This window comes from Miniopterus schreibersii (assembly GCF_964146895.1).
Source record: "Miniopterus schreibersii genome assembly, chromosome: 13".
Classification (NCBI taxonomy): domain Eukaryota; kingdom Metazoa; phylum Chordata; class Mammalia; order Chiroptera; family Miniopteridae; genus Miniopterus; species Miniopterus schreibersii.
Window position 1 is genome coordinate 28,192,592 of NC_138113.1, and position 268,790 is coordinate 28,461,381.

The 268,790-nt window shown below is 39.4% G+C and overlaps 5 protein-coding genes and 1 pseudogene across 10 annotated transcripts; 3 read left to right on the forward strand and 3 right to left on the reverse strand.

Moving 5' to 3' along the window:
* The first annotated feature begins 37,139 nt into the window (after positions 1-37,139).
* LOC308566029 (Fanconi anemia group B protein pseudogene) lies at positions 37,140-40,047 on the forward strand (annotated as a pseudogene). The gene has a single exon. The product of its transcript is annotated as a Fanconi anemia group B protein pseudogene (transcript).
* Positions 40,048-47,376: 7,329 nt separating this feature from the next.
* Positions 47,377-110,451, reverse strand: LOC308566540 (ankyrin repeat and SOCS box protein 3). 3 transcript variants are annotated; one of them, XM_081156947.1, is made up of 11 exons: positions 110,290-110,451; positions 97,323-98,105; positions 93,794-94,002; positions 89,248-89,406; positions 75,683-75,795; positions 74,949-75,084; positions 71,061-71,238; positions 68,915-69,112; positions 61,409-61,666; positions 56,698-56,831; positions 47,377-49,123 (listed from the first exon to the last, which is right to left on the reverse strand). In XM_081156947.1, the coding sequence occupies exons 3-11, from the start codon at positions 93,987-93,989 to the stop codon at positions 48,936-48,938; spliced, it is 1,560 nt and encodes a 519-aa protein (XP_081013073.1). In that variant the 5' UTR covers positions 93,990-94,002; positions 97,323-98,105; positions 110,290-110,451; the 3' UTR covers positions 47,377-48,935. The 3 variants fall into 3 exon arrangements, with proteins under 3 accessions (XP_081013073.1, XP_081013075.1, XP_081013074.1); XM_081156949.1 differs by lacking the exon at positions 97,323-98,105 and having other exon boundaries at positions 110,290-110,439; XM_081156948.1 differs by lacking the exon at positions 110,290-110,451 and having other exon boundaries at positions 97,114-97,331.
* Positions 97,665-105,816, forward strand: CHAC2 (ChaC glutathione specific gamma-glutamylcyclotransferase 2; the record flags this gene model as incomplete). Of its 3 annotated transcripts, none has more annotated exons than XM_081156951.1 (3): positions 97,665-97,799; positions 102,887-102,922; positions 104,103-105,816. In XM_081156951.1, 3 exons carry the CDS (start codon positions 97,665-97,667, stop codon positions 104,484-104,486), a joined length of 555 nt encoding a protein of 184 aa, XP_081013077.1. In that variant the 3' UTR covers positions 104,487-105,816. The 3 variants fall into 3 exon arrangements, with proteins under 3 accessions (XP_081013077.1, XP_081013076.1, XP_081013078.1); XM_081156950.1 differs by having other exon boundaries at positions 104,100-105,653; XM_081156952.1 differs by having other exon boundaries at positions 97,665-97,916; positions 104,103-105,647.
* Positions 110,452-110,486: 35 nt separating the features above from the next.
* Positions 110,487-131,445, forward strand: ERLEC1 (endoplasmic reticulum lectin 1). The gene is made up of 14 exons (XM_081156945.1): positions 110,487-110,839; positions 116,035-116,139; positions 117,281-117,361; positions 117,891-117,968; positions 118,326-118,389; positions 119,044-119,078; positions 121,598-121,821; positions 121,913-122,042; positions 124,015-124,176; positions 124,783-124,842; positions 127,636-127,760; positions 129,187-129,264; positions 129,546-129,621; positions 131,012-131,445. The coding sequence occupies exons 1-14, from the start codon at positions 110,678-110,680 to the stop codon at positions 131,081-131,083; spliced, it is 1,452 nt and encodes a 483-aa protein (XP_081013071.1). The 5' UTR covers positions 110,487-110,677; the 3' UTR covers positions 131,084-131,445.
* Positions 131,446-140,063: 8,618 nt separating this feature from the next.
* GPR75 (G protein-coupled receptor 75) lies at positions 140,064-144,031 on the reverse strand. The gene has a single exon (XM_081156946.1). The coding sequence runs from the start codon at positions 143,931-143,933 to the stop codon at positions 142,314-142,316; it is 1,620 nt and encodes a 539-aa protein (XP_081013072.1). The 5' UTR covers positions 143,934-144,031; the 3' UTR covers positions 140,064-142,313.
* Positions 144,032-149,476: 5,445 nt separating this feature from the next.
* On the reverse strand, positions 149,477-227,390 carry PSME4 (proteasome activator subunit 4). The gene is made up of 47 exons (XM_081157129.1): positions 227,139-227,390; positions 212,028-212,168; positions 211,338-211,454; positions 202,004-202,048; positions 200,021-200,170; positions 198,790-198,853; positions 198,157-198,231; positions 196,998-197,120; positions 194,680-194,772; positions 193,843-194,108; positions 192,551-192,737; positions 191,747-191,836; positions 190,980-191,044; positions 190,544-190,694; positions 188,932-189,030; positions 188,644-188,713; positions 188,116-188,183; positions 187,019-187,234; positions 186,265-186,422; positions 185,176-185,271; positions 177,897-177,952; positions 177,028-177,084; positions 176,772-176,827; positions 176,582-176,680; positions 175,018-175,080; positions 174,785-174,880; positions 173,688-173,819; positions 171,492-171,701; positions 170,784-170,920; positions 169,947-170,000; positions 169,531-169,660; positions 168,789-168,870; positions 167,543-167,696; positions 166,938-167,007; positions 165,863-165,988; positions 165,191-165,343; positions 162,955-163,059; positions 162,335-162,426; positions 161,119-161,250; positions 160,105-160,313; positions 158,337-158,422; positions 156,535-156,663; positions 155,294-155,449; positions 153,748-153,910; positions 152,284-152,417; positions 151,481-151,619; positions 149,477-150,957 (listed from the first exon to the last, which is right to left on the reverse strand). Exons 1-46 carry the CDS (start codon positions 227,378-227,380, stop codon positions 151,485-151,487), a joined length of 5,532 nt encoding a protein of 1,843 aa, XP_081013255.1. The 5' UTR covers positions 227,381-227,390; the 3' UTR covers positions 149,477-150,957; positions 151,481-151,484.
* Between the last annotated feature and the right edge of the window lie 41,400 nt (positions 227,391-268,790).

The window sequence follows — 268,790 nt, forward strand, 5'->3', positions numbered from 1 at the left end:
TGCTACAGCCCCCCAGTGGAAGCCAAGCCTCCCGACGTCGCCTGCTGCCTCGGGAACCACGAAAAGCCATAAATATCCCACAGTTCTCATCGACTACAAAACAATAAGAGTCATTCTGCATTTGCTCTCCTGTTCCTTCCTCTCCATTTTCTGTCCTACATATATGTTTTACTGAGATTTGCATTCTCCTAATAAAATAACAGTGTGTTTTTATAATCTTCTCTATGCAAAAAGCTTTAAACCATCCCAACCCACTCCCCAAAGGCATAAAAGTAAACCTAAGCCATATGGCACTGGAATCAAAGCCAGCATATTGTTGGGTTGTGTAATTCTCCTTCACTATAAATGATATCTCGGTGATATTATGGTATTAACTCACTCTGGTGTGCAGTGATTCATTACAGGTCTAAGTTTCCTCTGCAGCCCGGTGGCTGTCTTTCAAATGGAGCTCAGCTGAATAAATTTAGCTGCACAAACATGTTGTGTTCCCAGCACCATCCCCCAGCCCAGCGACGCCTTTTGGAAGCTGCCTGGTTCAGGGCACCCACAGGGCTTCTGGCTCTTAGCAAAGAAAGCTGCAAGATCCCATCACAATTTAAGGAGGTAATCAGTTCTATCCAACATCAGAAACCCCTGACTGTGCCACTCAATTTATACTAGAAAATTTTAAGTCAGGGGACCTGCTTCCCAATTTGTTCATTTGCAAGTTTGAGGGTAATAAATGGGAGTCACAAGAGAGAGACTGTGGGATTTCCTTCAATTTAATGAGGAGAATGTAGGTTTCTCTCCCTTTCAAGAAGAGAACTTCATATTTAACATATATATCAGCATATATTCGATAACTACCTAGACAACCGTTATGTACATATAAAATACATCACACATGTAAGCCTACAAATATGTGTTTGTCATCCTGAAGTCCCCAATCTTACATCCTGTCTAAATATTCAAGTAAAAGGATTCAAACAACGATAATAATTGAGAAAGAAAAAAAGCAGCCCCTGGCATTCAGGAACTGGCCCGGCACAAGAGGCTAGGCCTGGGTGTTCTTCTCTAGAATATAAACCCTTTTATGGAACATCGATCTCAGACAAGGCTACTTTGTGGCCTTGATGGATCAAAACAAAAACAAGACCATGCCAAATGTGTGAACACAAACAGAACATGAACATTGTCCAACCCACAAATACCAAAACCTCCCCCCTCCCGGATAATATGGGTAACTGCTGCTTCCCTCCCAGTCACTCCTTGGGCCTTGCTCGGGTCTGCTCTCTACACAGATAAGACAGCTAAGGTCACCAACCATGGAACCGCCCCACGTCCTGACAGCGTCCCATCAGAACAAAGCCCCGCTTCCTCAAAACCTCCCCAGGTCACCAGAACAAGCCCGAACCCTACCAGTCTTTCTGGACACCCTTTCACTGAGATGCCTCCCAGTTCAAACATTAATAAGCTCAACTGTGTTTCTGACAGTCTTCAGCCACAGGACACTGTCCTTCCTACCTTTTCAAATGTCTTCTTCCCCTGGCGTATCTGAGGGAAAGGGTTTCTGTAGCTTCCACACCTGGGCCGGTCCCGCCTCATGTTGTTCTCTGAGCTCCGCCTGAGGAGTTCTGGGACCACCACCTTTTGCCCTCCTAACTCAGGCGAGGCTCAAACAGCATCAGTTCACATGGCGATCTGTTCGGGGAAGGAGCTCCTTTCAGATGGAGGGACTGGAGCTCAGCCAAAGGTGAAGCGGCCAGGGCCAAACCAGAGGTGACCCGGAGTGTGACTGCAGCGACCTCCAGGGGCAGGAGCGAGAACCCAGTGGCCCAAGAAGTACACAGAAACGCGAGGTGGGAGAATACAATTAGACAAAATGGTAAGAGACGAAACTCACACAGGGTGGCTCTGGGCAATCAGGGTGGACATCGGGGAGGAAAGGCGGCGGATGGAAAGCACAGAGGGAAGAATGGCCCAGCAACAGAGACCAGCTGGGGGACCAGTGAAGTATTTACCCTGTTACCAGCACCAGGAATGGTGGGTCCTGTGAGGAATGGATGCGGCTTCCTACAGATGTCAACACACCTTCCAACCAGTCGGCAGCCCTCCCCTGAGCCAGAAAATCCACCGGTAAATTTGAAGACCCCTGATATTTTTGCAAGGTGAAACCTCATTTCTATGGAACCAAAGACAAATTTTGAGACATTAAGCCCAGCAACTTTGATGATGATGATGGTGAAGATGATTATAACATTGTTTTTAGGCAGGATCTGAGACGGCATCCCATTCTGGCCGGCTACTTTTCAACACCCTAGGACATACATCTTCTCAAGTAGGTGTTTAAGGGCTGCATTCATCTTCCCCTGAAATTAAATTTATTTTCACTGGTTTTTAAGCTCAAGACAGCCTTGCTGGTATGTTTATACTGTGATGTTTATTTTCAGACATTGAACAGCAATAAATGAAAAATATTTTCCCTTCACTGGAGAGGGAAATATTACACTTAGATATTTATAAGTTTGACTGGTTATTTTTTAAAACACAAAGTCAAAAATATTATAATCATTAGACATTGCCAGCAATAATTTTCTGAGTGTTTCTAGCATGAAGACTGATAGTAATATTCACGACATGGACTATACTTCAAACTGAATATGGAATAAAAATGGATTTAAATAACCAGAGTGAACTGCATATCTAAATAGTACATGCACATCAGTTTAACTCTTTTATGTTACAGTTACTAAGATGGGAAATCGTGTAACAAAAGTAACAGTTACTACTTTTCAAGTACCCATTTTATTCCAAGCACTGTGATGGATACTTTCTATGTGTTATCACCTTCTCACAATAACCACTAGAAGTAGGTATTATTAACCCTATTTTGTAGATGAGGAAACCAAGGTGCAGAGAGATTCAGTTATCCGCCCAAAGTCACACAGCTAGTAAGTGGCCAATGGGACTGAGACGTGCCTCACCTGGCAGAAGCGTGCCTGTGTCCTGTGATCCGGCGTGGTCTTCTCCATCTCAGGCATTAGAGGGATGACAGACATGCAGGTGCTTATTCCGAGTACCAGGGCTGGCCCAGTCAGATGCCATCATCTTGAGAACCTGTCAGAGAATGAAAAGGAAAGACCCTGGAGTTATATTCTATCTCCAAGAAGCAACCCGACGGCGTACTCCCGCACGCAGAATGCAAGCTAAACTCCGGTGGGTTTCAGACGGCGTCTTTCAGAGAACTGCAGCCTCCGCGGGAGCCTTCTGTGCCACGCAGTGTCTGGGCCTGGGTCAGCCTGCGGCTTCAGATGGCTTTAGATGTTCCTCCCAGCGGACTGCACACTCCTTAGGAAATAGTGTATGTGGCACAGAAAGGACCACCCACTGAGGGCACTTAATAAGTGCTGCTCAGGGTCCCTCCTAGCAAAACACTTCAGAAGAGTTGTGCCCTACAATGACTCACACACACCCCAGTCCTTCATTCCCATAATTTTCTCTTCCCAGCCTCCCTCCTAGACTCTCTTAGGGCTGAAAGCGTCTCCCGCTCTCTTCCCTGGAGGCACCTTCCTGCATTCAGATGCACACATTGCATCGAGGTGGCAAGTCTGAGTTTCATTATGGGGGCTGAGGAATGTTCTGTGTCACATGCTGCACAACTTCCTCAGCAGCAGCCAGGCGGGCCTTCCTTGGTAAGGAAGCAAAATGGGAACCTAAAATGGGCCAGGGAAGTATTATGTCATTTGACCAGGAAGACACTTTGAGTCACAAAACTCTGTTTTAATATTAAACTCCAGTTTTAATGAGCTAGTAATTCATGTTTCATTGGACTTGGAACATACACACATTTTTTTAAGGGACACTATTCTCTCTTGGAAGGAAGTGGCCATAATTATGTTTTTGCCATAATCACGCAATACGTGAACTAATCATGATTTCTTACACGAGTGGTAAGAATATAACATTTTAATGGGGGAGGGGAGAAACAAAATGGAGAACAATCTTCTGAATTTAACATAAATGGAACAATAAATAGTCATGAAGGGAATTTTGATGATACACTAACTTTTATTAGCTTGATGTGCTCAGAAAAGAAACAGTATGCATTTTATAAAAGTGACTTTTAAGGAAGAATAATTTGTTTGCATAAAATATGATTGCTTACCCTCATAAATGTTTATTTGAATTTATTGCACTCTAACCAAAGCCAATGCAGGGAAACCCAATTCTGAATTTTAAAACAAGCCCAAGGTGTGAGTGAGCTCATCAGCATCCCCAGCTGACTCAGGGAAATTTCAAGCTATAAGAATTCTGCTGATTTTCCAGGATGAGAGGCTCTAATGAGACCCAATTCTTTAGAAACGGAAAAAAAAACTACAACTCAGGCTGGGGCACCCCCCCAGAAAAGAACAACACCCAGAAGAGGCCGGTCAGCACCTTTTTCAGGTTCACCTGAGTTTCCGATCCGTTATCCACACTAGACTCTGTCAACAGGCAAATGAGGCCAAACCGAGCAGCAGATGTCGCTTTTATTGGTTTGCATTTAAATAAGTTTGGAAGGATTTAGAGCAAAGGTTACCTGAGCTGTGCTCTCCAGCTCACCAGTCTCCACCTCTTCTGCTCTTCTTGGGCTCTCAGCTTCATCCATTTACCTCCCCATCCCCGTGGGCCCGGGACCCCTGGCCTACGAACTTGCCTTCACGGACTCATGAACTACTTACTGCCCTCTCGCTGTCACCAACCTAAAAACTGAAAACCCTTAGATGACACAGGCTAGTGTTGTCTCCATCCAGGAGAGAGCAAAAAGGGGGAGGAAGACAACTCATTCCTGAAAAATGCTTTTATACTAATTTTTTTACTGGAGGCTGCCCAGTCAGAGGTAGAGGGAGCCCCAAGACTTAGTCTCCCCATTTGCCAGTGCCCAGATGTTCCAAAGATCCTAAAGCTACCTCAACTCCTAACCAACCAGATGCCTTGTAACCATTTACTGATGAAGGACACAAGAGGCTACTACAGGATGTCACGGAGGGAATGCAGGAGAACAGGCTTCTAGGGGCCAGACCAAGACATCTTGAAATCACACAACCATGTAAAAATATATATATTTTTTATAGTGGCGATTCTCAATACTTAAACAATTTTACTTGGTATCATCAAGGAAAATCTTTTTTGATACTGTGATTTTTGCTTTTGAATAAACAGGAAAGCATGATTTCTGATGTCACTTTATTACTTCTACTGTTTAACCTTGTCATACTAAAACCATAAACTCTGGGGAGGAAATGGGGTGGAAGCAGGAAGGGAGAAATACTGATCCTCCCAATGTGCCAAGCACTGGGCTTGGTGAGTTACAGATCATGGGAGCCTCGTCACTCATCATTCTTTAAAATCAGAAATCAGGAGTTAAGTAGGCCAGGGTCACAGAGCAAGTAAAGACATAGCTGGCCTGAACTTGATCTTTGAGAACTGCTGGCCAATTACCATTTAGACTCATTGCTTCATTTTTTACATTTTTTTTTTTTTTTTTTCCGGATTATATCGCATGGGTTAGACTCTGAGTTTTAAGGCAGGAATAAAAACACGACAGATTTACGGTGACATTTTCATTTACCTGGGCGATTTCCATTTCCCCTTCACATACCTAGTGAAGGCCCTCGTGGTCCGCAGTGCATTCAATAGCCACACTTTGAAGCCTGGTTTTCCAAGCTGTTTCTTCAGAAAGCTGTTGCAGAAGACAGAAGGGGCAGATCTCAGTGTTAGTGCCGCTGCGCTGAAACAATTACTGGAAATGGGGCCTAAAAAAGGATTTTCCTGAACTGTACTGATGACTACTTCAGTTCTATTCCCTTTGGCTATGGAGGAACCGAGCGTTAGGGAACAATTCCAGCCTCCTCTCATGGAGGGCTCTTCACCCAGCGGTTCATTCCTCTATCTAGAAGCTCAGACACAGGGCTGATAACTGTATTTCTAGACACCGTGTTATGACTGTGGCTGCCGTAGAAAGTTGGTTTTGTCATTTTAAAAAATCATCACAAAAGCATCCTCACAGCATGAAACCTGAGAAAGAGAGCTGAACGCCTCACACAGCGTGTCAAGAGGAGAGTTAATGAAAAAATTGCAAATATTTCATTTCCACATTATTTCCCCAAGCCCCATTGTTGCCCAGACCTTTCCAGCCTTTTAAACCACAGGTAGCTCCTGGCAAAGCTTGTGACAGATGGCAACGCAGAGTTCCTGGCAACCGAGATAAATGTGCATAATATCAAGCACCCAGCTTACAGTTTTGGGGGCTCGCAACACCCCAGCTCCTTCCTAAGGCCTCGGGAAGGGTCGCTTGCTAAAATAATTTTCTGGTTAACGAGAAATCTATGCAACATTTTACACCTGGGTGTTTCAGAAGCCCCCTCTGCGGGATCCACACTATGCATTTTAATTTAGGTTTACGCGGTTCATTTTTTAACAGAATGAACTGCGCATAACAACACATTTCACAATATGACATGAAAAGCCCTTGATACAGCTCATCTACTGGAAGGTTTTAACTCTAAATCCAGAACAAATCAAGCTAAATAAACACAGCAGGACTCCAACTTGCCTCTTCCAACATTTGGTCCTTTGTTTGGGCAGGGAAGGTGAGGGCGTTTGGAGCGCGGAGGGCCCAGAAGCAGCTGGAAAGCACAGAAATGCTCCTGACATGCTAAGGAAGCTTTACTCGCATTCAAGTCAATGTCCTTTGCTGTCCTGAATCCCTCTTAGTCATTTTGCCACATTTGCAGGAAATCAATCCTTTTGCAATCAGCTCAGATTTCAAGTAAGCTTTGAGAGACTTTTTACCGTGGCAGCATGTAAATGGGGATCTCGGATCCATTTGCAAACACAGCAGGAGGGCTAATTTGGAGATAATAGACATTTTCTATTTGCGTTGAAATCCACAAGGTTTAAGAGCTCTAGGAACTTGTTGGTAACTCAAATTTTCTAACAAGAAAACTCTTCCAGGAGCCGGCAGTGGCCTTTAAGAGCATGCACTTACCCCCGTGTCTGACCCACGAGGAGTGAGATCCAGAGCCCTTACTCGATTTGCCTACAACCACATGACCTGCAGAAGAGCCACCTTCCAACATGCCTTCAGAAGGCTGTGCTCCAGGTTTGGCATCTGATTCTCAGGGTCCATCCTGAAGACCCTGAGGCAGTGGGAAGCCCTGAAGATGCGGAGTGGCTCTAAGGCAGCAGCCTGCCTCTCCTGCTCTCACCTGGTAGGAACAGAAGACGTCAGTGTCCTCTGGCTGACTGACACAGGTCTCCACAGACTCAGATAACTTTGACTAGTGGATTTGGGCCAATGACACTTCTTTTTTTTAATTAATTAATTAATTTATTATTTTTATTGAATGTATTGGGGTGATATTGGTTAATAAAATTATATAGGTTTCAAGTGTACAATTCTATAATACATCATCTGTACAGTGTATTGTGTTCCCCATCCAAAGTCAAGTCTCCTTCTGTCACCATAAATCCCCCCTTAACACTCTTCTACGACTGCCATCACCCCTTTTTCCTCTGGTAATCACCATGCTGTTGTGTCCATGAGTTTTTCTTTTTTATGCTTAATCCCTTCACCTTTTTCACCCATCTCTCCACCCTCACTCCCCTCTGACAACTGTCAGTCTGTTTTCTGTCTCTATAAGTCTGTTTCTATTTTGCTTGTTTATTTATTTTGTTCATTAGATTCCACATATAAGTGAAATTATATGGTATTTGTCTTTCTCTGACTGGCTTATTTCGCTTAGCATAATACTCTCCAGGTCCATCCATGCTGTTGCAAAAGCTAAGATTTCCTTCATATTTATGGCTGAGTAGTAGTCCACGGTGTAAATGTACCACAGCTTTTGTATCCACTCATCTGAGGGGCACTTGGGCTGCTTCCAAATCTTGGCTGTTGTAAATAACACTATAACGAACATAGGGGAGCATGTATTCTTTCGAATTAGTGTGTTGGGCTTCTTTGGATATGTTCCCAGAAATGGAATTGCTGGGTTGAAAGGCAGTCCCAGTTTTAATATTTTGAGGTAAATCCATACTGCTTTCCACAGTGTCTGCCCCAGTCTGCATTCTCACGAGCAGTGCATGAGGGTGCCCTTTTCTCCACACCCTCGCCAACACTTGTTGTTTGTTGATTTGTTGATGGAGCCATTCTGACAGGTGTGAGGTGATACCTCATTGTGGTTTAAATTTGCATCTCTCTGATGATTAGTGACATTGAGCATCTTTTCATATGTCTGTCCTCTTTGGAGATATGTCTATTCAGGTCCTTTGTCCATTTTTTAATTGGATTGTTTGTCTTCCTGGTGTTAAGTTGTATAAGTTCATTATAAATTTTGGATTTTAGCCCCTTATTAGATGTATCATTGGCAAATGTGTTCTCCCATTCAGTGTATTGTCTTTTTATTTTGTTGATAGTTTCCTTTGCTGTGCAAAAACTTTTATTTCGATGTAGTATCACTTGTTTATTTTTTCTTTTGTTTCCCATATCTGAGGAGACATATCAGAAAAAATATTGCTATGAGAAATGTTCAAGATTTTGCTGCCTATAGTTTTCTTCTAGGATTTTTATGGTTTCGAGGCTTACATTTAAGTCTTTAATCCATTTTGTGTTTATTCTTGTGTATGGAGTAAGAAGGTGATCCAGGCAGGTCAGCAAAAGGCCCAAGGCACCCAGAGATCCACCTCCTCCTGCCTACACCTGCCAGCTGTCTGCTAGGCTCAGTCACTGAAAGAGCCTCTGGCAGTACAGGAGCTGCGGGAGGTAGATTCTCAGTGAGTCACCAGGTAGGGGCAAGTGGTGTTCACCAGCTTGATACAGGTTCAGACTCACTGCCAGTGCTGGTCTGAGGCCACTCAGCAGAAGTCCCCGCGTATACCAAGTCTAGCTGGCTCCTGCCGGGTGCCTGTAGACTCTTGTGGTGGAGCAAATCATCAGGGGGAGGGCAGCAGAGTTTATCAGGTCCAAACAGACCCAGATTTGGCCATGTGAAGGGAAGGCTCTGCACTGGTGGGCATGTGAAGGAAAAATGGCCCCTGTCCTTGAGTCACACAACTCAGGGTGTCCCAGATTTTACCAGGAGCCCTAGCTCAGCAGGCAGGGCCACAGGGAGCTGGGAGGGTCGAGCTAGTGGATCTCCCATGTGGTGGTATGCCAATAGGCTTGGGAAAAGGAAGGAGTAGGGGCCCCTTCCTCAGAGCCACACAACTCAATACTGACTCCCCCTGAGTCTGCCTGTAGCTCTACACCCCTGCCCAGGCAGCCGACTCCTCAGCAGAGTGTGAGCTCCACATGGAGGGGTGCAGAGAGAGTCCAGAGGGTGGGGCTGTTCCATTCCCCAGGCTGATGCTCTAAAAGGGGAGTGCTCCGCCCAAGAAAGATGTTGTCTTCCGTGTGGGAGAGGGACTCAGCGCTGGGATCCTCGCAGCTGTCCCTTGAGCTCTTTCCCCAGAGCCCCAAACCCCAGTCTCTCCTCACACAGCTCTAGCCTGCTCAGCCCTCCCTCCGCCAGAGCCCGAGGTAAGTGGGTGGAAACAAGATTTTGTGCATTGGTTTTTTAAGGGGGCGCCTGTGTATCTAGCAGACCCCTGCCTCTCCCTGGTAGACAGAATCCCTGCTGATTTTCACAGCCGGGTATTATGTGGGCACCTTTCCCGGTTCTGGTGCTCTGGGCTGGGGAGCCCAGCTTGGGGTTGAGACCCCACACTCCTCAGGGGGAATCTTTGCAGCTGAGATATCCTTCTGGAATCGCAGCTGCCACCCATGGGAGCCTGGCCAGCCCTTTTTGCATCTCTGTCCTGCCAACCAGTCTCGATGTGGCTTCTGTAAATCCTTGTTTAGAAGACTTGTCTTCAGCCAGCCTTCAGCTGGCTGTTCAGGTTGATGGCTCTGTGTTTTAGTTGCAATTCCAGTTTGGTCCTGGGAGGAGGTGAGTGTAACATCCACCCACTCACTCCTCTGCCATCTGGGACCTCGGTCTCTCACATTTTTAAAGGGAAAGGCAAGATTATCTACCAAGACCAAGGATAATGTGGAAAGTAGTAGATTTAAGAAGAGAGGGTATGGAGTACCTGCTCTCTCCTGGGCAGTTTCTGAGCAAGAACTATCTCAGGAATTCAAGATGCTGCCGGATGCGGCTACAAATGAATCACAAAATGATGCTGGGCACCAGGTCTGTACTCAGTGGAATCTCTGCAAGGAGCCTGGTGGTTGGGAATATTTCCTCCTTGAGGGCAACTGGGCTTTGGCCCTCTCATCAGGTCTGGGAAGAGGTAAAACTGAGCAGCCGTCTGGCCACCACCTCCCCCTGCGCTGGAACTGCAATGCCCAGAGGCCTCCATGCACACGGTTGGCGGGCCAAGGCGCTTGGCACAGCCAGGCTCGTGCCCTCGGGTCCCTGGCGTGGGGCCGCAGGAGCCACAGTCCTGCTGAAAACCAATGACCCTTCTCTAGAGAACGTTTTGCCGTTAGACCAGTCATGAACAAAATCTTGCTTCTATCCACAAACCTAGAAATTACAGACATCTGGAATTCTCTTCTTAATTTCTTTTCCTTTGTGATGTTCTTGAACACCCTTTTCCTGGCGCCATGAGGTCAGCTGCAATAAAATAAAAAAATAAAAAAATAAAAATTGTTATTTCTCCTTTCTACATTAGTCTAAAAGTTAAAGAGATTGCAAATGAGGCTGAAAAGTCTCCTACTTTTTTTCTATTTTCCAAGTCCTAATCATCCTTCAAGATCCAAACCCCATGAATCCTCCCCAGGTCCTCTCCAACCACTCACAGCTCATATTATTTCCCTTGGATGTTAGCTTCTAGTATCACATAGTGTTCTGGTCTCTTCCTAAGCTGGTTTCTGCAGAAACTGAGAATTAAAACAAAGAATAAATGAAGGAAAATATCAACTCTATTACAGGTGGTTTTGCTAAGACTAACCCCCAGGTTTATTTAGTCTGACCTGTCCCCTGTCTCAGGCAACCCTGGGCCAAGGCAAGGGATGGATACGTGCCCAGTTAAAACATACACCTTGGAAGAGAAGCCCTGAGGAGAGCCCATGCTCTGTGTGAGCAAGCTGGCTTCCAAGAGGAGGGAAGGTGGAACCGTCTAGAGCATGGATCACCCCCACCACCACCACCACCGATGGATGTGGAGTGTATAAAAGGGAGAGAGAAGCTTGGAGTGCACTCAGGAAAATTCCTTCTCAAAAAAGCCAGAGATGGACTTTGAGCACATGGTTTTTTATTAAGTTTTTCCATACATGTTAGTTCTGTCTCTCTATCTGGATCAAAAACCAGGCCTTACATGTCTTATATCCTTCACTGATGCAAATACAATGCTGGGTAAATGAGTATTTAATGTATCTGTCTTTTAAAGGACTGAAAATAAGAGCAGGGTTTGTGGAAGTTAATTGTTCAATTTTGTGAAAAACAATGAAACCTTATAAATTCTAATCTGTTTCATCAATGGGTTGACCAGTTTGGAGCTGGGTCTCAAATCAAATCATCATATGCAAAAGGCCTGACCTAAAACCATGCGGACTTACTTTCGATTATTTAAAAAAACAAAAAAACAAAAAAAAACCCTGTTTAATTATTCAGAATGCATTATCACCCAAAGACCTTGAGCATAATTTGGCATAAGCTTATTTTTCGCAGACTCAGAATGTCTGTTCTCCCTTACTGAAATATCTATAGAAAATATTGCAAGAGTTGACTGAAAGAAAAAAGAAATACGTACAAAATTACAAGAAATATGAGCTGGAAACTACTGCTTAAGGTGCAAACGCAGGTAAGATACACTCAAATTCCTCTAAATTGGGTGATGAAAATCTTGCAGTTATGTCGTAATCAAAACAAAGAGAATCTATACTCTGAAGAAATGCCCTACAGAGCACCAAGCAAAATGTGGGTGTAAAATTCCTGAGAGTTTACACACCATCTGCCTAGATATAAAAATGCAGTTCCAGGCATAAAGGGAAGCACAGCAAATTAAAGAACTCCCAAATTGGACTGTTCTGAAACTCAAGCTCTAAAGTCCCTCTGGTGGAAACTGACAAGGTGAAGCCTCCTTTTTGGACAAGCACAGATTACAAGAGCTTAATGAAACTGTCCCATATACATTGGCCTGTGCCCTCTCCCAGGAAGAGGTAATTTTTAAATATTCTTGAAGGGGGGGAAAATAAACCCCCTGGGTTCTCCACAGGGTGGAGATGGGTGCCTGCATTGATCCATACCTAATCGAGAAACTATCTTCTCTGAAGGAAGATCTGCATCTCTTAACCACCATGGACCAGAGACAATTGATGGAAACCCGAGGTAACAGCTTTTATATCAAGGGCTTGGTGCGTCCTGCTCCCTGGAAGGGCGCTGCTGAGCGACACCCTGAGAATGAGGATGCGGCCTTGCGAGGCAGGCATTAACTATCGAGTGCTCGCTGGCCGGCCGGCCTTAGGAGGCGCTGAGATAGTAAGCATGGTAATACCATCATGGGCTGACTCCAAGACGTGTCTCCAAAGTCTACCCAAACCTCCCAGCTTCTCTCTAAGCCATTTAAAACGTTACTCCTTTGACTTGATGCAGAAGTCTTTTAGTCATTTCATTTAATGGACACTTATCTAGTGCTTTCTATGGGTCAAGAGTTCTAAGGGCTTTAATCCTCTTAGCATGCCTATTACATCATATTCTCATTATTCCTACTTTATTATAAATGAGGACACTGGGCACAGAGAGACTAAGTACCTTGCCTAAGGTCAAACCAACCGTCAAGTTAGTTGAATGCAAACAGCTTAGGTTCTCAAGTTCGCGCTGGTCTCCATACATGTGAATAACCCAAACGCCCTCTTTAATCATGATCATCACGGACAGGCCCTCGTTGCTCCTCATGGCAACTAGTAATGTAAAATGTATATATATTGTCAAGAAGGGATTAAACAGGCAATATAACACTAATGTTCATTTTGTTAGCATATGGACTATATTAAAGTCCCTTATCCAAGTAATTTAGGCTTAAAGGTATAGGGCAGGGGTTCTCAAACTTTAGGGAGAATCAGAACCTCCTGGAAGATTTATTAAAACTCAAATTGCTGGGCCCAACTCCCAGAGTATCTTATTTGTGGGTTCCCAAGAATTTGCATTTCCCACGACTCCCAGACGCTGCTGCTATTGAAGGGAGACTGTATTAGTCTGCTCAGGCCGCCATAACAGAATACCAAGACCTGGGTGTCTTAGACAACAGAAATGTTATTTCTTGCAGTTCATGAGGTTGGAAGTTCAAGATCAGGATGTTGGATGGTTTGGATTCTCCTGAGGCCCCTTCCTCTCTCATTGTGTCCTCACATGTCCTTTCCTCTGTGTGTCTGCATCCCTGGCATCCCTCCCTCTTTTTATAAGGACACCAGTCATATTGTATTAGGGCCCCACTAAGGGCCTTAGTTTAACTCAATCACCTCTTTGAAGGCCCTATCTCCAAATGCAGTTACATGAATTAGAGCCCACCCATATGATCTCATTGTAACCTTAATCACCTCTTTAAAGATACATTCTGAGGGATTAGGGGTGGGACTTCCACTTATAAACTTTAGGGTGACACAATTCAGCCCATAATAGTTCCATACTTTGAGAGCCACTGGTCTAAAGAGTGCAACTGGCACACATGAAGGGCATGCCCTGGCCAAAAGTCCCAGGAGGGCACTCAACCACTGTGCCAACAAACTGAATGTGTTCATTGAATCTGTTTTCATTTATGAACATCATTAATGCCTGTCATTCCAAGCTCTGCTGCGCTGACCAGACCAGGGCTCTCTCAGACTGACGAGCTCTCTCAGGTCTGGGGCCTTATAGATGTTGACTCTACTCCTTTCTCTACTCTTTTTCATAAAGCCAAGAAAACCAATATCCCCATGAATTTACTCATGCAATCCAAGAATCAAGCCATTGCATGTAGAAATAAGATTGCCCTCTAAAAGCTAAACTATAATTATGTATGAAAAGTAGATCAGGATAGACAAGTAAAGTCATCTTAAAGAGCAAAATGGCCCCCCTGCCTTAGTCCTTTCAGGCTGCTATAATAAAAATACCACAAACTGGCTAGCTTATAAACAACAGAAATTTACTTCTTACAGTTCTAGAAGCTGGGAAGTTCAAGATCAAGGCACCAGCAGATTCAGTGTCTGGTAAGAGTCGACTTCCTCATAGACAGCTGTCTTCTCACTGTGACCTCACATGGCAGAAGGGGCAATGGACCTGTCTGTGGCCTCTTCTATGGGGGCACTAATCCCATTCATGAGGGTGCCACCTTCATGACCTAATCACCTCCCAAAGGCCCCACATTCTAATATCATCACCTTGAGGGTTAGGATTCAACATATGAATTTGGAGAGGACACAAACTTTCAGAGCACAGTACTCCCAGCCCTACAAGTTTTCATTTTCTCAAAACACAGTGAGTTTGAGAAAAAGTAAATTGATCTTAGAAACATAGGAGAGAGGGAACTCCTAGCAGCCAGTACTGTTGGGCCCATTCACGTAGCATCAGGGACCAACCAGTGAAGCACTTGGTCAGTCCAACATGAATGCCAATCCACCCGACAGGATGTCTCTTCTCTGGAAACACGCACTGAGGCATGCCAGCAGAGCTGATGACATGAAGCGTTTGAGCCATACTCTGTCCTCTGCCTAGGCTTGCTTCCATAATTACCAAACAGCTTTCGGATGATTTGGTTTCTCATGCATATAACATGTCTCCAAGGAGAAGGTGCCTTGTCAGGCCAACCAGGAATTTCTGGTCCCCTGGCAATTATATTTTTTACCATAAATTATTAAACTGACATAGTGACTTTGTACATCAGCCTGTTGAGAGCTTTGTTCATGTGGGGAATCTCTCTAGGAATCTCCAGTCACCTCAGGAATACCAACTAGATGTCAGTTTCTGAATTACAGAGCCCAAAGAGCCAGACTCTGATCCCCCCAAGTATACACCCTCTTGTGAAGCCTAGTGACCAATTACCCGACTGTGCAGCACCCTGGATGGATGACCCTGACAAGGTAACTGAAAGGTGTTGTAGTTGAGCAGTAGGACCACACTTAAAGGACAAATAAAGCATGGAGCAAAAAGGACAGGCTTTGGACTTAGACAAGCTTGTGGTTAAATCCTGGCTCTATGACTTACTGGCTTTATTATGTAACCTCGGACTCTCAATTTATTCATTTACAAAATGGGGAAAATGCTTATGTTATAAATCAGTGGTCCTAAAAGTTCATAATTGATTTTACAGTTGTTTTCAATAAGGTAGGAGGGAATTATTAGAAAATTTATTACAAAAATCCAGTGTGGTGCCTGACTCTGTTCCAGCTTTCTGATGTCTGCCTTCTTTCTACCTCACCACTCTTGCCTTTATTCTCGGCAGTTTGCACAGACCTTTCCTTGGTTCCTTGCTCCCTCGCCTCTCCCCTGGGAGGTCAAACCGACAGGGAGGCTGCACACTCCAAGGCGTCCTGACACCTGCCTGCGATGCGGCAGGACAGGTGCGGCTTCGGGAGGACACAGCACTGGGCTTTGCTGGAGCTGAGCCAGGCTGGGAGGTCAGGAGGGAACTGATGATATAGTTGCTATTGACAATCGACATTATTTCTTTTTTTCAGTTTTATTGAGATATAATTAACATATAACTCTGTATAAGTTTAAGGTGTTCAACAAAATGATTTGATATATGTATATATTGTGAAATGATTACAATACATTTAGTTAACAACCCTGACCTCATGTAGTTATAATTTTTTTCCCTTGTGATGAGAAATTTTAAGATCTACTCTCTTAGCAACTTTCAAGTATACAACACAGTATTGTTAACTCTAGTCACCATGCTGTACATTAGATCCCCAGAATTTATTTATCTTATAACTGGAAGTGTATACCTTTTGACCCCCTTCACCCACTTACCCCTCTTCCCACCCCACACAACTGACATTATTTCATTTAAAATTTAACAAGCGTGTCTCAAGAGCCTTCTAGAATTATCATAGATACATTTAATTGAATGCTCAATGCATGTGTCAGGCACTGGGCTATCTCATTTGATCCTAAAATAACCCTTTGAAGAAAGGAATTACTATCCTCATTTCATAGATGGGGAAACTGAGACTCAAAAAGTTTAAGATACTTGCTCATTCTAATAAAGAGAGGAAAAAGCATTTGAATTCAGGTGCACTCCAAAACCTGGGCCTTATTTAAATTTTTTCATTTAAAATTTTTTTAAATGAATGATTTATTCATTAAGAAAAAATAAGATACAAGGGGAAATAGCAAAAGATAATAGAGTGAACACCCATGTCCCCACTCCCCAGCTTAAGGATAAACTTACGAATGCAGGCAAGGCTCCTCTATTCACCACCACCACCACCACCACCCCCCGCAGATGACCATCAACCTGAATTTGGTGTTTAGCCTCCCGAGCTCTCCTCTTACATTTACTACTTCTCTTACACAATCCTTTCCACGGGGATTACTTATCAAATAGAGGTGAAAACAATGACATGTCACAGTTCTCAGACACTGAAATGCCTTCGTAGCACTGCAGACCCACATGTGTGTCCTCTCTGGAGGAATTTCCTCGCTCCAAGAGCCAACCTCAGGACTGAACTCTTGAATAAAAGCAACTGACGGGCTGCTAAGAGAGGTTAAGCACACCTTCCTTCCTGGGTTTCAAAGAAACGAAGTTCACACCTTTTCAACGAGTCCTAAGAAACAGGGCTGTTAATGGAAGGTAGTCAGGAAGAAAAGCAAACTGGAGAAAACATATTTTATCACTGTCTCAAAACTTGGAAGGAGGCTGGGAGCCACATGCAAATGACTATATGTGAACCAACTCACCATAAACTCATTTGGGAACCAGGAGGTTTGAGCAGTAGGGGCTTTCGATGGCCCAGATGTTGTCTCATTCTTTCTCTGCCACTCAAATCTACTTGGAGCTCTTCTTTTTTTTCCTTCTAATGCTCTAACACGGATGATATTGTTTGAAATCAGCCTGGGACTGGAGACAAAAATGTAGATGCAGTTATAGAAGCATAAACAGCTGAAGCGTGAAACTAATACGATGAAGGAAAGTAATAGAAAATTCCCAGAGGCTGGTGAAAAAAAATAAAATAAAAATAGACAATGCTGAAACAGAATCTTAATGCTGGGAAATGAGCTGGAAGGGCCATGGCTGGAGGGAAAGTAATAATTATTCACAGCAACATTAGCTGAGACTCGGGCATCGGCGGGACGCGTACCTTTCCTCCAGGGCACTAGGCCAGGGCGAGGGGAGGGCAGCCGCGGGGCTGTGACAGTCCTCATTTTCCCCACCGTCCCTGTGGTGTGGTCAGAAGGAATTTCTCGGACCTGGTTCCAAGCCTGAGGTCAGACTTGGAACGGAATTCTTGCCACCTTCTGAGATGCCAGAATCCAGCTGGAAACCCTGAGCCTCCATGAAGTGCCACCTTCTGCTGGCTGAGTCACTTCCCCAGCGCCGCCCAAGGCCGCCAGCCAAGGCTGCTCGGAGGGGGGAGGGCGATCTGAGGGCGTCTCAGAAAACGCAGGGCAGGGCACCATCCTGCCTTCCCGGGGGCTCCGAGAAACAAGGCAGAACAAACACCAGCCAGCGGTTACTTTGCATTCTGGGCAAACTCCTAGGACGTGAGAGCATCGGGCAAATGGGCCCTGCAGGAGTCAGGGAAATGAGCAACGTGGGAACGGGGCAGCAGGAGAAGTGAAGCCGAGGCAGTTCCCGGGGCTTTTCGGGCTGATTCTGGAAGTTACTGGCAGAACGTCGAGCCCAGAGTAACAGGTAAGTAAATAAATTCTCCCCATCCAGCCTCCTCCATCAGACACCCACAACACCCCTCCTACACCGGTTCCTGAGGACCTGCAGCGCCTCTGGCATCTATTTCTTTCCACTAGGCTGTGCTGAGACCTTTATTTATCAGCTTGAAAGGAACAAGGAGTCGAAGGAGCAGATCTTGAGAAAGAGAATCACCTTTCAAGGATCTGTCTCAGGTGAGGTCACTGCGGTCTGCCAGCAGGAGGGCAGGGGCTGCTTGTCCTGCCCAGGGGCCTGAGGAGGATCTGGGGACTTACTGTTCTTGGGCACATCCCCCAAATGTCCCCATCCCCGGCTTCAGGGCCCCACCCATTTCTAATCAGGGCCTTGACTGGCACAGGGGACCTGCCGGGGCTGTTCACTCAGCCTCTTTTTCAGCTTTGTCGCCCTCACTGCTAGGTCCTTGCCATTCGACGCAGTCTCTCCCGAGGCTGCAAGAGATGACAGAGCTTGTCCTAGAGCCTTCTGGTTTCAGAACAAGTCACAAGTTGGAAGTTGATTGTCCTAGCTTATTATTGTCCTTTTTAAATTTGCTTTTAAGACTTACAATGCAGTCAACAGAGGCCACAGCACTCCACCATCTTCACACCTGCTCGACCAGCATAGTCACCACACAACCCGACTTCTCCTTAGCTGAACAGCATGACAGTGACCCACAGGTGAGACCGCCTGAATAACTGCAATGCCACTGCGTGCCAGGGCGGTCACCACCTCCCTCACCGTGAGCAGTGGGATCCTCAGGCCCATCAGACTGCTGAGCAATCCGGCTGAGGGGCTGCTTCCCTCAGGCTTATATCCTGCACATTCCTCCCAGCAAAACACCGAAGTATCTCCTCGGCAGGTGTTCTCTTAGCCCCGCAGGCTCTTCCTTCCTCGAACAGAGACTTAGTCTGTGTTCCCCAGAAGGCAGAGAGCCTGAACCAGAGGATGTGTAGCGGGCACTTAATCAGAGAGTACAATCCCAGGGGGCAGCAGGGAGGCAGGAGCTGAGCGGAGCTCGGAAGGACTGAGAACCAACATACTGATGCAGAGTTGAACGGCCATCACTAAGTGTGGCTGGTTGTTTGATCTGCAGGACTGTTCCCTGAGAAGTTGTATTAAGTAACATTTCAGGATCGTCCACATGGGGAAGAACGGTAAAGAATCTGTCCACTGGCTGCTGTGCCCAGCCGTTGAGAGCTCTCCGCTATGGATTGTGAAGGAGTGGGCCCGGGCACCCGCTGCAGTGTGCAGCCAGAAGGCTCTGAGTGGGGAGCAGGGTGCTGTCAGGCTGTACCTGGGTAAAGTCACTCAGGGCCCTGCAGAGCTGGAGCCAGAGAAAGAGAGGCTGAGAAAATATGACCAGGAGCATAAGAGGGGTCTGCTACAACGGCTTTTCTAAACTTTGAAAAATAATAGAAAGGCAGCCCTTATACCTAACAGTTCTCAGCGCAGCATCATAACCTCTGGGCAATGATAAAACCAGAGCCGGAGAGCCACCGGGTTATAAACAGAGACACTCAGGTGTTCATGGCCACGCAGAAAAGAACCAGTCTTCTTTTGGGTACACCAGAAGAATGAAATATATAAAAATTTCACCTGCATGCCAGATATCCCTTTTTATGTGGTTATCCACTGCCCCGTGATTAGCATTTATCCAGTCATCAACAAATATGATTATCTTCGGGCACACCCATCATGACCGTTGGCACATCCTTTATTTACATGGCATTGAGTTCTTAAAGAAAACAAGTTGCCAAGTTCGGAAGGTGCTAAAGTTTTCTGTTATATCTGTGGGAAGGTACCTAGAGGCAAACACAATGAAAAGCTGGGGGCAAGGAAAGCAGTACAGCAGTCCAATGCGGTCATCTCCACCTCAAGCCGCTTCTCTAACGTCAGGCATTTCCTAGACCAGCAGTCAGCAGGCTACAGCTCCCAGGCTACTCTCGCTGCTACCTATTTTGTAAATACAGAATTACTGGAACACGGCCATGCTCACTGAAGTATTGTCTGTGGCTGCTTTCCTCACTGCGATGGCAGAGTGGAGCTGCCGTGTCAGAGGCAGCATGGCCCATAAAGGCTAAAATATCTACCAACTGATCCTTTACAGGAAAATGTGCTGACCCCTGGCCCAGACTGAAGACCCTAGCTGAGCTTTCTCTACAGGCCAAGGCTGGCCGCTGATCCTTCAGCCAAGAATAACAGCATTCCATTTCATAATCACCATGCTCGTGTCAAAACTGGGCTATTTCTTTCCTTTTCTGTTGTGATTAGCCCAGAAGCTGTAACACCACTACTGCAGAAACGGGAGATTCATGGAGTGACAGCTAAACTAACACGAAGGAGACGCATGGCTCCCCCTTCCTTTTATCTAAGAACACAATTCTCAGCCTCTTCCATCCAGACTCCTGTTTAAAAAGCTACTCCACACCCCCAGCTCGGATAGACTCAGGCCGCACCCAGGCAATTCCAGGAATTGTGAGGACATAAGGTAGGTGCCGGGGAGGAAGAAGCAATCTCTTTTTAAGAGGCTAAGTAACAGTTCTCACGCTGCATCTGACCAAAGCTATAGGACCTGCATGCGGGCTGCCCTCTGTGAAAGTGAGCCCAATGCTAACGCCCTGGCTGGGTGTAATTCAGGTGCTCTGACGGACAGACAGACTCCTTCACACCCCAGGGGCCCGTCTCCCTAGTGCTTCTCAGTAAGTAATGTTCTGCTATATTCTTATGCGTTTCCAACTCAACTTCTACAGGAAGAAAAGCAAGATAACCGAAAACATGCCTTTTGCAAAGAACAAAATATAAGGAGATGCAATTCTGCCAGATGACAAAATCTCAGAATTTTAATTTGCTGATTCATGGATGGGTATAATTAATCTCAGAACTTACTAAGCTATGATGGAAATACGGCATATTCAGCTGCATCACGAGGGAAATTGCGTTCCTAAGCAGGACAATAGATAGAAAAATCCTAAAAAATCACCTGTAGCCCATAGCACTGCTCACTTAGGGCGTGCTAATGGCATTCTTACTGGTTTCTCTGCTTTCCATTTTTTTCCTCCCCAGTTCCATGCACATTTCAGCCATGTTATGTTCCTGAAACATACACCAGAAAATTGCAGTTCCCCTTGCTATCTGTGGCGACAGTCTAAGCTCCTTAGCAAATGAGGCTCTTCCCAGTAAGACCCAAATCTAAAATACCAGCCTAGTCTCTTTCAAGTGTGGTTTTTGCCCTGGGCAGATGGCACTGTTCTTTCCCTGGTCCACAAACATGGTAAATACATATCCCTGGACAGGTCACCAAGCCACACAGCTAGCTCTCCAACCACAAAGCATGGGGGAAGCCTAATGTTGTAAAGGGACTGTTTAAAGCCATTATGAGGTCTCATCTCCGTCAGTCCTCCAAAGCCCCAGTGGAACAGACCAGGGAAGCAAGCCCGGTGTTACCTTCAAGCTGCTGCTAGATCACACACAGTCCTTCAAGTGACCATCTCTCCCTGCTGTGTTCAACAGGGCCCTCATTTACTCACCCTATTTCCACTGAAATCCCTGAGGCATAGTATGATGGGTCTCAGTCTTGGGCTATCTTCATCTCTCTCCAGGCAGATAGACAGGTAGATGGGAACATACATATATACATATAAATAGATATCTCATCCAGTAAGGCAGCTGAGAGGCCCAGAGGGTCTGCAGGGTATTAAGCAACATTCATTTATTCATTCAACACACATTTTAAAGCACTATCTTCCAGATCCTGTGCCAATGAGTGCACAGTGAATGAATTTGTGCCCTCAGGAATTCACAGTCCTTACCTAAAATTTCAATGCTTGTGTTATTTTCCCACGTGCCCTGGGAGCTTTGGGATAAAACGTTAAACAGCCAGTGTCTTGGGATCTCCAGACCATCTTGTGGGTATGTGGGCTAGTCAGAGATGAAGGCGGCTCACTGGACTGTAAGCTCCATGAGGCAGGTTCCATCACACCTCAACAGCGAGAACAGAGCCACAGGGCAATAATAATCCACCCTAAATTAATGTTGTCCAAGTTTCTGCCACAAATGCTATCCTGTTATTTATATTTCAGGAGAAATGCAGCAAGGACCATGCACAGGGTACTCAAAGTGGCTTCTCATTTCAGAGGTTGGGAAAATGGGGCACATCATTGGTGTTCACAAGGAGGAAAAAACCACCTACTTATACTACATGTGCTGGTCGTCTCACTTATCCTATAAATAGGTGCAACTTATCCTATAAACAAGTTCCTACAGTCTTAGATCCCCACCTGGAGTTCTTCCTTCACCAACTAACTGCAAGCCCTGCTTCTTGCCCTGCTTTCTAAATGCCTTTTGGATCATGTGTTCTCCTTACCTAGAAGGCTTTAGAGGCCGCCCCACTGCCTTCATCCCAGATGCCTCACTTCAGCATTCAAGGCCATCATAACTTATCTCCCTAGTACAAACCTTCTGTGCTTCTCAAACTGGTATTTCCACTATTACTTAACAAGCTATGTCCATTCCCATCATGAGCCTTTTTAAGATGCCCTCTCCTTTTCTTTCTACTCACCAAAATTTTCTAAGTCGCTCAACACCTACTCAAAGTACCATTGCCAAGGGGCCTTCCCTCCGCATTCCTATCGATATAAAGTGATCTCTTCCTGGGAGCATCAGCGTTGCCGTTGGTGCCACTCATCACAGACTCTTATCCTGCTGGTCCGCTTCTCGTGTATCTGTCTGATCTCCTAATTAAACTGCAAGTGCCTTTTGAATGCAGGAACCGTCTTATCATTTGCATACTTCACATCTACAATGCTGCCCTGTTGGCATCTTTAAGAAAAGGGGAAGACCTATATCTCTCATAGACACAAGACTGGAAAATCCAGGCTATCCCTACTAAAGAAAAATAGAGACAGTGGGTCAGAGTCCACACAGAGCTTCTGCAGGCAACCCTGCTGGTTACTTCTCTAGGATTCCTCACTCAGCACAGCCAGAGGACAGACTCACAAGTGCCAAGTTCCTCCTAATGGTCCATGTGGCAAAGAGCCCGAGCTTTGGGGTGCACCCTTAATTTTAGACTTTTTCCACTCAATGAAGTCAGGCTTCTTGCTCATATTTAAGTAAGAGAGGAGATGCAGGTAAAAATAAGCATATTGAATTAAGTGTGTACACAAGTACATTTCCTTCCACAGAAAGTGACACGGTTCCCATCCCACATTCCTTTACTAGAATCCCTACAGCACTGGAATCTTGGCACAGAAGACAGCTCTACAGGATCTTTCCCTTTAATGAAAAAAAAAAAGTAACCTTTGCACATTAACTAAAAATTTCCCAAAGCCTAGAACCTGATTATGCCTAAACTCCATGAATTATTCATGCTGCTTCCAGTGATCGAGATCAGATTTAATTATGTTCTGAGGGGGCATCTTCTCTAGAATTAAATGGAAAATATCCTCATTTGTCTACTGAGCTGTTTTAAGGACAGGTTATCATGGGCTTTCTACAGAGCTGTATATGCTGAGAAACAAAAGAGAGTTCGCTGAATCAACATAAGGGAAATAAATATGAAACCAGAGAATCTTTCCCATAGCCACGAGAGCCTGTTTCTATTAAACCCAGACGAGAATGACACCAATACCAATGCATGCAAACCCTAATGAATTAGCTGCACCCAATTATTAAGAAGACAGCCTTAGGTCATAAAAACGATTTTGTGAAATTGATCTTAAATGAAAAATGTGTAATTACACTTAACGCAGTTACAGGCTGCTAGTCAGTGAAAAATTTATATTTCCTGTGGAGTTGTACCACATTCTGTGCATATAAAATTAGTTGGACTGGTAGAACTTATATTACAATCGGAAGTGGTTCAAGAGACAGAAACATTTTTCAATATACTTTTCTAAATGATCCCACAATCTGGCTAACTATGCACCCAATGTACATATTTTAACATTATTGCCTTTGGCCAAAAGCCATGTGTTCTGAATTCTAAGCAAGAAATTCACAATACTTTTTAGAGCCATGAATGCATTTTTTTTTCTATATGCCTTTTGTTAGTCTTTCTTTAAAATCTGTAACTTAGTTTTTAGTAAAAGAAAAAATAACCGAGGGGAAAGGATGCATGTGGATAAAGTCATGGGATTCGCTCTTGATTCATCCCTTACGGCATCATCCACATCCCACTCATCACCAGCTTCTGTGGGTGCCAGCTCCAAATTTACCACAAAGCCATACACTCTTTTCCATCTTCACTGCTGACAGCCTGGCCCAAGCCACAATGGTATCAAATTTTTTTGGAGGGGGTGGGGGGGCAGTGGGAGCCTTAAATTATTTTTATTATGATGGTATTTAAATATGTACAAGCATGAAACTATGCACAAACCCTTTCTACTCACAGTCCTTCTAAAATTATAAGCCAAAATGCACTTCCACATTAAATAAAACCTGCTCAACAAATAAAGTTCAAAATAACATTTTTTGTCACAAATAATTTGCCACTTGCAACATGAATATGCTACTGACTGCTTTGATGCACACTGTTTTATTGTTTATTGATTATTGGAGTGGCACTGGTTAATAAAACCATACAGGTTTCAAGTGTGCAGCTCTAGAGCACGTCATCTGCACACTGCATCATGCGTGCGCCGCCCACAGTCCAGTCTCTTTCTGTCCCCAGTTTTGCCCTTTTACCCGCTTCCACCTCCCCTCCCCCCCTCCCCCTGGCAATCGCCACACTGTTGTCTGTGCCCACGTGTTGTGGGATTTCTTGGTGTGTGTTTTTCCTCAATCCCTCCTTGACAGGTCTTTTTCCAATTCATTTTCCCCACAATAGACTGAGAGATGCATTTGGAAATGTAATCAGATCATATCTCTGCTCTGCCTGAGACCTTTCAAAGGTTTCCTGTTGCCCTTAAAATAAAACCCAAACTCCTCAGGGACATTCTAGGCCTTGCTTGGTCTGGCCTCTGGCCCCCTGCTCAACTTCGCCTCTTTCCATCATTGCCCCCCCTCACTGTGGACCATCACACAGGTCTCCTTTCCATTCTTGAAGCTTTGTGTTTACTATTTCTTTCTTCTGGAATGCTCTTCGCCTGACTCATGATGGCTCAGTACCCCACTTATATCCTATAGAATAATCATTTTATTAATTTGTTTACTTGTTGTGGTCTGATTTAGCCTTCAGTGAATACAAAAGTATTAAGTAAATGAAATAACATATTTAAGAAATTGTAAATTCATGAAACACTTGCATAAATAAGCAAATAGCTTAAGGGAAGTTCAGAATTAAGCTTACAATTATCTGCCAGGATAGAACTAGCCCCTTGCGCTACAATTTCTACTTTTTAATTGCACCACCAATTCCAATGTGTAATTTTTTTTTTTTAAATATATCTTTATTGATTTCAGACAGAGGAAAGGAGAGGGGGAGAGAGAGGTAGAAACATCAATGATGAGAGAGTCATTGATCGAGCCCACAACCTGGGCATGTGCCCTGACCGGGAATCAAACCCTGATCGCCTGGATCCTAGGTCGATGCTCAACCACTGAGCCACACCCGGCTGGGCTGTGTTAGTAATTTTTTGTTTCTTACCTGCTTAAAGACCCCCCTAAAGAAGAAATTCATTATTCTAAAAAAACACATGCAATTTTTTTGGCCTCTTTTACATTGAGCATTTCAAAACATAAATTTACACGTCAATTTCACCAGGTAGACAAGGAGGTTCATGGTTCGATTCCCGGTCAGGGCACATGCCTGGGTTGCGGGCTCAATCCCCAATAGGATTGAGTGCTGGAGGCAGCCAATCAATGACTCTCTCATCATTGATGTTTCTATCTCTCCCTCTCCCTTTCTCTCTCTGAAATCAATAAAAACATATTTTATAAATAAATAAGTAAAAATAAAAAGCTGATCTTTCTTATCTTCTGGTCATCCTTTGGTACTCTTATATGGCTTACCTGAAATGGTCCCATTAGGTAAATATACATTATTTCAAACCTAAAGGATGAAATCAAGTAGTTTATCCACAACACCCACCAACAAACCACATAGATTTGCAACACCTAAAAATTGAGGAGGTGCAAAGAAGTATAAAATAGAGTTGCACCCATAACTAATCTTCTAAACCATTCTTGAGACAAAACAAAGACAGGAGGAGGATGGATGATGGGAAGAGTAGGGACTCAAAAGAAGTCACCTGAGAGGGATGAAGGTCAGGGCAGCCTTGAAGTTGTGTTTTGTAGAATGGGAAGGTCTCAGATAGGAGAGCAGAGCAGGAAAATATTCCACTGAGGGGACCTGGGGTGAGCATAGGAGCTAAACACATGTCGAGGGCAGTGAGTAGCTTAGTGCAGCTGGAGCAGAGTTAAAACTAAGAGAAATAGGAAGTCAGGAGAAGCTCAAGAGTATTTGGGGTGAAAAGTCAAATTTAGATAGCAGCAGCTTACCATGTTTTGGCCCTAGAATAGTGAGAATTACGGAGGATTTGGGGAAAAAAACAAATTAATGAGAGATAAATGCTTCCATGGTGAGAAACTGGGCATGTGAAGACCTGTGTTTACATAGTGGAAAAAACATCTCTTATTAAATCAGTACTCAGAATAAAGACATACCCTTTAACCTTCGAATCAACTACAGTGCACTAGTCTAGCACACTCTTCATGAAATCTTTGAGGAAATAAAAATTTTAGAAAATTGGCTTGTAACTTTGTTCATAATAAAGGAAAGAAGTGTTCCAGAGAAAACTGTAAAATCATGTTGTGAAATAATGACCGTATATTACTGAGTTCTAAAATAAACATGCATACATATATGCTTCATCATTTATCTAACACTTCATTTTTCCATTTGCCTGAAATATCTTTGTCTATCCCTTTACTTTTAGTCTGTGTGTGTCTTTCGATCTGAATGGGTCTCTTGTAGATAACATATACATGCATCTTGTTTTCTTATATATTCAGTTACCCTATGTCTTTTAACTGGAGCATTTAATCCATTTACTTTTTTTTGTTCTTCTTGTTAATCCTCACCTAAGGATATTTTTTCCATTGAGTTTTAGAGATAGTGGAAGGGAGTGAGGGAGGGGATGAACGGGGGGGGGGGGGCCGGGGGGGGGGAGGTGAGACACATTGATTAGATGCCTTCTGCACATGTCCCGACCAGGGTTAGGGATTGAACCTGCAACCCAGGTATGTGCCCTTAACCAGGAATCAAACCTGAGACCCTTTGGTGTGTGGACTGACACTCTAATCACTGAGCCACACCGGCCAGGGCTAATCTGTTTACATTTAATGTGATTATTGATAGGTATATAGTTATTGCCCTTTTATTATTCATATTTATGTTCCTCTTTTTTTCCTTTTTTCTTCTTAAAGACTCCCCTTTAACATTTCTTATAATCCCGGTTTAGCGGTGAACTCCTATAGCTCCTTCTTGTCTGGGAAGCTCTTTATTTGACCTGCAATTTTAAATGATAGCCTTGCTGGGTGGAGTAGTCTAGGTAGTTAGTCCTTGCTTTTCATCACTTTGAATACTTTGTGCCAATTCCTTCTAGCCTAAAATGTTTCTGTTGAGAAATCATCTGATAGTCTTATGGGAGCTCCCATTTAGGTAACTGTCTTTCTCTTGCTGTTTTTAAGATTCTCTCCTTGTCTATAACCTTTACTATTTTGATTATGATGTCTTGGTGAGGGCCTCTTTGGGTTCATCTTGTTTGAGATTCCCTGCACTTCCAGACCTTGTATGCCTTTTTCCTTCACCAGGTTGGGAAAGTTTTCAGTCATTATTTCTTCAAATATGTTCTCAATCCCTTCTCATTTAGTACGCGTATGATGTTGATGTTGTTATGCTTGATGTTATCCCAGAGGTCCCTTAAACTATCCTCATTTTTTAAACATTCTTTTTTCTTTTTGCTTCTATAATTGGATGTTTTCTGCTACCTTGTCTTCCAAATAGCTGATTCAATCCTCTACTTCATCTAATCTGCTGTTGATTCCTTCTAGTGTATTCTTCATTTCAGTTATTGTATTGTTCATTTGACTGGTTCTTTTTATAGTTTCTGTCCTTTTTTAAGCTGTTGACATTCTCACTAAGTTCCTTGAGCCTCCTTATAATCATTTTTTTTTTTTTTTTGAACTCTCTATCTGATAGACTGCTTGCTTCCATTTTATTTAATTCTTATTCTGGAGGTTTCTCCTGTTCTTTTACTTGGGGCTTGTTTCTTTGCCTCTCCATTTTGGCTGCCTCTCTGTGTTTGTTTCTGTGCATTAGGTAGATCTTCTATGCCTCCCAGTCTTGGTAGAGTGGCCTTATATAGTAGGTGTCCAGTAGGACCCAGTGGTACAGTCTCCCTGATCACCGGAGCCAGGTGCTCATGCGTGCCCTCCTGCTGTTGACATGTCCATGGGTGGGGTTTACCCTCAGATTGGCTGGCTGTGAGGATTGGCCACAGCCACATTGTATGAGCTGCTACTCAGGAGCTAACCCCATGAAGCTGGATTTGCCCCAGCAGGGCCTGATGCCTGTCGAGACCTCCCCTGGGTATACCATTGTAGAGCTAATTGGCTCATGCTCTTCTGTGGTCTGAAGCCAGCCACTGAGTGTGTTGTTCCTAGGGCCTCTTGGAGGGACTCTGGTGCTGGTCAATGCCAGATGCAGCCTGTGACTGGTCTTGGATTACTGATTAGGAGCTATAAAACGATCCACAGTTGGTAGCTGCCTATGCTAGGCCTGGGTGCACATGGAAGAGGCCAACTTGTGCACTAAAGTCAGCTACCACCAATCTCAGGCTTGGGGAAGGTCAGCAAAAGGCCCAGAGCCCCCCCAAGACTCACCACTGCCAGCCAGCTCCCAATTTAGATCAGCCACTGGAAGACCCTCAGCAGTACACGAGTTACATGAAGCAGGTTCTCAGAGAGTCAGCAGGTAAGGGTAAGCGGTGTTTGCCAGGTTATTACAAATTCAAACTTGGCTCCAGTGCTGGGTCTGAGACTACTCAGCAAATGTCTCAAGTTAACTGAGGCCAGCTGCCATCTTCCTGGGTGCCACAGACCTTTTTGGTGGGGAAGGATCTCAGGGAGTCATCAGGGTGGAGCTAGTAGAATTCATCATGCTAATGCAGATTAAGATTTGACAGTGTCGAGGGAGGGCAAAACACGGGAACAGTGGCACCTATCAGACCATTGGAAGATGGCCTTCATCCTCAAGACACATAATTCAGTCTCTCCTTATGTGTCTCTGCCACCCCTCGAGCTTGTCCAGAATTCCTCGAGAGTTTTTCAAGAAACACTGCAACACAAGCCCAGGCTGGCCGTGGGCAGAACCTAGAGCCTGTGCACTACCTGGATAGGACAGGACCTCTGGGAGTCATCAGGGTGGAGCTAGTGCAGCTCCCCAAGCTAATGCTGTGTTGGGGGAGTGCTTGACCCAAAAAAGATGACATCTGTGGGTGGTGCAGTAGAGAGACTCAACACAAGGACTTTGGTGGCTCTTCCTCCAGCCCTCTCCCTGAAGCCACACAACTCAGCCTCTCCCTGTGCAACTTTGGCACCTTCCATGGCCCTCCACGAGCCCAGGGCGAGTGTCCTCAAGTTAGATTTTGTGTGTTGTCCTTTTAAGAGGACACCTGGGTTTCCAGCAGCCTTTCATCTCACCCAGGCAGATGAAATCCTTGTTGATTTTCCCAGCCAGATGTTATGTGGCTCCCTCTGTCCAGCACTGGTACTCTGGGCTGGGGAGGCCAGTGTGGGACCCTTTGCTCTTCACAGGGGACTCTGCAGCTCAGATATACCTCTGGATTCTCAACATGTGGGTATGGGTGGGGCCAGCAGTTCTGCATCTTCACCTCTCCTACCACTCTCAATCTGGCTTCTTCTATATATCCTTACTTATAACACGTCTGTTCAGCTAGTCTTCAGATGATTATTCAGGTTGATTGTTTAATAACTTAGTCGTAATTTTTATGTGGTCATGAAAGGTGAGTGCATCTTTCACATTCTCTGCCATCTTGGTCTCCCTCTTCGGGTTCCCAGACTTTTCAACATGCCACACTCTACACAAAACATTTAATGACCGGGGATCCAGAACACTCACATACTATGCTGCTTTCCAAAATGACTATAAACTTGAGAAACAAATGGTCCATCACTAAGTAAAGATGTTTGCTTCATGCAGACCAGAATAAGATTACGTCCTTGCCAGCAAATTAATTTGCAGTTTTCCCTTCCTTCTGGCAGTTGTTCTTCCTTCAGGCCATCCAACTCCTAACACAGGCACTTCCTCCTGCCACCCTCACAGTTTAGCTCTCCACGTCCTGCTTACTTAAGTCCTTGCCTTATTTCTTTGGCACACTGAAAATGCTTGGTGAAGTTGCTACTCTCCAGGCGTACTGTGCAGCTTGTCAGCGGGACCAAGTGCTTTATATATATCTTATGTTCAATAGATACGAGCATTCAATACAAGTTGTTTTTTTCCTTAATTGTGCTAGATCATATGCTTTCCACCCCCAAATAAAGTTAAACTTCGGATATGTTCAGCATTCTGTGACTTGCAATTCCCTGCTACCAGGTACTTCCACTTCTTATCCAATATCATATTTACCATGTATGCTCTTACATCTGAGTAATATAACTACATTCCAATGTGTCTACAGAATCATTGGATCAGCCCTGAGGCTATGCAAAGTCACAATGTGCCTTCTGAGTCGTTCAAAATTAAAGCATATTCAGTATTGTGTAATTTATTGTCTAATTAATAAAACAAACAGAAAACCCAAATGGTTAATTTGAGCCTTTTCCATTAGGTACACTGGGTATATTTGGGTATATTGAAACATTAAATTGTAAGACTAAATATAAAAAAATTAAGTATAACTTTAGAATTGAGCATACTCTGGTCAATTCACTAAAACAAATCTCTCTTATAATATATACTAACCCAATGTTGGAGTAAACAGAACATTTCTCTCCCAACTATACTGGTACATAGAGGGGTGAGCAAAGTAGATCTACAGTTCTGAGGACATGAAACAGAGTTTATTCTTGTATTACAATTTACTGTATTATTTATTTGTATTATTTGTCTTCTTATTATCATTATTTCATATCCTTACTTATGATTTATCTTTTAGGTAATGATGGTTGGTAATTTAAACCTACTTTTGCCCATTCCTTTATATACAATTGAATGCTACTCAGCCATAAGAAAGAATAAAATACTGCCAATTGCAACACTATAGACGGATCTAGGGAGTAGCATGCTAAGCAAAATAAGTCCAATGCAAAAGGACAAGAACCATAATTTCACTCATATGTAGGATATAAAACAAAAAGCCACAAATGAACCGACAAACAAACTCACAGGCGCAGGCAACAGTGTGGTGGCAACCGGAGGGGAAGGGGCATGGTGATGGAGGAGACGAGACTAGGAGTGGTGAGCACACAACACAATGTACAGATGATATATTATAGAATCGTACAGCTGAAACCTATCTAATGTTATTCATCAATGTCACCTCAATAAACTTAATTAAAAAGTACATGCTGGAAGTTACAAAATAAGTCATGAGAATATAATGTACAGCATAGAAAATGTAGTCAGTAATATCCTAATAACTATGTATAGTGACTAGACTTAAGGTGATCACTGCATAAGGTATATAGATCTCTAATCACTATGTTGTGCACCTGAAACTAATATAACATTGTGTGTCAACTATAATTTAAAAATAAATTTTTAAAAAAGAGGAAGGGCAAAACTTGAGCTATGATACATTTTTTGTTTATATATATTTAGTGACAAAGAATAATGAATGAATCACACACTTTTGGTTGGTGAAAAAAATAAACACGATCATAGTTCCATTGCTAGGTTTTTCTGAGCTAGGTAGGAAGGGGAATCTCAGACATGGTTTGTGTATGAGCCTGGGTAGAATCCAGTGTAAGAAAATGATTGAAAGTGATACGGCCCTTTGGTCCATCCATTTTAAGGGGATATCATCTGCCGGGTAGGAAGAGGAATCAGCAACCAGCAATGCTGTACCAACTATTTAAATTAAGGCCTTCTAATAAGGATTCTCAGGTTTATGAGCTTAGGAAGGTTCTTTGGATGCCAAGCATTGCCACTGGCAACCTCGTACACTATGCTGCGCTGGCACCTTCAACAGAGCTCATAGTTATTTCATATACAACAGCAGGGATTCAGGATTCCCAGGCCTTGGTATAACCACTTATTCTCCCTAATAAACTCAGGTATTTCCTCAGCTCCTAAATCAGTTCCTCTAAGCCAGAGGGAGAAAAGTTATTGAGAAGGGAGATGTATCTGCCATTTCTTTTGTACAAGATACAGTGATGTTGGCTTATTGCTTAAGTCAATAATTCCCCATCTTTTTCCAATGAGACTTTCATTTCATTAAAGGTAATAATAGTTGACAATCCCTTATGCCCTGAATTATTATTGGTATATGTTTCATGGAGTATAAAAATAAAATATACACACTGCCATAGATCATCAACCCAAAGCAAGCTCCTCAAGAATTTTATTATCCAATGGAATATTCTGTAGGGAGCCGTACCTTCTTTCTCGGGCATTCTGATATGCTCCAAGTGTCCAGAAGAGGAGAATTAGCAGCCCGTTGTTCCAAAGTTCATCTCCATTACTATTGCTTGAAATAAATGGAGTGCTGGTGCAATTGGATGGGTAAAGCTCCTTCAAGTCAGAGGGGAGAAAACATCTTTTCCCTGAGACCCCACTGGACTCTGTTACATAGAGCAGTCAACTGAGGACCTCACACTAACAAAGAATAAATTAATTTTTTTAGGGTAGTGAGGCCAGGAGGGGAGAAACTGCTTACTGTTTGATCTAGCACAAGCTACTTACATTCTCTAAACCTATTTTCCCATCTTTAAAATAGTAAAAATAACAATACCTACCTCAAAGCACTTACCCCATTACCTGGTATATAGTTTAGGCTTAATAAACACTACTTGCTATTATTGTTTTGTTACTATTTCCTATGAAAAAGGAGTATTATATAAGATTTAAAAATATAAATTAAGGACTCAGAAATTCAAATTTGTTCAGGGTAGCAATGTATCTATCCCCAAGTGACAAACAATGATCTTGAAAAAAACAGACAAACGAAAAAAGGTAAGTTAAGGGCAGATCTATTGAATCTTGTTGCCATCTTCTGTTGTTTAGAAGGAAGTCACAGGTCACATCCACAGGAGTCTGACCTCAGGTGGCAAGAAGGAATCAGAAAATACTTTAATAACAGGAATGACATCATATTTGAGTATCGAGAAGAAAACAAATTCAAACCCTGATAGAGATTCATAAATATGAGTATGGACATAGATATAAATTGTTTAATTTCTATTTTGTCTAGTTTTCAGAATGGCTCAAAGCTATTAGCATATTTCCTTCTTGGGTATAATCAACTCTTTACCTTAAATACTACAAAATGTCAATATTGCCAACTCACTTTTTCTGGTGATATAATGTCAATGGCTCAAATAGGCAGAGGCTTTATCAGTCAGTCTTCTAACTGAAAATCCTCTGTAACAGGCACTAGTACAGTATTACTAATTTTTCATAATCAAGTGGCTCTGAGCCCAACTATATTTGCATGTCATTTCCACTGGCTAAGTTATCTTAAGACACATAGCTCCAGAGTAGGAAAAAAAACAACCCACAGATTTGAAATAAAATTTTAAATGTTAATTTGTTAAATAATATAAACTGTTTTTGAAAAGGGAAATCTTTGACATTTTTAACCTATCATATTGGCAAAGATTCCTAAAAAGATAACACCCACTGTTGGAAAGAACACACACACAAAAAAAAAATCACACCCATATGCTATGGTGGAAATATAAACCTGACATTACCTTCATAGAGGATAATTTACCAATAAGTATAAAGTTTTACATGCATAACCTTTGGTCTAATATTTCTACTTAGAATTTCTCTTCTGTGGGCAGTTACCAAGATATTAATATCAGCAGTAATTATACTACTAAAAATATGGAACTATCTGAATATCTTTCTAGAAATAGGATAAACTAAATTACAATCCACAGACCAAATCCAACCTATCACCTTTTTTCCATCCAGCCTGCAAGCTAAGAATAGTTTTGACATTTTTAAATGATTGAAATACAACAAAAATATTTTATGACATAGAAGAACTATATGATATTCAACTTTCAGTGCCCATTAACAAAGTTTTACTGTAATACAGCCACACCCACTCTCTGACATATCTATGGCTGCTTTCATGCTGTTGCAACAAACTATATACCCCCACCCCAATTCTAAAATATTTATTATTTTTCTCTTTACATAAGAAGTTTGCAATTCTCTGGGTTAAATAAACCATGGCCTTAAACATAGCATAAATTTATGCAGTCATTTGAAGTGGTATGGTATAAAAGATTACGTACTAGCTTGCAAGAATGCCCAAGGAATTAAGTGAGATAGGTTATACAAGTGTATCAAGTTGGGGGTCAATAGGGGGGAAGAGGAAACATCTGTAATACTTTCAATAATAAAGATAAATTTAAGAAAAAGTCAATCAAGTTATGACCACATTTTTTTAATTTTTAATAATAAATAGGAAAAAAAGACTGAAAAAATATGTATTAAAATATTAATGGTTTTTATCGCTAGGTTGTAGGATTATAGGATTTTAAAAAATTTATCCATACTACTGACATTTTCTAAAAGAGCATATCTTTTAATATTAATAAAATTATATTGTGGCAGACACTCTAAAATAGCCTCAAATTGTATTCACCTCCTGGTGACCACACCTTGTGTAACCCCCTCCCATTTAATGACCTGTGACTTCCTTCTAAACAACAGAAGATGGCAAAGGTTCTCACTCTCATGACTAAGCCACATAATAGTGACTTCTGCCTTGCTAGAAGATTCTCTCTATTGCCTTCCTGCCTTGGACACTTTGATGAAGCAAGCAGCCATGTCGGGGAGACCCATGTGGCAAGGCACTGAGTGTGGCCTCTGACCAATAGTCAGCAAGAAACAGGCCCTCAGTCCAACAGGCTGCAAGGAGCTAACTCTTGCCAACAACCATGAGCTTGGAAGCATATTTTTCTCTAGTCGAGCTATCAGATGAGACCCTAGCCCTTGCTGACACCTTGACTGCAAACTCTGAAGCAAAGGACCCAGCTAAGCCATGTCCAGATTCTAGACCAAAAGAAATTTGAGATAATGAATGTGTAGTGTTTTAAGGCACTAAATTTGTGGCAATTTGCTTATGCAGCAATAACAAATATAAATCTTATTTATATTAAATAATATATAAAGAAAAAAATAGCGACTTTGAGTAGCTAAATAATTTCAATTTTTTGGATAGTGGATATGACATTAGAAAAGTGAAAACAAATTAATGGGCCAGCCAAATTCCACCCTGTGGGTAAAATTAAGGAGCCTGCCAGCAAGTGCATGGGCTGTCCCAGATCCTATAGCCATTCACATTTGAACTTAAAGACTCTGGAAAGAAGTTCTGACTATTGAAATTACCTTTGGATATGCTATTATCAGGCTTGACAAGAAATGGTCTTTTGACTCCCAGCTCTATGGAGTTGTGCACCCACTTTCTCCCTACCAACCCCCTCCAAAGCTACCCTATTTGAACCATATGCAAAGAAACGCTCTCACCATAAATAATTGTTCTGAAGTTGCAGCCACCACCAATTATCTAAAACTTCCCCAGCCGCATAAAATGTAAAAAGAATAACGTAGGCATGCCCTCTAGATTTTTTACTAAAAGCAGGTTATTCATTTTCACCTTGATCAACAGGATAATTACATGTGTAAATCTCCCATTCTGACCCCAAAATTGTCTTTAAATAAATTTCATGCAATTTTTATGTCTAACAAGCCATTACATTTTTATTACTAAAGCATAATAGCAGTTTATTAGATTTTTTATAAGCCCTATTGATCATTGAAGGTCTTTCTCCTTCCTCAAGTAGCTCTTAAATGACAAAAGTCATTGTCCATCATAATTACAGGTATTAGTCACAGGTCATAAGTATCCCCTATTTCCAGCAGTGGGCCATTAGGGGATTAAAATAGAACAAAATGAATAAACTGCCCTCTGAACCAGTTAAAAGCATCTCATTTAGATCTCGAAATATTCTGGAGAGTTAGTCAGAGGATTATAAAGACCAGTATTACTTGCACTTTTTGCAAACAGGAACAATAAAGCTTAGTTCTGATCTTGCATTGCCAAATTGCACCACTAATATTGAATGGGCAAAAATTCCTCCTGCTGAGGCTTCCCCCTCTCTGCCTGAATCACACTTAAATTATTTATGATTACTCTTTCATAGTAAAGCTGCTCTCACATCCATTTCCCCCAGAGTAAAATCTCAATTTTAAAGGACTCCTCAGTAATTTTGTGTGTGATACAAATTATCTTAGGAGCCTTTGCAGATAAAGAACTAAGGACTATGAGAACGAAAGCTCAAATTGGCTGCAATGATCAATAATAATCTCAAGCGGAGTTCTAAGGAAAAGCATAAAAATAAAAATATTCTATCCCTTTGGCTCACTCGTCTTGAGATCAGTGAAGTCCTCTGGAAGCTGGCGGAGGGTGTCCTCTATTTTTTTGTTTTCTGCCCAGCAGAGGCCTCTCAGAACACCAGTCATTGAGACCTGATGATAACAGCATGCTCTTCCTTTTCTCAGATCTCCCAACAATTTATTCATCCAGCTCCTATCACATCACACTGTTTCATAGTCTGTGTACGCGTATCTTTCTCCCACTAAATGATTTAAGGCTATCTATCTTCCTTTACAAACTGCACAGCCCTTGTACAAAGCAGGTCCTTCAAAATGTTGGGAAGACCTATAGCTTTCAAAAGAGACGAAGGGACACACTAACTCATTGTGATATATGAAATTAAACTGGATCCTGATTCAAACAAATACATTGCTTAAAAATGATGAGAAAATGAGGGAAAGTTGAATGTTGGCTATTTGATACTATTAAGGACTTTAAGTGTAATAAAGGCATTGTGTTTATGTTGTTTAGAAAGAGTGTTTGTGAGTCTATGTAAGAAGGGAAGAAGTGGTAGGAGGTCTAGAACCTGCTTCATAGTTGGGAAATGGGTGGGGGTGTAGCTGAAACAACATTGACTGTGGGTTGAACGGGGTGATGGGCACTTCTTAATGTTAGGTACTGTTGCTTTAAAAATCACCCCAAGTTGGGCGGGAGGGCACGTCCCCTGCGGAACTCCGCCCGAGCGAGCTGCGCCTGCCATTGGCTGTCGCCATGTCCCCCAGGCCCCGCCTCCTCAGCCCGCTCAGCGTCCCCGCCGGGCCTTCCCAGGATGCAGCGCGCCGCGGGAGGTTCAGAGCCTCGGGGACGCGGACACCGCGCGGGTGGAGCTTCCGAGACCTGGCGGCTGCGGGACACGGGACTGGCTCGCGGAGGTTTAAAAACATTGAATGGAATCAATTTGCATTTGAAAATTGGACCGGCGCGAAGACTCGATACTGTGGAATAAGCAAGCAAGCAGGCAATGACATCGAACAAACCACAAAAGCTCTTGTGTTATAATGGCGAAGTCCTTGCTTTTCAGTTGTCTACAGGAAACTTTGCGGAGAAAGGGCCGGCAGGAATACCCATATTGCACGTCAGAAGAATGGTATTTGACAGAGAAACAAGTGCATTTGTTCAGAAGTCCACCGGATCCTTTAGCATAGAGGAAGAAAACTCTTATTTAAAAATTATATGTTGCAGCTGTGTGTCAGATTTCAGAACTGGAATGAACCTCCCTTATGTTATGATACAAAGCAACGAAAAGAATGTTTTCAAATATTTTCTACTATTGCTTCACAATACCAATAAATTTGAAAAGCGTTTGAGTTTTAGACTTGGCCATGAGTTGAAGGATGGCCTAAGGGTCTTTAATGGCCCTTTAATTATATGGAAACATGTTAAGTCATTCTTCTATATTTCTCCCCAAACTGGCAAAGTTATTACTGTGTCTGTTAACTTTTCCTCTATTGAGTGGGCAGGGGAGATTGAAAATCTAGGTATGGTTTTATTAGGACAAAAGAAATGTTATTTATCTGAGGAAGAAGGTGCCCCAAAGCCTTCAAAATCAGATTATGCAGTTTGGAACAGCAGATTTTGTGTGTGCTTCCTTGAAAGGGAAGAAGTCGTAAGTGATACATACATTATCCCTCCCGCTTATAGCAGTGTGATAATTTGCGTGCATGTCTGTGCAACTGAGTTTGTCAATAACGAGCTAAGAATGTCTCTGATTGCCCTTACTCGAAAGAATCAGCTGATTTCATTCCAAAATGGGACTCCTAAAAGCGTGTGCCAGCTTCCATTCGAAGATCCTTGTGCAGTTCAAGTTATGGATTCAGGAGGAGACCGCCTTTTCATTGTGTCATTTAGGTCCAGCGCTTGTGCCGTTTGGGAAAAGAACTTTCAGGTTGCTGCTAAGTGGGAAGAAATTAGCTCGGTGCTCGTAGATGACTTTATTGGAACTGGAACAGAGCAAGTACTGCTGCTTTTAAAGGACTCCTTAACTTCAGATTGCTTGAGTTCATTTCAAATAACGGATCTTGACAGCATAAACTATTCAAGTCAAACATTGGATTGCAATGAAGATGACTTATTTGAAGGCAAACAAGATAATCGTTATTTGGTGATTCCAGCTCTGGAAAGAAGAGTGAAAGTTGGTTTGGCTTCTATTCAGGAAGTACAGCAGCATCTTTTGCTTAAGGAAAAAGTTATTTTAAAATCTTACAAAGCTTTAATGAACCTGCTTCAAGGAAAAGATGATACTATATCAATTGCAGAGGAGAAATGTCTTGTTACTCTTTGTGGTGGAGAAGAAAATCCTGTTCATACTTGTGATGAAAGCTTATCAGGCAGTTCTGAAGATTCAGAACAGCTAGTAGAGAAGATATGGTATCGTGTAATAGACGATAACTTGGTTGTTGGAGTGAAAACCACATCTTTGAACCTGTCTCCGAACCAGGTGACTCTGTCGTTGTTAATGGATGAACCCCATGGCTGTAGCTTTTGGCCTATTAAGTGTCAAAATAGGGTGATCCAGTTGAGTAGGGGCTCTTTTCCCGTGCCCTGCTCAGTGCCATGTGCAGTGGGATCAGAGGCAAAAAGGATCAAGTTGGCTGGTGGTGAGGAAGAAAAGGAAGAGGAAGAGGAGAGCTTTGTTTGTGGACAGCCGCCTGAGAAAGAGCTCGTCCAGATGATCACTGCTGTGACATCTCTTTCGCCGCTTTTAGTATTCAGTCAGTTTTGCTGCATTGTGCTGCTACAAATTACACAGAGGGAAAATGGTAACTGTTCTCAACATCGTTTTGTTCCGTGTGGCAGACTTTTCTTAAGTCTAGGAGATTTTTCAAATGGGAAATACCTAGTGGCATTTCCAAAGAAACCTATGGAGCACATGGAAGATCTCTTTGCACTTCTTGCAGCATTGCACAAAACTTGCTTCCAAATCACATCACCCAGATACGCCCTGACTTCAATGAAGGCATGGCTCTTAGAACACATGAAATGTGAAGTAATCAAAGAATTTCCAGAAATCTGCTTTTGTAAAGGGTTAGAAAGTTTGTATGGGACACTCTTCCACTGGAAGCAAAGGACATCATTTGAAGGGATCTTAATAGTCTATTCCAGGAACCAAACAGTTTTATTCCAGTGCCTTCATAATCTCACCAGAGTTCTCCCTGTAACCTGTTTCTTCAAAAATCTAAAATCAGGAAGTGAGGATTTCCTAAGTGATCATTTGGCATTAACTTTGGAGAAGGAATTGGTTATCCTTGGTTCTCTTTCTTCTGTCTTAGTTAAGATTGAAAACAACGTGGAGCAGAGGTGTGAAGCAAGCAAAGAAAAGAGTAGTGGTGGTCTGGCTGCTTTATCAGACAGACAAGAAAACATCCATCCCTACAGAGAACTTCAGAGAGAAGAGCAAACATTGGGGACGGACCTAAAAGTGAGTGGTGCCCTTTATAGAGAAATGACTTTGAAGTTAGCTGAGGTCCAGCTGAAATCAGACCTTGCTGCACAAAAACTGAGTGGCCAATAATTATAATCTCAATTTGATTGTATTTTAAAATATTTTTCCCTGCTAGAACATTTTGGTTCCACTGGTTTTTATTTTACATTATATGACTCCTTTGTAAAAATAAAAAATGAGGCTAAAAATAAAATAAAATAAAATAAAATAAATAAAAATTACCCCAAGTTAATGGATTAAAAACAACAGCATTTATTTTGCTCGCCAATCTTCGATTTGGGTTGGGATTGGTGGGGATAGCTGAAATCTATTCCACTTGTCACCTGCTAGGATAGCTCAAAGGTGGAATCAGTTGTATTCCCAGGAGTATGGATTCTCTCCTCCGAAAAAGCAAGAAAACTGACAAAAATAGTCAGAATCAAGTTTTTTCAGAACTGTGGAGATTAACCAACGCCTTATAGGAACATGGGATGCATTTATTCAAGAGAAATGGCTGAATCTCAGTAACAACAGCGAGGCTTTATGGCATTTTGACTCGCCCTAACCACATCCCAGTCTCCAGCTCTGCTGTAACCCTGAGAAATAGTAGCCCACATTCCTGGTAAAATCCACCAGCCTGGCAACAGCCAGAGGGAGCAGAACAGGGGCCTTATTCCAGAACTGTCATTGTCTGGCCTACCTCACGGTTCCCTTAAACACCTCCCTTGCAAGGATGTCTGCATTTGACCTCAGAGCTCCCCACACTGTGAAAAGCCTTTTTACCAGGGTTGTTAGTCAAAAACAAGTACAGGAAAGTATTTAACTTTGAAGCTGTCTGAGGTAGTGGATAAAAGTTGGGCAAATAATAGACCAACTAAATAGCTTAAAAGGAAATTCTGGGGAATAACATATCCATAGAGACTTTAAAAAGCTCTGACATATACCTGGGCATCCAGGAAGTCACCCATATGCAGAGGCTGTGCGCACGCCCAGGGCATGCTCAAGGAAGACCTGAAGGCTCTAGGCTCCATCCCCAGCTCATACTCAGGCAACAGGAAGCGAAGGCGACTGCAGAGTTGTCACTGGGCGGATGAGTGTTGAAAGTGTGTCCCAACACGTTCACACAGCCAGTCAAAAAAGACTAGGAGGCTGATTGGTGCCATGTGGTTAAAAAAAAAAATCTCTGTTCAATCGTTAGCTGACCACTAAGCTAACCAAGCAGACTTTAGTGGCAATACACAACAAAAAATACAGACTTTCCAAAATTAGTTCAGAAAAGTCCCTAAACAATTACAAAAGGCAGGAGCAAAAACTTTGGAGGGGGAGAATTTAATTTCCAGAGAATTTCTAAAAGACAACATGAAACACATAACCCTGTGCACTCGAGTGATGTTAAAACACAGCAATTTGACTATACACCCCTAGTGAAATATAGCTAAATAACGAAAAGAATGGGGAGGGGATTTTAAACCATTTTCACTAGTATTGCTGGTAGTATACAGATTGTTATTCTGAGATTACTGTGTGTGAATCTCATATAAAACAAATGGGCAATTGTTAGTGTCACTGAGAAGAATTTTCAGCATATAAAGGAAATACACAGACGCAAGATCACTGAAGCTGAATTTTAAAATGTAGTCCTGAACTTAAAGGATCAATATGAAGAGAATGTACACTTATTTCTTAGCTCTGTTAACTGAACAATGATTAAACCCGTTGAAATGAACACTCCTAATGCCAAGATTACTGTGTGTGTTTGTGTGTATGTGTGTAAAATATGTAATATAATACTATTTCTGAAAAAGTAAACAAAGCTCTTGAGGAAAATAACCAATTCCAGGTCTGAGGAAGGTAATATACAAGATAAACCTGGAATATCTTATTACCAGAAAACAAAAAAGCTGTCAGAGACTAGTTAATTGCTGAAGATGGGACAATCTGAATATCGATAAGGGTAACTAAAATGGATTAGAATGTATCAAAAACCTGTTTAGTACTAAAAAATACTACTGATCGCCTTTAAAGGATATTAGAGAATCAATTTATTATCCAAAAGAATCAAGCATTTTACTATTTTCCCTGTATGTCACCAGACCTTAGGGTAAATTAAGGGACGTTCTCTTTTTGAAAGTATGGCAGGTTATAAAAAAGGTAAAACTGTAACGAATTAATAGATGTAGTCGATGATCACCGATGGCTCCTAACATCACTAGGGGAGGTCAAGTATACCTGTCAAGCAGTACCGTAAGGAAAAAAAAGCGTATGTGTCAAATCTGAATCTGACCAAGCCTCTAAATACAGGGCTGGTTTCATGGGTTTCAGTCACAGGGCTGTGCTGAGAAGGGCCCCGTGTTTAATGCTCTGCTGTCCCCATCCTGAAATCTGAACAGAGTCCCACATTTTCATTTGGCAATGGGCGCTGCAAACTCTGTAGCCAGTCTTTGTCCGCACCTGCCAATTTATAGGAAGTAAAAGTGTGATGAGTTAAAAAGACATCTATAAATTACTTGACACTCCTCCCTTCAAAAAGGGGGAGCCCAATTTCCCTCTCCTGGAGTATAGGCTGTATTTTGGGATTCGTTTCTAATAGAATGTGTTGGAAATGATGGCGTGTGACTTCCAAGAATACATCATAAAAGGCACTGTGGTACTCGCCTTGCTCAGGGGAAAGCCAGCTGTGTGAGGGAGACTCATGCAGCTGTATGGAGAGGTCCACGTGGTGAGAAACTGAGGCCTCCAGCCAACAGCCACGTGGGTGAGCCGTCTGGGAGCGAATCCTTCAGCCCCAATCAAGCTTTCAGCCCACGGCAGTCCCAGCTCACAGTCTGAATGCAACCTCACGACAGATCCTAAGCCAGAATCACTCATCAAACCACTAATGAATTCCTGACCCACTGTGTGCGGTAAAGTTAATTATTGTTTTTAAGCTGCTAAGTTTTGAGGCAATTTATTATTCAGGGATATACAACTAATGAAAGAAAAAACAGGCAACATGTTAAATGACAACATGGAGATACAAAGAGCAAAATCCAGACTGTGGGAAACTCGACAGGAAAATAGCCTAGTATCTTCAACCGAACAATTCAAAGAAAAAAAAATCACATTGTGTGGTAGTTTTGACCTGGATTTAAGCAAACCATTTAAAACGTTATAGGACAATTAAAAACATGTAAATACTGACTGCATTGTTGATATGCAATATTGATATTAAGGAATTATTGATTTTTTAAGAAAAATGTAATGATGGTAGTATAGTGACGTTTTTTAAAAGTAATCCTTGACTTCTAGATATACACTCCAAAATATTTACAGACGGTATGTCTGGAATCTGCTTCAAAATGGCTACAGGACGGAAAAAATTTAGGGGGGGAGAGATAGGAAATAAGTTGGGTGATGGATACATGAAAGTTCACTATACGATTCTGTTTTTTCCATAATAAAAAGATAAAAAAGAGTAAGTATGCATTTATATCAATATACATAAACAAACATCACACTACGACATTTAAAAGTGGGCTTAATAGCACCAAATAATTACAAGCAAGATGAAAACCATAAGAACTTAAATGTTTTATTATTTAAAACAAAGTAATTTTTTTAAGTGTCAAAACCAAACTCCAGACTATACCACTACTAACTAATGTACCTATTTATGGAACCACTCTGGTTTGGCATTGTTACCTTCCACACAGATCACCTGATCCAACATTCTGTAATAACCTCACACTGTTATACCGTTTTAATTGTATCATTCAAACCGTAGTCACGTTTAGTCAGCAGAACGTTCTTCACCTATTCCATCATGCTAAAAAAAGTGTGAATTAGCACCTTATAATGACTCATGCAGACTTTTATCATACACATAGGAGGGCAGTGAAAAGCTTATGCTGACCACTGGATGGTGAGAGACGCAAGCAGATGCTACTCACAAGTCCCAGTGCGCCAAGGACAATTACCGCCTGTCCCTCTTTACCGTTAGTGCTGCGCATGAGAAAGAAGGCAAGAGACAGAAAAACCACGCGGACGCTCACCTTTACTGCCACACAAGCATTTTAAATCCCTGCATTTAAAATACGTACCAGACATAGCTGTAACAGTTATGCAAAGGACGTGCAATTGCAGGACTATCCTGGGCTGAGGCCAGACGACTAGCGCAGGTGCACAAAGGTATCACCTCCATTCTCTTTTCTTTACAAACTTGCTTTATGCAGATTTTTAAGGGGGGGGGGGGGAATCAACCCAGAACTGCCTCATTACTTGTCACTCTTACCAGTTCAGAATTTGTGCTACACCATGGCTTGACCTTGGCTACAGGTATCACTAACAGGATAAAGAAAAGGCTTCATCGGCCCTGGCCGGTGTGGCTCTGAAGGGTTAGCCGTTCAATTCTTGGTCAGGGCACAAGCCCTGGTTGCACTCGATCCCCGGTACAGGGTGTGCAAGAGGCAGCCAACTGATGTTTCGCTCTCATATCGATGTTTCCGTCTCCCTCTTGCTCTAAAATTCAATTTAAAAAAATTTTTTTAAATAATTAAAAAAAGAAAAGGCTTCATCAGACTACAAAATTGTAAAGGTGGTTTGATTTTAACTAAGACAGAAAATACACTCCTCAAACTTGTGTACAGAATTTTTTTTAAACCAGAGATATTAAGAAAATATTCCAACATATAAGTTAACATCAACAGTGGGTGGATATTATTATCACTCCATCTCCCTTCCTCCTTTTTCTCCTCTTGAGTTTTAAAATATATTTTCTTTTCAAAAGAAACACTTAAAATGTGCTATTATTCTTACTGCTATAGGAAAAATTTTTAAAGATTTTTACTAGCGTGGGGGCAGGTTAATAAGTGTCCTTTCTTTAAAATTTAAATGTTTTATTCACTAAAGCAACCGCAGAAGATATGTACTTAAAATCTGTGCCCAAAGTGTATGTTTCCATAAAAAATATAATTGTTACTGGCCTCCCCTCAGCATAAATTATGGACATGCTGTCGCAAACAAGGCTATATGTTTTTCTATCAGTATGTGACAAAAATACCAAGCATAAGCTGTTCCCTGTCGCATTAAAACCACAGGTGCTGATTGACTCCAAAACAAAACAAAACAAAACAAAAACCAGTTGACTTACTGCAAGGTATTGTTTTAATAAACACCTGTCATTTAGTAACAACAATCAATACAGTTGACGATAAACAGACTAATTTACCTCAAAGAGAAAAACAAACAATCAAAGAGCAAAACACGAAATCTCGTCACGCGCATATATTAAATTTCCCTTAAATGTTTTGTTAAAAAATGAAAAAGAACAGAAAGTGTGTTTCAAAAACTACCATGATTTTTAAAAGCATGATAGTTTTAAAATCATTTTTTAAATTTAATCACTTAAAAAATCATATTTGTGAAACTCTAAGCTCTCAAGCATGGGCCATACTTCCCTGAGTCATAGAACACTCAGGGCACCGTTAGCGCCACAGAATACAGCGCTCCCCCGGGGCAGGCCCCCCAACATTAGCTACCTTCCAGTCACTAACCCAGGTCGGACAGAGCCCTGAGTGCTGCAATCCCTTCGTCTGGGCTCTCCTCTATACATTAGTCTTTTTCCTTTTGTTTGTTTTATTAAAAATATATCTTTACTGATTTCAGAGAGGAAGGGAGAGAGATAGAAACATCAATGATGAGTCATTGATCGGCTGCCTCCTGCAGGCCCCCGACTGGGATGGAGCCCGAAACCCAGGCACGTGTCCTGACCGGGAATCGAACCCCGATCTCCTGGATCCTAGGTCGATGCTCAACCGCTGAGCCACGCCCGGCCGAGCTACACATTAGTCTTGATACCTCAGTTATGTGTAACTGGCTACTTGAGTAAGAGGTGGGAAGAGGCAAGTGCTCTAGGTACAGGAAACGGGGGAACTCACAGTACCGAAGGTGCTATTATGATGCTCCCAGCTCACAGGAGAAGCTTAGAGACCCCTTTGGCTTAGAAATTCTCTTTAAATTGAGTATTTTAATGAAGCCAGTGGGCTGAGCTTCCATCTGCTTTATATAGATGACCTTGTGAAATTAGAAGACAGTGTACAGTCTTCCTGGTCATTCCCCCAAACTGTTAGATCTAAAAACAATGATCATGAAACTGAAAATGGCCACATTATTAGCAACTTTACCAGCCCTGTAACCACTTTCACCATTTCAGGTCTTTCCAAAATAGACTTGAGGCACCTGCTGGTGATGTAACTGTACCAAGAGTCAGTTCCTCTTCAAATGTACTCATTCCTATGATTGATTAAGAAATATAATGAAGGAAATACACCTCTGAGAATACAGAATACAACCAACGTGAAAGGCAAACTTCTAGAGGAAATTTTCCAACTTCTTTGTTTATTCCATGCTGATGGAACCACCGAGCCCACTGTCCCAGAGATGACATACGGTTACTTATACTCTTATTACAGTTTTCACTTGTCAGCTTTTGAGGCCCAACAAAATTACAGAATTTTAGGGAGTAATCAATAAAAAATACTCCTGTCTTCAAACTGTACCTGAAACAATACTTAAAGATCCATAAACATCACAATTTTCACACAGATTTACAGCTGGACTTAGGTGGGAAGAACAGACTTAAAGTTAGAGAAATCAACTGGTTATGTGATATAAACGTGACACTTAGACTGCCTATCAAGGGTTATCTGTCATAGGTGATCATGGGACACAGGAGTGTAAATGATCTCTGGGAAGCTGGGCCACCAGGAAGCTGCATTTCAACACTTGTTACCTGTGAAAGGGAGAGGAAAATTTAAAGAAGTGTTCAGGTTACCACTCTTACATCAAATGATGACAGAAAGATACCCCGTAACAGGAAGGATCAGCAGGAAATATAATTAAAGGGTAACATCGGATCAAGGAAGGGTGAACCCTTGGCAACTGTCATTACAGCTGATCTGTGTCCTGCGCTGGTAATGTGTACCACCATTAGAGACCTACTGTACGGGTTTCTTCGTTAGGCTCACTGTGTTAAAGAGCATTAAAGAAGCACTGTGCATGTAGGGCAGAGCCTAAGGGTCTCACTAATTAGATGTACCATTTTCATCAGAAACTGTAACTCTAACTCACCATTAGATACTCTCAGATTTCTCACTGACTCCTTCCTATAGATTATAAAACTCATAAATATTTTATTATAAAATTGTCTGAAAGACACCTGGACAGCATGGCTCAGTGGTTGAGCATCGATTTATGAACCAGGAGGTCACGGTTCAATTCCTGGTCAGGGCACACGCCCGGGTTGTGGGCTCGATCCCCAGTTGGGGGCGTGCAGGAGGCAGCTGATCAATGACTCTCTCTCATCCGTGATGTTTCTCTCTCTCTCTCCTCTCCCTTCCTCTCTCTGAAATCAATAAATAAAATATTTTTTTTAATTGTCTGAAAGATATATTATACACAGTAAGTAAAATCATTTGTTTTAATATCAAGGGCTTTTAAATGTCTCTGAAATATTAATTTTCAGGTTTTTAAGGATCAGAGCTCGATGATAAGTTATGGATAGTTGAATTTTTATTACATATATGAACATGAACAAAAACACATGAAAAGACTCACCCTCAAATGTAAACATTTTATGTACATTTCACCCTAAGAAAAAACTGATCATGCTAAAAATCAGACACTTAGGATTTGGAAAAATAAAGATTAGACATTTAAAAAATATTACATAGTACATACATTCTTGGAATTTTATTAAATTAAGTACCAGAATTTCCACCTGGTTTTCCATATCCACCCTAAGTCTGCCCAAATACCCACATTCAAACTCTGTCTCCATGCCATAGGCAGCAGCTATAGCTGTCATCTGCGCCGAGTTCAGTCTGGACATTAACAAAGGCTCCACCATTTGGTCGGCCTTCGCTGCTGCTTTTATCACAGAGCAAAGGACAATCAGAGATAAACCTGCTGACCCATCCCACAGGGTCCCCTTAGGACACAAGACTTGCCCTCCCTTGGACCCCATCTAGTTGTCTATCACAGTGGTAATGCTTTCATAACCTCTCTCCAGGTTGGTCCCCAGAGCCTCCTCTCGTAGCTCACGCGACCCACCGTTTAGTCCCCTCCGACTCTAAGATTCAGACGGCGCAGCTGTAAAACCAATGAGGCGGCGGGTGTCTCATTAACCTAGGACTCTGAGGTCTGAATTTCATGGACTATTTGATAACCTATCTAGATAATAAAAAAGAGAAACACTATAATATTAACAGAATTGGGAATCATCGCTTCACAGGATCAAAGCTGCCCTCTGATCTGGAGGCTGAATGGAGCTTGAATGTCTGATGTGATACTAAGTGACACAGGAATACATACCTTTCTGCTCCTCCCAGTCTCCTGATTAGTATCCTAAATATGACAAAATGCTCATTTATCCCAATACCAACCTAATTTTCTTTTTCAACTGAGGTTAGATCTGTTCTTGCCTTTGCAGAAATAGAGTATTTTTTAGCCAAACAGAGTATCAACTGAAAAAGAAAAAACAAAAATAAAACACAACAGCAGCAAGATGATTCATTTTCTATATTCTTTTTTTTTTTTAAATCTTCTCCTGAGTTTACCCGTGAGGTGTCAGTATCAATTCTTCTTAAAAGTGACTGAATTAAGAGATAAGAATATAATTCTTTAATAAACATGAGATATTCAACCCCAAATAAAATAAAAACAACAGATTCAACTCCCCCGTGTATACACTTCCAGTGAAGTCTTTTGTCTTCCGTTCTGAGCTTGTAGCCCTAAGCATGGAATCACGAGTGGCAATGTGCCACGTTGAGCACTAGCAGCAGCACCGCAGTTCTTTAACAGAGTAAAGCAAAAATGGTTAGGTAATGAGTGTCACAACAAAATGTGCTGGTGCTAAATCGAAAGTAATATAAGTGGCATTTACAATATATTTTACAGGAAGCCCCCAGTGGCATTAAACTAATGCACCCTCCAAAACACCTAACCAATTACTCCAACAAAAATCATCTTTTGTGACTGTAAAACCATGAAGACTTTGTACTCCATGGCCCTTAGACTTGGTGGTTTTCAGAGTTAAGACATGATCTGTGTTAAGTAGTTTCGCTGATTTCTCCATCTTGAATAACGGCCAGTTCAGGAACTTCATTCATCCTCAGAACCTCTGCATAGAGCAAGTAATTATGTAGGCTCCTGGGAAGTGGCAGCTGACACAGGTGTTCTGGTTTTAGACTGGACCGAATTTCCAGGCGACAAAGGTGGGTCAGGGATGGAACAGCAGCTGGAGAAACAAACCAAACAGGGAAGGTGAGAAATTTTTAAACATTAAGGTAAAGGCCTTCCCCCCCCCCCAACTCCCTATAGTAAAGGGAAGTGATATATTACTTGGACTTACTGTTAAAAGGTTACTTGGACCAGGACAACCATAATAAACTTTGTTTTACAGCCTTTACCTGGCTCCTCTCCCTCCGGTTGCTGGCCACACATTCAAAGTCAATATCCATATAAAATTAAATGTTCAAATTCTAAAGATCTGGCAATACCAGTTGGCACTTAAGAAATGGATGAATTGACCTTAGAAATGACAGCTCATAGCAGCAAATGTTACATCCCTCTTTACTGTTTCTTTACAAATGCTCTCCAGATCTACCGCATTAGGTGAATAAATGTGTAGCTTACAAAAGTTTTCTTCTTACCCGTGACGTAGGATGAAATTTCAAAATTGAAACAAAGAGAAAAGTGCGTACCATCTACACTTCACACACATCCTCTTTTCAGCTCCATTACCCTATGAGTTACATATTTCCATGCTCTTAGAAAGAAAACAAAGGCTTAAAAAGAGGTTTAAGTAACTTCTCAAAGGTCATACATCTAGTACGTGGTAGACCTAGGACTCAAACTCAAGTGCATCTGACCCCAAAGCGTGCGTGTAAATGTACACACACTAAGCCACGGCTGCCAAAGGCTAATCACCAATTAAAGGAGAATCATGCGATAGTAGTTTCATTTTCCATGATGGAAAGTGTTAACTAAAGAAGTTAATGTCCATGGAAACTGAGAGTACTAAAAATAGCTAGTGGTTTTATGTGAATCAAATGTAATGCCTTTTATTAACCCAAGACATCTTATATAAATCTCCATGAACTGTAACAATGATTAACAGACCAGGATCACAGCAACAAAGATAAATATTATCAAGAGACCAGCTGATACCAGACCAGATGGTCTGACTTCAAGTCAAAGGTTTCTTAAACTGTAATTCCCCATAGGGCCCGGGACATACTAATTCTCTAACATATTCAACATCTTCTTAATCACCGAAGTTAATCCATCTTCTTACAATTTAGTTTAAACTTATTGGTTTGAGTTTAGTTTAGTTTATTCAGAGTCTTGGGAAACTCCTCCAACCACAGTGTTTCAAAATGCCAAATAAGAAAAGCAAAAGAATTATCTGATTTTGTACATAAAACCTGAGCCTAAGAAAAGATGAGTATTTTCTTAAACCATAAGTCATAGACTCCCCATTATAAATAAGACTACAGCATCGATAATATGTAGCACATATATTTCCAGTGTTTTCATGTCCATATCTCATTTAAATGTTACCCTGTTCTGTAAACTGAAAGGGAGAATCATCATTCTCACTTCTAAGATGGGAAAACACAGGTAAAAGGAGCATTGGAGGGATTAGTAGGCATACATACAGAGAACTGCAACCCCCAAGTTTCCCAAAGGAATGAGCAGATTCAACTTCAACAAGTCAGCTGACTATGTTCCACTATTACACATACGGAAGCCTTCTTACCCACTGAGAGCAGGAACAATAATTGGTCATTTGTCATTGGGTATGCACAAATGTAATAAAAATTTTGGAATGAGCATAACTGATTCTTGGTAAGCACACAACTCAACTGGTAGGGAAAGAGGTATGTTGGCATACTAGAGAGTGGTCTATCAGCTGCAAACACTGAGCATGCCATGGGCATAGCTGGGTGAGACTGACAGAGGAATTCGTTAGGAGAATTTTCACTTATATTCAGTTAGAGTTTAATGTGCATCTTGTTAAACTGACATCTCTTCATTCTGCACATTCTCATTAATATAGATCCCTAATACACACCCAGAATAAAAATAAAGGATGGCTGTGCAGCACAGAGAAGAGCTGCTCACTCAGAGATAAGGGACCTTTAATTCTTTTCCAGCTCCTCCAATCTGAGACTATGCTCACTTACAAACGCCTCGGGTTGACTGAGGAGAGCACCTCTGGCTGCCCTGCAACCTTCTGCAGTGCTCATGAGCCTCTCCAGGTCATCCGACCACACCACTATAGCCCCATCTCTAAAGCTAAATAAGCCACTTGCTTGTTTATGCTGATACATGTGTGGAAGCTTAATCGTTTTCAATCAAGCCAAACTGAACCAGTACGCATTTGTTATGGACAGTTTACGTGACCAGCACATGTTGACACTGTCAATCAACAACATACCCAATACCAGAGCCAAGTGATTTGACTTCAAGTCTGAGATTCTTTAAACTGTGATAAACCCAAAATAATTCTCTAACATCTTCTAAACCACTGAAACTTTCAGAAGATATTTTCACTTAATAATAAAAAGGAAAGAGTATAGTTCTTTCAGATACTGGCTCCAACTTTAATTGCACCCATTTGATCCTCCCCCTGCCCCCCCATGAGCACAACGGATCACTGGCTGGCTGAAGAATTAGAGGTAAGAGCCATATTCATCTGAACTGAAGAATGAAGAAGTCTTTCATCTGCAGATTATTAACACAGGTAATAATATACCCATCAGTGCCATCTTAGTGAGCAAGGAGATTTTAGAATCATCTATGCAGTATTTCAAAGTGCACAGAATTCCTATGAGAGTTTCAGCGATGCACAGCATTTCCAGATGTGCTGCCACAGGGCTGAGAAGATCGAGCCATGCCCTGAATTTAGAGTATAAAAAAGCCCAGGTGTAGGTAAAACGCACTTTCACAAAAACCTGTTAAAACCAGAGTTCAATTTGTTAAATAAATCTCTGTTCTTGGATTGTGGCACTGGTCATAGCTTAGAATTTGATGTCTGAAACCATGCTAGACCTTAAGGTACTTTTCTGACCCACTATCATTTTCAATTTAGTATGCTAAACCTGGCTTATCTATGGATCTATTAGCAGACAGGCAACCTTTAGCATCTCATTCTTATACAGAATTATCCAATTGTGTTAGTTTTTGTCTGTACTGACAGGACAATTCAAATAGGATCCTTGTTATAAGAAGTATAATATCTGTTTTCAAAATCATTTCCCCATAGCAGTTTCTTTCAGAAATCAGTTAAAATGTCATCCTTACCTTAAATTAACAAAATTCTTAAAAGATATTTACCAGATTTCATGCTACTGATGGCTATTTATCACCAAGGGGGACAAAAAAAAGGTTAACAAAACTGGAATAATTGTATTTCACAAAAGAACATGCTTCATCTTTAAGTTTAAGGGCTCTGTTATCTATTGTGTGACAAGATAATTAGCAAGCCTCTGTACATGTAATAATCATGGTCACCCCATCTCAATGCAAAGCACTACAAGATTCTAATATACTTTTTAAAGGTCATGTTTTTATAAAACTATCCACATTATTACTTCATGCAATTCTGGTTTTAACTCCTCAGGTTTCCCGTATTAGCCTATTAAAAATGCAATAAACTCATTTAATGTATGATATTATTTCTATTTCCTTACATTTACTGAAATGTAAGTCATTCTTACAGAGCTTTTCCAAAAAACGTATTTTCTATAAAGTCATTAATACTGCAAATATATCCTTTCTGATACATATTTCTTTTAGTGGCCCTCAGAAAAGTTAACTATTTTCTTACTGAAACAGAATCTTAGCAAATACCCTAACCTGAGACATGTTATAAATAATATATATCATCTTCCAAATTAGTATCATACTTCCTACCCACAGGGTTATTTTTTTACTGTTTTCTTTAACTCTTTAGCAAAGCTTTTCATGCTTCTTTCAACAATATTTGCTAACGAGAAATGTGTTTCACATTGTCCTCATATTATTTCAGCCACATGTAGTTAGCTTTGTGTACAGTACTTACCACTATCTTGAAGAGTACATGAGAAAGGAGCACTGCTCAAAACTAGGAGCACTGCTCAAAGCTTCAAAGGAACTGGTGGTTTAAGCTGTGGATACTTGCCCAGCCCACCAAAGTTAAGAAATCCTCATAATGTTCCTTGGGTGTCACAACAGAATACTTAGCCTGAGACAGATAAACCTTTGTTTTTTGTTTTTCTTTTACTTCTACTTTAAAGATCAACTATCTCTTAAAAATGTTCTCAATTCAGTCTGCAACACAAAATAACTGTACTCTTAGGTAGTATAATCCTGTACTCACTGCTAACTACTATTGTTAAAAATTGAATTGAGAGATACAATATTTAGAAAGAACTGCTCAAAGTGCCCACAAGTTGTCCATTCCTCCAGATGGTATAAGTCTAGCCCTGGTCAAGTTAGAGCAACAGAGACCTGAGCACCTGGACCACACTGTACTGACCACTGAAGAACTGTTTTTACTGAATTATGCTTTGGTATAATAGCAACACTCCACATGCACTGAAGATTGGTGAAATAAAATCCCAAGAACCACGGCTATTACCAACATATTGTCTAGGAATCTGTTCAATACAATATCCAAGAATATCTTTACTTCTGAGCAACAAGTTTGTTTTATCTTCTGAACTCTGTAACCTACCATCAATGACTAGAGAGCTCAGTCAGAGCCAAACTTATAGCCTAACAAGGGTCAGATTACCATGACATGCTTTCCCTGACCCCACTTTATATCCAGCCCTACCTTTAGTTTTCATTTTTCTTTTGCTTCCACTTTTAACTTGTTTTACTGTTTTATGATAATCTACATTATAAACTGTTTTAAACACTTTTTAGAACGAAGCAGAGGAACGCTGAAATAAATAGATCAAGAGTTTCCTGGGGCATTTTTAGGATCCTTTGTAGAATCCAGAGCCATATAACACTCTTGATAGAATTGTACATATTTTATCATTAAAGGTTCGGGGTGAACTAAATAAAGCCAAGTGCTTTTATCCATAAGAATTTAAATACTTAGATTTGATCTTGGAGAGCTGGCCAGGGATTGGTGAATTTTTTTTTTATTAAGTCAACTGCTATGTGGTAGTTAAACTGATGTTTTTAAGAGGTTTATATAAGGTATATGATCAAAAATTATTATTAAATATGCTGTACACCTGAAACTATTCTAAAGTGATCTAAATGTCAACTGAATTGAAAAAATTTTAAAAATTGTTATTGAAGCTACAACAGTCAGTAAATTTTACTGGGTACACATTTCCTTTCTGATCAAGAAAAGTTTCTGAAGACAAATCTGGTTACTTCCAGCCTCACTAAAATACTCAAGAGAGAATACAAAAACACACACACCCTGAAAAGGAAAATTAAGTTCACCATATTCTAAAATCCAGCACTGAAATGCTCTTATCATCAGCAGAAGAAGAGCCAATGAAGAACACCCTGAAACACCAATATAACAAGGAGGAAATCACAACTTCTCCTATGTAGTCTGCAACCACAATGGTTAAAAAATCTCCCAGGACAGGAATAAAAGACCTCAGAAGTGGACAACATGGGAGTCGGTGTGGATCAGGGTGTCTCAGCCTCAGCACTAGTGGCATTTGGGGCCAGATAATTCTGTTGTAAGGGGCTGTTTAGCAGCACGTCTGGCCTCTATCCTCCAGATGGCAATAGCACCCCTTCCAGTTGTGACAACCACAAAATGTTTGCACACATTGCCAAATACCCCTTGGCAGGGAGGGGGACAAAGTCATCCCGGTTGAACACCAAGGCTGCCAGCAACAGCTCACTTTCTTAGTAAACAGCACTCTCAAACAATCTCACCTCGGAACCAGAAAACGGAGGAACAGCAGGGCTCATAGGAAAAATTACAAGTTCAAATTTTAGATATATCAAAATGTGGGATATACCAAGTGGAAATATCCAAAAGGCAGTTGGATCTATGGAACTGGAACCAAGAAGGGAGGTCTTGGTTAGAGAAACAGACCAGAAAAGCACTAGCTGCATTAATACCCTCTGAGAAAAGCTTTTGCAACTCTTCAGCCAAAATAATGTCCTCTTAAGAGATAATGATTATTGCCTTACACAAGCTCTACCTAGTGCCTAATTAAACAAGAAGCCCTTGATGGATCCAGTCTGTTGCAGGGCAATGTACTCATACACAATTTTTACCTTAATCTGGACAAACCTGCCGTATGTCAAAGTCTTCAGAGTAAACTCTCGCATATCTTTACTGATACGCTGCAATAATTTCCCCATTTGGCATATGCTCCCCTCTTTTGACTTTTTGTTCCCAAGTCCATTGCCCTATTCTATCTGTTCTGAATAGATAACTGCTCTCTGCTGCTGAAGATACATAATTAGTAAAAGCAGGCGTAATTCTCAACATTAAGAATCGCAGGCAAGTGAGTTTTCCAACATTACCATTAAAAAAATTCTGTGCTAGAAGGCTCAGATTCCAGGTTACTTTGTCTTCAACAGAAACCTCTCTAACAGTGTGAATACACCTTAGTTCAAGAGCATATTTTCCTAAATGTCTGTTTCTGATTGAGAAAATTTACTTAAATGTAGTTTTCCAAGAAATAAGACATTTCTACATATGCATAAGTTCACCTGTTAAAAGCCTATTCAACATGTTTTATGCAGAGTTACATTTAATGTAAAAATAGCAGTGAAGAAATAATTTTCTTAAGACACATGATCTGGTTAACAAAATGTAGTTAAAGTAAAATAAATCTGAATAACAAAAAAGGAATGCTTTGCATATATTATGTTTAGCTTAATCTCGTTTCCTTGTGGTAAAATCTTCTACTCTTTAATTTTTAATTAGCTTAAAACCTTTTTTTTTAAAGAACAGTTTATTGACTGTTAGAGAAGAAAGGAGAAGAGAGAAACATCACTGTGAGAGCGTAACATGGACTGGCTGCCTCCCGAATGCCCCCTACCGGGGATTGAGCCCGAATCCCCAGCATGTGGCGGTGACCAGGAATCGAACCAGCAACCTCCTGGTGCACAGGACAATGCTCAACTAACTGAGCCACACAGGCCAGGGCTTCAAAACTTTTTAATAAGTGAGAGTAAGTTGAGAATTTCTTTTAAAAGTCATATAAAATATCAATTCACAGAATTTTCACCAAGCTCAGCTCCATAGTTATATTATACCAACACATCAGCATACATTCAGTAGAAATAAAGGATGGTAATATTTCCTTTTAGAAGTAATAAAATATTTAAGAAAGAACACAAAAACAAACACACCCTGAAAAGGAAAATTAAGTGTAGCATTTTTCTGACAAACTAAATATTCACTAACAAGAGTTTTAGGACCCACTTTTGTTTATAAAATCCTTACTAAAAATAAAAGAATATCATTAAATAAAAATATCAGTAAATACTTCCTTTTCTTTTTTTTTTATTAAATTTATTGGGGTAGCAATGGTTAATATGAACATATAGGTTTCAGATGAGGGTTTCTATGTTACATGATCTGTACATTTTCCTTTTCATTATATGCTCCTTAGGCTAAACATATAAAATCAGATATGATTTTTGGTGACAAAAATTACTATGATCCTCCCTCACAGTCCCATCCTTTCTCCACACAGAGAAAATGCAAATGATGCCCATTTTAATATGTTCCCCAACAACTCTTATTACTTAACATTACAACATAGCTAGAAAAGGAAAAGAAGAAAACGTAGTCAAGTGTGTTTAAAAATTGTACTTTCTTACCAATATGTTGCTGTAGAGCCCAAGAGGAGTTTGAGGCACGAGCAGAGAGCATCTTTTCAACAGCTGGAGGAAGTCTCCTCCAATTAGTAAACTCTAAAGTGAAGATCAGGGCGTCATCGCTGACTGCGTCAATCCTGTATTAGCAAGATGTTAACACACATTAGGCACAAAACACATCAAGAATTCATCCTGAAAACAAACATCACATACCTATTCTTACAACACCCTAACATGGAAGGCAGACAGAAAACGGGCATAGAAAATATTCAGGTAACTAGAGGTAAGTTCAGTGGATACGAATAATAGCCTGCAGGTTCCTACAGGAAACTGAATTGACTCTGTGCAGTTGTCCAATAGATGACAAGAGAATCTCTGCTCCTGTAGAGGGTAGGAACATTCCTTCCTGTTCCCCAGCAGCAGTGTCAAGAAAAGGGGGATTTGCCATTATCTCTTCCCAACTGGACCATCCTGCTTAACAGTCCTGAAAGGATAAAGCCCGAACACCCAAATCCATCCCTAAACTAAGCGTACAGGAGAGGTGGCTTGTTTCTGCCCCATTCCCAGGGAGGTACAACTGTTCTCTAAGAACCTTCTGCATTACAGATCCAGCTCTAAGGATGTAGCAGAATCAGTTTCGCCTCTAAGAGCTGAAAGTGTCCAAGACAAATAGTTCTCCCTCTATTTTTACAAAATAATTGCACATTTCCTACCAACCTACCCAAGAGACTTTCCCAAATTTTACAATCATTTGAATCCTAACAGAAGAGCACTGGTCTAGGAAAGTTTCTGGTTTCTAACACTACCTCCACTACTTACAAGTATGTTGCTGAAATTCTTTAAGCCCTGGATCCTAGTCCTCTAAGACAACAATAATACTTAACCTATTTCAGGGGACAATCGTGAAAATAATATGACAAAATATAGTAAACATACTTTTAAAACTATAAAATGTTATATAATTGTTTGATATTACTAGAACTGGTTTGAAATTTTCAGTAGGCCTGATAACATGGAATGCAGTCAAAGCTTAAAGAGAACTATCCATTCTAACAAGATCACCCATCTTATACTCAGTCAGATGCTCCCCAACCATCACACTCTGAAGAAAAGCAAATGATTAGGGCCTCCAGTAATTACTTCAAACAAAGGAGTTCTTTCCAAGGTCGCTTTTCTGTTGGTTTGTTTCTTTGACTCATTACTGAGCAAGGACTAAAGAAGGGGAAAAAATAGAAGAAAAAAAGAAACTGAACAATACTCCAACCTTGTCATCTCAAAGACAACCTTTTGTAATTCAGGGTCAAAGTATCTTTGAAATGACTGATCAGAGTATGAAAATCATTTCCCAAGTTCTTAATTCTATAATATGCAAACTTCTCTGTAACAAAGAACTTGGTGTTGCACAAATGCCTTGGGAAAACATTTTACTTCTCAGGGGCCTTCAATGGAATCACAACTTATCAAGAAATACTGAGAATAAATAAAATGATAAAGTATATTCAAAGGCAAAAAAAAAAAATCTCCTTGACTTTCTAGGGACTGCACACCAAAGGTTACTTGGTCCCTTATTTCTTTTTTAAGGGTTTCATTTTTATGCATTAATGTGCTTTAAGCCACACTGGGACCAAATACTAAGTCATTTTTTTTCAGTTATCTAAACACACACACAAGGAATAAATCTGTTTACATAGCTTTAGATAACATAACTAATTTTGCCATTGCTGATAATGCCACTAAAAATGTATTGTTACTGTATTACACTGACCATTATGTTGTACGAAGCAGCTGTACAATCATAAGTGAGTGACAGTTAATCAACTAAATGCACGGATGACATTTACTTTCTATTACTTACTTATTACATTCGGTTGGAGGCACCTAGTCTTGCATTTATAGTTGAAAAAATATTTCAACTCTGTAGATTATATTGTGATATGCAATTACTCAGCCAGATACATTTTTAAAGAACGTTTAAGACAAAAAATACCTAGGAAAGACATTCATAATTTACCTGACAAAGATCAAGCAACAGACTTACATGTGAAATAAATAAGATATAACCAAAATCCACTTTAACAGCATATCGGAATTTTATGGGAGAATTTTTCTTATAACAGCTCTATCTATGAATGTAAATTTGATCAAAGAAAGCAAAAATTTATCATATTCAGTGTAAACAGTGGCTTCATACATTCAATAAAAAGATCAGTGAACACAAATTTGACCATGTTAAGCATTTTTATTACTGAAGTGAAATTTTCTACTGTATTTTTTCTAATGAATATAAAGTTACCCCTTCTGAGTGAACTATGTACAATTGGCATTCTCAATCCAGACAGCTGCAAGTTTTACAATTTACTTCAAAATAATTTGTACTTTACTGGTTCTTAACTGTTTTCTATCCTGACCCATCCAATAAATACAGCTCACACTAATTTTAGTGGCTTATTACCACAAAAATTCTCAAATGGACTATTCCCATTGGGGAAGGGAGGCCTCTATCAGAACTGGGAAAGGAGAGTATATTTTACAAAGCCTTCTAGGAGAATAAATCTAAATAATTCCCTCTCCTTCCAGTAATCTACATAATTGGCCAAGGAGGAGAGCAAAAGGCAGTGTTTAATTTTATCCCCCTGCACAGGTCCTTCCTAATTTAGGAGCAGAAAGGAGAGAGATGAGTTGGCACAGATCCCTCCAGGTTAAGCAAAGGATTAAGATACCTGAAATCAAGTGATAGAATGACCACATCCCTGCGGACACACAGGGCTAGGGCAGCAGAGCACAGTGGCTAACCAGGTGTAAGCCACACTACAGGGCAATCAGGTTCAAAACTAAGCTCTCGTACTAACCAGCTGTGTGAGGCTGGGCAAGGATATTAATCACTATGCCTCAGTTTCCTCTTTTGTAAAGTAAAAACAGTGCCTACCATGTGTTAGGTAGTATTCTAAGTGTTGGTTAAAGAAATAAACTAGAAACTAGAAATACATATACTAGAAACCAGAGAACTAAAAGTAATGGGCAAGTAATGAGAAGTTGAGTTAGGAGCTTCAGTAGAGGAACACAAAGAGTGTGGCTGAGAAGTGGGTGCCTTGGGGACAAGCACCAAGTGAGGGAACAGAGGAAAGAGAAGCCACTGTCAAGGCCATCCACAGCTACCAGATGTTTTGGGCTGGATTTCCAGCTGGAGCCAGGGGGTGAATCCTAGAATAGTGAGGGGCAACTGCTGCTAGCTGTCAGGAGCACAAACACAACAACAAGATTCACTAAGTGAAATGCTAAGGGAACTTAAACAGCTTTGTAAATAGCTAGACACAGCATTCATTAGCGAGTGCTTACATCACAGTTGCGTGTATTTAAGACAAATATACATATACAAATAACTTTTAAAAATCAGAGATTTCTCAATGAATTGTCAATCATTTTTCTTTCCATGCTTAAAAATGCAATGTTTTGGTGAAAATTTATTGCAAAAGGACAGAGGGAATTGTAACAATGAGCATTTGACAGAACGCTATGTACTGATCAGCTGCTGGAGAAAGAAGTAAAGACGGACTCAGCCTGTTGGAAACTAAAGAAAAGGTAAAGTGGAGATGAAGAAGGTGTATCTTAGCTTTGTTTCTGCTTCTATATTCCTCAAACTACCAACCACACAGCCCTAGGCTTAAACCTCTGCTAGTGAAAATTCCTGAATTCTTTACAACGGCAGACATAATAAAAAGGTGAAATACTGGGATACTGCCAAATGAAGACCTGTTCTTCGCATACAGATGGAGAACCTACCTGGCGGAAGACGGAGTCCGCAGCAATCCAAGCTAAACCTACGAGTAAGGGACCACTCAGTTGCCTGCATTAACCCCAGAGAGGGCCTCTTTTGAAAAGATAAATAACAAGATATCAAAGCACTTTTCTGCTGACATGGAAAATCTCAGTATTTGTCTAAACATTATTTTAGTAAATGGTAGTTTTTGAAGCACAAAAAGTAAGCCTTCTAGAATGTTTTCTTGAAATTTTATAAAATACCCCTGTCCTCTATTTTCCTGGAGACTTTTGAATTATCAGGCCAAAAGAGTTTCCTCACTGCTACAACTACCTTCTTGGCCCCAACTACACTCTAATAACTTTTCCAAAGGCTGGAGACTGTAGAAACAGTCTCTTCTTGGCCAAGAAAAATCCTGACCCATCTTTCAATCATTCGTAGAGGCACACCTCTGAGCAACTATCTGAAGTAAGCAAGTTATATCCTCAGCTACTTCAGAAATTAGTATTTATTAAGAGAGACAAAGTTCAATCAACAAAATGTTGTCAAACAGGAGCACTCCATCTAGTTGACTAAGGGATAACAGAAACCTAGAAAGCAGCCACAGCCATCTGTCAGAGACATCTTAGCAGGAGCATGAGGGTGGCCTAAGTAGAAGAACTCTCCCTCTCAGAAGAGTTTACTAGGCATCCATCCCATTCTACTCCCTCCTGGTCACCTCCTACCTTTTCCCAGGAATCTATCCTACATTCAATCCCACTATTAGCAGCTCCCCAATCCAACCATCAGTCACACACACACACACACACACACACACACTCTCTCTCTCTCTCTCTCTCTCTCTCTCTCTCTCTCTCTCTCTCTCTCACTCCAACACAGGGTCTCAAGAAATTGGGGGAACTTAAAAGTAGTATATTCACTCAAAAAGGTATGGTCCACTATTGTAGGATTACTTACCAAGAACTGCATAGAAGATTCAGTGGGTCAAATCCAGCAAGCAGGAGAGATGGCAACCATTCCTTATATTTTGTTTGTGCTTTAATTGCATGATTTATAAATTCAGATATATGGTTCCATGGTGCCAAAGGGCAACCTTTCTTCAAAAAGTAACGAAACACTGAAAACTTCTCGTACTTCAGGCAGTATGCCAAATGAATTTCATTTAGCTGGACTCCATATTTCAAAAGAATATTCACAATTCCAAAGAATTCACAGCTCCACCACAAAAAAAGAAAGAAAGAAAGTTAGATTTTTACATAAAAAATAAATGTTACAAATAATTAATAGTAATTACAGCTGGAAAACAAGAACAGCAGATGGGATAGTGGATGGTTTTTACATTTCTGGTGGATTTGAGAGTAGGGAACTAGGGGAAGGGGAGGGTTTTACTTTTTAATTTACATCTGCCTGCATGGTTTTTAATTTTCAACTATAAATAGGTATTCCCTTTAGAATTCTAAACATTCATCTTAATAACTTTAAAAATTATCACTGGCAAATAGACAACTCTTCTCAAAACTGATATTTATCCAGGAGATAAAAATTTTTTAAATTATATCCTATTTGCACAAATATGTTAACCATAGTATTATCTATAACAGACTTTTAAAAATTACCTCAATGTTCAACAATAGAGGAGCAGATAAGTACAAAATATGATATACTCATAAAAAATTGCAATTACGATGGTGGTTGTATGTTTAAGAAACTGTTTATGATATAATTTTAACTATAACAAAGCTCAGTAAACATATATGTTTACTATATAAACAACTGTGAAAGAATTTGGCAATAAAATTATTCTCCTTCTGAAACTGACATTAATGCTATTTTAAACAAAAAATATTTAATTACTCATAGTATTGTAGAATCTAGGTAAGAGACACTATAGGTAAATATAAAATGTTTAAATCATTGTCATGTGAGACCAACTATTTCTGGGGGCTTACTATAAAACTTGAAATCAAGCTTTTAAAGCAGATAAAACACTATATACATTAGTAAAATGTCATCTAATCCATGCATATTTTTATAAATCTATTTCATTTATTCTCCATTTGTGCTTCTTTTCTTTAGTTAAAAGATTAAGTAGTATTCTCTTTACTTTTAATTATCTGCACGGCAATTAGAAAAAAATCTATAATTCTAAAATTTCTTTATAAAAATTAATAACTTTGTTGTCCATTACTTGCTACTTGCTCCTGATAAGAAGTCCATCATGAGGGTCATTGTTTTTGAAAACAGCCCTGTATGTTTTTATTTTTTCCTCTGGCTGCTTTCAGACACAGGAAAGCTGAGAGAATTTATTGCCAGCAGTCCTGAACTGCAAGAAATGCTGAAGGATGTACTTCTGATTGATGGTTCCAAACAGTTATCACCAATTTATTCCAACCACTTTGCCCTAATTTAACTAGGTCCTCATTATTCTGCCTGCAATTATTACTTGCTGGTTCCACTACAGAACAGGCATGTGGACTGTTGAACATGTTTCAAAAAATATGCAGGTAAACTGTGAGAAAAGCTCAAGACACTGCCTCATTACAAATGCGATACAGAATTCTCAGGAAGCCTGGCAATATTCAAGGCATGCATGTTTCCGTGTGCAATTCAAGGACTGGCTAAAGTCTTCCCTCTGAAACCATCTTTAGTGCTTTGAAACCATCAATAGCCTAACCATAGATACTTTAGCTCTTAATGATTTAGCTCTTAAAGAGGGCATACTTTTGCTATAGAATACAAAGGTAAATGTGAGTCATAAATATACCCTATTAGAGTCAGTCTACAGATTTTCCGTTTAGAAAAAAACTGCAAAACCAAGAGGCTTTCTTATTAAAATTTCAGCATAGCACCCAGACAAGTGGCTCATGCTAAGAAAATGTTAAGAACAAGGCCAAATGATAAACCATCCATCTCTAAAATGTGAGAGTGGAACACGTGCACATATAATTCCCCGTAAAAACAAACTTTTGGTATTTCTTCTATACCAGGCACTGTGTTAAATCTTTTAATTGGAAGATGTGCCTTAATCCTCACAATGACGCTAAGAATAAGTTCTATTATTATGTCCATTCTAGATGCAAAAAATAAAGCTTAGTTACAGAGTCAGTCATTGGTACAACTGTGATAATACTGTCAAAACAAAATCTGACTGTGAACATGATATCTGAAATGACTCCCCTCTATTACAAAAACCGAACTCTTTCCTGAAGTAGTCGAATTGAGGAATACTTTAAGGCTAGACCTGTGTTTCCCAAAGTATGTTGCATGAAACATGAGTCCCTGAAAATGATCCATATGAAAAAGGCTCCAAAATGAAAATATTTGAGAAACCCTGTAGTACAGAGTGAGTCCAGAAAAGAAATATAGAATAAACATATTTTTAAACAGTATGCTAGTTACATTTTCAAATTATATGCTAAAATATTTTTCTTCAACCTCTAGATACCCAAAAAGAAATACCTTTAAAATTAAAGCAAAGAATCCAATTATTAACCTGAAATAAGCACAATAAAGAGTATAAAATGCCCCCACAAGTCTATATATAAACACAGGAACAATAGTATAATTATTATATACTTAAGTATATCTTATGTTTCCAAACTTTTCAAACTTTTGCAGATTCATTTCCCTCTTAGGAATTCACAAACCACCACCATAAGAAAAATTCTTAGAAGCCCTTCAAGAAAGAAATCTATTTAACATTACTTAAACCTATGCTTCTCAAACTTAATTAACTATTTTATCCCATGTAATATCTATTAACAATCTATAGAATTAGTATTCTACAAAAACACACTTTGGAAAACTCAGTTCTAAACTTCTTCCAATTACCATATTGCCTTGTGTTAGAAGAGACAAAAGCACACTCCTAAAAGGCTTGTAAAACTGCCTAGTGCTATATTATTAACCCATTTCCAACAAAATTACCTATTACATGGTGAATAATAAACATAAACTGGAGAATCATAAAACTTTGTCGGCATGCTCTGAGCTTCTAAGAAGGTGGGAGGTCTCAATATATGTGCAAGCTCTAGAATCATAAGCAACCTCAGTGCTCTATCTGACCTTGATCATTGCATGGTATTGAGCAACAGTAGACCCTAGGGCTTAGATAACTTTGGTTAAATAATAAATTGCATGAACAGATGAAAAAGAAAACAGTGCATCCTATTTAACCCTTGTAGAAAACATTTGGTCCTGCCCTAAATATTCATGAGACATATGATCCTTGATATCTGGTCCTGTATCAAAATGCTCAGAGATATTTGATCCACGCACACCCATCTACCACACCCCATGTGTCATTAATAGCTAGGCTACCAAAGCAAGAAAGGTTATTAATGACAATACAGCCACAACACAATTATTGGATCAATAAAACATGGTAGTATGAAGTCAAAAGTATAAATAAATATTATGGGCCATCTGAACCCATGGAGATTTTCTAATCGTGGACATTTTGGACAAGACCAAATTTCAAAGACCATTTGCCCTGGTCAGGTAGCTCAGTTGGTTAGTGTCATCCCAATACATCAAGGTTGCGGGTTCAGTTCCATAAGTGGAAGAACAAATCAATGTTTTGTTCTCTCTCTCTCTCTCTCTCTCTCTCTCACAAATGTGTGTGCGTGTGTGTGTATCTCAATAAATTTTTTTTTTTTTAATTTCAAGGTCCTTTTGGCCTGTACTAAATGGCCCCATGTTGGATGGGGCCAAGTGTCTGCCAAACTAGTTAATATAAATATCAAGAACTAAATGTGACACATTAAGAGACTGCATGTTATATAAACAGTGAAAATCATCAAATACTGAAAAAAATGAGAGGTTTAAAACCTAAAAAAGCAATGTCTAGACCTTATCTTTGGGCCTGTACATTTTCCATTATTCTGCTCTTTGAAGTTAAAAAATGTGCACAGACACAGTGCCCAGATAAAAAGCAGCACAGTAAAAGGAAATTCAACATGTTAACAAGATTTATTTTAAACAAACAGAAATGAGCAAACATCTTCAGCATTTTATGTTCAATTAGCCAACAAAATATCTAACCAACTTATTAGATGAATGATCAAAAGTCCATATAAGTTTTACTGAATGGCTTTCAGCCATCTGCAGAAAACAAAATAAAGACATTAGGTCTTGTCAGATGTACCTAAGTTGTGATTAAGATGACAAGAAAGGACACAAAAATTTCTACAAAACTAGTATGCTAACAAGGATCAGTATTAATTCCAAAGACAAAATCAGGTTAGGTAAGCCATGATCCCTTCCTACAGTCATATATAAAAGGTTAATATTTGTTCAAATTGTCCTGAACCTTCTCAACTTCCCTCTTCTTTCACATATTCCAGTTAAAGGAGTCTTTTTCTTATATTTTCTCATTTCAGTTACTCAACTGTGCCCTTGAAAGACTGGCTTTCATGTCACTGTAGCTGTTAACTTTTTAGCCCGGAGGGACAAAGACTGCTTTTGTGCAGTGGTGGAGGAGACACCCTTCCATCATGCCTTGGAGTGGTGAGAAGAGCTAAAGGTCACTGCTTCAATGGAAGCTCATCCTCTCAAAGGGATGCCCAGCAAAAATGTTTCAGAATGCTAATCCTGAGATAAAAAGTTTGATCAGCTGAATAAAACAATAAAGGGAAAGCATAAAACCCAAAGCCATTATTTACATTTATTATTTTCATTACCTTATGATATTAATTATAATATTTGTAAAAGCAGATAGAACTTCACTACAACAGAACAAGCCAACAGTGCAAGAAGGGCCACAAATACTAAGTATCTAGCCCGGCCGGGCATGGCTCAGCGGTTGAGCATCGACCTAGGATCCAGGCCATTGGGGTTCAATTCCCGGTCAGGGCACATGCCTGGGTTGTGGGCTTGATCAATGACTTTCTCATCATTGATGTTTCTATCTCTCCCTCTCCTTTCCTCTCTCTGAAATCAATAAAGATATATTTAAAAAAAAAAAAATACAAAGTATCTAGATCTCAGAGAAATACCCAAAAACACACAAATGAGAAAACAAATGTTTAACTCATTAACACCTAAAGTCAATAAATTAAAAATAAATAAATAAATAAATAAATAAATAAATAAATAAATAAATAAATAAATAAATAAAAAATATATATATATTGCCCTGGTCAGTGTGGCTTAGTTGGTTGGGCATAGTCCCATGCAACAAAATGTAGGTTCGATTCCTGGTCAGGGCCACATGCCCAGCTTGCAGCTCCATCCCCAGTAGGAGGCATGCAGGAGGCAGCAGATGAGTGTTTTGCTCTCACATGTGTAACTTTCATGATTTCATAGAAGTTTTTTTCAAATTTTGTTTTTCTAATCACTTCAGTTTACCTTCAGTGAAGCTGCATTCATCACTTTAGTTGTTTCTGTTTCTTTCTCCATTCATATCTAACACCTTTATATTTTATTATTAGGTCAATTGCACTGAACTTAGATCAGAACATAATGATTTTGGATAGTTTGTATGTGTGTGTCCAATATAATGATAGTGTTTTTTTGATCTTCATCTTATCTTTTGGAGGAATGATTTTTTTCAATCTTTCTAGTCACAGCAGCTAAGCTCATGCCTCATTATCTTATTCAAGTTTAATGTATAACATATAACATAGTGCTCCTGCTAACCCTGAAACACCTTAAAATTAATGTTTTTCTGGCCTGAGGAATCAGGTAGATATAACCATGTGGGACAGAGAATGTGAAGGGAATCCTGGAAAAAAAAAGGGCTTCTATGAAATCAAGAAAGTTACACATAGAGATTTCAGGTACTCAGATTAACCAAAATATAGTCTGTATTTTTTATGCAGACTATAAAATATACCTGGAAGCTTAAATTCAGAATAAAATGAACCATTTTACAAAGCAAATTGTTAAGAGATGGTAGAGACTAAAAAAGCTTAGTAAATAAGTTCCTAATATTTAAATTAAATTGTGGATAACAATCCATAAGAGTGAATTTAGGGCAGCCAATGAAATTTGAGGTATGACTGTAACCTCTGTTGCATCATTAAAAACAATGGCATCTATCTGGACAACTTATCTCACTGTTGGATGAACCACAGATATTACTTAACATGGCTTTTCTTACACATAGCCTTATTCTTACTGTGTATTTTTTTAATATGTTTTTATTTATTTTAGAGAGAGAATAAGGGGGTGAGAGAGAGAGAGATAGAAACAATGATGAGAGAGAAACATGAATCGGCTGCCTCCTGCACACCCTCTACTGGGGATCAAGTCCACAACCCAGACATGTGCCCTTATCAGGAATCGAACCAGTTACCTCTTGTGGTGTATGGGTCACGCACAACCACTGAGCAACACCACCCAGGCTTTACTGTATATTTTAAAACTTTAGGAGTCTTATGAATCTCAGAGGGAAGGTGGGGGGGGGGGTTTAACATAAGAATTTATGTGCATATATACATATCCCATGGACACAGACAATAGTGGGGTGAAGGCCTGGAAGGAGGGGTACGGGGGGGAGGGGATCAATGGGGGGAAAAGGGGGACATTTGTAATACTTTCAACAATAAAGATAAATTTTAAAAAAAACAAACTTTAGGAGCTTTATATTCAAGTATTAGCCAGAAGCTAATGAAACAGCAGTAATTCATTTCTTCTACTTCACAGGATCATGGCAGATTATCAAATATTCTTAAAACTTTTTAATTTAGTAACTCTGACTTACATAAAAAATGCTACAAATACAATAAAATCTACAAGTTATTTTTAGGCTTATAAAAAGTCTTGTAAATATCAATTTCAATTAGTAAATAACCTGGAACACTGTCAATGCCTTATTTGATAAAGTCCCTTTTAATTCTTCCCCCGTCCCCCAGCTTTATTGATGATTTATGGCATCATCATTTTGTACACTTTCAATATCTTACAAAATAAAACTGTAAGATATTGAAAGTGTACAAAATGATGATGCCATAAATGTATAATTGTAAAAGAAATCCTTCTACTGAATTAACACATACATCACCTCACATATTTACTTTTTTTTTTTAGTGAGAAAACTTGTTCTATTCTTAGCAAATTTCAATTATACCACACAGTGTTATCAACTATTAGTCATCATGTTATACATTAGGTCCTCATATTCATCACATAAGTGAGAGTTTGTTTTAATTCTTGAACTGTTTTGGAGACAAAGGATTTGAGAGAATTCCTGCATTTATTTAATACTATGAAAGTATTCTCTAAAATTGCCACACTAAAAATATAATCCAGATCCAAAGAGGGAAGGGGAAAAAAATCTAACATTAACACATCATTTTTACTGCACTTTGATTAAACAAGGTGCATGATAGAGGGGTTTTTTCTGTTTTTTAGTTAGCAATTTAGCACTAAGAAATGTTAAGCTTCATCATAAAAGAAAGTCAGTTGGAAATATATCTCCACATAGGAAGAAAAAGAATAAAAAATAGCAAATATACATACTCCTTCTGGAAAGCCATACACAGTGGAGAACTAAACCCAAAGACAAGGCACATCTGGGCATCGGGGCTGTAGCCACGCTGGAGTAACATTTCTAGGCATTCTTCATGCCCTCCAAACACTGCGGAGTACACAGGGCTCACTTTGTCTGGCCCAGTGTCACAGACCCTGTTAGTAAGTGGTATCAGCAAGTCCAAGATTCTGCAAGTACACAAATACAGAAGCATTTAATGTTTTTATATGCACGTAAGTATACATAACATTTCTACAGCATACATTTTGTCACCCATTGATTTACTTAATACAAGTAAGTCTTCAGTATAGCTTCTACCTATATTAAATTATTACAGGCTATATATTCCAAAATGTTATACTTATTATTGTTGCTTAATACAAAGGTCTTTAAATATATCTTAAAAGGATTAGATATTGTTCCTATAAATAAGTAGGTAACAGGTTGTCCTTTCTTATTTTTTCAGTAATTATTTATCTTACCACCATGCCCTTACTCCCCAAACTTCAAATTTTATGTTAAATATTTTAGGATCTAATCAATTATTTCAAACTTCTTTGTAGCAAATATAAACTTGTATCAAGAAATAAATTATTTTCCTTCTAATGTTTTATTTTTCTAATTAATAAGAATTTTTTTAAGTGGTAAGTAATGTAAAACAAATAGCATTTTCATCAGGAAGAAATCAGAATTTCTGCTAAAATATTTATTCTCTGAAAAAGAATATGAGCTCTTAAACCACTGAGGCAGGTTTATAAAGAAATTGGTTGATAAACAGAGGAAGTTCTAAAGAAAATCATTAAAACTGAAGTTCTTAGATTGTTTGTAAGCTTACCTCCAGCAGTCAGCTGGAGAGAAAGGACTACTCTACTTTTCTAAAATTAAAAATAAAACTAAAGCCAAGAAATCCTCCCTCTTTCTGGGAAAAGAAAGGCAAGCCTACTCCAAAGTACATTCTTTCTCTGATACTTTTCTTTATGTAAGGTAGGCCTAAGATGATAATAGTATTGAAGAGCTTACATTCTTCAATTTTCCTCCATAGTCCATGGAGGAAATCATCAGTGACAAAGAGAATTTTCAAAATTGAGAATAAATGAAGGAAAATTCCCAAGAGGGCTTTGATATCAATTTAAAGTTCACTATTGTATCTAAGATTAATACTTAAATAAACAATCAAGAATTAAGAAAAATACCAAATTTTAAAACCTAAATATTGTGTTAAAATAAAGAATTTGTTTAAATGTCTTAAACTTAATAAATGTGTTTAATTTTTTTTAATGGGTTGGAAAAACACTCTTCAAGGAGGCACACACAGTAAAATACCATGCCATCTAGTGGCATAATAACCAAATTGCAGAATCTGTTTTCCTACTGTGCAAACATACTAATGACAATTCCACTATTATTTTTTCATTAAATAATACTAACAATAACTATAAAGTTATAACTGTAGAATTATGGCTCTAAAGACTTCAAGCATATATTTTAAAAACCCATTCAGTGCCAATTTATGTTAAGATAAGCTGCTGTATAACCAAATTATTAGCTTCCAATTTCAGGGAGTTCCAACCATCTTCTAATCTCCAGAAAATACCCCAAATTTCATGAGAACTTCTGGAAAATAAGAAGAGTAATATAAGCAGGGAAAAGGACTGGTTTGGACTTAAGATTAGATAAACAGAAGTCTAATCAAAGGGTTCAAGATGGGAGAACTGCCCAGACCACACAAAAGGAGGACAACTCCAACAGGGGTCACAAACTCAAAAGCTTTCTGGGATCAGGGAGGTAAGGTAAATAAGTTGAAGAAGGCCATGAGATAGCTAACTAAAGAAGTCTGGGATAAAACTGGAGAACAGTGGAAGAGTATGGCCATAGCTTGAGAAATCAGGGGGAAGACTTAACACCCTGAGAAAGCCCCTGGGGTTGTCCCATTTCAAGCCACTGTGCCTGCCTTACACTAGTAAAGTGCATGACTAAGAGGATCAGATGTGGGGGTGGATCTAGTTACTTAGCAGTTTGGTTGAGAAGAGAATAGCAAAGGATTCTGTCTGGAGGTAATGGGTCTGGCCCAGAAGACTTATTCCTTATTATCTTTTAATTATGAGATCATTTTTATATCCAATTTTTAACACTTACTCTGTATGGCCCATTTGTGCAGCTGCATGAATAGGTAACTGCCAATTGTCCTCATTACAGTAGAGATTAGGATCTGCCCCACTGGACAGCAAAAGCTCCACACATTCTGTGTGGCCCTCTTGAGCAGCAATGAACAAGGGAGTAGCTTTGTCCAAGGCTTGACAATTGACATTTGCACCTAATACAAAATAAAACATTTAACAGATGATCCTCGTTTATGGGATTAAAAAAACAAAACAAAAAACCCCACACATGATAACGAACATAAATTTCAAAGCAGCTTCCCTTAAAGGGTTTGACCCTTGAACAATACAGGTTTGAACTGTGCAGGTCCAATTACATGTGGATTTTTTTCCATCTTGTAAACAGATGATGTAAGGTTACGATATCAATAAATACAATATAATATGGTCAGTGTATTTTCTCTTTTGACTTTCTTAATAGCATTTCCTTTCTCTAGCTTAGTTTATTGTAAGAATACAGTGTATAATACATAAAATAAAAAATATGTATTAATCGACTGTTAATGTTATCAGTAAGGCTGTTGGCCAACTACAAGCTACTAGTAGTTAAGTTTTGTGGGAGTCAGTTACATGCAGATTTTCAACCTGTGCCCAGAGGGGGTGTTGTTAGAGCCCCTAATCCCCACATTGTTCAAGGGTCAACTGTACAAAAGTTTTCTCCCCTCAGTGGGTACTGCTGTATACACGTGCTGATTTATGTAACTTGCTGGTAATCATTTAAATTACTTTTGCTTTTATTTTGGCAAGAAAACAATTTTAGAATTCATTTTTTTTATATCTTTATTGATTTCAGAAAGTGGAAGGGAGAGGGAGAGAGAGTTAGAAACATCAATGATGAGAGTCATTGATCAGCTGCCTCCTGCATGCCCCCGACTGGGAACCAAGCCTGCAACCCAGGCATATGCCCTGACTGGGAATAGAACCACGATCTCCTGAATCATAGGTCGATGGTCAACTGCTGAACCATGCCGGCCAGGCTAGAATTCATTTTTAAGTTAAAACAAAACTCTCAGTTAATGAAGGATTCATTTCATTCCAATCCCTCCTCCAACAAGCACTCTATTGTTCTAATAAATAATCATTTAAAGAGGTAAAAGGCAAACCATCAAATATGGATAACATTTCTGATAATTACTGAAAAAGATAAGAAAAAAACCTAAATTCTGAACCTTTGTAGATGCCACTAATTAATTCAGGCTAAGTTTTATGGAAAAAAAAAATTTCAGTAAATGACATACATGGGCTGTGCCTTAAAACTAATATTAACAATTACATCTTTCTCTTCACAACCAATGCATGACAGAGCCTACACTAAAGAGTTCTATTTAAATGGGTTTCTGAGCTGATTTTTTAAAAGCATAAATCTAATCGATTATTTAGATACTGGTATATTAAGATATGAAGAAGTTGAAAGTGACCTCATATTTGTAGAGATTTTGAAAATAGCAGCCACACTTGCCCAAACTTTTCTCAGTGACAATGCACATGTTAAATATGCTAACTATAATGTTGTTACATAACAGTGAGAATTTTAAAATTTCTGGAATGTATCTCAGTGGGAAAATCATCATTACCAAAGGGAAAATAACTATTTTTTATCCCATAAATACACCTTTAATAAACCAAAGCCATGAGATGGGTATAAGCTATGCAAAACATAAATGAGTTTAGAAATTCCAACTGGACATTCAATATGTCTAGACAAGTAGAATCTTAACTTAATACAAGGTGATGCTTGACCTACTATCAGCCTCAGAAAGAAGTGGACACTATTACTGAGAAAAGACTGTCATGAAAGAAACCTACTTAACTTTCTTTTTTAAGCAATGTTTCATTTTGATTGACAATTTCAAAGTATCAGAAGAAGGAACCAGTCCCTGTGAGATTATAGGTAGAAAAGTTAGAAAAAATGACAGACAATTCACTGAAAGAGAAGTCATTTTAAGGAGTTAGAAACATATAGTTATATTATAAACATACCTTTTCAATGTGCTGTTCTTAACTATTCACAGAGGAGAGAAGAAAAAAAAAAAGAACACAGCAAAACAATAGCTGCTTAGCATCCAGGAGACGGGCTTGGCATGAGGGGAGTAAGCAAGGTGCAGTTTAACCTACTTTATTCTAAGTCTGAACTACATACTAATAATTGGAATTTATGGGACTGAAAGCCATAAAATGAATTAGGACAGTCCTCAGGAAGACACAATGTAGAAGGAGGAAGGTGAGCGTCAGAAGGCCTGGGTCCAAGTCCTGATTCTGCCAAGAAATACTTTTCAGATCTTTGGCAAGACACTTAAACACTCAGGGCCTGGAATTCACAATCTAAAAACACATGTTTATATAAATTATTTGGGGGGGAGGAGAAAAAAAAGAGAACTCGTGGACCTGGACAACAGTGTGGTGATGGGGGGGAGGGGTGTGGAAAAGGGCACAGAGGGGATAAATGGCGATGGGGGAAAAAAAATTTTTTTAAATAAAATAAAATAAAATAAAATAATAAAATAAAATAAAATAAAATAAAATAAAATAAAATAAAATAAAATAAAATAAAATAAAATAAAATAAAATAAAATAAAATAATAAAATAAAATAAAATAAAATAAAATAAAATAAAATAAAATAAAAAATAAAATAAAATAAAATAAAATAAAATAAATAAAATAAATAAAATAAAATAAAATAAAATAAAATAAAATAAAATAAAATAAAATAAAATAATAAAATAAAATAAAATAAAATAAAATAAAATAAAATAAAATAAATAAAATAAAATAAAATAAAATAAAATAAAATAAAATAAAATAAAATAAAATAATAAAATAAAATAAAATAAAATAAAATAAAATAAAATAAAATAATAAAATAAAATAAAATAAAATAAAATAAAATAAAATAAAATATTGGAGATTCCCCTCAACTCTAAGATTTATAGACTCATATCTGTAACAGACATTGTAATTTGGCACTTACTGTTTTTTTTGCTTCCTACTTCAACTTGAGTATTTGAAGATTTGTAAAGAGAAATTAAAAATTAGAAAATACGTGCCCTGCTGTCTAAATAAACTTTGTTTTGTATATTTGAAGGTAACTTATTAAAAGCCCAGGTATTATAGGAAGTATATGAAAAGCATAAAGTATTTTAAAAATTGATATTTAGTATAATTTTTTTAAAAAATTTTAACTTGCCTGATGGCAAAACTGGTGTATTTCCCTTCTGCTCTAAACTATCTACACTTCATCAGGTTAGGGCATAGGCAGTGTTTGGAGAAATTTAAAAGCCCTACATAACAAATGTTTCTGGTCACAGAAGTGTCACACGGAGTAAGAATGCCACCCCAACACCATCTTCTCTGACAATACCGAATGTGTAACAGTTGTCAAGGAGAAAACTTCAGCAGGTTTGGTTGCTATTAACATAATAAAGTATAAACGCAATTTGAAATAAACCCATTTAAATAATTATACAATTGATCAAAACATACAACTCAAAGGCTTAATATACAAAATAGCTACCTAATAAATTAATTAATTTTAATATAGTCTTCTACCCTAGAAAGTTGGAACTGCTCAGGTCCCTATAAGAAAGGGCAGCCCCATCATTCAGTTTCCAATAAGCTTGTTTTAGTGACAGATCATTATGTTCCTCCTCAGATAAATTAGTAGCTGTACATTGCATTATGTTAGTAATAGACACCAGTAACCAGGCTTATAAATCAACTTGTATGTACTCTTATTTACCACTAACATAAAAACATAAATTTCACAACCTGATTTATATCTGGTCAAGAATTCTTCTTCCTAAGAAGATACACAGTTCAAACTCATGATCTTATTACACGAGCAAAGGCTAATGGATTAATCTTACCCGATGAAATAAGTATGCTCAAACTTTCTAGCTTGCCATACTGAGCAGCCACAAACAACGGTGTGATTCCAAAGTCATCCTGGCATTCCTTGTTTACTCCTCTCTTAAGAAGCAACTTTATGATCTCAGCATTTTCCTAAAGCACAGGTTCATATTTTAAATATGAGAAAACAAAGAAAATAAAAGATATATTTTGTTATTGTTGTGTTTTGTTTTGTTTGTTTGTTTTTTACCCTCACTAAAGGAAAATTTGTTTTTAAAAGTTGGATGGGAAGGAAGTATTAAACAATCAAGATTATTCTATACCTTTGGCAAGACCGTTAAACATAAACAGATGAAACGCTGATCTCTAGGAATTATAATCCTTACAAAATCCTGCAAAAATAGCTTGCTGGCCCAAGCACTGAGGAGTTATCACAGCTTCTAAACACACTGTTATACATAAAATAAGCCATTGCTCCTTATCAATTTATATCCCAAGTATTCTGATGATCTCTAAACTATGCTATCAACATTTGAAAAACTGAGATAATCCCTGTGGCCCAAAACTGCAGAAACTACTCGGGCAGCTGGTTTATTCAGGATGATCATCAGCATTTAGACTGCCTTTTCTGTGCTGCACGAGCCATTGTAGATCACAGACAAGGCGGACGCAAAAACTGCAGAGAACTGTCATTTTCAAAGGGTGAAATATACAATTTACATGAAGATGAAATAATAAATTCACAAGTTACCTGAAAAGTAGCCTGGTGTAAGGCATTCCATCCACACATAGAATGGGATCCATTAACATTTGCTCCGTGTCTAAGCAACAGCCTTAACACATCCATCCGTCCATTTTCAACCGCTGCAATATAGCAGTCAAAAAAAATTACGGTCAGTAAGAAGGCATGTTTGTAGGAATGGATACTCGGGTGATGTTCTCATCACTTATGTACCTCGAAACTCACAATGCTGTGATCATTCCTATCAACAAATCAAAACACATACTCCCTATGCAATGCCAAAACATTTATCTCAATTGTCTTAGCCCAAACCCATTGATATACATATCTTTTCTGTGCACATACAAATTATTTACAATTGCATTTTAAAAGACAGAGAGAGGAAATGGAAGCAAGAAGCAAACATTTATTCTCTCTGATAATGGAGACAATATGTTTCTATTTTGTTAAAAATGCAACTGAGGAGAGAATGGGATGAACAGGTCAATCTCAAAAGGACTGAAAGGTTTCCTATAATTACCATTTGATCACAAATGAAAAGTTACTGAGAGCTGAAGGAGCAACACTGCAAGTTCTGCATCTCAGATATTTTTGCCATCATAAACAGCATCATTGTTAAAATTAAAAATACAGAAAAACCTTGCTTATTTGAACTAGAAGGGGACTCTTCTAAAGAGTGTTGCTAAAGAAATGCATTTTTCTTAACTATAGTAACTGAAACTAATGACTCCCACTTCGGCAAACAGCATGGAGGCTCCGCCAGAAATTAAGAATAGAGCTACAATATGACCCAGCAATCCTCTTCTGGGTATCTACCCGAAAATTCTGAAAACGTTTATTCCTAAGGATATATGAAGCCCTATGTTCATTGCAGCACTATGCGTGGTAGCCAAGACAGAAACAACCTAAGTATCTTTCGGTGGATGGCTGGATAAAGAGGACGTGGTACTTATATACACAATGGAATACTACTCAGCCATAAGAAAGGTTGAAATACTGCCATTTATGACAACACAGATGGATCTTGAGAGAGTATGATGCTAAGCAAAATAAATAAGAGAGGAAAGAGCAAGAACCATGTGATTTCACTCATATGTAGGATATAAAACAGAAAGCAACAAACAAACTCAGACAGACAACAGAAGGGTGGCTACCAGAGGCGGGTGGGATAAGACGGGTAAAAAGGGCAAAATTTGTGGTGACAGAGGGAGACTAGACTTTGAGTGGTGAGCACATAATGCAACATACAGATCATGTATTATTATTGAATTGTACACTTGAAACTATGTAATGTCACCCCAATACACTTAATTAAAAAAATTAAATAAATTTTTAAAAAATAATGGCTCCCAAGATGCTGGTAAAGTAGATCCTTTGAAGGAATAGTGTGCAGTTTTATAGATACCTAAGAATCATGTGCCCTTTTACTAGTTTCACCAAATTATCCTAGTCTTTTTAATATATATATCTAATTTAACATTAGCACAAGATATGTGTAGTCTAATATCATGTACATATAACAGTTTATAAATCCTACCTAGTGAGGGTGAACATAGGTACAATGCTATTTAAGTTGACAGAATAAACAAGCGGGGCTAAACTTTCCAGAATGCTACCACAAAACATTCTGCTATGAACTATATAGTGCTTAATAAAATAAGTACGCACATACACATACACCATTAAGTAAATAAGATATACTGTGAATGTTGTAGGTGTAAGGCTGTTACAATGACTTCTTAGAATTCTAAGTTTCGATGAATATCAGCATCTATAAAAAGATAGAGAACAGAGATGTGTATAAAGTCTGACTTCATGTGCTTGGTAACAGGAAGGGAAAAACAAATAATATTTTTTATTTTATTTAGAGCATATAGTTATTCTGTATCTTCTACTGCAGCAGGAGGCAGGAATCAACAAGTCTCCATCAAAAATTAGAAAGGCACTAAACATTTGGATGAAGGGCCACACTTGAAAAATGCTAATATAGATGTAACAATAGAAAAATAAAATACTTAAAGGTATAGAATAAAAAATAAATGTACTCATTATTATTGAAGATGGTAACATGCCATTGATATTCTATTAGTGTTGCATAATGAATTTATACTAAAGCTTATCTCCTCCATAAGAACTGTCAGAAGTTCTTTAATGGAGAATTCTCTTACCCTGGGAGGTTTCAGAAATTTAACCACCATGGCTGAGATAGTAGTACCACTGTACGAGAATAAATCTTATTTCTAAGTTAACATTCAAGGGCATTTTACTAGGAAAAAACAACAGTTTTTCAAGCTGTTCTTTTTCTATAATCAATCTAAAGTCAATCTAATTTTGGATGGAGGTCATAATAGAAAAGGAAGAAAATCTGTTTCACATCCAATTCATACATCATTATCAGCGATTGCTGGCAAAAATCATTCTATAGCCAGACCCTGAGCTGAAGATTATCAGGTTGTCAGTGGTGATATATGAAGCAGAGTGAAGATAAGTTTGTTTTTCATGAGTTAGGCTGACCTTATAAGACGGAAGTTGAAAAAATTTGTTTTGATTAAGTACATCATGGAAGTCAGAGACAAAAGTTGCTTGTACTTTTAATATAAATGCATTAAGATATCTGATTTCTGCATCTCTAGTGAAACCAACACATGAGCAGGTAAATAACATTTTTATAGCTCTTGCTAATTACTTCAAAATAATGCAAATTTAATGGTTAATAATTAAGAAATGGTGGTTTACAAAAGTGTACTTAGAGCTTACATCTGCTACCAAAGCCTCTCCTTAGGAAAAGGTGGATTAACCTTCCTGTCCTTATATAACAACTTGCCACATTGGAGGGAGACGGAGGAGCCATACCATAACAATGCATGCTATACATCAATAAAAGTTTATTCAGAACAACACAGACTCAAGCTTCCTATTTGTTGACCACCTAATCTAAGAAGTATACTCCTTGAGGAAAGAAACCGTGTCTCATCCCCCTTAGATGCCCAGTGCCAATCACAGACAGAAGACAGGCAATAAATAATCGGTGACTGGGTAAATGGGGGGGAAAATGTCTAAAAGAAAATAAGATTGTTTTCTTTTTAAAAATACATTCCCTCTCCAAACTGAATAAGTTTTGGATTACACTGCTGGATATAACACTATAACTGGTACTAAACTAGCCATCCCACCATAAACTATCTTAAGAGTAGACTAAATATACAGAGATGACTTTTTCTGGCATTAACAACAGGGAGAAAGCTGATTCCTAAGAGGAGGAAAACATGTAGGGTGAGCCCCAGGATCACCTCAGCTCTCTGCCTGCGGACATTTCCTGATTATGGTGTAGTGAGCTAAAGTCTAAGCAGAGCAAGGGTAAGGTTGAGGAAAGAGTACTTCAAGCAGAGGAAATAGTCCAAGCAGAGTGCAGCAGTCCACTGAGCTAAAACCTAGAAAAGTAATGTGGATTCCCAGAGAGAAAACAAAAGCAGAACCGTAGGATCTGGTTTTACTATAGCATCAAAGAGAGACCAGAGCCCAAGGATAAAGAATATGGAAGAGCCCGGCTGACGTGGCTCAGTGATTGAGCGTTGACCTAGGATCAAGGAGATCGGGGTTCGATTCCCGGTCAGGGCACATGCCCGGGCTGGGGGCTCGATCCCAGTAGGGGGCCTGCAGGAGACAGCCGACCAATGACTCTCATCATTGATGTTTCTATCTCTCTCTCTCCGCCATTCCTCTCTCTGAAGTAAATTAAAAAACACATTTTACAAAACAAGAATAAGGGTAAAATAAAATACCCCACTTTGGAAGGCAGATCTCAGTGTCAGGGCACAGAGATATGAGAGAAAGGCTCTCCTCACTTCAAGCCAAACAGGTACTGTCTATAAGACTCCAGCTGAGACAGTAGAAAAGAAAAACCAGAGCTCTGAGGGTAGGGACACTGTCCCTCTTGCAGCAGGTCATTATTATAGTACTGATGAGATCTGTAGAACAAAAGTCTAAGATAGCAAGAATGACATGAAAACATCGTTTCCTACAATAATTTATAGGGGGACATTTCATATTTTTGAAGAAACAAATTTTTCCACTCCCTAAATTAGAGGAAAAAAGAAGAAAATAAAAAGAAGTAATATGGGAAAACATAACAAAATATTTTTGAAATGAAGAAATAAAAAAACTGGAAAGCGCCTTTGACCCACATAAAACTTCTAACCAAAGTCAGCACTCGGTTGAGGCATATAACACACTGAGTAGTCACAAGGCCCACATGAAGACTTCATAAAAGCATGGACTCGATGTCGGATTCTCATCTGGGACAAATATGGTAGACGTACACATATAAGTAAGTGATAACTCTAACTAGGAATAGTAAATAATGCTCCATTCTTCGAAGGAGCATTCATTAAAGAATAAATTTTTTAAATAGAGGCTTTTAAAAATGTAATTATCCTACTGAATGCTCTTTTGGAAAAATGCCTAATGTGACTATGTGTTCTAGGGAATGACTGCAGATAAGTTTTGTACCCAATTCAAATCGCAGTGAACTGATTTTTACATCTATAAGCTAGAAGCACTGTCATTTTGAGGCTCAGATTTCGATAGTAATTCTACTGACAAACATCACAGTTGGTGGGGTGTAGTGAACAGTTTGATCACAGGCTGTTCATCAGCTCTAGCTACAGCAGCCAGTTGCTGATTTTGGTGAAAGTCAGAGGTCACCTATTTAATTAGTATGTTTGATTTATATATGAATTTTTAACTGTATCTATGTTTTTTAAGCTCTACATGCCCTCTATTCTCCATTATGCTCGTCATTTTTCTATACAATTCAACAATAAAATAATCTTTGCTTTGTATACCTAATTTGTATAAAACTTTTTTCTCCTACCTCTTTCATGAAGCAAAAAGAATGTTCATAAGCCATTTATCTACTGCAATACTTCTCTGGTCCTGTGGTTATACTGACATCTGGTGGCATTAGAAAAGAAACTAGGCTGCAATGAACAGGGATTTTTTTCTGGTGTTGCTAATTTATTCTATGTGACCTCAGAGTTTATATTTTTCCAAGGTTTTACCTGTACCTAAGACAGTAGAACTATTAAAGTACTATACTAACTCCACTGACAGAATACATTAGTTGCAATCTTTCACTTTGGCAATGTGACTGGCAAGGATGTAGAATTTAAAGAATGTCACTGGGTATGTAGGACTGCCCACAGTTAACCATTTCATAATTAAATTTTGTAATCAGAATGGTTATAAAGTAGTACTTTTCCGTAAAGAATACATAGGAGAGATTCTACATATTCAGAGAGATTCCTATAATGAATCTTGGCCCTGAATAACAATTTTAATCTTTAAGATGTATACTGATGAGAAAAACCATGACCTCATGTGCAAAATTCATTATGACAGGAATGTAACAAAAAGGTGTGGAGAATACCCCAATCGAATTCTACACCCTGCCACTGACAACATGGCATGACTCGTGGTTTCTGACAAAGAAAGGTCTAATGGCCAATCAGACATCAGAAACCATATCCAGAAAAAACAGCCATCAATCACATGTTTTAAAAGACAAAAGCATATCAACATCTTATTATATATTGATTTTTTTTCCAGGTCTCCCCAGCAATGGAGTCAAGAAAATATTTGATTTAGATAGCACAGCCTTAAACTTACTTCTTCTAGAGCTACAACACTGAATTCTACCACTTTCTGTAATTATCCAATTCCCATTTTTAAAGCATTCATAGAGTGGTATTCTCCTAGTAGGAGTCACCTCCGGGGGTATCCACAGCATAGCTTAAAGAAATAAATCATTACACCAAAGAATCCCTATCAGAGAAAAAGTACATGTCAAACTATCTTTCATCCCAAAGACTCCTATTTATATAGGAGCAACACTTCCACTTCAGCCATACTAACCAGTGATGATCACATCCAGTTTGACAGCCACACATACATACTGTATACAGCAGTGCTACTCAATATCCTTCATAGACTGGCTGTCAATCTGCAAACTGTTACCAGTCCTCAGTGAGGTAAGAAGTTTTGACCAGAATGTAAATCAATTATGTCCCTGAGCACACTGTTTAGTTCAGCTGACATTTTTCTTGAAACAAGACTTCTTTGATGAAGGCAGCAGTACATTGATTTATATCCTGGCTCAAGCCCCTTGTATCAATACACTGACATTTTGAGTAACACTGCTCTATGATACCTAAAGAAAACAAGAATCACACTGCATGGACGGGGTGGGGGATGAGGAGGAGTTCATCTAGGTCTATTCATACCACAGAATATCAAATTATTGCAAAATACTGAGATCAAGAATTTTCGGTTTACTTTAAAAATTAATATGGACTTCCAATTTTAATATAGCATAAAGTAAGCATTCCCTCTTACTCTTCCAAAAGCAATTAATCCAAAATCAGCAAGAAGAAATAAAAACACACTCTCCATTTTTAGAAAAACTAGGATCCAGCTAAAACTCCACATCAAAAATAGGTAAAAGAGCTTCCAAAAAGAATGGAGATCAATCCTGGGTACTTGTGGGAGGAAGGGGAGAGAAGATGTCTCACTCAGCTGGATGTCTGAGAAAGAGCTGACTAGGTAAACTTCTCAAAGGTCAGAAGCTCCCTCTGAGATGCTAAACGTAAGTTCTCAGCAGAGGATAGATTCATGCACTGAGAGCAGTACTTCTCTGGGCCCAGTTGAAGTCTGAAAATCAGACGAGTGGGGTCAAAGAATCACCCAAAGAAGCTATATTTGCAAGAGTAGTTGGTCTCTGCTACTACAGAAGGGAAGCTGCATTGCAAAACCCACAGCTACCTGTGTCCACTTACTGGTGAATGGTAATAGCTAAATAAACTCACATCCAAAAACCCTGAGTCAAAAGGAAAACTAGCTAGTCAGGAATGTGGCTTTAGCTCCCTACCATTTAAAATCTCCTGAAAACAGCTGGTTAAGCACAAACTCATGTTTCCAGATAAGTTACCACAAAGGATCGAGCAGGAATCCATACAAAGGTATAAAAAAGGAGGAAGCTAGAGGAAAAACTATTAGTAGACCCTCCAAAACACCTTTTATCATAAAAATACTGCCACAAAGGGAGTGAAATTGTGGCTAAACCTTTTAAAATGAAAAAAGTTAAGTTAGTGAAAAAAGGGACAACACTGGGACACAAGTGCTCAAGTAGCAAATAACTAGATGATAGGAAACAATGTAATATAAACTTGAACAACAAGACAGACTTCAAAAAAATATAACAATCATAGGAATGAAGTTGAAACTGGAAGAAATACTAGAGAGAATAGACATTTCTAAAAAGAAACATAGAAGATTTTTTAAAAAATAGGAAAAGTAAAGTGAAAATAAACAGAAAGAACATTAAAGAAGAAATAACAGATATGAAAAACAGTATAGTCAACATATAAATAAGTGGAGCCCAAGAAGATTCTCATAATAATACAACAAATAAATATTTAAAGATATAATTCCAGAAAGATGTAGTAAAATAAAGAAAATCTGAAGCTACATATTAAGACAGTGCACCATGTCTCAGAGAAAACTGATACAGCACAAACATGGAAAAATATTGTCACAAAAACAGGAAGAGCCCTGGCCAGTGTGGCTCAGTTGGCTAGGTGTCATCCCGTGCACTAGGAGGTTGCCAGTTCAATTCCCAGTTGAGGGCACATGCCTAGGTTTCCGGCTCTCATATGGATGTTTCCCTCCCTCCCTCCCTCCCTCCCTCCCTCCCTTCCCCTTCCTCTCTAAAAACCAATAAACTTTTTTTAAAAAAAAAAAGAAAAAGAAAATTAGGTTGGCCTCAAACTTCAACTCTAGAACATAATAGATTACCATTAAAAATTATACACCTAATCAAACTGTCCAAATGTAAAATCATTATTCAATTATGAATAGGTAAGAACTCAGGGAACATTATTTCCAAAGGTCCTGTCAGAGAACTCTATTAAAGGAAGAATTTAGTTAAGCAAGCAAGGCTGGAAAAACCATGGCAAAATAACTGGTAGTAAACTTCTGAGCTATTTAACCACAGCACTAAGGAGGAAACGAAATGAAGGAATTAAGATGCCAGAGCAGGATGCAAAATGTTATCTCCACTGACAACACAAGTATGACGACATAGCTAACAAAAGCTGGAAAGAGAGGAAGAAAAGGAATTACATAAGGACAATATAACAATACTGCTTTCCTCATCTTTAAAACCTGTTATCAAACATGACTAATAAAATGACAGGTTGTACAAATATGTTTAATTGTATAAATGTAAATATAAGGAAGAATATATCCTAGTTTCCTAACTGCTTACATTAAGGAACAAAAAGATATTGTCTTAAAAATAGAAGGGTATAATATGAAATAATAAAAAGTTGCATCAGGAAACATAAAACCATATAAAAATAGATAAAAGTGAACAAAACATGAAATTAAAACTTTTTAAAATGTAACTTTTTAGTGAATGCTATACTTTTGATGTGGGAAACTCAAACCCATATTTTCAATAACTTAGTATGGCCTCAAGTAAAAATGCTTAGGTTACAATCCTTGAGGAAGATGATTAATCTTTCCACTGAAATATCTAAAAATAACTCCAAAGATAAAATTTAATAAATATAATTATTTATTAAATATGAGTGCTAAACCTCAAAATTCCTAGCACCTCATAAAACAACCCTATAAATGACTGCTGATCCCAGCTGATAGCAGTGAAAAGCAAAACACATGGTGGTATGTTCCCTCTGGAACACATCAGCAAAGTCAGAGTTAAAGGATAACTCAGCCACGTAAGCTGAAGCATGACACATTTTACAGTTAAATATTGCAATAGGCAGCCTCACATAACACTGTTTATAAAACACTCTGTTCTTATTAAAAGTTACTGCTATGTTTAACACTGAAGGTTACACAGGATAAGCAGAGACTCAGAAGAACAAAAATGAAAAATAATCCATCAAAAGCCAGAACTGCATGCTGTGCAGTTCCCACAGAAACTGTTTTATAAAGTCACTTCGGGTTGGATTCGAGCCTCCAATTTATCAGTGTTGTTTTATACACAGCTAAAGAAAACCTATTTCCTATATAATTACCTGGATTTCTACTTAGAATCTGCTATATTTATAAATAAGGGTATTCTTATTTCCAAAGCAATTTTACAAATCTATCCTTAAAATATTTAGTACGTATGGATTTATGAGGCAACGGAAAGGGAGTAGGGAAAGGAGGAGACAAGGGCAAAATAAATAAGGGGCAGGCTCCTTATTAAAATATAAACTTTAAATTGCATGTTAACCAAAAGATGTTCTAGAAGGACAATTTTCAAGAGGAAAGATAAGGAGCAGTTTCCTGACTTTTTCTTGTGGTCTTCTAATTTCTTACTGCCATCAAACTAAAGAGTTCCTTCTGAACTCATTTTTATGAAAATGTCGATGAGTTGTGTATAAGAAAAGTGTTCCCATTATACACTGTGGATTACTACTATTTTAACTCTCTGCATTTAACCTTCAGTTCAATCATAATCACCCATGACTTAGGTCAAGGACTCTTCTAGTCACCTGGCAAGTTTCCATAGTGCTGTGCTCATTTTCTATCCCTTCATCCTCTGGTTTTATATTTATACCCCTAGCACAGTCTCGGTAGTAACTGGGCCATCGGGACAGGTACTACAATATGCGCGGGAATATCACTTCCCCCAGGGAAAGGGGACAACACACACCGAAGTTTCAGCAAACAACAGTCTTGGAAGATAACTACAGATGGGGGAAGAAGCTGCTATACTAGATGGGCCATCTCCCTTTCTCATTTTAAGTCCACTTGGGTCAGCCACTCTTCCTCACCCAGAGATTATCATCTATAGATTGTTGCAAACCTTGAAGTGTTCTGAATTTTGTTTTAATAAAAGACTCTCTTCCATTATAAATTAACACATGGATCACTGTGGTTATTTTAGACGCAGAAAGACACAAGTAAGCAAAGCAGATTGCTAAAGTTTGTCATATTACTTATGGGCAGAGCGGACACTGGAGCCCAGATCACCAAATCAAAGAGTCATATATTCATTCTATGACATTATGTTCTTGCAAAAGCTAAGACAGTACTTTTCTTTTTTAAAAAAATACTCTTATCTACTTCCAAACAAGGACCTAATATAATTGATGCAACATTTGTGCACTTAAAAGTACTACAGGACAACATCTCCTTGGGTTTAAAACCCCTGCTTGAGCCAAATTATTTTTTGTATCAGCCAATACAAAACATAACTAGAATGGTAAGTTTGCTGTAAAAAAAACAAACAAAAAAAACAAACCACTAAATAAATCCTATTATTAAAAATAAGTGATTAAATTTCATTCATGGGTTTGAATTATCTTAGCAATTTTTCCTTAACATAAAAAAATTGCAAGTACACTATAATATGAAATATAAATCACTAAAAACTCTGCATTTCTAATTTTCTCCAAATACACACGCACAATACTAAATTTCATAAATGTGACTATTACATTTTGAAACTATAAGTGACCAACCTAGCACTTCTCAAATAGTCCCATGAAATATTACTATTCTTTGTGTTCCACAATGAAAAAGAATATTATGGTCAAATACATTTCAAAAATGCTGGGTTAAAGTTAAAACAAGTATTGTTTTATAAGAGGCCTCTTCAGAGACCTTCATTCTTTCATTCAACAAATAATTTACTGAATGCCTACCCCAAACCAGGCATGATCTGAGTTTGAGAGTTATGATACTGAGTAAGATAAATAAAATGCCAGCTGTCATCAGTCTTTCTAGTGGAAGGGACAGTCAAAAAAAAGCTAATAAAATAACTGCAGTCAGTGATAAGAGCTATGAAAATACTAAAATAAGATAACATAGAATGCAGAGGGTACTTCAGACTGAGTGGACACATTAAACTATACGGCTAATGTTTTTTGTTTCCCTACATTAGGGAATATAGTACATAGCATTTTCCAAACATATATTCATAAAAAACCCTTTTGTCAACAAACATCTATTAATAGCTCAATAATCAATTCAGGAAATGCTATTCTAACCAATACACAAACAATAGCAGAATCAAGACTCAAATACAGCTTTTCTGATCCTGTTTTTATAATTTCCTCTATCTGTAAAAGTGGAAATAATAACAGTATATATCTCATAGAATCACAGTGAAAATTAAATGAGCTGCCCTGCCTGTATGGCTGTATTGGTTAGGCATCTGCCTGTGCATGAAAGGTCACATGCAGGGTGATCCCCAGTAGGGGGTGTGCAAGAAGCAGCTGATTGATGTTTGGCTCTCACATCAGTGTTTCTCTCTCTCTCTCTCTCTTTCCCCCCTTCTCCCATCCTCTCTCTCCAAAAATCAATAAAAAATCTTGGGAAAAAATGAAATGAGCTAATTCATATAAAACACCTGAAACAGGTCTGGGTATACATTGTGCTCCATAAACGTTACTGTTATAATAAATACAGCACTCTAAAGGCACATGAAGCCTTCCTCTGTTATCCAGGGTGACTTATTCTTCCCTCTTTTAATATTCTGGTCACTTTAATTCTATTTCTTTTTACACAACTTAATTTATTTTGTCCACTCCTCCATATAGATTCCTTGAAGACAGCAACTAGAACAGAGATTGCACATAGCTGAGCCTCAGTGAAAGCCTACTGTGTAGTTGTACAGAATATCCAAAGTGGGCTAAATGTGGATGTTGAAAAGAAAGAAACTTTATATAAAACAGCAATCTCCCCAGTGGAGAATTCAAACCATATTACATCAAGGCTTCTATGAAACATCTTCATGATACATTTCACATATTCAAAATACTTTTATATATTAACATTACCAGTAATGGGTCATATTCTTCCTGATAAGATGCACTAAGATACCATTTCACTTCTGTGGTATTCCTGCCAGAAATACATAATCTGAACTTTATCCAAAAAAACATCAGAAAACCCAAATTGAAAGACATTCTACAAAATAAGTGGCCTGAACTCTTGAAAAATTTTTGAATCATAAAAGATAAATACTGAAGAGCTGTTCCAAATTACAGTAGGCTAAAGAGACATGAGAAGTAAATGTAACAAGTGATCATGGACAGGATCCTGAACAAAAATAATAATTTTTTTTTGCTATAAAGGACATTAGTGGAACAAATGGCAAAACTGAGTAAGATCTGCAGGTTAATCAACAATAGTGGATCAATGTTAACTTCCTGATTTTGATCATGACAATTACATAAGAGAATTTCACTGCTTTTAGGAAGTTCACACTGAAGTATTTATGGGTAGAGAAGAATTACATCTACAGTTTAATTTCAAAGGGCTTAATATTATATGGATAGATAGTATAGAGCAAAATAAAATGATAAAGTGCACAGGGCAAAAGAACAAAATTTGGGTGGAAAGATATCTAAGAATCCTTAGTACTATTATTGAACATTTTTGTAAATCTTAAGTTATTTCAAAACAAAACATCTGAACACAAAACTAAGGGCAGGGGGAAAAGGATAGCAAATAACCAAATGAAAAGATGCTCAACTTCATTAGCAATCAGGAAAAATGCAAGTTAAAACCATAATGAGCCCGGCCGGGCGTGGCTCAGTGGTTAAGCGTCAACCTAGGATCCAGGCGGTCAGGGTTCGATTCCCGGTCAGGGCACATGCCCAGGTTGCGGGCTGCAGCCGATCAATGACTCTCTCATCATTCATGTTTCTATCTCTCTCTCTCCCTCTCCTTTCCTCTCTCTGAAATCAATAAAGATATATTTTTTAAAAAAAACAAAAAAACATAATGAGATACCACTAAATTAAATCCCTATTAAAATAGCTAAAATGTAAAAGCAAAAAAGAAAAATTGTCAATACCAAGTGTTGGTAAAAATGTGGGACAAGTGAAACCCTCAAACATTACCAGAGGGAATGCAAAATGGTATTCAGTTTATAAGAAACATCCAAATTGTTTGCCAAAGGTAAACATACACTGACCACACGACCCAACAATCCTAAGTAATAATCCAAGAGAAATGAAAACATATTCAAACAAAACCTGCATTCAAATGTTTGTAGCAATTTATTCATAATAATCAAACACTGAAAATAATTCAAATGTCTAACATCTAGTAAGTGGATAAACTGTGGTACATTCATATAATGGACTACTACTTAGCAATAAAAAGGAATAAATTAGTGATATATGTGACAGTGTGAATCTCAAAAGCATTATGCTAAGTGAAAGAAGTCAGTCTTGGAGATTATATGTTGTACTATTCCATATATATTTATGACATTCTGCAAAAAAGCATACTACAGGGGTCAAAGCAGATCAGCGGTTGTCAAGGGTAAAGGGGGGTGCAGGAAATATTGATTAAAAATAGGCAGCATGATAGAATGTGGTGGGGAATAATGGAATTGTTCTGAATCAAAGAAGTAGCAGTATAATATTTGCCAAAGGACATACTTTAAGTACACAGCTTGGGTGTGGGGGGATTAAGCTTCATGTCTTCAGGAAAAAAAATTAAAAATTAAAAGTTGCATTTGTACCACAAATACTTTATCTCACCTAAAAACAATGGTGTGGTTTCCTCTAAAGTAGTTGCATTAGGATCTGCCCCAGCTTCTAAAAGAATCTGTACGATCTTCCAGTGTCCTCGATGTGCAGCAAAATGTAGTGCAGAGAAGCCCTCAAAAGTCTTTCTCCTAATGTAGTTTTCAGATGGATCTATGAAAGAATAAAAAACCATCAACTAGAAGATATCAATTCTGTTTCTTGGGATTAAAAAGCAAAGATTTCAAGAAATATTAAAACAATCATAAATGGGAGGTCTCATAGTTTAAAACTCTCTAAAAAAGTTAAAAAAAAAGTTCTACAGGTGCACAGGTCTCTGGTATTCTTTACACAAAATTTCTGCCCACTCACTCATTTTCGAGTCTCTAATTTTTGGTGGGTAAGGGAAGGGGAGTGGCAGGAGCTGAACGGTAACACAAGCGAAATCTGAAGAGGATGCAGCACCAAAGATTTGCTTAAGCAAGGTTTACTGTATTAATAAATTTGACTTATTTTATTTCTAAATTTCCGTGAGAGAAATGGTCTCGTCTCTAGTATTACCTCCTTGCTATTCAGCTTAGTAACATTAAGGTAGTTTAAAATATTCCACTTCTGGCTATTTAACCAAAGGGAAAAAAATCAAAACATTAATTTAAAAAGACACATGCACCCTATGTTCAGTGCAGCATATTTACAACAGCCAAGATATGGAAACAACCCAAGTGTCACTGACGGATGACTGGATAATGAAGATGCGATATATACGTACACACAACACACACACACACACACACACACACACCCTGTAACACTATGCAACCACACAAAAAGAATGAAATATTGCCATTTGTGACTAAATGAATGAACTTTGAGGGTATTATGCTAAGTGAAATAAGTAAGACAAACACCATACAATTTTACTTAAAAGTGGAATCTTAAAAACAGAATAAATGAACAAACAAAACAAAAACCACACAAACAAAACTTACAAATACAAAGAACAAATTACTGGTTGCCAGAGGGGAAAGGAATTTGGAGTGGGCAAAATAGGTGCAAGGGATCAAGGGGTACAAGCTTACAATTATAAAATAAATAACTCATAAGAATGGAATGTAAAAAACAAAACATAAAAAACAAACTCCTTTTCTAACCTAACACTACAGTCTAATAGTTAATGAAGATTGCATTTCTAAAATAATAAAATGCACTCCAAAGAAATCAAACAGTAGTATAAAATTTACAAGGAATTTATAAGTTCATTTACTTTAATGTTTCTGAGGTTTATTTGTTAATAAAAATCTTAAGGTTCTCGTAACATTCAAATTGTGTAAATAATGTCTACATTAAAATTTTTTTTAACTCCAAGAGAAAGATAATATTGAGAAGTGACTTTCTTACCTTTGTTTCCAAAACAATAAAACTCTATACCAACAACAGAAGGATGGGATGTAAGGTGAATGGTGAAGGCATTTCTGATAGTAATAAACAAAAAAAATGTTTTTTAAACTTTAATATTTTCTGGAATACCAGAACTAAAACTAATGTTCCTGAGTATCACACTACCTGATTTCAAACTATACAACAAGGGTATAGTAATCAAAACAGCATAATACATACATACACACACACATAAAGATTTGCTGACCAGGTGGGGGATATAAGAAAAAGGAAGGAATTACGGATGGCCCACAGTTTCTCACCTGAGCTGAATTAAAGGAGTATTTCCATCTTACAGGTGAAGAAACTGAACCACCAAGAGATTTAAACACCTGTCCAAGGTCACACCAATAAAATGTAATGGTCAGAAGAACCCAGGTCCATCTGAACATAATTTAATCACTATGCTACATTGCTTTATTTATCTAAGGATCTTCATCATCTGTTATTGTGGTCAGTTTGAGAGCATACTTTCTTAACATGAACTAATAAAAAGTACTAAGCGTTAGATCCTCTATTTGCCAAAACAAAGTATTTGTTAGTGATATGCTATAATTAATTACAAGACTTTAAGTGACCTTTAGTCAGCAAACAGTTTAATACTGAATGGCATGATTAATTGCCACTGAAGTTCTTTACTGCCCTCCACAATAATAAGCTTCTTGAAATCTCATTATCTATTACACCAAAATTCCAACAAAGATAAAAAAAAGACTAGCAAAATTGTTATTTGTGCATTTAATACTTTAAACAAAGCAAAAGTGAAAAATACATATATATGCATATTAAATCTCTAAGTAATCCATACCACATTTAAATGTCCTTCTCCAACTTAAATGAGAAGACCAAGATTCTTGGACTAGTTTCTAGATCTAAATTAAAGAGACAGTAAAGCAAACCCTTCCTAATCATTTCAGACTCTTCCATTCTTTTTGTGTGGGTCTGAGCACCTTCACACTGCAGTGCACTAAAGAAAGGTGTGTTTTAGGAATCTCTGGCAGTTTACTAATATTAGATGAAGTTCAAGGAGGTAGAAATTATATAAGACACTTTTATGTATATGAGCTGAGCCACAAGGGACAAGAGAATTATGAATCATATAAAACACAGATATAGCAAGTATAAAGAATGACAGATATGTCAAACTTATTTTGGGGACTTTTAAGATTAATCCATAATTAATAGCATTAACTGCTGCAGGTATAAAGATGCTGCTGTCACCATTAAGCAGAAGAGACCTCACTTCACTCTTCAGGATTAGAAATGTTTGTGCTTGACCATCATTTTAAAATACCTTCTCATATGTAGCTGTATGCTAGCTAGACCTTTTACAAAGTAGTCACCTACCATTCCTCACAGGTCAATATACCTGAACTTAAATCATCCAGAAAAGTTTAATTATATTCTTTCTTTAAAAGGCAGGGGATAGTTAACTTACAAAAGGAAGAATGGGCCAGGGGAATATATAAAACATTTTCTAAAGTGAGCAACAGGCTGTGTAGCCTTCTGCCTCATTCTGATTTGATTTTTAGTGAGTGAATCAGATTACCAAAACTGATAGAATTTTGGACATTAGTTCCAACTACAGAGAACAACCAAACTCATGGAACACTGAGACCAAAAATGTCACCACCTCCTAAGAAGATAAGTCAAATAGCTACTACCTACCCTCTGCTAACCCGACTTCCTATCTCCTTACCCCTACCCTAATCCTTGTGTACACACTACAAATAAATTAGATTTATCCAAAGTTTATTTCATAACAGTGTACTCTAATAAAAATATAGTGAGAAAATTTTATTTTACCATTTTTATCAACTATTCACATTGTTAACTATGTGTGGGTATCTTATTCTCCAAAAACATCAAAGTTAACAGTCATTAATAATAAAAATGATATTTTAAATTTCTATTTTTTTAATATGTTTTTGTTGATTTCAGAGAGAGACAGAAACATCAATGATAAGATAGGGTCATTGACTGGCTGCCTCCAGCACACCCCCTACTGGGGATCGAGCCAGAAAACCCGGGTATATGCTCTGACCAGGAATCGAACCATGACTCCTGGTTCACAGGTCGATGCTCAACCACTGAACCACACCAGCCAGACGATGATATTTTAAAGATACTCTATAAGAAAACATAGATGACTTGAACAGCCAATTCTAACACAATTAATGAAAAGCATGCCTAAGTTTATTCAGCAGCCAAAGGGGAAAGAAACTGTAACATAAACAGCACTGCTCTGATGTGGAGAGAAATAACCGTGTATCAGGGATAGTTTTTTGACTAGAGAAAAAAAGTCAAATTCATGCCTTTAATTCTCTCCCCATCCTGTTTCCTGAGTGTCAGAATCTCCCACTTAGTTTTGTTTACTGAGCCCTTCCCTCAGTGGTGTGCTGGTAAATGTATAACTGGTTCAGGGAGGGGGGAAAAAGCCCGGTGACAGCACTGCTTTGTAGCACTGGCTGATTTCTGTGGTGTAAATACTGCCACATAGCTGATCTCTAGTTACAAGCATGAAGTCAACTAATACAGACTTGGAAAGAGATGTGCAGTAGCACATGACTGCTCTGTCCTGTTACTCTGTTTTATTTTTTCCACAATACTTTTACCTGTTGAAATTATTTTGGTTAACTGTTTAAGTATTTATTGTCTGTTTTCCTGACAGGAATATAAGCACCATAAAGGCAGGGACCTTGTCTATCCTGTTCTCTGTGTCCTCAGCAAATATAAAGTCAAAGCAATTGGAAAGATTCCCAAGATTAAGGGAACTGTAAAATATTAAAAAAAAAAAAAAGACTAATTTAAACAGAATACTCACACCCTCAATACCAGTAACACTGCTCCTTTTGTTTGGAAAAAGGAGAAAGAATAACCGTAACCAGAAACTATCCAATGCTTAAACGTAGCTCAGCCACTAAAAATGGGCCAGGCACAGGCACTTCCATATAAAGGACAACATTTATAATCCAAGGCAAGCAATCTTATCATTCTTAATAATGTACAGGTGGTTATTTTATGGTTATAGAAAGGGAAACAAATAAGCCATATATTACCACTGTTTTATGTTTTATTAATCCAGATTGCAGGCCCACCCTCCCATACCTTGAATTTACTTTACCTGCATGAATTAACATCCGCAAACATTCTACTGAGTTGTGATAAGCTGCTTCATGAATTGGCATCCATCCCCTATTATCAGCAACATCAACGCTCCGTCCTTTTTTGAGCAGTTTTCTTAAGACTTGAACATTGCCTTCCCTGGCAGCAAGTCCAACCGTGGAGCATGTATCAGAGTAAGCCTCTGTAAAATCCATTCTTTTGACCAGTCTACAAAACAAGGCAGAAAGAAAACACTAGAGTCAATAAAACAACACTGAACTCCTAGAGATTAGGAGATCGAAGTGGACCTGTCTAGCATGTCTCACATGGCTGTTGAAGTAGAGTCTGAGATGGAGAAAGAGACCTCTCAGGCCATAGCCTCTGCTAGAGTCTAACCCAGGAAGTCTCTCTGGGGAATTGAGATTCCTTGGAATGTTATTAAAGACAGCAAGGGAGTTTTAAGTGTTCTGTCATTCCTTTTCTGGAAATGTCTGAGCAGCTCCTTCCTGCAGGCTCCTGCACCTACTTATATGCCCATTAAAATGTACTCACTAGAACTCTGTTGATCAGAGAGAGCTAAATGCCTCCAGTTAATCCCAAGTGCATACAAAGATAACCATTTAATAACTGGCAATGCTCAGCCTCAAGAATTATAGTCCTCCAACCCCAAAAAGGTTAGAAAAGAAGGACACTTACTGAAAAGAACAAAGATAAGTAGGTAAATCTAGTTTTCCTGCCACAGCTGGTCCTTTGCAAAAGGGGCTAAACACTCAGGTTCTCTCTTTGATAAAACAGTCCCACTAACTGAATATATTAAAACGCATTAAGAGCATCATAAAAAGATGAGTTCGCCTTTCCTGTACCAGCCCAGAAATGTCTTCACAGCATTACGGCCTTTTTCCTCCTCATCTCCCTTCAAAGTTCAAGTCAACGCCCTATATAGCTCTCAGTATATGACTCTCACAAAAACAATTTCTTGTTAGTCAAGCTATGAGGTGGGTTGGGCTAAGATTCAGGATTCTCAGGAAAATATCTCCCAAGGGATAGTCCCTCTCAGTAACACTCTGATCCCAACCTTCCTCTTAGTTTTTCTAATATTAGGGGGTAATTCAGGAAATACCAACAACATGTCTAGTCTGATACAGGTAAAAAACTTTCTAGAACATTATAAATAATTTTTCCAGAAAAGGAAGGTTTGGGGGAAGAGGTTAAAAGAAAACACAGAGTATTTCCGATATTAAATCTAAACTTACACATGGTCACAAATTTAATAAAAGGCTGTAACTGCAGAAGTTGATCGTACAATGAGCTAAATAGCTAAGGTTAGCTATGGATGAATTTGATCAGATCAACTGGTCCATTACTAGGGAAGTGAAGATATTTATCACAGAGCACTTAATTATTCAGTTAACAGTTACTTACTGAGCACCAACTGGGTGATTAACAATGCGGAGGATATAAAGATGATATAGACAGAGATTCCACCTCAAGCTATGTACAGTTTCATAGAAATGATGAACACATGTGATTCAAAATAAAAAGCAGGAAGTGCCATAAGAGAAGTAGAGGTAAGGAGCCATCATAGTCAAAGAAGGGAGAACTGCTTCAACCTGGTGAGCCTTAAAAGAGAGATAGGGAGGACTGGACAATGGGCAGGACAGACAAACCAAACTTAGAGAAACGAACAATCGAGGGTGAGTAAAGGGCAGTAAATAAGGGAAACAATTATTTCACTTTATAAGGAGGTTTAGGTAAACAAAGAGCAGTGGGAAAATGAGGTTAGAGAGGTAACTAAAGCCAAACTGTGGAGACTCTTGAATATTAAGCTATACTCTTTTGAACCATGTTAATTTCTAGCCAAGGCCATTACATCCAAGTTACACGCACATGCGTGTGCGCACACACCTCTTAGGGCAATTGTTAAGTAAATTCATCTAATACAAGAAAAAAAATTCTATGTAGGAAAACCACATACAACACAAACAAGACTACTACTCCAAAGACAGCACCTGAATAAAAAAGGCATGCATCTTTTTCTAAATTTTACTGATTTTTCTCATAGGACAATGCTAATAGATCCAGATTACAGGCAATAATCTGAAAAAATATCAGAACTGGGAAATATCTTTGAGATTCTTATGGGAAGTAGAAGTCAAAAGTAATGAACGGTAATAGCAGGATCATTCCCTTCAACCCTCAATACCAACTAGATAACATGAGTAAACTGTTTATGATCTCCTTTTATAAAAACCTTCCTATGTTCTAGACTGAGAGTACAAAAAAAAATCAGGTGATATATAAACCTCAAATGGATCCTGGATAGGTGAAAAAAAATAGCTACAAAAGCAATTTTGAGATAATTAAGGAAATTTGAATATGGAACAGATATTTGACGATGTTATTATTGTTAATTTTCTTAGATGTGATAATGGATGGCGCTGTGGTTATTAGGAGAATGTCTTTATTCTTATAAGTATTTAGCAGTGAAAAATCATAACACATATAACTTACCCTAAATGTTTTAGATTTAAAAGTATATACAGAGAAAAAAGAAATAACATCTGTGGCAAAATGTTAATTATTGGATGCACATAGAGGACATATGAATGGTCATTGTACTCTTTTTTCCCCTTCAACTTTTCTGTATGTTTGAAATTTTTCAAAAAAGTTGGGGGTGGAGGGAAACTAACCATCCAGGGAATGTGAAACTACAACGTGGAGAAAACATAAAAAGACGTGGTCGTTCTTAAACTCCGTTTTTCTTTGTAGCGGTTTACTAATGATTTCTTAAGAGCACAAATAATACTTTTTGAACCTGGGAGTTTTAGAATTTTTTTAATAAAGCTAAACACCATGAAACAAATCCTCAAGAAAGAACAATCACTTGGTAAGGCTTTTGTTTCACATACAGAAACACAGCCGTGACAGTCCAAGTGAGCTTCCTGAACAGCATTCCGGAACAGCAGCTCTCACCAGCAGGTCGTAACATTTTTTAGGACCCTTGACTTGGAAAAACTCATGAAAACTATAAAGTTTCTCCTCAGAAAAATGCACGTAGACCCCAAATTTTGTATACAGTTTCAGGGGGTTCCCCAGATAGCTTCCAACGCCTGTACATGACCTGAGAACCTCTGGCTACTCTTTTCTGAGAGCTGCTGAGAATACTAAAGACGAAAAAAGTCATTTTCGCATAAAATTTAAATACATAGGCAAGTTTCGTTGCATTAATAGTAGCTCTTTCACAAGCATAAAACTTCTGCAATAAATTTCCTGCTTTTACTTGAAAGGTAAAAAGACAGATGATTTTTTAAAATGTAAATAAAGTCAAATCTGGATTACATCTCCAGCTTGCGCTCCTCTAGCTGCTGTTACGTGGGCAGAATTCCCGTTTTCAAAGCAGAACAAAATGTCTTTCTACGTGCGAACTGCCATACACTCGTCTTCTCGGCACCCAGAACACACCAGCCACAACTCCTGCCCTTTCCCTTCGCCACACGCACCACGCACCCCGCGTACCCCCCGTTCGAAAGAAGGCAGACAGTTCCAACCTCGGAGGCGCAACTCCCGGAAAAGGATTGTGGGCATTGTAGTCCGCTGCACACGCGCACCAGAGGAAGGGTAAGGTGATTAGCAGAGGCTGCGGGAGACTTCGTTTAGCACACAGACGGTCCACGCTTCCTGCTACCCTAAGCAATAAAATAACGTTGACCGTGACAGAGCCGGAAAACGCGCCTCGAACTTCAAGTCCCAGCGTGCTTTGCGCCACCACCCAGGGATCGCGGCTGTCAGCGCCTGCGCCCTGCGCAGCCGGTAACTCGCGTCGGGCAAGCTGCAGTTGCGACCCGTACAGTCGTGAGCCGCCACTGTCGCCCCGGAGGTGCTGGCGAAAGATGTGGGTTTTTGGTTACGGGTCGCTGATCTGGAAGGTGGACTTCCCGTATCAAGATAAGCTGGTCGGATGCATCACAGGCTACAGCAGGCGCTTCTGGCAAGGCAGCACAGACCACCGCGGAGTCCCCGGCAAGGTGAGCCTCCAGCCAGTCCCCACGCTACTGTCCCCGCAGCGCTGCCCCCCACCCGCCGGCCCACCTCCGCGGGACCCACACTCCAGCGCTTCGGAGGGCCAGGCATGCGGGTTAGGGGTAATGCTGTCACATCTGTGCTTCTTCCTCGGCCACCTGACTTAACCTCTCCCAAACCTAGGGCACTCCTTCCGAAGCCGCTTGAGATGCTGGTCGTTAGTTTCTTGAGCAGGCAAAAAACGTGGGCACATGCGCACAAGCTGGCACCAGGATGACGTGCTGGCAAGGTGCCCCCAGTCTTGGCAACCTCTGCCAAAAAAAAAAAAAAAAAAAGGGCGGGAAGATCAATCTTTTGAGTCACCACGGAGTTGAAGTGCTAAAATCAACTTGCAAATTCAGCTTTTTGGCAATTAAATTTGTTGGCATTTCTGCATTTTGAAAGACTTTCATTGGTTTCAATTTAAAAGTGTTTTTCTGGGGTTTCTTTATATCTTTCCAAACATGTATTTTATGGAACCTAAGGTCACAGAAGAACTAGTTTCCAAAATTGCCTTCGGTTATTAAGAAACTTACTTTGATCACTTCGGTTATCAAGTACTAGTGACATTAAATGAGTTCCTGGTCTGTTACTTGAGTAACACAGTATTCATTATATATCCAGCATTATTTTAATGTTTCTCGATGGTTCTTCTCTAAATTATAAATGTAAGTTCTTCGATCCATTTTTCAGTCAGTCACAAAGACATTCATCTCAATATATTTTTGTACAGAAAATCAGTAGCAGCTCACTGCTTATGGAAATCAGCCTTGTACTGGCTGCAAAACAGCTAATCTGTAAGGAACACTTAGTTTGGGAACTAACAATGTGGATAATTTGAACACTTGTTTTAATTAACCTTAATAAATTTTTTATTGCTTATATTTTCTCTAAAATACTTCTGAAAGTTGTATTAGCTTGATTACTGTGTTTTTTCTTTTTATTTTTATTGTTGTTACTATTGGAGATTTAGAGATGTCCCCATTTCCTCCCCTTTGTGCCCCACCAAATCATCACACTGTTGCCGGTGTCATGGGTAATGCATACATGTTCTTTGGCTAATCCCTTCACCCTCTTTCAACCAGTCCTCTCTGACAGCTGTGAATCTGTTCCATGTATCCATGCCTCTGTTTCTATTTTGTCCTTCATGAAATTCCACATATAAGTGAGATCATATAGTATTTGTCTTTCTCTGACTGATTTATTTCACTTAACATAATCTGATAAATACATAATAAAATACTCTGACTGTTATGAGCTTAGTGTTTTTTAAAAAGACATTAATATTGGTCCAAAAGCACGATATCTAAAATGCTAGAAATCGGATGTAGAAAGGGATTGGGGTTAACTCCAAAGAAATACCTGCAGTCATGGAAAGGGGACAGGCCAGGTGTGAAGTAGTTTGCACCTGCTCATAAAGAGACATAGGAATAAAATCACAAAAAGAGCCTGAGTTAGAAGTCATTCCACCTCCACTAGAGTTGGTTAATTAAGAATTTGGCTTTAAGGTAGACAGATGACTTGAAAACAGGAGTGACTTAAAGCAAATGCACATTATAGGCCAACAGAAACTTCATGGCCAAATTATCTCCAAGAATGTTAGAAAACAATATTTAAGACTTGAAAGAACTAAGTTAAATAAAATGCTTTTTGAGTTGTCAGATATGAACACTTAAAATTGCCATTCTGAGGAGAAAAGCCTTAGCCTAGGCTCCAATTTTAATGACCAAGTATTAAATATTTACAAATTAGGTTTAATAGCATATTTTACTACTCTAATCCTAACCAAAATGTCTATGTTTGCTACACAGCATACTGAGATATGTACACTGAGAATAGACTGATAAGAAATTGTCAAGTCAGTAAAACACAGTTCTTACAACATGTGCCCTGGCCAGGTGGTTCAGTTTGCTAAGCATCATCCTGTGCACCGAAAAGTGACTGGTTAGATTCCCCTGCCTAGGTTGTGGGCTCAATCCCTGTTTGGGGGCATGCAGGAGGCAGCCAATCAACGTATCACTCTCACACAGATCTCTCTCTATCTCTATTCCTCTCTCTTTTCTCTTTCTAAAAATCAATAGAAATTTAAAACAACAACAACATGGTTCTTTAAAAGAAGGCAGCTATAAAAGCCAGTATCTCTCTTCTTACTTAAATTTACTAAAAGATAAGGCAGGGAAGTTAGGGGGAAATGACTACAATAGTTTTTAAAACTGTAATAGTTTTACACCTACTTTTATTTAAGTCTTTTGAGTTGCAGATTATCGTAGCAAATTAAAGGAGAGTCTTAAGTACTAAACATTTCCTACTTCACATTTTCATTACAATGTATCACCAACCTTATATAAATATTAACTGTCTGACAAACAATATAAAAACCTAAAGAAATACCCATCAAATCAAAATAACATAAATGCTATATAGGACTATGTTTTTTACAGCAACGTGTGCTCTAGTAAGTCAGTCATCATTAAGTATGAAATGTAATATTATTAAACAAATGTTAGAGTTATTTCCACATACTGCAAAGTGATATTTGTGAGAAAAATATCAAATCTACTTGCTTTATTAAATTATGCTTTCTTTTTGGCTTCATTTAATTTTTTTACTAAGTTTAATCAAGCATCTCACTTATATATAACAAATTGGCAGTTTCCCACCAAATTAAAGATGTTTAAATGTGAAATTTTTTTCACATCAGAGAGAATATAAATTTCAGTTTCAAAAGAGAAGAAACATTTTAACACAAGATAATTGTGAACATTTAATAAATCCCTAACTTTTGTATATCAGAAACATTACTGAAATGAAAGTGCCTATCATTACTCATATTTCATAACTTCCTCCACTTCCATTCAGCTAGAAAGACCCCTTTCTTCAGTTTCAATTCCCTAAAAAAACCATTTAAGTACATTTACAAATTTGCAGTTTCTCAATAATATATATTTACATTTTAGGAGCAAAGAGCTTAAGTTTTAGAAAATATTTCCAAGTAAATATATCAGTATTGCCAGCAGTCCATGTCTGTTTCATCCATAAGCAGTCACAGGGATCCATTGATTTGTCCCCTAAAATGACTCCCTATATAATACTCTGTTTTCTGTTTCAACTGCCACCACCTTAGTCCAGGACTTTACTACCCCTCCTCCTCCTTTCAACAATTACTACTGAGCACTTATGTATAAGTGGGAGACACCTATGCAAACAACAATACTTGGTAAGTTCTGTAAAGGAAACGAATAAAAGGAACAATGGGAGTTTAGAAGAAGGAGCAGCTGTGGCAGTCCTCTGGGAGTCAGCCAAGCCTTTGTGGAGATAGCGGCAGGAGGGTATCACAGGGATATAAAAGAAAGGGCATTCCACACTGGGCACCAGTACATCCAAAGACATGAATGTTTGTACAAGTTATAAATGATTCAGTACACTTGAGGGGGAAAGTGGTAAGAAGTGAGGTTTGTAGTTGTCATGCTAAGGAATTTTTATTTTATCTTGTAGAATACAACCCTGAAAAACTCAAAGCATGGGAGTGGCCCAATTTTTGCACTAGAAAGTCATTTTAGGCCCAAATACAGAACAGACTGAAGGGAAGCAAAACTAGAAGCAGGCAGTAAGATCCCTAAGGAAGCGGCTGAAGGATGAAGAGGAACCAGACATGGAAGATAACCAGAAGACGGAGCTAAGCTGGTGACTTGGCTGGATGTAAGGGGAAGCAAGGAAAGGTGCAGGAGAGAGCTTGTCACCTGGACCACTCACAGTTCATTCTCTTACTGAGTATCTACCTGCTTCCCACTCTAATTTGTATACTATATATTTTACCACAGTGATCTTCCCAAAACACTTTTTATCATGCCAGTCATCTGCTACTCAAGCGTTAGAGTAGCTCCTTATTTCCTATTTCTCCCAAATTTCAGCAGCTTCTTATTTTCCACTATCCCCTAATTTCAACTCCACTCTTTGGCTTTTCAAAGCTGACTCTGTCCTATTTTTCCAATTATCTTTCTGAATCATCTTCCCTACATGGGGGACCCTTTCCTAAAGTCAGACACTTGACCTGGTAATAATACTGCCTCTAGGTCCTCACTCCTGAATCACAGTGCCTTTTTGCCATAATTTTATGTTCCATTCTGACCACTCGAGACTCAGAATTCTTACTACACTTAATACCATACATCTTAGCCCTTAAGTATTCTCTACCTATTTCACATGTTAACTTCTTATTCCACAATACAATATAAGCTCTTGGAAGCAAAACTCAAGGCTTTTCCTTTTCTACAACACAGAGTAGGTATTCAATAAATAGCTAATTCACTTAGAATTTGAAAGTATTATGGCAGTACCTATATGACCCACACCCATATATGTACCTCATTGTAGCATTACCTTAAGTAGAAAACAAGTCAAATCTAAATGTCCAACAACACAGGCATGTCAATACCTCACTGATTATAGGATATTATACAACTATTAAAATGTGTGAGAAGACTAACAGGAAAATAAACAAACAAAATCCAAAATCCCATATATTCCATGATTACAAATTATCTATACAAGTAGACAAAGACTAGAAGGAAACAGCAACAAAGATGACACCAGTAATCTGAAAGATTTAGGCTATGTGCCAGACAGTGGGCATCAAGTAAGTAAAATTGTGGTTTATAATAATTCTTCTTTTAAAATGTTTTTTTTATTGATTTTTTTTTTTTCCAGAGAGAGAGGAAGGGACAAAGATAGAAACATCGATAAGAGAGTAACATCAATCGCCTGCCTCCCGCACAGCCCCTACCAGGGATTGAGCCCGAAACCCAGGCATGTGCCCTGACCTCCGGGTCCTGGGTTGACGCTCAACTGCTGAACCCCACTGGCCCCACTAAAGCAGATTCTCTTAATTCACTTTAAAAGTTATCATAAAACATAAGAGTTTTTTAAAAAAGTGTTTAGTATGAGCAAATGAAGTTAAAATATTCCATGTCAACAATTTGCTAATGCTCAGTTGATGAACTATAATTCAGAAATCTATTTATTTATTTATTTATTTTACTTTTTTTTTAAACAGCCTGGAAGAGTTGTGACTCTTGTTGAAGATCCTGGGGTATAGTATAATTTTTTTTTTTTTTTTGTATAGGCTTTATATAAGTTGAGATGTTTCTCAGTTTTAAATGAAATTGTATTGACAGTAGTTACAATTTCAACTGCACTAGATCTAGAATTCCTTTCTATATTCACCTGTTGAAAACAGTTGGATGAAGAATGCAAGGTAGACTACAAAAGAAAACCAAATAGCATGTAGTCTCATTTACTTTTCTTAATGAGCTTGTTGATTGAGGATTTTGTGGTCCTCTTTGACATGAATGAAGCCAGCCCAACTACCATTAAGAACCAAATGGAAACCTTAAAGCTCTCCTCACATTTGCTAGGAGTCTGATACATTTTCAAAACTGAGCTATCAGCTGTTACAGTGTGTATATACTTTTCTCAAGAACTTAGAAAATCTGTATTACAAACTGTAAATCTAGCTTATATCACAGGTATTTTATTAATAGTAAAAAAAATATTTGCAGCTAAAATACATTATTTTTACTGACACTTTGTTCATGGGCTCTCTTGACAAAAGAGGTTGTCATGTAGTATTCTGGATGGAGTAATCTACAAAGGATATTTGGAAGTTTAGGCAGTGAAGAAATGAACAAATAAAATGAAACTGCTAAGGCCTTAAGTAGTTGATTACTAAAGAGCTTTTAAAACATATAACTCTTTTTGCAAAAAAAAGGAACACCTAATATGTAAAAAGATAAATTATGCTCAAGCTGAAGGGGGTTAGGATGTCCAAACCCTCCTGGCCAGCACCCCACCACTCATATCCAGACAGCCTCTGAGGTAGGCTCCATGGTGGCTTTAACACTCCTTGCAGCAGTTTGGAAACTACTGCCCTGTACCATCAGTGAAATGCCTATGGATTTAAGCTTTAGAACTGTAGTTTTAATGACCAAATGAAGACCTGTTATTTTTTCATTTCAGGCTCATTAGATAAAAAACATACTCTCAAAGATTTAAACAAAGACAAATATCCTAGTGTCCAAGGAAATAATTTTTTCAGACTGAAGAATTTAAAATGATTTCCTTTATTGTTTAATATGTACCTTTTCAAGGCACTTAAGTAAAACTGCATTGATTTCTAAGAACATACAAGATATTTTCTTACATCACAACGTACTTTCACCTATTTAAGCCTTGTAAATACTAAATAATACATTCTTTTCATTTTTCAGCAGGGTTGTGTATGGGGTGTTGCTTACAGACTGCCAGCAGGAAAGGAAGAAGAAGTAAAAGCATATCTTGACTTCAGAGAGAAGGGAGGCTACAGGACCACAACAGTCATTTTTTATCCAAAAGATCCCGTTACAAAACCATTCAATGTGTTGCTATATATTGGAACATGTGATAATCCTAATTATCTTGGTCCTGCACCTCTGGAAGACATTGCTGAACAGATTTTTAATGCAGCTGGTCCAAGTGGAAGAAATACAGAATATCTTTTTGAACTTGCAAATTCCATTAGGAATCTTGTGCCAGAAGATGCAGACGAGCATCTTTTCTCTTTGGAAAAATTAGTAAAGGAACGTTTAGAAGGAAAACAGAATCTCGATTGCTTATAAAGACCTAATCATTGACTTTTCCAGAAAAGCAGAACTTTCAGTCATCAAAGAATAGTTGTACTGCACAATGACAGTATGATTTGGAAATGTATTTACTTGAAGATCTTATTTATTTTTAATGTTGTAGTCAAGATATCATCAAAATTTATAGTTTAATTGCAAGTGTCCTGAAACACATACATACTCAAAGTATAAAGGTATAGTTAAAGAAAAAAATTCAGGTTATAATAATATAATGATTTCCTAACTATATGATATTGAACACTTGATCATGAGAAGTGAGTTCTTTAGAAAAATACAATGAAAGACTCAGTTCACAGCTTGTTTTTTAACCAGAGTAAAAATAATTTCATGTTTCATATTCAATACTATTTTGAATTTGCACAGGATTAAATCAAAAGTTCAGTAAATATAATAAGGTATACATACCTTCAATATATTCCTATGCAATAATTCTGTAACCATGGGTTAAAATATATAAGCTTAAAAGAATATATAATTAGAAATATATAGTAATATAGATAAGATTTCAGCCTTAATTATGAATTTCCTTGTTCAGGTATTAAATAGTATCCTTTCCAATTTAAGCCAAAAAAAATAGCATTTTTAATATAAAAATTCCCTTGAAATTATAATGTACTATATCTCTCCTTTTTTGAATAAATGCATAAACTCATTCAGCTAAAAAAGCACAAATTACATAATATAAATTCACTAACAATGTAGTCTGTCAGTAACTTGTATTAATCTTATGGTGAAATTTTTTTAAAAGATTTTTCTAATACAAATTAACAAACATATATAAAGTGAAAATTTGGTGTTTTAAATAGCTTTCAGAATTGTAAACTTTTTAAGTAAGAAATGGCATTACCTAATCATTTACTATACAGATTTTTCCCCCTTCTGTCCTGTCACTTGAACAAAGGTATCCGTTGAATAGTGTTGATGGTGCCACTCAAGTAGGAAGTATCCACATACATTATTAATTCATGTAGAATTAGCCTTGATTCAGACTAATACAGATTATTTCTAATTATAAGTGATTTCCTTCTCAATAGGATATAGTCTCTCTAAAAATCTTTCAGTATGAAAAGAATTTCAGTATCACATTAAATCTAATATGAAACAATAAAAATTCTTCAAACCCAGGCATGACTAATAATACAGAATAAAAAAATAAAGCTGTCCTGTGTGGTGATTTGGAGGGGGGTAGGGGGTAGGAGAGGGTATAGAGGGGATCATGGTGATGGGGGAAAAAAGAGCATTCTAGAGGAAAGAGACATAAGTAAATATAAAAATTAATATAAATAAATAAAGCTGTCCTGCATAGTAGGCACAGTAGTCCTTTTCATGTTTTTGTATTTATTAACACCTTACTTGGTAATTTACTCAGCTATAAAGCTTTTTAAATATTTTCCAACATTTTCAATATTAGTTTTCCAGAAGGCATTTCACTTGTCCTGTACAACAAGAAAGGTACTGACATTCACTAATAAATATCTCATAAGGATATGCCAGGCACTTTATATATAGAAGCATTTTCTTCATAACGCCTCTAAACTTGTTTCCCTAGTAACTTGCATACAGTTACACATCTAATAAGTAGCAGAAATCCAGGTTTCTCTGATTCTTAAGCACAAGATCTTTCTACAATATATTTTAAAAACCATCTGAACTTAACCACCTTAACTACCTTGCATCTTTTCTTCAAGAGGTAAACAAGGTTAATGTTTTGTATAATGAAATAGTATGTAACTTATTACATAAAGATGCTAGAGTTGATTTTAATAGATATTATAGATTCCAACAAATATAATAGGCCTATCCAAGATTCACATGCTGTAGCTCACAATCACAATCACATAGCTGAATTCAAAAATCTAGCCATTTATTTTACAAACAAACTTGGGTCCAAAGGAGTTTGTAACTTCCCAGTGATTCTTCTACCACTTAATACATAACAGAATATCAAGGGGGAGGGGTTACTCTGTGATCCTTATTTACTTAATTTATTTATTTTTAAATATATCTATTGATTTCAGAGAGAGGAAGGGAGAGGGAGTGAGAGAGTTAAAACATCAATGATGAGAGAGTCGTCACTGATCGGCTGCTTCCTGCACGCCCCCTACTGGGGATTGAGCCTGAAACCCAGGCATGTGCCCTGACTGGGAATTGAACCACAATCTCCTGGATCCTAGGTGGATGCTCAGCCGCTGAGCCACACCCAGCCAGGCACTTTGTGACCCTCATTTAAATGCCTTTCTAGCTTTCAGTTAGAAGTTAGACAAGCCCTGCCCAGTGTGGCTCGGTTGGGTGTCGTCCTGTGCACCATAAGGTTGCTGGTTCGATTCCTGGTCAGGGCACATGCCCAGGCTGCAGGCTCAATCCCCAGTAGGGCACATGCAGGAGGCAGCAAGATCAATGTTTCGCTCTCACACTGATGTTTTTCTCTCTCTCCCTTCCTCTCTCTCTAAAAAATAAAAAAATTTTTTAAAAAGAAGTTAGACGAGAAAATATGTGAACATACCTGTGGCATACCATCAACATTAATAGGGAGACCCTGTTCTAAAAGGCCCAGGAACAGGAACTCATTTTCACTGAGATGGGGAGAAACACAACTAAAATGGAGAAGTTAAACAGTACTAAATTAGAGAGAAGCTAGGGTTTGGAACCTCCAAACCAGCAAGAATCATAAAAAAGGTACCCTTTACCTAGAGCTTACTTTTGTTAACAAAACTCTCTCTTCACTGCCCTTGGAAATCACTTTCAAAACATTTTCTCTCATTGTGACCTAATCACACACAGACCTCAGGCTCTCATTTCTCAGAATACAAATAGGTGTTATATATTAGGAATTCAAGTATGAATGTAAACCCTACACTGAAAAAAGACACTTGTAATATAAATCTCTAATAAGTGGATTTTTTGAAATAGGTGTTTCTACTCCTACTCCAGGCCAATCTTAAATTTCCTTTTCCCACTCCCAAACAACACATTCATTCTTCAATCTACCAAGAACTGTAAATAAGTACCATTTTATAAACATCACCTCCATATACAGAAAGCTTATCATTTAGGTCAGGGGTGGGAAACATCTGGCCCGCAGGCCATATACAGCCCAAGAAATCATTCTGGTCTGGCCCTGCCAAGGCAAACCACAGGCGGAACTTGAAATTCAATAAAATTCAATTAAATGTTTGACCAAATATAGCAGGCTAATTTTTAAGTTGATAACTCTGTATGGCCCAAGAATGATGTTATGAATATACAAACAGCCCTTGGCAGAAAAAAAGTTCTCCACCCCTGATTTAGGGAAACAAAGATTGTTGTGATGTCAACTTTGAATACTTGAAAGCATGAATGTGACCCATTTCTTTAAGGCTGATTTTAAAAGTCTGACCATTGTCTACAGATAATGCATTTCATCTTAAATAGGGAAAATACATATTTTTCATTTTCTGCTTAATAAAGTATGTGAATGTGTACTAATTTACATCTTGATAGTGCCACTTAACTTTACCATGTAAAGCATTACACAGTACCTGATATAATAAGTATCGTCTAATATTACTTTTAATTACATATTCAGAATACCATGGGTTCAGTATCTCTGAGATTCATAATGATTATAATCATGCCTATAGCTTAAAAACCATATTTAGATATTTTTCAAATATTTTATAGTCAACATTTTGTGCCATTATATTAGATTTCTCTTTTCCATAGGAATATATAATTTTTAAATCATAACTTTGGAGCAGTTGTAAATATCAATGTAAGCAACATACTCCTATAATTTACTATCCCTGATTCTTTCAAAGTCAGTTATATGATAAACATACTTAAAGTTCCCTCTCATCACATCTTGTTAAAATTTACAAATGAAATATTCCAATTATGCCTATCTTTTTTTCAGCAAAAATACTGTGACTTATTTTCTATGAATTTATCCAGCTTTTAATCAATTTTTATGCATTTCTAAAGCCTTAAAATAAACTCACCTTAAGCATATAGTAACAACTCAAAGATTAGTGGAATGATTTTTTAATCCTGTGACTACTCTTCAAAGAACTTTAACTCCTCTGGAGACAACTACTAAAATTATTCTTCTATGTCAAATTTATATGATGAAAATTAGTTTTATTGAGTTTCAGGGTTTTTTCATTCTTCTTAAGGTTCATTTTACCTTTCTAAAATATGATTTAGTAGTTCACTACTAATTTCTTGGTGCTTTTATTTAACTGTACTGAACCTCCTTGTCATAATGGTTTGCCAACACACATACACACATTCTATAACTGGAAAAACCACCACTTAACCCTACAGTTTCTTCCAGTTCTCCTATCCTTCACAGAATTTTTTTAACTACAGTGTTCCTTACTAACTTAACTCCCCTCCAATCTAACTTCATTCTGCTGTCCTCCACCTAACTAGTGCACTCTCCAATCTTCAACGACCCCCTCCCTGCTTCAACCCGAAGATCTCCGTCTTCATCCTTCTTTACAACTCTCATGCATCAGACACTAGTGACCCAACACCTCCTATCACTAAGGGGAAGAGAGCAGAACATTTCACTATATTTACATTTACATCTTAGACTGTGTTTATCAGCTACACAAACTCATTAAATGCTAGGCTTCAATGACCATCTTTATTTGGCAAATTTCCAATCTTCAGCCTACTTTTTCAAACTCTTTATAATTCTACATGTCTTATATATAAGGCACCTACACACACACTCAAAATTTAGTACACTAAAAACAATTCACCTCCTTTCCCAACTAGAAAACTTTTGTCCCACATTACCGCCTTGCATATGATACACATTAAATGTTGAACAATGATTAAAATAGAAGACACACCCTGTGGGCTCTCACTGCAGCCTCGCTGCCTAAAAAGAAAAACTCGATGCAGCACCCAGCCTAGACCAAAGAGTGCAAGTGGAGCAGACCTCCGGCTAAGGCCGTGCTTGGACCGCGGGCCTGGGCTTGGGGTGCTGCGAACTCAGCTCCGGGGTACACGCCTGGGAGGGCCCATCGGTGAGGAAGGGCGTGGTGCTTGGATCCTCTGCAAGAGATGGCACTAGGTTTGCTGGGACGCCCACGAAGGGACCACAGTGGCATGAAGGCCACCGTGACACCCTAGGGTGCTTGGTGGCTGCAGAACTGTGGGGACACAAAACTTTTTGTCTTATTTTGAATACAAACAGACGTATCTTAAACTCACGTGATTCATAATCTCGCATTCACCTGGCCCTGAGCCTCACATAAGAAAACTAGCTTCTTTCATAAAACAATCCAGCTTCATCTATGGGATGAAGGAGGAGCCCCACGGGGGGTAAAAAATGTAGGGACAAGCGATACCTAGCGGCCGTCCCATGAGGAGAGGCTCCGTCCCTGCCAACCTCGGAGAATCACAGTGTCCTTGTACTGTGACAGGTTTCCTCAGCTCAGGCACCCCACGCCCAGGGCTGCGGAGACTGAGCAAACTCCCCGCGTTAGTCCTTTGGAGCTAAGTACAGAGGTAACCACCGCCCCAGAGGAGGCGGCGAGCAGCTTCCAGCCGGACAGGCGAGGTGCCGATGCTAGATGCGGAGAAACGGGAGGAGAGAGCCGCGAGAGGGAAAGCAGTCGGGAACACTGCCACTTCTCACTCGGCGCCCCTTCCGATTCTCGCGTCTAAAGACCAGCACCGCCCCGTTCACACTCTTCCTTCCCGCGCCCGTGCGGGTCAAACTGCTGCCCACTGCTGGAGGACCGCGCGGGCGGCCGGAGAGGGCGCGGCCACCGCCTCCCGCACTCACCCGCTCTCTGTGCCGTCACTTCGCCGCCGAAAGGACTTGGTCCGAGGCCCTGTCTTCAGGGGTCCCCTCCCAGGAGGCCACCCCGTTCGATTCCCCAGCGAAACTGCGGTTGCGGGAAACCAGCGAAGCCCGGCCTCCGTCCCGGCTTCCGTAGCGGAAGGCTCGGCGACCCCGGATGTTGATGTGCCGCCTGCCCCGGAAGCGGTGGTGGGTGGCCCAAGGGGGCAGGGGCGGCGTAGCCGGGCTCTCCGGAAGGAGACGTGGCGGCGGTTGGGCCCCGGGCTGCCTGGGCGTTTTAGTAGTCCCGCCGCCTCCTCCTCCTCCTCCCCCTCCTCTCCTCAGCGGCAGAGGAGGCTGCGGCGGCGGCTGGAGAAATCGGCGGTGGAGGATGGAGGAAGGAGGCGGCGGCGCGCGGAGTCTGGTCCCGGGCGGGCCGGTGCTATTGGTCCTGTGCGGCCTCCTAGAGGCGTCCGGCGGCGGCCGAGCGCTCCCCCAACTCAGCGATGACATCCCTTTCCGAGTCAACTGGCCCGGCACCGAGTTCTCTCTGGTCAGTGCCCTCGCGAATCCCGTAGCCATCTCTCTTCCTCCCGGCACTAAGGGTTCGGCCCCTTCCATCGGTATTTTACGCTCTTTCCCTCCTAGAACTGCCTCTGCAGGCGCATGCCTCCCTCCTCTCCCCAAAACTTCGTGTACCCCGCGTCCATTCATTCATACGGCAAGCGTTTATCCCACGCATGCTGTGGCGGTGCCCTCCATGCTAAGCAGTGGGGATGCAGCGGTCACCTGTTCGCTCCTCTGAAATCTGCCTCACTAGACTTGCTTTACCAACACTCTCTCCCTGTGGAGGAAGTTTTCGTAGAACCACATCGGCGTGCACATTTACCTTCTTTGGAAAGTCAACTGCAGCTCTTCCTGCACAGCAGCCCTCTCTCCTTCAGGATTGCTCACCGCCCTGCCCACGCCCCCGACCTCCTGCAGATACCATTTCCCTCTCATTCATGCTCGTTCTTCTCTCGTAGACACACACGTACACGTGTGCACAGCTCTTTTCCCACAGTTGTTTCTGAGATGGCTGTTTGGCCTGAGATGTTAACAACGCTCTATGCAGAATATCCTTTCCAGTTTTGATGTACAACCACTGTTACTTAAGACCCCAGAGAGTGAAGTTTTATGATCAGTTTTCCTACAGTGAAGAACATTTATAACCTCACAGTGACGAAAATCTGCAGTCCTTCTCTTTGGGGAGTGGACTGCTGAAAAGTCTTCCTATCCACTGTAGGCCAATGGGAATTGCGGTCTTACATGATACTTACCCTGTAGTGATTGATTCATTTGTTTCAAACAAGTCTTGGGAAATGCAGAACTTTTTAAAAATTCTTATTCCAGTTACCTATAGTCATTCCACTTGGGAGACTACTTTATTGTTCTGTTACTATTTCAATGAAACATAACTGACACCATCATGGCAAAACAAGATATACCAGGACAAAGGACCACATCATTACCACAACAGCTTTCTATTTGCAAATGTTAGTTTTTGCTAATATTTCACACCTGTTTGGTTTCTCCACCCCACCCCCACCCGTTTTCAGTTCTCTTATTCTGGCAGTTCAAATTTAAGTAAATATTTCTCTAGGAAGCCAGGTTTATCTTTGGGTTAAGGCCATGAAATACAGGGTGGGGCAAAAGTAGGTTTACAGTTGTGAGTACGAAAAACAGTTTGTGTATTATTATTAATTATTGTATTATGTTCCATAGGAACACTGTAAACCTACTTTTGCCTCACCCTGTATTGATAACATATTGAAATGCTTATGCAGCAGTTATAAGTCAGATAAAACTTTAGCAGGGTTGGGTTATTGTTTCCAAACAGCACCCTTGGAATGAACATGACAAATGTTTAAAGAATGTGGTTATTAAAATTTTTTACTCTTGCACCTGTGTTTTTTTGTTTATTTTTTAAAAAACGCATACTGATATACAGCCTTGTAAACTTACTGACCTATAAGTGGATGACTTAACCTAGCCTTTTTAGAGGTTACTACCAAATTACTGTTCAGTTTTCTTTCTGGCACTGCTGTTTGCTGGCTAAAACGAGGAAATGCTATACCAACCTTTCACATATCTATCAATTCTATTTTGAATTTTTGTTTTTATTTTTTTTGGCAATGCAACATAATCTAAGATGGGCACATTTGAAGATTTGGGGAGAATTTTTTTTTCTTTTTTTTTTTAAATTTGAGCTACGTTCAGAAAAATCTAGATACATTTTTCTGTGAGTTGGCAAAAGGTCTGTGGCTCTGAGGCAAAAATAAGCCCCAAGAGACATCACTGGTCTTTTGATTTTTTAAAAAATATTTTTATAGCCTTAAGGCTTCCCTTTCCTACTTTATGTAATTGAAACTACAGCCCTCTTCACCTGGCACTGTCATTTGTTTTTTATGGGCCAGTTGGTTGGACGTTTGTGTAAAACTAAGCAGCTGTGTGAACTAGGGAGAGGGCCTTCATCTCTCTACCATCTAAAATTGGAAGGGACTGGATTAGATCTGAAATTTTTTTTGGTTAAAATTATTTTATGTTTTAAATCATCTTCCCATTCATATATGTCAAAAACTGCATTGGTATAATCTTGCTTTCAAATTTATTTAGAAAAAGTATTAAGTACCAAAAATGTATACATTTTAAAATGTTTACATTACTTCATTAAGGATTATAATATTCTTTACTGGTTTTTAGCATTAAATTTTGTTTTTGTGTATATATTTTCCTTCTGAAATACCACTTGTAGGTCATTAAAGTGTTCAATTATTCATTACTTCACAGAGTTTATGGATTTCACCAAAATAAAACTACAAAATAAGTCTAATTTTCTCTACTTCTGTTGTTAATATAGAATTGTATTTCCACTCATAAACTTTTCCCAAACACTGCACTTGGGAAGAGTGGTGACCAACTCCATGGTTCCAGGCATGTTATATTTGTTGACAAGTTGTGCCACCGAGTATATTTTACGGCCCCTTTGGGATAGTTTTGTTTCTCGTCCTCTAACTATCTTAATTACTCCAGACTCCTGTCAAACATTAGGAATTTCTCCCCAGCCCAGATAATCTGTTAAATTCCTTAAAGTACCAAGTCCCCTTTGTTTAGTGTCACTATATTAATATCTGATTTTTATCAAGTCACTAATATTACCTCTTACAATGAAAATACTTTAAGGTTTAAGTTACATAAAACAAGTTTTTTACACTATCTATAATTCTATACATTCAGAATTTGTTATAATTCATTTTCTTAAGTAAGAACCTGTTTCACAAAATTGGAAGGAAGCATTTTAGTAGTAGATCAAAAAAATGTTTTTAACTTAGAAAATCACAAAAGGTTAAAAAAGTTACATTTTCCCAGTAATTTACATTACAAAAAAGTAGGGTAAAGTTTGTTACAAATTTTACTTTATGATCCCAATAAGTGACTCAATATTTCAGTGAAGAATTTTCAGATAGAAGAATTTCTACTTGGTCTGTTTTGTTGATGAGGAAAGCAGCCCTTCCTTAATCAATTAATGAAAGACAACTCTGCATCCTCACTCAAGATGACCGCTTATGTTTCTGGTTACCCCTTACCTAGACCTTAAAGACAATAGGCAGAGAAATGAGTTTCTTTATCGTATAGACATAAAACCTAAAAGTGGTTTTTATTACAAAAAAAAGAATTGTCTTCCTTCCTTTGCTGTGGTTCCAAACAAGCAATTCCTTTTTCCATTGTTAGCATTGTGGTGAACATGTTAGCAAATAAGTCGATACTGCTATGGAATTCAACTCTGAACATTAGAGCTGCAAATACTTCACAAATAGAGGCAAATACACATAAGTGCTAGTATCTGCCTTCAGTACAGCAGTGATTTTAGACTTCAGACCATCCATTGCTAAGGAATGTGAGTCATGTTTTGCATAACTCTCACTATCATGTATTCTGAATATATCTGAAAAACACTGAAAGGCATTATAGATGTTAAAGCAATTTCCTGGCTCAACTAAATGTTTCTAAGGATTCCTTTATTGTAAATTTCAAAAATCTCACTTTCAAACCTTTTTTTTACTCCCCTCTTATAATAATCTTATAAAGGATACTTGGTGGGGGGAGGGAAGTAAAGGGTAAGAGGGCCAAATATATGGTGACAGAGATGATTTGACTTTGGGTGGTGGGCACACAATGCGATATACAGACCATGTATCATAGAAATGTACTCTTGAAAACCTACATGATTTTATAAACCAATGTCACCCCCAATTAATTTTTTTAAAAGGGATCCTTGACCATAAACCAGGAGTCTATATAATAATTTAAGAAAATGTTAACAAAAACTGGTTCAAATACATTAAAACAGTTAAGAGCACAGAATATGGAAGCAGTCTGCTTAGTTTCTCCTCTGGACTGTGCTGCTTCCTATCTATGTTACCTTGGACAATTTATTTAAACCCTGGGCTTCAGTTTCCTTTTCTGTAAGATGGATAAAATACTTGTTTTGATGATCAATGAGTTAATGAATGTAACAGACTTAAAATGGTACTTTCATGTAGTTAATACAGATCATGTTTACTGCTTTTTGTTTGATTTATTGTCTTAGGAAAATATTGCCCTAATTTGCATTTGTGTTTAAGGTGACATTGGTGTCAAGTACTACTGGTTTTATTATGGTTAAGAGTTATTTTTCTTAAATTGAGAAAAGAACAAAGGTTCTTAATAAGTTGAGTGCATCTTTCCTTACCAGGGATAGCCAAATAGTATAGTGGTTTCATAGGACTGTGAGAAGAGAAAAGATAAGAGAGAATTGAATTACCATAGACTGTGAAATCTCTACCTTAGTAGTTAGTGACATATTTGCTATCACAGAGATTTCTTTTTAAATAATATCACTTATATTCATTAAAATGTGCATTTAAATTACATTGGCTCATATTTGATTTGTGAATTTTTTTGGTTCATAGTATAGAAAGCTTTAGGGATAGTTTTGTTGATATATATCAGGAGTTGGCAAATTACACCTTTGGGCTGGCCCAGCACCTGTTTTTGTAAATAAAATTTTTTCATAACATAGTCATTCCTATTCGCTTACTACAGTGGCATAGTTGAGTAGTTGCGACAGAGACCATATAGCCCACAAAGTCTAAAAAATTTACTGTCTAGCCCTTTATAGAAAAGGTTTGCTGACCTGTGATATATACTAAAAAAAGTTAAGTCAGCACAGATGATCCATAGTGATTTTTCTCTTTAAAGTAATTTATCTGTATATTATCCAAATGTGAAAAAATATTGCACTGTATTTTGTTCAAGTGTTCCATCCGACACAATTGCGAGTACTTTTGTAAAGTGCTATAGATTCTTATGTGTAGATGGTAGTTGTTAGTAGGAGTAGTAAGTATTCAGCGGTAGTGTATCCATGAACATTTATTGCCTCTTAATGCTTTTTAATCCATATTTTAACTTCAGTCTGTTCCATTACTACTTCTTTCTTTATACTTCAAACTTTGTTTTTGTTTATTTTTTCTGTTATATTTCAACACCTGGATAGTTTGTCATCATCATTTTGTCATTAAAAAATATGTAGAATCTTTTCTCTTCTTTGGAAATGTTTTAAAATCCTCTGTTGAAGTGATGAATAAGTTTGATTTTAGGACTGTAAGTTATACAATGTAATACAGTTTAACCAAAGAAGGTAATGTGTATTTTTTTCTCTCTCTCTAGCCTACAACTGGAGTTCTGTATAAAGAAGATAATTATGTCATCATGACAACTACACATAAAGAAAAATATAAATGCATTCTTCCTCTTGTGACAGGTGGGGATGAGGTACGTTTTTATAAGTATATTGATAATCCCTGTCACCAAGGATATTATTTAAAACATTGCAACTACATACTTTAAAATACAATTGAATAACAGGTTTCCAATAATCCTGTTTTACCAAAGAAATAGTAATCACTTCTATTATCCTGAAGTCTTTGATTTTATAGTTCAGCTTGGAAAAATTAGCAACCAATTATTGATGTTTTGAATGAAAATCTAACTCCACTCATGCTTTTTTTCTAGAAATGAGGGTTTTAAAACAAGAAATAATTTTTAAATGTATACATGACATTTTTTATAAAGAATTGCTAATAAATCTATAGGCACCTTATGCTTTCTCACTGCCTTAGCTCATGCCCATTTCTTCCTCCTAAAATGCCCTAACTAACTGCCTCTTATCCATCCTTTAAGGCAATGACTTCTTTCAAGATGAAACAGGAGAGGCAGCATGGTAGAATGGAAAGGACATCAGCCTAGGAGCCAGGAGGCTGAGGTATAGGCTATAGTTAGCTATGGATCCATGAAAAATTTTGAAACTCAATTCCTCCACTCAGTAAATTTATTGAGCTAATTGGGTAATATTTTCATGATCTGTGAAATGGAAATATTAAACTCAGTGAGTGCTTTCTTAGTTTTGTTCAGATTTGAAATCTGTGACAGACAGTTGTTTAATTTTGTTTTAAACCTACTTTAGACACAAACCACCCACACACAATCACACACATATGTATATATTTGACATTCAAGTCTGAAATGTAAAAATATGTAGAAAAATAAGAAGTACCTTAAAATTTTCCAGTATGTTCTATAAAATTCAGCTATTCTGAGTCTTTTATAGCTAGAATTTGTTTGGATGCAATCATTTAAAAATTCTGAAATAGGTTTATAAGAATTGTTCAGGAAACTGATACTCAAAAACCTTTTCTTAAAAGAAGAAAGAATGGAAGATTAGTCTGTGGCTCCATATTTTATACTTCAATTCTTTTGAAAGAAGTGGTATACCATAGATTATTATTAAAGATTTTGACTTTTTTCCCTTTTTATTTCCAAGCATTTGTGATTTGACCAATGAGTTAATAACCAACAGCAGAGTTGGGTGAAGTTCTAGAATAATTGTAAGTATTAAACTCTAGTTCTTTCATAGGAAGAAGAAAAGGATTATAAAGGCCCTAATCCAAGAGAGCTATTGGAGCCACTATTTAAACAAAGCAGTTGTTCCTACAGAGTATGTATTTATGTTCACTTGATAACTAGAAAATAAATTTTCAGCAGCCAGTAGGCCCTTGAAAATAATTCTGCATTTCTTTTATGTTGTATCAAATTTTCAGTTGTAAATCTAAGCTATTGCTTAATAGTATTTTGTTCATTTAAATTCCTGTATAGTGTATGTAGCAAACACCCAGTAATACCAGTATCAAATAATATCACTTACCAAACTATTTTGAATATTTTTCAGATCAAAAGTAATTTTCCTTATATACAATTTTAATTTAAAATGCTAATTATTATTTTTTAAGCTATGTGGAAAATGATCCCTAAGCCAGACCTATTTTCTTCACAGAATTTTACAGTTAATTAGTGAGAACAATGAATAGGCTTCAGAAATTTCATATTTTTCTGAGACATAATAGTAAGTTTCATTTAATGAAAGCTTACTCTAAATCTTGGGGAAATCTCATCTACCCAAAGTATCAAAAAGTAACTCAATTGAGTTATGCGGGTTTTTTATATTTAAATAAATCCATCTTTCTTAGATTGAGTCTTATTGGACTTACGAAGTATGTCACGGAAAACATATTCGGCAGTACCATGAAGAAAAAGAAAGTGGTCAGGTATGTTTTCCTTCAAGATACGGAGTACGCCCTGTCCGGTGTGGCTCAGTTAGTCGGGTATCATCCTGTGCACCCAAAGGTTGCTGGCTCAATTCCAGGTCAGGGCACATGCCCAGGTTTCGGGCTTGATCCCCAGTAGGGGGCATGCAGGAGGCAGCCAAATTGATGTTTCTCTCTCTCTCCCCCGTCTTTCTTCCCCTCGCTCTAAAAATCAGTTTAAAAATATTTTTTAAAAAATACGAAGTATGGAACATTATAAAATGAGAACTCTAATAATGAGATTAATGGTTTTAAATTTGTGTTCTTGAAAAATGTATTTGCAAAATACTCACTTTTTTTTTTTATTTTTAAATATAGAAAGTAAATATTCACGAGTACTACCTTGGGAATATGTTTGCTAAGACCCTTCTACCTGAAAAAGGTTTGTTTGTATACTGACTTGATAGTAATGCTAGAATTTGAGATAAAGTAAATATTCAGTTTGGAATTTAAAAGATTTTGTTGGAGACTACGAATTTTAAAACACTAAAATAAATTTCTGAACAGTTCCTTAGAAAACTTTTTCAAAAAGATCTTTTCATTATTTTCTGCTTTAACAAACATGTTTTTCTATCTAATACATTTTTTAAAAATCTGATAAGATACACATATTAGTATTATATTTATATAGTGTTAGTCTTGCTTGGTTTAAGCAAAGTTTTTATATATTGAAATAGACATGTAGATGTATCCCTCAAATTGTGAAATATTTTATTAATCTTTATTTAAATTGATCAACTAATTTATGATTAAACTTTTCACTAAGATAAAAATACTTCAAAAGAATACTGTTGTGGCCAGGTTTTTGCATCAAATAGAATATTTTCTACATGAAGATTAAATATGACTCCTTTCAAACAAAACCATTTCAAGGAAACTTGCTAAAACCAGTAAGATAAAAAGTACATGCATGTTTTGAGTCTTTTTTAGAAAGAAATTTAAGATTACGGATGGATTGAAAACTTAGTCACTAGTGTCTTATATGTAAGTCGCTGGTGATTCTTCACGCTTACCTTACTCTTAAATTATTTCACAGAACAAGAAGCAGAAGAAAAGGAAAAATCAAAAGAGGTAAGTGAGAAGTGTTCATTTTTCTCTCAAAACAGCTGTTAGGCATGAATTTATACAGCTTAATTGGCAGAATATAGCCATGTATTCTTTATATCAAATATCTCAAAAGACTGAGTGGAAGAAATTTGCCATATGTTAGGTTTTTCTGAGAAAAGTTACACTATGATATTTTTATTTAAGTTCATACAAAAATAAGCAGCTTTACCAAAGGCATGACTGGGAAAGTTTCTATATTAGCATTATATCACCTCCGTGCTTAGCAGTGGTTCCCTCTCTTTAACCATGGAAACAATTACAATAAGAGCTTTTGTGTTTGGTACCTATCTCCTGTTGGTAAAACAGATAAAACTATCTATGTAGGCCCTATCCGAGTAGCTTGGTTGGAACGTAGTCCCAATACGCCAAGGTTGCAGGTTCAAACCCTCGTTAGAACACATGCAGGAGTCAACCAATGAATGCATGAATGGGTGGAACACAAATTGATGTTGCTCTCTCTAAAATAAATAAATAAACAAACAAATAAATAAATAAATAAATTTAAAACTATATGTAAATAACAAGGTACCAGACTGCAGACATCTTAAAAGCAGGGACTGTCTTTTATCTCCTTAACCCCTGCAGGACAAAGCAGAGTACCAGACATAACATAGGCACTTTATAAATGTTTATTGAATGTGAATGCATAATTGATGACTAAATAGGATTAATTTAAAAAGAATGATCCTTTAGGGTGCTCAATCACAATTTGTAAGTGCCCCTGTAGTTCAAGGAATGCGTTCTGAATCTTAAGAATTTCCAGAGTTAGCCGTAGCCAGTTTTGCTCAGTGGTTACAGCATCGGCCCATGGACTGTAGGGTCCCAGGTTCGATTCCATCCAAGAGGCACATACCTTGGTTGCAGGTTCGATCCCCATCCCCCATTGCTGTGTGTGCAGGAGGCAACCAGCCGATGTGTCTCCCTCACATCGATGTTTCTTTCTCTCCGCCCCCCCCAACCTCCCATCCACTCTCTCTGAAAGACAATGGAAAAAATATCCTCGGGTGAGGATTTAAAAAAAAAAAAGAAAGAAAGAATTTCCAGAGTTAAATAACTTATCGATAGAGGGTATTTCTCTAAATGGCTTCGTATCAGAATGATACTTTTATTAGAAGTAAGGTAAAGTGACAACAGGCCTTAAAAATTACTTTAAAGGGATGCCTATCATTTAAAAGGGTGGCTTTTGGGGGAATTGATAAAGCTAAGTGTAAACACACATAGCATTGCTATTTTAAAAGATTTTGATTTTACACACTACCTTTGAGATAAAATATTTATTGTGGCTCTGGAGGATAGCAAGATGGAATTCAAAGTGTGAAATGATAAAGGAAGAGGAAGAAAAGGGTAAGGGAAGAGGGAAGAAAACTAACATTTATTGAGCCCCATTTTATAAGCCAGGTGTTGTGCCAGGCATGTAACAAAAGGTAATGCTTAATTCTCCCCACAACCTTAGAGTATACAGGGTGGGGCAAAAGTAGGTTTACAGTTGTGAGTATGCAAAACACAGTTTATTCTATTATTATTTATTAATTATTGTATTATTTTCCATACAAACAACTGTAAATTCAAAGCTTGGGTATGAACCCAGGATTTTCTCATTCCAGACACTAGCATGAAAATAGCATATGAGAAATCTCAAAACATTTTTCCATGGAAACATTTATTTATTGCCTGTTTGGACATGCACTGACAGGGTACCAAAGTAATACAAGATGAGCTCCCTGCCTCTAAAGGGCTTGCTTGGAGATATTATTAATGATGTCTTTTTAAAGCCCTTACATTAGGTTTTCCTTGTATTTATGTAAATAATATTATGGAAGCTAGCTCCCTAATAATCCTTGTCTTCTGAGGTGTTCTCCCGTATTCCCTCATTCCATGAAAATTTCTCCTTTTGTCTTTTGCTGGCTTTGAATAGATTTATGTAAGAGTTTATGTGCTGAAAAATATGTTTATAGGGAAGGAGAGTAAGCAGATTAATGAACAAGCAGCAGTATTTAGATTCCTGTTGTAGAAATGTGTATTATTATATAACTCCACATCTTGACAAATCAAACGTCAAACTTCTAGAATCTAAATTCTAATACAGCCATGCATTGAGAGTTTAGTGAAGAAAGCTCTGACCAGGTCCATATAGTAAGTTCCTACATTTTATCTTAGTATCTTTCTTTAGAACTATTAAAAAATAATTCTATTAATCATATTATAGCCTTTTATGTAAGTGTACATTTACTTAACATCATTTTAGTACCGAATAAAAATTCCTTTTTTTGTATTAGCTCTGAAAATACGTCTTTGCTCAAATAAGAACTTATGAGTCAAAAGAGTATTAGAGGGAGAACTCATAGAAATACATAAAAGTTACCTTTATAAATGTTAATTTGTAAATAAAATATAGTTGTCTTCCTTTCAGAATAAGTGCTTCTCCCACCCTCACTCCTACCCCCATTTCTAATGAAAAGTCTGTCTTATACTCTTTTTTTAAGATTCCCACTAAAAATATCGAAGGTCAGATGACACCCTACTATCCTGTGGGAATGGGAAATGGTACACCTTGTAGTTTGAAACAGAACCGGCCCAGATCAAGTACTGTGCTGTACATATGTCATCCTGAATCTAAGCATGAAATTCTTTCAGTAGCTGAAGTTACAACTTGTGAATATGAAGTTGTCATTTTGACACCACTCTTGTGCAATCATCCTAAATATAGGTAGGATGTGGATTTAATATTTTAAAAATGAAATGCACATGCTTTAAATTTGCCATATGCTTAGCTTTAATGCTTTGTTCTTACTGAACAGATTCCGAGCATCTCCTGTGAATGACATATTTTGCCAATCACTGCCAGGATCACCGTTTAAACCCCTCACCCTGAGACAGCTGGAACAGCAGGAAGAAATTCTAAGGGTGCCTTTTAGGAGAAATAAAGAGGTATGAGTATTATCTAACAGTATTTTCTCAGTGCTTCCTTTTCCAGATTATAGAGTATATATCAATAAATCTAGTACATTACACATAACTTTTCTTTTAAAAGGTGATATTTGGCATGTGGTTTGGTTCTAAGCATGTGTCAAGCTTTACTATAAAGATAAATAATTTTTTTCTTTTTTAAACAAAAATACAAATCTGGCTGTCAGAATTTTGGTTTGATGTGCTGCCTGTGTTATTATATTACTTTACTTGGAGATTACTGGACAATTAGGAATCCATTTTATGAGTTTCTAAGCCCTACTACAAAAACTACTGTCATCTTGCTTTTATTGGAGTAATTTTTCTTAAAAATAACAGATTTTCTATCCACAAGAAGCAGTAATAAATGGTCATGCTTTTATTCTTCCTACTTCTTGTCCTAATCTCAGCTGCAGGTTTCACTGTGCAGTATTACTGTTTTTCTTCACTAACCTCACTGTAGGTCTCAAGTAGTCTAAGTAAATAGTCTATTATAACATAGTTCCTTAGGAGCAGTGACTGTGTCTGTTTCATTTTAATACTCAACACTTAAAATAGTGCCAGGAGCATAGTACACTCTGAATGTAGAAAGAGTTATACATGAAATTCAAAGTTCTTTCCAAAACTAAGAAGGCATTTTAGCAGTCTCTGTTCTTCCTTAACATTAGAGGAGAGAAAGGGTAAGGCAAAGAGTTTCTAGAGTAACTGTCCAATGACGGCCCCAAGCTGAAATAGAAAAGAACCACAGTTGGTCAGTGGCACCTACAGCAGGTGAAAAAAGAGATACTGTGTCCACTGTACATTTACTGAAAACCCTTTTACTATTTAATTTTTTAAATTATTTTATTCGGTTATAATTGGTACACTCACTTCTTCCATTCTGGTCTAGATTCATTTCCTCTTCAGTCACTGTCAGTACCCAACTAACTACCAGATTCTAACTCATTCACCTCTTTCAAAACTACCCTCTCTCCCCCCTTCTCCTGCCACTCCCTTACTTTAAATTTTCTTCATCTCTGGCCGGGGTCATTACTGCTCCTAAGATGGCTCCCCACCTTCCGATTTGTTCTTACTCTTCCTTCTTCCCTGCCACTGCTGAAGGTGATTACTTAGAAATCTGATCACTCCATATCTTTGCCCAAAACCTGTAAGATAATATCCAAACTTCTTAGGATTATGTAATTTTCACCCTGTAGTGCCTGCTTATCTCTTTAGCTTTAAATATCATACCTTCCTCACATCTTTCCTTTACCTCTTCCTCAAGTTCACATGCATATGTACACACAGACACAAAACACATACAACACACATTCACATAAATCACAGATTATCTGCGTTTCTAAGACTTAACCAAGGGTTTCCTCTTTATGAAGTCTTCATGTTCCAGTTCATCATTCAGGTCTATTTCGATCACCCCTACCTCTATGAACCTGCTGGTCCCTGCACCCTTATTAGTTGGTGTCTTCCTTTGTTAAATGGCAGGTTCCTCCAGGCCCTGCTGTATTTACATAATTATAACTAATATTCATATTTGCTCCCGCTCAGTTTCCCTTCACCTTGTTTGTTATCCTTTCTTTGCCCATAGTAACCACATTTTTTAAAACTAAATGTAGAGACACAAAATCTAACAAATAACAAAGTACTTAATAAAAATAATGAGACAAAACATATGAAATGGAAATTATTCCTCCATGGGAGGAATGGTCACCATACCCCAATGGGTAATGGAACTAACATTTTTCAAGCATTGCAAAATTCATTTTTTTAAAAACACATTAAAAATAAGTGGGCAATGGGTAAATGGAACAAACATTTTTCAAGCATTTGAAAAGTCATTTTTTTAAAAACACATTAACAATGAGTTTTCTACTGTGTAAAAATAATACTGGAAGTCATAACTGAGAAAATTAAGTGCGGCAAAGAAGCCCTTCAATATATATGTGTTTAATTTTAGGAAGATTTGCACTCAACTAAAGAAGAGAGATTTCCAGCAGTCCACAAACCCATTGCTGTTGGTTCTCAGCCGATGCTCACTGTTGGAACAACCCACATATCCAAACTGACAGATGACCAGCTCATAAAAGAGTTCCTTAGTGGTTCTTACTGCTTTCATGGGGTGAGAAGTGAACCTTCCATTTAAATATTTAGTTTACAGCTTTCGTTTGTGTGTTATTTAGTCAAGGGGCCCTAGCAGCACTGACAAGGGTTTTTGGTCTAAAGAGAAACAGCAAGATTCTGGAAGCCTCCCAATGGACATTTTCTCTGCATCTTACTGTACTCTAATCCATACCATTATTATTCTTTCACTCACAAGCTAAAACTTGACCTTTGTTTGACAGACAGTATATATAACTAAGACACACGTGATTCTGGTTGATTGCTGGAATGGGCATCAATGATTATATAACAATCACATTTAAAACTTGAGTCAACATCTACAAAGGTAAAATTTTGCCGCTGACTAGTAGGTCCAGTGAGAAATTCACTTTCAGGTGGAGTTTTCATTTCATTTTATTTTATTTTATCAAGGCAGTACAGCGGTTGTTCTCTGTATTTATCTATTTTTTTTGTCAGTAATTTTTAATTTTAATTTTCAACCATATTATTGCCATTAGAGGTTTTTTAAACTATATATATTTCTGTTGCTGTTGTGTGCCAATATTGAGACAAGCTCCAGTCCCCCCTTCTCTGTATGTAACTTGATCTGTTTTCTTTTCTGTAGGGTGTTGGTTGGTGGAAATACGAATTCTGCTATGGCAAACATGTACATCAATACCACGAGGTATAGAACAGCATTTTTATCCATCTACCACTAGATGGATTAAAGTTTTAAAATTTTTTTGTGGGGAAAAAACGGGGGTTGGCGTTACTTTTAATTATGAGGTGATTTTAATATGGAAATACTCATTGAACTGTCTGAGTTCTAGAAAATGTAAAACTTGATGTTTAACTCAACCATCTTAAAGGAACATTGCTTATTAACTACTCAGATTCTTACATTACTATAAGCCTGGGAGAATAATAAACTAGTGTGGATAACCTCTTTAGCTTTGACCCAGAAATCAGTCATTGTTATAATTCATCTTTTCTTTCTTTTCAGTCCAACTTTCCCTTTTGGGCATCCCTGCTGCCTTTCCTGTCCTGCTGGCTACTAATGTCCAAAATCATACTAATTTATTCTCTGCCTCAGACAACCTTTGCACTTAGGACTTTAAACTAAGTACCAGACCTGCCTTTCCACATTCAAAAATTCATTAAGGTGATCTGCCAGATTAACAGCTTTCTCTTCTGGTCTCCACCCTCTAGCATTTCTAGGAGAACCCCTAAACTGAGAGTTTGTCCTTTAGCTAGGGTTCCTCCAATACCAGTTTCTATAAATAAAGAAGAAATCAGTGTTTTGTAATTATTTTTTAATCTTTTTTGTTCCCGTCTCTTCCCCTCCACCCCTTTGGCAACCATCAGCTTGTTCTCTATATCAGTAGGTCAGTTTCTGTTTTTTGTTTATTTGTTTTGTTTTTTTAGATTCCACATATTAGTGATATCAAACAGTATTTCTCTGTCTGACTTATTTCACTTAGCATAATACCCTCTAGGTCTATCCATATTTAGTCAGATGGCAAGATTTCATTCTTTTGTATTGCTGAAAAATTATATTATTCAGCTATAATTCATCTTTAAATTAAGAAAGTGAATGGTAAGATAGTACATCATCACTAGAGTTAGTAAAATAGGATAAATACAGCAAGATTATCAGCCAAAAGAAGATGCCATATCCAAGTTTAAAATAAATTTTAAGATTACATAAGTTGGCTTTTTATTTTTCCTTTTATTTGTAATTTCATAAATCAGCATATTTTCCCATACTTAAGCAAAGCTGCTTAAATTCTGAAGTTTAAGCCCCATAATTTTATTTGTCATAGTTGTACTTTGTTTGATAAGTTAAACTACTAGATGTTGAAAACAAACACTAATAAATATTGACCTGGCTGTTTTAAAAGGCTCTTTTTATTTTCAAAAAGAAATAATAATTGGTAATTAGGAAATACTATATTTGCCTTCTTGAGATGTTTTAAGCCAGTTTTAAATTCCAAGATGGATCACTTTAACCTGAGACATTCAATTTCACCATTCTTTCTTATTCTTGCTGCTTTGTAGATGTTTTCTTTTTACTAATATTTATTTATACAGAAAAAATTTATACACAGATATAGTGTTTACTGTATATGTATACCAGGCACTGTTCTAAGTACTTTACACATATTTGCTTATTTACATATTTACTCATTTAATGCTAACAACCCTAAGAGGTGAGTATTTGTTTTTCCAAGATGAGGAAACAAAAGCAAAGACTTAGTAACTTGGCTGAAATCACATAGCATATAAATGGTAAAACTAGAATTCAGACCCAGGCAGTCTTGCTCCATCTCCAGCCTCTAAATCCGTGTTGTATCAGAACTTAGCATCTGATGCTGAAAGAATGTTTAATGGCTCTCTCTGCCACTAGACAGTAAGCTCCGCAAGGACAGTGGCCAGGCCTGTTTCATTTGCCACAGTAAGGATTTCTAGTTCTACTAATCAGATGTATATAGTGCCCAGTACAGTGCCTGGCATAAAGTAGGAAGAGGGAAAAGAAGACAGGACGGAAGTAGACTAGAAGAAGGAAGAGGGAGCAGAAAGAATGAGGTCTGCATATGAGACAACATATGGTTAGTGTCTAAAATAATAATACAAGCAGATTGGGAAAGGGGGGTTTCTGAACAGTCTTGATGCAGAAATGAGCTTGGTTTCAAATGAATACTGTGAAGAGTAGTAAAATTTGAAGGTTTGTATTTGAAAGAGTAGAAGATGAAGATAGACTGAGGGTAGCTGCCGTGTGGTTCAGGGTAAGAGACAGAGGCCAAAGATTTAATTAACAATCACAATAGCCCTAGCTAGTTTGGATTAGTGGTTAGAGCATCAGCCCATGACTGAAGGGTCCTGGGTTCGATTTTGGCCAAAGGCACATACCTAGGTTTCAGGCTCGATTCCCGGCCCCGGTAGGGACACGTGCAGGAGGCAGCCAATCCATGTGTCTCTCTCACATTGATGTTTTTCCCTCCTTCCCTCCCTCTCTCTCGCCCTCCCCCCTCTCTCTCCCTTCCTCCCTCCCTTCCACTCTCTCTGAAAAGCAATGGAAAAGATGTCCTCAGGTGAGGATAGAAAAGTCACCGTCGTGTGTGGATATATCACCGGGTATGGGAGATTAAACTCTTGTTTCGGGGGAGATGTTGGCAGTGGAAATGCAAAGGAAGAGCCTGACGCTGAGAACACCTGCAAGGGAAAAAACTGACAGGACAATAGATGGAGGAGAGAAGGAAATAGAAGAGTCAAAAATAACTATGTCTGAAGCTAGTCTGAGTAGAAAGTAGTTTCCTTTTCCAGAGAAATAAGGAATAAAGAAGATAACGAGCTCAGATTTCTACTGGTTGAGTTTGACTAAAACATTATTACCTCTAAATATAGATACCCAGTGTGCATAAATGTCTACTTGATGATGTTAAGCATGCATTGTCACAAATATTTTTTGATTTTTTAGGACAAGGATAGTGGAAAAACGTCTGTGGTTGTCGGGACGTGGAACCAAGAAGAGCATATTGAATGGGCTAAAAAGAATACTGCTAGAGCCTATCACCTACAAGACGACGGTACCCAGTCAGTCAGGTAAAGATTAACTTTGCCTTTGGGCCTGATTAGTAGAATATTTAAAACTCAGAATACTGAAAAACATAATATTTAAACACTCAAGTAAAATCTCTGATCAGTTTTTTTCAGGGACATCTCTTAGGGTAGTTTTGTGCAGGGAAACAACTGAGTGTAATAGTTAAGGCAAATCTCTGAAGTTCACTGCCCTGGATTTAAACTCTGGCTCTTCACTTACTATCTTGGGGAAATTTTATAATCTTCTTAAGCCTCACATTTTTAATCTATTAGTATTTGCCTCATAGGATTATTGTGACATTTAAATAAGGTAATTCAGGTAAAGCATAGTGCCTGGCAATAGCATGTGTAAAGGCAGGATGGGTGGTAACGAGAGCGGTGGTGTTAGTAACAGTGGCTCAGACCAGGTATTAGGTCTGAGGCTGTTATAAAGCATTTGCCTCTTTCATGTGTAATCTTTACCTCTTTAAGTTATTTAGTTCTATTTAAATATACTCTAGCATTTCCCTGTTACTTAACTTTTGTGAGGTAATAATGGTGGAAAGTAGTTAAACAGTGGCTTTTTAAAAAACTACCTCATCTCTTTTGGGCTAATAGGTGTACTTTCTTATAGCTGAAGTAAATTAATCTCTTGTTTCCCATGAATAACTCCGCCTTAGCTTTTCTAGTAGTCTATTGTCCAATGAATTTCAAATTATTCAGTTCTTTTTCCCTTCTTGTGTGTTAACTTGGTTCTTCCTAGCACAGATGGTATAGACTATTTTCAGAGTGTGCTGACTTCTTGGGAACCAAAGTCAAAGCAAAATTAAGAAATAGGCAGTTAAGTATTAGAAAAATTAGACTACACTAACCAGAAGGATTTTTCTTATGTTTGTATATGTTTTATGTGAAAGTAGCTCACGGTGTCATGTGGAACAAATACTGAAGCACAGGAGTGTGAGGCTAGCAGAATGAAAGCTCTTCTTTGCATCCTGCTGTGGAATTTTTAGCCTCGCCTGGGCTTCACCCTTGGACACCTGCCTTGCGGCATTTCAGTGGGCTGAGCGGGATGGGGGACGAGAAGAAGGGGCAACTGGTCCGCTAAGCAGACAGCATGCAGGACTGGGGAAATGGTTCTTTTTAAAAGATTAATGTTTTTAAAAGCAGTTTTACCATAACTGTTTGTATACAGGTAAGTAATGTGCAAGTTGAACATCAATCTTATTAAACCACTCTGATGTATCTCAGCTCTACATTCTCTTTATAGAATCTGAAAGACTTCTCTCTGTGACATGGCTCCAAAAGGATGTATTTTTAAAGACTGTTTTGTAGTCAGATTTTTTTAACTAATGCAAAACTGACCTCTAACTATCTTCTCCCCCACCCATCACCATTACTCTAAATTAGTGAAATTTTAGTATAATAAAGCTTGTGTGTGTTTCTGATTCAGGATGGTGTCACATTTTTACGGGAATGGAGATATTTGTGATATAACTGACAAACCAAGACAGGTGACTGTAAAACTAAAGTAAGTTGGACTATCAAGTTGTGCTTTTATGCCTTTCTCTTTAATCTGCTTCCTGTGGGCAAAAGTTTTTATAAAGTGTAATTATGAATAATTGTATTTATTCATAATCATAGGTTATTTATAACAATTATCAAATCATAAATAACAATAAATTATTATTAATGCAATTCTTCATTGAATTATTAAGGGCCACTTATATGGAATTTTTGTAGCTTAAGAGGAAAGCAATTAAAAATAATTTTGTTTGGTTTGGGCAGCACTTAAAGTACTCTCTGTTTTAGGTGTAAAGAATCAGATTCTCCTCATGCTGTTACTGTATATATGCTAGAGCCTTACTCCTGTCAGTATATCCTTGGGGTAAGTAAAAAAATAATTCTTACAAACTCATTTTGGGGCCACATTTTAATTTTTAACTTTAAGTCTAGAAATACCTCCTATAGTCTCCAAAATGTAATACTGCTTCTATAAAAGCTATTATCTTTTTATTGGGGTGTAAAATGCATAAAATCAAATGCAAAGATCATAAATGTTGAGTTTGATGAATTTTAACAATTTTATATACCCTTGTAACTCTCACCCAAAATAAGGTATCTTATCACTGCAGAAAATTTTATTACCCCTTCTCTGTCAATAATCCTGAATCCCCAAAGATATACCCCATTGTGATCTCTGACACCATAGATCAGTTTTGCCTCTTTTCTTATTTCATATGAATGAAATTATATAGCATGCAAATTTTTTTTATGCATGGCCTCTCAGCATCTTTCAGACTCAGCCATGTTGCATTTATCAGTATTTTGTTGTCTTTTTATTACTGAATAATATTCTTTTGTATAAGTATCCCGCATATGCTTATCCATCCATTCTTCTATAGATAGATATTTAGATTCTCATTTTTTATTATATGAATAAGGCTGCTGTGAACATTTTTTTACAGGTCTTTTTGTGGTCATATGGTTCTTTCTCTGCTGTGTCCCATCTAGTTCTTTGAATAAATTTATTTCTGACATATTTTTTTATTTCTAGCATTTCCATTTAGTTTTTTATGGCTTCCTTTTCTCTGCTAAAATTCCCCATCTATTCATATGTGTTGTTTACCTTTTACACTATTTCCTCCATCATATTTTTATAATTATCATAACATCTGATCATTTCAACACCTGGCCCTTCTTGGGTTATACTTTTTGCGTTTTTCTTGAATTTTACACTGATTATTTTGCCATAATCTTCTATTTTTTGTGTAAAGCCTAACTACGTATCCATGTCCTACTGTCCTTTTTTCCTTTTTTCTCTCATCTCTTTTTTTATTGCTTTTTTATTTTGTTATTTTACTTTATTAGAGAGAGGAAGAGAGAGAAACATCAATTGGCTGCCTCCGGCACATGCCCCGACCACGGATCAAACCCACAACCTGGCTATGTGCCCTGACTAGGGATCAAACCCACCACCTTTTGTTGTATGGAACAACACTCCAACCAACTGAGCCACACTGGCCAGGGTTCTCTCATCTCTTTTACTTAGAGATAAAAATATCTTCTCTACCTTTCTGGTATTTCATATGAATGACTAAAAATTGTTTTTCAAAAACAATTTTGTAGAAGTAACATTGGATGGTTTATCCAAAACAAGGGCTTGTATACATTTAACAAATTTATATATGTGTATTTTTATTCAGCAGAATAATCCTGAATAAAGAAAGTATTCATCTTAGCAAGTTTTTAATGATTTTCTTGTTGTTGTTCTTTAGGTTGAATCTCCAGTGATCTGTAAAATCTTAGATACTGCAGATGAAAACGGACTTCTTTCTCTCCCCAACTAAAGGGTAATAAAGTTCAGGGAAAGAAAAGATCATTGAAAATCTTCATGATTTCTGACCATGTGTCTCATTATAGAGTTCTCAGCCATTGGACCTCATCTGAAGGATCATATAAAAGGACTTTCAACCACTTTGTGAATGTATATGTGTATATAAGAGGTTATTGATAAACTTCTAAGGCAGGCATTTGTCTCACATTTTTCATTTTTGTTTTGTCTTATGAACGGATTGTGTTTTTCTTTGCTTGGATAATGTGATTCCAAAGTAGATCTCATCCAAGCAATTTAGAGTCCAGCCTAATGAAATGCCATAATTATTGTACCTATTTAAAGTTTTTAAATAATAGACTTATTATGTAAATTATAGTATATATAACTAGTTAATGAAGTAAAGATAATGAAGAAAGAAATTGATGGGAGGTTGTTTAAATGGGAGACCATGTAAAATATGTATTCTAGTGACTGAAATCCTTTCAACAAATTTTTATTTTACAACTGCTCTCTACCAGGTATTAACCAAAAACTGGGCACATAGTAGAGCCTCACATATAAGTTTTCTTCACCGCTTAATCCCAAGAAACTCGTATTTGTAATAGGTTGCCCCTCTCAGAACTCTTATCTATTTCTCCTTGGTATAAGTGTGTTTTCCTCAAAGTATGTTCTTGGTGTACACAGTGATTCTTCTCGCCTGACTTAGAATGATTCACTCTAACAAACACTGTGCTGGCCATCCTTTGTGCTTGCCTACTGTGTACTACAGCTCTTAGTTCTGGACAGTTTTACAGCACAATATTTATTTTAAAGCGAATAAAATGTCCACAAGCAGTGTTGTCATATAGTCAATGGCAGATCACTTAGTTTCTTTATTTTCTCCACTACCCTGTGGCACACAAACTGACCCTTTTGTATTTTAGACATACGTATCTAAATAAGGACAGAAAAGTGGCCATAAAATACTTAACTTTTCCTCCTTTTCAGTAGTTCTGGCCAAAGATATTTTCTCTTGAGAAAAGGTTAATGGAATTGGCTACTGGACAAGCTATTTGTAGATTTTAGTAGGAAACAGCACATACAGAATGAGCATGCACTTTAAGTTCAAACCTAGGTCCAGATACTGCCCTGAACTTGCCAGCTGTGTGATCCTGGACAGATCGGTTCACCTCTTTGGTCCTCACTTCCTCTTTTGTAAAGAGACTGCTTACTTGATAAGGTACTTGTGTCAAGGAATTAATTTTACTCTATGTGAAAAGCCGAGCCCCAGTACTTGACACCAGATTCCCAATAAGTGTTAGTTTATTTTCTAATAGTGCCCTTATCTCCTATTAACATAATAGGATGAGACCAAAGCCATTAAAATTCATTTATTTAATAAATTAAAGAATCATATTTATTATATCAGTGAACTAAGACAAATAGAGATACCCTCACATTTAGATTAGAGGTATAGGAAGGGAAGGAGTTAGAATTGTGAAAGATTAGTGCTAGAACACACTTTGAGAATATTTAGGCCAAACACCTTGTAAGTGGGGGAAAATAACTAAAAAAACTGTGTTAGACTAGTTTACCTCAGATCTTAAAAATACTAGTCATAATTATTTCAAAATAAAAAGTTTTTTAAAAAAATAAGTCAGACTTCTCTCTTGGCTAACAGCTTCAGCCTCTCTGAGGGGAGGGCTAGGCCAGGTGTCTCCGTATTTCTTCTGTCTTGGGTCCCTCTCAGTAGTCTGTGAAGTCCCATTTGATCTCTGAATTGTCTGCTGCTACCTCCACTGTGCAGCCATTCTGCTAGATACATAAGTCGGCTGAAACCCTCGTAGACGGAGGAAAAGGCTCAGCTGCAATACGCCTAATGCACTTTGAGAAGTCTTTTCAAAGTGGGGACTCTTAAGGTGGGTGCTATCCCAGACCTATTAAATCAGATTCTTTAGGGCAGAGCCTATGAATCTGCATTTTTAAATGTACTTCCTCATTGATTCTCCTTATTTTAAATAAATTATCCCGTGATTGAGAATCATTGACTTAGGAAGTTCACTTTTAACAATTTCACACATGCTAATCCTCCTGAGTAGGGTTTCAGGGAAGTAACTAGTAGCTCATCTTTACAGGAAGATGGTGACATGGAGCCTTTTTTTTTTTTTTTAAGCTTTACCTGCTTTTCTTCGGGACGCCACTAGATGGGGTAGAGGCCAGCTCTAGTTTATAGCCTTCTGTCCTTGATTAAAGGGACTTGGCAACAGAGGACCACAAATTCTCTCAGCTAAACTGAATAGCAAGCTTTGTGTTCAGTCCCTGGTGAACTATTCTTTTCAGTCAGGCTGACAGACAAAGGCCTGACCTGATTTCTGACAATGCTTAAACTTCTAGTACCTAATCAGGCCAAACTATTGACCTAGGTGCACCAAAGATCTAACATTAAAGCCTTAGCTCAACAGGAAAATAAAAAATAATAATAAAGATTTAAATTTTGAATAAGTGGGATTTGCAATCATAATTTCAAATGAAAATAAAATATCAGCTATACTAGAATCTATTTTTAAACTCTTCCTGGTGTGGGTGATTTTATTTACTAGTGCTTGCATTTCCATTTGAACACAGAAATAGAACTATCTTTCATATATATGAGTGTTATATGGTGACATGGCTTAAAAGAAAATCCATTTCTCAATTTCTTTTCAGTTGTTTGGCAGGGGTTGCAGAGAAACCACAGACCACTACATACCTACATAAAAGTGACACTCAACAAATATTCGCTAAATAAATGCATGAACCCCCATCCTCTTTCACCCACACCTTATAAAATCTTCCCCAGCCACCCCAATTCCCATGGGCTTCCTACCAGTCCTTATCGTTCAGTGTTTGGTGTTTGAGGAAAACAATTTTCCTCAGTTTTACAATAGTTGGGAAAGAACAAGGGGTAGAAGTACCGACTTGTTTCACCTGCTCTCCTTTTCACCCAGGTTCGGCACCTCATCATTAAATTTTTTGCTGTCTTACTTAACCCTGCTCTCTCGTGCATGGTGCTGTATGTTGCTTCTCCCTAACAAGAGGACAGTGTCTGTCTCTCAGGTGTTATTTCCCCCATTTGGGGGCAGCAACTGAAGTCAAGTGCCTGACTTCTAAGGTTAAGAAAAGAATTTTCAGCCTCCAGCTCCATGAACTGAAAACATTCCGGTGCTGAGGTACTCTGGATCCCTCAGAGAAAGTGTCTAACATGATGGTCTCTGTGAAGAACACAATTCCCCGTTATATCTTTCCTCAGAACAATATGAATAAAATCAGGTCTTACAGTTTCTTTCACACACTTGGTTGCTAAAGCCAAACAAGCTAAACGCTTTCGTTAGCCCTTGCGAGCATCAGAGGAGACATGCTGAGCCTGAGGCATTCACACAGGTTATAAAACCAACCCTAGTGCCACAGCCCCAGAAGACGGGCATAAAGCCTTCTTTGTGAATTGCTCCACTTTTTAAGGTCAATCTGGCATCTGAACAACCTGCATTTTGCAAAACATCGGCCCTTTGCATGAAAATCAAGATTCCCACAGTGGGAGTCAGTTGGAAGATCTGCCCCTCATCAGCGTGCCAAAGGCTCTGGAAAGTGTCAAAAGGGCAACCTGCACGTAAATGGAACTCAGAGAAACAGCCTGAACCTATGTTGGCACCAGCTAAGTGTAGTTTTGAAAAAGCAAAATTCTCTGTTTATTGGGCTAGAAGAAAGAAAATTCACTAATTTGTCCATGAGCAATGAAGTAATGTCTTTGATCAAATTAATATCAAAGTTATTGGACCTAAAGAGGTTGTCTGTTAAGCATCTCTTACAGAAAGCAAAATGTCACTAACCCTGCACCTTCATTCAAATTGCCATATACTTTAAAGTAATTGGTATCCTCCCTCCTCTCCCTGCAAAAACCAGTTACCCCTTTCTCCCTGAACTCCCATGTGGTTGCTGAGGAGTGCACTTGCTTTCACCTTCAGTGTCCTCAGGCTGCAGTGCGCCAAGGAATCGCAGTGAGAATGAATGCAGGCTGGCTGGCAGTCCTGGCCCGGGTGGTCCCTCGCCGAGTAACAGAAACAGGCCTTGTAGTCCTCCTAAATCAAGACCCATGTCCCCTTTCATTAGTCCTGCTAATTAGCATCCTGGGACTATAAAGAGGGCTTCAACTTCTGTCTCTGAGTAGGTAAAAACATATTAAAACCCAACTTGAACCCTAGCCGGGTGGCTTGGTTGGAGCGGCAGCCTGCGCACCAAAAGCGCAGGTTTGGTTCCCTGTCAGGGCACATACCTGGGTTGCAGATTCCATCCCGTCACAGCGTGTATGGGAGGCAACCAATGGATATTTCTCTCTCCCCATTCCCCTCTCTCTGGGAAAAAAAAAAATCAATAAAAACATCCTCAGGTGAGGATTTTAAAAAATTAAAAAATAAATGTAGATATTATTAAATGGAGCAGTTTGGGTGGGAGATTGATAGTAATAACAATGCTTTGATTTATTTAATAAACATTTCAACTTCAGAACCCCTTCCAAAGGTTTCTTAAAAGTACCAAAGAGCAAATAAGAAAGAAAGAGATAAGGCAAAAATATAAGAGAAAAGAACACTAAGAAGGAACTAAAGGATGGTGAATACTTTTGCCCCAAAGGCATTTGCCAAACCTAGAAAAACTGAGCTTCAGTTTTATGACCCCCACCCCCTCGTAAAGGAGATCCATTCCCCATAAAACTGGAACCCCAAAGATCTACACCCTCAGGGTAGAGATAAAGAGAAGAAAACTTACCCCACTCCAATCTACTCCATTTCCAGGGGGCCTCAAGAAAAGTTGTCTTGGAAGTTAACAGGGAAATGGAAAGAAAAAAACTTTGGTTACAGATTGTAACCACAAACTCCCTGCCTTACACATAAGCGTCCCTCATTCCACCCACGCGGTTCCAAACCACTGCCAGCTCAGGTGAAAGCAGCCCTGGGCTGGTAATGCACTTACCTGCCTGGAAGAAGTGCATGCAACATTTTTCTGGAGGAATTTCCATAAAAAATTTTCAAGGAAAAGTAGCAGCTCACAGTAAAAATGAGCAAAGCATGAAGGAAACAAGGCACCATGAGGGAGTCCCAACAAAAACAATACACAAGAGGCCTAATAAAAAAATACTGAAAATTTCAAAGCTATTTTAGAGAACTATCCTTACTCTGTTTAAGAAATATATGACTCACTTTTAAATATATGTCAAAATGGAAAACTCTAAAAATACAATGTAACAGGGTTTTCTTTAATGAGCAAAGAAAATTTCTAGCAATGAAAACCTTAGTCCTAATAGTTGAAATCAGCAGCTGATTATCAATTCTAACAGATTAGATGAGGAGAGAACTCATGGGCTGGACGAGAAACTGGAAGAAACCATTCAGAACACGGTCGTGCGTTGCTTGAGGACAGGGATACTGAGACAAGCGTCGCCGGGCGACTTCGTTGCTGCGCGACGGCGGAGCGAACTGACAGGCCCGGGGGCGCAGCGAGCGCCCGCCCCGGCTCGCGGCTGAGCCCCCCCCCCGCCCCCACCCCCCCCCGCCCCCCCCCGCCCCCACCCCCCCCCGCCCCCCCCCCGCCCCCCCCCCCCCCCCCCCCCCGCCTCGGCTGCAGACCTGCGCGCGCCGCTGCCCCGGCGCTGCGGCAACTGGAACACCACAGGCAGGACTTGTCTCCAGACAGAAAAGGTACAGTACAAAAAGTGTACAAAACGTTTAAAACGGCCCACCCGCGTAGGGCGCTCGCCCACGAGTGGAGCCGCGGGACATTTGCTCTGACAAATAATTTTCCTCCACAGTCAGCTTCTCTAGAATTTCCAAAAATTCCCCAGCTGCCGTCCCACCCGCTCTTGCAGACTCACCACTCACTTCCCCGTTGCGGAAGGAAGAACGATTCTCGACTCGCTTAACGACCCAGCGCCAGCCGTAAACGCAACACTGTCGCTGGGGCCGGGCTTTTCTTTCCCGACGACAAACAAACGTCTGCTTTGGCCGCGACGGCCACGGACTGAGAGGGATGCACCCGTGGGGCTGGTCTTCAACCCAGGCCGTTAGAAGTTCCTCTGCGTGTGATGCAGGCCCTTCCCAAATTTTTGTTAGGTCTCGTTGCCTTCAGGAAGCAGATCCTTGAACAGCTCTGTCACTTTGTCCTGTTCTTCAAAATCGTCGGCAGCGCGGGACGGGGCGGCCCGGCCGGCGAGCGGATTTCTCACCTTCAGAGTCCTCAGTCGCTTTCCGTCCCATTTCCAGGTCAATCACCCGACGCGGCCGCTCACTGGCGACGTTAACAGTGGGTTCTGCACACACGGGGCCGCGATGAACAGCATGACATGACCGGAGGCTGATCAAGCGCAAGACGTGAGGCGGAGACGCGGCGAGCGCGAGGCGGGAGAGGCGCAGGCGGCGCGGCGCCGGGCGCGAGCCTCGCCGTGAGGAGAAAGCGCGCTCTGAAACGCCACGAGCCGGTGACGTCGCCTTTTATTATCGCTGCCAAGTGTGTGCGGCACAGAAACGTCGGGGCTATATTCCCCCGGGGCAGGCCGCGCGGGCGAGCGTACACGGCGCCGCCAAGAACACGCGAGGGAGGCGCTGCCGCGGGCCCTGCGGCGGCCACGTCCCTGGGAACCGTCAGCCCCGTTACGATTCACGGGCCCACCGTTGCGCACGTGGCCCGTCTCTGACCAAGATGTCGTGACGCGGTGCATGACCGGACAACAGAAACAAAGACATAGGGAAAAAATAAAAGCCAAGGTAAGAAAAGAGTAGAGAAAATGGGACAGAAACGATATTTGAAAAGATAATTGTCCGGAGTTGACGAAAGACACCGGGACGTAGATTCACGGAGTCCAACAGATCCCAAGATAAATAAAAGATACACGTCGTATTAAAGCTGCAGGCCACCAAAGGTGCAGAAGATAACAGAAGATAACAGAAGCGGCCGGGCCCGGGGAGGAGGCGCGTCACCTCCGGGGCAGCGCGGCGCCGCCGCCGCCGTGGGAACGGGCCCGGTGTGGCGACGGAGCCCGGCCCCGGAGGGGGCGCCGTGGGCAGAGGGGACCGGACCTCGGGATCTGTCCTCGACCTCCTTGTCGTTTCCCCTCAGTGTAGCTGCCGTTTCCAGGTCCGCAGGGCGCTAGGGCTCCAAATGCAAGTCTGGTTCCAGCGACATGCACGACGCCAAACTTCCTCTGCGGCGGCGCGTGCTGCTCGGCCCCCTGCCCCGAGGCGCCGGGAGGGCTAGTGGGGGGCAGCGGCAGCGGCGGCAGGTTCCCGCCTCTGAGCAACAGGGTGCCCCCGAAGTGGAAAGCCCAGGCGGCCTCCTGCGTCCTCCCTCCTGGTGGCAGCGGGTGACAGCCCCGCCGGGGTGACAGCCCCGCCGGGAGACAGCCCCGCCGGGTGACAGCCCCGCCGGGAGACAGCCCCGCCGGGAGACAGCCCCGCCGGGGTGACAGCCCCGCCGGGTGACAGCCCCGCCGGGTGACAGCCCCGCCGGGGTGACAGCCCCGCCGGGGTGACAGCCCCGCCGGGAGACAGCCCCGCCGGGGTGACAGCCCCGCCGGGAGACAGCCCCGCCGGGGTGACAGCCCCGCCGGGAGACAGCCCCGCCGGGAGACAGCCCCGCCGGGGTGACAGCCCCGCCGGGGTGACAGCCCCGCCGGGAGACAGCCCCGCCGGGGTGACAGCCCCGCCGGGGTGACAGCCCCGCCGGGTGACAGCCCCGCCGGGGTGACAGCCCCGCCGGGAGACAGCCCCGCCGGGGTGACAGCCCCGCCGGGGTGACAGCCCCGCCGGGAGACAGCCCCGCCGGGGTGACAGCCCCGCCGGGAGACAGCCCCGCCGGGGTGACAGCCCCGCCGGGGTGACAGCCCCGCCGGGGTGACAGCCCCGCCGGGTGACAGCCCCGCCGGGTGACAGCCCCGCCGGGAGACAGCCCCGCCGGGGTGACAGCCCCGCCGGGTGACAGCCCCGCCGGGAGACAGCCCCGCCGGGGTGACAGCCCTGCCGGGGTGACAGCCCTGCCGGGGTGACAGCTCCGCCGGGGTGACAGCCCTGCCGGGGTGACAGCCCCGCCGGGTGACAGCCCGCAGCGTTTCCCACGGAGGCGCTCCTGGGACCTGCCCCAGCCCTGAGCTGCGAATGACTCGGCAGGCATCGCGTTGCATCCTCTTCTGCTGAAGTTAGTATTTTCTGGTTCTTAAAACAAACTGATAAACTAAAAATTCTAAAACTCTGTACCTTTTTCCAGATTTTAATCTTGTTTTAAAGAAGTTTTTAAAACATTTAGTCAGGCCCGGCCGGGCGGGGCTCAGCGGTTGAGCATCGACCTAGGATCCCGACGATCGGGTTCGATTCCCCGTCAGGACACAGGCCCGGGTTGCGGGCTCGACTGGGGGCGTGCAGGAGGCAGCCGATCAATGACTCTCTCATCATTGATGCTTCTCTCTCTCTCCCTCTCCCTTCCTCTCTCTGAAATCAATAAAGATATATTTAAAAAAAAAAAAATGTTTACTCGACTTTTCCTGCCAGGTGAGAAACTTAATTTAATAAATACTTAACCTTTGGAGTTATTCTTAGTTAGTCTGAGCATTTACGCATGCTACAAAATGTGGCCAAAGAGATTACTTCATCTCTCACGGAAAATAACTCTCTCTGAGCTTCAATACATTGTTACCTACTGTGCATTAATGGTCACTGTGATTCTCTGATAGTTTTTAAATGATTGGACAGAAAAGTCATAGTACTACAATCTGATATTCAGCACTGTTAGAATTTTCAATATTTTTATTTCCCAAACATTATTTTAAAAGAACATTAAAAGCATCAGAAATACAAATCTGGCCTAATGGTTAACATCAGAACAATTATAAAGTGCTTGCAACACACACACAGTTTGCATCACAGTAAAGCATCAGGAGAACTAATTAACATACCCTGATAATTAGTCATATTCAACTGAATTCTCACTACTGTTAGTTCTCATTTTAGCCCTTATGAAGAGAGAAGTTATATTCGTCCATCTGTAGACCTGCTTACGTAAGGATGCAGACATGGCGTAGGGCTAAGAATCTAGCCCACTATGTATTTCATGCGAATTAAATCAATAATTTACTGATGAGTATAAAGACACTGAGCGCCTCACATGCACATGCTTAGTGTTCTTCACGCTGTAATTTGTGCCTCCCCCCAAATGAACCAAGTGCTCTCCAAGGTCACAGAGGAAACCTATCATCTTTAACTTTACAAGTAGAAATAACTTTAAGAAAAATATTTTATTGACTCACATTTGAAATGCCTGGCCACAGAACAGATACATACCTTTAAAAGTGTGAAATGACTTCTTAATTAACGTTATTAATTACAAAGCTGCCTGGCTTACTGGAATAAACACCAAGCTCTGATTTTAGACAAACGTCTAATTCCTAGACTACCACAGTTCTTCAAAGGATCCTGGGAGAGGATATTAGATACATTAATTATTTGATAAAAAAGAGATGATACACTAACCTATCTCATGAGCGTATTAATACATAAAAACACTGTTATACTAAAAATATAAAAGCACAATTGAAACAGTTCATAGTGACTTCCAAAAATAGCATTCAATTACAAAAAAAAATAAAAATGAGTGGGTACTTTCTCTTTTATTATAAAATTGAATAGCAAAAATAAAGAAAGAAGGGGAGAGTCCTAAAAGGCAAATAATTAAAAAAAAAAATGAAACCCGTATCTCATACTTCAGTCTCAGAAACAGAATGAATGGTTGATACTGAAAGGTAAGAGTTGTTAGGTGAGGCTGAGCAGAGTCGCAGCCGAGCATCCTGGCCTCTCATGACCTCTGCACTTGGGAAGAGCCTGGGAGAGGGAGCTATCAACTGAACAGCTTTCATCCGAGGAGGCAAAGTGCCTTCCAATCTGCAATAACGGTTCTTGAATGCAACAATGTACGAAGGCAGATTTTGTATCTTGATGCTCATCTTGGGTCTAGCAGTTATAGTTCCAAAACTATTACGAGTTCAAATGCTAACTGTAAATGACAATATTTTTACATAAAAATATGAGTTTACAGTTGTTATGCTAGGGATCACAGAGTATATTTTATTATATTTGTTTGTTTTAGGTAGAGAAATACTTAATCTATTTTCCTCTTACTGCCCATCTCCAGTTTAAGATGAATGCGAGAGAAATAACACAATTAGGTTTAAAAATGGATCTTAAGAATTTTTCTACCACAATAATATACAAATAAAGACCAAAAAAAAAGGTCTCTAAATAGTTACTTGGGTACTCCTTGTCAGATTGTTAACAAACCATTCTCGCACAGAAGGAAAGCATAAATCGAAACGCTCCCACCCTCATCCTTACGCCTTGCTGGGCAGTAACAGATCCTCCAGAACACACGTCTAGACTGCGTCCCGCACACCGCCACCCGGACCGGCGTGAACGCATTCGGCGCCGGCTCTCCCAGGAACCGCAAAGCTCTACCACAGGTGCGGTCCTCTCCACTAGCAGTCTTGGGCAAGATCATTCCACAGCAGAATAATGCACTTTTACCAGGGAAAAACATCTTTCTTTAAAAAAATAAAACTATATCGCTATTCAATTGACACAAAATAATGTCTATAATAAGAAATGGTAAAAATCTTAATACTGTATTCGTGGTTGACTGTCTTAGGAAAGTACCTAATGCCTGCGTGTTTTTGGTAAGGATAGCTATAGATAATATATTTCTGATTTTCTGTTTTAACAATATATTATTTGTTCAAATAAGTCTGCCACCCAAAAAGTGCCTTCTTCCCAATTAAACACTTCAAAGAATCCAAGTTTATAACTCAATTAATAAAAATAACAGCTCGTACCTCACATTCTTTAAAATATCCAGCTCGCAGAGACTTCAAAGACTCGCAACACTGAGTCCAGTGATCACAATCGGTTCATCCTCTACTGTAACATAGTAGCACGATCTGCTTAAAAGTTTAGTACAAAAGACTGGAACACAGGTCAGGGTGAAAAATCTAAATAATAAACTTTTACGTTAAATTTTAAAATATCAAGAAATCACAAAGCAAGCCAATAGATGCTAATACTTCAGACAAAAGAAAATCGTTAACTGCCAACCGTTTGAGTCTTTAAGGTTTGATCTACTACTCGTCTGGCAACAGTGAAACAAAAAGTCAATTAGTATCAGAAACCAACAGTTGGTCCGAGAGCCGCAGCCTCCGGACTCTAAACGGAGGGCACGGGGATCTGCTTGGCGGAGGGGCCGTCGTGCTCCTGCCGCAGGTCGCTGGTGGTGTGGTAATGCATGGCGATGTAGGAACTGGCGAACCCCAGCGCGCTGGCCGGCTGCAGGCGACACGGGCCGCTGTCCCGCGACGGGCTGCTGTTGTAGACGCTGTAGTAGGGCTCCACGCGGGTGTGGACGGGCGTTGAGCTGCTCTGGCAGCAGTGCTGGGGCCCGGCGGACAGCCTGGGGCTGACCACGCTTTCCTTCGAATGACTCGGGCCGCAAGCCCGGTCCACGAATTTCTTCTGGGGCTTCGGGGACAGCACGTAGGCAGAGTTCGTTTCGTGGTGGGAGGACTTGTTTCTGTTCACTTCCAGGTTCCCTCGGCCCATGGCTCGGAGCCGAGTCTTCTGCTTGCAGCAGAAGCAGCCCAGGCCCACGTACCGGAGGCACCAGAGCACCTTCCTCCTCAGCCCCGCGCTGTTGCGGGAATAGATGAAGGGGTTGAGGCCTGACTTGAAAAATATCAGGGTGAATCCGAGCAGTTCAAACTGGTAGAGGAGGCAGCTCCCACTTCTGGACAGAACCCCCTGCACCAAGGACACCCCCAGCGGGAGGCAGCACACCAGGACGGAGAGCACGATCACCACGCAGGTGACCACGGCCTTGGAATCCTTGGCCGCGGACAGGTTGACGGCGGACACCAGCTGCAGCCGGCTGGCGGCGGGGGCCGGCGGCCGCTCGGGGCTCCTGGTGTACCCGTGGGCCTGGACGTGCTGCAGCTTGTTGTAATTCTGGTTCCTGTAGAGCGCGGGCCCGGTGCACGGGACGGGGTCTCCGGCCCCCGTCACAGGCGCCCCCACGAAGGGCTGTGGTCTGGAAGCATCAACCGCGAGGACGGGGGGGCCCTTTCTGACTTGGGCGTTTTTACGCAGGGTCTGAGCGATCATGATGTAAGAGACGGAGACCACGGCCACGCAGAAGGCGAAGTCGACCACGTAGAGGGAGACCACGGCTCTCCCGCCTCCAGCGATCACGCTGGACATGGGAAGGCAGAGGTGGGACTTGCTGGTCTTCAGGGTGGCCAAGGTGGCGAGCGTGAAGCTGGTGGCCCAGAGGAGCAGGGTGAGCAGCAGGGTGCAGGGAAAGGAGGCCGTGCGATCGGGCTGCTTCCCCAGCACCATGCGCAGCCGGTGCAGGGCGATCACCGCCACCGTCTTGAGGGACATGATGATGAAGCCGGCGCTGGTGAGGTGGAAGGTGAAGCAGAAGGCGTCGGGGATGTCGCTCACCGAGCCGAGGAACAGCGCGAAGGTGAACATGGGGGCCGTCACGCCGCAGACGAGCAGGTCGCAGAAGGACAGGTTCAGGATCATGAAGTCGAAGTTGGTCCTGAACTTCCGGAGGGCCGGGTCGAAGAAGGACAAGAGGACGATGAAGTTGCCGTAAGAGCCCAGGCAGAAGATGATCGCGAGGAGGAAGGTGCAGGTGACCAGCGTGGCCACGTGGACGAGACCCTGGAGACCCTCCTGCAGGGCAGTGCCGTTCCCTCCCGCGGGCCGAGGCCCCGGCAGCCACGTGGAGTTGGGGGCGTCCTGCAGCTGCTCCGTGGAGTTCATCTTCCGAGAGAAAGGCGTCGGCGGGGAGGGAGGCGGGGCCTCAGCTCACCGAGGAGCGGCCCGTGACCGAGGAGGCCCAAGGCGGGAGAGCCGGCGCCGGGAAACGCGCGCCCTGCAACAGAGAGGGGGGCATGGAGCACGGGAGCGCCCAGGCTCTTCCACGAGAGCACCGGCAGTGGTCAGCTCTGACCCGGGGCACAGAAAGCCCAGCACAGGAAAGACACGAACACCTCCAAACCCGTTCGTGCGGCTAATCTGAGGTTTTAGGACACAGTGGTTTTCAAACTGGTTTTAAGCATCGCCTCGGGTGCGGGTTAAAACAAAGCAGATTCCTGGGCCTCGCCCATCGAGATTCTGATGGAAGGGTGTCCAGGTGTTACTTTTAGGAGCACCTGGTGCCAGACCCTGCGACACAAGGACATGACCTCTCGGCCAAAGAGATCACAATCTCAGCTGGCGAGCAACCTAACTGTGTAGTTACAGCCCAAGGTGGTAAATCCGATGACCGCCGGGTGCTATGGAAGCAAGACAGGGGCCCTAATCCACCTCGGGGTGGAGGCTGAGAGGGGCGGGGGGGGGGGGTCCTGGTGAGGAGGAGCTAGCTGGGTGGAGGGTGAGGGGCAGGGAGAGGGGGCCGACAAGCTGCGGGAAGGGGGGTGGGTCCCTGCAGCAGGATCGGGGTGGAAAACTGCACGTGCTTGAAACAGAAGCAGAGGGTGCCCTGCGGGTGTGGCTCAGTTGGCTGAGTGCCGGCCGTCCTGGGCACTGGCAAGTGGCCGGCTTGACTCCTAGTCAGGGCACATACCTAGGCTGCAGGTTCGATCCCCGGTCAGGGTGGGCACAGGAGGCAACCAACGGATGCTGCTCTCACGTCGATGTTTCTCTCTCTCCCTCTCCCTTCCTCTCTAAAAAAAAAAAAAATCAATAACAAATCCTATTTCTTTCCCTGAGAAGAATCCCTTATTTGCCATTATTTACAATTTCTTCTCCCTGTTTGTGATTTCCTGGCCAACTCCATACCCTCCTGTGGAAAAAAGTTTGTGTAGGAAACTACAAGTTAGGGGGAAAAATGAAAGTAATGAAGAGATCAGAAATATATTTGAGATTTACAAGGTGCAAAGCACCGCTTTGTAAACTTTAAACTGCCACATAAACGTGAGTTATCATTATTCCAGCAAGAACGTCTCCCTGATGGAGCCGGAGGCACCCACCCCGTCGTGCGTCCATTCGCTTGCTCTACAGTTTTCGGGTGCACACTTACGCGCCAGCCTTCCGCTAGGCGCTGTGGGCAAAAACATAAGACGCAGCCTCTCCTTAGAAAGAACAACTTGTTTTCTTGTAGCCCTTTTGTTTTCTTAACCTCCCCCCTCCCTATTTTGCAATGAGATTTAAACCTCCTGTTATCCCAAACCCCAAAGCCCCGAGTGGCTTGGAGCCCACCCTGCTCCCCAAGATGCTTCCAAGCAGGACAGCTTAAGCGGTTCCTTGGAGACGGATGCAGTGCTCCTGACGACCGACCCAAAGCATTTGCTTTAATCCAGCACTTTAGGAATAACCGACGGCACTGGGGAGGCCCAGGGGGAGGCTCAGAATAGTTACCCACCAGCTCAAGCCAGTCCCTGAGGCCTCCCGCTGTGCCTGAGGTTAACTGTTAGGTGCTGGATCACAGGGTGCAGAGAAAGGGGCCAGGTCACGGGGGGCTGCTGGGGGCTCGGGAAGCAGCTGTGGACCAGCCGCTCGCATTCAGTAACAGGCAATGCCTCTCATCACTGATGTTTCTCTCTCTCTCCCTTTCCCTTCCTCTCTCAACCCAATAAAGACATATTTTTTAAAAACTAATAAGAACGGATAGCTTATTGTTTTCACTTGATTGTATTCTGTTCCTGAACACTTTTTAATACCTATGTAGTGAGAAGGACACCCTTTTACTATTTTTGTTTACTGTTAACTGGAGGATTGGGGTTAAGTGATGAACAGAGAAGTAGAAGAGAAGCCCCGATGTGAGGGGGCAGGAGGGGCAGAGGGGTGATACTGATGCTGACAGCAAGTCCGTCCCCCCCCCACCTCACCAAAGGTGCGTCCTCGCTGGCAGCAGGGACCTGAGCCAGGTGGAGAGCGAAGCAGGAGTTCAGTCTGGGGAAATCAGAAAGATGAAGCGTCTGGAATTAGGACGCTGAGAGAAAGACCCAGTGAGTGGGGGACACCGAAGAAGGGGGGTGATGGGAGTGGCGGAGACCCCAGGCTAGGAGACATGTGGAAACAGAGCTGTCAAGGGGGAAATGAGACGGTGAGGGGCCCGCGTCAGTCAAGGGCAAGAGGCAGGGGGAAAAGGGACTTGGAGCAGATGAGGCAAATTCCACTTTCTGTACAGTTATAATTTTTTCAATAAATTAACTCTTTCAAAAGGTTACACAATAGTGGAGAATCCCAGGTCAGGAATGTAGTTATCAGTATCATGACTAGCGCGGGCACTTCACCGAGTGCTTCTGAGGTGCCACCCGCTGCGCTCAGGGCCCCGCGCTGTAACTTGCGGAATCCTCACAACCCTGAGAGTTACTGTAACTCATTCCCATTTCACAGGCGAGTCAGGGAGAGAGCGCCTAGAGCACGGACCTGAACGCGAGCAGCCCCTCTCTGAAGCCCACAGCCTTCACCGCAGAACAGCAAAGCGATCAAGGGAAGGACCAGATCAGAAGGTGGTTACAGCAGCTATAATTTAGTGGGTGGTTATTATATGCCAGCCACTTATACTAGAAGCTTTACATAAGTTACCAAACTTTATTTCATTCTCAATATAATCCTATCAAGTGGGTATTACTATCTCTTCCCAACTCAGAGTTCTCGGAACCCCAAATTTGCACCCCCCCTGCGCGCGTGCACACACACACACACACACACACTTCTGTGTACCTTTTTGTCAAGGTTGATAATTATGATTCTGATATAATGTAATTATAAATCACTCCTTTGCAATAACTTGGGAAAAAAAGTTAGGAATCAGAGGCTGGAAAGGGAAAAGGGAGGAAAAGCAGGGGACAGAATAGACGTAAAGGTTTTGGCAGAGAAACCTGAGAAATAAAGGAAATGGAGGGAAAGTAAACCTAGGTCTTTGTACTAACTTTGGGACTATAAGAAAGAGGAAGCCGAGATCACAATTTGGAACAAAGTTATGAAGGCAGAACTATAAAGCTCGGTGATCTGAGGAGGGGTGTAAATGAATAGCTATTTGCTCTGCCTAAATATTAAATAAAGGTTGCCGGTGTTCTTTTTCAAGCATACAAGCTACTCTTTATCTCTGGGACCATAAATAGGTCCAGGAGGTCGATGTGATTAAAGCCATAAAACCAGAAAAATGTGAAGTTGGAACACCTGTCTTAAGCAGGCATATTAGCTACAGTAACACGGAATGAATTCCTATCACATGCACCTGGTTACAAGTAAGGAGGCGGGACCCGAAAGTAACGCTGCAGATTTGTTGCACAGCGGCAATGATTTCTCCTTAGCTGCTGTCTTCATATTTTAGTGTACAGTAGGCATTTTATATGCGCTTTCCCAAGTCAACTCATGGCCTGACTCTTCCCACTCATTTCCTTCCCTCATAAGGAAGGCCTTACACTCCTCGAGGACAGGCAGGCATTTTCTGTCTAACCCTCAAACAGCAAAGTTCTGTATCAGTATCATTCCCACTGTATTCGTGTCGAACCAGAAAACCTCAGGAAGTGAGATGACTTGCCCAAGGTCACTAAGATTCAGGCCAGATTTTATGTCAGAGCCCAAGCTCTCTGTCCGCAGTTGAACTGCCTCTTGAGGTCGGGAGCAGCGGATGGAGTAGGGCAGGTCAGTGGCTGCGGGGCACAGAGTCCCCCAGTCTGGGTGTGGACCGGGGACGAGGGTCGAGCCCTGCCAGGGGCTGGAGATGGGCAGGAGCCCCCGAGGTGGGGAAGGTTGCGGGAAGCAGGGCCTAGGCCGGCCAGGGAAGCTCGTGAACGAGTCCGCAGAGGGCCGTGGGGTGCGGGGCTCGGCCAGGCCACGGGCGGTGGGGGAGGGGCGCCACGGCCGCGCAGAGCCGAGGAGCGGCCGGGCAGGGGCCCGACGCTGCCCCGCGGGCTGCGCCAGGACCGCGGGTGCGCCCGGGCCTGGACCAGCGAGCGCGCTCCCCGCCAACCCGCCGGCTCCCGGCCGCCCCTCCCTGGTCACGCGGGGTCGCTTCCCGCAGGGGCCCACAGCCGCTCACCTGCCCGGGGGCCGCAGCGCCGCCCCTCCTCCTCCATCCCGCAGCCCGGACCCCAGCCCCGCGCTCCGCCCGGGAGGGCGCAGGGCCGGAGGCATCATCGCCGTCGCCTCCGCGCATCCCGGGAGCCGATGCCGCGGCGAGCCGGGGGCGCAGAGGCGCAGGCACGGAGCCGCGGCGGGCGCCGCCCCCTCCGCCCCCTCCGCCGGGCACCCGGGCCGGCGCGCCGCCCGCCCTCGCGCCCTCGCCGCCCGCCCTCGCGCCCTCGCCGCCTCCCGGGCCTCCCGCCGCGCCGGGGCCGCCGCTCGCCGTCCTGCGCCGCGCGAGGTGCGCCGCTCGGGAGCCCGCGCTCCCCGGTGGGGTGACGGCGGACAGGGGGAGGGGCCGGGCCGGGGCGGGGCGTCCACGGCGCAGCGGCCCGCGGGGATCTCGGTCTCGGAGGGATGGCGCCGGCCCGCCGCCCACCACCGCCCGCGGTCCCGGGCGCGCAGGCCCCCGGGCTCTCTGGGCTGCAGCTATATTTTCTCCTAAATTGACACCGTCCAGTTTCGTACTGACATTTAGAATTTGTAAATTAAGTCATTGTAACAATTTAAATCAAACCAACTTTATAAAGAGAAACTACCAATGCAAATCACCCAGCCAAGAAACCATGGGCACGAACGTGGACCGCGAGGGCTCAGGGAGAGCAGCGGTGGCGGGTGTGCCCGCCCCAGCGACGGGTCCCCACGCCAGGACCGGGCCTCGTTAAACCGGCTGGTGGCGAGTCTCAGCCCGAGAAATTCTGATGGAGGAGCGCAGTGGGTCCAGGATCTTACGTTCTTTGAAGTTCCACTTTAGGAACCTTGCTACGGCATAATTTCACTCAGCTCAGATGTGGTGGAATAAAGCCTCACTACTCAAAGTGTGGTCTCAGGACAGGGCACCGGTATCATGAGCTGAGAGTGTGAATTAAAATACGTATTTTAACAACCCCCCACGTGATTCCTAGACATACCTATCATCTAGATCAGTGCCGTCCAACTTTCTGATGAAAACACCGATCTGTGCTATTCAATAGGGCAAAACACTCGCCGCCAGTCACTAAAGCACTTGAAATGGGTCTAGTGAGACTGAGGAGATGAATTTTTAATTTTGTTAAAATATAAACAGCCACATGTACTAGCTACTCTAGTGGACAGGCCAACCTAGATAACTCATTTTGCTCAGGGGGCATGAATTTTTCGGATCAGATCTATGGATGCAAAAGGAATCCACTAGAGTCACTGCCTGCAGAACTCTTCCTCCACTTAATGAAGACAAAAGCCAGGTGTTAAAAACAAGCCATTTATTGGGTTTTAAACTAGTTACACAATGAAATAATCAGTTTGGCACTACTCTATACAGGGCCTATGCCTGTGTATGCTGACACTGTACCAGGACCTCTGCTGTGCTTGGGTCTGCACTGAGTTATTCAGCAAGTAGATACTAAAAAATATACTGTAGTGTTCCTTTAAGGAAGACTGTACAGAGAGTGTTGCAAGATGACTTTCACAAACTTGTGAATCACTTTAACCTAGAAGATACCTTGCATTCTAGAAATTTGTCAAAGGCAAACATGTGACGTTTGCATTAAGAGATGCACACAAAAAAGTTACATAAAAACTCAGACAGTCTAACATTAAATGAACTCAAACAAAACCCCACACCTCAGCTTTTGTAACATGAAAAGAAAATAATTTAAAAATGCAAAAAATGGCATTCAATCAGTACAAAAGCCAAAATCACTACATTTAAAGAGCTACATGTGAATCTTTACAAATTAATTACACAATGGGGTTGTGTAAAAGGTTGCATCTGTACAAAGTCTCGCCAACGCTATCTCTACAGTTTATACAGTCCTTTACATCTATATAACATTTATTAAACAAGTCAATTAAATATCAAGACTTCTTAGTCTCTCAACGATTCTGCAGGCAAAGAAAAGAGGGAAAAAAAAATTACAGAATTTTTGCAAACACAGCAATCTTTCATTAGGTGAAGTTTAACAGTTTTCAAAGCGGGTCAAACAGTATTTGTAAAGAATACAGGTAAACGTCAACCAGTTAGGGTTTTTATTGTTGCTGATGTTTATTTTCAAAATCATACATTGTATGCACACACAACAATCCATCAAAAATTTATTCACCAAACCCCCAGTTTTTCAGCAACTGCTCTTCTATTCAGCACCAAAAACTCCAGTCTGTGGGAAGCGCATGGTGGACACAGACTTCACTTTTGTGTCTTGTCAAGCAACCCATCAGGTCATTGTTAGGTTCCAGACTTGTCCTCTTTTCCTTCCATCTTCATGGCTCTCCAGGCTTCAGATTTATGGCCCACAGCCCTACTACCATCTAAACCCACAGCCATTTGGAAAGAATTCAAAATAATTTGAGATGGATGAAATGATGGGCCTGCGTTACAGATGGGCATTCTCCATTCCAAGTTCACTGTTTCTTAATGAGTTCCTAGACTCTGTCTGGTCTTGGATGCCATGATCATACTGGGTAATTATTTCTAGTCTGAGACACTGTGGTTTTGTCAGATGCCTCAAAGAAAAAGTGATCAATATTCTGGAAACAGTTCCGGACAAGTTAGGAAATCAAATGGCAGCTGAGAACCTGTGGAACGCAGACTAATGAGACCAAACACAGAAACCACCAAAATGATGAGAGCTCAACAAAGGCAGAGGTTTGGAACCTGCAGTGAGCCACCAGATGGTACCTGAGGAGCTGGAATTTTTGATGAAAAGAGCTCGAAGTGAGGACTACTCATCTGTATCAGGGAGGAAAAAAATTTCAGTCAGGCAACAGGGCAATCGAACTCTAAAAGCCCAGTGAGTTTTTCTTTATCCCTTCTATCCCAGGAGAAAGGCTCCTGGGTTCTCCCTCTTTAACACAGAATGGATAATAAATATTTAAGAATCCAGATGAAATGTTCTCACTACAATACAGAACCCAGAGTCCTCAGGGCAACCCCAAATGCCCAGGCCCCATTCAGGGGGCAAAAAAGAAAGATCTCTTTTGTCTAACCATTTCCAGGCTACTAAGCCTACTCATTTATAAAGGTCTAAAAGCAGTCACATAAATTGTCTGCTTAATACCTGAAGTAGAAAAGCAAGGAAAAATCTTAGGGAATTTACTTAAATCATATTTTAAAAAAAGCTTTATCTAAACAATGACATCTAAGAATATCAGCAAAAAGAAAAAACTTATGAACACCCACTTCTCAGTCATTAAACTGATGACATCTGTCTGCGGATGTCGGACTTCTTTAGACTAGAGCCGTGCTGACTTACCCTTCTATGCATAGTAGCATGGTGACACGAGGAGATCGGTGAGAACCAGCAGCTGGTCATCTGTGAACTGCTGTTTGTGTTCCTGCCAGTTGTCATGGTGCGTCCTTCGGAAATTGGACAAGGTCTTCTTTACAGTCATCTGTAGAGTGGGCAACCCACATACATATTATTTTGGCTTCTCTGAACAGCTAGGGTTATATTTAGGAAAGCATCAGCTAAGTAAGAAACCCTCTAGATGTCAGATCTCACTGCTCAACAAATGCGATAGAACCACCAAGAAGCCAGTCTCTCTTCACACAGCCACTGAGCTCACTTCAGAATTACCTGGACAAGCTACTGGAACTTACACCACCTTATTAAACCAGTTTCAATATACACAAAACATCTATTTACTGAGGTGAAAGGGACAGTCATTCATCTTCTGAGTTGTTTAATTTAGGAACATAGGTGCTCGCTAAATAATACCATGACAATCGCCCGTTTAATATTAGCTCCTAACTAGATACTTCCTAGATATAACATGCTAGTACAATAAAAGTATAAAATTTATATTGACCATACTTTCATTGGACTGGGAAGGACAGAAGTTATACTAATTTCCTTGCTACCAAAAGATCTTAAATATACATGGCAAGGTCTCTGCAAGATTTTAATAATTACTGATAAGCAGATTAGGCCCTGGCCGAGAGAGCAATGGCTGCATCAAAGCAGGACGTCCAGAGTGCACAGGAAATTACCAGTGTAAATGGTGTTACAGATTACGAATATTATGGGTGCAAAGAAAGTAGTAAGGAAGAGTTTACCTCAATAGGCTGAGGATCATTCAGATGTGCACTCAGATTCATAAGGAGCTGGGGCATCCACGTGGGAACATCATAAGGACTAGAAAGAACACACGCACCAAGTCCCAGCACCCCAGCATGGCGCTTGACCAACTCTGCAAAGAAAATAGCAATACATGTGCAAATATTTATAGGATTCTGTAGCACTTATTACAGTGAAATAAAATTAGTTTCAGACTATGCTAGTTGTTTTTAATGTGTAAATCTCTGCATTTAAAATGAATCTTTATGCACATATATAAAAAACATGAGTTTGAGGTTGAACTAAAAACATCCTATAGTAGGTTGGAAATATGTCATATCTTTTCTAAAACTAACAAAATAATGGTTTTGGTCAATTTATATCATATGCAGAAGTGCAATCCCTGATCCTAAAATAAATGCCATCAAAATTATACCCCACTTTTCTGGATGCGGGTACCCCTCACGGAATGCATGAATTCATTAGGTAACACACTCAGACAGAACTGCAATGTGTCTGTATTCTACAGATTCTACATTCTTTCTTTAGCAATAGAAGTTACATTAAAGCACTTTACGATTTCCATTATATTTTAATAAAGATGTGTGTGTTATGTGTTTATAAGTATATTATATGGTACACATGAAACATGGCAGACTGGGAGTTGAAGTTAAGAAAAAGGGAATTTGAAGTAGTAAGAATTGTAAATAATGCTATTTGGTATAATAAAGACCTAAAACTACTTTGGTACTTATTAAAATATATAGGTCTCAAGCAAAGAAACTAGAATATACATTGGTGTTTTATTGGAAATAGCTATTAGGTGACACATGACATAATCAAGAGCTTACTGTATCAGCACTTGAGCGCTTCATATTTGAAGCACTTACTGCAAATTCAATAAGCTTCCTATTTACTAGTGACCTTTCTATATATCTTCCATTATTCTTTTTTTTTTAATCCTCACCTGAGGATATTTTTTCCACTGCTTTTCAGAGTGTGGAAGGTGGGGGAAGGGGAGAGAGAAACACTGATGTGAGAGAGACACCTCAACTGGTTGCTTCCCACACATGTCCCAACCAGAGCTGGGGATCGAGCCTGCAACTGAGGTATGTGCTCTTGGCTGGAACTGAACCCAGGACCCTTCAGTCTGCAGGACGATGCTCGAACCACTGAGCCAAACTGGCCAGGGCTATTTTCCATTATTCTTGTGACTATAGTTACCTGTGGCAAGATCAGACACTTCTTTGCAATCACTTATTTAAATTTTTCTTTAAACATGACATTGTAATGAGATCTTATTCTCTCGTTTATCTTAGTGAACAGGTTTCTCTGTACCTCAAATTTTAGCTTTTACGTGCCAGGTCTTGCCTTCTATCACATACAAATATTCAATAACTATTTGTTGAGTAAGGCTGGTTAATTCCCAGTAGAATCTGGGTGTTCCCTACCAGTACTGTTACCTGCAGAAGGAATTGTATCTCCTACGAAACCAGGGTCTCGCTTTCTTTTCTTCGGTAGTTTTGTTTTGCAAAGTTGTTCAAAATGAATCTGCATAGGACTGTCTATCGTAAGGAAGTTACACTGTAACAGACCACTTAAGGTGGTCGCAGCCATTTCTCGAACCTGCAGAGATAATCACTTGCATTAGAGCTAAGATCCCAGCCAGCGGAAAATGGAGGCTAGAAGGGTGGTATGGGAACTGGGGCGGGACGGTCCTCTGGTATTTGTATGCATACTGTATAAATGCTCTTTTGCAGTTTAATAGAGATTTTATCAGGTTGTCAAAGGATCTGTAGCCTCAAAATGGAAGAAAGCCACTATATTCAGGTAAATGCTTAACTACCTTATACAAAATTAAATTTCTCCATAAATTATTTTCCTACTGATAGGCCTCCTTAAATCTAATGAAGCTTTCTTTAAACATTCCTCATTTAGATTACTACAAAGTTGTTTTCAATATTACCACAAATAGCTGTATTTAACTATTACTGATAGCATCACATTTTAAAAATATGATAGTTTTAATAAACATCATGGTTATATTTATGGTAACAGCTACATTTAAGCCTACTACATGGAGGAAAATATAAAAGTAACATAAAAATGGCCTAAAACAAGGTCGAGAAAACTAAGTCTTGATGCAATTGCTATAATCTTTAGTTAGTAAACACCGACTTTTGAGTTTCCACCTTTCCATTGCTATTCTTTAGTTAAAAACAATACAATAAAAAGTTTGAAAAATTTTATAGATAGCTGTAAAAACATTCATTGAAGCCTGTGGGAGTTGTTATAACCATGGAGGGAGTAACCTAGGGACTAGACAAAGGGAAGCAAGATTGTGAAACAGGCTCATCAGCGGGGTGGAAAAATGTCCATTCCCAATTTCCTATAGATACCATCTATTTTCAGTGCTCTCAAAATATATAATTAATGGGAGTGCTCCACTACATGGAAAACCCATTAAGTCCATAAACTAAGTAAAAATTTCAATTACATTTTCTTTACCAAAAGCCAATTTAGAAAGTTAAATCATATTCCACATTTATTACAACATGCTTTTCTTATATTAGGCTATTTCAACTAATGAATGTATCTTTTTGTACAAAATATTAATGTAGCTTCATCACAAAAGTTGCCTTTAATTTCTCTAACAAAGGAAATAAAACTACCTTCATGTACATTCCTATTAGCCCTTTAAAATACAGTAAGATACATAGAATATTACCACCTGCAATTTCATAGATCAGAAAACTTTGGCTCACAAATGTCACCTGCCCAACTGTAAAGAGGAACCAGGACAAGAACTGCCCAATGTCTGTTTCCATTTGTGCTACAAAAAATCATTAGAGAATCAAAGCTAATCCCATAGGGCTATGTTAAAGTTACTTTTAGTAATTTATATTTTAATAGAACACATTGTATCAATGTGTAAATACTACTTAAAGGGGAGCCATGATGCTTCCTTTAAATTTATTAAATTTCGATTTGCTTTAACTCAAATTTTACCTCTAGCTGTTCATCCTCCAGAAGACCTATAACCAGCCACCTGATGTCTTTAACTGCATCTTCATTGTTCAGGAAAATAAAGAGGTTGTAAAATACCATGGTCTGGAGGTAGGTCAGCACTGTGTATCTAGCATGCCAAGAACTGCTTCTTGCCGTCTGTGAATGAGAAGTAGAGACAATGAGAACGGTGCTGACAAGAACATGAGATGAAACATCGAAATTACACACAAATATAATCTTCTAATATAATTCTACCTATTTTACAGGTATAGTTAAAGCAAGCTTGTCTTATACTTCTAAATGAAAGGCTATATGAGCTATTTCGATAAAGGTATTCAGAATTTATGAAAGGTTGAGAGTAAAGGGAAAGGAATACATAGATAAAATTCAATTTTAGAAGAGATAATTATTTACAATTCATGAATAACTCCTTTAAGGGTTGCACATTATTTTATTTTACTTTTGATAGTAGCAAAAAAGATTGAGAACTACTAAATTCCTCTATAAAAAGAATGCCCAAATTTTGGGCTGTTAATATTTTTCAGTGTTATTTAAACTTAAAAATCGGAAAACCATGGGAACATGTCCATTTTTATATTATATAATACATGTATGCCCTGGATAAAGCCGAACACACAGTACGTTAAAAATGCTTCCAGAAAATATAGAATCACTTAGGTGTTTCTACCATAGGCCAGGAAATATAACTGAATAAAATAAAGAGGAAATGGTAAAAGGGAATGCCCATCCCCTTCCCTCATAAGCACTCTGCATTCAAGGTGCTTCAATAATTAACTTAAAAAAAAAAAAAAAAAATTCATTGATTTCAGACAGAGGGAGAGGGAGAGAGAGAGAAACATCAGTGATGAGTCATTTATACGCTGCCTCCTGCACACTCCCGACTGGGGATCGAGCCTGCCGGGCATGTGCCTGACTGGGATGGAGATCTCCTGGATCATAGGTCGATGCTCAACAGCTGAGCCACGCAGGCTGGGCAATTAACTCTTCATACACACAAAGTATTTTGGGGTTAAGTGACCTGCCCAAAGTCAAAGAAGTTGGTGACCGAGTCAGGTACAGAATCTAGGTCTTTTCTTGGGTCAGTACACATGCATTCTCTCATACTAAGAGGAAATTCAAAATGAAAACAAGTTATCAGGTACTGTGTGCACTGCAGCTGACTTTGTGAAATTCTTTGAAATGCCCACCAAAAGGCGTATGTATTTGGCACGCACTCTTACTTGTTTCAGCACCTGAAGTACCAAAGGCACTTGATGAGGGTAAAGCAACCCCTGAGACATTAGTGATAAGCATAACTTTGCATCTCTCTTCAGTTCATCGTAGCTGGTGTCATTTTCCACTGGGGCAATCTGGAGAAGGAAACAAAGCAAAGACGCACTGGAGAAGAACCGCCAGTAAGCACAAAGGCAACAACCAACTTTCCCTCGCAGGATTTCCCTCCTATCCTCCAAAAGTGAGCAGTCATTTCTTTTAAGCATCATTACAAACCACTGAATTTCAACAAATTTAATGGCTCTGATCCACTGTAGTTACTTTTCTTACTGGTGCTCAACTGGCTCCTGAGTCCTTTAACACAACTGTCGCATCCTTGGTTTCCGGGATGACAAGGTGACCCAGGTTTACCCTGTACATTTCTTGGCCTAAACCTGAAACCAGCCATTTCTCCAAGCAACCCTGGTTCTTCTAGAGGGAAATGACGTTTAGAAAATGAAATCTGGGCATGAGGAGTATTGGCTGCTACTAGGCTGATTAGTGGTTCTGGGTTTTTCACTGGACACTGCTAGGAAATAAGTATATTTTCTACATAGAAATGGATCATGAGATCAAAATGGTAGTTTCAAATTTAGGATTACAGGGATTTTACTAAACAGCTTGGATTTTTTATATCTCTTATCTCTCACACTAAAAATCTTGGTTCCTACAGACAGTTATTATTTGTTCTTTATTATACAATACACGTAAGAGCTTCACTTCAATATTATTATTAATGAGGACATCAGCTACAAGGCTGTATAAATTTCTGAGTTCTTAAAAGTCACTGCTCTGTGTATTTATCCTACCAACCAGATACACAGTGAGGTAAGGTTCATTTATTTCATGTCACTCTTTTTTTTGGTATTTTTCTTTCATTTAATTTTATGATTATAAAAAGTATTTACAGGTTCCTAAGGACAAATTAATAAAACAAGGTACATTCACTCTACCTTCTTTTCTTTGTCCCCAACCCTTAAGTAAGTATTCTCTAAAATATTCTAAATGTATTTTCTCATTTCTTTTTAAAGTACAGTTTTAATTTCCAAAAGGAAATTATTTTTCTTTAACACACTAAGGATTATATCAATTTAGGTGAAACAGTCAAAGCTTAGTACTATGAGACTTCTTTGTATACCCATAACAGATGGAAACTTAACCAAGCTTTCACTGTGACAAAGACTATGTCCTTACCCAAACTTCAGACAGGCTCCTTCTGAGTCTTCTTTCCTATCTTAGTTTTATTACCTTCACTCTGTGACTAGACGAGTAATTAAAACCACCTCAGGTTATACCTTGCATCAAATAAAATTTCAATATCATCATATGATAAGTTACTTCCTACAGATATATTTGTTAGAACCAATTATAGTGTCATTTAACTCTGTAAAATAAATACAATATACTGAACATTTTGATCTTCAGATTCATTATACTTTAAATATTAAAAAGTCAAAAATAGCTATATTCAAAAATTTCATTGTGGCTTTTCTTTTTAGCTAAACTACTTATTTTCCTAAATTATTACTTGGGAATTGGCTAACAGTGAAACAATGCTCTGTCTATAAACTTCGCATCTTATCAAGATCCTACTCTTACCTAATATTTAAAAGATTATTTCAAGAAATATTAAACCACTATCACCTAATGATTTTCCTGTGGCTACTCTATTTCTTCAAGATACGACCAAATCATACACAGTCTGAAAACTATCAACCATCAGATGGTAAGATGACTTTTTTGAAAGTCTTAATTTTGGCCATAAACTTACCTTAAAAAACAAAGGTAAAAGCTGAAGTTGTTCCGTGACTGCCGTAGAGAAGGATCTTCCTGCACTCGCCATCAGCCACTTCAATACTATTTGGAAACGAATATGCAGAATCAATCTGTGCTATCCAATTAGAGGCCACAAAGTAGCACAGTACTGCAATACTCGTGTCAGCCACTTTGGCAGAGTTTAATGTTAACAAACAGTTGTTTATGTTACTTCATAAATTAGACACTGATCAGCAGTATGACAGGACTCACAGTAATGGTGTCAACCAATCTAGAGTACTCTCAAAGAGTAAATCAGAAGTTACTAACAAGTCTACCAAATAACCATGTCAAGTACAAATTAAAAGTAGTCTTCAATAACCTCAATGTAGCAAAAATAATGACTAAGTTAGTTGTTTATATTAGAATCCTTGAAAAATTTTTAGATACATACATAATAGGACACCACCAATAACCAAGATAAAAAGAAGTTGGAGGACCCACACCTCCAGATTTCAAAAGTTACTACAAAGCTACAGTAATCAAAACAGTGTGGTACTGATACAAGGACAGACATACAGACCAATGAAATATGCTAGAGAGCCTAGAAATAAACCCTCACACATTGGCCAATTCGTTTTCAAGACTGCCAAGACCATTCAATGGAGAAATGACAGTGTTTTCAACAAATGGTTCTGAGAAACTAGATATCCATGAGCAAAAAGAACGAAGTTGGTCTCATACCTTGTACCATTTGTAAAAATTAACTCAGAGTAAATAAAAGATTCAAACATAAGGGATAAAACTATAAAACTCTTAGAAGAAAACCTAAGGGAAAAACTTCATGACATTGGATATGCAACAATTTCTTTCACTGATATCCAGAACATATAAAGAACTAAATGCAACAACAACAAAACCTAATTCAAAAATGGGCAAAAGACTTAAATAGGCATTTCTCCAAAGAACATACAAAAATGGCACATAAGCAAACAAAAAGATGTTCAACAACTAATCTTTAGGGAAATGGAAATCAAAACCACGAGATACCTTCTTTATACCAATTAGGACAGCTAGAGTCACAAAAACAGAAAACGAGTGTTGGCATGGACGCGAAAGAAATGGGGCCTTTCTGCACTGCTAGTATGTGGAAGTAGTGCAGCTACCATGGAAAACAGCTTGGTGTCTCCTCAAAGTTAACAGAGAATTACCAAATGGTCTAGCAATTCATTTTCAAACGCACAAAAATTGCAAGCAAAGACTCAGATATTTCCACATCAATGCTCAGAGCAGTATTAGTCACAACAGCAAAAAGGTATAAATTCCCAAAATGTCCATCAACAGATGGATAAACACTGAAAACACTATGCAAGGTGAAAAAAGCCAAGTATGCATGATTCCACTTGTGTGGGGCTCTAGGCTAGGGAGCCTTACAAAAGCAGAACGGTGGGTGCCGGGGGCTGGGGCAGGGAAGAGGGAGGAGGGAGGAGGGAGGAGGGAGGAGGGAGGAGGGAGGAGGGAGGAGGGAGGAGGGAGGAGGGAGGAGGGAGGAGGGAGGAGGGAGGAGTCGCTCCTTAACGGTGCAGCTTCAATTTCCCAAGATGAGAGAGCACTAAAGACGGCGGCGGTGACGGCTGCACAGCGTCAACGTGCTAGATGCCACTGGACTGTAAATTTTATATTACGTACATTTTACCACAATAAAAAAAAAGAAAGAAAACAGCCCTAGGAAAACATAAGAGAATGTCTGTTTTAAGGAGCATCTACTCATTTTAGTCACGCACTGGTTTTTAAGAGTTTAATGCCCTGGGTCCGCTCATCTTCCTCGCCAACCCCGTTCTCCTCCATCACGTGGTTCTGAATCTCCTCATCCGCCTCCATGAGGGGTTTCAGCTTCTCGAGGATTCGAGCAGTAAACTCAGGGACGCGGGGGGATGCTGTTGGCGCGGTGTTTGGCAAAGAAACATCTATCATGAATATGTAGGTCAGCACACTATAAAATAAAATACGCATAGTAAGAGGAGATCCCACATTCTCAATAAAACTAGGATCCAAAAGTTAGAACCCAGCCCTGGCCGGTGCGGCTCAGTTGGCTGAGCATCGTCCCAGGAACCGAAAGGCTGCTGGTTTGATTCCCGGTCAGGGCACATGCCCAGGTTGCAGGTTCGATCCCCGGGAGGGGGCATCCAGGATGCAGCCAATTGATGTTTGGTGTCTCTCTCCCCCTCTCCCTCCCTCTGTCTCTAAAAGTCAATAAAAAAATCTTTAAAATAAAGTTATAACCCAACCAAGACAATTCTTGGAGAGAGTCTCTTGTGCCTGTGATTCTTAATAAAAACTGGGGTGGGTGACTGCTCAGCTCTGGCTTGTTAAACACACTGCCATCCCATTTTATATTCAGAGCCCCTTGTCCAGTGTCCACAACACCATATAAAACAAAATTTGAAGGGGAAACCATGAAATTCAAGAGTAACGTAACAGCCCAGCCAGGCGTGGCTCAGCGGTTGAGCGTCAACCTAGGATCCAGGCGATCAGGGTTCGATTCCCAGTTAGGGCACATGCCCGGTTGTGGGCTCAATCCCCACTCGGGGGCATGTAGGAGGCAGCCGATCAATGACTCTCTCATCATTGATGTTTCTATCTCTCTCTCTCTCTCCTTCTTCCCTCCTCTCTCTGAAATCAATAAAGATATGTTTTTTTTTAAAAAAAAAGTAATGTAACTAGTGTGTGTCACTGTACATTAGTATTTGATAAAAAAAGCTCGAGGTAGACCAAACCACAGAGAGAGTAATACCTACCTTCCTATTCTTTCCCTGACATTTTTGTAAACCTGGGTGAGTTTGGGTTCCAAGTACTTCAACAGTCTGTGCAATAGCTCAGGCACTCTCCACTCCTGCTGGGCAAGGCCACCTTGCAGCACGTAGAGTCGACTAAAATGAGAGCACAGGAGAGTTGTGTTAGAGTCTTTCCATACTGACAGCATAGATGAATGATGTCTCTATTCCACTAAAATTTGTATCATTTTCTCACCTAATAACAACACTGACAATTCAAAACAGCATCTTTAGATTTTATTATTTTTCTTACATCACTTTCTGTGTTCTGATTCATCCCCACTACTGTACAATAAAGAGGTACTGACTTCAGATCAGCATTAGAGTTAATCCCTAGGCAGCAGAAGTTTCCCCACTAATTAAGAAAAAGCATTAACTATTATTCCTGTTAACAGGATTATCTAGATTTCTTTCTCTTATCCACTAGTTTTTTACCAGGTCCTTACATTCCAACAAGTATATTTTTCCTTAAAAGGATTTCTCCTTTCCTAATAGGAAGGAGAGAACAATGAGAAGCTGAGAGAAAGAAGTTGATATTGTCAAGATACAAAAAAGCAGTCCCTAGAAGACTTGAGAATGAAGAAGGCTAAATCTAACTTGTTTCAATTGCTCAGGTTGCTTCTGCTTCTCTTACTTGTCCCAACTGAGAAATAACTACTTAGTATCACATTGTACTGGAACGGATCACATATCTTATAGAAGTACAGCTGACCCTTTAATAGGGGGGTTAAAAGCACCTGGGAAGTCAAAAATCTCCATATAACTTTTGACTTCCCCCAAATTTCAGTGTTCCTCAGTAGCTGCAGAGGGACTGGTTCCAGAACCCTCCTGTGCATGCCAAAATCTGCGGATGTTCAAGTCCCCTACATAAAATGGCGTAGAACAATGCAGAGTCGGCCCTCTGCATCCGCAAATTCCTAACAGTATGTTCGATCCAAGGTTGGTTGAATCCTCGGGTGTGAAAGCTGGGGATATGGAGGACTGACTATATTTATTGAAGAAAACCTGCATATAAGTGGACCAGCACAGTTTGAACAGGTGTTCTTCAAGGGTTAACTATGTTACATTATCTAGTCTTTCTGAGCATAGGCAGTTCACTTCCATTCATACATCAAGTACAAACATAGTATCTTTTGTTGTAAAATCTTTTGCTAACTGTATACGTTTTCTTTTTATTTACCAAGCATCTACAAAGGATCCACCTTCACCACTCAATGGTGATTCCAACAGCAGCTCAAAAAGCCAATGAAGTTTCCGGGGATCTCTGCTTTCCTGTGTTGAAAATACAAAGTAACAATTAAAAGAGGAGTCCTACAATTCTGTAAATAAGTCAGATCCTGTTATTTTAGAAATATAAGTGTATCTATATTTTATATATAAATAAAGTATAGAGGAAGAAAATAAAACTACAACTCACAAGTGAGTCAAATCCAAATGTGTCATCATAGCTCACGTTAGAAAAGATTAACAGTGAGAAAAGTGACAGCTAAATGGATTTTCTTTAAATAACACCAATAACCTTGCATCATCTGGCTTTTACTGTATGTAAGTTACATATGACTTGACTTGTCATCTAATCTAAAAAGTGTATTACCATGGTGGAAAAGATACAATAATCTCTCAAGGTTATCACTCAAGGCTTATTTGAAAGACTAAACAGAGCCATTTCTAATTATGTTAAGATGACACAACTATGAACAACATTTCAAGATTAGAGAGGTATAATGAGACTTCACAGATTTTGAGACAGGGTATAAAAGTGTGAATAGATCAGTTAGAACAGAAGCAAGCAGGACTTACACAGGATGTTGCTATACAAGTTCCCCAGTCATTGTAAGTTTCTACTGTAATGTTGGACAACGCTGTTCTAAGCAGAGGGCACAGAAGTTCCCAAAGCTTCTCTACCTATCAAAGCAAAATACATGGGGAAAAGTTAATGACACTCAGAACATTTGTCTTCAACTCTTTCCCAGAAAACACACACATACAAACACACAAACTGATAATGCATTTAAATTATTTCTTAGGCCACCCAAATAATCCAGGAGAGTAACTTCATTATGTTATCATTATACATATGCAGTTATAAGGTGAATTTTTTTCCAAAAAAAAAAAAAAATTCAGAAAAGGAGACATCTTATATGATTTCTTACAAAATCATATACTGAGAAATTCTCTTTTTAAAATTTTGAATAATATAGTATACTGGGCTGACAGAAACCTCCATCATTTCAAAATTTTGCGTGCTTATTGAAATCACTTGATTGAATCTTATTATAGGAAGCAATGACATTTTAATACAATTTATTATTTGCCTTAAGTATAATCTTCAAATTACTATCAATAGCCTTTAAAAAGTATTCAGTTACACAGAAACTGCAAATATGTGTCTAGAGGCATCTCAGTTTAAACGAGAACACAAATCACCTTGGGATCTTGATCAAATGCAGACAGACTCATTAGATCAGGGTGGGACCTGAGAACCTCCTTTTCTAACAAGCTCCCAAGTGATGCCCATGTTGCAGGTCCATGGACTTCACATTAGTCAAAAGGACAAATGAGGGGGGAGGAGGGCTTGGGAGAAAGTTTCCAGTGGTAGCACCAGACACTGACTAAAAATAATAATGAGAAAAAATATATCTCAACTTACAAGGAAAGGAAATGTGTTCTAGAGGGGGGAAAAAGAGACTAGATGACAAGGGTATGTGTGACATGTTTAAATAAAATTGTTTCGCCTATGTCCGTGTGGCTCATTTGGTTGAGCATTGTCTTATGCACCAAAATGTTGCCAGTTTGATTCCCGGGCAGGGCACATACCCAGGTTGCAGGATTGATCCCTGGTCAGGATGCATGAGGGAGGCAACCAATCAATGCTTGCTTTCTCTCTCGCTCTCTCAAATCAATAAAAACATATTAAAATAAATAAATAAAATGGTTTCATGATATGTGAATAGGAAAAAGGCAGTAATACAAATGAGCAAATACTTTATTTAATAAGTGATGTGCATATAACTAAATTAATATAGTAAAAAGTGTTCATAGGCCTCCTAAAAGTATGTGTAATTATACTGGCCAAAAACAATATTTGTGTCTTTTCTTTGAAGAAAGTTGGCCTATCTTATATTCAGGCATTTTACTAGGTTTTTTTCAGTCTAGTGCATTTTGCTAAGAAACTAACCTTGGGGCAAGTATATAAAACAAAACTTTACAATTAAAAAGTGGGATACTCTAAAGAAGGGTGTCAAACTCAAAGTACCTGCAAGACCAAATTTGCAACATAGATGGGCAAGGAGTCTAAAGGCAGGGATTTAATGAGAATAGCTAGAGAGTGAGTGCCTCAGGAAGGAGAAGCCCATGAGTAGCACTAGTCAATGGATACAGTGCAACAATGTGGGAGCAGTATTCCAGGATGCTCCTATTTTTCAAGGGAAACATTTTTTTTTATATGACATACCCAGATTTCCCCCCTAATGTTGGCAGATAATTCAAAATTTAAAAGATTAAAAGTTGCCTATATACCAAGGGTTTGTGACTTATACTGAAAAGCAATATGGAATTGAACATTTCATTTTTTTGTTTAACAGATTATTTATTAATATGTCATTCTAAAAGTTACATAAATACAACCTATACATTAGAGTATCGAACGTTGTTCCAATAAGAAGTTCAAGAGTACATTTCGGGCTATTTTAGGAACTATGAATACTCTGGCTTTCATTATTACATCAGATGAAAATAGCAATTCAAAGAATAGTTTTCATCTCCTCTATGATTAACAAAACCAAGTAGAAAAATAAGTGTATTTAAAAAAAAAAAAAAAAGATACTCAAGCAATTTTGAAGGACGATTCATGTTCTCTTCACTACATATATACTCATACAAATTAGTAATATGAGAAGTGTGTCTTCACCTACAAACTCAATAAATATTTGTTGAATGAATGAACTATGTATGGCAATGGACCTAATGTATTGGGAATTACTACATAAATGGAAAATGTAGATTTAATAGGGGATGTGCTATACAAATACATCACCTTTTCAAATGTCCAATGTTTGGAACCTCTGATTAAACCAGCTATGATTTCTGCAACACATCGCTGGGTGCTTTCATGTGAATCTGCAACCAAACGTTCTAAATGGGGCTTCAGCACTGGCAAAAAGGCATCGTCAAAATTTCTGAATATACCCTATAGAAACAAAGAAAGTTCCTCAGTACTTAAATGACTACCATCTCCAGTATAATTATAATAGGCTTGTATTTGTTTACTACATTATTATTGTGCTTAAAAAACCCCAACAGTTTTCCCCTCTAGAACTTTGTATCTTAAAGTGATATGTAAAATGACAATATTCTTACCATTTTAACTAGAGGCACTGTTAATCAATAAATCAGAAATTAGTATTTCTGACCTTAAAAATATTACACACACTTTAAAAAAAATCAAATCAATATAGTTTTGTGGGGTTTTTGTTTGCTTCAACTGTTAATTAAAAATATTAAAGATAAATACTGAAACTTTTTTTTAATAAAGAGTCCTAGGACATTAAGCCAAGATCAGCATGATTGGCATAACTTCCAGAGCCATTTTAAATGAAAATAAGAGATGGCTAAACTCAAACTTTGGTCAGACATTTTAAAACGTATGAGCCTACAAACTGAAAGTCACTAAGCTTTATGAAGAAGGCATATAAATAAAAATAGTTACCTTAAAGAGGCAAAAACGTCGAGGATTAAATTTATCTTTTCCTTTTCTGTCTTCTAAAGATAGAAAAGTAATTAACTGTTCAACAAACTTAGGATCAGAAAAGTGATCAAATATAATCTGTTCTGCCTATAAAGTTAAAAAAAAAAAAAAAGAACATTTAGTATTTAAAATATATTTAACAACATGATTCTGAAAACATTAAAATTCATCTATTAAGTTTTGATACCCAACAGGAGGCTGCTATTTTTGTTCTAAAGAATTTTTAGTTCTCATAGAGGCTTTCTAAAACCAATATAATATTCCCTCCTAAAAAATGCTAAATCCATAAGTATAGCTAAAAGTTTCCTTCAGATCTTCAAGTTTGGACTCTATTTCTCAAACTGTGAATTAAAACCAATAAATCTTCTGCTTGGGAAATGAAGACTTAATGCGACTGTACCATCTTGTATGCAATTTAGAAAAAGTCTGCAAACTGCAAATGAAATCGCAGCAAATTACTTCCATATTTATAGAACATAAGGCGTTAAAAGGTAAGCTTGGTTCAGAATTAGAAACTACAACTACACCACCAGTAACTTAATTGAGGAAGACATAAACTCTAAAGCCCTTAAATCAACTTTCAAAACGATACGTTTTATGAAGACGAAGGAGTTTCGAGACTTAAATCTACAACATCTATTTACTGGGTACCCATTATTTGTGTGTATGCAATAAAAAACTAAAGCCAGTCACTATCTTTGCTTTCAAGAAGCTTGTTAGCAGAGAGAAATGGTACAAAAAACAAGCAGATAAGTACATAAAGTAGTGTCTAAGTGAGTGCTAAGTGGGGTAGTAACTTGAAAGTAACCTTAGACACAAATAGACTCCAGCCACCTGGCTCTAAGTGAATGGGGAGAACAAGGGAGATAGGTGGGGGTGGAGTAAGAGAATACACATTGGCCAGTATTTAACCCAGTGCGATATTGAAAAACCCAGATGGGGGGGTTATGATCAGAGTTTGAAATGAATCTGGCTAAAAGTAAGATGCACTGGAACCAGGGTGAGTGTTTACACATGGTGACAATGGAATGCTTACCTCTGTCAAATCCTCCCTGCTCCTGCCAAGCTTGGGCTGCTCTTCCACACCAGCATAAACCACCATGTTCCTACACAGTAAGAGTTTACACTTGTAATACACATAACAAAATACATTAGAGCTTCATGGACAGAAAGTATTAGAAGGCTCTTTTAATAAACTCTGATTAGATGCTAAGTTTGGGGATGAGAGTACATCACTAACAGTCTTGGCCTTAAAAATCTATCAGATCGCTGTGTCCTTATGACAAATTACTGGCGTCAACAATAAGAGATAAGTAAGTATTTATCTGGGCTGGTTTAAGCATGTTTAGTATTAATAGGTAGGAATATAATTAAGAGCAGCTATTAATAAGCACCTTAGACATGAGGGATTAAGGAAGTCTAAGGGTTTCACTGGAAAAATAAGAGGCTGGATCAAGGCATAGCACTGGCAGGAGCAAAAGAAAGAGGAAGAGGGGAAAGCTGAGGAGTGTGTATTTGATGGCAGAGTCCCTCTAACTGCTTCAAGTGCTTCTGAACATCCCCAGAAATCCAAAGATGATAAAACAAATTACATCACAGATAACCTGTTTAATAATAAGGTACAGGGGAGTTCCAACTTACTGTGGCCAGGTGTAGTATCCCCAGTGAGTTTTCTCCACGAAGCAGCTTGACTCCCACTCTGTTTTAGTTTTTGGTATACTTTTGCTATCATAATGCAACCAATGATTATCAGGCCTATCACCAGCAAGAATTTGGGTGGATTTAGGGTATCCACCTGAGGAAAAGACAATTACATTTGATGAACTTAAAAATATCCATGTGATAATTATTCTCAACTTTCAATCAATAGGATTAGTGTGACTTTGTTTTCATAACAGGACTCTCTTAAAACTGGCACAAGGCAAGATCGACCATATACAGGGTGTTCCCCCAAAAAGTATACACACTTTAAAGGCTGACAGCTCAATTTTGGAAATGAAATGTATTTTAATAAACAATGCCTTTATAATTATTCAAAGTGTGTGTATACAGTTTTTGGGGACACCCTATATATATGAGGCATTTCAAACCAGAGGGGAAAAGATGGGACTATCCACTAAATAGTGTTGGGATAGTTATTTGGAGAGAGTAAATAAAATATGACTTACAAACGTGTTTCCGTGAGAATAAAACAAGATTAGTAGTAGGAAATATAATGAAAGTCTTTCCCACATTTAGGTTACGCCATTTTATGGTGTTCCAAAATAAAGATAGCAGTGCATAGCTATACTCCCCTCCCAAAAGGGGGTGGGGGAGAAGTGAAGATAACTATTTGAATATCATGAGAGTTATCAAAAATATACAAAAATTTAGTAACCAAAGGAATAAAAATGACATTTCCCCCCTCCAAAATCAAATTACTTTACTATTTTTTCTGATTACATGAGATTACTATTCAAATAGTCTGATAATACAGTGAGGTATGGAAAAAAAATTAACCTTGCCCCTAATCTTACCACCCAAATAGAAACACTTAACATACTGATGTATTAATGGTAATGGTACTTAAGTCTTTGACATACAGTTTCATAAATTACTAGTGTAATTCCTTAGTTGGTGAAATAAGTAAGTAAATGACGTTTGGCCTGAGTGTGCAAAAGGTATGTGTATTATGAGAACATACAGTTAATCTATTCTCATACTTTTTATCACTAGTTTTTACTCAGCCAACTGTTTTCCTTTATAATATTTATTTTATATTAAAATCTTTTACACATCTCTAATTTGTATAGAAAAATATTTGAGATCAAGAACTATAATTTATACTTTCCAAGAAACTTTCCGAATGTGCTAAGAAGCACTACTAATTACATTTGGTAGTACTTACTGATTTCATAGGGGTTGATGCTGAGCTTTTTGTGGGTTCTTTTTAGCTGCTTAAGAATACCAGCGACAGCTGAGATTGCCATCTAGAAAAGAAACAGGTAAGGTGGATGTATCAAAAATTTTAATCTCTTAAATGGTTGCCTGCCTTTATCAAAGCAGAAGCTGGATTCTGTTTCTTTCTAAAGCAGAGAAATACCTCACCCAGTGACACCTGGTAGCACAGCCACGTGAGTGCTAGGTCTCATTGGGAAGGAGTCATTCACAATTCTTACTCGTGAACCTTCACCCATGCTAGTCTCTGCCTAGAAAACTTTGATCTTTCATCGCTGAACCAATACATGCTCATTCTTCAAATCTTGGCCAGCACATTTTTTAAGGATCTTCCTCCAATGTACCACCCTAGGTCAACCCCATCTTGTACCCCACCCTCTAATACTCTGCGAGTAAAACCAAAAAGTTGTATCTTTCTCTTCCTGTAATGCATCATACCCACAATTAATTCTCAAAGTCATTCCCATTAACCTAGAAACTTGTTCCCTGCTATATCCCGTGCCGAAAGGTATAGTGTCTGAACATGTCCTCATATATTTGTTAGATGAATTATCATCTCTCAACCAATAAAGGTAGATTTCAAATTAATGCACTCTAAGATATTTAAGTATATCTTGTTTGTGAAGAATTTAAAGGCTTCAGGTGAGGTAAAAATCTCAAACCCAAGATTATAACTAAAATAAAGCATCTACCTTTCGAACTACAATTGCATCATGGTTGAGATTCTCAATAAAAAAACGTATGGCACGAAGAGGTAACACTCGGTCATCTCTCAAGAGTAGAGACAGAAGCCCAATGCCTATATGTTCAAATTTCCAGGGCCTAAAAAGGGGAGGGGGAAAACAAAGTCACAAAACACACTGCTCATAAAGCCACTTTAAAAAAAAACACACAACTGAATTTGAAACACTTTTAAGTTTCCCAAGAATTAAAGTAGGTATATTGAAGGACACCGCTCTTATCATTAGCCCCAAACTTCCCCTCTTAATCTTATAAATTCATGAATCAGACCACAATATTTTGTGATACAGTCTTTCATGGTCTCCAGGGCAGAAAAGGCTTTTAAGATAAAAGTTTTGAAAATTAAAAAAAAAGTTCTTGTACTTACAGATTTCTCTGCTCCACACCATCTAGCAAAGTGTTTACCAAATTTTCATAGTTCCTTAAAAAAAAAAAAAAAATCAGGTGAGGTATTGTTTTAATACAATACTAAGATGAACATAGCCAATGTAATAATACAAATTCAAACTCTGGCCAGATTCGCCCTCTCTTGGTGGGACACAAACCAGAGTAAAAGCAGATGAATGAACAGCAACACCAGGAAAAGAACATGAAGGGTACAAAGAAAACAAAAAAAGTGCTAGGTATACTGAGCAACTTAACTTTCCCAAGTGGACATTCAAAAGTCAACTTGTGAGTAGTAATCAATTAGTTGGGAGTGGTATGTCCATATGGCTCTCCAAGTATACATAAAGCAGGCTACTATATAAAAGTTTATTATTTTTATATAGACCTGTTACAAAAAATTAATAAGCATATTCATAAGGCAAAGAAACAAATCAAGATAGGAAGGCCCCTGCTTGAGTTTTATCACTGAAGCACTGAAGTTCTCTGGATCCAAAAATTTAAAAACAGTTTACTAATATCCTGATACCAAATTTGCCTAAATCTGATTAAAAAGTAATTATTATAAGAGCTATGAAGAGATAAATGTGTTGAACTCGATTTAGTTTTTAATGACTGATATGTGTACTTAAAAATCAAAGAGAATTCACATTAGTGTCAATCAGGGATCTGCACATTGATTATTTCCTAACATTTCTGTATTTCTTCAGAATCAATGCACAAATTTTATCACACAGTTATGGTTCACCTATATTTAGAGATATTTAAAACCTACTATCTATAATGTAATCTATTTTGACAAGTAGGCACTTATAATTACCTTAGGGCATCAGCATTCTTTACTTGTTGGCGTTTAAGTCCTTCTTCTATTTCTTCTGAGCTAGGCATTATCTGGTTGGTAGAGGGGTTTTTTGATTGTTGAAGTAATTCTGCTATTCCAATACATGACTTTGGAATCTTATTAAAAAGAAAAGCCAGGGGGAAAAATGAAGTATTGACACATACTACAACATGGATGAATCTTGAAAAAGTTATGCTCAGTGAAAGAAGCCAGATACAAAAGGCCACATATTGTATGATTCCATTTATATGAAATGCCCATATTAGGTAAATTCACAGAGAAAGTAGATGAGTGGTTCTCAGAGGCTACGGGTATGGGGGACTTGGGAAGCAGCTGTTGCTGGGTACAGGGTTTCTTTTTGACTGATGAAAATGTTCTGGAATTATAGTAGTGATAGTTGTACAACCCTGTGAATGTACTATCTGTTGAGTGAATTTTTTGGAATGTGAATTACATTTCAATTACAATTCAGGGTGCGTGCGGAAGGCAATCAATCAATGTGTCTCCCTCTCTCTCTCCCCCTCCCTCTCTTTCCCTCTCTCTAAAAATCAATGGAAAAAATATCCTCAGGTGAGAATCAACCCCCCAAAAAAGGAATATTACTTAAAAATAGACCAGAAAAATAAACAGCATTTTAACAGGGCAGTATTTCCACTAAAATCTGAATTACAAAATGGCTATGCTTACCGTGAAGTCCAAGCCAATTGTTTCATATTGACGATGAATCTTCTCTGCAAGATCATCAAACAGTCTCACTATTGATGGCTTTTCCAGGGACATTGCTTTGCTAAGACCAGAAGAAACAATTGCTGGCCAAGTCTGTACAATACAGTCCCAATCATGAAGGTTTGCCAAGCATACACCACTGTGATTTCCAAGGAGACAATACAAGGCACCCTGCAGAAAAAAATAATTAATATAGGAACTAAGAAGTATTGTTTAATTGTAGCCACTCGCCTACATGATGGTTTTAAATTTATTAAACACTGATTACTTAAATGCTTGATACTGTTTACTAAAATAGGTTCACCTATTTGACATGTGACTTTTAAGCCTGGCCGGCGTGGCTCAGTAGTTGAGCATCGACCTATGAGCCAGGAGATTCCTGTTCGATTCCCCGTCAGGGCACATGCCCAGGTTGTGGGCTCGATTTCCAGCAGGGTGTATGCAGGAGGCAGTGGATCAATGGCTCTCATCATTGATGTTTCTCTCTCTCTCTCTCTCCCTCTCCTTTCCTCTCACTGCAATCAATAAGGATATAATAAATAAATAAACAAACAAACAAATAAATAAAATAGTAGTTACTATCTCTTTCCTGTGCATTTTTCTAAGTACAGTATATAAAAATACAAATTTCATGTGTATTTTTTACTCATGAAAGTCCAATTTATCAGAATGATTCTGATGACAGCAGGTATCCCTTTTTAATGAAAAGAATACTTAGTACAAAAATATTTGGTTATTTCCTGACATTCACCCTAACTAAATTCCAATTTGGTTTTCTCCCCACCTGATTCTCTACTTCCCTTTACAGGTTCTCTTAAGGTCATTGTTAAGATCAATTTTACTGATCTAATAGACATTCTTCAATGTTGATATTACTTGACCTATGTGATTCTGTTGAGCATTTAAAATGCTCTCAAGAAGATAAACAACATACCACCCAATGAGTTAGATCTTCTACAACACTCTAGAATTATACTTCTACACTGAGGGGACAACAAACCCTTCCCATAAAGGGTCAGGTAGTAAATAGTTGGCCACACAGTCTCTGTCGCAGCTCCTCATCTCTACCACTGCAACATAAAAACAGCCATAGACAATACATAAAGAATGGACATGGCTGTGTTCCAATAAAACTTCACTTACAAAAGCAAGTGAATGAACCCAACCTACAGTGTGCTGACCTGTCCTCACAGGCTAACTTCAAGGAACACATTTAATTCTCATCGTAACTCCTTCCAGAGAGCAAACGACAGTGCTGACTGAGTCTTCCTCCTAGAAAGGTATCTCCTTATCTTCTGCAATTCTTCCTCATTTCCTGATGTATTTCTGACCTTCTCCTTCTCAGTCACCTCTTCTTCTTGGGATTCTAATGAAGTTTCCTCAACACCTGCCTCCTGGTCCTCTTCTCACTCTCCTCCTAGGCTCCCTTACCCACATCTAAGATTTCAATCATCAATACACACTGAAACAGTGTCTTTAAACTCCAAACTTTGATGTACAACTGCCTTGCCTCTTAGTTTATAGAAACTATTTCAAATTAAACTTGTTCCAACAAAATAATTCACAATCTATTTTCTCTCTCTCTGATGTACCCAACAACCAACTGTACACTCCAGATCTTCAGTAATTTCAATACTTCCTTTTTTCAGTCCCCTCATATTCAACCACCAAGTCTTAGCAATTCTCCCTCCTAAATCACTTTCAGTCAGCCTAGTTCTATCTGATGGTATAAGCAATCATTATATTTCACCCATACTCTCTAACATATCCCTGTGAGATGCAGTATTTTCCCAATTTTGTCTCATTCCCTTCCTTCCCTGCACTAATCACACAAGCTTTCACTCAGTTGTTCAAACTTACTATGTCTCAGGCCCTCCTTCAAGCCGGTCACATTACCCTAAACAGTTTTTTGATAAATAATTTTAAGTAAATGATCAGGGAGAAAAAAAGGTTGTACCTGTGACATGCACTGATGTCTTCAAGTTACTTTGAAATATATAAAAAGATGGATGAAGAGACAGACAAGTATGTGATAGATGTAGCAAAATGGTAGATACAGAACCTGAACAGTGGACGTATTGATGTTCACTGTAGAATTCTTTCAATTTTTCTGTATGTTCGAAAATTCTCAAAGTAAAACAAACCAAAAAAATGTACCTTGAACTGCTGTTGTGTGACATCTTGTCTCTCGGGTCGTAAGAACTCCAAAACCAAGGGAATAATATCTCTGCAACAGAAGTTATATGCTCCCAAGGCAGCAAAAAATGTTTGCTGAGCTTTATTTCTGACCTGGAGAAAGTATTATTAATAGAGGAATTTTATTCAATGGTAGACAAACTACAAGAAGTCCTAAATAAATTATCAAAAACAAAGTAATAGTTTAAATATTGTAAGAATAGAAAAATATATATATCAAAGCAATGCCTTGACAAAAACAAATAAAAGGAAAGCATGACCACCAGCCATATCCACCGTTTAGGTTATATTAGTTCAAATATTTTTGATAAAGGAGAGACTGAATGGAACCAATATGCATTTGATCAGTAACATAATCAGCAGAATACTGAACTTCTTATTCCAAGTTATTCTTGATGGAGCAAGTCTGATTTTCTCCAAACCACAGAACAACTTAACTTTTTTCAATACAAACCTTAAGTTATTGCCCACATATTTTGAACACAAACAAAAGATTCAGTATAAATTTATAACCCACAAACTAGTTAAACAGTGATGAATAATAACATTACAGTAAAAAGAACACACTGTACATATTTCAAACTCTTAAAGATTACTTTAGGTGATATCTCTAGGTTAAAGACTAGCTTCCCAATTTATATTATTTTATAAATACAGAGTTGGCTGTACATAAATCTCTTTTTCCAGTTTTCCATGTTTGGAGATAATTTCTTGGTTCTATGCTACTTTAAGGGCTAGACCCACAATTCACATGGTAGCAGCTTCCTGAAACTCAAACCTAACACCTAGGAGAGATTATATGGTCTTTGTGGTGTGATTTAATTAAGTGGCAGCAACATTATACTAGCATAACCAATCAGCTTTAATTAATTTTTAATTAGAGAAGCAATTACATGCAGCAAAAATAAATATTTTTAATATTAGCAAAATTAGCAAGAATATATTTGCAATTCGAAAGATGTTCTCTATGCCAATAATTAAACTCCCTTGTTAAAATAGATATTCAGATTACATGTAATACAACGAGTGGGGGAAGGCAGTGTTTAGATGAGCCTTACCTGACTGTATGAACTTGTAGATAAACGAAGAAGATCTCTGATCATATCCTGATGTACCTTTTTGTATTCACAACCCTCAACAGTTAGTGTTCGCAGCTATGAAAAGAAAACAATGTAAATCAAATCTCAAAGTTTGTACTAAAAGTTAATTTCATTATGAAGTAAAATAATTTAATATTCGTCTGGAAAACTGTCATTTAAAAAAGCCATTGTGATTTTATAAAGATAATTACCTCATGCTGCAACATTACTCTGTCAATCAGTAGTGCTCGGATATGCTGTTTTTTCCCATGGAGCTGAAAGACAAAGTAGCAAACACTTCAACATTTCCCCTAAATGACCTCAACAGTGGATTGTTCTGAAACCCTTAATGAAAAATTAGTTCAAAGAAGGTCATGGCAGGCTGGTGAGTAAAAGAGGTATTTCACTTATTCTAAAGCCATCAGGCCTATGTTAAAAGGTACTATTTCAATCAATTTTAAGTATAACAATAGGAATATCCCCTTTAAATGGCTCATCTAACACCCTGTTTTTCTGATAATTTATGAATGGATCCTTGCATGGGAAAGTAATGGAGTTGCTTCTTATTTAGTCAAAGTACAAAAAGAGCGTACAAAGAAAATTCCTTGACTCTGTTAGAGTTATAAGTAGACTCGCTGGATAACTGTATGTTTACTACAGAATATGACATCTTTTACTTTTCTGAATATTATCATTTAAGCTCTCCCTCAGCCCCAATCTTCTACCCAGTCACACTGATCATCAAGTCCCCACAATTCCTTCTTCAAAACACTTTATCTCCATCTTCATGCCAGCGACTTGATTTAGGTTACTATTCCACCTGAGCTATTATAATACCTTAACCACCCTCCCTATTTCCAGTCTCAGTCCCCTAGTGCTTATTTTTCACAGTAGTTACAGAGCTTTTCAAAATTCATTGAATATATTGCTCTTTCTAATATTCAAGTCAGATCTAGTTAATAACCTTTAATGACTCCCCAACTGAGTATCAAACTGAAGCACTTTCTGGGGACAAAACTATAAATGACCTAGTATACCACCTGCCACTCTTGCCTGTAGCCAGTTTCCGAAAGCATGCAGTGTTTGTAGTATCTCCCTGCAACTAGGGATCGAGCCCGCAACCCAGGCATGTGCCCTGACCGGGAATTGAACCCTGATCGCCTGGCTCCTAGGTCCACGCTCAACCGCTGAGCCACGCCCGGCCGGGCTCCCTGCCCTTTTATATGCCATCCCCTCTGTCTAGCACCTCTTGTGTAAACAAGGAACTCACACAACATTTTTAGACTCAATTTCAACAAAAGTCTCCTATAAAGAAAACTGCCAATAACATCAAACGGCTGACTTAAGCACTTTCTTCCATGCTCCCCGAGAAACTTGAACTGTCTTCTCCTGAAGCACAAATACAACGTAAGACATGTTTTTCTCTCAGAGCGACATAAAGTGCAATGCTTTCAATTCATGCCTTTGAACAATTCCTCCTATTTTTACTCAGTACTTCAGGTTCTTAAAAGCCAGCCTCAATGCTATTGCCTAGTTACCACTCCAAATTCCCACAGAGAGTTCAGAGACTATATGGAAATTGACAGAAGAGTTTGTTTCAGGAAAATACATTTTTTTCTAGGATCCTTCTGATTATACCATGATATAATATTTGAAAATCTATTTTTACTTATGTTAAACTTCCTCTCTACGCCAAATAACCACTAAATCAGGTGGTTTTATCAATATTATATATCTTTAAAAAATTAATTCAGTGTTGTACGTGAAAATACTGACCCGATTTTCCATTGATTTCTTTACTAGGTTAAAGCTTTTCCAACGGGAGTCAAATTCATGCTTGTGAGATCCTTGGAACTGCAAAAGGTCTCCAATAATCTGTGTCAAAGAATTTCAAATTTTATATTTACAAGTCAAGGCATCAAACCCAGTCACATTAATAATTACGACTATTAAATGACAATTGTACCTTTATGATAAGAAACAAGGACTTGGTATCATCTTCTGAATTATTAAGTATGTGGTCTATAACAGGAGAAGAAATAGGATTTTGGTTAAAATATTTTGAATTACTACAATACTTCTAATATATTAGTTAAGGAAAAAAACACTGCCTGATTCTCACCATTGAGAATAAACTATGTTAAGTAAAAGCACATATGCTACAGAATTAAATTCCTAAATATGTATTAGAAAAAATAACGCAAATGCATCTATGTACTTACTAAGAAGTTTCCGTATGACCCTAGCAATTGCTTCTCGGTGGTTCTCTCTGGATAGATCTATTTTAGAAAAATTAGAGAAGGTATTTTAGACACACTGAACTTCTACCACACTGTTGAAGTTTATATCAACAGTTTGTGTCAAGAAGAGATAATGTATCCAGGAAAAAACATGAACAAATGGGTCGGCCTTTACTATAGCTAGATTAGTGACTGGGCACGATACAGAATAACCTTCACATTTACAACCACCTGCTTATAAAAGTTATTGGGCAGGCAAGGAAGGAGAAGAAACCTATATTTGCCAATATTTCAAAGGCTCTATTCACTGTTTAGAGACCATAATTAGTTATGGGTGACCCAAATCAAGCAAGCTAACATTGCACTTTAGCAATTAATGTATGCAACTAACTCTACTGTTAATCCAAATAGGAAGCATATCAAATTCCTACTAATGTTAGATTCAGAACATTAAAGGGAAAAAAAAAATGTTTTGTGTAAATATTTATATAAAATTTAACTATGACAGAATACAGAAATGGAATATATAAAGGTTATAATATTCCCATATCAATGGGAATTTCAGTTCTAAAACAATTCTAAATATAAATGAACATTACAGTATATGCAAGTCTGCCTCTGCAAATAAAAACATCCAGTTTTTTTCTATCTTTTACTGGCTTTTCTTTATATAATAATTTTCTAGTTTCTCCAGAAAAGGCAAATATAACTATTGTTTAATTAATATTCATTTATATATATAAAAAGGAGCCTAGGAAAATTATAACCCCAAATTATTCCATTTTAACCCTTGTAGAGTAATTGACAAAAAAATAGTCCACACAGATTTACTCAGATTAGGATTCACATACCATATTCAAGTCCAGTATACAACTTCGTCTCTTCCAAGGACACCATACTTGGTACCCTGTATAAAAACAAGAGTGCCTGTATTTATTAATAATACCAATAAGAAGGATTAAAGGGAAAACTGTCATTGCTAGAATACATAAATCAAAACAAAGTTGATGCTCTTTTAACAAACACAGACTTCCCATCTTCCATACTTCAACTCTTTACTTTATCCTTTTGAGGATTAATGCTATCTGTTGCATCAGTAAGGACAGTATTATTCATCTTAAAGAAAATGTTAATCACATTTAATAACTTTAGGGGAGAAATTCACTGCTCAAATGAGCATCATACTGATATTATATCTTCAAGTGTAAAAGCTTAAGCCTGATGATAAACATTTATACATTTACACAAAGAAAAGTCAGATTTGTAATGGCATAGTAAAGGTTAAAAGTAGTCACCAAAAACCAACGATCAAATTTTATTATAGAATATATAGCAGACAAGCTTCTTTAGATAATCATTACCCTTCCTCTTAAAACCAGCCAAACTGATTCCTCCTACCATCTGCAGAAAAATGCCACTACTTCAGAAGATGTTCAGATGTAAAAAAACACTGCATTTCCTAGTTAAAGATCTGTCACAAAGAAATATGTTACTAGCACACATCGAGCTAGTTAAATCCGTTAAATGATTAAAAGTAACTTTTTAGGTATATAAGAACAGGTACTGGAAAATACAAACCTTTATTAACTGAAATCTAAATTTTCTTCATTAAAAAAAAACACTTTAGTTTTCAACATTTTACATCAAAATATGAGACTGAATTCAATAACTTTTTATAAACAAAGAGATAACACTTTCTAAGAGGAGAAATACAGGCAAATGCCAAGAAAACATGGGATAAGCATATCTAATACAGGGCTAAGTAGTAACAAACAGAAATTTTATAATTACTCATCACTCATGAATTACATTGCCTTGTAATAAAGAAAACACTTTAAAATCAACTTATCCCCATCTCGAGAGTATTTTTTTTAAGTTGAATTAAGTTATCTTTTCCTTAATATTTTGTAGTTTTAAATTCTGGGACTCATCTAAATGGTAATAACATTAAGATTACTAAAATGCCACATATTTAACTATGTCCTTCCCCATAATCTAGTGCCTAGGATGGAAACAATACCATCTCAAGATTTAAAACCAGTCCTACAGAGTATAAACAAAGAATGGTAATAATTTACAAGATAAAATGCTAATTTGCTTCTCTTTCAAGTTCAAATTCTAATTCTTAAAACCTGGTTTTCCTTCTATAAAGCTTCAACCTTTGACAACAGCTTGCAAACTTCAGCAATCAAAATTGTGTATGACTGAAAAATAGGTATGTATCCAGAATTTAGTCAGTAAAAATAAAATCAGATTCCTTTACAATGAACTTCAAGGGGAGTCCAACATGTCTACTGAAATTAGATTTCACCAGCAAAGAGAAAAAGGCTGTGCTCAAGCAGTAACGAGCATAAAGCATAAGACTGTTACCACCCCAGCCTGACCTCCCCTGTAGAAGACGGGAAAGTGCTTGTCATGAGCTGTCACATGAGAGGATGCGTCCTCACTGCTGCTATAAATATAGTAGTTTAATAAAGTAGGAATACAAAGTATATACCCAGTACCAGCCCGTACCTAGTGCCAAATAATATGGAACCAAGCATGCATTTTAATTATCACAAAATTACTCCTACAAATAACATAAAAAGCAATCTCTATAGCAAACTTCTGAACAATTTTTACTATATCCAAAGGGGGGAAAAAAATCTATCAAGCAAAAAAAGCCCCTATCAATAGGTAATCTGAAATCTTTTTCTTGTATGCATTTCCGACGTAACAATTACACTGTGATCACATTTAAAAACAAGTCTCATCTACAAGCCCTGATACTAATTTTTAAAATCCATGTAGCACTCTGAATTGTTTCCCTATCAAAAATTTTGAAGAAAGGTTATCAGTTATTTCAATTATTTTAAAATATCAGCCTGTATGGGATTATAAAGTATTAAGTAACACATTTAAATAAAAATTACTTAGGCTTTTATTTTGAAAACCTGAATTAAAATACATCTACCATAACTCAAGTGTACAGAAGGCATCTGGTTAGACATCATTCCAGTTTTCTTTGTTCTTATATGTCACAAGGTCCTTTTATGCTTATTTATCTAAGATTCAGCTTTAATTGATCTCTTCTTAGATATATCTAATAAATTTATTGAACTCCACTTGATTGACATCTTTTATGCCAAATATATCTCAGCAAGTGTAAATACATTTATACCAAATTATTTCTGATCTTTAAAAGAATAATTTTCTAAAAAAAAACTCTATTCATGACATATTTATCTCGTGTCCACATTATAAGTCCATGTGCAGTTAGCTATCCTCTCTGTAACTTAAAACTGCTCTTGTAACTTTTAGTTATGAACATAATCTTAGCTGAATAGACTTAAAGTGCTGTCAACTTACAGATCTGCGTTCTGATTAAAAGCCATAGTAGTAATATATATATAATTTAAATCAAATACCATCACTGTCCCAACCCAGGTGAAATTCACTCTACTCACTTTCACTGTTTCATTTTACAAAGAGTAATATAATTTGAGGTAGGAACCAAATAAAATTCTGACAATTTCCACACAACATATTATAAATAATACCATCTATAAATAATAAAGTTAAATCAACCAAATAGTAACAGGCCATCTAATCTATAACAAAATCTGTTCAATGTGTGTGCATGGGGGGGGGGGGGGGGGGAGACACCTGTAAGTTTTCCACAACTATGTTATTTGTACCACTAGATGGCAATCTTCTTTAGATTTGATCAGAGTAGAACTGAAAACAATCACTGGTGGAAAAGCATGGTGAAAAGGGAAGAAATGACTAATAACATAAAAACAAAATATACAAATCAAATATACAAATGAAAGCTAGGTTAACTGTCATAAAGCAACTGCAAATAGTAATAACTCCTCCTGTCTATAAGTGAAAGAACAAGCTACCCTTTCCAATAATCCCTCCCCGCCCAAATGAAAACAAACAAAAAAGGTATAAAACCAAGCCACTAGATATTTTTTCCAGTCAAGATTATAAAGTGTTTCACAAGAGACAATTAGCCTATTTCTGTGTTCTGTTAGGCAATTCATCCCTAGACATCAATAACAGCAATAAACCCTGGCTCTTACTCTACCCATGTGTACAAAAGGTTGCTAAGTAAAGAAAGAGAAATCTTATATAGTGCTAGGTTTAAAATTTATGCTGAGCATAAGAACTAGTTTCACGTCTGACACACAAGCTTTTAAAAATCAATGAAAACAGTCAGAAGGTGAAATAAGGAGAAAACAGGATTACTCACCGTGGAGTAGTAACTGTTTCCTTTTCTGTGTGCGGCTCCCCCAGCAGAGCTGGGTAGTTCCCTGGAGGTGCCAAGAGAGGTTAGCTAGCCCTGCCCCTCATCGCATAACAACACATCCTTTCACATATTTATGAAATGGTCTCAACTCTTAGACCTTAAGTATGAATCTTTCTTGAGTGAAAAGTTAGTAAAAGCTGAGATCTTAAGAATGATCTAAGAACGACTTACAGATCTATCAGAGGAAAGGGGGCACAAAGTAAAGAAGAAATATTTGAGATGAAAAATGATGACTCCTCTACCTTGAGTAACCCTGTTTTTATAGATGTTATTAGTTTTTTGCTTTCTGTGATAGCTGGTTAGACCTAAAAGATTGAGTGGACTGCAAAAGGTGAAATTAATGACAATTTGAGGATTAAAGGCAAGTGTCCAAAATTCCTGTGAAAGACATACTCTAACTTCCACATCTATAAAGGCAGAACTATGAGTATAAACTATACCACAAATGTTTCTATTAAGCCATTAACTAAAGGTTCCAAGAGCAAAATAGAGAGGTTCCAGTTTAAGATTAATTCAGCAGACTTAGTATCTAACAAAACTGTTAAAAATTAAAACTGTACTAAACTAAAAAAAATTTATCCTTTGATTACCTTCAAGGAACCTTAATATACCCATCATTTTGAAACAGTAAAATGTATAGTATGTACTATGTATTTAGCAACCCTCTACACTGCTGAAGGCCAAAAATTTCAATGCAGATACCATTAGGTTCATTTATTGTATACTTATCAGGATAATCAACTTACCTAAGCTTTTTACTTTTTGTCAGTCTCTAATCACTTAGCACAGGAAATTGGTTTTCACATTTAGTAGCCATTTCCCTGAACAACAGGATTTTAAGATTATCCCATATACTCTACTAGAAAGATTTTAAGGGAAAATTCAGAACTAAGCTTCCAGTTTTCCATTACCTTTCAATTTTCCAGAAGCCAAATACTACTAATACATGTGCAAAGCAAACTTAATAATGAGTGGTTTGACCAAAAAAAAAAAAAAAAAATTAAAGCAGCTAGAATATTTTATCTAATTGAGATTTACATAAGAAAAGTAAAACTGTAAGTTTAAATTTTAAAAAACTGTTTGAATTGCTATGTGCTTGCAAAACCTGCTCGAGTATTTCCAAATGTGCATGATGCCCCATAATACAAAGGCAAAACTGTTTATTACTAACAAGAGTGACCCTCAGGCACCTCAGGCATTACACTAAGGCATTTGTCGCAGTTATGTCTTTCCCTTTCTCCCCCACCTGGTACATTTTATTCTATTTCCTATGGAGTAACGACCATTGAAGAGGGTTTTTCCCATCTCCTGGTTTCAAATTGAGCCGCTGCTGCTAATTTAATTGAGTTATGCTACAGATACTCATTCTTCATGGCAGGCAGCGGGATTTAATATCAGAGCAATAGCAGCATCACTTGAAATGACTCAGTGTTTTCAAATCAACTTACATTAAGAAGATTTAAATAGCTGACTTATTAAAAAAGAGATTTAAAAAGCTAACTTCATGATACTTTGGTGAGAACCAATTTACAACCAGCTAAAAAAGCCAAAATGTTATATAAAGAAAACAAATATAATAAGGAACACATTACCAAAACAAATTAAACTTTTAGATTGAAGATGATACCAGTCAGATACTGGTTTTAGAGGAAAGGATCCTGTTAAGAACGAGTTAACGGCTCAGGGAAGACTATAAACTCCCCGTTTTGGCAAATTCAAAGGCAAAGGGCTGCTCGTTCATCTTTAATTCTACTTCCTATAATCATTATGCTGCACTGATGTACATAACTACAAAAAACTCTAAAAGGTACATGATGAAAAAGATGGACATTTTCTTCATTTTATATTTTATTTTGTTATGTATTATTAAATATACAGGGGTGGGCAAAAGTAGGTTTACAGTTCTCTGTATGAAAAATAAGGACACCCAGGACCAATTTTATAGTTCATAGTGTACAGCAATGTAGGCTAGCAAACTATTTATATTCCATGGCATTCATAAAATTTTTATAATATGGTATTCTTTTCCTTATTGAAAATGCATTTCATTATATATAAACCTAATTGGTTTATAATAACAAAATATATGGCAATTTTGTCCTGATGCACATTTCGAAGATAAAGACTTTGCATCAATTCACTACTATAGTGCATATGACATAAATATGAATGACTACAGGATGATATGAACTGCAACAAAAAAACCTCTAAGCCTCCTGAACTGATCCGTCAAGCAGTACATCCAAATGAACACTCAATACTAAAAATCTTCTCATCATATGCACAGATTATACAAGCTTTTGCTCTTAGGTAAATTGTTGGATTAAATGATGACACTTCTCACTGTCAATAAGTTCAAGCACAACTAAATTTACTAATGTAATAAACTCATTACAAATGAAATCACTTTTTAGCATGCCATAAAAGAATTCTTACTTTATTACACACTGTTAAGATCATCAGGAAAATCAAAACCATTTCTGTAGATCTCATTTAAAACTATTGTTTAAAATCGATCTCTCCTGTCCTGGCCAGGTGGCTCAGTTGGTTGGAGCGTCATCCGGAGCACAAAAAAGGGTTGTGGGTCCCATTACCGGTCAGGGCCACATACCCAGGTTGCGGATTTGATCCCCAGTGGGGGTGCTTACGGGAGACAACTGATAGATGTTTTTCTCTGATATCGATGTTTCTCTCTCTCAAATCAATAAAAAATCCTCAGGTGAAAATTAAAAAAATAATAATTATTATAAAATCAGTCTCTGATAACAAAAATGAATTTGGTAAAATTGTTCTTGTATCAAACTAATAAAACTAATGAAAAACAAAAGTTCTTTAAAAGAATTCAGCAAATTCCTAGGTAAACTGAAAACAGATTCCTTTACCTGGAATGACCCTACTTCTCCCTCTTAAATCTAATAAGCAAGCTAAAGTTCAATGCCGAGAAACAGTTTTTAGATTGAAATAAGTGGGGATTATGAAAAAGTATGATTCCAAACAATGATTATACAAAACATAGGAAAGACAAACAAGCCACATTTTAAAACAACTACTTGAAGTTTTTTATTATTTTTGTTGTAAAATCCACAAATAATTCTCCTCTTTGTGTTTTTTGAGCGGGCAGGGATTACTTACTCATTTTTATGTGATTTTCATTAAGTTGTTCAGCAATGAGATGTTGATGTTGACATAAAATGATCTAACATGATATACTGAAACTAGCAGCTATCTACTTAATAAGTGAGCTAGTTACATATTGCTGATTTCCGTTAAATTCAATTTTTCAACTTAAATGGTAGCACTAACAATAAACTAAATCAAGACATTCATTCAAAATAATAATACTCTGAGAAAAGCACTTAAATTTATAAAAGCAACTGGGTAGACCTCAAAAGTTCAAAATCATAAATCATAATGAATAACACTGAATGAACTTTTATTAAAAAAAAACCCCTGTGTTTTTGCTACAAAATCTTTAATCAACATTGATTGCAGACCAAAAAAAAAAAGTATTTTTCTTTCCTTTCTTTTAAAGAAGAGTATTTGTCTTAATTAACTCAGTAAACTAACACATGAAATTAAATATCTCCAAGGTCATATTTTAAAACTCATTAAAACACTGAAAGTTATCCTGGCACCATATGAAGATCTGAATAAGCCTTAAAGTTCATAGACCTAAATTGTGCCTCAGGTATTTTTGGCCTAACAATGAGAAAAAGGTTAAAGTGATAAAGAAACAACACCAATAATTATAAAACCAGGGAATCATACGACTAAGACTTAAAATATATGTCAAATGGAAAAACAGCAAAGTATGTAAAGTAGTTATTTTTACTTACAAGTTAGTAACTGGCTCTCCTTTCAATGGAGGTAAGAGGTTTCCTGAGCCAATTAAACAGTTGTGCACTATAGTCAGACTCTGCAGAACATCATCCCTATAAAAAATAAAAGGCATTTTCATAGTTTAGAAGACTCCAAATCCCTATTTAATTAAAAGCCAAGAGTCTAGGGTGAAGTACGAAAACTTTATCAAGTAGGGATATACAAAATTAAGGCCAAAAAATGGCAAATGTCCCAGTTTACCCACTTAATAGTACAAGGTAATTAAACAAATATTTACTGGTAATAAGAGACCTGCTTATATTTAAACAAGTTCTAAATAATCACAGGGAACAACTTATTGGCCTTTGTGAAACAATTCTGAATTTAATCACCTGTTTACCTAAAGATCACCACCACAAACAAAAATAGAAAGCAGTATTACATGAGATCTTCCCACGTATCCCATCTATTAAAAATGGGCTAGCTAAACGTTTACTTCAAAAGGCAGTTTTGTACAATATACTATATAGCCGACATTAAGTCAATCATACTTCTTCCTCCAATCTCATTTCTACTGAATTTGCTATTAAAATTTCCTGATATTTGACACATAGTAATTTTCTTACTATTATTTTAGGAACTATCAAAGATTCAAACTATAAAGTCTAACAGTCTCAAATAATTTTTTTCTTACTAAAGCCCCTAGGAAGAGAAAAAAAATCATCTCACAGAGATATTTCTCTAAGTTATGGTAATGTCAGTAATATGAATGACCAAGAAAAAACAACCCAATAAACCTAAGCTGAATGTAGAAAAACAGTCATTTCCTTTCCAAGGGGGCGTACCTACACATCTCCCAAAAGATGCACAAGTGAAAACTAAGTAGAAAGCACTAAAAACAAGCTATTAGACATGTTTTTCTATTAGAAATGTTGAAATGTTATGACAAAATTTCTGTTACACAACGCCACTTCTAATTACACTCATGGCAATGTTCAAAACACACTGAAAATGAATACATCAGACAGGCCATACAAAGAAGGCACAAAAAAGACTTTGTAGTCTGCAACCATAAAACACCAATTAATTATTTTTAAAAAACGAACCTAGAAATTTCGAGTTCTCCATCCCCACACTGCTGGAGTTTGATGAGTTCAGGCTGAAGAAAAGAGTCCAACAGAGAGAAGGCAAAGGCTACTTCATCGGGAGAAGGAACATGCCACTGGATTCCCAGATTCCAAAGGTCCCCGGGTTTACCCCAGTCCTAGAAAAGAACAGCATTTGCTCAGCAGGTTGAGAAGTTGAAAAAAGAAAATATACACGTAACTGAAAATGTTAGAATAAGTATAGGTATTCCAAACCTAACGTAGCAAATAACACACAAAAAAATGGCATGAAAACATATTACCCCTTCACTATAACTCCTGATAGGTTTCCCAAAGAGCCCCTCAAATAAAATAGTTTACTTACAAGAGTAACAGTAAGCGTATGTGAGTCTACTGAGTTATCCAATAAAATTACATGGAATTACAGGCGTTAGATATGGCATAACAAGTCAACTCACACAAAAACAGAAAAGAAGAAAACTGGATAGAGTGAGCTCCAGTACTATGCTGCACAAGTTTAAAAAATTCCAGGGAATGCCCATCTAGTTGCTATATGGGATGCTGGCCCATTCCCGAATAACTTAATAAAGCCAATTAGATCTTCAAAACAAACAATCCAGTAAGTTTTAATAATCTACTTTAAAAATCAAGAAGTGACATCTTCCGACACAACAAGAAAAAAACCCCACGCTCTGAATCCCTTAGGAAAATAACCGAATATATCCTTGAGTCCTAAATTAGTGAACATGCTTGCCTTGATGGGGAAGTACTCAGAAGGACGCCTGCTGAAGCCGCCGGGCACGCTGCAGTACTCCGTAGGGTAGATGAGAGTGGTAGAACGAAGAAGGTGATGCAGAAGGTTGCAGGACAGAGTGTAACCCTGCTTACAGGTTAAGTGTAGGGTTCTTTGGAGAATCTTTACAAGTTGCTCCCTATAAAGAAGCAACTTCTTCCCATCCACTCGGGTAATCTTAAAAAGAGGAAGAAACAATTGAAGATATTTGGGTTACAAGATCAAGAATCAATAATTAATGCAAAGGCCAATGGCCACAAAAGTAGCCTAAAATGATAACATTGTTTTTAAAATTCTGACAATTTATTCTTTTTAAAGGTCAAACACATTTTCTGAATCTGGGCTCTCATGTGCCGTGGCATAGTTAACATCCTTTTCAGAAGAGTATATCTCCTTCAAGAGACAAAACTAGCTTAATGGAATTTCTCTGTTCTTTGGTTCCTGAACCAACCCATAAAAAAATCCTAAAGTTTGATTATTGGCCAAATTTAGAACAGAGGAAAAAAAAAGAATTCTCAAATCCAATACACTTTTCAACTAATGATTCACCCATACCAGAATTAATCAGTAAAAAGACAAGTAGAGTACTGAACATAAAGTAATCAACAATTATACTCCTCTGATAACAAGAAAATGGCATTATCTGACTTTCTGCAGCTATATCAAGAAATCTCTGGTCTGGTCAGTGTGGCTCAGCGGTTGAGCATAGACCTATGATCCAGGAGATCAACGTTCCGAGGTTCAGTTCCAGGTCAGGGCACATGCCCAGGTTTTGTGCTCGATCCTCTGCAGGGGGCATGCAGGAGGCAGTCAATCAATGACTCTCTCATCATTGATGTTTCTATCTCTCTCTCTCCTCCCCTTCCTCTCTCTGAAATCAAAACAGATATTTTTTTTTAAAAAATAAATAAATAAATAAATGGAAGAACTTATTAAAAAAGAAAACTAAAACTTGTGACTTTTCATGTTTTAATGTCAAATTTTCAAAAAAGAATGAATAATAAAAGCAAGCCAACATTTTCACAGTAATATTTTCTTATTCCAAAGATTTACAATACCTCAGACAAAAGTTGAAGATTCCACAGTAACTCCTTGTCTAGCTCTTCCTCATTTAATACATCATCATCTAAAATGGCAAAATAGTACAGAGGGGAAAATAATCTATTATCCAACTAAATGAATAATTTTAAAAATATTTATGTTTAATACTTCTGATAGCTAAAAAAGTCTCTTTTAGGGAGACTTTTCAATTCTTTCTGCATTACTCTTGAAAAGTGATGGAAACTTACTTTTCAAGAAAAGAAAACACAAAACAACCAAATGTCTGAACCCACATATCACAAAATAACTGGTATATTTTATGGCAACCTCTAAATAGTTCTTGTAGGTATGAAAATATTAATTTAATAAAGTAAAATTTCTAAGCTACCTGTCAACATGGTGATACCTTATTTTGAGCAATTTCCCCCAAAACTGCAAAATTAAAATATTGCATAGCTTAAAGATCTGTTTTCATCAACAGAGTTCTAGAAACCATGAAAAATTTCATCTGAAATTGTAAACAAAGAATGATGACTATGACTTACTCATTGTAAGCTGGGTTATAACGCCACAGCAGTGGGGAACAAAGAGCTTCAAAGATTCCTCTGGGCAGCACTGAAATAGATTTGTATAAATAAGTTTTTTGAAAGGTACAAATATTTAATAGTCGCAAAGTATACACTAGCACTATATTCAGTGGCAAATAAGGGCTGGAAGTGGCTACTAAAAGAACTATGTATTTTAAGTATAACAAACATGTCTAAAATAATTGATCACATAAACCTGTTGGTTATTGATTCATTAATTCATTAGTCCAAAAAAACCAAACTCACCTTTACAGCAGCACGGCACATGTCTGCCACCATACGGCCTGCCACTCTGGTTTCAAATATATGTGAAATAGAAAAATTAAAAACCTTCTGAAGGGCCACCTGTTAAGATATGTAAAAAATGAAAATGCCTAATCAACATTTTAAAGAATATAAACATAAAACATTTTTTAAAATGTTGCTCAGATTATATTAAATGTAACCAAGTAGGACATTTTTAGCCATCAGAATTTAAAAGGATTTGCTTAATCGCATTACACTCACATCTAGAAACAATCTTTGCACAAGACCCTAAGGTGAACAAAACACTTGAGGAACAAGATTTTACTTGCTACAGAAATACTAAACGCAAAATTACAACACTTGGAAGCAAATACAATTATCTTGTTGCCTAATCCAATATAACAAAAGAAATTTTTTAGAATATCTATTATTTACATTTTGTCATTCTGAAAACTACAAACATTTACCTCTAACCCAAAAGACTTGAAGCAGTCTATTTCATTTTACAGTCAAGTCACAGAATTCAGGTGCTGAATGAAAGAATGAGCTCTCCACATAGATTAGCAGTGCTCAAAATTAGAAACAACTCCCTTCAAAAGATTTCGATTAAGAGATTATATTATTTTCTTTTACTCATATAATCTTAGTAAATATTTCATGCAGCTGTAAGACAGGTTAGCTTTTAACCAGGATAAGCAAATTAAACAGCGATAATCTTAGACAAAGGGAGAGAAACAGAAATGGAAAAAGTATGGTTTTAAAGACCATACTGTACATAACAAGTATCAACCAACATGAGTGCTGACAGAATGCCACACGAGAACAATTTCCAAACTAGTCTCCCAAATAGTATTTAACTGTAAACTTTAAAACTACAGTTAATTCTTGCTATTTGAAGTATTTATGTTCTATATAGCTGCTGTAAAAACTGAATAGTCAAATACTAATTTGCCAGCAGGTAAAACCATTGTTCCTAGGGAAGAGACAGGATTAAGTTCCTACAAGGCTCTGAATTTTGTGTTATGTGTTTCTGTTTAAAGACACCTTATTTAATAGATATTCTTGATTTGTAACATGGAACTCAAGTCAACAGCACTATTAACTCATGCCTAAACAAAGCTCACCTAAAACACTATTTTCTCCGTTAGACACATCACAATTCTCTTATGCTTAGAACACTAGACAGTATTTCAGCACTACTCTTAGGGGCCATTTTAAGCAGAAAAATCACCAACAAAAAGCACAAAAATGTGAAAAGCCTGGCACTAGACAGACACAAAAAGAACACGTTTACAGTATGAGAGTTAAAACCAAAAAAAAGGGCAGAGCATCACCTTACTCGAACTCAGCTGAACACGTGCAACTCACATTTCTGCCACTGCAAGTGTCGATTTAGGGGTTACAAATAAATTCTAGCCAGCAGGTAAATTTGCAAATATGGAATACGCAAATAATGAGCATCAATGGTATATCTTTTTCCAATTTTAGTATGGAAAGAAAGGATAAACTGGCATTGATATATATAATCTTAAAGTAGCTTAAGGTTCAATTTTTAAACATCAAATAAAATTACAACATTGGAATTTAGTTTTTTGCAGCAACACATTCTTACCATAAATATTTCTTTGGAACATTGCGTGAGGATTGTACTAAATGTAGAAGACAGACCTAATTCAACTAAACTCTCCAAGTGAGTCATTTTCTCAGTTTCTGTCTCTTCTCTTGTTTGCTCCAATGTGCTACTTTCTATAAGTCCAAAGCATCTAAATAATGCAGAGAAAGAAAGAAAAGTATAATTTTAGCAACTAAAAACTGGTTTAACATCTTTGATGATGATTAGATAAACCTCCATTGCTACGACTATTTACGTGAGAGCTATTTAATGTGTACATGACTCACTAATCAACTGTCCTTTTATCACTTCAGATGCACCATCCTTGGGTATGAGTTAAATGGCGGTCACAATGCAGGGAGAGACTACAGTTGCTAGGACAGAACAGTCATTGTTTTGAATTCAGATAAAGAGCACGTCTGGAGTACATGCTCACCTGTCCATAAACTGTAAGACGAAATCCTCAAATTCAGCTGTGGCTGAACATAATTCTCGTTCCACCTATAACATTAATGTAGAGAAAAATTAAAAATAAGCTTTGATTTTTTTCTCTCTGAACTCAAAAAACTCAAATATGACCTATAAAATAGATATAACCCTAAATTATTATACTGTGTACTGTGAGAAAGAGCACCATAGTCACATGTCAATTTAGAATAACTCGATCTACTCATTTCTGGCAACCAAAACAAGAGTAATGGTATTTTATAAAGGCCAAGCCAGAAGTGAAGCAGTCATTTTTATTATCAACTACATTTTCAAACTGTTTCAAACTTCTGATGTATATATAAAGGATTCTCTCTCACCACTTAAACATCCAAATGACAAAAGTCAAGTAGTAATATGCTTGCGATAAAGAAAACAGTTCTGAAAGAACCAGACAATAAAGAAAATTTCTCTTCATTAGATGCTAATCTCATCAACAGATTTATTACTAACATAAGAAAATGGAAAAACAAATCACCACTACCTTTGCTTAACAAAACATTAAAAAGTGACAAAGAAATTAAAATACACCTCTGGATGTCAAAATAGCAGTGATGACAAGGCCCTCCATTGACATCATCGTAGTCACAAGACAGTAATTTTAATTTGTTAGCACCTATCCAAAGTTGCTTATAAATTAGCAAATATTGCTATGCACATACCGTAAGAACTAGAACTCAGTTAACCAATTCCGGTACCACCAGAAAGCAGCCTTACCTCGGTGAGGTCATTTCTTTCCTGTAGTACAGATGAACAATCTACTAAAGGCACCAGAGTGGAAAATGTTGCTATAAACTGGAATGTAATCTGAGGGAAGATGCAACAGATTTAACATCAATTACATATTCTAGTCCAGAAACACAAGCATACTGTAGTCTACCCAAATAAATTATTTTGAGGAAATCCCACACGACAATCTTTCTGGAAATTTTTTACTTAGAACTACCTTAGTAATGAAACCATACTATGTTTATTTTCGTATAGTTATTTATTATGTTTAAGCACAAAGTTCTCTGACCTTTTGTCACTGAGAAGTTACTCTGCCTCTCTCCTAAAAATGTAACCATACTTCAGGGTAAATAGTAAATGCTAACGCAGAAGCTGGAGACCAGGGAAGAGGAGCCATGTCAAGAGACGTGTGTAACCAGGATCTGGCATCTACACCTGGTGATGTGTCATGCCCCCTTGTCACCAGAGGAGACAAGGGTAAGTGCCAATGGTCACATGCTATGGTTTTTAATGTCTCTGCTTAAAGAAAATAGTAAATATATAATGAGCTTTAAAACATCAAATGATCATTAAATGAATACAGGTTATGGCAAGTTACTTATGAAGGAAGATGTTTATATAGCTCAACTAACTACCCACAGATCTAAACTTGGGCAACTATGCATGTAATTCTGTTATCATTTACAAATTTTACACTGAACTATGTTCTAGAATAGTTGGGGGGAAAAGTAAAAGGATGTCCACTTATACAGTTATAACTTAGACACAAAACAGAATCATAAATATGCTCACCATGCATTTACTAAAGTCATTGGGATCCACCCCAGGCAATGCTCTCATCAACAGAGGTAGCATGTGTGTTGGACCTTCAGGAAACCATTTGCCCCCTGATACCAAACTGCGGGCTACTCCAATTACACAGCTTAAAGTGGCTGTGAGCTGGTGAGGTTCTGTTAAAGTCTCAAGTGCAGGATATGTTCTACAGTATGAAAACAGAGTTTTAGATACATTGAGTATAAATTCATAAACCACATTTTGGTTTAAAGGTTTGGAGCTAGCAGAATATTCTCAGTGATTATTTGCTCTCAGAGTTAACAGAATCACACAAATAAAGGAGAGGTACATGTTTCCCCAATCCCCTGCCACCTCACCACCTTTCTCCATGCACATTCCACAGTGAAAAGGAAGACAAACTGGTAGATGCTGCACTGTTTCAACCATTCTGACCCACCCACCTCACATGCCAACAGGACTGCAACTGCATCTGACCTAGTGGTCAATGATTACTAGAATTCAGCAATAACAAGTTAGGAATGACTCTGCTCTCCCCACTAGGACCTTGGACAAATCTGAGTCTTATGGAATTCAATCTGTTGGATCCTCTGGGCTCTAAGAACTAACCTCCTTCTACTTTTCACAAAGATATTTAGAGAGAAATCATAAAGTTCAAGTTCAGGCAGCAGAGGAGTAACAGAAAGCTGAAGTAATCTGCTCTCAAAACAACTGAGAGTCGCTCTATCTTGGGAAGTACCTCAGGCCTGTGTTGTGACAGTGATTCAGCAAATGGAGAACTATTTTCTAACTATTTCAACATAAAAAATCAAAAAGAATGCAATAAGGTCTACCCTGTGGAAACAACACACCTAAATTATACAACATATGAAAATAATAAAGACAATCACAACTGATTTCTGTGTCACTGGTTCTAAGAAATAATAGAAATCCAAAATTACTTTCACTGCACCTTCTCAGTATTTTGTGAAACTCACATTCCAATAAAAAAACCAGCCAGAGCTTAATTTATGAGCAAAAACTTGAGTAACTAAAATGTGCAAATAATACAAAATACTTATTCTATCCATTTCATGCCAATTTTCTTTTCTCTCCAATAAACCTCTATGGAGACATCAATCATTAGGTTAAAATGTCTTACTTCTCTCCTCTAGGAACAGGTATAGCACCAAGGTAGCAATGCAAAAGCCACAGAAAGAAAACCAAGCAGAACAGAAAAGTAGAGGGACGAGATAACCAGAATAACTGTAGCCACTGCTGAGGATTCAACAAACATGTAAAGCTACACTTACCTTTCAAGAACAGGGGGTATTACTAACTCTGGTCTCATGAGTGCGAGATTCTGCAGAGCCTGGGCTGCTTCTAAACTACCAGTTTTGCTAAACATAGCCAAGAGGACAGGTTGAATAATGCATTGTACAAAGTCTGTAACATCTTGATCAGTAAGCTTATGGCTATCAGGCACAGGAGTTAACCAAGAAGGCTTCTTGTATCTTTCACGATGCAATCTTCGAACAACACTGTTTGGCAACCGCTGAAGTAGTTTCATTAACTTGTTCTGGGGACACAGAAGCAAAAAGTCCGAGGTAGGCTCTATCTCCCAAGTAGATGTTCATGGTTCCTCTGTACCCCCCAAGTAAAGACTTTTAAAATAACGGCTCTTATAATCTTATTACAAAGACCTGCACAGTGTATCTAGACGGAATAAAATACTCTTACCAATTAACTACTGATACTAATCAATACAAATAAATTTCAGATTTCAGTTTTAACTTCTAGCACTACATTAACCTTCCATTACATGAAAAGCTTTTTAACCAGACAACTTAAAAAAAACACCACAAAGCGACAAATAAAACTGAAAAGGTGATTCCATGCCTTGGTGGCATTTTAGTTACAATTTTTTTGCCAGAATGTAGTATTTTGTCACCAGTTACCACACCAGTATTACCTTAGTTTATTTATATATATTCCATGAACACTAATTAAATTTGAACTTAATCATTTGCATATAGTCAAAGATTATATGAAGGACAGGAAACGCATTACAGGTTACTTAACAGGTAATAGTTACCTATGGCTATATCTGAAAAAATTCCAAAACCTAGAGTGAAAAATAACATACTCACCAGCCAGCGCCCATTGTTTGAAGGATGGTAAAAAGATGTGATGCTGTTAAACAAACCAGTCAGGTGTTTTTGCACTAGCTTACTTGGTCCACCCTGTTCAGATACAAGAGTAAAAAGATCAGTAACCCCATTACACTGCAAAATTGGAGGGTTACTAGGCCCCAGCCTACATGTAAATCTCTAATGTGGTTTATATTCATCCTGCTGACAAAAATCAATTCTACTTCTAAATAGGAGTAAAAAAATTCCCCAATGACCTTCATACATATTGATTCAAAACATTCTACTAAAAATAAAGGCAACTTGCTGAATCCAAATTAAAAATTGAAAAGTTGTTTTATTTTACTCTTATGCAATCAAATAACTTTCGTCACTAGATTATCATCTTAAAGTAACCGAGAGTCCTAGCATCAAGCATAAAAAACATTCCTTAAATGATTCAAGAAGTGAATTTCTCATTGCAGGAAATGAAGAGGTAAGACTTACCAAAATGCATTAAAAAATTTTATTATTACTTCTAAATGTAAGTGTTCAGTTCAAATGATTAAACCTGTTACATGTGATGAAATTTTGATTCAAAAAAATGTTTTCTTAATGTATTGTCAAAACAACCAACCAAAACAACAACATAACTTGGGGGGGGGGCAGATGAGGAAAACAGCTAGTACTGTATTCATCTTATCAAGTTGAACAGCCCTGGGGAAAAAGGCCCTGAAACCTCCTATCTGCCTTAAGCTGATCTTCTTTCAAGAAACAGCACAGACCTAACTAAGGTAGAATGTCAGTGACATTAGGAACCTGTCTTCCTACTGAAATTAAATCTACTTCATGTTTCCTACTCTAGCATAGTGCAACCACTAAGAAACCGTAATTCCACAGCAAAATATCAATAAAATTTTAAAAATTCTAATATAATAATCATTGATTTTTATTATATTCAATATTCATACTGAACACAAAATGAAGCTGCCAATTAGAACTGCATGAAGAACAGCAACATTAACTAAAATAAAGCTGATACTGGTCATTATCTAATTCAGTATCTCCTAAAAAATGAGTTTCAACTCATCACTTATGTAAGATAGTGTCCATCCAAGAGTTTTTGCTCTCATTGAACATCAGAAAGAAAATGTGATTTTTTCTCTAATAATAAAATAGAAAAAACAGGGAGCTTAAATTTTTTATTTATTGATTTATTTTAGAGAGTGAAAGGAAGGGAGAGTGAGAAAGGGCGAGAGAGAGGGAGGGAGGGGGAGAGAGGAGAGAAACACCGATTTGTTTGTTCCACCTATTTATGCATTCAATGGTTGCTTTTTTTAAAAAATTTTTTTATTGATTTTAGAAAGAGGAAAGGAGAGGGATAGAGAGATAAAAACATCAATGAGAGAGAAACATCATCAATTGGCTGCCTCCTGCACATCACACTCCCCACTAAGGTTCAAGCCCAGAACCCAGGCATGTGTCCTAACTGGGAATTGAACCTGTGACTTCTTGGTCCTGGGTCAACGCTCAACCACTGAGCCATGTCAGGCAGGCAATTGGTTGCTTCTTGTATGTGCCCTGACTGGAGATCGAACCCACAACCTTGTTGTATCCGGACTATGTTCTAAGCAACTGAGTTACTTGGTCAGGGCAAATTTTTTTCTTTTAATCGTACAATAAAATTTAAGAGCTAAACTCAGAACCATTGCGCCTTTTCCACAGAAACAACAAACACTGAAAAACAACTTAATCTGGAAGAAAATATCGAACACAGAATAATTATTCAAAAAAGAGACAGCTATAGAATCAATATAACAATTCAGAAAAGTTGTTCTAGAGTCTTACTTGAAAGATGATATTGAAATCCAAGCATGTGGATATATTTTTACTCTCCTTCAATGCTGTCAGTAAAATAATCCTTCGTGCTTTTCTTTTCACTAGATTATTTTAATAAGCTTTGTGCTCAGTGTAGTGTTTTATGTAAATGTGTACACTCAATGCATTAATACTGACCACATGCAGAACGCTGAGTTCTAATCCCACCTTCACCATTCTCAATTAGACTTGGGGAAAGTCCTTTTATCTATGAGTCTGGTTCCTGGCCTATAAAACTGTTATAGACATTCTGAATTTCTCAAAACTCTAAACTTTGATTCTGTTTTTAAGGTCCATTGGTTATAGACATTAATAAACGGTACATTCTGAGTCTGAATATATCCCAGAATCAAGTGACCAACTAAGCTACTAAGATAGACTTATGTGATTATACATAATTTTTGTATAATTACCACAAAACGTAGGTGAACTACAAAAAACAAATATAATGTATTACAAACCATCATGGCGGTGATCCATATTACAGCATGTCCGATATCATAAGCATTTGTTAAAAATCTTGGGACTAACACTTGACTGCTTCCCACTGGGAGGTTCAAACTTCTCAGAATTCTTGTAAATATCTTTAAGAAAAAAAATGAATTAAAAATATATACAGATATCAAATAACTTTCCTTAAAATCTTAAATGCTGTATATTACTGTTATCAGATGAATTCTCATTTGATCAGTTTTGAAGCAAATTACATACTGCTTAATAATCTGCTTTACTCTTTAAAAATCATATAAAAATATGTATACTTTTAAAAATGATACTCTGAGGTCACAGACGGGGATATAAAGCAGCTGTATCCAGGTACCCAAAAACAGACAAATGAAATATAGTAAAACATAAAAAGGCAAAACATAGATACCTGAAGTTAAAACATGAAATGTTTTGACTCCTTTCTGTCTCTCTAAATGCACAAAAATTATTTTCCTATTCTCTTATTTCCTGCCAAGGATGCATAAAATTAAAATATCTTCTGGTGGATTCCTTTCCCTCTTTAAATTTTAAATTTAACATTGACTTGATCCCCCCTCCCAAAATGTGTAATCTGTCATTTAATAATTACATTTTAACATAATTAAATTTATATTTTTAAATCTGTCATTACTAACAGACAGGGGTCCCAAAGGAAGGGTAAAATTACTTCTCCTCCTTAGTTTCTACTGGCCAGCAACAGAGGAAGACAGCACACGCAAAGGCAGACAGAGCATTTGCCTTCTGCTGGTCCCCAACCATGCTCTACTGTCACTATGTGCCTCAGAATCATTTGGGTGGCCCCACTCCAGTCCTCCTAAGGTGCCAAAGGTGATTCTACTGTGAGAGACACTTCGACTGGCTGCCTCCTGCACATGCCCCGACAGGGGCCAGGGATGGAGCCTGCAACCGAGGTATGTGCCTTTGGCTGCAACTGAACCCAGGACCCTTCAGTCCATGGGCTGATGCTGTAACCACTGAGCCAAACGAGCTAGGGCTGTAAATTATGTTTTTATTAAATGTCTAAAAATATTTTATGTGGAATCAGAAATTAGCATACAAAATATTCTTTTCCTTAAAGACATACAAGTGACATCAGTACTATTGTATGTTATATGTTCAAATGTTCTTAATTACCTTTGGTACATATGGATCCCAATCTATGTACCCTATATTATCTGTAGCCAATCGTGCAAAGAGATTTACTAGTTGCTGAAAGTAAGCAAAAAAGACATGTAAATACATTTTTTGTTTTTAAGTGGCATAGTCATAACCGTTATTCATTTGTTCTTTTTAGCAATCAGTATTCACATAACTTGATTTAATACATGTTTTATAAGTCAGTTTTTAAAAATCTCCAACTTTAAGTTCTGATTCTTGTCACCCATTTAAAATTAACAGCAGCTGAAATGTTTATAAAAAGAAAAATGACATAGCATTACCCACAATGCAAACAGGAAAGGAAACTTTAATCCAATAAGCATACAGAAAACACTTACCATGCGTCCAGCACCATGCTAGTGAGGATACAAAAGGAAACAAGCAGGGTCTTACAGTTTCATGCATTTCCCATTACATTCAGATACTTCTATATATTAATAAAATCAAAATAAGAAAATGTCTACTGCTTTTAGAATACAGCAAATAAAATTTTAAAAACAGATTAAAGCACTGCTAATAGCTAATTCTAGGGAACTGAAGCTACTTATCAAATAATTTCATGTTTCATTTCCAAACTAAAAAGAAGAAGAGGAAAAATGGGATACTCACCCCCTCCCACTGTGGGAGATTTTGCACTGAAACCCAAAGGCCAATTAATTCATCAAACCAAAGTCTGAGGAAGAAAAATGTTGTTATGAATATCAAGTGACTTATAGAAAATGGTTCAAAGCCAGGTATCCTTTGTATTTTTTAATCTATTATTCTTACTGATAACTACACAACCTAGAAAAAATAATACTGAGAGTTACAAACTTAATGTCACATAGGACTATTTTTGTCTGAATATTCCCCTTCCAATTTATTTGTGCTAAGAAGAATAATTTCATAATACTTCTACTTCATTGTCAAGGAATTACTGTCCACCCCTATCTAATACTATTTACAAGTTTCTCCTTCCTCTTCTCGCCTTTCTCATTAAATGTTTAGCTCTTACTACCTGTTCTTGTAACTCTCCCTTAGTTTCCTGTCTTTAATAACACAATTAGTAATTACCCCATTGCCTAGCACTGTAGCAAATGTTCCACAAAAGAAATGAGTCACAAAGTGCTAGGTGCAATTAAATTATAGTGGGGGAAACTATCTCAAATTACAGAAATATAAGAGAATATAGGGGCAAGAAAATGTCTGAATATTATTAACCAGTCTTTAACAATGTCAAAGAAAATAAAAGTTTTTACAATTTTTATTAAATTAAAATTTCAGCTACACACAGAATTTCCAGCTTAACAGAAATAAAAAGATTTGACATCTCCCTATAGAAAATGTGAGGGAGTGGAAAACTAAGCATGAACCCACAAACACAGTGATAATTACTATTATCCTTCCCGTCTTTTTTCATACCCTTTTCTTAAAATTTTTTCATTCTAGTTCCTAAAAGTAGTGCAAAGACTACAAAAAAAGATTATAAAAAAGACCCGAGAAACTACATGTGATAAGAGTTCAAACCAAGTTTTAGGAAAACACTTTTCCTTTCCCAAAACTCTCCAATTTAATATTTCTATCACTGCCTATTTACTGAGATTTTCCACTCCTTTTTGAATGTATTATTCTTTCTATCCTGATTTTCTAATTAAAGCCCTCATCTTATTTGGCTGGACATACAAGCATTATTCTCTATGTACAATTTTATATGTAATTGTTTTAGCCTTCACCCTTCAAGTATAATAAACATAATGGTTGAGTTAGTAAATTTTTCTTTACTTCTTATTGCTTTACTAGTTTGCCTATATCTGTATTTCCTGCTACATTCTAGAATTTCTCAAGATATGTAAATACTTACTTAAAACCTTTATGATGCAGTTCTGGAGGAAGGGAGGTAGGAAGAAATAGTTCAAAATAAGTGATGGCCTTTTGCATCGTTACATCAAAAGGGCACATTAAAGGCCGCCATTCTTCTAGCATCTCAGCAGTCGCATCTGCTGGAAAATATCTAATAAAAAAAGAAGGTTTTCATGTATCTGATCATTGGCTAAAAGTTCTGCAACATCAATACATAACTGACCAAAAAAAGAGGAGGGGAATGGCTTTCCTAAGATACACCACACACTACAAATGTCATGTCAGGCCACAAGAAACACATTTTAACTCTAAACTAAACACCCCAACACAATTAGGATAAGGTAAATTTTTTTGTCTATGGGACTTAGAAAAATGCTACAAAGTTGATAAAACTCAGATGAAATACAAAGTCACTCAAATCACATACAAATTTAAACATGGTTGTATTTTTTCTTCCTGTGTGCTATGTAATAACAATAGAAAAAGTCTTGTCTATATAAATCCAGTCTATACAAAAAATGAAAAATCAGTGAAGTGAGAAAGAGAACATCGACTGCTAGGCACGTTTGGACAAACCATTTACCCTCCTGGACCACAAAGTCCTGTATAGAAGAGAGGACTGGACTAGATGATCTGGTCCTATAGGCTCTAACACTGTACAATTCTATAAAAAGGGCAGGGGCATCCTTGAGATAGAGATCTACAAAACTAAAATCTGAAGTGTGGGCACATGCACACACAACACATAAAACGAAGGTAAAGGGATAAAGAAGACCCACATATAATTTTCCAAATACCCATTAAGGAGTCTAGAAGAACAAAAGGCATGTGAGAAATTCTGATTTGCGTATGGCCAAAAGGTTAGAAAACCCTTTCAAATTAGATTTACACATATTATTAACCCTACTACATGTTTATACATGTGTGTTCATTAGAACCACACTTCATTCCTTGATGTGAAAAATGAAATTACATTCTCACACATTTATGTGCTAGGTCACTGTTAAACAGGTTAGAATTTTTTTAAAAAAATAGCAGAACATACTCTGCCTTCAAAAATTTCATACATCAATTCCCCTTCCTAATTTTCCAGAGTCAACTATTAGTCCAGTGATCCAAAATAATAGCTTGAGTGTTCTATGAATTACCCAACAACCTAAAAACCAGTAGGTACCGCAGCGATGATCAAGTTTCCAGTGAGGAAAAAGGCTAAGAGAGTAACTGCCTAGTACAAAATGACATTGCTCCTTGGTGAATTATGACTCAAGTTACATCTTAAGCCTCTTAAAAAGGAGACATTTTATATCCTGAAAATGCATTTGCCCAAGACTGAGTAGTATAGTAGATCAGCAATAAGTATCTGGCTTATAAATAACTTTAACTCATATTAAAGCATATGATAAACAGGGATTTCCATTCAAGAGTTCACTGTATCCATAGCAGGATAGGTAGTCTCAGAACAGCCCGACAAACAATAATCAGAAAATATTTTAAGTCTAAAAAACTGGACTTTAATTAACTGAAACTAAATTCTCTGCACATTCATCTTTAAATATCAGAATATGGGAGAGTTAAAGTCAAATATTTACTGAAGGAGAACAAACCAGAAAAAAAAGTATGGGCCATACCTTCTTGTTATCACTCAATTTTAATGTAATACCCCTACAATGCCCATTTTGAAAAACAATTTTATCTAAGTAACAATAATCTAGAATAACCTTTAAAACAAAGGTGATTATACATAAATGATGGCATTTTTACTTTATAATGGCTGACTGGTACCCACACCACTTAAAAATTTCTAAATTTATAAATGAAATCTGAACATTTCAGTTCAAGAGTTGGAAATGACACGTTGTGCCCAGTGACTAACATCACAAGGTCAGAAACTATTTATACCTTGAATCTCCTCTTCAAGCATACTAAAGATAGGGAAAAGCCCAGAGAAACAACATGAGGCTTTATAAATTGAGAAGCTACTTACGGTCGGCAGTTTTTCACGAGTGTTTTGAGAACATTTTCTACAGAACTGGGGGGGAAAAGCCATTTGATAAATTAGTTCAGTGTATTTTAAGAACACATCTAATTCAATTAATAAAAATACTCTAAGATATGCTCATAAACTTAGATATTATCTGTGCGGAGCAATCGCTAACCCTCCTCTTCCATACAGACAAGGAAGGGCAAGGATTCACTACCTACACCCACAACCCACGCTCTCCTCTGCCCTCATGCTCACCCTCAGCTGTGCACTAATGGGGAGAAAACCAGGAAAAGGACAAGTCATTTCCGAGCTGACAAAGTGGGCAGCATGACCACACTCCTCACGAAACACGCTCAGTGGTTTAAAACTTCAAATACTAACTTATTAAAGTGCTTTTACAGCAAACAAGTAGCAGACAAAATTTGGTGGGCTTCTATCAGCAACTGCCAGAAACTTCTTTTCTGTAACCAACTGATGTGAGTTCTATAACCCTCCAAGACACTTCTTGGCCAGCAACAATTATCAAAAAAAGCAACAGCCGTCTTTTTGAACAGCTACTTAAAACCTTACTTGAGTAACATTAAAAGATGCAACTTATTTTCCAACTTGTAGTCGACTCAAGTGAACATGGAAAACAAATATTTTTATATTAATTTATAATAAATATTTCTGTTTTAATAATAGTTTAAACACACATGGCCAAAGTGGAATTTTTAAAACATTAACTGGACCACAGTCAAAAAAGGTCAAATGCAAATAAATAAAACAAAGGGGCATTAGGTAATTTTGAAGCAGAATTTAAAAATAAATGTGTTACTTATAGTATGATGTGCACAAGGAAAAATAAAGCAAGTCCCCAAATCTCGAGAGAAAAGTTATGCAGGAAAGGGGTAACTTTCAGGCAGTGCTTCCAACCCAGCAATTTCTCATTAAGCTTCTTGAAATTCTTAAGTCCAGAAGTCTATCCAATATCTCTGAAAGCTTAAGAACTAATCTGCAAAGAAATTCCAAGGACTAACACAAACCAAACTCAGCACAAGTAATCAATGTATCATATAACCAAGAGAGAAAGCTATAATGTTATTAGTGGAAGCAGTAAAAATCCTCTTTAGTTTACAAACTACTCAGAAAACAATTAACTGAAGAGGAAACCAGGCTACAACTTGTGAGATAATTAAAAAATAAATGATGACCATACAGCCAGAGGGCAATCATGGAACATTTTCTCTGATGATATCAGAGAGATTCTACCTTCCCACATAAAAAAGCTAAGCAATTCAGTAACACAGATTTTAGTTTAAAGAACATCAAAGTTTGCCAGGTTAAAAAAAAAAAAAAAAAGTCAAACTTCTCTCCAACTACATTTAAATCTCCCTGAAGACCACGGCTATGATTTTCTTACTTCTGGGCATTGCCAAAGTGCTTGTAACAAGGTTATGTGTTCATTTTATTTATACTTTATTTATTTACTTACTTACAATGCTCAATAAACATTTTCTATCAAGGCAATAAAGAGCACAGATCTCTGAATCTTTTAGTTTGGACCAAAGAACCACATTTAGAAACAAATTATAGAATTAATACATAGAATTAATACGCAAGGTTTAAAGAGCCATCTTGTTCCAAAATAAATAACAGATCAACTTAAACAGATTTAAAAGAAAATTCTAAAATGGTAAACTCTGTCCAAGGATATAAGCAGAAGATCTGTAATTCTATAGTTTCTAAAGTTTGTGTTCATGTTAACTTTTCATTTATTTTATTGTTTCTGTGGCAACTCATTTGAGAGTATAACACAGAATACCTGCTTGGAATTTTCACTGGTAACTTTTATATTCTACCAACAAACTTTCATATAATGTGAGAAATAATTCTAGGAAGCAAGTCATAAAAGGCTGCATAGCTAGCTACCTTTTCTCCAGTTCCCTTCACTCTTCTGAAGAATAGAAGTTTATTATAATACTCAATAGCTCTCGATCCACTCATTAGAGGAGTAGGGTATGTGGGAATGTGGTATAGTTCATCCAAATAAAGTCAGTTTCAGCCCCTCCTTATATATAAGGCCTGTGCCATTGGACTTATGCTCTTTATCCAGAAAAGCGTACAATCTCTCTAACCTGTGATATCTGTATAGTGACCTTTTGTGATTCTTGTAATCTCTCAAGATGAAGGAAACAATGTTTCTGTTTAAAAATAAAATAAAAGGTTAAGGCTAGATGCTACTGACTGTATTTTACTAATTTTTAGAGGGAGTGAATAATCGCTACAAACTTTCCAATGGCTGGAAATTTATAACACTAAGTGACAGCAAATCAAAACACTTTCTTTTTAAATCAAAAGGGATTCACATACAGATGGAGTAAGTTTTAGATGGGTTTTCTCATACCCTATTTCCTCTTACAAAGGTATGTTAAGATGAAAAGAAAGCCCTAGTATATCATGTAGTGTGGTTCACAGCTTGAGCTTAGAGTCAGATCTGAATCTGAAAACCAGTTCTGCTACTTACTAGTGCAATATTACAGCCTGTTTTCCCATCTATGTAAGAGCAGTAATACCTACCTCTCATAAGGCTGTTATAAAAATTAAATGAGATAATGTAAAAAAAAAGCAGTTATCTGGCTCAGAATTAATCACAATAACTATAATTTTTATTTCATACTTAGCCAAAATAAATTACATTTTCAATTTCCTTTAGAACTAAATTTCTGTGCTCGTTTTGTTTTTTTATATCTATTCTCCTGCCTCTGGGTAGCTAATAATTTATGACTTAGAAAATCATTTCAAAATAGGAAATTCCTCCCCCAACTGCCACCAGGCTTATTAGGGCAGAAAGTAAGCTCTTGTCCCAGTTCTTGAGCTTTTGTCCCAGATTCAACAAACGATTCTGTGTTAATTTTCCTCTCTGGGTTGCAATTACCTTATGATGACACTCTTTATGATTCCCTATGATGACATTGATAAAGCAAATGCCAAATATGGAGCAGAGAGGCCCGAGGAAAGCCAAAGCCTCAGTCTCCAGTTACTCCAATTACTAAGACAGAGTAGACTTATACAAACCTAAATGTTTATGCTTCCTACCTCCTCCCTTACCTATTAGGACAACATTCACTTCTAATCCAAAAAATGTACACCAAATGATATGTTCAAAATGAGGGCGGTGTGGACTGCCCATAGCCAGAAGTACTTTTAACATCACTAACAATTCCTGAACTAAAATTTAACTTTAGAATAGTCATATTTGGTTTTCAATTAAAAAAACTAGGGGCTCCCTCTCCCGGGAGCATGCCCGAGCCTTTCCCTTTCCCTTCTCCTCCCACCTCAGGCACCTTACCTACCATTAGCTTCCTCACTCCCAAGCTCCTAGGACCTTCCATTGCCTCTATAACTTGTTTCCTACACCCATTTCTTCTAGGAATTACTTCTTCCACCTCTGTAATTTTACCAAATAAACGTTCTCTTATTTAAAAAAAAAAAAACAAAAAACACCTGGAAAACTATAATCTTGGTATATCCTAAATACCTCTGCATTAACCTCCTTATAATTTAATGGTAACGGCTTATACAGTATTTTTCCCCCTTAACTATGTACTTAACGCTTCATCTACAATAACCCAATTTTACCTGCTTTCTCTAAATCTAAACAAATCCACCATCCATCAGTCAAACACTATCTAGTTCATACCTCATCTTTTAAGATCTGTTATTGCTTAGTAATCAGCAAGTAGCCATTTTTCACAGCCACTTCACACAAAGTAGGGTCAAGACAATTTTACCATAACAGAAGTATAGATGAAGTATAACGTCTTCATCAATGATGTAGCATTAACATTGGTTTTTCATTATAATCACTTTTTAAAAAAGGGTCTTTACCCCTGAAGCAAAAGACAGAAGGGGGGAGAGGGGAGAAAAGGGGGGGAGGAGAAGGGAAGGAGGAGACAGTCTAACAGCCCAGCTCCAGACCAATAAAGCTGCCTTTATAAGCATGCTGCAAGGCACGGCTCTAAAGCAGTGGTTTCAATGACAAACCCGTGAAGGCACACCATTTTTAGACGTGAAAGACAAACAGTTAACAAATGAAGCAACCTTTCACTTTTGATTATTAAAATAGTATTCTAAAAATAGTAAGAACACATGCAGCCAGCTGACAAAACTGTTTCAAAATGTATCAGAACACAGCTAAGATGAAAAAATACTCAAAATGCCAATTTCAAAAGTGTGCCGTATTAAAGGGCTCTTTAAGGAATTCTCTGTAATAAAGTGTTTGTAAGAAGTCGTAATTTTATCCCTTGACTATAAACACTTGCTATACTGGTGTGCTAAACACAATCTTAACTAGAAACATAAGTTTTTAAATGTTTTAAATGACTCCCTCTTATAAATTCAGTAGATCCCAGAGGAATAGAAAGCAAAAGTACTATCAAATAATTCTCCGCTGTTCTCCAACATTTGTGCATAAGAACCAGAAATACTAGACTCCTCTGATTTTAAAATCAAGGTATGTGTGGCCTTGGCTGGGTAGCTCAGTTGATTAGTGTCATCCAGATACAACAAGGTTTGCAGGTTCAATCCCCTGTCAGGGCACATACAAGAGTTAACCAATGAATGCACAGATAAGGGGAACAATAAATCAGTGTTTCTCTCTCTCCCCCACCTTCCCCTCTCTCTAAAATCAATAAATTAAAAAATAAACAACATCGGGGTAAGTATGATACAGGGAGTCCAAGAGCGAAAGAATTTTAAAATCTTTCAAAGTTGAAGTTTTATAACTTTACACAGTGTGGTCTGAATGGAAATACAGTAAGAGGTACTCCTTTCAAAAGGAGAGTTAATATATAACAGTAAAAAGATTACAGAAAATTAGAGAAAGTGAATAAAGAATAAATTACAGTCCTGAAAAATGTTTTAAGAAAGAGCCCCCTCAAAAGCAGCCCAGATCTCCAGTTTCTTTCTGATCCCTTCCAAGTGGAACACATTACCACTTTTAAATTCTGTATCAACAGAGCTCTACTTCACAATGTGTGCTCTGTTTAGAGGAGGCACACAGCCTTGTGTGTGAGTACTCCAAGCCGCTGGGCCAATATGGTTTATCTGCCTACAGCATCGATTTTAGTCCAGAGATAAATGGGGAAGAATTTTACTTACAGAAGCATTACTTAATAAGCCAGATACAGATACAAATGTTTAAGATAAAATGTGAAACTTCCAAGAATTTTCTCACACTAGACCTCTTTAGGAAATACCTCAGAGCCTCAGGGAAAGGGAAGAGGTATAGATAGTTTTGAGAATCACTAGTACTGGAAAAAAAAATAGTGGTTTGGACACTAGAAGACCTACGTCTTCAAGATTTAAAAACAGGAAAAAAAGAAAGTAAAGAGTGCTAGACCAGTGATAAGAAAACAGGAGGGGCTGGTTAATGAAGCAGAAAACTTCCGACTGCATGGATGGAAGAAGCGGCAAACCCAACACCTTTAAAGCATATGCAGGGTGCATTTGGGAAATGCATGGTGCATTTTTAATTATCACAATTACTGGGGCAGGCTAAATGGAACTTTAGTGGTCAGAAGCCAGGTATACTAGATATCCTGCAATTCATGGAACAGCCAGACACAACACAAAATTGTTGCAAGACTTTCAAGTGTCCCACTATACGGTTACCAGGTTAAAATTTTTTGAACCTAAAAGTTTACTGCTTTAAACATTTAATGTTTTTTGCATAGTTTTAATGGACACTGATACTTCTGGGTATACAACTAACATGTAAATTGAACAAGGCTGTACTACTTGTTCTGTTGAAAATTTTACCTAGGGGTATTCATTATTCCTATGAGAAGGGAAAGAGGAAGGGAGGGTCATACTGACATGGCAATTCCAATTGCAACACCTAATTTGTCAATACCATATTCCTGTCAATGGGTAGTTGTTGCATGTAAATACGTAACTAAGACTAAAGATTTTTAAAAGTCTTAGAAGCAGCGTCATTATATTGGCAATTAGCAGACACACAAAACATAAGGATGTCATAGAATTTCATTAATAATTTTTTTGTTAAAAAGCTGTATGTTATTGTAAACTTTTTGAATATGGCACAAAAGGCAATTTATGTTGTGAAAATTATATATTGAAATTACTTATTTATTTTGGCATTGCTTGTTTTTAATCTTACTCTGATATTCTCCCCAGATGCCCACTGCACAAATTCTCTATGGCTTTATATATAGTTTATTTCCCCAATTCAGCCTTTGCCTCTAATTCCTCACATATAGTAATGTTTAAAAATAATGTTTTGTGATACAGAATAGCTACACCACACATCATTACATAAAAAATTATTGTGACACTATGTTACAAGTAAGGCCAGCTGATCTGTGAGAATATCAAACTCTCTTCTCAGTTCAGTTGTCTAAAATTAAAGTTATTTCCCTTTCTGTACCATCGTATTTAGTTAAATCTTATGTTATTCTTTATCCTAGCACTAGCTTTTATTTATTTTTAATTTGTTTGTATTAATTTTAGAGAGGGAGAGGGATAGAGATAGAAACATTGATGAGAAACATCATCGATCAGCTGCCTCCTACATGCCTCCTACTGGGGATCGAGCTAGCAAAATGTACATGTGCCCTGACTGGGAATCGAACTGGTGGCCTCTTGGTGCATGGGGTAAAGATCAACCAACTGAGCCACACTGGCTGGGAACACTAGTTTTTATTTTAATGTCCACTCCTAATGCTGTTCTTTCAAGTTCTTGTACTTCTTACACAGAATGTGTTCTAACCTTTTTTTCTTTTAAATCCAAATTTACTCATCATAAGTAGATGCAAAATCTGAATACCATACGGTGTCTTTTAGTATAATAATGTCTGCATGTTTGAAACATATACAGGGTGGGGCAAAAGTCAGTTTACAGTTGTTTGTATGGAAAATAACACAATAATTAATAAGTAATAATACAAGAATACACTCTGTTTTGCATGCTCACAACTGTAAAACTTACTTTTGCCCTATCCTGTATTGTTTTGTAATAAACTACTTTCCTATTATTTCTCTTCTATTGTTAAGACATTTATATTCATTTTTGTCAATAAGTGTAAATAATGAACACAGATAAGTTATACTATACTTATAAATTTCATTTTTAAACAATAAACTATAAAATAGAAAAGGGGATGCTGAGTCTGTTAAGAGTTGAGAATCACTGCTTTAAACAAAACGATAATTTCAGCAGAGACACATTTCTTCAAAAAACCAAGAATAGCCACGGTAAAACTTTTAAGAAAGAAGGTTTCCACACGGGCAAGGATGATGTGAAGCTTCAGGGAAAGACATGGTAATAAGCACAGTATCAAGAATCAGAGAGGAACTGCAAGCCCTGACTGACACTTAGGCGTAAGCTCTAACAAAATTTCCAGGAAAACAGCTAGTATTACTTTAAGAGGAAACACATAGGACTTTAAAGGAAGTGGCTGCCTTCGCAAAGGTACCCCTTTCAGGGCTGAAAGTATGAAACTTGGTTTTGAAGACGCAAGTAAACAACATATTAAAGAAGAAGAAATTATTGAAAAAATTGCCTTAATTTACCAAAGACTTTCAGAGGCAGCCAAAAAGAATCAGCCAGGAAATTCTCAGGATAACTGATTTTGAACACAGTATAAAGGTCACTGAAATCTATAAAACAGCGATTCCAGTTCAAACTTCAATGAGCTCGGGGTTTTTTTAATATATATATTTTTATTGATTTCAGAGAGAGAAAGAGAGAGAGAAACATCAATGATGAGAGAGTCATTGATTGGCTGCCTCCTGCAAATCCCCTACTAGGGATCGAGCCCACAACCCAGGAATGTGCCCTGACCAGGAATAGAACCAACATGCTCAACCGCTGAGCCACGCCAGCTGGGCAATGGGCTCGTATTTTAATACACCCAATCCAATCCACACCATGCTCTTTCCAGCAGAAATACAACTCAAAAATCTTTACAATACAGCTTTTATGCTATATTTTGGATTTTCATATTACTTATAAAAACATATTTAAACATTGTACCATTTAGTTTCATGATGAATTTCCTATTTTTATGGTTGAAAAATGGGTTTCCTTGTTTTAACACATGAATCTTCAGGAAATAAATGACTTCTGACTACTCTATTTGTGACCACTCTCCAAATACCAATTAGGGCCTAAGTTCAGAATCAACTATAACCATTCTCTTTTTTGCTCTCTTCATTTACATCATTTCACTACTTACTTACCTATGACCTGAAAAACTCTTAAAGTCTGCCATCTGCCATGATTTTCTAAAATTCTATGAAATAGACTGCTCAGTTAAGTGAAGCCTGAGGATTAATCGTGGATTAAATGAACTGAACTGGGGAGGCTACAAGAAGTAATGAAATAACATCAACATGTCTAGGATTGAGAGAGAAACCGCAGATATCAATCTTTAAAGACTGAATTTATAAAAGAGAAAGAGGAAAATAATACAAGTGTGTAAAATGGGGCTCTTCAGGAATGAGTGTATATGACAAACAACTCTAGGTAATGAGAAGAAACAGCTATAAAGGAAAATTCTTCCTAAAAATAAACCTCAGTCTCAATGTAGAAGTATTTTAAGCCAAACATGCTAAGATTGAGGCAATTAAGGAGCTAGGTCACAAATGGACAAGCCAAACCCTGTTAACAGAGGAAAATGATACTTTGCAATCAAGTCTGAAACCACTACTAACCAAGAGGGCAGATGATCACATTATACTCTGTAAATTCAGAATAAAATGCAAAATACACCAAAACTAGAGATCTGGAAGAGTCAGGATGCATGTGCAAGAAGCCACAGTCAGTCAGAGACTTACAAGCTTAGTATGTCTAAACATTACTAGATGATAACACAAACCAGAGCTGTGCACTGAATAGCTTGTGCTCTCAGCACAGTCAAACACCAAAGCGGAGGCTTCTGTAACTGGGAGTGTGTACGCCCTGGACTATGCAAAGCTCCTCTTCTTGAAACATTCATTTTAGTCAAAGAAATAAAACCCATGTGGATATAGTATGAAGAATGCCAAATATGCATTAATTTTAATGACAAAATAATAGATTTCAACAAAAATCTCTTGCTTTCTTTGGCCATTATGATGATTTTAGCTGTTAGAAATATCTTGATGGGAGATTATTAAGTACAGCTTCAGATGTAGTTCAAAGAGGGTAAAATTTGTTTTAGGAGTTAAGTTACATAAAATTGAGTACATTAAAATGTACATTTGCTTGCTTATCTCAAACCAGTATTTCTCAATTATGATCAACCCCCTCAAGTGCTCCTAAAGAAGTTCTTTAAATGGAAATACTTACTTAGGAAACCAATTTAATCCCAGGTGCTCTGTCTTGGAATATAATATTCTTTCCACCATGTCATAAAGTGGTCTCCAAGGTAACTCCAAATCATCTCTTGAAAGAAGTTCCTTTTTCCTAGTAGAAAAGGTGAGCACATGTAAGTATGTGTGCACAGGTGCACTGCACATGCCACGCAGGGAGGGCGCTGTTCAGTGCTGCTGCCCCAGCAGAGGTTTCTGCCTCTCGTCATCCAGAGCCCACTCACTGGCGAGCACGGCAGGTGGTACGGAGGACAATGCATCAGATTCCTGCTGCTGCTCAAACCTCAGAGATCACCTGGTAAAAAGGGGCATTTAAGTCTGTGCCACCATCACTACAGATGAATTTCATATTTTCCCATACTATCTACGGAGTATTTAGTTTCCAGCACTGTGCTGGGTGCCCTGGGATAAGCAGAAGAATAAATGATCCCTGTCTTCTCAAAGATCTCACAAACTATATATGAAAAGATAATTAGTATAAATAAAATGGTCAGACAACATAGAGTTCAGTATGTGCTAGAGAAAAGAAAGTTTCATGGAGGAGGTGAAATTTTAAATAAAAGGTTAATTAACACATGTGATTTAAACTTTTAAGTTCTCATTCCCTAAAACCTTGAAAAAACCAACCAACAAAATCTTACCAGAAATCATAGGAAAACTGACTTACTTTAACAAGTTGATCAAGAGACGGGCAAATCCCTGCATCATGCTGATTTCCAGTTTTGGAATTGATACCAGCTCATACAATAACTTGACAAAAAGAACATGATCTTCTTTGCTAAATTTTCTCCCATAAAGTCGAATATATCTGCAAGAGAAAAATCAATATAGCCTTTAAAAAAATCGGTACTGTGATACATCCATACCTTGCAGCACTATTCACAACAGCTGTGTGGAAGCAACATAAATATCCACCGACAGATAAACGGATTGAAAAAATGTGGTATATACACACAATGAAATATTACTCAGCCTTTAAAAAGGAGATTCTGTCATATGCTACAACATGGATGAGCCTTGAAGATATTATGCTAAAAAGTTAAATAAGCCACTCATAAAAAGATCAATATTGCACAAGTCTACTTATATGTGGTAAAGTAATCAAGATCAGAAAAAACAGAAAATGGAATGGTGGTTGCCAGGGATTGGGATGAAAGGGGCAACAGGGAGTTGTTCAACGGGTAAAGAGTTTCAGTCATGCAAGGTGAAAGTTCTGTTGTACAACAATGTACATATTGTTAACGATGCTGTACTGCACACTTAAAATTGTTAAGATAATAAATTTGTGCTTCTTGCCACAATAAAAAAAATATGTATTGTAACACAATTTCAAATGTCTTTTATGTTAATCATTTTATATCTACCTGTCATGAGGAAAATAATTATTCTGTATTTTCATTAAGACTACCAAATAAGTATCTTATCAATAAAAGGCTTATAATGGTAACTGAAGTCTCATCAACATTTACTAACTAATTAAAAACACTGTGTCTTATTGTTGTATGGTCTTAACTGGCCTTTGGTCGGAAGTTACCTGCTCCCCTTCTTTTATTAAGCAAATGCTCATTCAAGATAATGTGCTCATTCTAATTATAACTCCCTGAAGTTACTTAAAAACAGCCTGTCATAGCACAATTCAAGAATGAGACAGAACAAAGGAGTACTGATATACAAGTTTCCACCTGTTTTAACCACAAGAAATCCTGGAAGAATGCATATGGCTTACTCAGACTCCTGAAACAATGCAGCAGGTCACACAACCTGTACCATGTTTCCAAGAGTTAACTCAAATATAATAAAGTTACCATAAAAAATAATGTAGTATTTTGCCTCAAAATTGTACAATTTCAATTTTTTTACTTTGGAGAACCAACGTAATCAAAACCACCAACTAAAAGCAAATTTAAGAAAAAAGGCGTTCCAAAAAACAAGAATGACTAATCATAGCATATTTAAGGATTCAGAGGTAACTAAACTTAAGTAACTAAAACTTACTTAGAACAAATTACTGGATACTTAAAATCATAAACTCCTTTGAGGAAGACCATTTTATGGACAATTAAATACATAAATTAATAGAATAGTATTAATATTCCTTATATGATCTTGAGCACTTCCCCAACAGCTAACATCAAATTAAACTCATCATGCTTAACTCCTAAAATTAGGATACTTAACTGCTTTTTGTTTTCCAGAAATTCCTTAAAATTCTTGCTCCACTAACAGCACTCTTATTTTCTCAGGCTGCTGTGTATTTATTCAACTCTCTTCTGCGACTTCAAGGTATAATCCCATGACAGTATGGGAGGCAGAACAACCGGACCTGAGAGGTGGTTGTGCCGCTACCAGTAATTACTGTGAAAGTTCCTTAACTACCCGGGGCTGGGAATGCAAATGGATTAGTGAAGACATAGACGTATACATATACATATACATATACATATACATATACATATACATATACATATACATATACATATACATATACATATACATATACATATACAACCTAAGCCAGGCTGCCAGAGGTTCTTCAGGCTGCTGAATAGACATGGTACAGCCTCTTCCCAAAGCCTCCCTCAATTTCTCTAAGTTTAGAAGTAAAAGCTAAGATCACTGAAATGCCACTTTTAAGTAAAAACAAGCCTTATCTTTTAAACCCAGCACACATCTGAAAGGTGAAGCGGAAGAGCCCAAAGCAGCAGTCCTCGCTTTCAGTGGCTACTAAGGCCTTGCCAGGACTGCAGAGGTCCCCAGGGCTATACACTCTCTTTCCCCTGTGGCTAGGATACTTTTATAGGAAAAGTGGGAAATGCTGCTCTAAGCCACTGAAATAACTTAGCTACAGTCCATTGTTTTTACCACAGTAGAAAGATAGCTGTGTGTTTAACATGGGAGACATAAAATTCAGAGCCCAAATGTAATATTAATGAAAAGAAGAGACCACCAGGGGGATTTCTAGAGGAGCTGGAACTGCTGACAAAATTAGAGGTTTTTAGGGAAACTGCTCAAAAATCTTTTATTTCCCCGTCAACCAGCAAATAGTTCTCGCCAACCAGAAGGTTGGTTCTGCTTTCAGCATTTCTCAAAATGCAGTCTAAGAAGATTTCTTCTGAAGAGCACAAAAGTCCTGAGAGAAAAAATTAATAACTGGTCTTCATTAAAATTAAGAATGTCTATTCAGCCCGGCCAGTGTTGCACAGTAGTCGAGCACAGACCCATGCACCAAGAGGTCACTGGTTCGATTCCCGGTCAGGACACATGCCCAAGTTTCAGCTGCAATCCCCAGCAGGGGTCCTGCAGCAGGCAGCCAATGAATGTATTGATGTTTCTGTCTCTCTCTCTACCTCTTCCTTCCTCTCTAAAATAATTTTTTTTTAAAAAGAATGTCTATTCACAATAAAACACCATTAAAAATGAAAAGCTCAGATATTTGGAATACATACATCTGACAAAGGACTCACTCAAATTACTATGAATCATCCCTTCAAATCAATAAGAAAAAGATACAACCAAGTAAAAAATGGGCAAAAGACTCACTCCTTAAAAGATAACATTCAGATGAATACTAAGCATATGAAAAGATGCTCAACATCTATACCTAACCGTAAAAGCAAATTAAAACCACAATAAGGTCCCACACACACTTCACACTCACCAAAGTGGCTAAAATTTAAAAGCCTCACAACATCCAGTCTGGGTGAGAATGTAGAGCAAGGGGCCCTTTCTGTTAAGGGTGGGCACATAAACTGGTACACCCACTCTAGAAACACCGCCGGACGTGGCCTCGCAGATGTCTATTATTAGACATCACACTATTTAAAATGCATATTCATTGGCTCCATCTTAAATCTACTCCATCACAAATACTGGGAGTATTATATGCAATAAAGCTGTTATGCCTGGCCAGGTGGCTCAGTTGGCTGGAGCGTCGTCACATACACTGGTTCCGATTCCCAGTCAGGGCACAAACCTAGGGTTCGGGTTCGATCCCAGTCAGGGAACATACATGAGGCAACCAACTGATGTTTCTCTCTCACATCAGTGTTCCTCTCTCTCTCCTCCTTTCCTCCCTCTCTAAAATCAATGGACATATCCCAGGGTAAAGATTTTTTTTTAAAAGGCTGTTTATAAAGAAAATGAAATTGAAAAGCAAAATACTGAGAATAAAGACTGAGAATCTTTATTTTTTAAAACTACTCTAGTTCGAACAGAAAACCTTTTTCCAATTAATTTTCATATTATATTTTAGGACAAAGAATTACTACTAGATCTCTCAAAATACTTGGAAACCTTGGTAACAGTCATGATTGAAGTTCTGAACAGACTGTTTCCTTATAGATGACACGTCACCATGATCCATTCTCCCACGAGAGGGAAAAATAACAGTAAAAGGCAATACAAAAGCACTTTTCAACCGCTTCCTCCTAACAACCCTATAGTGTATTATTAAAATGTTTTAATTTTTAATCTTAAGAAAGACTGCGGAATACCAGGGACAGTAATTATCTAAGAAAATGTACAATACTGTCAAGGTTTTTTTCTACTCTACATCTTGATAGTTTAGTATACATTACAAGGAAATTTAAAGTAAAATATAAAATTAGACAACACGATTGTAAGAATTAGTTTGGCTGGAGGCTAAAAATATTGGTTTTCAATACAAGCTTTGTCAGTCACCAGTTATTTTTATTAAAGGCAATCACTGGGTTTCTAATCCATCTATATCCATCAATAAAGTAAAATTAACATCATTTCAGAGGAACATTAAGACTTGTGTTATTATAAAACATGCAAGAACCTTAGCAATGATATTTAACCTTAAGAAAATGCTTTATATTTGGGGTAATTCTACTGAAAAGACAAAATATGAAATTTTAACTTGAAAAAAATTTTTTAAATATGTCTTTATTGATTTCAGAGAGAGGAAGGGCGAGGGAGAGCGAGACAGAAACATCAATGATGAGTCATTCATCAGTTGCCTCCTTCACACCCCCTACGGGGGACTGAGTCCACATCTCCGGCATGTGCCTTGACCAGGAATTGAACCAGTGATCTCTTGGTGCATGGGACGACACTCAACCAACTGAGCCACACTGGGCCGTCTACAGAGTCTTTTTTAAATTAGAAATTTCTCTAAAAGAAATGTGTAGGAGTTAAGTTGGTTAGAGCATCGGCCCAATATGCCCAGGTTGGGGATTCAAACACCTGTCAGGGAGCATACAAAAAGTACCCAATTAATGCATAAATAAGTGGAACAACAAATCGATGGTCGTCTGTGTGTGTCTTAATACCTGATAGTTAAGACTAAATGACAAATATTTTACAGCAAGGAAAGCTACCATGACCAGTGAAATCCCTGACAGTAACTTCAACTCTTCCCTCTACCAAAATGAATATCACACACTTTTGCTATAGCTATATCAGTTCCAGTATTTTCTTTCTGTTCCTAAGGTGTCACCAAATAGAAAAAAAAAGGGGGGGAGGGCAAAATCAGCAGAGAAAACTAGAGGATCAGGAATAAATTATTTTGACTAAGTCCATCATTACACATAATATTGAAAATGCAAATAACAGCTTCTCACTGCTAGAAACAGTGAATGAACAATAAAATGAAGTGTTTTCTCATAAGCCTACCTCTCCTCTTTTAAAAAGGCATTTCTAGAGCAAATGACACGTACAGGATGAGAGTTATGCTACCCGGAAAACCAAATATACAGAAATAAGGGAATAAATGAAGTACTGTTAGTTCTAGGGTTCTTTTTTTTTTAACCAAAGTTTCATCATATGTAGTAATCATTGAATAGAATCTTAAAAGACTAGAAAGCTGTCATCACTCTGAATAGGCAACCCAGGGTCAAGATAATCTGAGCATTAGGGGGAAGAGGCACAGGAGACAGCTCTAGGAAGAGGAACAGAGTAAGAACAGGGTACTTCTGTGGCAAGAAGACACAACCAAGAGAATGTTTCTTCTCTCCGAAGAGGTCAAGCTGAAGATCAAGAAAGGGGATACACTATCACAAACAAAGCACACAACAATAACGGATATTAATTCCAAGTGACTGCTGGTAAGGAACAAAGGCAAGTTAGTTGCTATGTAATATGGAGGATGTCTTGTTTCCATTCTTGCTTGCTTTGCAATTCTCAACACTATAATCAACTTTGGATAGACAGCTTTACTGATTTCAACATAGTAGCCAAGCAAGCAGGAAGAGCATGGTTCTACAAGATTGCTGGGAATTCAAATTGCTCTATGTTAGTCTCCCAGGCAAGTCATTTAATCTCCTATGTATATACGTAAAACCTAGATGTCCTCACAAAGCTATGGTGATAGATAATTGATTAACATACATGAAAGACATTCTAATTTAACTGTTCTAGAATGGGGGACAGGGGGCTCCAGGTACCAGTTGTTTTTTATAAGCTTCCCAGATGTCTCTCCACGTTTGGGAAATAACACATGCTTTAAAAAAATCTATTTAAGTCATTAAAAATGTAATACTAATACAATCTGTTACAACTTATATTTCTTTAATTGGTTATGAGGCAAAATATATCTTAAGATGTTTTACTATAATTATTTTCTTGTGAATTATTTGTTCATATCCTTAGAAACCTCTCAATCCTTTAAGACCTCCTCCTTCATGAAGTCTTCTTTCATTCCCAAACAAAAGTGCCATCTCTGTCCTCTCTGCCCCTTAAATAGCTTGTACCAAACCTTGAGTATTTTTCATATGCTATCTCATAATATAGTTATATATGTACACATTACTCTATTTCTTTAGATGACTGAAAGATATTTGGCAGCAGGGACTCTCCCCCCCCCCCCCAACACCTATTTAGCCCTCAGCTCTAACCAGAGCTGAAATAAGGTGGATATTCTGAGAAACATTTTTTTCAACAGCTTTAATATACAAGTGTATCAGGGGGAATATACTGGGCTTAAGTAATTACAAACAGCTCACCAGCTCATCAGAGCAAATTCTATTTTTAAGAAAGAAAAAAGAAAACCTACGAACTAACAATAAATATTTGACCAGATTAAGCAAATTGGCTTTAAAACATTAACAAGTTTCCAAAACACTAAAAAACAGGTGTTTCATCTTTATCTAGTATAGTATTTCTTTTATTTCTAAAAAAAATATATCTTTGATTTCAGAGAGAGGAAGGGAGGGGGGGAGAGAGAGAAACATCAATGATGAGTCACTAATCGGCTGCCTCCTGCAAGCCAACCCACGGGGATCAAACCCACAACTGGGACATGTGCCCTGACCAGGAATAGAACCCGGATCTCCTGGATCATAGGTCAATACTCAACCGCTGAGCCATGCCAGCTGGGCTCAAGTACAGTATTTCTAATGGAAAGCTCCACATGGGCAAGGAGGTCTGAGGTATGCAGGTGTCTTTACCCCCATCCATTGCAGGCTGAACAATGCTCACTTAGTTTCAGCATACATATTTCAGACTTATATTCTTCATGACATTGAAATTGACAGGACTATTTCTAAAGTAATAAAGTTATTCACTGCTAACACCTACTAATGATGCCTCTATTCATTTTTTTCCAGGCTGTTTCTCTCTGGAGGCATGCATTTCCTGAAACAGGCATCCATTTCTTGCAATGCTTTACTAAGTGTCATTTAAGAGCCAGGGCATGGCAACAACCAATGGAAACATAAAAATAAGTAAGAAATGGCCCTGTAGCATACAACCTTGACAGGGAGACAGGTAACTGATTATTTCAATATAATGCTCTGAGTACAGACTTGTAAGGTCAATTTGCTCATATCTCTGTTTCCCCACATTAAATGGCTTTCTCCAAACTCCTCCATAACTAACCAAATCCTACCTCAAGGCTCAGCTGCAATTCTCCTTCCTGGTGTAATCTTCCCAGGCTACACAGCCCAGGGAGCTTTCCTTCCTCCAAACACATGGTTAAGAGCTAGAGCCCTGTGGTCATCAGGCAAATCTGCTGTTACATAACCTAGCTTAAGTCTCATTTCTTCAGTGGTAAAATTGGGATAATAAACATACCTATAGTTCATGGGGTTGTTTGTGAAAATAAAATAAATTAATGTAGAGCCTTTAGCACAATGCTAGCACATTCTGAGCCCTCAATATATATGGTAGGTAATAACTATAATAAGGCCTTCTTGTAAGATCCCTCAGATTACTAATAATCTATTGTAACTTTTCATTTTCATCTCTTGTATCTTTATAGCTTAATAAATAGGTGTTGTGATATTATTTGAAGTACAGAAAGAAACCTGTGATCAGCAGCTTTCATATTGTTTAGCCACAACCCAGAGTAATAAATACATAACCTAGTATACATATAAATTATATATATATTACACACATAACCAAAACAAAAGTCATAAACATTCCCCCCTATCACTTCCAAATTCACTCTAATAATTCTAATTTAGTTCACTAATCAACAAACAACCTCCTGCCCCTAAAAGAAACAGCTGGTTAAGACCTACTAAATGATATATCCTTTGGTCACAGTCCACAATTTAGAAAATTCTCTCTTAAACATTTACAAATGAACAGAGATAAAAACTGTGAGAGCCCACAAGTAAAAACCAACAAACAAAAACAACAACAACCACAAATTAAAGTCTTAAGATATTTGTCTGTTAAATTATGAATTTTTAAAAAGATTACACTTCTAAATCATTCCTGAATTTAAGTGGTAATTTTTCTCCTACCATACACATAATAGGGACCTCTGTTTGGTATATGTTGACAGAAATATGACAACATTTTTACTGCAATTTCTTGAAAGTAACCTACCTTCCCTCAGAATACAAACTATCCCAACTAAACTTTTCAGGAATCTGCCCAAAATATAAACACTCACATGTAAAAGGTTGCCTTCACAAAATTTCTAGGTCTCAAAAACTACTTCATCCTTCCCTTAAAAAATTGTCAGAAAATTAAATGAAACACCCACTCTTAACAGCTCAAAGATTACTAACACATTCCATTTAGACTACCATTAGAAGATTACAAAGTATTTTTAATAATTCTTAAGCAATCTCCAACTTATATACAATACTATTCTCAAACCCATTTCACAGCTACAATAGTGTTTTTTTTAAAAAGGGAAAAAGCCTTGCCCTGGCCAGGCAGCTCAGTTGGTTAGAGTATTGTCTCCATACACCAAGGTTGCAGGTTTGATCCCAGGGAAGGGCACACACAAGATGAAACCAATGAATGCATAAGTAGGAGGAACAACAAACTGATGTTTCTCTTCCCTCCCTCCCTCCCTCCCTCCCTCCCTCCCCCCCTCCTTTCCCCACTCTAAAATCAGTAAATTAAAAAAATTTTCTTTTGCCTGGATGGGAGTGGCTCATCCGTCGAGTGTTGACCTGGGATCCAGGAGATCGCGGTTGGATTCCCAGTCAGGGCACATGCCCGGGTTGTGGGCTCGATCCCCAGTCGGGGGCTTGCAGGAGGCAGCCGATCAATGACTCTCTCATCATTGATGTGTGTGTGTCTCTCTCTCCCTCTCTCTGAAATCAATAAAGATATATTTAAAAAAATACATAAATAAATTTTCTTTTGCAGAAAGGGAAAAAACCTTTTTAAACTCTAAAATTTAGGGTCTAGGTATTACGAAACTGCCAAATTAGCATAAAAAGGTGATGACCACTACCAAAATTTTACGGTTCATCTTACATTTTTAATACTAAATATTTAATCATACAATTATTATAGACTTATTTTTAAGTGAAATCTCAGGCAAACTCCCTGATCCAACCAATACAATCTGCTTTCTTTAATTAACTTTGGGTGGGTTATGAAACACAATTTCTTCCTTAACCAAAATGCTTCCCTCCACTACTGTGGTTAGAGTATACTTTCTTTTGAACCCAGTATTAAAGAGATCTCATTCCAGATTTGATGTCTCCATTTTGACCGTAAAGGTAACAATTCCTTAGAACGACATAATGCTTTAGTTTTCAAAGAACAAAAAAGAGTTAATTCTAATATTACTGAGAACCTATGAATGTATATACCACTGTGCTAAATGCTGGGAGTGGAGGGAAGGAGATAAATACGGAAAACACTGACCTCAAGAAAGCTCGCAGCAGAGGGAAGGTGTGTACACAGAAGAGAAAAGCATGAACAAGGGATCCAGAGCCAGTGCACTAAAAGGGAAAACGCTGAGCTTAGGCCAAATATGGACGTAGCCAACCTCAAGGTTCCAAATGAGAATATTTATAGTACGTGCTGCTTTAACATTCCAGTGGCAAGCTCAATGAATATAAAGGTTTTTCGTTGTTTGCTCACTGTTGCTTTTATTTTCATGTTCTCAGCTTGCTGTTTACACAGCATGAATGAGATTTTTTATCTAATTTTCTACAAAGATTAGAGGAAAACACACTTCAATTTTGTATTGGGGGGGGGAGTTCATTAGAAATAAGTCTCACTAGAAATAAAGCGAGCACCCAGGTTCCACAGTAAGGACAGGTTTAGAAGTTGTGCACTTATTTACTAACAGTTAAGCATCCTTTAAAAAACAAGAATCAGCCATCATTTCACTTCAATTAAGAACATGTACTTCAAAAAGTTTTATTTTACAACACGAGACCACTTGGAAAAAATGTTCTTAAATGATATATTTGGATCTCAGAAGAACAGCTATGGTACTGTTTTACTAATTTTTTTTCTAACTGCCTTTCTCATTGTAGGGTATTAAAATACACTGGTCAGAATGAGAATTTTTTTAAAAGCAATTAACTGAGAACCCATATTTTCCTTTCCCAAATTTCTTGATGGAGTTACACACCTTACCTAGTCTGTCCCAAATAAACAAAAATGTGACTAAGTGAAAGAGCACAATGGAACTTTCCCAGAGGGCAGAAATCTTTCACTGACATAGCACAAGTGCCAAAGCGTGTCATCCACACAAGGCACTCAGAAAATAATCTGTTCAAAGAAGACTCCTGATGTGACTACTTTGTGTCCAACTATCTATTAATCTATCAACATCAGTGTCTGTTTTTAAAATGGAGATAATTCAAGGAAGTCCTTGTTACCCCAAGATTGATTCTATATCTTCAAGTTAAGAGGGAGGGGAAAAAAAGATGAATGTCATAATATAAAAATGTTCATTAATAAGCAAATTTTTAATCTGTCCATGAGGTCTGTCTGCAGTAAACCTTAGACAAAACAATGCAACTGACATGGAAACTCAGAAGTAAAATCACAAATTTTGCAAAAAAGAACATCAGGTTGATCAAAGTGACAATGGGTTATTGCTATTTTTTTTAAGTTTGATAATGGTATTGGTATTGACTTTTTTGGTCTAATTCCTTTTCCCTTAAAGATTCATATTAGAAGCACTTACGAATGAAGTAATATGCTTCAAAAATAAAGTAACACAATAGGCCATTGAGTTGATAAATGTTGAAGATGGGTTATGGGTACATGGAGTTCATTTTATTATTCTCTTCCTTTGTGTATATTTGACAGTTTCCATAATAGAAAAACTGTTCACAGCAAAACAAATAAAGAATATTAGAAAACTGTTCAAATCACATATACTGACAAATGAGATTCTGGTAGAAACAGCCAGTTAGCTAGTGAGAACTGACAAGGTGTTGTAACAGTGACTAAGAGAGGTCCCTGGAAAATGGGAAGGGCCTCAAGAACACTGCTATGAAAAATTGAATGTGTGCATGTGTGGAGATAGAGGATGTAATGGAACTCTATTTTCAGCTCAACCTTGCTCTGAACCTAAAACTGCTCTAAAAAATAAAGCTTGTTAATTTTTTAAAAACCTTATGTGAAGGATAGCTTGTTGTGTGTGCTATTATACAACCTCGTCAGAAAAATTCATGTCCCCAAAATCACTTAATTCACTTATTTTGTTTTTTCTTATGGAAAATCAACTTTCTCACTACAAAGAAATTTGGGTTCCCATTTGAGTGTGGTCATTTAATAAAGACAAACCTTTTATACTACTTTCTCTAACTGGTTCTCCCTGATGAATGTGGTAATTTGTCAAGATTTCAAGATTTTTTTTTTTTTTACAAATAAAAAGGACTTGTATTTATTATGTACTTCACAATTTCAATACTCAAACATTGGATGCCCTATTAAGAACATCATGTTACTCGGCAATTGAGATTCAGTGGTTAGGATTTTCTACTTTCTTCCCCAACACAGAGATATCAGTTTATCTGATAACTCATATCTTGACTAAATTAAATACATTATGTGGTTTCAACTGGGATAATCCAATTCCTGTCCAGGAGGAAGGCTACTTACTGTTCTTAATAATAAAACAAGAGAGCTACAGTTTCATTAGCAAATGAAATGATTCCTCAGTATAATACAGTCATTTCATTATAAAACAGCAAAGAGTATAACATTTCATTGTAACAAACAAGACATCTAAATTTGCTTCATAATACACCAAGATCACTTCACTAAAATCAAAATTCTGTGAATGAAAGAAATTATCATGAATGGGGTGAGCTTGTAGGAAAGAGTAGCTCATTCACCAGTTGTCCCTCCTTTCACCCTTCCTCCAGGCCAATTTAAACTAACAGAGAGCTTGCTGGAAAAGTCCTTAGAGATTAGTCCAATGATTTTTTCTTCTTTTCAAGCGCTATGTTTTGGAGTCCTAAGCAGGCATCAGGGATTCAATAAAGTGTTACAAAGAAAACAATCAGTGTGGTCTTAGCGTGAGGAATCCAATTCTGTGTTTTAGATTTTGCTGTTATAAAACAGATTTTTTTAGACACCACTAATAGTCTGCACTATCACTTTCCAAAAACGGGCTCTAAGGCTAAGAGAGGTTGAACAAGACCAAGACGGTAACGTTGGTGGCAAAGCCAGGTATAGATATATTGAGGTCTTAGGACTAGACCTCAGTGCCTCTCATGAAAGGTCCAGAAGTGCAAAGGAGAAAAGCAAGCGTCTTCAATTCCATTCTCTACATTGGCCATACCCGTCATCTACCAATACCATGAGCTGCTTGTCTCTACTGCCGTTTTCCAAAGACCACTAGACTAGTTTGTGCCTCTCTTCCGCTTCCTTGCTTCTTAGAAAATGGCCCTGTGATATGTCATCTGATCTCTCTTGAACGGGTTCTAATACTTTAAACTGTCGGTACAAGAGAAGTTGTGTCATATTACAGGAACAGTTTTTTAAATACACAGAAGTAACCTTTCTTCACAGAGATGCTAAACAGACCCACAAGTCTCGAAATGGACTGAAACAGAATTACGATAACTATTAAAATGAGGTGCAAAGTAAAAAGAGGGGAGCCTTTCGAGAGTGCCTCTCAAACCAGAACTCTACCCCGCCCAGATCTGTGACGCCTAGATTAGGGGTGTAAACTTCTGGTCAGGAACCCAGTCCCAGTGCCTTTGAACAGCATTTACATTTGGGTCTTCTTTGTACTTGATACTTTACAAACTGCTCACAGACTCTGTAGCACAGTACACAATGGCTTATCTGAGGCTCTACAGGATACAAAATAAAATCATAAAATACCAGAGCGATGTTTCTCTAACCTCCTCATTTGTCTCCCAAGAATACCAAGAAACATATGATTAAAGTAATTTTCCACAGAACTAGTGGGAGAAATTAGATTTTATTTCCATTACTATTCTCCACTCTTCGACAAAGTACTAAATACGATCACTACTCTGGTAATTGACAGCTATCGTCACACGTTCTGGCATCATTTAGATGTAAACTTGTGCAACACACACAAGGCTTAATAAACAACAAGCACAGATATAAACAGGTCACCTTAACATGACTTAGGAGAAAAAAATACAGCCAAGATGACAACATGTCCCACCAAGTTCAAAATGTCTCACAGCACAATCCCAAGAATCAGTTTTCAACATTTAACCACAGTTCCAAAATAAAATTCTATCTGATAGCATTTCTTGCTGGTAATTTAGATAGAAATGGTTTTAAGTTTGTAGGTTATCAAGCCATATAACTGCAATCTTGCCCTAAACACTAAGGACTGTGTCCAATATATTTTGAGCCCTTCCTAGGTAAAAGCTACTTAATACCTAAATAAGCCAAAAATAATAAACCCTAGGTGGTAATGTGCCAAACTTAGTAACAGTAAATGCCAGAAAACAATGCTTAACTATGCCTGTATAGATTCTAGATTCATAAATCCAAATCAGACATGCATTCACACATTGGTATATTTATATACTGTACATCTAAAAGGAGCTGTTTGTGTCTCCCAAAATTGTTATTCCCTGACAAATCTAATCCAAGTGATTAAAGTGGGGAATTACTGGAACTGACAGAGTAACCTTATTTTTACTGTGCCTGAGTAACACAAACAGCTAGGAGGCTCATGTGAAAAATCATGTTAATTTTAATCATTTACAAAACATTCTTCTGTTTTGGTTAAAAGTGGCTCTTCTCCTAGTTGCATTCCCCCCCTCCCCCAAGTCTCCTATGGATCTTAACACCAAAAACTTGACTCTAAGCAAGCAGAAAGCTGTTAACCTTGACATTTTATGGTCACTCTTTGAAAAGGGCAACTTAAGTGTTTCAGTTTTGCTTTTTAACTAAAAAGGTAATTACTCCCACCATCACTGCCAAGTAGATACGAGAAATTTGTCAAAGGTTCCCTAATAATCGGCATAATCCTGTGAGGAAACGTAAAGAAGACTATTGCATTACAAAACCCTGAGTCATCACCCAGTTCACTCAGCAGATTTGGGTAAACATTGGATAAGTGATATGTCTTATGAGTTCCCCCATTCATACCCCATGCATGAGCATACAATGTTACCAGATTTCGTGTATAAATTAACTAAACAAGATACAGCAAAATTCTTTTAAAAGTTCTTCTGACACAATGAAGATGCCCATCTAGCAAATCAAGTTTCTAACCTCCCCCCCACTCCCCACAACTCATTTTCCCCTAAGTTCAGGTGCACTACAGTTCGCAGCCAGGTTACAAAAAAAAAAAAAAAAAGTAGTAAAAGACTAGAACTCCTGAAACTGATTTCGATAATCTACATTCACCTCAGCGACTCAAAATTACCACACGTCCCGATACTAAAGACTTCCAGGACACCCTGACAGCGCTTCCCTATTCGCCTTAGTAGCTACATTTCCAAACAGGCGCAATATACACCTTCCCTAAGTTCTAAGACTCAGCATTCTCGACATTAACGTCTAGTAGGCAGCCCAAGTGTGCGCTGAGGGCTGATTTTAAACCAATCTTTACCATCAAACCCACAAACACTGAGCAGGCCCCAAAAAAGTAGAACCTACAAGTTTCCTTCGACCTCCTTCCTATTCTGGGACTGAGAGCTATGAAGCGGCGGCGATCACAGGGGAAGGAAGAACCGGAGGAACTAGGAAAAAGTCAAGAGCTGCTTCCCCAAAGACGAGTCCCCTCTGCGCCCCTTCCCACGGGAGCACAGGTCCAAGGAGGACCCTTGGGGGGGCTGCTTATCTCTTTCCCTAGGGACCCCGCAGTTCGGGAGACACCAACCCGACCCCTTGCGGAAAAGCAGCAAGGGGGGGCGCAGAGGGCCGGGGAGACCCGAGGAGGGAGGTCCCGCAGCAAAGTGGTGGGGAGGAAGCCCGAGTGCTTTCCCAAGCGGCCGTGGCGACCCGGGGACTGTGCACGGGGACCACGGGCTCGAGCACCGGCAGCGCTGAGGTCCAGCCACCCCGAGCGGACAAAGAGCGCCCCCCGGCCCCGGGCGCCCCGCTCCGAGCCAGTGTCCGTGGCCCAGCCCGCAGGCCCGGGCGCACTTACGTGGAAAGTTTCCTGGTCCAGAAGAGGCCCCCGGGCCACAGCTCCTGGAGCTGCACGGCCCGGCCCAGGTTGCTTTTGATCTGGGCCAGCTGCAAGTCGGACTCGGCGTCCAGGCGCTCGGCGTAGGGCAGCAGCTTGTTGTAGACGATCTCCTTCTGCGGGACGAAGGACCGCGGGCCCGGCCCGGGACGCCCGCCCGGCTCCGGCGGGTCCCCGCCGCCCGCCAGCTCGGCCCGCTCCATGAGCCGCGGGACACCCTCCCACCCCCTCCCACCCGAACCCTCCCCGGCCCCCACCCCTCTCCGGGCTCCGCCTCCTCCGCGTCGTCGTAGCCCTGCGGCCGCCGGCCCGTCGCCCTCGGCCCGACCGCTGGGCCCCCTCCCCCGGCCGGCGCGCTGCTGGCCCCGCGCGGTCCCGGTTCGTTGGCGGCGGCAGCGGCCGCTCTGCTCGGCCCGCACCGGCTCCGCTGGTGACGCTGCAGCCGCCGGCCCGGAGGTTCCGGACGGGCCTCAAGTCACTTCCGGGGCGGGGCGGGGCGGGGCGGGGCGACGGCGTCGGAGGGGGCGGAGCCGCTGGGGCCGCGGGGCGAGCGCCCGCGGGACTGCACCTCCCTGGTCGCCGGCCGGGCTCGCAGCCCTCACCCTCGGGCCCCACGGGCCACGCGTCCGCTGCCCCACCGGAAACACGAGGCCGAATTCCAGGCCATTGTCCTTTCTGGCGGGGGTCGCGGCCTCGTCGCCTCTCTCGAGCCCCAAGTCGCCGTGGCCGCGGGCGGGGCGTCTGGCCTAGCCCCCCCCACGCTGAGTTCGTGGAAAAGCCTGGGCGCTCGGACCAGCCCACGTGATACTTACAGATTTTTATTTATTTATTTATTTATTTATTTTTTACTACCTCCTTTAAGCCCTCGTCTTTCTGGTAATCATTCTACTAGCCGCCCTCCTCAGTTATTCATTCAATCAAATGGGACTGAAACTGATTTGCATGTCCTGAGCGTGTTTTTGGCCCTGAAGGCCGAGCTAGAGAGCGCGAGGTCCCCGCCCTGCGGGGATCCAGTCGGGCCGGGCTGCGGGCCGGGAGCTCGGTGGTTACTCCGGGGCTCTCGCAACTGCCTCGGCGGCGCCTGAGGGGCGGTGGGCCCGGAGGTCGACAGGGGTGAAGCGGAGGGCGTCAGGTGGTTAGCAGAGCTGACACGGAAATCGAAGGCCGGGGTGACTGCTCAGCTGGCTGGAAAGGAAGGGAGGGGGAACGGGGTGCCAGCCGCGCGGGGCCTCGCGGGGCTCAGAGGGCAGCGCAGGCCGAGGCTGAGGGGAACGTCGGGGACTCTAGGGCTCTACCCTGAAGGCGACAGGAAGGTCTGAAAGGTTTCTTCAGGCATAGGGGTAGTAGCATCTTTATTTTTTTGAAGAATCGCTCTGGCTTTGTATGAAAATGACTTAAACAGACGAGACTGGATAAAGGAAGATCCCGTGGGAAGCCGTGAATGATTCGAGGGCCATTTCAGCGGGTGGAACGGCCTGGGCCTGAGAGCTGGCGGGATGTGAGGCGTGCGATGGAGGGAGGAGGCGGTGAAGGCCAAGCTCTGCCCGGAAGCCGGATGAGCCGTGAAGCCCTGTGCGGCGACAGAGGACGCGGCAGAAACGGCCTGCGAGGCAGCACGCCTGAGGGACGGTTAAGTTTTCCCGCGTGGATGAGGGGCGTGGTCTGAGGGGGGCTAGGTTAGCCTAGAGATGGGTTGGAAGGAGCGGGACGTAGAAGATTATTACAGGGTAAACTGGGGCCTGTTACCGTTTTGAAGAGCGCGTTTGAGCAGCGGTTGATCCCCGCTGGGCAGGGCCGCGCGCGAAGTGGCTAAGGGCGCTCGGCGACCCGAGCCGGGGGAGACCCGGCGGCGGCGCAGGCGCTGCAGGCCCAGAAAGGGAGCTGTTTGATTGGCTGTGGGCCCAGCCCGGGGGCTGCTGGGAACTGCCCTTGGCATTTAGATCTCGTGACCTTGAGGCACACCTAGGTTTTCGGTTTGCTTACGCGGCCTGCCAAAGCACTGGTGCCGCCTGGCTCTCACGGCCTCCTTGTTTAATTAATGCAACAGTAGGGAAAGAATCGGGCCCTTGCCCGAACTCTGAGCAACCCCAGAGTTTGGGACAGAGAAAGAGGCGAGAGCCCCTAAAGAATACTCCCCAGACGCAGGCGGCAGTAGGGGGCGGCCGGGAAAGTGGGCCTTCCTGAAAGTGGTGTTTCGGGTGGAGGCAGTGACCAACCATCCAAAAGGCGCCCATGGGTCCCAGGGAGTGAGAGCGACAGGTTCCCGGGACTGTTGATAAAGCAGGTAAGAGCGGTTTCGTGGAGGGCAGGAATGGAGGCCAGATTACACCGACAGTGGACCAAAGGGAAGTAACAGAGGCAGCAAACGTGCACTACCTTTTTTTAAAACTTTGGGTGAGAAGAATATGGGAGAGATTAGGAGGTTGCTGGAATAAAAAGAGGAATTTTTGAAGGTGGGATATATATTTTTTAAAAATGTTGATGACACCAGGCGGGCGTGGCTCAGCCGTTGAGCATCCACCTAGGATCCAGGAGGTGGAGGTTCGATTCCCAGTCAGGGCACATGCCCGGGTTGGGGCTCGATCCCCTGTCGGGAGTGTGCAGGAGGCAGCCGGTCAATGACGACTCTCTCCTCATTGATGTTTCTATCCCTCTCGCTTTCTCCCTTCCTCTCTCTGAAATCAATACAAATATATATATTTTAAAATGCCCTAGCCGGTTTGGCTCAGCGGTTAGAGCGTCAGCCCAAGGACTGAAGGGTCCCAGTTCCATTCTGGCCAAGGGCACGTACCTCAGTTGCAGACTCGATCCCCTGCCATGGTCAGGCAGGTGTGAGAGGCAACCAATTGATGTCTCTCTCTCATGTTGATGTTTTTCTCTGTCTCTCTCTCCCTCCCACTCTCTCTGAAAAGCAATGGAAAAAATATCCTCGGGTGAGGATAAAAATACACATATTGATGAGAAGGATCGGATGGAAGACGGGTGGGTGATGATAGAGAACGGGAGGGAGTGTGGCATCTGGCCCTTCGCACCAAACCAGATTACTTCCACAGTCAGAGGAGAAAAGCAAGGAGGGGAGCAGCAAATGCAGAAAGGTTTGCAGGTTTGGTGGCTGGATGTTGGAGAAGTTCTTTCTGATGGTTCCTGTTTTGGGTTTTTGTGGGGGAGCTGGTTTTGTTTTGTTTGCTGTGTTGTGCTCTGTTTTCCATGAAGCAAGAGAATGAGAATGAGGAGGGGTTGGCTAGGAGATTTGAGGAGATTGGAGAAGGTTTAGAGTAGTCTCAAAATTCAGAAAACTAATTAGAGAAACAAAATTGTTTGGCACGGAAGGCTGGGAAGCATGACTTCACTATCATCTGTCTGCACAATTTAGTGATTTTCTCCAATGTTTAGCAGCCCAGGATTGTGTGCCTACAGGCTGGTATGATAGGATGACAAAGGAACAAGGGAGCGTTATGTATGTGATGGCAGTGGTGTTAGCTACCATTTGCTGTGCACTTCTCTCAGCCAGTGCTTTCCCTACATTATCTCATTGGATTTTCTTCTCTAAATAGAGATAATTGAGTTGAGAATATCTGAAAGAGAGTGGTTAACATCTAAGTTGGTTGAAATGGTAGGGGAGGAAAATAATTTTCCTTCTACCCTTTTAAGTTCTTCTGGCTGGTCTAATAATCAAATTGACATGAGACAGATAAACCAGAGAAAATAACCAAATTTGTTATGTACATACATACGGGGTTCCATAAGAATATGGGGCCCAAAGACAAAGTGGACAGTTAAGGTTTATATGCCATTCTGGCCTAAGGCGGGGGAGGAGAAGAGGTTGTGGCTTGAGGCTTCAAAGGAGAAGGTGGCAAATCACATGAAGATGGAAAAGCAAATGCTTGGTAAACTGTTTGGTAGGCCATCATTAACAATGGGACACAGAAAAGACTGATCAAAGGCTTTGTGAGGTCCCTTTCTGTCTATCACACTTAATTCAGATTAAACTATAGTTATTTGTAATAATCTCCCTCTTCTTGGAGCAGGTCCTCTACTAAATTTTTTTAGGTAGTTAGAGGGGGAAGGTCAAAGGTTCTTCTGGAGTCTTTTGTTTCTTAAAAAATAATCAGCTTAAAATAATCAATACCCCAAAAAGGTATATTTTTGATTAGCAAACTGAGAGGTCCAGGGACTCAGATCCTGATGAGGTACAAAGACAATGTGAAAGGATTAGCCTGAGCTTGGATCTGGAAGAACAGGAATGTTTGGATTTACTATTTCAAAGAAGCAGTTCCAAGTGTGGTCAAGTTTCCTGAGCGTGGATGTCTGAACTGGCAAAGAAGAAAGAATTATTGGAGCAAAAGAGATGACATCTCTTTCTGTTATTATATGTGAAGTTTAGTAGAAAACATTATTGAAACCCCTTGAAGTGAGAAAGTTGAGAGACCTTAAATTTCTCTGGGTGAAGTAGTCTACTCATCCCTGGAGACAGTAATCCAAAATTTGGGGTCAGTTTTCTCCCCAGACCAACTCCCAAGCATTTTGTATCTCTTAGAGCTCAGGATGCTCTGCCAAAGATAAGAGGCCATTATCCTTCCAGTCAGACCCTGAGGGAGACATTGGCTTATCAGACCCCTGGAAGAAGCCGACCACAATCACCCTTCTTGGAAGACCCAGAAAGTACTATATTCCTTCTTGGAAAACATTCTAAAGAGAGAGGTTTCTCCTCAAGCTGGAGGAGTTGGCAGGGATAATTATCAATCAAATATTTATGTCTTTGATGTACTTATTGGCCCACTACTTGATAACCCACTTCTTAGCAATAAACAAAATGACAGGTTGGTAGTTTCATGCCTCCCCCAACTTTTTTTCTATGTGTGCTCTATTTAGGGCTGGGGATATATTGGCAAGTGCATGAATCTCTGTCAGAGCATAATCTTTAAAAGTAGTTAGAAGCATAATCTTTAAAAATGAGTCATTCTAGTATAATCAAATATCCAGACTCTTGCAATTACAGTTATTAAAAGACACTGGAATATTGGATCTGAGAAATGAGAACTTTTTTCCTAGTTCCTATAGGATTTTTAAGTTTTGAATATTTCATCCAAAAATTCTTTTTATCTAGTCATAGTATCCACTTCACTTCATTTGAACTAAAGTTCATATATGGAGTTCAATTTTTAATAAGGAGGATATCATAGCTAAAGTAATGAATTTTTCTATTATTATTTTACAGTTTTTATCTTTGTTAGGCATTTGCCACTTTGCTACAATGTAACTTAATGTGGGCTTCTTTTTATTAATCTTGCAGGGGATTTGTGTTTCTTAAAAGATTCATATCATTTATCAATCATACAAAATTTTCATGATTTTTTTTTGTTCTCTTCTTATAGAATTCCTATTATATGTGTACTATTTCATTCTAATCTCCATATTTCTTTCTTATATTTTCCAAGTCTTTGTCTCTCTACCTCATTCTCATTAACTTTATCAGATCTCTTTCTGGTTCTAAGATTTTTTTTTTTTTTAAATATATCTTTATTGATTTCAGAGAGAGGAAAGGAGAGGGAGAGAGAGAGACAGAAACATCAATGAGGAGAGAGTCATTGATCGGCTGCCTAGCCCACAACCCGGGCATGTGCCCTGACCGGGAATCGAACCCCGATCGCCTGGATCCCAGATCGACGCGCAACCGCTGAGCCACGCTCGGACGGGCTGGTTCTAAGAATTTTTTATTCATCTGTATCTGACCTGCTGTTTAACTTGACCATTGCTCTTCTAATACCAAGGATTATATTTTTAATTTCAGAAGTTCTATTGAGTTCTTTGAGAAATCTGTCTATTCTATTTATCATTGATTTGTTTGTTTTTTAAATATTTCTATCAATTTTTAAAGAGGGAGGAAGGAAGAGAGAAAGAGAAACATCGATGTGAGGGCGTAACATCGATGGGCTGCCTCCTGCATGCCCCCCACCAGGGGTTGAGCCCATCACCCCGGCATGTGCCCTGACTGGGAATTGAACCAGCAACCTTTGGTGCATGGGACAACACTCAACCAGCTGAACCACACCAGCCAGGGCAAGATGTATTTTTTTCAAATGGTAGTTTCAAAAGTTAACAGTAGAGTCAATGGCGAGATGACAGCAATGCACAAGAAGGATGTACGCTCTTTCCACCCACCTCCAGTTTTTTGTATGTATAACAAGAATAGACCTGGTCATAGGCAGAGAATGGGGTTGTCTGCATGAATACTTTGAATAGCCAGGAAGACACTCACACTTCATCTAACGCTTGAAATGCTACCTTTTGAAATTGGTTTCTTTGTGGTAACCAGAATCTATTTTGAAATTTACAGACTCAGAAGAGGGGTAATATATCAAATCCCTAGTTCTCCACAGTGAGTTATATATTCATTAACTCTGTAAACATGTATTGACTGCCTTCTGAGTGCTAAGTTTGAGATCATAAAATGAATGACACAGTACTTGTGCACAAGGAGTTCACTGTCGAGTGGACTGACAGACAAGTAAACAGAAAAAATTGTAACCGAACGTCAGCTGGAATCTTCCTACTTAAGATTTCTAGATAAAACTACAGCAGGTCCTCAATGTCGTTATCATCTAGTTATAAAGTTGATGAGATGCCTTAGGAACTTAACTCTTGTTTATGTCAATCAGCATACGGTGAAATTGTTTTTTTTTAATACAATGATTGGCACAACTTGTTGATGACATTAATTGAGGACTTACTATAATTCAAACTCCCTTACACAAACTGAACTATTCAATGTCTCATCCAATAATTCTGTCAGGTTTGGAGGATGGGGGTTTATGTCTCTATAGTCACTCTCAGCTCTAAACTTTAGCTTCTGCTGAACTAGTCCTGTGGAGTCATCATCTTACCATGAGGCTTTGGTAGCCCCTCTTTTAGTAATGCTTTAATCCAAGCATGGAACTTGGCTTTATTCCCTTAATTTATACAATTTCCATACAACAAACCATTCACACAAAGCTCTGTATGTGTGTGTAAATAAAATGTAGACAGTTTCAAGATGAGAACAGATTTATATGCTAGAAATACACACAACTTAAAATTTAACATAAAATATTTCTTTCCCTGAAAGATCCATTTCGGTCTAGTTCCTGGTATCATGGGGCTCACTGTCTAGTGGAGCAGGGAGACATCAAACAACTCACTCTACAGGTATTTAATTATAATTTTGTTAAGTCCTATAATAGGAAAAAGAGTGCTCTGAGTATGTAGAACAGGGGGACCTAGAAAGACTTTTTTGAGGAAGTAGCAGCAGTTGGTAATTGAAGTATTCAGAAGGAGAATTGGAAATGACCCAGCTAGGAAAACAGTATGAGTGGAGGCTTGAGTTGGGAGAAGAACTTGGCTTGTTTGAGAAGCTCTGAAAAGACCTATTGCTCAGGGAGGGCGTGTGAGATTGACAGATAAGGCTGAGAAGGTAAACAGAGTTAGATCATGTAGCACCTTGTAAGTTGGGTTAAGAATTTTAGATTTTATCCCCAAAGCTATTTATTTCAGTTATACGAATACAGGGCTGTGGGTAGTCACCAAAAACTTGAGGGAAGCTGAAGGGGTGCCATTAGGGTTCTCAAGTCTTAAAGCCAAGTGGATACGTATACCCCAGGCAGAGACATCAGTATGCAGAAAACCCTGCAGTTTTCAGTGGGCCAGTTAGGCCAGGAAGCAATGAGTCCAGTGTGGTCAGAGCACAGAAAGTATGGAGAATGGCAGGAAAAGAGACAACAAGGTGAAGCCGAGACCATATTACAAATAGTCATATGTGCCTTCCTAAGGTGTTTGGGGTTTATCCTGTAAGCACTGAGGCAGGGGCAGGACATGAGGAACCTTGTAATCTACAAAAATAACTCTGGACGTCATTGTCATTGTCATAACAGAAATAACCAGTACACTGAAGGGACAACCACGGTAAACAGGGCGGTGCTTTAGAGGTAAATGATGAAGGCTAAAAAAATGCCTTGGTGGTTGGCAGTTAGGAACTAGAGCTCATTTACACTTATCCCCAAAACTGAGTGAGGAAATTTTAGACCAATCCTACTTGAACATAGATGGGAAAATCTTCCCAAAACGAAACAAAACACAGCAGGATTCTAAGTGAAGATTCAAATAGGCTTTTGGATAGCAGTTTCTAGAGTTAGTGGAAATATGTTTGGAAGTTGTCAACATATAGATGATGTTATATTTAATGTTAAGGGACTAAATTAGATCACTTAAAAAACAGTATAAAGAAGAGAAGACAATAAAACCTTGAGACCTCTGAGTGGGACAGAGCAGGAGAAACCAACAAAGGAGTATGAGAAAAAGAGAACCAGGACAGATTAATGTTGGGGGGCCCTCAAAACTTGCTCTGTGTCCAGATATTCACTGGGAGACTCACTGGAATCAGCATGTAATTATGCTCACAGCTAAGATTTATCAGTGATATAGTAAACACACAGCAGTGGATCATAAGGGAAAACACACTGGTGGAGTCCGGAGGAATCCATGGGCAGCTAACTCATGTTCTTCTCCTACCATCAGGGGTCATGCAGAGCACACTCTTCCCCCAGGAATGAACATGCATTAACATGCTTGTGATGTTTCTGCTAAGGGCAGCCCATTAGGGATGCAGTGCCCAAGACTATTATTGGGGCCTGGCACCCTCTTGCCTACAGGAGTCTAGATTCCCTGAAGGAAAGCAGGTGTTTAGCATAAGCCACACTGTTTATCTAGTCTAGACACAGTGAGCCATCATAATTAGGGAACAGGGGGAACCCTGCTGAAAATTAAGCTCCCAAATGCTAGCTAAGGGCCAACGTTGCAAGCTCCTTTGAAGGATAACCTCAGGCCTGCTCTCTTAACTGTTCTGCACAGAGTGGCATCACAGAAGCTGAGTGGAAAATGTTTCCAGGGAGAGAGATGCTGAAGAATCAGGTAAGGAAAGGACCAAAGTGGCCAATGGATTTGGCACTCTACAGGCTAGGGCAAAAGTAGGTTTACAGTTGTGAGTACACAAAACAGAGTTTATTCTTCTATTATTATTTATTAATTATTTTATTATTTTCCATATGAACAACTGTAAATATACTTTTTCTCCACCCTGTAGAGATCATTGTTGACCTTGGTATCTACAATTTCAGATGCATGGTGAGATAAGGAAGCTGGACTGGGGAGGATTCAAAAGTGGCTTGGTGCCCTGGCCAGTGTGGCTTAGTTCGTTGGAGCATTGTCCTGTGTACTGAAAGGTTGCTGGTTCAATTCCTGGTCAGGGCACATACCTAGGTTGCAGGTTCAATCCCAGTAGGGACATTGGTGTTTTTCTCTCTCTCTCTCTCTCAAAAATCCGTAAAAATATGTCCTCACTAAAAGTGACTTGGTGAGGGAGTGTAAAGCATGTACAGACAGGATATTTCAAGAAGTTTTCTGTGAAAGGAATCAAAAGAAGAAAATGTAGTTTAAAGATAACATAACTCAAGAAAACATTTTTTTTTTACAGATGAGCAATACTAACACGTGTTTGTTTGGGATCAGGATAATTTATTAGAAAGGGAGAGATGATGATGATGTGGAAAAAGAGGAACTGGATCCAGAGCAGGAATAAAATTATGGAGAAGAGACATTCCCTCCATTGAAACGGGAGGGAAGAAAGAGACAGTGTACAGGTGCAGGTAGAATCATAGATTTGGGAATGGGAAGGTGGGCAACTTCTGATGGCTCCTGTTTTCGCAGAGAACTATGAGGCAATATTCTCAGTTGAGAGTAGAGGGTTGTGGAAAAGATGTGACATATGTGAGGAAAAAGGAGAAAATTGGGAATTTGTAGAGTAAGGAGGAAAATAATTTGTGATAGCAAATGTATAAGATAGAAGACTGACAAGGGGTCATGCTAGGGGTTAAGGAGGACTATGGGATTATTTTATGAATATTTTATTTATGAGAAGCAACAATTTGAATTTATATCATTGAGATGTTTCAACCTCTACCAAGATAAACTTCAAAAGGAAACTATTGTATTGTGTAGCAGTTAAAAATAGGAATGAAATGATTAGGCCTTTAACCAAATAGTTATTTATTAGCTCAAAGCTACTGTAGTGTAATAATTTCATTCCCAAATTACCTCTGAACAACTGAAACTCAATGACCAACTAATCTCCCCCAGCCTAAAGCACACACAAAATATACCTCTAACATTACACTATAACTTCCTCCACCAAACAAAACAGGAAGAGTGGCTATGTTTAGCTGGTAGTGTTAGTCTGTCATGTAGCGTTTCTGTCAAATTCCGAATATCGAGTCGGTGTATTGTGTGACAATTCTTTTTATATACATATATATATTTTTCAACACTGCCATGACAGGAGCATCTTTCCATCTTCACAGAAGTGTCTCATGAACACAAGACATAAAGTATATTTCAATGAAGCTCCAGGAATGTCTGCTCTCTGAAGGACATGTTTTCAGTATGTATACCAACTCTCATATTTGCTGAACCCCAGCTGCAGTACCTGTCTCAGAGAACTGTTAGGCTCCTCCCATTTATCCCATTATGACTTTCAGTTGTGAGATGAAAATGTCCTCTTTAAAATAAACTGGTGTCAGGGCACATGTCCGGGTTGTAGGCTAGTTGATCAGTGACTCTATCATCATTGATGTTTCTATCTCTCTCTCTCCCTCTCCTTTCCTCTCTCTGAGATCAATAAAGATATATTTTAAAAAATAAAATAAAATAAAAACACAAAAAACTGGTACCTACAAATAAAGAAATGTCCAAATAGCTCTTTTAGTCTCATATTTCGTCTCAAGTTAAATCAGAGAAAAGATTTCAGAATGTGGAAAACTCATTCAAATTTGCAGTGACCTTGGTGTTTTTCTCAATACAAAAATCATTATTATCACATTTCTTACTTTTCTGGCCCCTGAAATAAAGTTAAAATAATATGCCTATATTAGACACAATTAATTCAGTGCTATCAATTTAATTTTTACTTGTATATGTTTTATCATGTGTAGCTTTTCATGTATTTCCAAAGTGTTTTTCTAGTAGCTGGGGAGTGTGGTGGGACACCTATGAGAGAGAAAGAGGGAGGAAGGAGGATCACTTAGGGAAAGCTTTACAGACCTCAGTGCTGATCTGTCACCTGTGGAAGAAAAGGGAGGAAGCACTATTGGACAGGGAGAGCCTCAGGCTCTGATGTAGATCTAGAAAAGTATGAGCCAGCCAACCCAAAGGAAAGCTCCAGAGCCAAGGTTGCCTGTCAGGGACGCCTTGCACTGGGGAGAAATGGCTAGACCCTAGTAATGTGGCCATGTCAGTCACAGGTGGGGGCTTCACCAGAAGATGGTGACCTCGGCTTGAATACTGCTGTTGGACATTCTCCTAACTCTCCTCCTTCCGGCCAGTTTTTCACCTCTCTGTTAAACACTCTTAGCAGATTAATCTCCTAAGAGATCATTTTATTTTGTCAGTCCTTTGCTCAAAAATATTCAGTGTCTCCCTGTTGTCCACAAAATAAAGCCGAGACTCTCTAACCTGGTACTCGAGGCTAACACAAGGCTGGCTTCACCCTACTATTCTGTTTGTATCTAACTGTGTGTTCTCTCTGTTCAATCCATGTGGGAACTACTTCAACATTCCATTTATATTTGCATATTTTTTGTTGCTCACACAATGCTTTCTATTCCATCTGTCACACCATTTTCCCTATCTACCTATCAAAAGCCCAGCCCATCTTTCAAGGCCCAGTTTACATTCCCTATCTTACAGAAAGCAGTGTCTGGTCCTCCCTTAAAAAATAGTTCACTATGTCTCCCAATTATTCCTATTCTTATTTTATTATTCAAATTTTAATGTGAGCATGACTCTTTCCCAGCTGTACTGTCATCTCCTTTGGGATGAAAGGAGTATACTGTTTTTTTACTCTGCAAGTACTCATGGTTGAATGGAGAGAGAGAGAGAGAGAGATGAAGAAATATATAGTAATGAAAAATACATTACCATCTACAGAAATGCAAAAAATAGAGGAGAGACAAAACTTCAGGGTGACAGGAAAATACATTGGGAAGTGACTTTTTTGTGGCAGTTAATGACCTTCACTTTCTGTTTCTTTCTTAGGTACACACCAGGGTAGAATTCTTTACCCAAAGTACAGAGATGTTTAGGCTATTTATGGATGGGCTTTAGGGGAGTGTGATGATTGAAACACTCTTTGACATTTATGAAAAGTTTGTATGCATGTATATGTGATTTTTCTGGGAGTAAGATCCATACTTTTTATCTGATTTTCAAAGGGGTCTGTGATCATAAAAAGATTTAAAACCAAAAAAGGCAGAATTGAGTGTGATTTGGCAAGTAGACCATTGGTAATCTTAAAGAAAATAATTTCTGAAGAATGACAAAAGCAGAAGCCAGATCCCCAGGAATTAAGGAGTGAGTGGGTGCTGAGAAAGTGGAGGTAGCAAATATAGATTTTCCTTCCAGAAATGTATCAGTGATTGAGGGGAGAGATATGTGATAATTTGAGAAACAGTAGGCTCAAGGGGAGGTTTTTTTGGGTAGGAGATACTTGAATATATTTACGAGTTAGAGGTGAAAATGGATAATCAATAAGGAAGTTGGTGCGAAGTGTCTAGTAGTCAGATTTTATGCTGTAGCAGCAACCCCAAAACAATAGCGCCTTGAAACATGAGTTTATTTCTTGCTAATGCAAACAATGCTGTAGATAGCTATCCTCTATGCTGAGACCCATTGATCCAGGGGGCTTCAGTCTTTGGGCTGAAGAGAGAAGCAGAAAGAGAGAGAGGAGGGAGTGATGCAGAGGGATCTCACTGCCGCTACTATGAAGTATCACCTGTTACTTCCACTCATGTTTCCTCCGCTAGACCTAGTGACATGATCACACTTAATTGGGGGACAGGGAATGTAGAAGAGATATGAAAGGTATTTGGTGAGCATATAATTATCTTTGCTACATAAAGGGATCAAGAAAAAAAGCAAAAGGAATCCTGGGAAGTTGGAAGTGACATTGTGGGGTTTTTTAATATTCCCGTATCTTTCTACAAAAACAGATAGAACAAGTTGGATAGAAAAAAACTAAAACTCAGCATCAATAACAAGTTTAGGTAGCAAGGTATGAGCTCCCAAGTATACAGAGGTGGGAACATGTCATGATATTAACAAGATTCACATATGGGAGGAGTCAGAAGGAGCCAAAACAAAACAAAACATCTTACCAAAACAAAACAAAACATCTTACTCCCTTAAAGACAGAGTCCCACTTGGTGTGTCAAGTTTAGAGAGCGCATCTGAAGGGAGCTGTCAAAACTGGGGAGGAACTTCGTGGGTTCCATATCTCAGGTGAACACAAAGGGACTATTGGATGATCAGATGGTGCTAGAATGGTCTAGGTTCTATGAACTTTCAAAACCAACCTGAGCTGCCCTCCAGGACCAAGCCCTGCATGAAAGAGATGTTGCTAAAACAGGACATAAAACAAACCATATTTTATAACTAGTACCACAAATAGTATATTAATTATAGAAATTCTAAATCTGAAAATTTATCCCCTTGTCTATTTTCCATACCAATTATATTCATTAATATTGTCTGATCTCACATGTAGAGGGCTCGCAATGAGATTACTTGCCACCATTACAATACTTCAATAATAAAATGCAGTCAAAAAAGAGACCCTCCAAATTTTACCATAAACTCTCTTCCATTGTCAAATTCCCAGGGAAAATTAAAGTCTAAAGATTAAAACCCCTTACAAATTAAAATCCAAGGAAATGAATGTCCAAGTCAAATTCTCTTGCCCTTGAGATTTAAACTTTAAAGAAATTAATGTCCAGAATTCATTCTTTCCACTTTATATTTCACTCTTAATTAGAGGGGTTCTTAGGGATTAAATAAGGTTGGAATTTTTTCCAAGCACTTGTAGCTTAGACAGAGATAGTATCAAGTCTCTCTGTGAGTTTCTAGAGGGTCCAAAAAGACACGCAAAATTATTACTGTCTCCACACCCATCGAATTTAGAAAAAGCTATTCCTCAATCTCTAGTGCAGTTATTTCAGGCAAAATTACATTCCTAAAGCCTTTTGATTAATGTTGTCAAATACCAGGTCAGAGACTTTGGAATCACAGGTGAGAGGGAAAGAAATTCTGAACTATCTCTTTACCAAAATGGTTGATTTTGTATAATGATCTGGAATCTATGTCCTGTGAACATAAACTTAATTTGGGAAATGTTAAATTTGGCACTTTGAATTTTCCTTTTCTAGGGGGAAAATCTACCTAATCACATTAACTCCTCTCTTAGAGGAAAGTGACTTTTGAGATATTTTTGTCTTCTTGCACAGTTTAAAAGTTTGTAGGGTTTGAAGACTGTTTCGATCAGGACAAGCTGGATTATGTTGTAATAACAAAGAGCCTGAAAATCTTAGTGACTTGAAACAAGAACAGTTTACTTTTCACTCATCTTGGATCAGAAGGAGTTCTGTTCACATTGTATCCACTGAAGGAACTAGGATGACAGAATCTTCCCAGGTTTTTCCATGATCATCACAACAGGGACAAGGGAATGTGACAAGTTGTACCTCGACTCTTGAAATTTCTGCCCAGAAATAGCACATCTCTTCCACTCACATCACTTCCACTCACATTCCATTGGCCAAAGCATGTTGTGTGGCCTTCTAACTTCAAAGGGAACATGGAATGACAAGTTCTTACCCCTTCAGTGCTACATTTAGGGTGAGTCCTGTCTACTAACACTGCTTGTGTTGCAGCTTGTGTGACAAGTTCAGTGCTCAACCATCAGTTGCTGTGACTGCTTTCAGCTATTTCCATTTTTTGGAGGCTAATTAATAAATGATATTTTGTTTTTATTTCAACTTTTACTTTTTCATTGCTAGGAAATCAGTTGACTTTTGTACATTAACCTTGTGTCCTGCAACGTTGCTATAATTGCTTATTAGTTCCTGGACATTTTTTGGCAATTCTTTTAGACTTTCTACATGGACAATTATGTGATCTGGGAACAAAGGCAATTTTATTCCTTCCTTCCCAATATGTATACATTTTATTTTTATTTTATTATTTTATTTATTAATTTAATTTAATTTTATAGTCTTATTCCATTAACTAGGCCCTCCAGTAAAATGTTGAAAAGGAGTGGTGAGAGGGAACATCCTTGCCTTGTTCCTGACCTTAGTGAGAAAGCTTCTAGTTTCTTACCTTTAAGTGTGATGTTACCTGTAGGTATTTTGTAGATGTTCTTTATCAAGTTGATAAAATTATATTCCTACTTTGCTGAGACTAGCATAGGTTTCTCATCTTATTTTTGGACTTGTTTCAGTTGGAAAATCAGCAGCAGTAGATTCCAAAACTGCTGTTCATGTTTCTAAAGCCTGTATCCAGCCAGGCCGGGCGTGGCTCAGTGGTTGAGCATCGACCTAGGATCCAGGCGATCAGGGTTTGATTCCCGGTCAGGGCACATGCCCAGGTTGCAGGCTGCAGCCGATCAATGACTCTCTCATCATTGATGTTTCTATCTCTCTCTCTCTCTCCCCCTCCATTCCTCTCTCTGAAATCAATAAAGATATATTTTAAAAAATAAAATAAAATAAATCCTGTATCCATAGGACTCTGGACTCCACTGAGGATCAGTATCTTTGCCAGGTGCTCCATGAGACACTGTATTTCCTCTGGTTTTGAATTTTGTAAACTTCCCAGACATGATTCGGCAGGGCACAGAAATTTCTGGATGCTTATCTATAACCACCAGGCTGCCAGTAATTTTTAAAGTATTTACTGCTCCTCAGTCTGTGGACAAGCCAAGTGCACTGAAGTTAATCCCTTAGGTTTTGTCCTTTGCCCTGAATGCCACTAATAATCGCAAGTTAGAACCTGTTTTGTTCTCTGAAGGGCATCCAGAGAATGTAATTTAAAAGCAACAAATGTCTAAAATAATGGAATCCTGCCACTGTCTCGCCTTTTCAAGTGTAGTGTTTGCCTGCTTGGCCTCAGGCTGTGGGACTGCTCACAGTCAGGTGCCCAGCCAAAGGTCTTGTGGCTCCTGAGCCTTTGCTGAGGCCGCCTTTCTAAAAGTAGCTACTCACCCACGGACCAAACTACCATAAACTACAGTCCTTCCCTGTGGCTAGAGTACCAAATGCTCTGAGGCTTACAGCTTCTTTCCCAGACTACAGCTGTTAAAAGCCCACACACCTGCCAAAGTCAAAATATTCTGCCCACACACAAAAGTCCAGTCATACCTCTAAATGTATATAGCTCCTCTAAATTCCCAGTTTGGGCTTTGATTTTTCAATATTCCTCAACGTCCCTGTGATTGGAGGTCTTTAGATGTCAGAGATACACTTCCTTCCCAAAGGAAAGTTTCCACACCTTATAGGAGCAGAGCTGGCCTCCTGTGCACCCTGTGGCCAGAGAAAAAGCAATTCGTCCAGGCTGTACAGGGCCAGATGGCTGCCAAGAGATCCAAAGGCTGGTTAGAGACTGCTGGTTTATTACGCACAAATTCACCATCACACGAATCACCGCTTCCCCTAAGGACAGTGGGTACAGAGGCAGAGAAGCCAGGAGTCAGCCCGGCTGGGCGTGGCTCAGCGGTTGAGCGTCGACCTGGGATCCAGGCGAGCGGGGTTCGATTCCCGGGCAGGGCACATGCCCGGGTTGCGGGCTAGGCAGCCGATCAATGACTCTCTCATCACTGAGGTTTCCATCTCTCTCCCCCTCCTTTCCTCTCTGAGATCAATAAAGATATATTTAAAAAAAAAAAAAGAAGCCAGGAGTTAGATTCACTGGGTTCCCTCCACATGGGACACAACGAGAGTCCGGGAGAAGCATTCTCTGCTAACGGGGGCCTGTTTTCCCAGCGAAATAGGAGACAACCTGACATCTCAAAAATATTTCAGGCAGGGGAAGACTTGGGGACTCGAGGAAAGTAGAGGTTCTTTAGAATAGCAATTGTGGGGAAGGAGATGGGACTCAAGGAGAGATTCTGCAGATTGCTTTTATTTTGTGTTCTCTTTGATGTTTTTGATAAACGAACTTTTCCCCAAAATTGTTGGTCACGTCATCATTTTGCTATTGACGTTTTTTGTGTATGCTGTGTTTTATCTTGATTCTCTGCCCCGCCCCCTTTTACGAAGATTATGTTGATACTAAGTGAGCTGACCTCAGTTTACTTCCTGAAGAATGGAATCTACAATAGTACTCTCAGAGCAACGGGATGATAAATAGTGCTTTTATTTTTAATAATCATGCTAAAAACAAAAATACATCTCTTGCTGACTGAATGATAAAACTGTAATTGTGTTGTAATTGCTTCCTCTCTGAGACAGGAAGTATTAATACAATACTTTCCTCAAATGCTGTTTAAAAATAACAGTTTAAAATAACTTTCTAGCCCTAGCCAGTTTTGCTCAGTGGTTAAAGCATCGGCCAGCCCTCGGACTGAAGGGTCTCGGGTTCGGTTCAGGTGAAGGGCATGCACTTTGGTTGCAGGCCCGTGAGGGAGGCAATCTGTGGATGTGAGAAAGACACATAGACGATTCTCTCTCTCCCTTCTGCTCTTTCTGAAAAGCAATGGAAAAATATCCTCTGTGAGGATTAAAAAATAATAATAAATAAAATAAAATAACTTACTAATAACTATACAACAGTGGGTCAAAAAAAACCTTCTTAAGCTAAAAATTATATATTCTGGTAATTGCTATCACTTTGGAAGGCTATCTGGTTATTTCAGTTATTCTTTAATTACCCAAAACATGTTGGCAAACTAGAGGCTGTGGTCCAGGTGTGTTTCATAGGCTGTTTTTGAAATTAAATGTTATTGGAATGCAAGTAAGCTCATTCGTTTAAGTATTGTCGATGGTTGTTTTCACACTGCAGCAGCAGAGTAGATTAGTTGTGACGGAATCCACCTGATCCATAAAGCCTAAAATGTTTACTCTCTCAATCTTCCCAGAAAAAGTTGGCCAGTTCCTGGCCTAAAATCATTTTGAAGCTCTTATTTTGTTTGTTTTTTAATTTTTGAGACATGGAACATTTTTTTTTAGTAGCATTTATAATGACAAATTTTAGTTTACTAAGGTAGACTTGATGTTTCAAAAATAGCAAGTCATTTGAGTTAAAGAATAGTAAATAAGTTGATGATCACATGTTCTAATGCGATTTTGTCCAGAATACAATGTGGGTGTATTTAAAATAACCACACTGATTTTATTAGGAGGTTTCATAAAAAGGCCCTGAAGCACCAAAATGGTATTCCCAGAAATGTATGAGGAGTGGTAGCATTTCAAAATAAACATATAGGTTCCCAACGGGACAATTTTAAATAAAAAATTAGTTGGCTTATCTTTATTGCCTACTCTGCCTTCTTTTAAAATTGATCCTGAATACAAATGTTTATATGATTTTAAAACAATTGGACAAATAAGTTGAGCATTACCTAGAGTCATGGAGTAGAAAAGAGGGTGTTTGATAGAACTTTTATTTTACAGCTGGGTTGTACTGGTGTAAATTTAGTTGAACCATTTGACCAAATTTTAATAAACAGTTCAGAGTTTAATAAATGGTTCATAGTTCACAGACTATTCTGTAAAGACAGGGGGGAAAACTTGTCCTATGCTCTTTGGCTGGTCTAATAATTAAATTGATATAAAACAGATTAACAGGAGAAAAACAAATTTAATTATGTACCTAAGGGAGCCCCATGAAAATATGAGACCCAAAAGGCAGCCAGGTAATTGAGGCTGGTATATCGTCTTGAGCTAAGGAAAGGGGTAGGGGTCTGGGGATGCAAAGAGGAGGAAGGCCATTTACAAAAGGCAGAGGAGGTGTTTGGAAAATAAAGGTTGCCCTGTTATGCAGATAAGTTTATTAGGTACAAAGTATCTCTGGTAACAGCTCTCTTCTTGGCACAGGCCCCCTTTCTAATATACATTTAGGCAGCTGAGGGGGAGGCAAAGAGCCTTTCCTGAATCTGCTGCATTTAGATTGCCTTTAGCTCAAAATAGTTCTTATGCCAAAGAGACATATTTTGGGATTGCAGCCTCATTATTTCCTTCCCCATAGCGTCCTTCAGTAGAAATAATATGACAGTTCAGCTCACTTAGTCTTTTATGCTCTCCAACTTTCCTTTCCTTCAGAAAGTTATTATGAATGCCAAGTCTGTGCCAACCATTCTGTGCTGTAACAGTTACCACAACGCTGTCCATGCCCTCAAGAAACTTGTCTAGGGAGTGGCCGGAGGTGTAAAGGAAAAATTGCATTGCAGTGTGATGTGTGTTAGAAGAGAGGAAATTTCAGGACTCTGGAAGGATGCCATGTCTCATTGGTGTGTCAGAAAAGGCTTCCTGGAGGAAATTACTCCTAATTTCCTGAATGAGAAGGTATTAGCCAGATAAAGCTGGAGAGAGGGTTAGGAAGAATGCCCGGCAGGAAAAGAGGCTTCCACAAAGACCAGTGAGAGACCATTGTATCCTTCGGGTATCCAGGTAGTTTATGAAGATTAAGGACCAAGGCAGGCTGGTCAGTGAGAATATTGGCTGGAGAAGTGAGGAAGAATCCTGAGTACACAAACTTTAGAAGTCACATTAAAGAGTTTAGACCAGCAGTTATCTGTAGGGGGCGAGGGGTGGGAAAGGACAATACTATTTCCACTCTCCCCAAATTTGTAGGTGTCTTTGCTCCTAATGTAATTAGTGCCAAACATATTTTTAATTACTTTTAAAACATTTTAATTACTTTTATTTATTTAAAAATTGTGTATATAGACTGTTTACTTTTTCTATGAATTTTTTTTCAGGATAGTAAGGGCGATGAGAATGATGAAAATTATTTATTATAAAATTTTGTCTAATAGGTTGAGAATCACTGGTGTAGACCAAGCTGAAGGCAATGAAGAGTCCCTGAAAGGGTCTAAGCAGGGCAATGACATAATCAGATCTGCATTTGGGGAAGATCCTTCCAGCTGTAATGTGGAGAACAGATTGGAAGGAGCCATCCTGGGAGTGTGGAGACCAGCTGGATGTGTTGGTGGCAGCAAAAACGGAACCAGGTTTAGACTGGTGAGTCAGACTTGACCTCGGTTCAGCAACCTCAGTACTTGAGTCCTGGCTAAGAAAGAATTCAGAGCCAAAACTCAAATAAGAGTGAAAGTTTATTTAGAAAATCACAGAGGTAGAAGAAGTGAGCTATGGAAGAAGTGAGCCAGCTGAGTTGCGTGGGCTCAGGGAACAAGTTACAGAGGTAAAAGAAGGGCCCCTAGAGCTTGGAAGAAAGACAGAAGAAAGGAAAATGGGCCTGGGGGAAGGTGGTGTGGGAAGGTGGTGGGGGAAGGGGGTGTGGGAAGAAGGCGGGGAAAGGCACAGGCCTGTTCCATAGAGAGAGCCAAACTGGGTCCTCCATATTGAGGGTATTTATCTGGAGGTCTCAGGGGAGGATCCCAATAGAATATTCATCAGCTTTCCAGGTGTGTCCTTTCATAGTCATAATCCGTAGGCAGGGCGTCATCAGTCAATGCAGCAGGTCCTGATGTCAGCCATGGCATCATTTGTCTGGTTTTGCTGCTTTTCTGGGCCTGGAGCTGAAACATAACCGAGGCCTAGATGTTATCTCTAGGGCTTAATGCTTCAGGAGGAGGTTATCGTGCAAGGGCTTGTATGGGGGACGTATGAGGCTGTTCTGCTTTCTTCTTCCTCTAAAGGGGTCTACCACATGACTGGCAACATGCCAGGGAGGAAAGGTCAGAGCAAGGTTCCAACGGCATGATCCGCAACATGAAAAGTCATGGGGTTTAAACTGCATGACCAGTGATATGCTAAGGGAGGAAAGGTCACCCTGGGGGTGAGATCTTTTTTCCCCAGTTTTGCCCTTTGCTAGGTACCCAAGGCTTTTTGCTCAGGTGACCTTCTGTATCTGGTCCACAATCTTTGCTCTGCTCATGTCTGTCTAACTGGTTTCCACAGATGGGTATTGCAGTAATACAGGTAAGGAATGATGGTGGCCTGAGTGTAAAGTGTTGGTCATGTAGGTAGAAAGAACATGATGATTTCCCCCCACCCCAGCTTCTCTAAAAAGTTAGCTTTACTTTTCTGAGTATATTTGCTTTTCAAGACCAAAGGAATGTTTGAAATTTCAGACATTTTGAAAAATAACGGGCAAATATTTTACAGCAGAAACTTCTCCCATATTTCTCAAGTAATATCAATAATGTAATGGTTAAGAGCTCAGACTCCAGTTAAGAGGTCTGAATTCTCACTCTGACATTTAATAGCCCTAACCTTGGGCAAATTGCTCAATTTCTCTAGGCCTCAGTTTCTTCATCAGAAAAATGAGGATATTAATTGTACCTACCATGTTGTAATTCCATGAGCACAGATATCACTTCACCTACTCGTTAGAATAGCCCTGACTCTAGCTAAAAAGAATTTCAAAAACAAATTGCACAACTGTCTTTCAAACAGAGGTATTCAATTTATACTCAACCATCTACATGATCACATTTTGCTCCATTTGGGCAATTTTCAGGTAGTTCTATGATTGGACTGGCTGGCCATTATTAATGACCATACAAAAGGGTGAAACTTGCCCGGCCGGGTGTGGCTCAGCCATTGAGCGTTGACCTAGGATCCAGGCGATCGGGGTTCATATTCCTGGTCAGGGCACATGCCCGGGTTGCGGGCTCGATCCCCAGTCAGGGTGTGCAGGAGGCAGCCGATCAATGACTCTCTCATCATTGATGTTTCTGTCTCTCTTTCTCCCTCTCCTTTCTTCTCTCTGAAATCAATAAAGATATACTTAAAAAAAAAAGAGTGAAACTTATTTGTTGGCACCAGGCTTTAACCCATTGGCAGATGTTTCCCCTTTATAATTTATTACTGTCCTTTAGGACCATGGAGAAGTAACTTCCAAGGACTCGTGAATGAGAAAATAAGACTGCTCCCTGAGAATAAACTGCAGGATTATGGCAGAAAAATGTGTAATTACCTAAAAGAGACAGACTGGGGCCAGCTAAAATGTCAATAACCTGATTGAAGATATACTAATATTTCTAAAGGTATCAGTCAAAAAAGATTGATTAACCTCCTATTCCTAGATTTAAAAAACAACACAAACATATAGACCAAAGTTACAGTACCCACCTAAGTTCAGGGTAGAGGAAAGGAAGTCTTAGCTTGCCTGTTTCTGGTTCCTATGGAGATGGATGCAGGGGTGACAGCTGATGGATTGTTGAGGACTTTGATTCTTTTTGTAATATAATCTCAACTAAGATTGATGCTGTGGTAGGTATTAAAGCAGCACCTTGTTATTTCTTCTCTTCTTTTTCCTTGGAAATAGGACACTTTATTTTTCGATGGGTACAAAATCACCCAGAATAAGGATTATATTTCCCAGCTTCCTTTGAAACTAGGTGTGGTTACATGTTTGTCTATAGGATACAGATTAATATGGTATTTGCTACTTTCAACAAGTTTCCTTATAAGGAAAGGGCATGCTTCCCTTTACCTTTTCCTTCTTACTGCTGGTTAGAATGTATATGTGCTAGCTGGAGATTAAGCTGCTATCTTGAACCCTGGTGTTGAAATAATATGTTAAGGATGGCAGAGCAATAAGATAGAGGGAGCCTGGGTGCCTGGTGATGCTGAACCTGCTGTATCAGTCTTGGGTTTGTTAATCTGGACTTTATTTTTATGAGAGATTGTAACTTGTTCACATATATCTTGTTTAAGCTACTATATTTAGGGAGATTTACCTATCACCACTGAATCTAATCCTAAAATGCCTCAGAGTCAGTATTAGTTTTCTTTTGCACTATAATGATTTACCATTAACCTAATGGCTTAAAATAATACAAATTTATTCTATTATAGTTCTGAAAGTCAGGAGTCTTATGAGCTAAAATCAAGGTGTCAACAGTGCTATATTCCTTCTCGAAGCTTCAGGGGGAAATACATTTCCTTGACTTTTCAGCTTCTAGAGGCTTCCTATATTCTTTGGCTCATAGCCCCTTTCTGGTGTCACTCCAATCTCTTGGTGTTTTTGCCCTCACATACCCTCCTACCTGTGACCTTCTTTCCTCTCTCTTATAAGAATGTTTGTGATTATATTGGGCTCACCTCAATAATACCGGATGATGTTCTTATCTCAAGATCCTTAACGTAACCACACCTGCAAAGTCCCTTTTGCCACGTAAGGTAACATATTCACAGGTTCTGTGTATTAGGGTGTGGACATCTTTGGAGGCCTGTATTCTGTCTGCCATAGAGTCTTTTGGTCCAGTTCCATATGTTTGATGACTGATCTTTATTCTTATTACTGACCAACATTCTGATTATGATTTGACTCCCATTTAGGTGGTCTTTGGGGAGAAAATAAACAGATCATACAGAAACTGAGGTTTCTGTTCCCATGACAGAGATTTCTCATGGAAAATTAGTAAGTACTTTCTGAATATGAATTTGCCTCTCTTTGTCTTTACTTAAAGGAGAAACTGTGCCAGTTATGCCAATGAGAGTATTCTAGTCCATGTGAGAATTCAACTTCTCATTGTAAGTGAATAAAGTAGCATCTGGATGTCCACCTCTGTCTCTTGTGCATGAATCAGTCTCTCAAGTCTTGCTCCCAGGACACTGGCAGGAGTGCGTTTCTGGGCCAGATCTTGAAAACTGGCCAGACCTAATTGTGGGCTCAGTGCATACTGCATAGCTCTTGTTGCCTTTCCTGGCTGACCCCTTGACCACTTCCCTGTAAGGTCTCTTTTCACTGATTTCTAGGTTGTTCACTTAAAAGAACCTAGTCAAAGGTGTGTAAAGTAATGTTGCCCCTACGTAACATTTCTTTAATGTAGAAAAAAAGTCTCTTGGAAAACATTTAAATGGACATTAGGGTTATTTTATTTTTAAAAATAATTAGTGATAATATTTCTAACACTGTAACAATAAATAAAAACTACTTTTAGTTAACTAATTAATTAAATGGATAAAGCATATGGTAAAATAGAAATCAGAGTGCTTTTTATAAACAAATGAATTCTAATGGAATACTTTAAGCAAAATAGTTATCAGTGACCGTGTCAGCAGATAAGATATTAGAAATATCAATGAACTACACAAATATACAAAACTTGAAGATTCTTTCAAGAATATTAAGGTGACTTACTGCTAGCAGATTCTTTTCACCAAATGCATCAAACAGAGTGGGAGAAACATTTCCCCAGGGTGTAACAATCGCCGAAACTTCCTCTCCTACACAATAAATTGACTACAATTTGATATTCAGGATTACCAATGCCTTCCCTTACATAATAAAGAAATTAAAGCATAAAGTCAGCAAAACAAGCTGGGTTTATTGAGACAACTCTCAATGTCACTTTCTGGAAGGTGGGAGGACAGTTTTATTTTTACCTCTGAATCTCCTGATTCAAGCATTTCTTCTGTGTCCTCAGCCTGGAACGCCCTTCTTGTTAGCCTAGTAAGTACTTCTTCATTGTCCAAGATTCACATTAAATATCACTTTCTCTGTGAAGGCTTCCTTGGCCCTCAGGGAAAATGGACCCTTCCCACCTTCTGCACTACCACTGCACACTCTGTGCTTGTTTGCAGATATGTTTTCCTCTCCACTATAGGCAGGCTTCTTAAAGGCATGTATAAAATTTGGTTTACTTAATATAGCACTTACTACAGCACTATACTAGGCACTATTCCAAGCATTACGTAAATCTTCAGTCATTTAATCCCCATAACAGTCCCGTGAAGTATATCATTACCCTGATTTTATAAAAGAGGAGCCAGAAGTACAGAGAATTAAGTAACTTTATTCATCTCTGTTCCACTAGCACCTAAAGCTGATGCTTTGCATATGGTAGACATTCATTCATTCAATAAATATTTATCCAGCACTTCATATATGTCAGGTACTCTCCTAGGTGCTAGGACACAACAATGACTAAAGCTGACAAAAATCCTTCTCTTGAGGAGCTGATAGTCTGATTGGCAGATAGAGGCAAACAAAAAAGTAAAATAAGTCTGTTCTGGTAGATGGCAATAAATTCTACAGAAAAAATAAAGCAGAGAAGGGAAAATGGGGGTACTTGAGATCTACAATTTTGGTGTATCAGTCAGGAGTCTCCAGAGAAAAAGAACTAATAGGCTTTATAGATATAAAATTTTATACATAATAATAAAGTATATATAAATATATAATATATGCATATACTATACATTATAAGAAATTGATATATCTAATAAGAAATTGAAATTAGCTCATGTGATTATAAAGACTAAGCAGTCCCAAGATCTGCAGTCAGCAAACTGAAGACCCAGCAGAGCCAGTAGTGGAGTTCCCGTCTGAGTCTGAAGGCTTAAGAACCAGGAGAGCTGATAGTATAAGTCCCAGTCCAAGGGCAGGAGAAGAAAGAGGCTCCAGCAGTCAGGCAGGCGAAGTTCCCTCCTACTCCAGCCTTTTTGTTCTGTGTAGGCCTTCAAGTGTTAGAATGAGGCCCACCCACGTTTGGGAGAGCAATCTGTTTTACGCAGTCTACCAATTCAAAGGTTACCTCATCCAGAATGAGATCCTCACAGACACACCCGGAATAATATTTGACCAAATATCTGGGCACCCCATGGCCCAGTCAAGTTTACACATAAAATGAATAATCACAGATGGGTAAACAGGCAAGGACTCCCTGAGAAGGTCACATCTGAGGGAAGGAGGTGAGTAAGTTATGTCTCAGGAAAGAACATCCCCGGAACAGCCTGGAAGGTTCAAGGAACAGCGAAGGGTAAAGAGTGTGTTGCTGGAATGGAACAGGCAAGGGAGAAAGAAGCAAGAGGTGAAGCTGGAGAAAGAACGGGCAAGGAGCAGAGCATGCATGGCTTTAAAGAAATTTGAGGAGGTGGCCTGCTACTAAAAATATCATTGGAGGGTTCCTCAGCAGAGGAGTGACTCTCTCTGTGTTTTAACTCTATCACTCTGGCTTCTGGGTTGAGAAGAGTCTGAAAGGTGTCAAGGGTGGAGGCTGGGAGACCAGTTTGGAGGCTCTTGCACTAATTTAGGTGAGAGATAGCAGTGGTAGTATTAGAAGTACAGTAGTGAGAAGTGGTCGCATTCTCGACACATGCTTAAGTGAAGCTGACAGATGAGATCTGAGCTGTGAGAGAAACAGAGGCATCAAGGATGACTTCCAGGTTTTGCCCTGAGCATCTGGGGAAGAGCAGAAGAGAAACAGAGTTTGGTGGGAGGGCAGCAGCTAGAGGAGATCAGGTCAGTATTGGACCTGTTAAATCTGAGATGCCCATTAGTCACCCAAGTGAAGATATTAAGGAAGCAGCTGGATATGTGAGCCTGGAGTCCAGGGGTGAAATGCAGGCTGGACACAGCATATACTAGATGGTATTTTGTTTATTTGTTTGTTTGTTTGTTTGTTTATTTTTTATGTCAGTCCTCGCCCAAGGAGATTTTTTCCATAGCTTTTCAGAGAGATTGAAGGGGGGTGAGGGAGAGAGAGAGAGAGAGAGAGAGGAGAGAAATCAATGTGAGAGAGACATATTGATTGGTTGCCTCCCGTACGCACCCTGATAGGGGATCGAGCCTGCAACCGAGGTATGTGCCCTTGGCTGGAATCGAACCCAGGACCCTTCAGTCCATGGGCTGACACTCTAACCACTGAGCCAAACCCGCTAGGGGCTACTACTAGATGGTATTTAAAGCCATGAGACTAGATGAGATCACCAGAGAAGTGAGTGAAAGAGAAGAGGTCCAAGGACAGAATCTTGGAATACTCCAAGTTTCGGAGGTCAGAGAGTTGACGAGAACCCAACAAAGGATACTGAGAAGGAGCTGGCAGAGAGGTAAGATGAAGACCAGGTAAGCCTGCTTCTGAAAGTCAAGTGGGAAAGTGGTTCGAGGAGGAAAGAGCGATCATAGTCTTCTAATTAACTGATCAAGTAAGATGAAGCTTGAGTCTTGGCCATTGGATACAGCAACAGGGAGGTCAAGGTAACCTCGATAAGAGCAATGGGAAGGGAGATATTGGAGATGGTGAATATAGACAATCTCTAGAACAGAAGGAAATGAAGGTAGTAGCTGCAGGAGGAAGTGGGGTCAAGAGAGGGTTTTTCAAAGGTGGGAGAAATATCTGCAGATAGATGGGGAAGGTCCAGTGAAAAGGAAAGCCTTGAGAGGAGAATTACTAAACTGGCGTCCTTGAGTGGGTCAGAATAAGTGGCGTGTGGTCTACAAGCAGAGCAAGTGGCCTTTTCTTGGGGCACAGAGCTCACCTACGGCCATGGGGAAAAGCCCAGGACACTGGTGCAGGTAGTGGGTGTTTGTGGGAGCTCTCTCCTGATTCATTCTGTTTCCTCAGTGAAATACGAAGCAAGGCCATCAACAGAGAATGGAAATGGGTGGTGAGCGGGCATTGGAGGTTTGTGGATGGAGGAGGTCTGCAATGTCACCTGGGAGAGAAAAGGACCCGGGAAATAGAGTGCGACTGCCAGCAGCCTTAACGCCTACTCAGGTTTTATTACTTATTATTTTTTAAATCCTCACCCAAGGATATTTTTTTCATTGCTTTTTCAGAGAGAGTGGAAGGGGGAGAGAGACAGAAACATCGATGTGAGAGAGCCATATCGACTGGCTGCCTCCCCCATGAGTCCCGGCCGGGGCCAAGGATGGAGCCTGCAACTGAGGTATGTGCCCTTGGCCGGAATCAAACCCAGGACCCTTCAGTCCACAGGCCGACACTCTGACCACTGAGCCAAACCGGCCAGGGATACCCAAGGTTTATGATCATAATTTAAAGTGCAGTCTCTCGGCATGATCAAGTGACTGTCTCAAAGTGCCAGAGGGGTCAGGGAGCTGAGGGCACACGCAATGTGATATATATGAATTTAAGTCGAGTAAGGAACCAAATGAGTACATACATTTGGAATAAGCTTTCTCTCCCACCTATTGCTTCAAACCTACTCTATCTTTTTTTTTTTTTTTTTAATGGCCCACATAAGAACTGTACTGCCCGGAAACCATGCTTGGGGTTAAGGTAGTAAATGTACTCTTGGATGAGAATAATTGAAAAGGCAAAAATGTAATATCATAGGTCATGGTGTAGAGGGATTTTGCTGCTTAAGTTTCCCCTTAGGTATTTAAAACTCATCTTCCATTCAAATATTAGCTCATTCTGGCAGCAAAACACCGACCTCTGGTAATTGCTACAGGGTGACTCACAGAAGTTTCCACAACATACTTTTTTCCCCTTTTTCATTTTGGCCAGAACTCAGTATCTTTATAAGTGTCTAATAAATATTTCAATTGACCCTAATTAGGGGGGGGTGTCAAAGGACATGATGGTGAGGGGACTCTCGTTCCCTTTGGTTCCCTGTTCGTCCTCGATTTTGTATTCGGCAGGCAGAAAAGAGGCAAATGCTAGCACCTGTCCTCGGCCAGGGGGATAAATGTTCACAATTCAGAGTCTCCTTTAATTGAGGGTCAGTGAGGACCAGGAAACAACATGCAGAGCCAACCAGCCCTTCTTAGCAGCTTACCACATTGACACACCCATCATTTCCACCTTCCTACATTTTAAACATGGCACAAAATAAAGGCCGTTCTACATAACTCTCAGTCCATGCATAGCACAGCCACTCCCTGACCAAAGCCTCGTCTTTCTTCGTGGGTCGGGACCTTGGTGATTCGGGGTGTGTATGCTTGTACTATTTTAAAACCAGTGGCCTAAAAATAGTTGTGTACAAATAGAAATGGTATGTGTGTTGAGTTCAGGCTTGCCAGGCCCTGGAACTCTTTGCCAGGGAGTGTGACAAGTGTGTCTTGTCCTGACACCTGGAAATCCTAACCAAGGGAGAAGAAGAAGGGACCCAACACACAGGCACTCATCCTGAGACCAGCGGTTTTCAACAGGGGCAGTACCACCTTTTAGGATGTGTTTTGGGGATTGTGGGAACATTTTTGGTTATCACAATGGTTGAAGGCATGCTAACTGGTATTTGGTGGTTGGGGGCCAGGACTGACAGATTTGTGAAATAATTCCACAGAACAAAGAAATTGTCCTGCCCAACTCTCAATATCCTTCAGGGCATTAATGTGGGTGAAAAACCTATTTATAATTATTTGAATATAAAGCTTAACTCTAATTTTATTTCTCCTTTATATTGCACTTAGAGCCTTATGTTAATTAAAATTTTAGGTTTTATCATATATGAATTTCATTTCAGAACGGTGAAGGGGATGTTTCATTATAAAAAGGGGATAGTGGGTCTGATACAATTGAGAACTGCTGTTCTAGATACTTGCTTGTGCCTTACCCTTTTCATGGTAAATTTACAAATTATTTCTAATCTCATCCACCCTTACCCTTAAAAGGCGGGGAGGCAGCAATCCCTGGAGTCCACATTTAAGTCCAAAAGTGTGAAGTCTCAGGTGGCAGTTGCCTGTGATCCCTTCCTCCTTACCCCATATTAGGAAGAAATTAAAGATAGGAACAGCCAAAATTTCTTGTGGAAAGGAGATCAAAATAAAAAGGGTGTGAGGATGGGAGAGTCTGGAGCTAGGCATCATGTTACCTGGCAGCCTGTTCCAGGGGCAGAGATTATGCTTTCTCTGTCTTTTGTTTTCCACCTCCAAACTCCTCCTTTCCTCCAAATATACACACTCAGCCCAGTCCTGTCCCTAAAAATGTAAACTGCATGTCCCAATTACTCTGCACCCACTGCAAACAGGCTCCCTTTGTTCTCAGGGCATGTGCTGGACAGTAAAAGGTTTACACTAAAACAAGCCATCCACCCAGCTTCAGACATTCCACTTGAATGAAGGTACCAAATGAAAGGTTTGGAAAGATCTTCAAAAGAAGATCCTGAGAGGCAGAGTTCATTAATCAGGACCCTACAATTACAAGGATCTGAGGCCTTTTCCTATTATTAGAATGAAGCATCTGCAATAGTCACAGAAGGAAGGAGCAATGGGTGACACCATGATGTTCTGTGCTTCAAGTTGCAGTGGAAAATGGTTACAGTTACTATTTTTTTTTTAAAGAGGAAAACAGACTAATTAAAAGGGAGGTCTTAGGGATCAACCAAAGAGAAAGCTTGATATTCAAGACATAAAATTATAGGATACTTTTTGCTGTTGGCATTACATGAAATCTCAGCAAGCGAAAGGATTGACTGAGTAATACATGTTGTTTGTGTCCAGGCAGAATGGAAGTCTCTCTCGTGAGTCCACGTGGGACCTCTCAGAGTGGAGCTGTGGCTTAGACAAAGTATTTGCTGAATTAGGTTGAGGCATGAGGTGAAAAACACGGTGGAGGGAAGCAATACAGTTTCGAGCAAGGTCAGCTTCATGGGTGTACAACTCATGTAGTCAGGGCCCTGTGCTTAGAAGGGCCCCATGCTTGGTTTTAATACTCTGCTGTCACCATCTTGAAGTTATTAATTTTTGAACAAGGGCCCTCACATTTTCATTTGCAATGGGCCCTTCAAATTACGTAGCCAGTCCTGGTCAGGGGAGAGTAAACATCTGAGTCTGAGAGACTTGGATTCAAATCCCAGCTGTACCACTGGCTACCTATATGATCTTGGGAACTTTTTTAACCTCTCTTCACCTGCAAAATAGGAACTATAATAGTACCTGTCTCACAGGATTGTTGTGAAGACTGAAAGAACAGAGCAGCGTTCAGTAGATGTTACTAGTGTTATTATCAGTGACAAAGATCTAGATGACATGGCAAAAGCACCAAGGCATAATCAGTGCTGGAGTAGAACTGTTTTCTAAACTCATTTTTGCTAACACATTTCTGCTCTGGCTGTGTATATTGACGTCAGCATCCTATGGGAAGACCAGCCAAGATAATTTTCTTAATTGCAGGCTTCACTGACACATTTTGTGCCAGAACTGAAGTAGAGTAGGTGTTATTTCAAATTTGTGAATCATCACACACACTCATGCATCGAATATTTCTTACAGATTTAAAAGAGTTGAACTCTAGCCAAGATAATGGAGACATTATTTTAGAATGTAGATATATGCCCATATAAAGGCAATTTGCTATTGAAAATACTTCTCTCGCTGTGTGGGCCTGCCGAGTCATTTTATTTGCCATACTGTTATTTAATGCAATATTCCCAACCAGAGAAATTGCATATCAAAAAAATCACCAGACCCACTTTGCTAGGACTGCATACTAATTATCACCTTGTCACGAATAATTTGATGGTATTGTATTAGAATATGGTTTGAGCTAAATGAGGAGTGAAATATAGAAGTAAGGTCGAGTGGAAGCATTTTTTTACATTTTTGACTGAATACCTCCTATTAGTTCCTTGCTTATTACTATAATTAAGAGTAGTCTTTGGCAGTACTTGTTCTTTTAAAAATCTTTCTGAAGTTGAGAACAAATTTTTAAAATGTAAAATGGGGTTTTAAAAAAGTTTTTAATATATTAAATATGCAATGACCATTCTACTTAATGGAAATACCTACCTTGGCTACCATACTGTGATAAGAAACTCCCCCCAGAAAAGATGAGTGACAGTTCCAGAAGAAAACTCTTCAGTTGCAGAGAAGACAAAATTGCCCCCAAGATGTAGGGAGTGAGTTCTTTTTTCCAACCAAGTAGCTAGTTCCACAGTTGCATGTGCAGATAAAATTGGTCTTCCACCTCTCTCTGAACATTTAACCTTGAGTTTCACTCCATCACTTACATCATCAAAGATAATCTGATAAATGCAGGGTTATGGATTTAGGGATGACTCTCCTTAATTCTATATCTTGTTTTTGAAAATCTTTTTTATCTTGGTAAAACTTAGGTAACATAAATTTTGGGTTTGATTCCCGGTCAAGAGCACATGCCTGGGTTGCAGGTTCAATCTCAGCCCCCAGTTGGGGCACGTGCGGGAGGCAACCAATGGATGTGTCTCTCTCACATTGATGTTTCTCTCTCTGCTCCCCTCCTCTTCCTCCTTCCCTCCCACTTGCTCTAAAAATCAATGGAAAAAATATCCTTGGATAAGAATTGACAACAAAACAAGGAAGTGGGAACCAGTACAGGGGTTTTCTGAGATTCTGCATGTGCCAATGTCCCGGGTAGGGTAGAAATAATGAATGACCAGTGCCACCCATGGCCCTTTGAAAATCATCCCAACAAACTGTAAGATTGCCTTCCCTCCTCAGAGCCTTGACTTCCTCAGTTATTTTTTCTTTCCCATAGTTTCATCCTTTCCCTCTATCCACCTGTTTCCTTTTTAAATTTTTTAAAAATTGATTTTAGAGAGAGAAAGGGAAAGAGAGAGAGAGACTTCAATGTGAGAGAAAAGCATCAATTGGTTGCCTCTCTTATGTACCCTGATGGGGGACTGAACCCAAAACCTGGGCATGTGCCCTGACGAGAAATTGAATTCAGCGAGCTTTCAGTGAACTGAACAACACCCAGCCAACTGGCCCACACCAACCAGGGCCCTCATGATTTTCTTAAAAACATTTCTTTTCTTTAGCTTATTTTATTGTAAGAGTACTATATGTAATTCATATAACATGCAGAATATATGTGTTAATCGGCTGTTTATGTTATTGGTAAGGCTTCTGGTAAACAATAGGGGATTAGTAGTTAAGTTTTTTATTATTATTGATTTTAGAGAGAGAGAGAGGGAGGGAAAGAGAAAAAAGCATCTATTTGTTCCACTTATTTATGCATTCATTGGTTGCTTTCTGTGTGTGCCCTGACTGGGAATGGAACCCACAGCCTTGGCCTACTGGTCTACCAGGACAGCACTCTAACCAACTGAGCTACCCAGCCAGGGCAGTTGTTCAGTTTTTGAGGAATCAAAAGTTATATGAGGATTTTTGACTATGCTGGGGTTTGGTGTCCCTAACCCCTGCGTTGATCAAGGGTCAACTGTAATGTAGATTTTTTTCCCTCTCATTTTATAGACATAGACACTGAAGCCTACAGAAGTTAAGTAAATTATCCAAATCCAGATTCCTCTGATTTCAAAACATGTGCTCTTTCTGGATTAATTTAACGGACATATCCAATGGAAGGCTCTTCAGGGAACAGAGTGAAGAGAGTGAAGGAGCTGGCCCTCTTCCATCAGCTTGGCCACAGGAGGCGGCCCTGCTTTGAAGAGGGTTAGTGTATTATTAGTGGAACCAGGTGAGCCACCGGTGGAACTAGTCATCGTCCAGCCAATAAGCAGTAAATAAGACATCACCCCTCACGGCCTGATGACGCAGGTGATGCTTCTGACTCCTTTGCCTGTGGTCAAGAATACAATTTAAATGAAATCATACATTCTTTCCACAGGTTTCTCAACATCAATAGACCAATTTAGGGTTGATTGTATCCATCAGCAGAGACACATGCTCATTGAGTTTAACAGAAACATGTTTGCCTATACTATGTACATTTCCATTTCTCTTTCTTAAAAAAATTGCTTTTTAAGAATGTGCAGTTGAATTCTAGATGATTAAATGAGCATAAAATGGAACTCTGTTGTATTCTGTGATTGAATGGTGTTTCTCCTGTATTTACAATGATGTATATTTTCAATGACACATTCTAAATCTTCTGGGACAGTTCTGATTTCGAGTTATTTCCCCCAAAAAACATTTCTGCTTATCCAGGTCCAGCTTTTCTGTTAAAATAGTAGGTATATTGCATGGTGAGCCTGAGGGTGTTTTAGTTGCCACCTGTCATCTGTACTTTAACAGTTTTCTTCTTTTTTATCTGATTCCTACATTAGGAATACAAGGGAGCAGTGTATGACAAATACTTCACCCAAACCTTCCCTACACTGAAAAATTAATTCCATCTGCAAATTAAATGGAAATTATAGCTGTTACCCAAATAATTCAGGTAAAATAGCTCTCTAGTGTATTTTTCCCTCTAGTATATGGGTTGGCACAAAGACATGAATTTTGACATGAACCATAAACAATACTATCTAGGTTAAGTGATTTCATGAGATAACTGTACAACCCAACCCTTGGATTTTCCTGGTGATGAAATTTTTCTTACTGTTCTCACATTTTGTTTCCTAGCTATACATCTCATAGTTGTTTTCCAGCTCTAAATTTGTACAAGTACCAGAGTTTGGTTTTGGCCAAATCATAATTGTGAGTGAAAAACCATGAATTGAGAACATTGTTATTTGCTCCTCAACCGCTTTCTCTTTTTTCCCCCCCAAATGCTTTCTTAAAATCAGCAATTTGATAGAGTGGGTCTGCAACATAAGCACTGAATTTTACTAAGTATGTCCCCTTTTCTTCAGAAGGCTTGGATTTATAAAAATACCCTCAGTGTATCAGAATTTATCAGAAACATTGTGAGGAGGAAATGCCAATGTAAAGAAATGAATCTTTAAAAAAGAAGAAAACATTGTAAGGTAACATATTCACAGGCTCCGGGAATTAGGATGCAGATATCTTTGGGGAGCCATTATTCAGCCAACTACACCAAGGAAGGCTAAACAGCCAGGAGCACAGCTGGATTACAGCACAGCATAGTCATGAACTCTCAATGCTACCAACATTGAATATGCACAAAGTATGCTGCCAGCTGAGACAGCAGAGCTGACCTGGTTCTCCCTTTTCCTAAGTGAGGCATTGATTATTAGTTTACCATCCAATATCCATCCTTTTGTCTTCTTTAGTAATGGAATTTTCAGCTGGTCACATGACCACCCAGAATAAACACCTTCTCAGCCTTCCTGCAGGTAGGCATGGCCATGTGACTAAATTTTGGACAATGAGGTATAAGTGGAATTGTCTTATGACAGCCTTTGAGAACCTTCCTCAGAAGGTAATTGAGAGATGCCTGGTTCTTCATCCTTTCTTGCATTCTGCTGCCAATTTGGACCATGAGAACCCTACAGTGTGTGTGATGAGCAGAATGAACCTGGGTCCCAGGGTACTTCATGGAGCAGAGCTGCTCTACCAACTCTAAACTTTTTGCCTCTAGGCTCAGATTATGTGAGAGAGAATTAAAATTCTATCTTGTTTAAGCCACTGTTATGGGTTTTCTATTATGTTTGGTGGAACTTAATCCTAAATGATACACTTGTTCAGTTTGTCCTTCAATTGGGTGAGCTATTCCAGAATCCTTCTCATAAACTTTTTTTATTTTATTCTTAAGTTAGAAGGATTTTGTTTCTGGGCCTGCTGGAAAGAATTGTACCAGCCAAAGGACAGTTTAGAATGTCACATATTGATAGCATCACAGTGATACGATCATAGTCAGAAAACTGATTACTGAATCCTTCAGCCCAGCAATTCTCAACAGAGGAGATACTGTATACCCATGGGGCACTTTCAAAACTTGTAGACTCATTTTGGCTTGTTAAAATAAAGGGAGGGTGTTCTATTTAGTGGGCTGGAACCAGAGATGCTAGATGTTCTGCAGTGTACAAGACAAAACTATAAAGCAAAAAATTGTTCCGTGAATTGAATGAGACTTTTCAATGTTCTACAGGACTTTCATGTTGGTGTAAAACTCATTTAAAATTATCTGTGCCTAGAACCCAACTCCATTTTATATAAAGTTCTAAGTCGTTTTTACATATTTTTAAGATCACTAAACATTCTAGGAATGTAACTACTATGTGAGCCAGAAGATTTGTATACTGAGAACATTACTAAGAAGGGCTCATTGTTTCGAAAACTCATGGCTCTGACAACAGTGCCCATGGTATGTGCATCTCTAGTACGTGATCAGATTTGTGGTTGTTGGATTCACAGTGATAGTACCCATAGGTCTGAGCCTCCGAGTGCCTAAGGGTTTACATTCTGATATATATTACCTTATTATAAGTGTGTCTTATAGTTAGATCGTTATATTGGTTTAAAAATGTTTGGAGTAAATTATATTACTTATGAATTTCATTTTAGTATAGCAGAGGAGGTATTACAAAATGTTTACAAATATTACAAAAATGTTATAAAAAAGGGGGCATTAGGTCTGATGGAGCTCTCGCCAGTAAAAGCAAACACAATCTAAAAAGCAAACAAACACAATCCACTAGTGAAATAACATCTTGGGCAGGGGGGGCGGGGGGGGGAGTTGGGGTGCTGAATATGTTTCCCACAGGTTGGCGTGAGTTCTTTGGACCTGGGATAGAGCTGAGCCTTGGACTCCTTTGCTAAGGCTCAGAGGCTTCTCTGAACGTCTCTTGTTAGCCCTTAACATTACCTTGACCGGCTAGATCATGGGTTACTCCTGTCCTCCTCGGTGAATTATTTTGTAACTGACCTCGCACACCAGCCATCTCTGTTCAGCCTCCATAATATTGCCTCTGCGACAATGGAAATCAGTATTTTTAGATACTGAACCCAGCTAAACCGATAGGAAAAATAAATCTGGTTCCAGTTTTACTTCCTGCACAGGATGTCATTAGCTTATTTTCCGTGTGAATTGGGACTCTCAGGCACCATATGCTGTTCACCAGGCACTATGCCTGTCTCAAGGCACATTTTAGTGCAGCACAAAGGCAAAACGGTTTAACCAAGACTGCTTGCTCCGCACTGTGGTTTAAACTTTCTGATTGTCACGAAGCCTGAGAGCATTAGCTTTCTACCTCTATGCCATAGAATGAGCTCTCAATAAATTACCTAGAAAAATTAACTGGGCAGAAGAAACTTTGGGCAAAATAAAGGTAAATTATTAAAATTGTAGCTCAGTGTAGGCAGGGCCTCAGATATTTTATGCTAACAGGCCATTTTGCTAGTTGGACAAAGAAGAAGCTGGGAAAGATACTGTCTGATAAGGAAGTGGGAGGCATCCCTTTCCTATTTCAGTTATTACAGCCTCCAGAATCAGGCTGCTTGCAGCACAGTGTTCCGCGCTGGTGTCTCCATTCCTTCGTGTGGGCTATGCCAGTGCTCAGGGAGGCAGCGGCGACACAGCCCCTGGCCTGCAGGAAGTCGTGAGACCTGACCTCGACGAATTTTAAATTATTAATAATGCCTATTAGTAATTTCAAAAACAACTTATTGTTGTATAGTTAAACTAGAGATAAGCACTGTTAAGGAAAGGAACCTAAACCAAAGCACACCGGCCTCGTTGGGCTTTTCCATGAGCTCCTCCAGCTCCGCCGCGTCTTTCCCGGCCGCACGCTGTGCTCCGGAGGGCGCCCTGGGCTCCAGCGACAGGGACTCGGCCCTCCGTCCCGCTGGGGTTTGGCTCGGGAGGGGCGGCAGGAGGCTCCAGGGTGGGAGCGGCACCGGCAGGCGTTTCCTCCCGGCTCCCTGCTGGATGGACGGAAAGACCCAGCTGTTCTCTGGGTTCCGGGAACCCCACATCCCCTTACTCTTTTCTTTTTTTTTTCTTTTTTTAATGTTTTTATTAATTTCAGAGACAGGAAGAGAGAAGGAGAGAAACATCGATGAGAGAATCACGGATGGGCTGCGTCCCGCAGGCCCCGCCTGGGCCCGTGGCTGACCGGGCCTGGCCCGCCTCGCTCCTGAGGGCGGCCTGCTGTCGCGGCCCGGGTGCTGCGCGAGGGCTGGCGCCCCCTGACACGGCCCACGTCTCTGCGGACGGTCCCCGACACCCGTGAGTGTGTCTCACGACACCTGGACCCTTGCTCCAGCCCAGGGCAGGGCGGGCGGCGGCTGGCGCGGAGGGAGCCTTCCGGCCGCGGGGAGACCTGAGGCCGTGAGGGGAGGGCGTCGGCGGGGCGGAGGGCCGAGGGGCGCGGCGGCGCGGGGGACGGGCCCGCCCGCTGGGCCGGGGTGTTTTCTTTCTCTCTCCCTCGGCTTCTCAGCATTTGAAACCCCTTCGCGCCTTCGGGGAGTTCCCACGCCGGGAGCGCGGGTGGGCGGCCGGCGGGCCTCCGGCTAGGGGCCCCGGCGGCCGGCGGTGTGGCCGCAGGACCCGGCTCAGCCCGCGGGGCGCGGGGCTGGGGGGCCGGCGCGGAGCCGGGAGGAACGCTCGCGTCTTCCCCGTGGCGCGGCGGCGTCTCCCGCTGCCTCACCCGGCTCCGGCCGCGCTGGTGGCTCGCGTCCCTTGATGAACTTTCTCGTCTGAGTGGCCAGAGGCAGTGTCTTCCCAGTGGCCATTTTCTTTCAGTAAACTTCTTCGCTGTTTAAATCAGCCAGAGTCCCTGTCTGTCGCTGCAAACCGAGGCCCCTGGTAACTGAGTGCCCGTGGTGACTACAGAGCACTGCGCCCTTTGTCACAGGGGCAGAGGGAGCCGGTTAAGCCTTCGGCGAGGAGGAGCGGCCGCGCGCGGGGAACTCTCTCAGGCCGCAGGGGGAGGGGACAGGTTAGGGGGAGGCCGGGAGGGGGCGGGGTCGGCACAGGCTGGGGCGGGAGGGCGCGGGGCCGCGGGGGCGGGGGGCGCGGGGCGGGGGGGGGGGCGCGGGGCGGGGGGGGCGCGGGGCGGGGGGGGCCGCGGGGCGGGGGGGGGCGCGGGGCGGGGGGGGGCGCGGGGCGGGGGGGGGCGCGGGGCGGGGGGGGGGGGCGCCGGGCGTGCTGGGCTCGCCGCGCCCCGCGCCGGGCCGGCCGCGCAAAGGCAGCCGCTCGGCCCTAACGCCCCGATTGCGGGCGAGGACTCAGTGCTCCCCGGCGGGTGTTTCCGTCCCTCTGTGCTTTACACGCGCATCCACCTGGCGGCGGGGGACACTGCGCGTGAATCGCCCTCAGACCCTGCCTCGGTCCCTGTTCCGACGCCCGGCCCTCGCCGGGGCGATGCCGCCGGTCTCTGGGCCACACGGCGCCGCGGTCCCGGTGCCGAGGACTCGTCTCTCACACTCGCGTCGGCACGGCCCCGGCGCCCACGGGCGGGAGGCGGACGCCTGCGGGGACGCCGCCTTGGGGCTGCCGCGGCCGTGCGCGGGCCGCTGCCTACAGGTCGCTGGGAACTAAACAGCTGACGGGCGGTGGCCGGAAGGCGACCTGCGGCATCTCCGTTCGTGAGAGAATTACAGGTGCTGGGCTCCGCTTGAGGGCGCTGTTTCGGTGTCCTCGGGGCTTGTCTGTGCGTCCCCAGCCGAGTGAACTATCACCTGAGGCCGCTGCCGTCAGCCTCGCCCGCGACCTGACACCCCGGACCGTAACCAGCCGTCGCCTCCCGGTGTTGGCCGCCCCCTCGGTGTGAGCCGGGCTGCGCCAGTGCCCTTTCCAAACCTGGCTTACCCACAGCTTTACTCGGGGCGTGAGATTTCCACGTACTTGTTTTGTACCGATTGCTCTGCCAGCCGCTAATAAACATACGTTTACCCACCGTCACACCCCGTATATTTATTTACTCTCACTCTCACCGTGGGCAGCAGGCAGGCTGCCCCAGCTGATGCGGAACGGGGCCCACATTTAGAAATCCTGATTTAAAACCGGGTGTGTGCCACTGCGCCCTGTGAAACGACCGTGCCACAAAGTCATCTGACACCATTGTCCCTGTGCTTCACGTGGGGTTTTTAAACATCAGGCAAGCTCCCCCGCCGTGACGGGAGGGCACCAAGCCGGGAGCCATGACGGGAGAGCACCAGGCCGGGAGCCGTGACGGGAGAGCACGAGGCCCGGAGCCGTGACGGGAGAGCACCAGGCCGGGAGCCGTGACGGGAGGGCACCAAGCCGGGAGCCGTGACGGGGGAGCACCAGGCCGGGAGCCGTGACGGGAGAGCACGAGGCCCGGAGCCGTGAAGGGAGAGCACGAGGCCGGGAGCCGTGACGGGAGGGCACCAAGCCGGGAGCCGTGACGGGAGGGCACCAAGCCGGGAGCCGTGACGGGAGAGCACGAGGCCGGGAGCCGTGACGGGAGGGCACGAGGCCGGGAGCCGTGACGGGAGGGCACCAGGCCGGGAGCCGTGAAGGGAGAGCACCAGGCCGGGAGCCGTGACGGGAGAGCACGAGGCCCGGAGCCGTGACGGGAGAGCACCAGGCCGGGAGCCGTGACGGGAGAGCACGAGGCCCGGAGCCGTGACGGGAGAGCACCAGGCCGGGAGCCGTGACGGGAGAGCACCAGGCCGGGAGCCGTGACGGGAGAGCACCAGGCCGGGAGCCGTGACGGGAGAGCACCAGGCCGGGAGCCGTGACGGGAGAGCACCGGGCCCGGAGCCGTGAAGGGAGAGCACGGGGCCGGGAGCCGTGACGGGAGAGCACGAGGCCGGGAGCCGTGACGGGAGGGCACCAGGCCGGGAGCCGTGACGGGAGAGCACGAGGCCCGGAGCCGTGACGGGAGAGCACCAGGCCGGGAGCCGTGACGGGAGAGCACCGGGCCGGGAGCCGTGACGGGAGAGCACCGGGCCCGGAGCCGTGAAGGGAGAGCACGGGGCCGGGAGCCGTGACGGGAGAGCACGAGGCCGGGAGCCGTGACGGGAGGGCACCAGGCCGGGAGCCGTGACGGGAGAGCACGAGGCCCGGAGCCGTGACGGGAGAGCACCAGGCCGGGAGCCGTGACGGGAGAGCACCGGGCCCGGAGCCGTGAAGGGAGAGCACGGGGCCGGGAGCCGTGACGGGAGAGCACGAGGCCGGGAGCCGTGACGGGAGAGCACGAGGCCGGGAGCCGTGACGGGAGAGCACCAGGCCGGGAGCCGTGAAGGGAGAGCACCAGGCCGGGAGCCGTGACGGGAGAGCACGAGGCCCGGAGCCGTGACGGGAGAGCACCAGGCCGGGAGCCGTGACGGGAGGGCACCAAGCCGGGAGCCGTGACGGGAGAGCACCAGGCCGGGAGCCGTGACGGGAGAGCACCGGGCCGGGAGCCGTGAAGGGAGAGCACGGGGCCGGGAGCCGTGACGGGAGAGCACGAGGCCCGGAGCCGTGACGGGAGAGCACCAGGCCGGGAGCCGTGACGGGAGAGCACGAGGCCCGGAGCCGTGACGGGAGAGCACCAGGCCGGGAGCCGTGACGGGAGAGCACCAGGCCGGGAGCGGCAGGCTGAGCCCAGCGCTGCAGCCCAGGCTCACCGCCAGCTGAGCGGACTCCGCCAGCCGCCTGACACCACGGAGCCTCCCTCGCCTCCGATGGTGACACATCTGTTACATAATATTTGTGAGGATTCAGTGAGCAACATGGACAGAAATTATTATAGTCCAGAAAGCATTTTACAAATGCAGATATCATTATTAATTTACTTTCCCCAATGGTTGAATTTCTGGAACTCACATCTTGGGCAAAGGATACCTGTGTTCCTATAACCAGAGCAATGTCACCAGCAGCAGTACCAACCAATACGGGCAATTTTTATATCTGCTCAGTTTTCACATTTTATTTTCTTCTTGCAACAGTGCTGTGGGGCGTTGCCATTGTATGAAATTTACAGTCCTCCAGTGTCAGAGAGAGAATCAGAAATAAAATTAGGATTTAATTCTACCTTTCGCTGTGCACATCCCCTCTTTAGAATACTTTTGCTTAACACCATTTATGGGGAAAAAATGTAACTTAAGCATCTGTGGTTAAATTTAGCAGATGATATTGAAAGATGAGACTAGAATAATACATTTGTAGAGAGCCTACGTAACATGAATTGTTATCTGCTGGGAGGAAAATGGGATTTTAGGCATTCCTAGTGCTCAGTCTAGCAATTCTTCATCACTAAGGGGGAACGTGTATTATAACTGTACCTCAAATTATTTTTTTAAACA

What these genes read in the sequence shown, in the direction of transcription:
- ERLEC1 (XM_081156945.1), top strand. Translation starts at nt 110,678, where the DNA reads ATGGAGGAAGGAGGCGGCGGCGCGCGGAGTCTGGTCCCGGGCGGGCCG. An exon ending in CCGGCACCGAGTTCTCTCTG is followed by an intron (nt 110,840 to 116,034) that starts GTCAGTGCCCTC and finishes CTCTCTCTCTAG; the next exon opens with CCTACAACTGGAGTTCTGTA. An exon ending in TGCAATCATCCTAAATATAG is followed by an intron (nt 121,822 to 121,912) that starts GTAGGATGTGGA and finishes CTTACTGAACAG; the next exon opens with ATTCCGAGCATCTCCTGTGA.
- PSME4 (XM_081157129.1), bottom strand. Translation starts at nt 227,380, where the DNA reads ATGGAGCGGGCCGAGCTGGCGGGCGGCGGGGACCCGCCGGAGCCGGGC. An exon ending in GCAGGGAGGATTTGACAGAG is followed by an intron (nt 165,989 to 166,937) that starts GTAAGCATTCCA and finishes TTAACTTTATAG; the next exon opens with GCAGAACAGATTATATTTGA. An exon ending in TGGAGGATGAACAGCTAGAG is followed by an intron (nt 153,911 to 155,293) that starts GTAAAATTTGAG and finishes TTATCTCTGCAG; the next exon opens with GTTCGAGAAATGGCTGCGAC.
- LOC308566540 (XM_081156947.1), bottom strand. Translation starts at nt 93,989, where the DNA reads ATGGATTTTACAGAGGCTTACTCTGATACATGCTCCACGGTTGGACTT. An exon ending in GCGGATGTTAATTCATGCAG is followed by an intron (nt 89,407 to 93,793) that starts GTAAAGTAAATT and finishes ATTCTTTCATAG; the next exon opens with ATCCATCTGAAAACTACATT. An exon ending in GCACAAATGGGCCATACAGA is followed by an intron (nt 69,113 to 71,060) that starts GTAAGTGTTAAA and finishes GTGTACTTGCAG; the next exon opens with AATCTTGGACTTGCTGATAC.
- GPR75 (XM_081156946.1), bottom strand. Translation starts at nt 143,933, where the DNA reads ATGAACTCCACGGAGCAGCTGCAGGACGCCCCCAACTCCACGTGGCTG.